Consider the following 288,358-nt stretch of genomic DNA (forward strand, 5'->3'; position numbering starts at 1 on the left):
TGTTTATCAGCACACAAAACACTAAAAACTACTGAAGACGACCTTGACTTTCTGCACCTTTTGTGCATTAAAGCTACTTTGAAAAAGTACCAATAAAAAAAACCACAAGTATGAATTGTTTTTGTTTATTCTTTGGATGTACTTTTAGTTGCTCAAAAAGGTCCATTATGTCTTCTTATTAATTCACTTTTCATATTTTCTTGTCGTCAGACAATATATTAGATAGAAAAATTCCATCTAATATACCAAAAATATTGTGAGGGTTTGCTGGGAACGTCTGGCAGAGTCTCCTGTCAGAGAGAGTTTCAATTCCCACCTCCGCAAGAACTTTGAACATGTCACAAGGGAGGTGCTGGACATTGAGTCCGAGTGGACCATGTTGTTGTCGAGGCGGCTGATTGGAGCTGTGGCCGCAAGGTAGTTGGTGCCTGTCGTGGCGGTAATCCTAGAACCCGTTGGTGGACACCGGCGGTGAGGGATGCCGTCAAGCTGAAGAAGGAGTCCTATCGGGTTCTTTTGGCTCATGGGACTCCTGAGGCAGCGGACAGGTACCGACAAGCCAAGCGGTGTGCGGCTTCAGCGGTCGCGGAGGCAAAAACTCGGACATGGGAGGAGTTCGGGGAAGCCATGGAAAACAACTTCCGGACGGCTTCGAAGCGATTCTGGACCACCATCCGCCGCCTCAGGAAGGGGAAGCAGTGCACTACCAACACCGTGTATGGTGCGGATGGTGTTCTGCTAACCTCGACTGCGGAAGTTGTGGATCGGTGGAGGGAATACTTCGAAGACCTCCTCAATCCCACCAACACGTCTTCCTATGAGGAAGCAGTGCCTGGGGAATCTGTGGTGGGCTCTTCTATTTCTGGGGCTGAGGTTGCTGAGGTAGTTAAAAAGCTCCTCGGTGGCAAGGCCCCGGGGGTGGATGAGATCCGCCCGGAGTTCCTTAAGGCTCTGGATGCTGTGGGGCTGTCTTGGTTGACAAGACTCTGCAACATCGCGTGGACATCGGGGGCAGTACCTTTGGATTGGCAGACCGGGGTGGTGGTTCCTCTCTTTAAAAAGGGGAACCGGAGGGTGTGTTCTAACTATCGTGGGATCACACTCCTCAGCCTTCCCGGTAAGGTCTATTCAGGTGTACTGGAGAGGAGGCTACGCCGGATAGTCGAACCTCGGATTCAGGAGGAACAGTGTGGTTTTCGTCCTGGTCGTGGAACTGTGGACCAGCTCTATACTCTCGGCAGGGTCCTTGAGGGTGCATGGGAGTTTGCCCAACCAGTCATGCTTTGTGGACTTGGAGAAGGCATTCTACCGTGTACCCCGGGAAGTCCTGTGGGGAGTGCTCAGAGAGTATGGGGTATCGGACTGTCTGATTGTGGCGGTCCGCTCCCTGTATGATCAGTGCCAGAGCTTGGTTCGCTTTGCCGGCAGTAAGTCGGACACGTTTCCAGTGAGGGTTGGACTCCGCCAAGGCTGCCCTTTGTCACCGATTCTGTTCATAACTTTTATGGACAGAATTTCTAGGCGCAGTCAAGGCGTTGAGGGGATCCGGTTTGGTGGCTGCAGGATTAGGTCTCTGCTTTTTGCAGATGATTTGGTCCTGATGGCTTCATCTGGCCAAGATCTTCAGCTCTCACTGGATCGGTTCGCAGCCGAGTGTGAAGCGACTGGGATGGGAATCAGCACCTCCAAGTCCGAGTCCATGGTTCTCGCCCGGAAAAGGGTGGAGTGCCATCTCCGGGTTGGGGAGGAGATCTTGCCCCAAGTGGAGGAGTTCAAGTACCTCGGAGTCTTGTTCACGAGTGAAGGAAGAGTGGATGGTGAGATCGACAGGCGGATCGGTGCGGCGTCTTCAGTAATGCGGACGCTGTATCGATCCGTTGTGGTGAAGAAGGAGCTGAGCCGGAAGGCAAAGCTCTCAATTTACCGGTCGATCTACGTTCCCATCCTCACCTATGGTCATGAGCTTTGGGTTATGACCGAAAGGACAAGATCACGGGTACAAGCGGCCAAAATGAGTTTCCTCCGCCGGGTGGCGGGGCTCTCCCTTAGAGATAGGGTGAGAAGCTCTGTCATCCGGGGGGAGCTCAAAGTAAAGCCGCTGCTCCTCCACATGGAGAGCAGCCAGATGAGGTGGTTCGGGCATCTGGTCAGGATGCCACCCGAGCGCCTCCCTAGGGAGGTGTTTAGGGCATGTCCGACCGGTAGGAGGCCACGGGGAAGACCCAGGACACGTTGGGAAATCTATGTCTCCCGGCTGGCCTGGGAACGCCTCGGGGTCCCCCGGGAGGAGCTGGACGAAGTGGCTGGGGAGAGGGAAGTCTGGGCTTCCCTGCTTAGGCTGCTGCCCCCGCGACCCGACCTCGGATAAGCGGAAGAAGATGGATGGATGGATGGATGGACAAGAACATTTGAAAAGTGTATTTTTTAGGTTGTTGGTTTGGTTTTCCACGAAAATGTTGACTAAAAGTCCAAATAGTGACGAGTGACGACATCCACATAACTCACCACGGGGGCCAAAGAAAGTTGCAAGTGCCAGCACTTTAACAAAGAAGGTGAGAAACAGGTAAAAGTGATGTTAAATGTTCATGATCAATTCAATTTGTCATTTTGTATGTATTGTTTTCTGCATGTACAAACTATAATTGTTCGCTATAAAATGTATTTTGTGTACATTTTTCAGGGAGTTTGGAGCAGATTTGGAAAAAAAAAAAAAACACTACCAAAAATCTGTGTAAGTGTTGTAATGGCAGCTGTTTTATTATTAACGCTAAGACACACTAATCAACCCTCTGGGCCTCGTTTTTAGGTCTGAATATAAAATCACAAGGTTAAAAAAGTCAAATGTAACCTTGACTCTTAACGTCAGTCCTATTATTTTATTGCAGTGGTTAACTTACTTTTACACTTCTGTTACTTTAAGCATCGCCAACACAATTAATAAAGTTCATTAAATGCAAAACAAGGTTGTTGACAAACGTTGTGTTTGACCTTGAAAGAACATCCACGACTACTCAGGAAGGAAACATCACAGACTTGGGTCGGCTTCTGACTTTGTGGATTATTTCCAGTCCTGGTGGTCATTTTTTGCGGGAAGATAACGCACACAAACGTAGCTGCAGGTTGGAATTTTAGATGATTTTGAATGTAGCGTTCTTTAAAGTACTACTGTACCGTAAATTACTTTGGTCCTACGCTTTGAACCCCGCAGCTCATAAAAGAGTGGGGCTGATGTATGAATGTCTCCTCGCCAACGGCCAGAATACAGATATTTTCCAGAAAACACAAGCAAACACACTGTCAAGGTGTGTTATTGTTTGTGCTATGGCGCCACCTTTTGGACGAGCTTGCTCACTGAAGGTGCTGCAAGTTGAACATCTATTTCCTTCTGTACAGTGCTTTGAACCGGAAGTAAAAGTGCCGTTCCATCTTCTCGTCGTCCATGGCGTTTCTACTTGCATGGATTCTTCATTCATCACTCCGAGCAACGTTTGTACGTTTTACAATATAACTAAAACAATTCTTACTTACTAAACCGTCCCATGTGTGGTGTCTCTAGGAGTGTTTCTATGCATATTTGTGCGCGCTATCGTGATGTAATGAAGCTAGCGTCGTTAGCATTAGCTAATATGCTACCACTTTTACGATTTTTTTTTTGTAGTGTTTAAGTTTCGTAAATTCACCAAAATGTGACTGTGGAGTCTGTTTAGCCGATTGGAGAGCTAGCTTCCGCAGCTCGCGGGTCCATGACCATGACTTCTGTTTTGTTTGATCAGCCGTTTTACTGCCGTGTTACAGACACTGTTTGGAAACAATTAAGGTATGTAAATAAACATTTACAAAATAACTCATTTCACAACGGATATATCTGCGGATTTTAGTCCGGCGCGGCTAATATTTGGACAATATTTTTTTCCTTCTAAAACCGAGTAGGTGTGGCTTATAAACCGCTGCGCTTCATAGTCTGGAAAATATGGAAGTCCACAATTTAAGTGTCCATTACTTAAAAGGGAACTGCACTTTTTTCACAATTCTTATGAGAAACAAGAACACGTTTTTATTTTTTTGCATTCTAATTTGTAATAATCGGTTTGTTTTAGGTGGCTAGCAATGCTGCTAATGGAAGCCGCCGAAATCACTCTAAAAAAGATAATATAATAAAAAGTGCAGTGCTTCTAACTGCAATTTCTCTAACTTTGTGGATTATTTTCAGTGCTAGGGATTATTCTTTTGTGCAAGATGGTGGCTGTCAAGAACTACTTGCGAGAAGATAATTGGTTGGGGACGGTGCTAAGAGGGGAGGAGTATATTTACAGCTAGAATTCACCAAGTCAAGTATTTCATATATATATATATATATATATATATATATATATATAAGAAATACTTGACTTTCAGTGATTTCTAGTTATATATATATTTATTTTATTATATATATACATATATATATATATATATATTATACATATATATTATATATATATATACATATATATATATATACATATATATATACATATATATATACATATATATATATATATATATATATATATATATATATATATATATATATATATATATATATATATATATATATATATATATATGTATATATATATATATGTATATATATATATAATATATATGTATAATATATATATATATATATATGTATATATATAATAAAATATATGTATGTGTGGGAAAAAAAACTCACAAGACTATTTCATCTCTACAGGCCTGTTTCATGAGGGGGGTTCCCTCAATCATCAGGAGATTTTAATGGGAGCATTCACATACCATGGTTTTCACTTTCAACCTGAGAAATAACAGCTACCAACCATTCACGAAACCCAACACAACACTCCAATACGTGCACCATGACAGCAACCACCCGCCCACCACCACGAAAAGAATACCTACCGGAATTAATAAAAGGCTATCGATGCTGTCATCTAGCAAAGCTGAATTTGACCAAGCAACCCCCCCGTACCAAAAAGCCCTTGATGAAAGCGGATACAATTTCACCCTCACCTATGAACCCACGCCAGGAAACCAACCAAAAAAGAACAGAAAACGAAACAACATCATCTGGTACAACCCCCCATACAGCAAAAACGTCTCAACTAACATTGGACACAAATTCCTCAATCTGATTGACAAACACTTTCCCAAAGACAACACCCTAAGAAAAGTATTCAACAAGAACAACATTAAATTGAGCTACAGCTGTATGAACAATATACGACAAATTATCTCAAACCACAACAAAACAATTGCAAATGAGCCGTCGGCCCCCGGACAGAGCGACTCCAAAACCAACAAAGGCTGCAACTGTCGAAAGAAACCTGATTGCCCTCTCAACGGGGGGTGCTTACAAACATCAGTTGTCTACCAATCTAAGGTAACACGCAAGGACATTAACACATCCGACACATATGTAGGATTAACCGAGGGAGAGTTCAAAACCAGATGGAACAATCACAAGGCTTCTTTCAGGAACCAAAACCTGCGGAATACCACAGAACTCAGCAAACACATTTGGGACCTCAAAGACAATAATGTTGAATATTCAATAACATGGCAAATTCTTGCATCCAGCACACCTTACAATAGTGGTAATAAAAGATGCAACCTATGCTTGAAAGAGAAACTGTTTATTATTTACCGTCCAGACCTGTCATCCCTCAACAAGCGCAGCGAAATTGTAACAGCATGCCGCCACAGACGGAAACACCTCCTAGGTAACACATGAGCCAATCACCACGCCCCTACGCCAGCCTGTACCCACCCACTCTGTGCCCTATATAAACCATGGTATGCGAATGCTCCCATTAAAATCTCCTGATGATTGAGGGAACCCCTCATGAAACAGGCCTGTAGAGATGAAATAGTCTTGTGAGTTTTTTTTCCCACACATACATATATTGCGCTCTACTACGGTATCGAGCACTATTTTTTGGATAACCTTATTAAGACATATATATATATATATATATATATATATATATATAAATAAAAGAAATACTTGAATTTCAGTGTTCATTTATTTACACACATAACACTCATCTACTCATTGTTGAGTTAAGGGTTGAATTGTCCATCCTTGTTCTATTCTCTGTCACTATTTTTCCAACCATGCTGAACACCCTTTCGCAGGTACCCAGAAAGTTTTCGAGTACCACCAAAAAAAACCTGAATCTCTGAAGACAGTATAAAAATCTGTGTTAAAGGTGTACAAATACTGTTTGTATAATAAGCATGTTATTGTTTACAAATGAGGGTTAAGAGTTCAGTACTAAAAAAAAAAAGAAACGAATGTGGCTTAACTACAGTTTTTTAATTGAGCTGCCGCATTTTTTGGTTGGGTTGTTTATTTATTTTGAGTAACTTCTATACATTTCTAAAAGGGGAGGAATGTAATAGAGTGATCTATGTTTGTCTGTTGCCATCTCCTGGTGAATGTTGGCTATAGCGTACTGGGGTTACTTTTTGGTTGGCCAACGATTTACGTGGTGTTGCGCACCTGACGTCACTCAGGTCCGCATGGAGCTGGAGGGGGCGTGGCTTCCAGCTCCGCCTGAATTTTGGGAGATTTTCGGGAGAAAATTTGTCCCGGGAGGTTTTCGGGAGAGGCGCTGAATTTCGGGAGTCTCCCGGAAAATCCGGGAGGGTTGGCAAGTATGTTACAAACCCAATTTTGTGCTAGCTTTTTATGGGCTAATTAAAAAGCAGATAAAGTGCAAATGAAATGAGTTCCAACATACATTGTCTGACATTCTTCTCATTGCCTGCACATAACCTTGGCAACAACATACATCAATAATAATAAATAGAACAAAACGGGGGTGTGGATGATGGTGCTAAGAAACATACCAGGCACTTATAAAGAGTGTACAATTTTTCTTTTGGTGAAGCACGGTGGTTGCAAAAAGCCAATAAAAGAATGTTTGTGTGTCATCAAAATGCTTTTTTAGGTAATTATGGTGTGAGTTAAGAATTTGGAAATGCTAAGTGGCAAATCAGATGCAACCATCCCTTTGCGTGTTACTGTACATCCAAATACCGTATTTTCCGCACTATTAGCCGCACCTAAAAACCACAAATTTTCTCAAAAGCTGACAGTGCGGCTTATAACCCGGTGCGCTTTATATATGGATTAATATTAAGATTCATTTTCATAAAGTTTCGATCTCGCAACTTCGGTAAACAGCCGCCATCTTTTTTCCCGGTAGAACAGGAAGCGCTTCTTCTTCTACGCAAGCAACCGCCAAGGTAAGCACCCGCCCCCATAGAACAGGAAGCGCTTCTTCTTCTACTGTAAGCAACCACCCGCCCGCGTAGAAGAAGAAAAAGGGCGCGGATATCACCGTACGTTTCATTTCCTTTGTGTGTTTACATCTGTAAAGACCACAAAATGGCTCCTACAAAGCGACAGGGATCCGGTTCATGAAAAGACGCAATCTCTCCATCCGCACACGGATTACTACCGTATTTCACAGCAACTGATATTCCTGTGAACCGCACTGTGGATACAACGGGAGCACGTACGGTGAATATTCGCACCACAGGGAATGAGAAGTCATCCTTCACTGTGGTTCTAGCTTGCCATGCTAATGGCCAGAAACTTCCACCCATGGTGATATTCAAAAGGAAGACCTTGCCAAAAGAGACCTTTCCAGCCGGCGTCATCATAAAAGCTAACTCGAAGGGATGGATGAAGAAAAGATGAGCGAGTGGTTAAGGTAAGTTTAAGTTTACGCGAAGAGGCCGGGTGGCTTTTTTCACACAGCTCCGTCCATGTTGATATACGACTCCATGCGCGCCCACATCACGCTGGTTTTTAATATATTATTAAAGTTTGACTGACCTATCTGACTGTTTTTTGACATTCCTTTAGCGCAGTTAGATGCGGCTTACAACACGGGGCGGCTTATAGGTGGACAAAGTTTTGAAATATGCCGTTCATTGAAGGCGCGGCTTTTAACCCAGGGCGCCTTATGGTGCGGAAAATACGGTATTGTTTCTTTTGGCTGTTATCTCCCACGGAGTGGAATTTACCCTTCACTCCAGTCAATAACACACTGAAGAGCACATTTTGTTTTCTATTGTCAACCATTAAATTAGGATACTTTTATACGATGGAAAATCATTAAAAAACCTAAATGTTGACTTACTCAGTTTATTTCGAAATCTTGAGAGTAATTTTTTTACAGCCTAACTGCAAAGAGGCCTTCAAGTTGACTCCCCGGGTGCTTATTTAAGTCTGAACATGTTCACTAAAAAGTGAAATAATCCTTTAAAATGGTACATTCTTCTTGTGTGCTTTTCAAACGGTCCAGTGAATATCCATTTTTTATAAAACTAGCTCTCCTTTCCAACACGACAGCACGAGGTAGGAGGAGGAGTCTTTGGGCCATGCTGACAAAGACAAAACTACAATGCTGTGACAAAGTCATGGAACTAGAAGAATGAAGGATGAAATAAACTACAATTGAAACATTTAAATTGCAATTTCAGGAGAATGTTCTTGTAATATTATACTAGGTACCTGCTAGCTAATTAGCAGACAAAGTAGTACAGTACTCAATTTGAGAAGAAATGAGTCATAATTAGTCAGTCCCACGGCTGCATTAAAGTTAATCATTCCAATATGAGAATAACATCTGCAAAAGAGACAAAAAAGTAATAATTCCATTACATTAGAATGATAATATTGGGAGAAAAAGTCATAATTTGAAGAAAGTTAGGCTGCAATATTACAAGAAAAAGATAACAATATAAAAAAAAATAAAAAAAAGTATTATTGGAAAAAAATTACGAGATAAAAAAAAAATATATATATATTTTGTCACTGCTGCCTTTACAAATTTGGACATTGACTCCAATTCGGGATGATTCCTCTAATAAAAACTCTGTAAACAAACAGAACTATACGACATAATGGTCTGAATAAATAACAATAAATAAATATTTATTTTCACATTTACATTTTTGTAGGAATTCTTTATCAAAATTCAACATTATTGTCACTATATTTTTATTTATATATATATATATATATATATATATATATATATATATATATATATATATATATATATATATATATATATATATATATATATATATACATATATATATATATATATATATATATATATATATATATATATATATATATATATATAACCCTAAGAAAGTCTTCTAGCAAGTGTGTAAGAAATATATATATATATATATATGTGTATATATATATATATATATAAATATATATATATGCATACATATATATAAATATATATATATACATATATATAAATATAAATATACATATATATATAAATATATATATATATATATATATATATATATATATATATATATACATACATACATATAAATATATATATACATATATATAAATATAAATATACATATATAAATATATATATATATATATATATATATATATATATATATATATATATATATATATATATATATATATATATATATATATATGTATGTGTGGGGAAAAAAATCACAAGACTATTTCATCTCTACAGGCCTGTTTCATGAGGGGGGGTACCCTCAATCATCAGGAGATTTTAATGGGAGCATTCACATACCATGGTTTATATAGGGCACAGAGTGGGTGGGTACAGGCTGGCGTAGGGGCGTGGTGATTGGCTCATGTGTTACCTAGGAGGTGTTTCCGTCTATGGCGGCATGCTGTTACAATTTCGCTGCGCTTGTTGAGGGATGACAGGTCTGGACGGTAAATAATAAACAGTTTCTCTTTCAAGCATAGGTTGCATCTTTTATTACCACTATTGTAAGGTGTGCTGGATGCAAGAATTTTCCATGCCAGCCTGTACCCACCCACTCTGTGCCCTATATAAACCATGGTATGCGAATGCTCCCATTAAAATCTCCTGATGATTGAGGGTACCCCCCCTCATGAAACAGGCCTGTAGAGATGAAATAGTCTTGTGATTTTTTTTCCCACACATACATATATTGCGCTCTACTACGGTATCGAGCACTATTTTTTGGATAACCTTATTAAGACATATATAAATATATATATATATATATATATATATATATATATATATATATATGTATATATATACAGTATATATATATATATATATATATATATATATATATACATTTTTTTTCCCTTTGATTTGAACAACAATAACACTTGATTACAATTGATTTTGTTAATTTTCGTGACATTGCTCCTTTTTTAACATAAGGTTTATAATGCGACAAATATTGCTGTTCTCATAACAATATGGCTTTACTGTCATAACGTGATGACATTTGTGGTAATATGTTGTATATGTCAGCGTGGCCCGAGTACTTCTTGTCCACGAGTGTATGAGCAATAAAAATAAATAAATAGCATTTCATCTGCAAGAAGATTATTTGTGTCCCCCACTTGAAACCTTAGCGTACACAAAAGGTTCATACTGTATTTCTTTGAGGCTGTAAATATGACAATAGTTTTTTCTTTTTTTACAGTTGCTGCATTGCAGTATTGCAATATTACTAGACTTTGAATGAAAAAAATGGCAATACGTAAAACATGAACAAACTTTCTCTCTCCAGCTCGCTCTTTCACGAATGTTGCCGTCGGTTACGCATATAATAGAAACGTCTATTCTGAGATGCTTGATCAATAATACCAGAAGACAGAAGAACAATGCTCCCTGCTTGAAATATCTATAATACATTATGTACATGGAGGCGGAGCCTCACAGATAAAACACAAAGCATTTTTTGCATTTTCCTATAAATATTGAGAAATAATAATAATAAATACGTGATTATCGTTTGATTTCATATTGCCTCTGTTTTGTCAGCGGTTCAAATTGTGAACTGAAGAGATTGCTGAGTCTGCGGTACCTGAAGGAGGACGGATGTGAATCCTGGTATGATTTCCAATCCAAGATTAAGGATCCATGAGAGTTCTAATTGTTTCACTCACATTCTTCATCTTTTGAGGACTTTTCCCACTGAGTTCTCCAGGAATCCCCGTGGAGCCGGTAGATGACATTTCAAGCATCCTGAAGGATCCACCAGTTTCCTTCAGATGAGATGGTGTGGCTGATCTGAACCAGCGCTTTCCTTGTGTTCCCCCCCAGAGAGGGACGACGTGAAGCAGGCTGACGTGTTCATGCAATCCGCCAGCAAACTTCAAAAGAACGGTAGATGCTTGAACCTCCGATACATTCATCCAGAACAGAACCAGGTCCGTAGCCTTTGAGCACCGTCGTTCACTTGAAAGTAATGATGGACGTGTGACAGGATGGGACTCCAAGACCACCGACAAGGCAGGTGACCACTTTCAGAGACTCCCAACACCACTGCGCTTCCAGATACCGTGAAGAACCGCTGGACTCAAGAAAACCTGAGACGGGCCTGACATATTTGTGATGTAGCCAAAAAGTGCTGGTTGCTCCCAAAGAGTCCGAATATTCCCTCCAGTCTTGAGTTGAGTAAAACGACTTAGTTCCCTTCAGTCTGGTCTGTGACGCCACAAAGGAAATCCTCTCACAGGTCCGAACAAAACCCCGGTGTTTCCTCGTCATTAGAAAGTGCTGAGCTGCTCCAGGTCCAAATGTTCAGCTGGTACTAGGTCCACAGATGTTGTGTCAGATGTTGACGCTGGTGTTGGAGTTCTTCATATGGACTCTCATCTCCTGAATACTGGTGATGATCTTTTTCTGATGTCCCGCCAGGTTTACCCCAACCCTCCGCAGGTCTCTACAAACGGCACAGAAACATCATCATGGTCAATCAATCAATCAATCAATCAATCAATCAATCAATCAATCAATCGTTCAATGAAATCATTGGAACAACAATTGGATTCAACATAAACTGAAATTACTTTCACACAGACTAAAATGAAGGAATAATGCTCAAATTATAAAGGATGAAATAAACTACAGGAAATGACTTAAATTGCAATTTTATGAGAATATTTGTGTACCATTATACTAACTACCTGTTAGCAGAAATCGTAGTACCAACCTACATTCCAGGACAAATGAGTCGTAATTCCTAAGTATTAACTCGCACAGCTGCGTTAAGATGAAACATTCAAATGTATCCATCCATTTTCTACCACTTGTCCCTCTCGGGGTCGCGGGGGTGCTGGAGCCTATCCCAGCTGCACTCGGGTGGAAGGCGGGGTACACCCTGGACAAGTCACCACCTCATCAACACAGATAGACAACATTCACACACTAGGGACCATTTAGTGTTGCCAATCAACCTATCCCCTGGTGCATGTCTTTGAAGGTGGGAGGAGCCTATCCCCAGGTGCATGTCTTTGAAGGTGGGAGGGGCCTATCCCCAGGTGCATGTCTTTGAAGGTGGGAGGGGCCTATCCCCAGGTGCATGTCTTTGGAGGTGGGAGGAAGCCGGAGTACTCGGAGGGAACCCACGCAGTCACAGGGAGAACATGCAAACTCCACACAGAAAGATCCTGAGCGCAGGATCGAACCCAGGACCTTCGTATTGTGAGGCAGACGCACTAACCCCTCCTTCGCCGTGCTGCCCCATTAAATAAAAATTATAATATTGGAGGAAAAGGTCGTAATTTGACGAGATTTAGCCTGTAATACTACAGGAAAAAGTGGTAACATTAGACAATTAAATGGCAATATTATGAGAAAAGGTCAACATTTTAAGAAACGTAAGTCATAAAAAGAAAAAAACAAAATCAGAATTAAAAAAACATTTTTACAATTTTTCCCCTGTTGCCTTGACATTTTTATATTCACTAAAAGCTAAAAGGAAAATGACTACAAGAGATGTGCGAGTCAAGAACCAATTGTTACTGAATCGGTAGTCACAATATTAACTTGTTCTCTTCATCTGCTGCAGCTTTAGTTATAGTTACGTTGGAAAAAGGAAGCTTGTCTGCATAAGGAGCCAACAAGTAGAGAAAGACTGGATTGATTTGTTCAAAAACACCACGGTAACGCATGGAGGTTCATTTCTGTCTTTAGTACAAAAGCTTTTTGCGTAGCTGAATTTTTTTGCGTAGGAATTTTGTGAACAAAATGTGAGTGTTCAGAAATTGTGAACGATAAGTGAAATGTTATCATCATCTGCTTTCTGCAGATGATGTGGTCCTGATGGCTTCATCTGGCCAGGATCTTCAGCTCTCACTGGATCGGTTCGCAGCCGAGTGTGAAGCTACTGGGATGAGAATCAACACCTCCAAGTCCGAGTCCATGGTTCTCGACCGGAAAAGGGTGGAGTGCCATCTCCGGGTTGGGGAGGAGACCTTGCCCCAAGTGGAGGAGTTCAAGTACCTCGGAGTCTTGTTCACAAGTGGGGGAAGAGTGGATCGTGAGATCGACAGGCGGATCGGTGCGGCGTCTTCAGTTCTGCGGACACTGTATTTTGGTAAAGATGGAGCTGAGCCGGAAGGCAAAGCTCTCAATTTACCGGTCGATCTACGTTCCCATCCTCACCTATGGTCATGAGCTTTGGGTCATGACCGAAAGGACAAGATCATGGGTACAAGCGGCCCAAATGAGTTTCCTCCGCCGGGTGGCGGGTCTCTCCCTTAGAGATAGGGTGAGAAGCTCTGTCATCCGGGAGGAGCTCAAAGTAAAGCCGCTGCTCCTCCACATTGAGAGGAGCCAGATGAGGTGGTTCGGGAATCTGGTCAGGATGCCACCCGAACGCCTCCCTAGGGAGGTGTTTAGGGCACGTCCAACCGGTAGGAGGCCACGGGGAAGACCCAGGACACGTTGGGAAGACCATGTCTCCCGGCTGGTCTGGGAACGCCTCGGGATCCCCCGGGGAAGAGCTGGACGATGTGGCTGGGGAGAGTAGAGTCTGGGCTTCCCTGCTTATCCGACCTCGGATAAGCGGAAGAAGATGGATGGATGGATCGAAGTGAAGTTTTAAAAAATAGCGCAGTTACCCTTTAAAGACATTTACATTTGTGGAAAAATGACGGGGGAATGAATTAAAAAAAAAGAAGGTATAGTCAACCAAAAATGTGACAGTGTCACAAGCTCCCCATTGGAGACCTCTGTGAAAGTGATCCACACAATTGAAGACCTCAATGAAAGAGGTCCACACAATTGAAGACCTCTGTGAAAGGGATCCACACAATTGAAGACCTCTGTGAAAGTGATCCACACAATTGAAGATCTCTGTGAAAGTGATCCACACAATTGAAGACCTCAGTGAAAGTGATCCACACAATTGGAAGACCTCTGTGAAAGGGATCCACACAATTGGAATACCTCTGTGAAAGTGATCCACACAATTGAAGACCTCTGTGAAAGTGATCCACACAATTGAAGACCTCAGTGAAAGTGATCCACACAATTGGAAGACCTCTGTGAAAGGGATCCACACAATTGGAAGACCTCTGTGAAAGTGATCCACACAATTGGAAGACCTCTGTGAAAGGGATCCACACAATTGAAGACCTCAGTGAAAGTGATCCACACAATTGAAGACCTCTGTGAAAGTGATCCACACAATTGAAGACCTCAGTGAAAGTGATCCACACAATTGAAGACCTCTGTGAAAGGGATCCACACAATTGAAGACCTCAGTGAAAGGGATCCACACAATTGGAAGACCTCAGTGAAAGGAGTCCAGACAATTGAAGACCTCTGTGAAAGGAATCACACAATTGAAGACCTCAGTGAAAGTGATCCACACAATTGAAGACCTCAGTGAAAGTGATACACACAATTGAAGACCTCTGTGAAAGTGATACACACAATTGGAAGACCTCAATCAAAGTGATCCACACAATTGAAGACCTCAGTGAAAGTGATCCACACAATTGAAGACCTCAGCGAAAGTGATCCACACAATTAAAGACCTCAGTGAAAGTGATCCACACAATTGAAGACCTCTGTGAAAGGGATCCACACAATTGAAGACCTCAGTGAAAGTGATACACACAATTGAAGACCTCAGTGAAAGTGATCCACACAATTGAAGACCTCTGTGAAAGAGATCCACACAATTGAAGACCTCAGTGAAAGTGATCCACACAAATCAACTTTATCAACTTTATTTATAACACAATTGGAAGACCTCTGTGAAAGGGGTCCACACAATTGAAGACCTCAGTGAAAGTGATACACACAATTGAAGACCTCTGTGAAAGGGATCCACACAATTGAAGACCGCAGCGAAAGTTATCCACACAATTAAAGACCTCAGTGAAAGTGATCCACACAATTGAAGACCTCAGCGAAAGTGATCCACACAATTAAAGACCTCAGTGAAAGTGATCCACACAATCACTCCTTATCGCTGCTGCAGGATAGTTGGAAAGAAATAGGACAGCCATTTTTAGGGCAATCTAGCAGTCGTGTATCACAAATATCTAGATGTAGATCTGTAGAGTGGATTCAGTGTAAAGTCTGTGCTCTACAGAAGAAGTTAAACATAGTAAATATCATTGCTAGCATGAAACATGAAGTCACACTCCTCACTTGTGTTCCTTGACCTTGGCAGAGTTTTGTTTTTGAAGATCTGCCAGCCACTTTTAGCCAAAGCCCCCGGCAGTCATGCATGGAAACATAACCTCAGCGCAAGGGGGATGATAAAACCTTAGAAGTGTTTGCGAGCGACGTCCTTACTCTGAAGTCATCTGAGCCACCGTCTCCAGCGAAGAGTAGCCTCCTTCCATGAAGAGTTCCGTGTAGCGACCCATCTTGATGGAGTCCAGCCACTCTCCCACACTTTTGCACCACAGCTTGCAGTCCTCGTCCATGCTGGCGTGCTCCACCAGCAGGTTGGACACCCTGAGGCCAAGGACCACACGTACAGTTGTGTTCATAGTGAATGCACATTGAAAGGTCTGACACCTTAAATAAAATAAAAGTCACTAGTTTTGACAGTTACTGTATCTACTGACATTTACCATAGATATGAAATACATGAATAAACTTATTGGGATTATATAATTGTGAACAAAACAAAACCTGATCGGATGAAAATGGACAAGTGTACATTTTTGAGGATGTTAAGTTGGATTGATCTTGTTCAACACCCGAGAACAGGATGGAAGTGGATTTAACCCTCTGAGGCATATTTAGTAGCACTAAAGAGACATCATTCCTTATCAGAAGTTAAGAGTGGAGACACCCTTTTTTGGGATTTACATTTTTTTTCTACTTTAAAAAAATATATATATATACATACATACATACATACATACATATATATATATATATATATATATATATATATATATATATATATATATATATATATATACACATATACATATATATATATACATATATATATATATGTATATATATATATATATATATATATATATATATATATATATATATATATATATATATATACATATATATATATATATATATATATATATATATATATATATATATATATATATATATGTATGTGTGGGAAAAAAATCACAAGACTATTTCATCTCTACAGGCCTGTTTCATGAGGGGGGGTACCCTCAATCATCAGGAGATTTTAATGGGAGCATTCGCATACCATGGTTTATATAGGGCACAGAGTGGGTGGGTACAGGCTGGCCTAGGGGCGTGGTGATTGGCTCATGTGTTACCTAGGAGGTGTTTCCGTCTATGGCGGCATGTTGTTACAATTTCGCTGCGCTTGTTGAGGGATGACAGGTCTGGACGGTAAATAATAAACAGTTTCTCTTTCAAGCATAGGTTGCATCTTTTATTACCACTATTGTAAGGTGTGCTGGATGCAAGAATTTGCCATGTTATTGAATATTCAACATTATTGTCTTTGAGGTCCCAAATGTGTTTGCTGAGTTCTGTGGTATTTCGCAGGTTTTGGTTCCTGAAAGAAGCCTTGTGATTGTTCCATCTGGTTTCGAATTCTCCCTCGGTTAATCCTACATATGTGTTGGATGTGTTAATGTCCTTGCGTATTACCTTAGATTGGTAGACAACTGATGTTTGTAAGCACCCCCCGTTGAGAGGGCAATCAGGTTTCTTTCGACAGTTACAGCCTTTGTTGGTTTTGGAGTCGCTCTGTCCGGGGTCCGACGGCTCATTTGCAATTGTTTTGTTGTGGTTTGAGATGATTTGTCGTATATTGTTCATGCAGCTGTAGCTCAATTTAATGTTGTTCTTGTTGAATACTTTTCTTAGGGTGTTGTCTTTGGGAAAGTGTTTGTCAATCAGATTGAGGAATTTGTGTCCAATGTTAGTTGAGGAATTCCTCAATCTGATTGACAAACACTTTCCCAAAGACAACACCCTAAGAAAAGTATTCAACAAGAACAACATTAAATTGAGCTACAGCTGCATGAACAATATACGACAAATCATCTCAAACCACAACAAAACAATTGCAAATGAGCCGTCGGCCCCCGGACAGAGCGACTCCAAAACCAACAAAGGCTGTAACTGTCGAAAGAAACCTGATTGCCCTCTCAACGGGGGGTGCTTACAAACATCAGTTGTCTACCAATCTAAGGTAACACGCAAGGACATTAACACATCCGACACATATGTAGGATTAACCGAGGGAGAATTCAAAACCAGATGGAACAATCACAAGGCTTCTTTCAGGAACAAAAACCTGCGAAATACCACAGAACTCAGCAAACACATTTGGGACCTCAAAGACAATAATGTTGAATATTCAATAACATGGCAAATTCTTGCATCCAGCACACCTTACAATAGTGGTAATAAAAGATGCAACCTATGCTTGAAAGAGAAACTGTTTATTATTTACCGTCCAGACCTGTCATCACTCAACAAGCGCAGCGAAATTGTAACAGCATGCCGCCATAGACGGAAACACCTCCTAGGTAACACATGAGCCAATCACCACGCCCCTACGCCAGCCTGTACCCACCCACTCTGTGCCCTATATAAACCATGGTATGCGAATGCTCCCATTAAAATCTCCTGATGATTGAGGGTACCCCCCCCTCATGAAACAGGCCTGTAGATATGAAATAGTCTTGTGATTTTTTCCCCACACATACATATATATATATATATATATATATATATATATATATATATATATATATATATATATATATATATGTATATATATATATATATATATATATATATATATATATATATATATATATATATATATACATCATGTCATGTCTCACCTGTGTGACGAGTTGACCAGTTTTTTCAGAGAGCAGGGGTTGCGAATGAGCTTGTCCAGTAGACAGACGATCTCATCAAACTTGGGTCGGCTGCTGCGTTCTCGCTGCCAGCAGTCCATCATGAGGTGGTACAAGGCCTCAGGGCAGTCCATGGGTCCTGGCAACCTGTAGCTCTCATCTACCGCCTTTATCACCTGCACACACGCAATACAGGTGTTAGTAGTTATTTATATCCTTATGAAAGTTTGTCTTTCATCTCCTGCCTTTCAACAACACCCAGCGGATTCAAGACCATCACAGCATCAGTGGGTCAGAAGATGACTTTGAGCGTGACCAATCTCCACGATATGGACTATAAACCCAGGATCACATGTCAACCATCTTGATTTCAGGTCCTTCTGCAAGATCCTGATTGCACTGCAGGGAATGTGAACTCAGTCCCATGTGACTGGAACATCCCTCAAGTCCACCTGTCTCCATGAACATTTGATAGTCAATTCTACACAAATATTAGCATCCATGGTCTAGATGAGCTACATTCCCAAGAAGAAGTAGTTTTATTGACTGGATCAGTAATTACATTTTACTACAAGCTAACCTGTGACTGTTTCTAACCTCTAGTCCGGCATCTACAACCAACAAAGACACTGGAGGTCTCAAGACTACTGGTGAAGACACTGGAGGTCTCAAGACTACTTGTGAAGACACTGGAGGTCTCAGACTACTTGTACTGATGAAGACACTGGAGGTTTCAGACTACTTGTGAAGACACTGGAGTTCTCAGACTACTTGTGAAGACACTGGAGGTCTCAGACTACTTGTGAAGGCACTGGAGGTCTCAGACTACTTGTACTGATGAAGACACTGGAGGTCTCAGACTACTTGTGAAGACACTGGAGGTCTCAGACTACTTGTACTGATGAAGACACTGGAGGTCTCAGACTACTTGTGAAGACACTGGAGGTGTCAGACTACTTGTGAAGACACTGGAGGTCTCAGACTACTTGTGAAGACACTGGAGGTGTCAGACTACTTGTGAGGACACTGGAGGTCCCAGACTACTTGTACTGGTGAAGACACTGGAGGTCTCAGACTACTTGTGAAGACACTGGAAGTCTCAGAGTACTTGTGAAGACACTGGAGGTCTCAGACTACTTGTGAAGACACTGGAAGTCTCAGACTACTTGTGAAGACACTGGAGGTCTCAGACTACTTGTACTGATGAAGACACTGGAGGTCTCAGACTACTTGTGAAGGCACTGGAGGTCTCAGACTACTTGCACTGATGAATACACTGGAGGTCTCAGACTACTTGTGAAGACACTGGAGGTCTCAGACTACTTGCACTGATGAATACACTGGAGGTCTCAGACAACTTGTGAGGACACTGGAGGTCTCAGACTACTTGTGAAGACACTGGAGGTCTCAGACTACTTGTGAAGACACTGGAAGTCTCAGACTACTTGTGAAGACACTGGAAGTCTCAGACTACTTGTGAGGACACTGGAGGTCTCAGACTACTTGTGAAGACACTGGAGGTCTCAGACTACTTGTGAAGACACCGGAGGTCTCAGACTATTTGTGAAGACACTGGAGGTCTCAGACTACTTGTGAAGACACTGGAGGTCTCAGACTACTTGTGAAGGCACTGGAGGTCTCAGACTACTTGTGAGGACACTGGAGGTCTCAGACTACTTGTGAAGACACTGGAGGTCTCAGACTACTTGTACTGATGAATACACTGGAGGTCTCAGACTACTTGTGAAGACACTGGAGGTCTCAGACTACTTGTGAAGACACTGGAGGTCTCAGACTACTTGTGAAGGCACTGGAGGTCTCAGACTACTTGTACTGATGAAGACACTGGAGGTCTCAGACTACTTGTGAAGACACTGGAGGTCTCAGACTACTTGTGAGGACACTGGAGGTCTCAGACTACTTGTGAAGTGGGGGGAAGTGGGTTGTTGAGTTCATGACAGCTTCTTCTTGTGTGAGACGTGACTCACATGGAAGAGAGAAAGTCCAGCATGGCAGAAAAACTACACAAAGCTGTCAGAGTGTGAGAGGAAGGAGAGAAAGAAGACAAGAAGTGAGACAGAGACGGTGGTTTGGTGGGACAAAAGAGGGAGAAGAAGCGAGACGAGGAATAGGAAACAGAAGGAGAGAGCTTACAGGAGGAGGCTGCAATTTCTTGTGCGGATCTGAGAAAATCCAGCATAACGCTTTCAATTAAACATCAAAGGTCTTCTCCTCCGCCTCGATCCTCTCATCCTCCCTCGAGCAGACACACTAATAAGCACAAGGAGGTGGGAGGGGCCTGAAGCAGGAGGATGACGAGGTCACTGCAGGGCTGCCTGTGTGTGTGTGTGTGTGTGTGTGTGTGTGTGTGTGTGTGTGCGTGTGTGTGTGTGTGTGTGTGTTCTTGTGTTTCTACCCTTCTTGAGACAGGAAGAAGGAAAAGTATCTTCCATATGAGGAGGTGTGAACAAGTGATGACATAAATCAATAACATTGCATCTAATAGACAATGTCTCATTTGTGGTGATATCCATCAAAATGAGGGTGGTCCCAAAAAGGAGGGATTTTTCACATTGACTGTGTGTCGCTTTTAAAAGTGCTCCCCCTCTGGTCAACATATGAAATAACAAGTGTGTGTAAGAAATTGAAACGTGCCCCCGTTGGCCAAAATGTATTTAAAAAAACGAAATAAATATGTATATAGAGACATACTGTAATAAGTTGAAATAAATAAAAAAATATATAAAAAATTAAAATGAACTGAATGAATGAATGTGATGACTTCTTTCCTATAAAATTGGGAACAATTTCTTCATATTCTTTCTGTTTCTGTCATATTGCAATATTTTCTCGTAAAATTTTAACTTTTTTTAATGTAAAATGATTACTTTTTAATGCAAAATGGTGACGTTTGTCATATAAAATTCGGACTTTTTTTTAACACAATACTGCCAATTGTTTTGTTGTTCTTGTAAAACGGTGACATTTTTTGAGTAAAATGATGACTTTTGTCGTAATTTTGCCAAGTAAAATTCCGATTACTATTATAATGTTGCCAAAATGTTTAAGTTTTCTAATACAATTGTGACTTTTGTCGAGTAAAATTACGACTCTTTTCATAAAATTTCCAACATTTTAAGCTTTTCTCGTAAAATTGCGACTCTTCCAACTTTTATCATAACATTGCACAAATGTTCCGTTTTTCTTGTATAATTTTGACTTGTGTTGAGTAAAATTACGACTTTTATTATAATACCACCCAAATAAATATGTATATAGAGACATACTGTAATAACTTGAAGTATTAATGAAGATTAAAAAAACAATAACAAACAAAAAAATTCCCCCCCATTTAAAAAAACAATTAAAAGCAGTCTTTTTCTCACAATGTGTCGACTTCTTTCTTGTAAAATTGGGAACAATTTCTCATATTCTTTCTGTTTCCGTAATATTGCAACATTTTCTCGTAAAATGATTACTTTTTTATGTAAAACTATTACTTTTTAATGCAAAATGGTGACATTTGTCATATAAAATTCTGACTTTTATCACAATATTGCCAATTGTTTTGTTGTTCTTGTAAAATAGTGACATTTTTTTAGTAAAATTATGACTTTTGTCATCATTTTGCTAGGTAAAATTCCGATTACTATTATAATATTGCCAACATTTTAAAGTTTTCTTATAAAAGTGTGACTTTTGTCGAGTACAATTACGACTCTTTTCATAAAATTGCCAACATTTTAGGCTTTTCTTATAAAATTGCGACTGTTATTGAGTAAAATTTAAACTTTTATCATACTATTGCACAAATGTTCTGTTTTTCTTGTAAAATTTTGACTTGTGTTGAGTAAAATTACGACTTTTATTATAATACCACCCAAATAAATATGTATATAGAGACATACTGTAATAACTTGAAGTATTAATGAAGATTAAATACCAATTACAAACAAAAAAATTCCCCCCCATTTTAAAAAAAAATTAAAAGCAGTCTTTTTCTCACAATGTGTCGACTTCTTTCTTGTAAAATTGGGAACAATTTCTCATATTATTTCTGTTTCTGTCATATTGCAATATTTTCTCGTACAATTGTTACTTTTTTTAAATGTAAAATGACTACTTTTTAATGCAAAATGGTGACATTTGTCATATAAAATTCTGACTTTTATCACAATATTGCCAATTGTTTTGTTGTTCTTGCAAAATAGTGACATTTTTTTAGTAAAATTATGACTTTTGTCATCATTTTGCCAGGTAAAATTCCGATTATTATTATTATAATATTGCCAACATTTTAAAGTTTTCTTATAAAAGTGTGACTTTTGTCGAGTAAAATCACGACTCTTTTCATAAAATTGCCAACATTTTAAGCTTTTCTCGTAAAATTGCGACTCTTCCAACTTTTATCATAACATTGCACAAATGTTCCGTTTTTCTTGTAAAATTTTGACTTGTGTTGAGTAAAATTACGACTTTTATTATAATACCACCCAAATAAATATGTATATAAAGACATACTGTAATAACTTGAAGTAAATAATGAAGATTAAATACCAATTACAAACAAAAAAAATTCCCCCCGATTTAAAAAAAAAATTAAAAGCAGTCTTTTTCTCACAATGTGTCGACTTCTTTCTTATAAAATTGGAAACAATTTCTCTTTTTCTTTCTGTTTCTGTCATATTGCAATATTTTCTCGTAAAATTATTACTTTTTTTAATGTAAAACGATTACTTTTTAATGCAAAATGGTGACATTTGTCATATACAATTCTGACTTTTATCACAATATTGCCAATTTTTTTATTGTTCTTGTAAAACAGTCAAATTTGGTGACATTTTTTGAGTAAAATGATGACTTTTGTCATAATTTTGCCAAGTAAAATTCTGATTACTATTATAATGTTGCCAAAATGTTTAAGTTTTCTTATAAAATTGTGACATTTGTCAAGTAAAATTACGACTCTTTTCATAAAATTGCCAAATGTTCAGTTTTTCTTGTAAAATTTTGACTTGCGTTGAGTAAAATTACAACTTTTATTATAATACCACCAAAATAAATATGTATATAAAGACATACTGTAATAACTTGAAGTAAATAATGAAGATTAAAAAAACAGTTACAAACAAAAAATTCCCCCTAAATTTGTTTTAAAATTAAAAGCAGTCTTTTTCTCACAATGTGTCGACTTCTTTCTTGTAAAATTGGGAACAATTTCTCATATTCTTTCTGTTTCTGTAATATTGCAACATTTTCTCGTAAAATTATTACTTTTTTATGTAAAATTATTACTTTTTTTTAATGTAAAACTATTACTTTTTAATGCAAAATGGTGACATTTGTCATATAAAATTCTGACTTTTATCACAATATTGCCAATTGTTTTGTTGTTCTTGCAAAATAGTGACATTTTTTTAGTAAAATTATGACTTTTGTCATCATTTTGCTAGGTAAAATTCCGATTATTATTATTATAATATTGCCAACATTTTAAAGTTTTCTTATAAAAGTGTGACTTTTGTCGAGTAAAATTACGACTCTTTTCATAAAATTGCCAACATTTTAAGCTTTTCTCGTAAAATTGCGACTCTTCCAACTTTTATCATAATATTGCACAAATGTTCTGTTTTTCTTGTATAATTTTGACTTGTGCTGAGTAAAATGACGACTTTTATTATAATACCACCCAAATAAATATGCTGCAATAACTTGAAGTATTAATGAAGATTAAATACCAATTACAAACAAAAAAATTCCCCCCATTTAAAAAAAAAAATTAAAAGCAGTCTTTTTCTCACAATGTGTTGACTTTTTTCTTGTAAAATTGGGAACAATTTCTCATATTCTTTCTGTTTCTGTAATATTGCAACATTTTCTCGTAAAATTATTACTTTTTTATGTAAAATTATTACTTTTTTTATGTAAAACTATTACTTTTTAATGCAAAATGGTGACATTTGTCATATAAAATTCTGACTTTTGTCACAATATTGCCAATTGTTTTGTTGTTCTTGCAAAATAGTGAAATTTTTTTTAATAAAATTATGACTTTTGTCATCATTTTGCCAGGTAAAATTCCGATTATTATTATAATATTGCCAACATTTTAAAGTTTTCTTATAAAAGTGTGACTTTTGTCGAGTAAAATTACGACTCTTTTCATAAAATTGCCAACATTTTAGGCTTTTCTTATAAAATTGCGACTGTTATTGAGTACAATTTAAACTTTTATCATAATATTGCACAAATGTTCTGTTTTTCTTGTAACATTTTGACTTGCGTTGAGTAAAATTACAACTTTTATTATAATAGCACCAACATTCAAAGTTTTTCTTGTGAAATTGTGACCTGTTTCTTGTGAAATTCCAACTCATTTTTCACAGCTAACTTTTTTATATTTGCATAGTATGTATATATTATTCATGTTGTAAATACACTTCTTTATATATCTAGAAAGGCTGGTCCTAAAGAGGGAGGCATTTTTCGGAGGTCTCAAGAAAGTAAGAAATACAAGTGTGTGTGTGTGTGTGTGTGTGTGTGTGTGTGTGTGTGTGTGTGTGTGTGTGTGTGTGTGTGTGTGTGTGTGATGTCTGCTAACTCATCACCATTGAAGTTCTTCCCATTAGGATGACCTGCAGGTCGTACAAGACTTGAAGATCATGTGACACTTCATCTCCCTCACTTGAGAGCCATTTAGGTCGTCAACACGTCATGTGACTTCCTTCTGACACTAAGTCAGCCACACACGCCTCACAGCTTCTGCTGAGCGCCGCAACTTCATGAGCGTCGACCCGTTTCATTGTCTCCTCCACACCATCGCTAACACTGTTTCTTCTTCAACCTCTTCATTTGTCAACAATGTGCAGGAACAACAACACTGTGCCAGGAACAACAACAGTGTGCACGAACAACAACACCGGTGTGCAGGAACAACAACAGTGTGCAGGAACAACAACAGTGTGCAGGAACAACAACAGTGTGCAGGAACAACAACACTGTGCAGGAACAACAACACTGTGTGCAGGAACAACAACAGTGTGCACGAACAACAACACCAGTGTGCAGGAACAACAACAGTGTGCAGGAACAACAACAGTGTGCAGGAACAACAACAGTGTGCAGGAACAACAACAGTGTGCAGGAACAACAACTGTGTGCAGTAACAACAACACGGTGCAGGAACAACAACAGTGTGCAGGAACAACGACAGTGTTCAGTAACAACAACACGGCGCAGGAACAACAACACTGTGCAGGAATAACAACAGTGTGCAGGAACAACAACAACAACAACAACAGTGTGCAGGAACAACAACAGTGTGCAGGAACAACAACAGTGTGCAGGAACAACAACAGTGTTCAGTAGCAACAACACGGTGCAGGAACAAAAACACTGTGCAGTAACAACAACAGTGTGCAGGAACAACAACATTGTGCAGGAACAACAACAGTGTGCAGGAACAACAACAGTGTGCAGGAACAACAACATTGTGCAGGAACAAAAACACTGTGCAGGAACAACAACAGTGTGCAGGAACAACAACAGTGTGCAGGAACAACAACTGTGTGCAGTAACAACAACACGGTGCAGGAACAACAACAGTGTGCAGGAACAACAACAGTGTTCAGTAACAACAACAGTGTGCACGAACAACAACACCAGTGTGCAGGAACAACAACAGTGTGCAGGAACAACAACAGTGTGCAGGAACAACAACAGTGTGCAGGAATAACAAAAGTGTGCAGGAACAACAACAGTGTGCAGGAACCACAACTGCGTGCAGTAACAACAACAGTGTGCAGGAACAACAACAGTATTCAGTAACAACAACAGTGTGCAGGAACAACAACAACAACAGTGTGCAGGAACAACAACACGGTGCAGGAACAACAACAGTGTGCAGGAACAACAACAGTGTGCAGGAACAACAACAGTGTTCAGTAACAACAACAGTGTGCACGAACAACAACACCAGTGTGCAGGAACAACAACAGTGTTCAGTAACAACAACAGTGTGCACGAACAACAACACCAGTGTGCAGGAACAACAACAGTGTGCAGGAACAACAACAGTATTCAGTAACAACAACAGTGTGCAGGAACAACAACAACAACAGTGTGCAGGAACAACAACAACAACAGTGTGCAGGAACAACAACAGTGTGAATGCTGACACTTTGTCGACTGGACTGGCCAGCAAATATGACTTTTTCATTATTGATGCAATGAGAGACAAACATGCCTGGATAGTAAACTGGAATGCAATTATGGGATGGATGAAGCAAATAACTCACACAAAGCACTAATATGACACATTTTAAGAAACAGTTTAAACAATAAGTGTTTACAATGTACACCAAATAATCTTGAACTTTCAAAATAAATATTCTACTATATACACATTTGTTTATAACTCATTGACGACTTTTTATTCATGTGCCCTGGAATCATTTTTGATGATTTAACCCCCAATTCCAACCCTTGATGCTGAGTGGCAAGCAGGAAGGTAATGGCTGTCAGGAAAATTGTATTGAAATTATCAAAAAACTTTCCGTTCTGAGTTCCCAATGAACAGACAAGAGGCTGGTTTTGTTACACCAAGCAAAGGCTTGGAAAATTCCATTAAGTACGATGGGATGAGACGGGAGGGGTTATCTAATGTCATCCAAGACCAGGACTAGCCCAAGCCCGAGACATCTTTTTCTTTTGTGTTAATGTGACCGAAAACAACGACTGTTTACATTCCTTTGAAGCAGATGTTGTTGTGCAAACAGGGAGTGTCCAAATAAAGGAGGAGACGTAAACCTTTTTCGTTTGTAAGAGGTTACAGGTCGACGGCGTCTCTCCTCAATTGAGTCCAAATTTAATTCTGTCTCTGTTTGATTCTTTGCTTCTTGTCTTGTTTAATAGATGTCATCGATGTTTGAACCTGACAATGGCTCTCATTTTTATAGTCTTTGGTAAGACTCGGCCGGGGTTTGAACTCACGACCTAACCCATCTCAGGGTGTGTATGCTAGTTAATATGTATCATTGTGCTGTTCAATTGATCACACAAAATGCTTGATTATAGAACCGAAATAAACTCATTTCATTTCATTTGAAAACTCCAATGAAGTTGAAGCTGCATGAAGATGAATTTCACAAGAATAAAAAGGTGATGCCACTCACATCCTGGTTGGACATCTCCCAGTAGGGCCTCTCTCCGTACGACATGACCTCCCACATGACGATGCCGTAGCTCCACACGTCGCTGGCTGAGGTGAACTTCCTGTAGGCGATGGCCTCTGGAGCCGTCCAGCGGATGGGAATTTTCCCTCCCTGTAAGCACACAAGTACATCTAAACACACAAGTACATCTAAACACACAAGTACATCTAAACACACAAGTACATGTAAACACACAAGTACATCTAAACACACAAGTACATCTAAACACACAAGTACATCTAAACACACAAGTACATCTAAACACACAAGTACATCGAAGCACACAAGTACATCTAAGCACACAAGTACATCTAAACACACAAGTACATATGTTGACCCTCTGGTCAACATATGAAATAACAAGTGTGTGTAAGAAATTGTAATTGCAAACCCCTTTGGCCAAAATGTATTTAAAAAAATAAAATAAATATGTATATAGAGACATACTATAATAACTTGAAGTAAATAATGAAGATTAAAAAACAATTACAAACAAAAAATTCCCCCTCCATTTTTTTATTTTATTAAAAGCAGTCTTTTTCTCACAATGTGTCGACTTTTTTTTCCCTGTAAAATTGGGAACAATTTCTAATATTGTTTCTGTTTCTGTAATATTTTCTCGTAAAAATTATTACTTTTTTAATGTAAAATGATTAATTTTCAATGCAAAACGGTGACCTTTGTCATATAAAATTCTGACTTTTATCACAATGTTGCCAATTTGTTTGTTGTTCTCGTAAAACAGTCACATTTTTTTGAGTAAAATGATGACTTTTGTCATCATTTTGCCAAGTAAAATTCCGATTATTATTATAATATTGCCAACATTTTAAAGTGTTCTTATAAAAGTGTGACTTTTGTCGAGTAAAATTACGACTTTTTTAATAAAATTGCCAAAATGTTAACCTTTTCTTATAAAATTGCGACTGTTATTGAGTAAAATTTCAACTTTTATCACAACATTGCACAAATGTTCTGTTTTTCTCGTAAAATTTTGACTTGCGTTGAGTAAAATGACAACTTTTATTATAATAGCACCAACATTCTAAGTTTTTCTTGTGAAATTGCGACCTTTTTCTTGTGAAATTCCAACTCATTTTTCACAACAAGCTTTTTTATATTTGCATAGTATGTATATATTATTAATGTTGTAAATACACTTCTTTATATATCTAGAAAGGCTGGTCCTAAAGAGGGAGGCATTTTTCTCAGGTCTCAAGAAGGTAACAAAAACAAGTGTGTGTGTGTGTGTGTGTGTGTGTGTGTGTGTGTGTTCTTGTATTTCTAGCCTTCTTGAGACATGAAGAAGGAAAAGTATCTTCCATATGAGGAGGTGTGAACAAGTGATGACATAAATCAATAACATTGCATCTAATAGACAATGTCTCATGTGCAACCCTGCTGATGACATCTATCAACATGAGGGTGGTCCCAAAAAGGAGGGATTTGTCACATTGACCTCTGGTCAACATATGAAATAACAAGTGTGTGTAAGAAATTGAAATGCGAACCCCTTTGGTCAAAATTAATTTAAAAAAAAATAAAATAAATATGTATATAGAGACATATTGTAATAACTTGAAGTAAATAATGAAGATTAAAAACACATTACAAACAAAAAATTCCCCCTCAATTTTTTTATTTTATTAAAAGAAGTCTTTTTCTCACAATGTGTCGACTTTTTTCCCTGTAAAATTGGGAACAATTTCTCATATTGTTTCTGTTTCTGTAATATTGCAATATTTTCTCGTAGAAATCATTACTTTTTTTATGTAAAATGATTACTTTTTAATGCAAAACGGTGACCTTTGTCATGTAAAATTCTGACTTTTATCACAATGTTGCACATTTTTTTGTTGTTCTTGTAAAACAGTCACATTTTTTTGAGTAAAATGATGACCTTTGTCATCATTTTGCCAAGTAAAATTCCAATTATTATTATAATATTGCCAACATTTTAAAGTGTTCTTATAAAATTGTGACTTTTGTCAAGTACAATTACGACTCTTTTTATAAAATTGCCAAAATGTTAGGCTTTTTCTTGCAAAATTGCGACTGTTATTGAGTAAAATTCCAACTTTTATCATAACATTGCACAAATGTTCAGTTTTTCTCGTAACATTTTGACTTGCGTTGAGTAAAATGACGACTTTTATTATAATACTGACAAAATTCTAAGATTTTCTTGTGAAATTGTGACCTTTTTCTTGTGAAATTCCAACTCATTTTTCACAACAAGCTTTTTTATATTTGCATAGTATGTATATATTATTAATGTTGTCAATACACTTCTTTATATATCTAGAAAGGCTGGTCCTAAAGAGGGAGGCATTTTTCTCAGGTCTCAAGAAGGTAACAAAAACAAGGGTGTATGTGTGTGTGTGTGTGTGTGTGTGTGTGTGTGTGTGTGTGTGTGTGTGTGTGTGTGTGTGTGTGTGTGTGTTCTTGTATTTCTAGCCTTCTTGAGACATGAATAAGGAAAAGTATCTTCCATATGAGGAGGTGTGAACAAGTGATGACATAAATCAATAACATTGCATCTAATAGACAATGTCTCATTTGCACCCCTGCTGGTGACATCTATCAACATGAGGGTGGTCCCAAAAAGGAGGGATTTGTCACATTGACCTCTGGTCAACATATGAAATAACAAGTGTGTGTAAGAAGTTGAAATGCGAACCCCTTTGGCCAAAATTAATTAAAAAAAAATAAAATAAACATGTATATAGAGACATACTGTAATAACTTGAAGTAAATAATGAAGATTAAAAACCAATTAAACAAAAAATTCCCCCCAATTTGTTTCTTTAATTAAAAGCACTTTTTCTCACAATGTGTCGACTTTTTTCCTGTAAAATTAGGAACAATTTCTCATATCGTTTCTCATATTCAATTTCTGCAACATCTTGTCGTAAAAACTACTACTTTTTTATGTAAAATTATTACTTTTTAATGCAAAACGGTGACCTTTGTCATATAAAAGTCTGACTTTTATCACAATATTGCCAATTGTTTTGTTGTTCTTGTACAACAGTCACATTTTCTTAGTAAAATTATGACTTTTGTCATAATTTTGCCAAGAAAAATTCTGATTATTATTATAATATTGCCAACATTTTAAAGTGTTCTTATAAAATTGTGACTTTTGTCAAGTAAAATTACGACTCTTTTCATAAAATTGCCAAAATGTTAGGCTTTTTCTTGTAAAATTGCGACTGTTATTGAGTAAAATTCCAACTTTTATCATAACATTGCACAAACGTTCAGTTTTTCTCGTAACATTTTGACTTGCGTTGAGTAAAATGACGACTTTTATTATAATACTGCCAAAATTCTAAGATTTTCTTGTGAAATTGTGACCTTTTTCTTGTGAAATTCCAACTCATTTTTCACAACAAGCTTTTTTATATTTGCATAGTATGTATATATTATTAATGTTGTCAATACACTTCTTTATATATCTAGAAAGGCTGGTCCTAAAGAGGGAGGCATTTTTCTCAGGTCTCAAGAAGGTAACAAAAACAAGGGTGTATGTGTGTGTGTGTGTGTGTGTGTGTGTGTGTGTGTGTGTGTGTGTGTGTGTGTGTGTGTGTGTGTGTGTGTGTGTTCTTGTATTTCTAGCCTTCTTGAGACATGAAGAAGGAAAAGTATCTTCCATATGAGGAGGTGTGAACAAGTGATGACATAAATCAATAACATTGCATCTAATAGACAATGTCTCATTTGTGGTGACATCTATCAAAATGAGGGTGGTCCCAAAAAGGAGGGATTTTTCACATTGACTGTGTGTCGCTTTTAAAAGTGCTCCCCCTCTGGTCAACATATGAAATAACAAGTGTGTGTAAGAAATTGAAATGCGAACCCCTTTGGCCAAAATTAATTTAAAAAAAATAAAATAAATATGTATATAGAGACATACTGTAATAACTTGAAGTAAATAATGAAGATTAAAAACCAAATAAACAAAAAATTCCCCCCAATTTGTTTCTTTAATTAAAAGCACTTTTTCTCACAATGTGTCGACTTTTTTCCTGTAAAATTAGGAACAATTTCTCATATTGTTTCTCATATTCAATTTCTGCAACATCTTGTCGTAAAAACTACTACTTTTTTATGTAAAATTATTACTTTTTAATGCAAAACGGTGACCTTTGTCATATAAAATTCGGACTTTTATCACAATTTTGCCAATTGTTTTGTTGTTCTTGCAAAATAGTGACATTTTCTTAGTAAAATTATGACTTTTGTCATCATTTTGCCAGGTAAAATTCCGATTATTATTATAATATTGCCAACATTTTAAAGTTTTCTTATAAAAGTGTGACTTTTGTCGAGTAAAATTACGACTTTTTTAATAAAATTGCCAAAATGTTAAGCTTTTTCTTGTAAAATTGCAATTGTTATTGAATACAATTACAACTTTTATCATAATATTGCACAAACGTTCAGTTTTTCTCGTAACATTTTGACTTGTGTTGAGTAAAATGACGACTTTTATTATAATACTGCCAAAATTCTAAGTTTTTCTTGTGAAATTGTGACCTTTTTCTTGTGAAATTCCAACTAATTTTTCACAACAAGCTTTTTTATATTTGCATAGTATGTATATATTATTAATGTTGTCAATACACTTCTTTATATATCTAGAAAGGCTGGTCCTAAAGAGGGAGGCATTTTTCTCAGGTCTCAAGAAGGTAACAAAAACAAGTGTGTGTGTGTGTGTGTGTGTGTGTGTGTGTGTGTGTGTGTGTGTGTGTGTGTGTTCTTGTGTTTCTACCCTTCTTGAGACATGAAGAAGGAAAAGTATCTTCCATATGAGGAGGTGTGAACAAGTGATGACATAAATCAATAACATTGCATCTAACAGACAATGTCTCATTTGTGGTGACATCTATCAACATGAGGGTGGTCCCAAAAAGGAGGGATTTGTCACATTGACCTCTGGTCAACATATGAAATAACAAGTGTGTGTAAGAAACTGAAATGCGAACCCCTTTGGCCAAAATTAATTTTAAAAAAAATAAATAAATATGGTTATAGAGACATACTGTAATAACTTGAAGTAGATAATGAAGATTAAAAACCAATTACAAACAAAAAATTCCCCCTCAATTTTTTTATTTTATTAAAAGCAGTCTTTTTCTCACAATGTGTCGACTTTTTTCCCTGTAAAATTGGGAACAATTTCTCATATTGTTTCTGTTTCTGTAATATTGCAATATTTTCTTGTAAAAATTATTACTTTTTTTTATGTAAAATGATTACTTTTTAATGCAAAACGGTGACCTTTGTCATATAAAAATCGGACTTTTATCACAATGTTGCACATTTTTTTGTTGTTCTTGTAAAATAGTGACATTTTTTTAGTAAAATGATGACTTTTGTCATCATTTTGCCAGGTAAAATTCCGATTATTATTATAATATTGCCAACATTTTAAAGTGTTCTTATAAAATTGTGACTTTTGTCAAGTAAAATTACGACTCTTTTCATAAAATTGCCAAAATGTTAGGCTTTTTCTTGTAAAATTGCGACTGTTATTGAATAAAATTCCAACTTTTATCATAATATTGCACAAACGTTCAGTTTTTTCGTAACATTTTGACTTGTGTTGAGTAAAATGACGACTTTTATTATAATACTGCCAAAATTCTAAGATTTTCTTGTGAAATTGTGACCTTTTTCTTGTGAAATTCCAACTCATTTTTCACAACAAGCTTTTTTATATTTACATAGTATGTATATATTATTAATGTTGTCAATACACTTCTTTATATATCTAGAAAGGCTGGTCCTAAAGAGGGAGGCATTTTTCTCAGGTCTCAAGAAGGTAACAAAAACAAGTGTGTGTGTGTGTGTGTGTGCGTGTGTGTGTGTTTTCTTGTATTTCTCGCCTTCTTGAGACATGAAGAAGGAAAAGTATCTTCCATATGAGGAGGTGTGAACAAGTGATGACATAAATCATGGTCCCAATAACATTGCATCTAATAGACAATGTCTCATTTGCACCCCTGCTGGTCAAAATGAGGGTGGTCCCAAAAAGGAGGGATTTGTCACATTGACCTGTGGTCAACATATGAAATAACAAGTGTGTGTAAGAAATTGAAATGCGAACCCCTTTGGCCAAAATTAATTTAAAAAAACAAAACATATATATGTATATAGAGACATACTGTAATAACTTGAAGTAAATAATGAAGATTAAAAACCAATTACAAACAAAAAATTCCCCCTCAATTTTTTTATTTTATTAAAAGCAGTCTTTTTCTCACAATGTGTCGACTTTTTTTCCCTGTAAAATTGGGAACAATTTCTCATATTGTTTCTGTTTCTGTAATATTGCAATATTTTCTTGTAAAAATTATTACTTTTTTTTATGTAAAATGATTACTTTTTAATGCAAAACGGTGACCTTTGTCATATAAAAGTCTGACTTTTATCACAATGTTGCCAATTTGTTTGTTGTTCTTGTAAAACAGTCAAATTTTTTTGAGTAAAATGATGACTTTTGTCATCATTTTGCCAAGTAAAATTCAGATTATTATTATAATATTGCCAACATTTTAAAGTGTTCTTATAAAATATTGACCTTTGTCAAGTAAAATTACGACTCTTTTCATAAAATTGCCAAAATGTTAAGCTTTTTCTTGTAAAATTGCGACTGTTATTGAATAAAATTCCAACTTTTATCATAACATTGCACAAACGTTCAGTTTTTCCGTAACATTTTGACTTGTGTTGAGTAAAATGACGACTTTTATTATAATACCACCCAAATAAATATGTATATAGAGACATACTGTAATAACTTGAAGTATTAATGAAGATTAAATACCAATTACAAACAAAAAAATTCCCCCCCATTTTTAAAGAAAATTAAAAACAGTCTTTTTCTCACAATGTGTCGACTTCTTGTAAAATTGGGAACAATTTCTCTTATTCTTTCTGTTTCTGTCATATTTCAATATTTTCTCGTAAAATTATTACTTTTTTTAATGTAAAATGATTACTTTTTAATGCAAAATGGTGACATTTGTCATATACAATTCTGACTTTTATCACAATATTGCCAATTTTTTTATTGTTCTTGTAAAATAGTGACATTTTGTGAGTAAAATGATGACTTTTGTGGTAATTTTGCCAAGTAAAATTCCGATTACTATTATAATGTCGCCAAAATGTTTAAGTTTTCTTATAAAATTGTGACATTTGTCAAGTAAAATTACGACTCTTTTCATAAAATTGCCAAAATTTTAAGCTTTTCTTGTAAAATTGCGACTGTTCCAACTTTTATCATAACATTACACAAATGTTCAGTTTTTCTTGTAAAATTTTGACTTGCGTTGAGTAAAATTGCAACTCTTATTATAATACCACCAAAATAAATATGTATACTGTAATAACTTGAAGCAAATAATGAAGATTAAAAAAACAATTACAAACAAAACATTTCCCCCCAATTTTTTTTTAAACTAAAAGCAGTCTTTTTCTCACAATGTGTCGACTTTTTTCTTGTAAAATTAGGAACAATTTCTCATATTCTTTCTGTTTCTGTAATATTGCAATATTTTCTCGTAAAATTATTGCTTTTTTATGTAAAATTATTACTTTTTTTATGTAAAACTATTACTTTTTAATGCAAAATGGTGACATTTGTCATATACAATTCTGACTTTTATCACAATATTGCCAATTGTTTTGTTCTTGCAAAATAGTGACATTTTTTTAGTAAAATTATGACTTTTGTCATCATTTTGCCAGGTAAAATTCCGATTATTATTATAATATTGCCAACATTTTAAAGTTTTCTTATAAAAGTGTGACTTTTGTCGAGTAAAATTACGACTCTTTTCATAAAATTGCCAACATTTTAGGCTTTTCTTGTAAAATTGCGACTGTTATTGAGTAAAATTCCAACTTTTATCATAACATTACACAAATGTTCAGTTTTTCTCGTAACATTTTGACTTGTGTTGAGTAAAATGACGACTTTTATTATAATACCGCCAAAATTCTAAGTTTTTCTTGTGAAATTGTGACCTTTTTCTTGTGAAATTCCAACTCATTTTTCACAACAAGCTTTTTTATATTTGCATAGTATGTATATATTATTAATGTTGTCAATACACTTCTTTATATATCTAGAAAGGCTGGTCCTAAAGAGGGAGGCATTTTTCTCAGGTCTCAAGAAGGTAACAAAAACAAGTGAGTGTGTGTGTGTGTGTGTGTGTGTGTGTGTGTGTGTGTGTGTGTGTGTGTGTGTGTGTTCTTGTAGTATGTCTAGCCTTCTTGAGACATGAAGAAGGAAAAGTATCTTCCATATGAGGAGGTGTGAACAAGTGATGACATAAATCAATAACAGTGCATCTAATAGACAATGTCTCATTTGTGGTGACATCTATCAACATGAGGGTGGTCCCAAAAAGGAGGGATTTGTCACATTGACCTCTGGTCAACATATGAAATAACAAGTGTGTGTAAGAAATTGAAATGCGAACCCCTTTGGCCAAAATTAATTTAAAAAAAATTAAATAAATATGTATATAGAGACATACTGTAATAACTTGAAGTAAATAATGAAGATTAAAAACCAATTAAACAAAAAATTCCCCCCCAATTTGTTTCTTTAATTAAAAGCACTTTTTCTCACAATGTGTCTACTTTTTTCCTGTAAAATTAGGAACAATTTCTCATATCGTTTCTCATATTCAATTTCTGCAACATCTTGTCGTAAAAACTACTACTTTTTAATGTAAAATTATTACTTTTTAATGCAAAACGGTGACCTTTGTCGTATAAAAGTCTGACTTTTATCACAATTTTGCCAATTGTTTTGTTGTTCTTGCAAAATAGTGACATTTTCTTAGTAAAATTATGACTTTTGTCATCATTTTGCTAGGTAAAATTCCGATTATTATTATAATATTGCCAACATTTTAAAGTTTTCTTATAAAAGTGTGACTTTTGTCGAGTAAAATTACGACTTTTTTAATAAAATTGCCAAAATGTTAAGCTTTTCTTATAAAATTGCGACTGTTATTGAGTAAAATTTCAACTTTTATCACAACATTGCACAAATGTTCTGTTTTTCTTGTAAAATTTTGACTTGCGTTGAGTAAAATGACAACTTTTATTATAATAGCACCAACATTCTAAGTTTTTCTTGTGAAATTGCGACCTTTTTCTTGTGAAATTCCAACTCATTTTTTCACAACAAGCTTTTTTATATTTGCATAGTATGTATATATTATTAATGTTGTCAATACACTTCTTGATATATCTAGAAAGGCTGGTCCTAAAGAGGGAGGCATTTTTCTCAGGTCTCAAGAAGGTAACAAAAACAAGTGTGTGTGTGTGTGTGTGTGTGTGTGTGTGTGTTCTTGTGTGAGAGAGAGAAAGACTTCATTATCGAGCTTTCATTGCAAAGACAGAACATTTCCTTGGATGACTGCTGAGTTCCAGAGGAAAATGTGCTTCCAGTCATGGAGATTTGAAATGAGCTTGATGCTGCATCCATGATAGCAGCAGTCTGATACTTTGAAGGGTCGGAGATGATGGAAGCTTTAGTGTGTGTGTGTGTGTGTGTGTGTGTGTGTGTGTGTGTGTGTGTGTGTGTGTGTGTGTGTGTGTGTGTGTGTGTGAGGTGTGGAGCCTGCCAGGGAGAGGTGAGTGACGGGATATTTTCTGCTAATTAAGTGTTGGAGAGGCCGACTTGAGTGTTAATTGGCCCTCCGTCTGCAGGAAGCAGAATGTTCCTATGACAGGAAGTTCCTATGACAGGATGTCCACTCTGTCTGCTGTGAGAGTATCTGACTCTCTGCTAGACATCACAATATAAACAATCACTCAGCAGATGAAACATGAAGAGCAAAGTGGAGTGGAACCTCTAAGATTGAACAAACACTTCAGGTTGAAGCAATTTGACCCATCGGAAATAATCCGGATTAAACTGTTGCAGTCTTGAAACCTTGATCAAGTGTACAAGCATTTTAAAGTATTCTGCCAATAATGATTGTTTGCCAAGACGATGAAACATAAACTGTTTATATCAGGGGTGCTCATTACGTCGATCGCGAGCTACCGGTCGATCTCGGAGGGTGTGTCAGTCGATCACCAGCCAGCCATTAAAAAAATAGTCCTAAAAATGAGCGATCATAAATCTTCACTATGACGTCACTTTCGTCACTTGATTGACATTCACGGCACCCGAGGGTCTTCTGAGATGACTCATTCAAATGACCGACTGGAAGGCGAGAAACACTTTATTTCAACAGACTCTGGCGCCGTACCTGTCGTCAAAACTCCAAAGACCGACTGCACAGTTGCACAATAAAAGCGCTACTTCCTCCTGCCTGCGCTACCAAAATAAGAGTCTCAGAAAGCTGGCGTGCACAAGCTAGCAAGCTACGGAGTTTGCCGACAATGTATTTCTTGTAAAGTGTATACAAAGGAGTACGGAAGCTGGATAAATAAAATGCCAAAAACCAACCACTTTCATGTGGTATTGGACAGAAAGGAGGACTTTTTTTCTCCTCCATTCGAAAATGCGGACGTTATCATCACCACTGTCTGATTCCAATCAATGCAAGTCATCACAATCAGGTAATACACCAACTTATATTCTTGTCTTCATGAAAGAAAGGAATCTATATGTGTTAAACATGCTTGTATTATCTTTAACCACCTTTAACTTGTTAACAATATTAACTATATGTGTTAAACATGCTTGTATTATCTCTAAACACTTTTAACTTATTAACAATATTAACTATATGTGTTAAACATGCTTGTTTTATCTTTAAACACCTTTAACTTATTACCAATATTAACTATAAGTGTTAAACATGCTTGTATTATCTTTAAACACCTTTAACTTGTTAACAATATTAACTATATGTGTTAAACATTCTTGTATTATCATTAAACACCTTTAATTTATTAACAATATTAACTATATGTGTTAAACATGCTTGCATTATCACTAAACATCTTTAACTTGTTAACAATATTAACTATATGTGTTAAACATGTTTGCATTATCTTTAAACACCTTTAACTTAACAATATTAACTATATGTGTTAAACATGCTTGTATTATCATTAATCACCTTTAAGTTGTTAACAATATTAACTATATGTATTAAACAAACTTGTATTTTCATTAAACACCTTTAATTTATTAACAATATTAACTATATGTGTTAAACATGCTTGCATTATCATTAAACACCTTTAACTTGTTAACAAAAACATATATTTCATAAATAAGTAAATATAAATGATATATATGAATGAGGTAGATCCCCACGACTTGATCAATTGAAAAGTAGCTCGCCTGCAGAAAAAGTGTGAGCACCCCTGGTTTATATGATCCTGTACTTGTAACGCACCTTGTTGAGGCTGCATCTTTTTTTTGGCAGAAAGTGTTGCAAAAAAACCCCCAAAAAGCAAGTTAATTTTGCTAAACTGAGGTGTAGTTTGCATGATTGGCCATACCGCATGTCGTTTTTAGACTAAAAGTGAAGGTAAAAATAAATGAGTGCTGTCAAATGATTGTTTTAAAAAAAAATCAGATTGTTCACACTTAAATTTTGATTATTGTGATTAATCGCAGTTAATTACGTGCTTGCATAATTTTTTAATTCACTTTAGAAAAAAAACTATATTTGGAGACAAATTACATTTTTTTAAAAGCAGTCTTTTTCTCACAATGTGTCGACTTTTTTTCCTGTAAAATTGGGAACAATTTCTCATATTGTTTCTGTTTCTGTAATATTGCAATATTTTCTCGTAGAAATTATTACTTTTTAATGTAAAATGATTACTTTTTAATGCAAAACGGTGACCTTTGTCATATAAAATTCTGACTTTTATCACAATGTTGCACATTTTTTTGTTGTTCTTGTAAAACAGTCACATTTTTTTGAGTAAAATGCTGACTTTTGTCATCATTTTGCCAAGTAAAATTCCGATTATTATTATAATATTGCCAACATTTTAAAGTGTTCTTATAAAATTGTGACTTTTGTCAAGTAAAATTACGACTCTTTTCATAAAATTGCCAAAATGTTAAGCTTTTTCTTGTAAAATTGCGACTGTTATTGAGTAAAATTCCAACTTTTATCATAATATTGCACAAATGTTTAGTTTTTCTCGTAACATTTTGACTTGTGTTGAGTAAAATTACGACTTTTATTATAATACTGCCAAAATTCCAAGTTTTTCTTGTGAAATTGTGACCTTTTTCTTGTGAAATTCCAACTCATTTTTCACAACAAGCTTTTTTATATTTGCATAGTATGTATATATTATTAATGTTGTCAATACACTTCTTTATATATCTAGAAAGGCTGGTCCTAAAGAGGGAGGCATTTTTCTCAGGTCTCAAGAAGGTAACAAAAACAAGTGTGTGTGTGTGTGTGTGTGTGTGTGTGTGTGTGTGTGTGTTCTTGTATTTCTAGCCTTCTTGAGACATGAAGAAGGAAAGGTATCTTCCATGTGAGGAGGTGTGAACAAGTGATGACATAAATCAATAACATTGCATCTAATTGTGGTGATATCTATCAAAATGAGGGTGGTCCCAAAAAGAAGGGATTTTTCACATTGACTGTGTGTCGCTTTTAAAAGTGCTCCCCCTCTGGTCAACATATGAAATAACAAGTGTGTGTAAGAAATTGAAATGCGAACCCCTTTGGCCAAAATTAATTTAAAAAAATAAAATAAATATGTATATAGAGACATACTGTAATAACTTGAAGTAAATAATGAAGATTAAAAACCAATTAAACAAAAAATTCCCCCCAATTTGTTTCTTTAATTAAAAGCACTTTTTCTCACAATGTGCCGACTTTTTTCCCTGTAAAATTGGGAACAATTTCTAATATTGTTTCTGTTTCTGTAATATTGCAATATTTTCTCGTAGAAATTATTACTTTTGTATGTAAAATGAAAATCAGATTGTCAAATGATTGTTTTTTTAAAAAATCAGATTGTTCACACTTAAATTTTGATTATTGTGATTAATCGCAGTTAATTACGTGCTTGCATAATTTTAATTCACTTTAGAAAAAAAATAATATTTGGAGACAAATGTCATTTTTTTGTCAGAGTGTCTGTCATACACAAACTTTAAAAAAATGTTTAACTTGAATGTTGGTCGTTTATTTGCTCAAACAGTATTTTTGAAGTATCAATTCCTGCTACCAGTACTCAACAGTACCAGTTTTTGGTATTTTTGTGTGTGTGTGTATTCATATTCATTTTAGGCCGCTATTTTTTTTCCCTACGCTTTGAACCCTGCGGCTTATAAAACGGTGCGGCTAATGTATGGATTTTTCTTCGCTGATAGCCACAATGCAAATAGTTTTCATTAAACACATGCAAACAAACGGAAATGGTGTGTTATTGTTTGTGCTATGGCGCCATCTGTTGGACGAGTTTGCTTACTGCAGGTGCTGCTGGGTGAACGCCTACAGTGTTTCCTGCTGTTCCGCCTTCTCATCATCCACAGTGTTTTACTTGTATGGATTCCTCATTCATACTCCAAGCAATGTATGTAAGTTTTACAATATAACTAAAACAATTCTTACACGTGTGATGTCTGTCGGAGTGTTTTCATGCATATTTGCACGTGCTATCGTAATGTAATGAAACTAGCGTCGTTAGCATTAGTTAATATGCTAACACAGTTACGAGTGTTTTTGTCAATAATATTGACTCACAATAGCATTTTTGGTATTGTTTCAGTTTCACAAATTCCTCAGTAAATTCACTAAGACGTCAGCGTGGAGTTATTGAGTCTGTTTAGCTGATTGGAGAGCTAGCTTCCACAACTAGTGGGTCCATGACCATGACTTCTGTTTTGTTTGATCCGCCGTTTTACTGCCGTGTTCCAGACACCGTTTGGAATCAATTAAGGTATGTCAATAAATATTAACAACATATTTCTGTGTAAATAGCCCATTTCACAACATATACCTGTATATATATATATATATATATATATATATATATATATATATATATATATATATATATATATATATATATATATATGTACAGGTAAAAGCCAGTAAATTAGAATATTTTGAAAAACTTGATTTATTTCAGTAATTGCATTCAAAAGGTGTAACTTGTACATTATATTTATTCATTGCACACAGACTGATGCATTCAAATGTTTATTTCATTTAATTTTGATGATTTGAAGTGGCAACAAATGAAAATCCAAAATTCCGTGTGTCACAAAATTAGAATATTACTTAAGGCTAATACAAAAAAGGGATTTTTAGAAATGTTGGCCAACTGAAAAGTATGAAAATGAAAAATATGAGCATGTACAATACTCAATACTTGGTTGGAGCTCCTTTTGCCTCAATTACTGCATTAATGCGGCGTGGCATGGAGTCCATGAGTTTCTGGCACTGCTCAGGTGTTATGAGAGCCCAGGTTGCTCTGATAGTGGCCTTCAACTCTTCTGCGTTTTTGGGTCTGGCATTCTGCATCTTCCTTTTCACAATACCCCACAGATTTTCTATGGGGCTAAGGTCAGGGGAGTTGGCGGGCCAATTTAGAACAGAAATACCATGGTCCGTAAACCAGGCACGGGTAGATTTTGCGCTGTGTGCAGGCGCCAAGTCCTGTTGGAACTTGAAATCTCCATCTCCATAGAGCAGGTCAGCAGCAAGAAGCATGAAGTGCTCTAAAACTTGCTGGTAGACGGCTGCGTTGACCCTGGATCTCAGGAAACAGAGTGGACCGACACCAGCAGATGACATGGCACCCCAAACCATCACTGATGGTGGAAACTTTACACTAGACTTCAGGCAACGTGGATCCTGTGCCTCTCCTGTCTTCCTCCAGACTCTGGGACCTCGATTTCCAAAGGAAATGCAAAATTTGCATGGTTGGGTGATGGTTTGGGGTGCCATGTCATCTGCTGGTGTCGGTCCACTCTGTTTCCTGAGATCCAGGGTCAACGCAGCCGTCTACCAGCAAGTTTTAGAGCACTTCATGCTTCCTGCTGCTGACCTGCTCTATGGAGATGGAGATTTCAAGTTCCAACAGGACTTGGCGCCTGCACACAGCGCAAAATCTACCCGTGCCTGGTTTACGGACCATGGTATTTCTGTTCTAAATTGGCCCGCCAACTCCCCTGACCTTAGCCCCATAGAAAATCTGTGGGGTATTGTGAAAAGGAAGATGCAGAATGCCAGACCCAAAAACGCAGAAGAGTTGAAGGCCACTATCAGAGCAACCTGGGCTCTCATAACACCTGAGCAGTGCCAGAAACTCATCGACTCCATGCCACGCCGCATTAACGCAGTAATTGAGGCAAAAGGAGCTCCAAGCAAGTATTGAGTATTGTACATGCTCATATTTTTCATTTTCATACTTTTCAGTTGACCAACATTTCTAAAAATCCCTTTTTTGTATTAGCCTTAAGTAATATTCTAATTTTGTGGCACACAGAATTTTGGATTTTCATTTGTTGCCACTTCAAATCATCAAAATTAAATGAAATAAACATTTGAATGCATCAGTCTGTGTGCAATGAATAAATATAATGTACAAGTTACACCTTTTGAATGCAATTACTGAAATAAATCAAATTTTTCAAAATATTCTAATTTACTGGCTTTTACCTGTATACGTATATATATATATATATATATATATATATATATATATATATATATATATATATATATATATATATATATATATATATATATATATATATATATATCTGTGGCTTATAGCAGTGCGGCTAATATAGAAAACAGTTTTTTTCCCCTCAAATTTAGTGGGTGCGGCTTATATACTGGTGCGCTCTAGTCTGGAAAACACTGTAATTGTATGAGTTGTGTTATTAGTTAATTTGTTGAATACCACAATCGAATAGTTGTATTTAACATTTAATAGTGAGCTGATAATGATAAGTGTGCTGTGAACTTCCTTCACTCCTGAGTCTCATTTGCAAGTATTATATAGAAGTATTATATAGAAGACCATGCATACTGTGGCAATTCCAAGACGTTAGTGCACAGGCTGTACTGTGATGCTTAGTCAGAGAGTAGTATTTACCATTTAGCTAAAATTTGTCTTTTGTTGCGCCCTACAAAGTGTTTATACTTTGCATAAAATGCATTTCGGTTACAGTTTTGATTACCAAATCTGGAGATGTTAAAATCACTAATGCTAATTAGTAACACGTCTATGGAAAATCTAATTTAAATTAGCATCAAGCTAGTACATTTTGAAAAATAAAGCCTTACTGCAGTTTCCAGCGTTTTCAACAGATATATTGAAATATAATAATAATAATAATAATAATATATGTTATTTGTAAAAAGCACTTTACATTGAGCAAACAACCTCAAAGTGTTACAGTGTATTAAAAAAATAAAAAAGATAATAAAATAAATAAATTAGAATAAAAACCAAAACAGCCTAATAGCCAGAACTAGCACACATATATCTAAAAAAAAATGGCTTTTAAAAAAAAAAGAAGCGTTTTTAAGCCTTTTTTAAAAGCATCCACAGTCTGTGGTGCCCTCAGGTGGTCAGGGAGAGCGTACCACAGACTGGGAGCGGCGGAGCAGGAAGCCCGGTCCCCCATTGTTTGTAGCTTTGTCCTCTGAGGTTGGAGGAGGTTAGTCTGTCCGGAGCGCAGGTGTGGTGAGGAAGATTTGGGGGTGAGCAGTTCTTTGAGGTAGAGGGGGGGCATTACCATGGAGGCACTGGTGGGTTAGTATTAAATCCTTAGTGGAACAGGAAGCCAGTGAAGGGATTTGAGAAGTGGTGTGATGTGGTCGTATTTCCGTACTCTCATCAGGATCCAAGCAGCACTATATGGCATTATTTTACATGAATCGATACCTAGTAGGACCGATGGAATTTTTGGTTGGCGCCTCTAAAAGTACCAAATTTGGTACACATACCTGAACAGTGTTCTCTAAAGTCTCGTCGGCGTGTTTTATGAAGCAGAATTTGCCACCAATGACACCCGTCGGAGTCTCTTCGCTCATCCTTGCACTGACATCTACCTGATCGCTGACCCAGGTAATCATCTGCAGTAATGGTGCAGTAAAGGAGCATGTGCGGCAACAATAAACTGCTTTATCAATATGGGTTTATACATGATTAATCATTTTAAGATGATTTTTTTTCCGAAAAAAAAAATCCAGAAGAGTGTAAATGCACACAATCATTAGATTGACAATACTAATCACTCCTTATTCTCTGGCAGACCACAAATAAAAGGATGTATGGACAAAAACTGCCTTAGCTTTTCCTTCTGTGGAGGATGCATATGTGTTTAAGAGTTCTTTCTTTTTACATAGCCATTTTTGATCAGCTAGTACTTTACCTTAGTTTATTCTACCAGTCTCTCTTTGTCTTCAGATTATCTGTTTAGTGTCTTACGTTGGAATGTGAAGACAACCCCCACGTCTCTCTCCTTATCAGTGTTGAGAGGGGAGAGATGGGGGCTTTCTTTGTGTGAAAAGAGTGGGCTTTTCCGTTGGCATGCCAGATCAACTAAAGCAGCTGATATAAATGTATCCTGAAATTTCAGTAAAACTTGAAAATATTCCAATTCTGTCTTGATGGTCCTTCTTACTCAGCATATACCGTATTTTCCGCACTATTAGCCGCACCTAAAAACCACAAATTTACTCAAAAGCTGACAGTGCGGCTTATAACCCGGTGCGCTTTATATATGGATTAATATTAAGATTCATTTTCATAAAGTTTAGGTCTCGCAACTACGGTAAACAGCCGCCATCTTTTTTCCCCGTAGAAGAGGAAGTGCTTCTTCTTCTACGCAAGCAACCGCCAAGGTAAGCACCCGCCCCCATAGAAGAGGAAGCGCTTCTTCTTCTACTGTAAGCAACCACCCGCCCCCGTAGAAGAAGAAGAAGCGCGCGGATATTACGTTTCATTTCCTTTGTGTGTTTACATCTGTAAAGACCACAAAATGGCTCCTACTAAGCGACAGGTTTCCGGTTCATGAAAAGACGCAATCTCTCCATCCGCACACGGACTACTATTTCACAGCAACTGCCTAAAGACTTTCAAGAAAAGCTGGCTACTTTCCGTGCATATTGTAAAAACAAGATAGCTGAAAAAAAGATCCGGCCAGAGAACATTATCAACATGGACGAGGTTCCACTGACTTTTGATATTCCTGTGAACCGCACTGTGGATACAACGGGAGCACGTACTGTGAATATTCGCACCACAGGGAATGAGAAGTCGTCCTTCACTGTGGTTCTAGCTTGCCATGCTAATGGCCAGAAACTTCCACCCATGGTGATATTCAAAAGGAAGACCTTGCCAAAAGAGACCTTTCCAGCCGGCGTCATCATAAAAGCTAACTCGAAGGGATGGATGGATGAAGAAAAGATGAGCGAGTGGTTAAGGTAAGTTTACGCGAAGAGGCCAGGTGGCTTTTTTCACGCAGCTCCGTCCATGTTGATATACGACTCCATGCGCGCCCACATCACGCTGGTTTTTAATATATTATTAAAGTTTGACTGACCTATCTGACTGTTTTTTTGACATTCCTTTAGCGCAGTTAGATGCGGCTTACAACACGGGGCGGCTTATAGGTGGACAAAGTTTTGAAATATGCCATTCATTGAAGGTGCGGCTAATAATCCGGTGCGCCTTATAGTGCGGAAAATACGGTATGTCATCGAAATAACTTGGGATTGACCAGTAACTTAGATTCCCTGGGAGGAAGAACTGTTCCGACGCAACACTTCCTCAATCAACTGCTCTTTTTTTTTGCCAGGGTTTCATTGGGTTTTATAGTAAAAGGACTAGTTGGTGAAGTTTTTAAATGTCACCTTGGACAACCTTTAGCTTTGATGTGTGAAAATGAAAACATGGCGCCAGATGCCACCCCCCAAAATAAAAATGCAGAGCTTTACCCGTGTGGTGTACGCGGCCTCAGGGTCGTCCTCCAGGATGCGGGACAGACCGAAGTCAGAGACTTTGCACACCAGGTTACTGTTGACCAGGATGTTGCGAGCTGCCAGGTCGCGGTGCACGTAGCCCATGTCGGACAGGTACCTGCGGCCACGGAGGGCGAGAGGAAGGCATGAGGGTGTGTCGCAGGTGTGCGTCTGCGGGTGTTTGTGGTGGTCGTACCGCATGCCAGAAGCGATGCCACGCAGCATTCCCACCAGCTGGATCACAGTGAACTGGCCGTCGTTTTTCTGCAGACGACACAAGACAAAGACATTTTAATAAGTAAAGGCCTTCAAAGTGCGTTAAAACAAATAATTTGTACCTCACAAGCCAATGAAGACACAATTCCTCCTCACCCCATCATGGTAGTTCAGGACATACACAAATTAATTATACACAAGTTTTAAGTAAACTGTTTTTCTACGGATTCTAGTGAATTAATTATTGCACATAATCCTACCAAATGATCATCAGAACGGGCTCTGAATATATAATATTAATTACTGTATATCATTATAAAGTCTTCTGGGCATTAAATGATAAAAATGCTCTTTAATCTTTCATTCCATCCAATGCATATTTATAGAAAGAGTTGATCTTTCGCCCTTTTGACCGACCTGAGCTGAGATGCTCTCATTGGAGAATCAAATCAACTCTACTTGACTTCTAATCTTGGACTTTGGAGATATAATGTTGAGAACATGTCTCGCTCCAATAGGAAGTCAACTAAATAGCTTGTATCGTATATAGCAGGTTTTACTGGTAGAAAAGCTCAACGTATCATGACAGTACCAAATTAAGAGCACTTCCTACAGGCTGGCAGCTCCCTGCTCCCCTCATTGCAAGTCTCAAGTTGTATGTCGTAATGTCAGAATAATTGTAAGTTATCACAAAACTTTCTGTTTCCATGAGTTCCCGGCGAGAGGAGACAAAACCTGATCTTACCAGGCAAAAGGCTTGTAAAACTCCACTGTATACGATGGGAAGCGACATGAAGGTGTCGGTTTCTTTGATATATTGTGATCCACAGGAAGATCTAGTCTTGACCCGAGATCTACAAAGCGGAGAGGAAGCAGGACCTGACGCAAGCTCCAGGCATCTTTTCTTTGAACTGTTTTGTGACCGAGGGCAACGGCTGTTTACGACCCCCTCTCCCTTTAGAAACACCTGTTCTCATGTAATCAGGGAAAGTCCAAATAAAAGAGGAGGCGTGCAATCCTTTCGTCAGAGCGTGGTGGAAGACTGTTCAAGAGTACAGCCCAGACGTTTCTCCTCATTGAGCTAAATTGAATCCTGTCTCTGTTTAATTCCTTGCTTCTTGTCTGTTTAATAGATGTCATCGGTGTTTGAACCTGACACATAACATCTGCTTTTTTCCTGGCCCCGGACTGAGCCCCTTCCTACACTCCTCAGGAGCATAGTCTGGGATCAACTTTTTTCCTACTCACCCTACTCCCCCCGGGGTCCAAATTTGCACACTTTTACGGGGCGCCGCTCTAGTGGTGACCCAGCAGCATTGCTGTTCTGTCACCCGTACAATGTCTGTCTGCTGTGGAACGGCTGGCAGATCCCTGCTCCCCTCATTGCAAGTCTCAAGTTGTATGTCGTAATGTCAGAATAATTGTAAGTTATCACAAAACTTTCTGTTTCCATGAGTTCCCGGCGAGAGGAGAAAAAAGCTGTCTTTGATCTTACCAAGCAAAAGGCTTGTAAAACTCCACTTTGTAGGATGGGAGCGACATGAAGGTGTCGGTTTCTTTGATCTATTGTGATCCACAGGAAGATCTAGTCTTGACCCGAGATCTACAAAGCGTAGAGGAAGCAGGACCTGACGCAAGCTCCAGGCATCTTTTCTTTGAACTGTTTTGTGACTGTGCTATTTACGACCCCCTCTCCCTTTAGAAACAGCTGTTCCCATGTAATCAGGGAAAGTCCAAATAAAAGAGGAGGCGTGCATCCCTTTCGTCAGAGCGTGGTGGAAGACTGTTCAAGAGTACAGCCCAGACGTTTCTCCTCATTGAGCTAAATTGAATCCTGTCTCTGTTTAATTCCTTGCGTCTTGTCTGTTTAATAGATGTCATCGGTGTTTGAACCTGACACGTAACATCTGCTTTTTTCCTGGCCCCGGACTGAGCCCCTTCCTACACTCCTTAGGAGCCTAGTCTGGGATCAACTTTTTTCCTACTCACCCTACTCCCCCCGGGGTCCAAATTTGCACACTTTTACGGGGCGCCGCCCTACTGGTGACCCAGCAGCATTGCTGTTCTGTCACCCGTACAATGTCTGTCTGCTGTGGAACGGCTGGCAGATCCCTGCTCCCCTCATTGCAAGTCTCAAGTTGTATGTCGTAATGTCAGAATAATTGTAAGTTATCACAAAACTTTCTGTTTCCATGAGTTCCCGGTGAGAGGAGACAAAACCTGATCTTACCAGGCAAAAGGCTTGTAAAACTCCACTGTATACGATGGGAAGGGACATGAAGGTGTTGGTTTCTTTGATCTATTGTGATCCACAGGAAGATCTAGTCTTGACCCGAGATCTACAAAGCGGAGAGGAAGCAGGACCTGACGCAAGCTCCAGGCATCTTTTCTTTGAACTGTTTTGTGACTGTGCTATTTACGACCCCCTCTCCCTTTAGAAACAGCTGTTGCCATTTAATCAGGAAAAGTCCAAATAAAAGAGGAGGCGTGCAATCCTTTATTCAGAGCGTGGTGGAAGACTGTTCAAGAGTACAGCCCAGACGTTTCTCCTCATTGAGCTAAATTGAATCCTGTCTCTGTTTGATTCCTTGCTTCTTGTCTGTTTAATAGATGTCATCGGTGTTTGAACCTGACACGTAACATCTGCTTTTTTCCTGGCCCCGGACTGAGCCCCTTCCTACACTCCTCAAGAGCATAGTCTGGGATCAACTTTTTTCCTACTCACCCTACTCCCCCCGGGGTCCAAATTTGCACACTTTTACCGGGCGCCGCCCTAGTGGTGACCCAGCAGCATTGCTGTTCTGTCACCCGTACAATGTCTGTCTGCTGTGGAACGGCTGGCAGATCCCTGCTCCCCTCATTGCAAGTCTCAAGTTGTATGTCGTAATGTCAGAATAATTGTAAGTTATCACAAAACTTTCTGTTTCCATGAGTTCCCGCCGAGAGGAGACAAAACCTGATCTTACCAGGCAAAAGGCTTGTAAAACTCCACTGTATACGATGGGAAGGGACATGAAGGTGTCAGTTTCTTTGATCTATTGTGATCCACAGGAAGATCTAGTCTTGACCCGAGATCTACAAAGCGGAGAGGAAGCAGGACCTGACGCAAGCTCCGGGCATCTTTTCTTTGAACTGTTTTGTGACTGTGCTATTTACGACCCCCTCTCCCTTTAGAAACAGCTGTTCCCATGTAATCAGGGAAAGTCCAAATAAAAGAGGAGGCGTGCGATCCTTTCGTCAGAGCGTGGTGGAAGACTGTTCAAGAGTACGGCCCAGACGTTTCTCCTCATTGAGCTAAATTGAATCCTGTCTCTGTTTAATTCCTTGCTTCTTGTCTGTTTAATAGATGTCATCGGTGTTTGAACCTGACACGTGACATTTGCTTTTTTCCTGGCCCCGGACTGAGCCCCTTCCTACACTCCTCAGGAGCCTAGTCTGGGATCAACTTTTTTCCTACTCACCCTACTCCCCCCGGGGTCCAAATTTGCACACTTTTACGGGGCGCCGCCTTAGTGGTGACCCAGCAGCATTGCTGTTCTGTCACCCGTACAATGTCTGTCTGCTGTGGAACGGCTGGCAGATCCCTTCTCCCCTCATTGCAAGTCTCAAGTTGTATGTCGTAATGTCAGAATAATTGTAAGTTATCACAAAACTTTCTGTTTCCATGAGTTCCCGGCGAGAGGAGACAAAACCTGATCTTACCAGGCAAAAGGCTTGTAAAACTCCACTGTATACGATGGGAAGGGACATGAAGGTGTCGGTTTCTTTGATCTATTGTGATCCACAGGAAGATCTAGTCTTGACCCGAGATCTACAAAGCGGAGAGGAAGCAGGACCTGACGCAAGCTCCAGGCATCTTTTCTTAGAACTGTTTTGTGACCGAGGGCAATGACTGTTTACGACCCCCTCTCCCTTTAGAAACAGCTGTTGCCATGTAATCAGGGAAATTCCAAATAAAAGAGGAGGCGTGCAATCCTTTCGTCAGAGCGTGGTGGAAGACTGTTCAAGAGTACAGCCCAGACGTTTCTCCTCATTGAGCTAAATTGAATCCTGTCTCTGTTTGATTCCTTGCTTCTTGTCTGTTTAATAGATGTCATCGGTGTTTGAACCTGACACGTAACATCTGCTTTTTTCCTGGCCCCGGTCTGAGCCCCTTCCTACACTCCTCAGGAGCCTAGTCTGGGATCAACTTTTTTCCTACTCACCCTACTCCCCCCGGGGTCCAAATTTGCACACTTTTACGGGGCGCCGCCCTAGTGGTGACCCAGCAGCATTGCTGTTCTGTCACCCGTACAATGTCTGTCTGCTGTGGAACGGCTGGCAGATCCCTGCTCCCCTCATTGCAAGTCTCAAGTTGTATGTCGTAATGTCAGAATAATTGTAAGTTATCACAAAACTTTCTGTTTCCATGAGTTCCCGCCGAGAGGAGACAAAACCTGATCTTACCAGGCAAAAGGCTTGTAAAACTCCACTGTATACGATGGGAAGGGACATGAAGGTGTCGGTTTCTTTGATCTATTGTGATCCACAGGAAGATCTAGTCTTGACCCGAGATCTACAAAGCGGAGAGGAAGCAGGACCTGACGCAAGCTCCAGGCATCTTTTCTTAGAACTGTTTTGTGACCGAGGGCAACGGCTGTTTACGACCCCCTCTCCCTTTAGAAACAGCTGTTGCCATGTAATCAGGGAAATTCCAAATAAAAGAGGAGGCGTGGTGGAAGACTGTTCAAGAGTACAGCCCAGACGTTTCTCCTCATTGAGCTAAATTGAATCCTGTCTCTGTTTAATTCCTTGCTTCTTGTCTGTTTAATAGATGTCATCGGTGTTTGAACCTGACACGTAACATCTGCTTTTTTCCTGGCCCCGGACTGAGCCCCTTCCTACACTCCTCAGGAGCCCACTTTTTTCCTACTCACCCTACTTCCACCGGGGTCCAAATTTGCACAGTTTTACGGGGCGCCGCCCTAGTGGCGACCCAGCAGCATTGCTGTTCTGTCACCCGTACAATGTCTGTCTGCTGTGGAACGGCTGGCAGATCCCTGCTCCCCTCATTGCAAGTCTCAAGTTGTATGTCGTAATGTCAGAATAATTGTAAGTTATCACAAAACTTTCTGTTTCCATGAGTTCCCGCCGAGAGGAGACAAAACCTGATCTTACCAGGCAAAAGGCTTGTAAAACTCCACTGTATATGATGGGAAGCGACATGAAGGTGTCGGTTTCTTTGATATATTGTGATCCACAGGAAGATCTAGTCTTGACCTGAGATCTACAAAGCGTAGAGGAAGCAGGACCTGACGCAAGCTCCAGGCATCTTTTCTTTGAACTGTTTTGTGACTGTGCTATTTACGACCCCCTCTCCCTTTAGAAACAGCTGTTCCCATGTAATCAGGGAAAGTCCAAATAAAAGAGGAGGCGTGCAATCCTTTCGTCAGAGCGTGGTGGAAGACTGTTCAAAAGTACGGCCCAGACGTTTCTCCTCATTGAGCTAAATTGAATCCTGTCTCTGTTTAATTCCTTGCGTCTTGTCTGTTTAATAGATGTCATCGGTGTTTGAACCTGACACGTAACATCTGCTTTTTTCCTGGCCCCGGACTGAGCCCCTTCCTACACTCCTCAAGAGCATAGTCTGGGATCAACTTTTTTCCTACTCACCCTACTCCCCCCGGGGTCCAAATTTGCACACTTTTACGGGGCGCCGCCCTAGTGGTGAGCCAGCAGCATTGCTGTTCTGTCACCCGTACAATGTCTGTCTGCTGTGGAACGGCTGGCAGATCCCTGCTCCCCTCATTGCAAGTCTCAAGTTGTATGTCGTAATGTCAGAATAATTGTAAGTTATCACAAAACTTTCTGTTTCCATGAGTTCCCGGCGAGAGGAGACAAAACCTGATCTTACCAGGCAAAAGGCTTGTAAAACTCCACTGTATACGATGGGAAGGGACATGAAGGTGTCGGTTTCTTTGATCTATTGTGATCCACAGGAAGATCTAGTCTTGACCCGAGATCTACAAAGCGGAGAGGAAGCAGGACCTGACGCAAGCTCCAGGCATCTTTTCTTTGAACTGTTTTGTGACTGTGCTATTTACGACCCCCTCTCCCTTTAGAAACAGCTGTTGCCATGCAATCAGGGAAAGTCCAAATAAAAGAGGAGGCGTGCATTCCTTTCGTCAGAGCGTGGTGGAAGACTGTTCAAGAGTACAGCCCAGATGTTTCTCCTCATTGAGCTAAATTGAATCCTGTCTCTGTTTAATTCCTTGCTTCTTGTCTGTTTAATAGATGTCATCGGTGTTTGAACCTGACACGTAACATCTGCTTTTTTCCTGGCCCCGGTCTGAGCCCCTTCCTACACTCCTCAGGAGCCTAGTCTGGGATCAACTTTTTTCCTACTCACCCTACTCCCCCCGGGGTCCAAATTTGCACACTTTTACGGGGCGCCGCCCTAGTGGTGACCCAGCAGCATTGCTGTTCTGTCACCCGTACAATGTCTGTCTGCTGTGGAACGGCTGGCAGATCCCTGCTCCCCTCATTGCAAGTCTCAAGTTGTATGTCGTAATGTCAGAATAATTGTAAGTTATCACAAAACTTTCTGTTTCCATGAGTTCCCGGCGAGAGGAGACAAAAGCTGTCTTTGATCTTGCCAGGCAAAAGGCTTGTAAAACTCCACTGTATACGATGGGAAGGGACATGAAGGTGTCGGTTTCTTTGATCTATTGTGATCCACAGGAAGATCTAGTCTTGACCCGAGATCTACAAAGCGTAGAGGAAGCAGGACCTGACGCAAGCTCCGGGCATCTTTTCTTTGAACTGTTTTGTGACTGTGCTGTTTACGACCCCCTCTCCCTTTAGAAACAGCTGTTCCCATGTAATCAGGGAAAGTCCAAATAAAAGAGGAGGCGTGCAATCCTTTCGTCAGAGTGTGGTGGAAGACTGTTCAAGAGTACGGCCCAGACGTTTCTCCTCATTGAGCTAAATTGAATCCTGTCTCTGTTTAATTCCTTGCTTCTTGTCTGTTTAATAGATGTCATCGGTGTTTGAACCTGACACGTAACATCTGCTTTTTTCCTGGCCCCGGACTGAGCCCCTTCCTACACTCCTCAGGAGCCCACTTTTTTCCTACTCACCCTACTTCCCCCGGGGTCCAAATTTGCACAGTTTTACGGGGCGCCGCCCTAGTGGCGACCCAGCAGCATTGCTGTTCTGTCACCCGTACAATGTATGTCTGCTGTGGAACGGCTGGCAGATCCCTGCTCCCCTCATTGCAAGTCTCAAGTTGTATGTCGTAATGTCAGAATAATTGTAAGTTATCACAAAACGTTCTGTTTCCATGAGTTCCCGCCGAGAGGAGACAAAACCTGATCTTACCGGGCAAAAGGCTTGTAAAACTCCACTGTATATGATGGGAAGCGACATGAAGGTGTCGGTTTCTTTGATATATTGTGATCCACAGGAAGATCTAGTCTTGACCTGAGATCTACAAAGCGTAGAGGAAGCAGGACCTGACGCAAGCTCCAGGCATCTTTTCTTTGAACTGTTTTGTGACTGTGCTATTTACGACCCCCTCTCCCTTTAGAAACAGCTGTTCCCATGTAATCAGGGAAAGTCCAAATAAAAGAGGAGGCGTGCAATCCTTTCGTCAGAGCGTGGTGGAAGACTGTTCAAAAGTACGGCCCAGACGTTTCTCCTCATTGAGCTAAATTGAATCCTGTCTCTGTTTAATTCCTTGCGTCTTGTCTGTTTAATAGATGTCATCGGTGTTTGAACCTGACACGTAACATCTGCTTTTTTCCTGGCCCCGGACTGAGCCCCTTCCTACACTCCTCAAGAGCATAGTCTGGGATCAACTTTTTTCCTACTCACCCTACTCCCCCCGGGGTCCAAATTTGCACACTTTTACGGGGCGCCGCCCTAGTGGTGAGCCAGCAGCATTGCTGTTCTGTCACCCGTACAATGTCTGTCTGCTGTGGAACGGCTGGCAGATCCCTGCTCCCCTCATTGCAAGTCTCAAGTTGTATGTCGTAATGTCAGAATAATTGTAAGTTATCACAAAACTTTCTGTTTCCATGAGTTCCCGGCGAGAGGAGACAAAACCTGATCTTACCAGGCAAAAGGCTTGTAAAACTCCACTGTATACGATGGGAAGGGACATGAAGGTGTCGGTTTCTTTGATCTATTGTGATCCACAGGAAGATCTAGTCTTGACCCGAGATCTACAAAGCGGAGAGGAAGCAGGACCTGACGCAAGCTCCAGGCATCTTTTCTTTGAACTGTTTTGTGACTGTGCTATTTACGACCCCCTCTCCCTTTAGAAACAGCTGTTGCCATGCAATCAGGGAAAGTCCAAATAAAAGAGGAGGCGTGCATTCCTTTCGTCAGAGCGTGGTGGAAGACTGTTCAAGAGTACAGCCCAGACGTTTCTCCTCATTGAGCTAAATTGAATCCTGTCTCTGTTTAATTCCTTGCTTCTTGTCTGTTTAATAGATGTCATCGGTGTTTGAACCTGACACGTAACATCTGCTTTTTTCCTGGCCCCGGACTGAGCCCCTTCCTACTCTCCTCAGGAGCCCACTTTTTTCCTACTCCCCCTACTCCCCCCGGGGTCCAAATTTGCACACTTTTACGGGGCGCCGCCCTAGTGGTGACCCAGCAGCATTGCTGTTCTGTCACCCGTACAATGTCTGTCTGCTGTGGAACGGCTCTGTGCTGAAAATGTCTTTTTGTTGTACTTTTTAAGTGCAGTTAAAATCAAGTGCTATCTTATCCTATCCTTCCAACTAGGGGCGTCCTGATCCGATATTGATATCCGTCTGATACCAGCAAAAAAAACTAAACATCGGATATGAGAACTTCAATACAAGCGGTCTTTTCTGCTCCTCCAGACGTTTCTTCTTGCTTGCAGATATCAGCTTGTCTCCATTTGAGTCTTGACTTCAAAACAGGCAGTATGGTGGAACAGGGGGTAGTGCTGGTGCCTCCCAATAAGAAGGTCCTGGGTTCGATTCCGGCAGAATCAGAAGAGTTTTTATTGCCATTGTTTGAGAACGGGTTCACAAACTAGGAATTTTACTTGGCCCAATCGTGCAACATAAAAAATGACTTCTCTGTGACATTCCGGGGGAGCTCCACTAACCACGTTAAACCCAGATTCCGATCTAACGAAGGTCTAAACTCATTCTCCTTCTATGCCACATCAATATGGAATGCACTCCCAACAGGTGTAAAAGAAAGTGCATCTCTATCCTCCTTCTAAACCACACTAAAAGATCACCTCCAGGCAACTTCAACCCTTGACTAACACCCTCCCTTCCACATCCCACCTCCCCGGATTGTAAATATCCATCCATCCATCCATCTTCTTCCGCTTATCCGAGGTCGGGTCGCGGGGGCAGCAGCCTAAGCAGGGAAGCCCAGACTTCCCTCTCCCCAGCCACTTCGTCCAGCTCTTCCTGTGGGACCCCGAGGCGTTCCCAGGCCAGCCGGGAGACATAGTCTTCCCAACGTGTCCTGGGTCTTCCCTGCGGCCTCCTACCGGTCGGACGTGCCCTAAACACCTCCCTAGGGAGGCGTTCGGGTGGCATCTTGACCAGATGCCCGAACCACCTCATCTGGCTCCCCTCGATGTGGAGGAGCAGCGGCTTTACTTTGAGCTCCCCGCGGATGACAGAGCTTCTCACCCTATCTCTAAGGGAGAGCCCCGCAACCCGGCGGAGGAAACTCATTTTGGCCGCTTGTAGCCGTGATCTTGTCCTTTCGGTCATAACCCAAAGCTCATGACCATAGGTGAGGATGGGAACGTAGATCGACCGGTAAATTGAGAGCTTTGCCTTCCGGCTCAGCTCCTTCTTCACCACAACGGATCGATACAGCGTCCGCATTACTGAAGACGCCGCACCGATCCGCCTGTCGATCTCACCATCCACTCTTCCCTCACTCGTGAACAAGACTCCGAGGTACTTGAACTCCTCCACTTGGGGCAAGATCTCCTCCCCAACCCGGAGATGGCACTCCACCCTTTTCCGGGCGAGAACCATGAACTCGGACTTGGAGGTGCTGATAGTCATCCCAGTCGCTTCACACTCAGCTGCGAACCGATCCAGTGAGAGCTGAAGATCCTGGCCAGATGAAGCCATCAGGACCACATCATCTGCAAAAAGCAGAGACCTAATCCTGCAGCCACCAAACCAGATCCCCTCAACGCCTTGACTGCGCCTAGAAATTCTGTCCATAAAAGTTATGAACAGAATGGGTGACAAAGGGCAGCCTTGGCGGAGTCCAACCCTCACTGGAAACGTGTCCGACTTACTGCCGGCAATGCGGACCAAGCTCTGACACTGATCATACAGGGAGCGGACCGCCAAAATCAGACAGTCCGATACCCCATACTCTCTGAGCACTCCCCACAGGACTTCCCGAGGGACACGGTCGAATGCCTTCTCCAAGTCCACAAAGCACATGTAGACTGGTTGGGCAAACTCCCATGCACCCTCAAGGACCCTGCCCAGAGTATAGAGCTGGTCCACAGTTCCAAGACAATAATCAAATGTAAATAATCAAATGTATATACTTGTTTTAATTTTCCTGAGGGAACTCTCCTGAAGGAATCAATAAAGTACTATCTATCTATCTATCTTGTTCTTATGCTTTCTGAACTCACTATGTTCTCTACTCTCTGTACATATCCTACCAAGTCAGTCCTACACTGTTTCAATGTCCATTTCTCGGATGATGCAATTGTTGATGACTGAAGTGCTGATATCAACCAAATTTAACCCCCCCAACCCACGGGTTGTAAATAATGTAAATAATTCAATGTATATTAGAGATGCGCGGTTTGCGGGCACAACCGCGGAGTCCGCGGATTATCCGCGGATCGGGCGGATGAAATTAAAAAAAATTAGATTTTATCCGCGGGTCGGGTCGGGCGGTTGAAATAAAAAAAAATTAGATTTTAAATAGATTCAGGCGGGTGGCAGTTAAACCAATTGGGAAATATATATACATAGTTAAATGTTGTTACCCACATACGAAAAACGAGCAGGCACCTGCAGCATATGCCACAACAGAAGAAAAAAAAAGAAAAGAGATGGACACTTTTACGGAGCGGAGAAGGGACGCCTCGCCGGGGTCCGGGACCGAGGCCCCTTCCCCCGAGAGGGCCCCACCGGGAGCCGTAGCTGAGGCGATCCGCGAGAAGGGCCCGACGCACGTCCAGGGTCACCGCCGCGCCCACCGCACCGACACCCCGCCTCGTCCGCCTTCGCCGCGGCCGGCGTCACGCGCAGCAGGTAAGCAGCTTACCTGCCCGCCACCCCCGTGGCCGGGGGCTCGTAACAGGGGTCACTCCGCGCGCACCGCCCGCGCAGCTTACCTGCCCGCCACCCCTGTTGCCGGGGGCGCGTAACAGGGGTCACTCCGCGTGCAGTGCGCTCACGAAAGGGGTGGAGCTCACCCTGGTTGATATAGACAGCAGGACGGTGGCCATGGAAGTCGGAACCCGCTAAGGAGTGTGTAACAACCCACCTGCCGAATCAACTAGCCCTGAAAATGGATGGCGCTGGAGCGTCGGGCCCATACCCGGCCGTCGCCGGCAGCGAGACGCGCTTGGAGGTGCGCTCAGCGCGGCTCCCATATGATTGCGCACTGGTGTGTGTCTGGGTCGTGACAGCGTGGCACGCAAATGTCTGTGCTGCATTGGATCAGTCTCCTTTCTTTAACAGGCAAAAGCTTTATAACCTCACTAATGCCTTGCATCGTCTATATTAGATATATAACAATGGGCGGGTGCGGGCGGATGCGGTTCTGATCAAATGTTATATCGGGTGGATTGCGGATGGTTGACGACTTTCTGATGCGGTTGAGGATTAAATAATTGCCTATCCGCGCATCTCTAATGTATATACTCTGATGATGAACTTGTGTGATGACTGTATTATGATGATAGTATATATTTGGACCATGAATTGATTAACGTGGACCTTGACTTAAACAAGTTGAAACATTTATTGGGGTGTTACCATTTAGTGGTCAATTGTACGGAATATGTACTGTACTGTGCAATCTACTAATAAAAGTCTCAATCAATCAATTCAATCAATCAATCCAACCTAAGACTAACGCGCTAGCTCGATGCTACTTTACATGGATATGTAATGAACGTGCTACTAAAAAAACAGCACCGTTAATTTTCCATGTCTAAAGGAAGTAATCCAAACTAGAACTACGATGCTCACTGCAATCAACAAGCGAGTGTGTAGCAAGAACAAGACTTCCTGACTACGGCAACACGCCTCGGACAAACTGAAATGAATCCGCACTTTGCGAATGAGACTGAGAAGTGTGAGAAAACCAAACAACTAAACAGTCCTTGATTCCTGTTTGAAATGGGTCCCAAGCATTGACCATTAGTCGAGGCTGCAAGATCAGTAACGTAAGGGAAGTGAAGAAGTTGTGTAGGGACATTTTTACTTGTCTCAATCAGCTTTGTGGCGACTTTTCTCCTCAGAACCAGAGCAGAACATCCCATTTAGAAATTAAATTAGATGTTAAGCCCGAGGTGTGAGCTTGCCTTACTGCTTTGTCAAACGCTGCAACAACTGGCCGTGTCATTCCTACCATCCTGACGACAGCAGCCATCCATGTAATGACTTGACAGGCTTTACTGAGCCTCCTCTCGGCCCTCAGGACGGGTCCGTAAGCACTTTCCACTCACCGGGCTTCTTTTTTTTTTTTTTGTCTCAAGTCTCTCGGCATCCTGAGAAATTTACAGTGCCGTCCTGACATTGCTTGTGCTGCATGGCAGGAGCTTATTTCTCTATTTTGAAGGGGGGGGAAAAAATGGATGATGGAGCCTTAACTGCTTCCACGGAGCCATCAGAGCCAATGAAAGGCTTGGAGGACAATGAAAGAGATCATTCACATTTCAGTGTCCAGACAGCGTGAAAATGATTCCCCAATCGTGCCAATTGTGTGAAGTGTGTTTGCGGCATGCAGGTACATTTCTGTCCCAGTGCTTCAACTTAATGATGCCGGAATAATAAAAGCTTATTTGGACGCTCGCTTGGCTTTGCCAACAAGCGTTGAGCAGCTTCCAAACAACTCACACAAATGGAAGCTTTTTAACGAGTGCTGGATGCAACACTTTCACACCAACTGTCCAAGTAGCAGTGCTCCATAAATGATACTTTCACTGACTGCATGCAATGCTACAGTTTATGTTTAACAAGGGCAACTATTATGCTTTTCCTCTTGTTGGATTTATAAATGTTGCTGAATGTCTTGAGTTTGAGTTTCATTTGGAGCTAATCCTCCTTTTTCATTGTCCCATTTAAAGCAGCAGTTCCATTGGCAGCAAAACAGGCCCAGAGCATAATACTACCACCACCGTGCTTGACGGTAGGCATGGTGTTCCTGGGATTAAAGGCCTCACCTTTTCTCCTCCAAACATATTGCTGGGTATTGTGGCCAAACAGCTCCGTTTTTGTTTCATCTGACATCACATGGACAAAGATAAGAACTTCTGGAGGAAAGTTCTGTGGTCAGATGAAACAAAAAGTGAGCTGTTTGGCCACAATCCATCCATCCATCCATCTTCTTCCGCTTATCCAAGGTCGGGTCGCGGGGGCAGCAGCCTAAGCAGGGAAGCCCAGACTTCCCTCTCCCCAGCCACTTCGTCCAGCTCCTCCCGGGGGATCCCGAGGCGTTCCCAGGCCAGCCGGGAGACATAGTCTTCCCAACGTGTCCTGGGTCTTCCTCGTGGCCTCCTACCGGTCGGACGTGCCCTAAACACCTCCTTAGGGAGGCGCTCGGGTGGCATCCTGACCAGATGCCCGAACCACCTCATCTGGCTCCTCTCGATGTGGAGGAGCAGCGGCTTTACTTTGAGCTCCCCCCGGATGGCAGAGCTTCTCACCCTATCTCTAAGGGAGAGCCCGGCCACCCGGCGGAGGAAACTCATTTCGGCCGCTTGTACCCGTGAACTTGTCCTTTCGGTCATAACCCAAAGCTCATGACCATAGGTGAGGATGGGAACGTAGATCGACCGGTAAATTGAGAGCTTTGCCTTCCGGCTCAGCTCCTTCTTCACCACAACAGATCGATACAGCGTCCGCATTACTGAAGACGCCGCACCGATCCGCCTGTCGATCTCACGATCCACTCTTCCCTCACTCGTGAACAAGACTCCGAGGTACTTGAACTCCTCCACTTGGGGCAAGATCTCCTCCCCAACCCGGAGATGGCACTCCACCCTTTTCCGGGCGAGAACCATGGACTCGGACTTGGAGGTGCTGATTCTCATCCCAGTCGCTTCACACTCGGCTGCGAACCGATCCAGTGAGAGCTGAAGATCCTGGCCAGATGAAGCCATCAGGACCAAATCATCTGCAAAAAGCAGAGACCTAATCCTGCAGCCACCAAACCAGATCCCCTCAACGCCTTGACTGCGCCTAGAAATTCTGTCCATAAAAGTTATGAACAGAATGGGTGACAAAGGGCAGCCTTGGCGGAGTCCAACCCTCACCGGAAACGTGTCCGACTTACTGCCGGCAATGCGAACCAAGCTCTGACACTGATCATACAGGGAGCGGACCGCCACAATCAGACAGTCCGAAACCCCATACTCTCTGAGCACTCCCCACAGGACTTCCCGAGGGACACGGTCGAATGCCTTCTCCAAGTCCACAAAGCACATGTAGACTGGTTGGGCAAACTCCCATGCACTCTCAAGGACCCTGCCGAGAGTATAGAGCTGGTCCACAGTTCCACGACCAGGACGAAAACCACACTGTTCCTCCTGAATCCGAGGTTCGACTATCCGACAATACCCAGCAATATGTTTAGACGAGAAAAGGATCCCAGGAACACCATTCCTACCGTTAAGCATGGTGGTGGTAGTATTATGCTCTGGGCCTGTTTTGCTGCCAATGGAACTGCTGCTTTAAATGGGACAATGCAAAAGGAGGATTAGCTCCAAATTGTTCAGGACAAGCTAAAATCATCAGCCCGGAGGTTGGGTCTTGGGCGCAGTTGGGTGTTCCAACAGGACAATGACCCCAAACACACCTCAAAAGTGGTCTATTCCAGCTCACCTTCAGGAAAGTGTCCAGTGATCCGTTCTCCATGTATTCTGTGATGATCATCACTGGCTTGCCTGAAGTGAATGAAGATAAAAGACATCATGAAGACTGGACTCACAATAATATCTTTGTGTATGTTGTTGTGTGAATGTGTGCACTTGCACCGCCTCACACCTGGAAGCACGTTCTAAAATGGTAATTGCTGCATTGTTTTAAGAAGGACAGAAGATTGTCACGCACTCTTGGTGACCACACCCTCCAGGCGGATGATGTTGGGATGGTTGAACTGTCCCATGATGGACGCCTCCCACAGGAAGTCCCGTCTCTGGTGCTCCGTGTAGCCCGCCTTCAGCGTCTTGATGGCCACCTGCATCTCTCTCTTGCCTGGTAGTCTGAGCGGGCCGCTGCACACCTCACCGAACTCCCCTGAGGGCCGACACACACAGCTTGACATTGCAGCCCACCTTCACCTGCAGACATCTTGTCTTCTGCTACAACAATATCAGACCTTTTATCAGCATCTTGCATTTTTACAACTGAAACCAGCAGACTATTTTTGCAGCCGCCTACATGTGCTCTTGGCAATGTTGCTGTGGACTCTTTCATGCCTCCATGCATGACCGCTTCTCTTGTAATAAATATTATAAACTTATCACTTTCCTCTGGCACTGTTCCCCTAGCATTCGAGAAAGCAGTTATTCATCCTCTGCTCAAAAGACCTAACCTTGATCCTGACCTCATGGTAAACTACCGACCGGTGTCCCACCTTCCCTTTATTTCGAAAATCCTCGAAAAAATTGTCGCACAGCAGCTAAATGAACACTTAGTGTCTAACAATCTCTGTGAACCTTTTCAATCCGGTTTCAGGGCAAATCACTCTACGGAGACAGCCCTCGCAAAAATGACTAATGATCTACTGCTAACGATGGATTCTGATGCGTCATCTATGTTGCTGCTTCTTGATCTTAGCGCTGCTTTCGATACCGTCGATCATAATATTTTATTAGAGCGTATCAAAACACGTATTGGTATGTCAGACTTAGCTTTGTCGTGGTTTAACTCTTATCTTACTGACAGGATGCAATGCGTCTCCCATAATAATGTGACCTCGGACTATGTTAAGGTAACGTGCGGAGTTCCTCAGGGTTCGGTTCTTGGCCCTGCACTCTTTAGTATTTACATGCTGCCGCTAGGTGACATCATACGCAAATACGGTGTTAGCTTTCATTGTTATGCTGATGACAGCCAACTCTACATGCCCCTAAAGCTGACCAACACGCCGGATTGTAGTCAGCTGGAGGCGTGTCTTAATGAAATTAAACAATGGATGTCCGCTAACTTCTTGCAACTCAACGCCAAGAAAACGGAAATGCTGATTATCGGTCCTGCTAAACACCGACATTTATTTAATAATACCACCTTAACATTTGACAACCAAACAATTACACAAGGCGAATCAGTAAAGAATCTGGGTATTATCTTCCACCCAACTCTCTCCTTTGAGTCACACATTAAGAGTGTTACTAAAACGGCCTTCTTTCATCTCCGTAATATCGCTAAAATTCGTTCTATTTTATCCACTAGCGACGCTGAGATCATTATTCATGCGTTCGTTACGTCTCGTCTCGACTACTGTAACGTATTATTTTGGGGTCTCCCTATGTCTAGCATTAAAAGACTACAATTGGTACAAAATGCGGCTGCTAGACTTTTGACAAGAACAAGAAAGTTTGATCATATTACGCCTATACTGTATATACCTTTATATACATATATACATATATATATATACCTATACTGGCTCACCTGCACTGGCTTCCTGTGCACTTAAGATGCGACTTTAAGGTTTTACTACTTACGTATAAAATACTACAAGGTCTAGCTCCGTCCTATCTTGTCGATTGTATTGTACCATATGTCCCGGCAAGAAATCTGCGTTCAAAGAACTCCGGCTTATTAGTGATTCCCAGAGCCCAAAAAAAGTCTGCGGGCTATAGAGCGTTTTCTATTGGGGCTCCAGTACTATGGAATGCCCTCCCGGTAACAATTAGAGATGCTACCTCAGTAGAAGCATTTAAGTCCCATCTTAAAACTCATTTGTATACTCTATGGTGTCCTGCTGGCCCCACTATGGACTGGACTCTTACTATTATGTTGGATCCACTATGGACTGGACTCTCACAATATTATGTCAGACCCACTCGACATTCATTGCATTCGGTCTCCCCTAGAGGGGGGGGTTACCCACATATGCGGTCCTCTCCAAGGTTTCTCATACCTCAGTAGAAGCATTTAAGTCCCATCTTAAAACTAATTTGTATACTCTAGCCTTTAAATAGCCCCCCTGTTAGACCAGTTGATCTGCCGTTTCTTTTCTTTTCTCCTCTGCTCCCCTATTCCTTGTGGAGGGGGGGGCACAGGTCCGGTGGCCATGGATGAAGTGCTGGCTGTCCAGAGTCGGGACCCGGGGTGGACCGCTCGCCTGTGCATCGGCTGGGAACATCTCTGCGCTGCTGACCCGTCTCCGCTCGGGATGGTGTCCTGCTGGCCCCACTATGGACTGGACTCTTACTATTATGTTGGATCCACTATGGACTGGACTCTCACACTATTATGTTAGATCCACTATGGACTGGACTCTTACTATTATGTTGGATCCACTATGGACTGGACTCTTACTATTATGTTAGATCCACTATGGACTGGACTCTTACTATTATGTTGGATCCACTATGGACTGGACTCTTACTATTATGTTAGATCCACTATGGACTGGACTCTTACTATTATGTTGGATCCACTATGGACTGGACTCTTACTATTATGTTAGATCCACTATGGACTGGACTCTTACTATTATGTTAGATCCACTATGGACTGGACTCTTACTATTATGTTGGATCCACTATGGACTGGACTCTTACTATTATGTTAGATCCACTATGGACTGGACTCTTACTATTATGTTAGATCCACTATGGACTGGACTCTTACTATTATGTTGGATCCACTATGGACTGGACTCTCACAATATTATGTCAGACCCACTCGACATCCATTGCTTTCGGTCTCCCCTAGAGGGGGGGGGCGTTACCCACATATGCGGTCCTCTCCAAGGTTTCTCATAGTCATTCACATCGACGTCCCACTGGGGTGAGTTTTTCCTTGCCCTTATGTGGGCTTTGTACCGAGGATGTCGTTGTGGCTTGTGCAGCCCTTTGAGACACTTGTGATTTAGGGCTATATAAATAAACATTGATTGATTGATTGTAAGATCACTTTGGAGAACTTCTAAGGTTGCAGATTCCGATGTTTAGCACTTTTGTATTTGCGGAGTTCAGACAGTTGATGTTCCGATTCAATATTGGTATCAGATATTGTTGAGCAAAAACATGATATCGGCTTGCAGAAATAACATTTCCTATGTAAGTTTTCAAACAAGCTGTCTTGAAGCAAAGTTGGCAGCTAAACAACAGCTAAGCATACTAATGCACACAAGCTAGACATATTCAAATAGTGTCCTAAAGTGAACAATATTGTGTGCTTGGTATGTTTATGTATTTTTATCTATGTTTTTATGTGTTCTTATGAATTTGCACTAAATTAGTTTTGTTTACAATTATGGCAATAAAGATATATTCTATTCTAAAAAAGTCGAAAGTCCTACCAGTGGTTAGAGTGTCCCGCCCTGAGATGGGTAGGTCGTGAGTTCAAACCCCGGCCGAGTCATACCAAAGACTATAACAATGGGAGCCATTACCTCCCTGCTTGGCACTCAGCATCAAGGCTTGGAATTGGGGGTTAAATCACCAAAAATGATTCCCGGGTGCAGCCACCGCTGCTGCTCACTGCTCCCCTCACCTCCCAGGGGATGGGTGAAATGCAGAGGACACATTTCACCACACTTAGTGTGTGACAATCATTGGTACTTTAACTTTAACTTAACTTAAAAACTAAACAAAAACATTTATAGCTGTCACGGCCCGGGCGCACACCAGTGCGCTGCCACTCCGGCTGCAGCAAGCGGCTGCATTCAATCATCAGCAATCAACGCACCTGTCGCTGATGAGAAGACCTGCCCTCTTAAGCCAGCGCAACCTGCTATCCTGGGCCAGAACGTAGCTACCTGTTTCTGTGTTGATTGGTCTCCTGTCCCCCTTGTCGTCTTCCAGCAGTTTACCTCCGTTCCCGCCTTACGAGTGGTGTGCCTCGTCTCCCTGTGTTCCCCTCTTGTTCTTTGGCTGCCCCTTTTGGATCTCCACCTCTAGCCTGGACACGGACTTCGACACCTCTCTGTTTCCCCCCAACTTCCTGCCTGTCCACGGACCCCCTCTTGGACTTCCGCCTCTCGCTCAACACTATTGGTAACACTCAACATGTGATTCCTACACATAGTCGCACCTCGTACACATATTTGGATTAGTTCACACACTTCATTTCTGATTTGTGTGTAGAGTTAAATGTGTACACACGGCACAAACCGTAACAATAGCTGCATAACACAAACAGATGCAAAGTCTCCAAGGCGTATTAGAATGTATCCAGTAACAAACGTGTCCGCACTTACTGTGTCATGGGAGTCGTACGCTTTACTTAAATATTGTGTACAAATTACCACTCCATCCATCCATCCATCCATCTTCTTCCGCTTATCCGAGGTCGGGTCGCGGGGGCAGCAGCCTAAGCAGGGAAGCCCAGACTTCCCTCTCCCCAGCCACTTCGTCCAGCTCCTCCCGGGGGATCCCGAGGCGTTCCCAGGCCAGCCGGGAGACATAGTCTTCCCAACGTGTCCTGGGTCTTCCCCGTGGCCTCCTACCAGTCGGACGTGCCCTAAACACCTCCCGAGGGAGGCGATCGGGTGGCATCCTGACCAGATGCCCGAACCACCTCATCTGGCTCCTCTCCATGTGGAGGAGCAGCGGCTTTACTTTGAGCTCCCCCCGGATGACAGAGCTTCTCACCCTATCTCTAAGGGAGAGCCCCGCCACCCGGCGGAGGAAACTCATTTGGGCCGCTTGTACCCGGGATCTTGTCCTTTCGGTCATAACCCAAAGCTCATGACCATAGGTGAGGATGGGAACGTAGATCGACCGGTAAATTGAGAGCTTTGCCTTCCGGCTCAGCTCTTTCTTCACCACAACGGATCGATACAGCGTCCGCATTATTGAAGATGCCGCACCGATCCGCCTGTCGATCTCACGATCCACTCTTCCCACACTCGTGAACAAGACTCCCAGGTACTTGAACTCCTCCACTTGGGGGAGGGTCTCCTCCCCAACCCGGAGATGGCACTCCACCCTTTTCCGGGCGAGAACCATGGACTCGGACTTGGAGGTGCTGATTCTCATCCCAGTCGCTTCACACTCAGCTGCGAACCGATCCAGCGAGAGCTGAAGATCCTGGCCAGATGAAGCCATCAGGACCACATCATCTGCAAAAAGCAGAGACCTAATCCTGCAGCCACCAAACCAGATCCCCTCAACGCCTTGACTGCGCCTAGAAATTCTGTCCATTAAAGTTATGAACAGAATGGGTGACAAAGGGCAGCCTTGGCGGAGTCCAACCCTCACTGGAAACGTGTCCGACTTACTGCCGGCAATGCGGACCAAGCTCTGACACTGATCATACAGGGAGCGGACCGCCAAAATCAGACAGTCCGATACCCCATACTCTCTGAGCACTCCCCACAGGACTTCCCGAGGGACACGGTCGAATGCCTTCTCCAAGTCCACAAAACACATGTAGACTGGTTGGGCAAACTCCAATGCACCCTCAAGGCACCTGCCCAGAGTATAGAGCTGGTCCACAGTTCCACGACCAGGACGAAAACCACACTGTTCCTCCTGAATCCGAGGTTCGACTATCCGGCGTAGCCTCCTCTCCATGGAGTTCATGTAGGCTTAATGATGCACTTACATTATTATATCAACTATCAGAGACAGAAACTCTTCATTTAACATAATGTCCTTTTTTTGCTGCTTCAACACAGCTCAATCAACACAGAAAAAGGTCAAGTGAAATGACAGACAGACAGGGCTTTGCTGTCCGTAACACACACACACACACACACCGCAAAATGAGCTAACGTTACGCTAAAAGCGAATTAGCCTTCACCTCAAGCCAGGACTGCGAGCGAGCTGAGCTGCTTTTTATATTTCTAGAAGGTCAACAGGCTCATAGTGATGTTACTAGTAGTTGACTGGGAGGTGTTTGTTATCATTTGGGGAGAATCCGCTGCCTGATGATTACCTGCTGAACACTAAGCACTGACTACATGCGCTCTGAATACGCACTGCTGATTGGCTGTTGCCGCTCTGTTTGTAACCAATCAGATGGTTGTGTGGGTGTGACAATGCTGGGTGTGTGTAGAGGACTGACAGAAGGCTACTTAATTTGTTCGTGTGGAAAGTCGTTCGGTACACCTCCGCACCGAACCGAAACCACCGTTACAAAACGGTTCAATACAAATACACGTACCGTTACACCCCTATTGGTAACTCAATAAAATGTATTTGACACATAAAAATAATGAATAAATAACATCATTAAAAACATTTTTATACAGCACTTCTCGAAGTCAAAGAAAAGTTGGTAAAATATTTTTCATTGACATTTCCTTGTGAACAAACGGCACAAAAAAAAAAAAAAAGTCATGTGGAAGAAGAAGTCACCTGCACCGATGATCCTCTCAATGGAGATGAAGGACACGTCGATCTCTTGGGTAAACTCATGCACCGCCTGGTTGGGGTCTTCATATGTGAGCGGGTCGATGTAGGTGCGCACTCCTGGGAACTTTACTGCACACACACATCAGAGTACTTACAATATATACATATATATACACAGGTAAAAGCCAGTAAATTAGAATATTTTGAAAAACTTGATTTATTTCAGTAATTGCATTCAAAAGGTGTAACTTGTACATTATATTTATTCATTGCACACAGACTGATGCATTCAAATGTTTATTTCATTTAATTTTGATGATTTGAAGTGGCAACAAATGAAAATCCAAAATTCTGTGTGTCACAAAATTAGAATATTACTTAAGGCTAATACAAAAAAGGGATTTTTAGAAATGTTGGCCAACTGAAAAGTATGAAAATGAAAAATATGAGCATGTACAATACTCAATACTTGGTTGGAGCTCCTTTTGCCTCAATTACTGCGTTAATGCGGCGTGGCATGGAGTCCATGAGTTTCACAGATTTTCTATGGGGCTAAGGTCAGGGGAGTTGGCGGGCCAATTTAGAAGAGAAATACCATGGTCCGTAAACCAGGCACGGGTAGATTTTGCGCTGTGTGCAGGCGCCAAGTCCTGTTGGAACTTGAAATCTCCATCTCCATAGAGCAGGTCAGCAGCAGGAAGCATGAAGTGCTCTAAAACTTGCTGGTAGACGGCTGCGTTGACCCTGGATCTCAGGAAACAGAGTGGACCGACACCAGCAGATGACATGGCACCCCAAACCATCACTGATGGTGGAAACTTTACACTAGACTTCAGGCATTGTGGATCCTGTGCCTCTCCTGTCTTCCTCCAGACTCTGGGACCTCGATTTCCAAAGGAAATGCAAAATTTGCATGGTTGGGTGATGGTTTGGGGTGCCATGTCATCTGCTGGTGTCGGTCCACTCTGTTTCCTGAGATCCAGGGTCAACGCAGCCGTCTACCAGCAAGTTTTAGAGCACTTCATGCTTCCTGCTGCTGACCTGCTCTATGGAGATGGAGATTTCAAGTTCCAACAGGACTTGGCGCCTGCACACAGCGCAAAATCTACCCGTGCCTGGTTTACGGACCATGGTATTTCTGTTCTAAATTGGCCCGCCAACTCCCCTGACCTTAGCCCCATAGAAAATCTGTGGGGTATTGTGAAAAGGAAGATGCAGAATGCCAGACCCAAAAACGCAGAAGAGTTGAAGGCCACTATCAGAGCAACCTGGGCTCTCATAACACCTGAGCAGTGCCAGAAACTCATCGACTCCATGCCACGCCGCATTAACGCAGTAATTGAGGCAAAAGGAGCTCCAACCAAGTATTGAGTATTGTACATGCTCATATTTTTCATTTTCATACTTTTCAGTTGGCCAACATTTCTAAAAATCCCTTTTTTGTATTAGCCTTAAGTAATATTCCAATTTTGTGACACACGGAATTTTGGATTTTCATTTGTTGCCACTTCAAATCATCAAAATTAAATGAAATAAACATTTGAATGCATCAGTCTGTGTGCAATGAATACATATAATGTACAAGTTACACCTTTTGAATGCAATTACTGAAATAAATCAAGTTTTTCAAAATATTCTAATTTACTGGCTTTTACCTGTATATAGAAACTACTACTTTTATGTAGGACTATTTCTTTGTGTCGACCAGAGTGAGAGAGCAAGACACACACACACACACACACACACACACACACACACACACACACACACACACACACACACACACACACCCTGGCATTGCCATCCCAGGCATCCCTAATTGCAACAGATGGGGAGCAGCACCACAATGCCAACATGTCGCCAAATATATGAAGCTGTCAAGATGGATAAATGATCATCGCTCTGTTTGGACTCCACCAACATGCCAACCATGGAACCCCTCAGGATCTTTGACTGTCCAATGTCACACACACACACACACACACACACACACACACACACACACACACACACACACACACACACACACACACACACACACACACACACACACACACACACACACAGACGGCCAGGCCTTCAGGGGTAAATAAGCCATGCAGACATGGCCACTGTTTGAACCTTCTAGTGTAAACTGTGGATGACCCACACCCCCAAAACCTAGACCTAAATTACCACCCACACACAAACAAATCATCGGTCTGAAGAAAACAAAAGTCTTTGTGTTATGGCTAAGCAATCAATACTTCCATTAGGCATGTTGTGGACTTACTGTGGCCATTGTGGAAGTGCATCTTCTCCTCTTCAGGATCCTGCTTAGCTTTACTGTAGCCACAGCGTCTAGGAGGCAAACATACATCATACCACTTTATCTACGGGCACATGACTCAACCTACATGTGGGGTACGTAATAATCCCCTTGTGTGTGTGTGTGTGTGTGTGTGTGTGTGTGTGTGTGTCTCTGTACATCAATATTTACACACTCAGGCCATGAGAGACAACTTTGATAACCCAGATTAAACAGCAATATTGATCCCAGCATGTAGACAGACACACACACACACACACACACACACACACACACACACACACACACACGCACACACACACACGCATTCTTGTATTTGTTACCTTCTTGAGACCTGAGAAAAATGCCTACCTCTTTAGGACCAGCCTTTCTAGATATATAAAGAAGTGTATTTACAACATTAATAATATATATATATATATACTATGTAAATATAAAAAAGCTTGTTGTGAAAAATGAGTTGGAATTTCACGAAAAAAACTAAAAATGTTGGCAATATTATAATAAAAGTCGTAATTTTACTCAACGCAAGTCAACATTTTACAAGAAAAACTGAACATTTGTGCAATATTATGATAAAAGTTGGAATTTTACTCAATAACAGTCGCAATTTTACAAGAACAGCTTACAATTTTGTCAATTTTATAGAGGTCGTAATTTTACTGTACAAAAGTCACAATTTTATAAGAAAACTTAAAAAATGTTGGAAATATTACAATTATAATTGGATTTTTATTTTTTATTATTATTATTTTTTTTAAGGATGTGAACACACTTTAGATGACAAAAAAAAAATAAAAAAAATTGGATTTTTACTTGGCAAAATGATGACAAAAGTCATCATTTTACTCAAAAAATGTCACTGTTTTACAAGAACAACAACAAAATTGGCAACATTGTGATAAAAGTCAGAATTTTAGAAATTCAATGTCACCATTTTGCAGTAAAAAGTATTAATTTTACATAAAAAAGTAATAATTTTACAAGAAAATATTGCAATATTACAGAAACATAAAGAATATGAAAATGTTTTTACAATTGTGTCATGTCTGTGTAATCATGTTTTGTGTTAAGTCATGTTTTTGTTTAGTTATAGGAATCTTTAGTTTCTGGCTTTTCACTCCCTTGTCTTGTTTGCATGATTACCCATTAGTTTCACCTGTTCCACGTTTGGACTCATTGTGCACTCTTGTTTGTCACCATAGCAACCATTAGTTTTCACCTGTCACGTCACGCACCTGTTTCACGTTTTGAGTCACGCACCTGCTTTCACTAATCATGTCCATAGTATTTAAGTTCATTCATTTTCTGTTGTTCGTCCTGACGACCTCACACCACATTTATGCTCTGTCCATTTTTTCATGTCCATGTTCACGCTGCTCCTTTTTTGTCCATGCCAAGTAAGTTTTCTTTATTCAAGCCATAGTTTGCAAGTTCTGTTTAATTGTTCATAGTTTATTCTCCGCAACTGTGCGCGCCTTTTGTTTGATCCTTTTTTTTGGAATTTATAGTTAATAAATAAATCATGTACCTTAATTCCCGTCTCGCCCGTGCCAACTTTCCGTTGCATCCTGGAAAAGCACACACCCCGGACCCAGTCTTGACAAATTGTATAAGGAAAAAAAGACTGCTTTAAGTTAATTTTGTTGTTGTTGAATTTTTAGTTTGTAATTGGTTTTTAATCTTCATTATTTACTTCAAGTTACTACAGTATGTCTCTATATACATCATTATTTATTTTAAAAAAAATAAAAAATTGGCCAAAGGGGGCCCATTTAAATTTCTTACACACTTGTTATTTCATATGTTGACCAGAGGGGGGAGCACTTTTAAAAGCGACACACAGTCAATGTGAAAAATCCCTCCTTTTTGGGACCACCCTCATGTTGATAGATGTCACCACAAATGAGACATTGTCTATTAGATGCAATGTTATTGATTTATGTCATCACTTGTTCACACCTCCTCATATGGAAGATACTTTTCCTTCTTCATGTCTCAAGAAGGGCAGAAATACAAGAACACACACACACACACACACACACACATTCTTGTATTTGTTACCTTCTTGAGACCTGAGAAAAATGCCTACCTCTTTAGGACCACCCTTTCTAGATATATAAAGAAGTGTATTTACAACATTAATAATATATATATATATACTATGTAAATATAAAAAAGCTTGTTGTGAAAAATGAGTTGGAATTTCACAAAAAAAGCTAAAAATGTTGGCAATATTATAATAAAAGTCGTAATTTTACTCAACGCAAGTCAACATTTTACAAGAAAAACTGAACATTTGTGCAATATTATGATAAAAGTTGGAATTTTACTCAACAACAGTCGCAATTTTACAAGAACAGCTTACAATTTTGGCAATTTTATAGAGGTCGTAATTTTACTGTACAAAAGTCACAATTTTATAAGAAAACTTAAAAAATGTTGGAAATATTACAATTATAATTGGATTTTTATTTTTATTTTTATTTTTTATCATTATTATTTTTTTTTTAAGGATGTGAACACACTTTAGATGACAAAAAAAAAATTAAAAAAAATTGGATTTTTACTTGGCAAAATGATGACAAAAGTCATCATTTTACTCAAAAAAATGTCACTGTTTTACAAGAACAACAACAAAATTGGCAACATTGTGATAAAAGTCAGAATTTTAGAATTTCAATGTCACCATTTTGCAGTAAAAAGTATTAATTTTACATAAAAAAGTAATAATTTTACAAGAAAATATTGCAATATTACAGAAACATAAAGAATATGAAAATGTTTTCACAATTGTGTCATGTCTGTGTAATCATGTTTTGTGTTAAGTCATGTTTTTGTTTAGTTATAGGAATCTTTAGTTTCTGGCTTTTCACTCCCTTGTCTTGTTTGCATGATTACCCATTAGTTTCACCTGTTCCACGTTTGGACTCATTGTGCACTCTTGTTTGTCACCATAGCAACCATTATTTTTCACCTGTCACGTCACGCACCTGTTTCACGTTTTGAGTCACGCACCTGCTTTCACTAATCATGTCCATAGTATTTAAGTTCATTCATTTTCTGTTGTTCGTCCTGACGACCTCACACCACATTTATGCTCTGTCCATTTTTTCATGTCCATGTTCACGCTGCTCCTTTTTTGTCCATGCCAAGTAAGTTTTCTTTATTCAAGCCATAGTTTGCAAGTTCTGTTTAATTGTTCATAGTTTATTCTCCGCCACTGTGCGCGCCTTTTGTTTGATCCTTTTTTTTTGTATTTATAGTTAATAAATAAATCATGTACCTTAATTCCCGTCTCGCCCGTGCCAACTTTCCGTTGCATCCTGGAAAAGCACACACGGACCCAGTCTTGACAAATTGTATAAGGAAAAAAAGACTGCTTTAAGTTAATTTTGTTGTTGTTGAATTTTTAGTTTGTAATTGGTTTTTAATCTTCATTATTTACTTCAAGTTACTACAGTATGTCTCTATATACATCATTATTTATTTTAAAAAAAATAAAAAATTGGCCAAAGGGGGCCCATTTAAATTTCTTATACACACTTGTTGTTTCATATGTTGACCAGAGGGGGAGCACCTTTAAAAGCGACACACAGCCAATGTGAAAAATCCCTTTTTGGGACCACCCTCATGTTGACCAGCAGGGGTGCAAATGAGACATTGTCTATTAGATGCAATGTTATTGATTTATGTCATCACTTGTTCACACCTCCTCGTATGGTAGATACTTCTCCTTCTTCATGTCTCAAGAAGGGCAGAAATACAAGAACACACACACACACACACACACACACACACACACACACACACACACACACACACACACACACACATTCTTGTATTTATTACCTTCTTGAGACCTGAGAAAAATGCCTACCTCTTTAGGACCAGCCTTTCTAGATATATAAAGAAGTGTATTGACAACATTAATAATATATACATACTATGCAAATATAAAAAAGCTTGTTGTGAAAAATGAGTTGGAATTTCACAAAAAAAACTAAAAATTTTGGCAATATTATAATAAAAGTCGTAATTTTACTCAACGCGAGTCAACATTTTACAAGAAAAACTGAACATTTGTGCAATATTATGATAAAAGTTGGAATTTTACTCAATAACAGTCGCAATTTTACAAGAACAGCTTATAATTTTGTCAATTTTATAGAGGTCGTAATTTTACTGTACAAAAGTCACAATTTTATAAGAAAACTTAAAAAATTTTGGAAATATTACAATTATAATTGGATTTTTACTTGGCAAAATTATGACAAAAGTCATCATTTTACTCAAAAAATGTCACTGTTTTACAAGAACAACAACAAAATTGGCAACATTGTGATAAAAGTCAGAATTTTAGAATGTCAATGTCACAATTTTGCAGTAAAAAGTATTAATTTTACATAAAAAAAGTAATAATTTTTCAAGAAAATATTGCAATATTACAGAAACATAAAGAATATGAAAATGTTTTCACAATTGTATAAGGAAAAAAAGACTGCTTTAAGTTAATTTTGTTGTTGTTGAATTTTTAGTTTGTAATTGGTTTTTAATCTTCATTATTTACTTCAAGTTACTACAGTATGTCTCTATATACATCATTATTTATTTAAAAAAAAATAAAAAATTGGCCAAAGGGGGCCCATTTAAATTTCTTACACACACTTGTTATTTCATATGTTGACCAGAGGGGGAGCACTTTTAAAAGCGACACACAGTCAATGTGAAAAATCCCTCCTTTTTGGGACCACCCTCATTTTGACCAGCAGGGGTGCAAATGAGACATTGTCTATTAGATGCAATGTTATTGATTTATGCCATCACTTGTTCACACCTCCTCATATGGAAGATACTTTTCCTTCTTCATGTCTCAAGAAGGGCAGAAATACAAGAACACACACACACACACACAAGAACACACACACACACACACACACATTCTTGTATTTATTACCTTCTTGAGACCTGAGAAAAATGCCTACCTCTTTAGGACCAGCCTTTCTAGATATATAAAGAAGTGTATTTACAACATTAATAATATATATATACTATGTAAATATAAAAAAGCTTGTTGTGAAAAATAAGTTGGAATTTCACAAAAAAAACTAAAAATGTTGGCAATATTATAATAAAAGTCGTAATTTTACTCAACGCAAGTCAACATTTTACCAGAAAAACTGAACATTTGTGCAATATTGTAATAAAAGTTGGAATTTTACTCAATAACAGTCGCAATTTTACAAGAACAGCTTACAATTTTGTCAATTTTATAGAGGTCGTAATTTTACTGTACAAAAGTCACAATTTTATAAGAAAACTTAAAAAATGTTGGAAATATTACAATTATAATTGGATTTTTACTTGGCAAAATGATGACTCGTTTTACTCAAAAAATGTGACTGTTTTACAAGAACAACAACAAAATTGGCAACATTGTGATAAAAGTCAGAATTTTAGAATTTCAATGTCACCATTTTGCAGTAAAGAGTATTAATTTTACATAAAAAAGTAATAATTTTACAAGAAAATATTGCAATATTACAGAAACATAAAGAATATGAAAATGTTTTCACAATTGTATAAGGAAAAAAAGACTGCTTTAAGTTAATTTTGTTGTTGTTGAATTTTTAGTTTGTAATTGGTTTTTAATCTTCATTATTTACTTCAAATTACTACAGTATTTATAAAAAAAAAAAAAAAAATTGGCCAAAGGGGGCCTATTGAAATTTCTTACACACACTTGTTATTTCATATGTTGACCAGAGACACACAATCAATGTGAAAAATCCCTTTTTGGGACCACCCTCATTTTGACCAGCAGGGGTGCAAATGAGACATTGTCTATTAGATGCAATGTGATTGATTTATGTCATCACTTGTGCACACCTCCTCGTATGGAAGATACTTTTCCTTCTTCATGTCTCAAGAAGGGCAGAAATACAAGAACACACACACACACACACACACACACACACACACACACACACACACACACACACACACGCACACACACCATGACACGGAACAGACACTTGAAGGCTATTTTTGGTGATCCAAACACATTTATAATTTATGTGATTAACAAAAGATACATTTAGTGCCAACATGAGTCTTAAAGCTCCTTCTTATGTTGCTGTGTGTGTGTGTGTGTGTGTGTGTGTGTGTGTGTGTGTGTGTGTGTGTGTGTGTGTGTGTGTGTGTGTGTGTTTCATATGCATCTGCCTGGGGGTGTCTAGTTTTCCGGATGTGTTGAGTCAAGTGGTCTGAGTGTGTCCAGTGGCCCACTTGGCTTTCCTACTTCCTGTGTGTGTGTGTGTGTGTGTGTGTGTGTGTGTGTGTGTACATGTTAACTTATGCAGACATGCATCACTGCATGTTAGCGTGTCTCACTATGTCAGTGTGTGTGTAGTGTGTGTGTTTCTATGTCAGGGTGTGTGTAGTGTGTGTGTTTCTATGTCAGGGTGTGTGTAGTGTGTGTGTTTCTATGTCAGTGTGTGTGTAGTGTGTGTTTCTATGTCAGTGTGTGTGTAGTGTGTGTGTTTCTATGTCAGTGTGTGTGTGTAGTGTGTGTGTTTCTATGTCAGTATGTGTGTGTGTGTGTGCGTGTGTGTGTACATGTTAACTTATGCAGACATGCATCACTGCATGTTAGTGTGTCTCACCATGTCAGTGTGTGAGTTTCTATGTCAGTGTGTGCGTAGTGTGTGTGTTTCTATCTCAGTGTGTGTGTAGTGTGTGTGTTTCTATGTCAGTGTGTGTGTAGTGTGGACAGTGGAGGGCTGCCTGGGGGACATCAGTGCATGTCGGGGGGGTTGTGTGCCCCAAATTGCATTTTTGGGCCTGGCTCCATTGTCTCCATTTGTTTGAGTCTTTATTACTTTGTTTGTTTCTTTGAGTCTTTATTTCTTTGTTTCTTTGTTTGAGTCTTTATTACTTTGTTTCTTTGTTTGTTTGAGTCTTTATTACTTTGTTTCTTTGCTTGTTTGAGTCTTTATTACTTTGTTTCTTTGTTTGTTTGAGTCTTTATTACTTTGTTTCTTTGTTTGTTTGAGTCTTTATTACTTTGTTTCTTTGCTTGTTTGAGTCTTTATTACTTTGTTTGTTTGTTTGACTCTATTACTTTGTTTGTTTGAGTCTTTATTACTTTGTTTCTTTGTTTGTTTGAGTCTTTATTACTTTGTTTGTTTGAATCTTTATTACTTTGTTTGTTTGTTTGACTCTATTACTTTGTTTGTTTGAGTCTTTATTACTTTGTTTCTTTGTTTGTTTGAGTCTTTATTACTTTGTTTGTTTGTTTGAGTCTTTATTACTTTGTTTGTTTGTTTGTTAACGTCTTTATTACTTTGTTTGTTTGATTGAGTGTATTACTTTGTTTGTTTGAGTCTTTATTACTTTCAAATGTGCATAAACTAGAGTTCATCTCAATTTAAATAACGTATTTTCCACACTGGTGTTCAAGCAGTACCCAGCAGATTTTAGAGGAAATATATGTACATATATTACATATATACATGTATACATACATATATGCAGTACATATATTAGCCACACTGGACTGTAAGCCACAGATGTATACCAGTATGAAATATTTTGTAAATGTTTATTTACATACTTTAATTGTTTCCAAACATCGCCTGTAATAAGGCAGTAAAACAGTGGATTAACAAAAACGTGGACGCTATCATCACTACTGTCTGATTACAATCAATGCAAGTCATCACAATCAGGTAATACACCAACTTATATTCTTGTCTTCATGAAAGAAAGGAATCTATATGTGTTAAACATGCATGTATATTCATTAAAACACCTTTAACATGTAAACAAAAACGGCAAAATAAATAAATATAAATTATATACTGTATATATCAATGTATGTATATATATATATATATATATGTGTATATATATATATATATATATATACATACATTGATATATATGTGTATATATATATATATATACATACATTGATATATACAGTATATAATTTATATTTATTTATTTTGCCGTTTTTGTTTACATGTTAAAGGTGTTTTAATGAATATACATGCATGTTTAACACATATAGATTCCTTTCTTTCATGAAGACAAGAATATAAGTTGGTGTATTACCTGATTCTGATGACTTGCATTGATTGTAATCAGACAGTAGTGATGATAGCGTCCACGTTTTCAAATGGAGGAGAAGAAAAGTTCCTCCTTTCTGTCTAATACCACATGAAAGTGGTTGGTTTTTGGCATCTTATTTGTCCAGCTTCCATATTCGTTTTTATACACTTTACAAGAAATACATTGGCGGCAAACTCCGTAGCTTGCTAGCTTGTTTGCGCTGGCTTTCGGAGACTCTTGTTTTGAAAGCGCAAGCGCGATGGAGCGGCACTTTTATTGTGAAGACAGGAACTGTGCAGTCAGTCTTTAGGCTTTTGACGGAATGTACGGTTGAAATAAAAAAGGGTCTTTATTCCTTCACACTTTTGATTGATTGATTGGAACTTTTATTAGTAGATTGCACAGTACAGTACATATTCCGTACAATTGACCACTAAATGGTAACACCGGAATACGTTTTTCAACTTGTTTAAGTCAGGTCATGTGACCGCCTGGCTCTGTTTGATTGGTCCAACGTCACCAGTGACTGCATCTGATTGGTGGAACGGAGTGAACGTCACCAGTGACTGTATTTGTTGAAACGCAGGCACTATGAAGGTCTGTCTGACAGACCAAAACAAACAAAGCGTGCATTAACAGATCGATAAAAATGAGTAGCGAGTAGCGAGCTGAATGTAGATAAAAGTAGCGGAGTAAAAGTAGCGTTTCTTCTCTATAAATATACTCAAGTAAAAGTAAAAGTATGTTGCATTAAAACTACTCTTAGAAGTACAATTTATCCCAAAAGTTACTCAAGTAGATGTAACGGAGTAAATGTAGCGCGTTACTACCCACCTCTGCTGGCCAGACAGACCAGTTCTAAATAGACTAAGCAGGTTGTAATTACTACCTGGCCAGACAGGTGCGACACGCTGCAGGAGAAAGTGTCAGGCTCAGCATATTGCAGAAGAAGCAGCAATGACATTCATGAAGCTGACCCCGACAGTAAAACACCAGCAGCTGCTGGACGTGACCTCCACAGTGGACGTGACCTCCACAGTGGACGTGTTCCCACCTGCGACGTGATGGATGCGTCGCTCCTCACCGACCTTTTATAGAAACAACATAGGCTCAACGCCCTGACTGAGGACTAATCAGCTGAGTAAAGACTGGCCTCACGTGCAGCCTGCACGATGTCTGCTGTCACAATCATCAAGCAGCAACTTAGCAGGTTAGCATAACAAACTGAAGCAATGACAACTAAGGCAACGATGGCCAAGGTTAGAAACCTTCTTTCCAGGAAACACTAATCCATGCCTGTATCACTAATCCATGCCTGTATCGCATCCGGGCTGGACCACTCTAACTCAGGGGTGGCCACCTGACATCACATGGACAAAGATAAGGCCTTCTGGAGGAAAGTTCTGTGGTCAGATGAAACAAAAATGGAGCTGTTTGGCCACAATAGCCAGCAATATGTTTGTTGTTTATTTCTGGGGCTGAGGTTGCCGAGGTTGTTAAAAAGCTCCTCGGTGGCAAGGCCCCGGGGGTGGATGAGATCCGCCCGGAGTTCCTTAAGGCTCTGGATGTTGTGGGGCTGTCTTGGTTGACAAGACTCTGCAACATCGCGTGGACATCGGGGGCGGTACCTCTGGATTGGCAGACCGGGGTGGTGGTTCCTCTCTTTAAGAAGGGGAACCGGAGGGTGTGTTCCAACTATCGTGGGATCACACTCCTCAGCCTTCCCGGTAAGGTCTATTCAGGTGTACTGGAGAGGAGGCTACGCCGGATAGTCGAACCTCGGATTCAGGAGGAACAGTGTGGTTTTCGTCCTGGTTCGTGGAACTGTGGACCAGCTCTATACTCTTGGCAGAGTCATTGAGGGTGCATGGGAGTTTGCCCAACCAGTCCACATGTGCTTTGTGGACTTGGAGAAGGCATTCGACCGTGTACCCCGGGAAGTCCTGTGGGGAGTGCTCAGAGAGTATGGGGTAACGGGCTGTCTTATTGTGGCAGTTCGCTCCCTGTATGATCAGTGTCAGAGCTTGGTCCGCATTGCCGGCAGTAAGTCGGACACGTTTCCAGTGAGGGTTGGACTCCGCCAAGGCTGCCCTTTGTCACCGATTCTGTTCATAACTTTTATGGACAGAATTTCTAGACGCAGTCAGGGCGTTGAGGGGATCTGGTTTGGTGGCTGCAGGATTAGGTCTCTGCTATTTGCAGATGATGTGGTCCTGATGGCTTCCTCTGGCCAAGATCTTCAGCTCTCGCTGGATCGGTTCGCAGCCGAGTGTGAAGCGACTGGGATGGGAATCAGCACCTCCAAGTCCGAGTCCATGGTTCTCTCCCGGAAAAGGGTGAAGTGCCATCTTTGGGTTGGGGAGGAGATCTTGCCCCAAGTGGAGGAGTTCAAGTACCTCGGAGTCTTGTTCACGAGTGGGGGAAGAGTGGATCGTGAGATCGACAGGCGGATCGGTGCGGCGTCTTCAGTAATGCGGACACTGTATCGATCCGTTGTGGTGAAGAAGGAGCTGAGCCGGAAGGCAAAGCTCTCGATTTACCGGTCGATCTACGTTCCCATCCTCACCTATGGTCATGAGCTTTGGGTCATGACCGAAAGGACAAGATCACGGGTACAAGCGGCCGAAATGAGTTTCCTCCGCCGAGTGGCGGGGCTCTCCCTTAGAGATAGGGTGAGAAGCTCTGTCATCCGGGAGGAGCTCAAAGTAAAGCCGCTGCTCCTCCACATGGAGAGGAGCCAGATGAGGTGGTTCGGGCATCTGGTCAGGATGCCACCCGAACGCCTCCCTAGGGAGGTGTTTAGGGCACGTCCGACCGGTAGGAGGCCACGGGGAAGACCCAGGACACGTTGGGAAGACTATGTCTCCCGGCTGGCCTGGGAACGCCTCGGGATCCCCCGGGAGGAGCTGGACGAAGTGGCTGGGGAGAGGGAAGTCTGGGCTTCCCTGCTTAAGCTGCTGCCCCCGCGACCCGACCTCGGATAAGCGGAAGAAGATGGATGGATGGATGGATGCTTGGAGGAGAAAAGGTCAAGGAACACCATTCATACCATCAAGCATGGTGGTGGTAGTATTATGCTCTGGGCCTGTTTTGCTGCCAATGGAACTGCTGCTTTGAATGGGACAATGAAAAAGGAGGATTAGCTCCAAATTGTTCAGGACAAGCTAAAATCATCAGCTGAAGCAATGACAACTAAGGCAACGATGGCCAAGGTTAGAAACCTTCTTTCCAGGAAACACTAATCCATGCCTGTATCACTGATCCATGCCTGTATCACATCTGGGCTGGACCACTCTAACTCAGAACTAGGATAACTAACTAACTAGTTAGTTGACTAACTAGCTAGTTAACTAAGTTAATTAAGGTACTCATCCATCAGCTGAAGCAATGACAACTAAGGCAACGATGGCCAAGGTTAGAAACCTTCTTTCCAGGAAACACTAATCCATGCCTGTATCACTAATCCATGCCTGTATCGCATCTGGGCTGGACCACTCTAAGGTTGTTTGAGTCTTTATTACTTTGTTTGTTTATTTGTTTGAGTTTTTATTACTTTGTTTGTTTGTTTGTTTGAGTCTTTATTGCTTTGTTTGTTTATTTGTTTGAGTCTTTATTACTTTGTTTCTTTGTTTCTTTGTGTCTTTATTATTTTGTTTGTTTGTTTGAGTCTTTATTACTTTGCTTGTTTGTTTGACTCTATTACTTTGTTTGTTTGAGTCCTTATTAATTTGTTTGTTTGTTTGTTTTAGTCTTTATTACTTTGTTTGTTTGTTTGTTTGAGTCTTTATTGCTTTGTTTGTTTATTTGTTTGAGTCTTTATTACTTTGTTTCTTTGTTTCTTTGTGTCTTTATTATTTTGTTTGTTTGTTTGAGTCTTTATTACTTTGCTTGTTTGTTTGACTCTATTACTTTGTTTGTTTGAGTCCTTATTAATTTGTTTGTTTGTTTGTTTTAGTCTTTATTACTTTGTTTGTTTGTTTGTTTGAGTCCTTATTACTTTGTTTGTTTATTTGTTTGAGTCTTTATTACTTTGTTTCTTTGTTTCTTTGTGTCTTTATTACTTTGTTTGTTTGAGTCTTTATTACTTTGCTTGTTTGTTTGACTCTATTACTTTGTTTGTTTGAGTCTTTATTAATTTGTTTGTTTGTTTGTTTTAGTCTTTATTACTTTGTTTGTTTATTTGTTTGAGTTTTTATTACTTTGTTTGTTTGTTTGTTTGAGTCTTTATTGCTTTGTTTGTTTATTTGTTTGAGTCTTTATTACTTTGTTTCTTTGTGTCTTTATTATTTTGTTTGTTTGTTTGAGTCTTTATTACTTTGCTTGTTTGTTTGACTCTATTACTTTGTTTGTTTGAGTCTTTATTAATTTGTTTGTTTGTTTGTTTTAGTCTTTATTACTTTATTAGTTTGTTTGTTTGAGTCCTTATTACTTTGTTTGTTTGTTTGAGTCTATTACTTTGTTTGTTTGAGTCTTTATTATTTTGTTTGTTTGTTTGAGTCTTTATTACTTTGCTTGTTTGTTTGACTCTATTACTTTGTTTGTTTGAGTCTTTATTAATTTGTTTGTTGGTTTGTTTTAGTCTTTATTACTTTGTTTGTTTGTTTGTTTGAGTCCTTATTACTTTGTTTGTTTGTTTGAGTCTATTACTTTGTTTGTTTGAGTCTTTATTATTTTGTTTGTTTGTTTGAGTCTTTATTACTTTGCTTGTTTGTTTGACTCTATTACTTTGTTTGTTTGAGTCCTTATTAATTTGTTTGTTTGTTTGTTTTAGTCTTTATTACTTTATTAGTTTGTTTGTTTGAGTCCTTATTACTTTGTTTGTTTGTTTGAGTCTATTACTTTGTTTGTTTGAGTCTTTATTAATTTGTTTGTTTGTTTGTTTTAGTCTTTATTACTTTGTTTGTTTGTTTGTTTGTTTGAGTCCTTATTACTTTGTTTGTTTGTTTGAGTCTATTACTTTGTTTGTTTGAGTCTTTATTATTTTGTTTGTTTGTTTGACTCTATTACTTTGTTTGTTTGAGTCTTTATTACTTTGCTTGTTTGTTTGACTCTATTACTTTGTTTGTTTGAGTCTTTATTAATTTGTTTGTTGGTTTGTTTTAGTCTTTATTACTTTGTTTGTTTGTTTGTTTGAGTCCTTATTACTTTGTTTGTTTGTTTGAGTCTATTACTTTGTTTGTTTGAGTCTTTATTATTTTGTTTGTTTGTTTGAGTCTTTATTACTTTGCTTGTTTGTTTGACTCTATTACTTTGTTTGTTTGAGTCCTTATTAATTTGTTTGTTTGTTTGTTTTAGTCTTTATTACTTTATTAGTTTGTTTGTTTGAGTCCTTATTACTTTGTTTGTTTGTTTGAGTCTATTACTTTGTTTGTTTGAGTCTTTATTAATTTGTTTGTTTGTTTGTTTTAGTCTTTATTACTTTGTTTGTTTGTTTGTTTGTTTGAGTCCTTATTACTTTGTTTGTTTGTTTGAGTCTATTACTTTGTTTGTTTGAGTCTTTATTATTTTGTTTGTTTGTTTGACTCTATTACTTTGTTTGTTTGAGTCTTTATTACTTTGCTTGTTTGTTTGACTCTATTACTTTGTTTGTTTGAGTCTTTATTAATTTGTTTGTTTGTTTGTTTTAGTCTTTATTACTTTGTTTGTTTGTTTGTTTGAGTCCTTATTACTTTGTTTGTTTGTTTGAGTCTATTACTTTGTTTGTTTGAGTCTTTATTACTTTCAAATGTGCATAAACTAGAGTTCATCTCAATTTAAATACCGTATTTTCCGTCTTGGGCGCATTTGGGTGTTCCAACAGGACAATGACCCCCAAACACACCTCAAAAGTGGTAAAGGAATGGCTAAATCAGGCTAGAATGAAGGTTTTAGAACGGCCTTCACCAAAGTCCTGACTTAAAGGTGTGGACAATGCTGAAGAAACAAGTCCATGTCAGAAAAGCAACACATTTAGCTGAACTGCAGCAATTTAGTGGTCAAGTGGTCAAGCAGAAGCTTGTGGATGGCTACCAAAAGCGCCTTATTGCAGGTAAACTTGCCAAGGGACATGTAAGCAAATATTAACTGTGGAGGGAGGGTGTGATCAGCGCGCCTGCAGGAGCAAAGGTCACCGCCTCTGTCAATGGTGTTGAGGGCAAGACACAGCTGGCAGGTGATTAGATTTCACAGGTGGTACGTGGTAATCTAACGAGTAGGAAGCGACTTCCACATTAACATTGCTGTATGTATACTTTTGACCCTCACATTTTCAGTAGAGCCATAATAAATTCATAAAAGAAGCAAACTTCATGAATGTTTTTTTGTGAGCAACAAGTATGTGCTCCAATCACTACATCACAAAAAAAGAGAAATGATGTTTCTTCCATGAAGACAAGAATATAAGTTGATGACTTGCATTGATAGGAATCAGACAGTAGTGATGATAACGTCCACATTTTCAAATGGAGGAGACAAAAAGTCATCCTTTCCGTCCAATACCACATGGAAGTGCTTGTTTTTCTTTGTCCAGCTTCCATACTCCTTTTTATACGGAACTGTGCGGTCGGTCTCTAGAGTTTTGACGGCAGGTATGGCGCGAGAGTCTGTTGAAATAAAAAAAAAATTCTGGCCTTCCTGTCGGTCATTTTTTCTTAATAATGTTCTGACAGCAGCCAGCGTCATCTCACAAGACCCTCGGGTGCTGTGGATGTCAATCAAGTGACCAAAGTCTTCGTGAAGATTGATGATCGAAAGGATTCTTCATTCATCACTCCAAGCAACAAGTTTTACAATATAACTAAAACAATTCATACTTACTAAACTGTCCCATGTGTGATGTCTGTAGGAATGTTTTCATGCATATTTGTACGTGTTATCGTAATGTTATCAAGCTAGCATCATTAGCTAATATGCTAACACATTTACGAATTTCTGTGTTAGGGGCTGTCTTGGTTGACAAGACTCTGCAACATCGTGTGGACATCGGGGGCGGTACCTCTGGATTGGCAGACCGGGGTGGTGGTTCCTCTCTTTAAGAAGGGGAACCGGAGGGTGTGTTCTAACTATCGTGGGATCACACTCCTCAGCCTTCCCGGTAAGGTCTATTCAGGTGTACTGGAGAGGAGGCTACGCCGGATAGTCCAACCTCGGATTCAGGAGGAACAGTGTGGTTTTTGTCCTGGTCATGGAACTGTGGACCAGCTCTATACTCTCGGCAGGGTCCTTGAGGGTGCATGGGAGTTTGCCCAACCAGTCTACATGTGCTTTGTGGACTTGGAGAAGGCATTCGACCGTGTACCCCGGGAAGTCCTGTGGGGAGTGCTCAGAGAGTATGGGGTATCGGACTGTCTGATTGTGGCAGTCCGCTCCCTGTATGATCAGTGTCAGAGCTTGGTCCGCATTGCCGGCAGTAAGTCGGACACGTTTCCAGTGAGGGTTGGACTCCGCCAAGGCTGCCCTTTGTCACCCATTCTGTTCACAACCTTTATGGACAGAATTTCTAGGCACAGTCAAGGCGTTGAGGGGATCTGGTTTGGTGGCTGCAGGATTAGGTCTCTGCTTTTTGCAGATGATGTGGTCCTGATGGCTTCCTCCGGCCAAGATCTTCAGCTCTCACTGGACCGGTTCGCAGCCGAGTGTGAAGCGACTGGGATGAGAATCAGCACCTCCAAGTCCGAGTCCATGGTTCTCTCCCGGAAAAGGGTGGAGTGCCATCTCCGGGTTGGGGAGGAGATCTTGCCCCAAGTGGAGGAGTTCAAGTACCTTGGAGTCTTGTTCACGAGTGGGGGAAGAGTGGATCGTGAGATCGACAGGCGGATCGGTGCGGCGTCTTCAGTAATGCGGACGCTGTATCGATCCGTTGTGGTGAAGAAGGAGCTGAGCCGGAAGGCAAAGCTCTCAATTTACCGGTCGATCTACGTTCCCATCCTCACCTATGGTCATGAGCTTTGGGTCATGACCGAAAGGACAAGATCACGGGTACAAGCGGCCAAAATGAGTTTCCTCCGCCGAGTGGCGGGTCTCTCCCTTAGAGATAGGGTGAGAAGCTCTGTCATCCGGGGGGAGCTTAAAGTAAAGCCGCTGCTCCTCCACATGGAGAGGAGCCAGATGAGGTGGTTCGGGCATCTGGTCAGGATGCCACCCGAACGCCTCCCTAGGAAGGTGTTTAGGGCACGTCCGACCGGTAGGAGGCCACGGGGAAGACCCAGGACACGTTGGGAAGACTATCTCTCCCGGCTGGCCTGGGAACGCCTCGGGATCCCCCGGGAGGAGCTGGACGAAGTGGCTGGGGAGAGGGAAGTCTGGGCTTCCCTGCTTAAGCTGCTGCCCCCGCGACCCGACCTCGGATAAGCGGAAGAAGATGGATGGATGGATGGATGTGTTTGTGTTATTAACTTACAATGGCATTCTTTTTGTATTGTTTTAATTTCACAAGTTCCTCAGTAAATTCACCAAAACGTCACCGTGGAGTTATGGAGTCCGTTTAGCTGATTGGAGAGCTAGCTTGCGCAGCTAGTGGGTCCATGACGATGACTTCTGTTTTGTTTGATCAGCCGTTTTACTGCCTTGTTACAGACATTGTTTGGAAAGTGTTTAGTTTGAGTTTGAGTTTGAGTTTGAGTTTATTTTGAACATGCAAGTATACAACATGATACATCACAATCTCCAGTTTCTCTTTTCAACATGTTCGAAAAGGAGTAGGAAGAAGCAGAGCTTATTTAATCCTACCCCTTTTATTTTACATGACAGTTGCTAAAACTTTTGTTCACTTCCTGTTCTCAATTTATTCACAATATACTCCATAAGTAATCACAATAAAATAAGTAAATAAATGATAATTGGTGAAGTAAGTTACATTTCATATGTTGAGATAAGTAAGATTATTTTGTGAGTGAAAGAATGAAAGAATGGATGAGTTAAATACATTCAGAATGTTTATCATGGTTCTTCTTCTTTGTACTTTGTAAACACTTGAAGAGTTTCTTGAAATTTAGGTATGTAAATAAACATTTACCGAATATTTCTGTGTACATAACTAATTTTACAAAGCATTTATCTGCAGCTAATATATGGAAAACGTTTTTTTCTTCTAAAATTTACAGGGTGTGGTTTATATATCGCTGCAGTCAATAGGCCGGATAATAAGGTAAGTTAAATTAGTTTTTTTGCACAAAAATCAAATTTCTCTCCAATAAATTTGTTTTGGTACAAAACATGCATTAAAAATAAATTCAAGCTTAAATATAAAAAAAAAGTATAAAAAATAAATAATTTTACATAAATAAAAAAGTGTGAAAAACCCCCCAAAATGTTTTTTTTGGGGATGGGGGGTGTGTTCTCAGTATTTGGCCATTCAGTATACAAAAATGGGAGCCATTACCTCCCTGCTTGGCACTCAGCATGAAGGGTTGGAATTGGGGGTTAAATCACCAAAAATGATTCCCGGGGCGTGGCCGCTGCTGCTGCTCACTGCTGCCCTCACCTCCCAGGGGGTGAGGACTTATACTCCGGAGCGACGTATACTCCGAAAAATACGGTACATTTCATAAAACACCAACAGAGACACTGAAAAGGTGTGTTGTTGTTTCTGCCGTGGCGCCATCTTTTGGACGAGTTCGCTCACTGCAGGTGCTGCGGCTTCCTGTTTAGTGCCTTGAACCACAAATATCACCGACTATAGTATAGAATCTGCTCAAAAGAATTCTTCATTCATGCCTCCAAGCAACGTTTGTAAGTTTTACAATACAACTAAAACAATTCATACTAAAGTGTCCCATGTGTGATGTCTGTAGGAGTGTTTTCATGCATATTTGTATGTGTTATTGTAATGTAATCAATCTAACGTCGTAAGCATTAGCTAATATGCTAACACATTTACAAAAGTGTTAGTCGTATTAACTTACAACGGCATTCTTTTTGTATTGTTTCACTTTCGTAAATTCACCAAAACGTCACGGTGGAGTTATTGAGTCTGTTTAGCTGATTGGAGAGCTAACTTGCGCAGCTAATGGGTCCATGACCATGACTTATGTTTTGTTTGATCAGCCGTTTTACTGCCTTGTTACAGGCGATGTTTGGAAACAATTAAAGTATGTAAATAAACATTTACAAAATATTTCATACTGGTATACATCTGTGGCTTACAGTCCAGTGTGGCTAATATATGTACTGCATATATGTATATACAGGTAAAAGCCAGTAAATTAGAATATTTGGAAAAACTTGATTTATTTCAGTAATTGCATTCAAAAGGTGTAACTTGTACATTATATGTATTCATTGCACACAGACTGATGCATTCAAATGTTTATTTCATTTAATTTTGATGATTTGAAGTGGCAACAAATGAAAATCCAAAATTCCGTGTGTCACAAAATTAGAATATTACTTAAGGCTAATACAAAAAAGGGATTTTTAGAAATGTTGGCCAAGTGAAAAGTATGAAAATGAAAAATATGAGCATGTACAATACTCAATACTTGGTTGGAGCTCCTTTTGCCTCAATTACTGCGTTAATGCGGCGTGGCATGGAGTCGATGAGTTTCTGGCACTGCTCAGGTGTTATGAGAGCCCAGGTTGCTCTGATAGTGGCCTTCAACTCTTCTGCGTTTTTGGGTCTGGCATTCTGCATCTTCCTTTTCACAATACCCCACAGATTTTCTATGGGGCTAAGGTCAGGGGAGTTGGCGGGCCAATTTAGAACAGAAATACCATGGTCCGTAAACCAGGCACGGGTAGATTTTGTGCTGTGTGAAGGTGCCAAGTCCTGTTGGAACTTGAAATCTCCATCTCCATAGAGCAGGTCAGCAGCAGGAAGCATGAAGTGCTCTAAAACTTGCTGGTAGACGGCTGCGTTGACCCTGGATCTCAGGAAACAGAGTGGACCGACACCAGCAGATGACATGGCACCCCAAACCATCACTGATGGTGGAAACTTTACACTAGACTTCAGGCAACGTGGATCCTGTGCCTCTCCTGTCTTCCTCCAGACTCTGGGACCTCGATTTCCAAAGGAAATGCAACATTTGCATGGTTGGGTGATGGTTTGGGGTGCCATGTCATCTGCTGGTGTCGGTCCACTCTGTTTCCTGAGATCCAGGGTCAACGCAGCCGTCTACCAGCAAGTTTTAGAGCACTTCATGCTTCCTGCTGCTGACCTGCTCTATGGAGATGGAGATTTCAAGTTCCAACAGGACTTGGCGCCTGCACACAGCGCAAAATCTACCCGTGCCTGGTTTACGGACCATGGTATTTCTGTTCTAAATTGGCCCGCCAACTCCCCTGACCTTAGCCCCATAGAAAATCTGTGGGGTATTGTGAAAAGGAAGATGCAGAATGCCAGACCCAAAAACGCAGAAGAGTTGAAGGCCACTATCAGAGCAACCTGGGCTCTCATAACACCTGAGCAGTGCCAGAAACTCATCGACTCCATGCCACGCCGCATTAACGCAGTAATTGAGGCAAAAGGAGCTCCAACCAAGTATTGAGTATTGTACATGCTCATATTTTTCATTTTCATACTTTTCAGTTGGCCAACATTTCTAAAAATCCCTTTTTTGTATTAGCCTTAAGTAATATTCTAATTTTGTGACACCCGGAATTTTGGATTTTCATTTGTTGCCACTTCAAATCATCAAAATTAAATGAAATAAACATTTGAATGCATCAGTCTGTGTGCAATGAATAAATATAATGTACAAGTTACACCTTTTGAATGCAATTACTGAAATAAATCAAGTTTTTCAAAATATTCTAATTTACTGGCTTTTACCTGTAATTTGGGTTATTCATTATTGTGGAAAAATGTGCTAAAACTTTCATTTGACCAATTTATAGCCTTAAAGTCTTCATTTTAACGTAAAATGTTTGCCTTACCGTCCACTGAGTAGGAACCCGGCCACCACGGCCAGCAGGACCAGTGCCAATGTGATCGCCACGGCAACAATGGAGGCTTGGGCACGCTCGCTGGTGGCCGTTACTGCCGGAGGAGAGAGAGAGAAACAACACAGACTTGCAATATGTCGTGTGGTTCCACAGCGGTGTGGAGTCAAGTGCAGGTGTGTGGTTCTGCAGCGGTGTGGAGTCAAGTGCAGGTGTGTGGTTCTACAGCGGTGTGGAGTCAAGTGCAGGTGTGTGGTTCTACAGCGGTGTGGAGTCGAGTGCAGGTGTGTGGTTCTACAGCGGTGTGGAGTCAAGTGCAGGTGTGTGGTTCTACAGCGGTGTGGAGTCAAGTGCAGGTGTGTGGTTCTACAGCGGTGTGGAGTCAAGTGCAGGTGTGTGGTTCTACAGCCTGTGTGGAGTCAAGTGCAGGTGTGTGGTTCCACAGCGGCGTGGAGTCAAGTGCAGGTGTGTGGTTCTACAGCGGTGTGGAGTCAAGTGCAGGTGTGTGGTTCTACAGCTGTGTGGAGTCAAGTGCAGGTGTGTGGTTCTACAGCGGTGTGGAGTCAAGTGCAGGTGTGTGGTTCCACAGCGGTGTGGAGTCAAGTGCAGGTGTGTGGTTCTACAGCGGTGTGGAGTCAAGTGCAGGTGTGTGGTTCCACAACGGTGTGGAGTCAAGTGCAGGTGTGTGGTTCTACAGCGGTGTGGAGTCAAGTGCAGGTGTGTGGTTCTACAGCGGTGTGGAGTCAAGTGCAGGTGTGTGGTTCTACAGCGGTGTGGAGTCAAGTGCAGGTGTGTGGTTCTACAGCGGTGTGGAGTCAAGTGCAGGTGTGTGGTTCTACAGCGGTGTGGAGTCGAGTGCAGGTGTGTGGTTCTACAGCGGTGTGGAGTCAAGTGCAGGTGTGTGGTTCCACAGCGGTGTGGAGTCAAGTGCAGGTGTGTGGTTCTACAGCGGTGTGGAGTCAAGTGCAGGTGTGTGGTTCTACAGCGGTGTGGAGTCGAGTGCAGGTGTGTGGTTCTACAGCGGTGTGGAGTCAAGTGCAGGTGTGTGGTTCCACAGCGGTGTGGAGTCGAGTGCAGGTGTGTGGTTCTACAGCGGTGTGGAGTCGAGTGCAGGTGTGTGGTTCTACAGCGGTGTGGAGTCAAGTGCAGGTGTGTGGTTCCACAGCGGTGTGGAGTCGAGTGCAGGTGTGTGGTTCCACAGCGGTGTGGAGTCAAGTGCAGGTGTGTGGTTCTACAGCGGTGTGGAGTCAAGTGCAGGTGTGTGGTTCTAGAGCGGTGTGGAGTCAAGTGCAGGTGTGTGGTTCTACAGCGGTGTGGAGTCAAGTGCAGGTGTGTGGTTCCACAGCGGTGTGGAGTCAAGTGCAGGTGTGTGGTTCTACAGCGGTGTGGAGTCGAGTGCAGGTGTGTGGTTCCACAGCGGTGTGGAGTCAAGTGCAGGTGTGTGGTGTTTGGACTCACAGTACGGACTGGTCTGGAACTCAAAACGTCTGCTGAACGCACCGTAGCCTGCGGACGTCCTGGCTCGCACCTGCGTCACATCATCAATCAATCAATCAATCAATCAATCAATGTTTACTTATGTAGCCCTAAATCAGGAGTGTCTCAATGGGCTGCACAAGCCACAATGACATCAGATGATGCAGCTTTTAAACACAAACATATTCTTCTTCTGCTTGACATACTGAGATGGACAAGCTGAATCCACTCTTTCATACATTTTGCACATTGAAGATGCTGAAAGGTAGGTGGAATCATGCTAAGCTAACGAGCAAAACATCACAGCTTTGCTGTCTAGCTCAGTGTTTTTCAACCTTTTTTTGAGCCAAGGCACATTTTTTGCGTTGAAAAAATGCGGAGGCACACCACCTGCAGAAATCATTCAAAAACTAAACTCAGTTGACAGTAAAAAGTCGTTGTCGCAATTGTTGGATATGACTTTAAAGCAGTGGTTCTCAAACTTTTTTTGTCATCCCCCACTTTGGACAAGGGGGAGTTTTCAAGCCCCACCTGCCCCCATCGCCCCAACAGAGCGCTAATGCCAAGCTTTAACATTTTCAAATTTATTGAACATCAAGTTGTATACATTCAAACTCAATAACATAAAATAACATCAAGTTCAATAATAAATAAAATAACTGTGCAGTTGTGGTATAACTTGCATCAAGTTCAATAATAAATAAAATAACTTCTATCAAGTTCAATAATAAATAAAACAAAAGTGTTATAACTTGCATCAAGTTCAATAATAAATCAAAACAAGTGTTATAACTTGCATCAAGTTCAATAATAAATCAAAAAAAGTGTTATAACTTGCATCAAGTTCAATAATAAATCAAAAAAAGTGTTATAACTTGCATCACGTTCAATAATAAATAAAAAAAAGTGTTATAACTTGCATCAAGTTCAATAATAAATCAAATAACTTGCATCAAGTTCAATAATAAATCAAAAAAAGTGTTATAACTTGCATCACGTTCAATAATAAATCAAAAAAAGTGTTATAACTTGCATCAAGTTCAATAATAAATCAAATAACTTGCATCAAGTTCAATAATAAATCAAAAACAGTGTTATAACTTGCATCAAGTTCAATAATAAATCAAACAAAAGTGTTATAACTTGCATCAAGTTCAATAATAAATCAAACAAAAGTGTTATAACTTGCATCAAGTTCAATAATAAATAAAAAAAAAGTGTTATAACTTGCATCAAGTTCAATAATAAATCAAAAAAAGTGTTATAACTTGCATCAAGTTCAATAATAAATCAAATAACTTGTATCAAGTTCAATATAAATAAAATAAAAGTGCCACTTTGCAATCTTTGCAAAAAAAAAAAGGAGGAGCTATGCATTTGGCAAGACAGGGCAAGTGACAGCACTTTTCCCTGGGAGAGCCACCTTGCTTCACTGTGAAACAGCACGGCTGTATGATCAGCTCTCATTTCCTCACACAGTGCAGAGAACAGTCGTACTTTCAGTGGTCGTGTTTTGATCAAATTTCCCGCGCTCACAACATCTGTTAAAACCTCATTGAGTTCGGGGCTGAGCTGCCTTGACGCGAGTGCTTCCCGGTGAATGACACAGTGTGTGCCCGTCACATTTTTGTTTCTCTGCAGGCGCTGGCTCTGGCTCGACGACCTTTGAGGTGCGAGTCACAAATGTATATATTTGTGTAATTGTGATCCACACATTAGCCTGCTACCCATCCGCGCGAAAGTTTGTTCCGCTTAGCCCCGCCCCCATTAGTTACTGTTGCTATGTCTGTCAAACTTTCGCTCCTACCGAGAAATTTAAAGCCTACAATAAAAATAAGTACCGGTAATTTCCATTTATTTATATAGCGGATTTCACAGACAGAATCACAAAGTGATTTACAGTGTGTATAGAAAATGAAAGCATAGTAAAAAAAATGTATCTAAGAATATAATAATTAAAAAAAAAATGTTAAGTGAAATTTCCTCCCGTTCCTCGCGCCCCACCTGTCATGTCTCTATTCCCCACCAGTGGGGTGCGCCCCACACTTTGAGAAACGCTGCTTTAAAGCATAACCAAGCATGCATCACTATAGCTCTTGTCTCAAAGTAGGTGTACTGTCACCACCTGTCACATCACACCCTGACTTATTTGGACTTTTTTGCTGTTTTCCTGTGTGTAGTGTTTTACTTCTTGTATTGCGCTCCTATTTTGGTGGCTTTTTCTCTTTTTTTTGGTATTTTCCTGTTGCAGTTTCATGTCTTCCTTTGAGCGATATTTCCCGCATCTACTTTGTTTTAGCAATCAAGAATATTTCACTTGTTTTTATCTTTCTTGTTGATTGTCATGTCATGTTTGGATGTACATTGTCTTTGCTCCACAGTAAGTCTTTGCTGTCGTCCAGCATTCTGTTTTTGTTTACTTTGTAGCCAGTTCAGTTTTAGTTTGGTTCTGCATAGCCTTCACTAAGCTTCAATGCCTTTTCTTAGGGGCACTCATCTTTTGTTTATTTTTGGTTTAAGCATTAGACACCTTTTTACCTGCACACTGCCTCCCGCCGTTTCCCACATCTACAAAGCAATTAGCTACCTGCTGCCACCTACTGATATGGAAGAGTATTACACGGTTACTCTGCTGAGCTCTAGACAGCACAGACACTCAACAGCAACACATAATTTGCAGACTATAATTATACTTGTTGGTCACAAAAAACATTCATGAAGTTTGGTTCTTTTATGAATAGGGTTAGGGTTGAGGTTATATAGGACATACAGGTAAAAGCCAGTAAATTAGAATATTTTGAAAAACTTGATTTATTTCAGTAATTGCATTCAAAAGGTGTAACTTGCACATTATATTTATTCATTGCACACAGACTGATGCATTCAAATGTTTATTTCATTTAATTTTGATGATTTGAAGTGGCAACAAATGAAAATCCAAAATTCCGTGTGTCACAAAATTAGAATATTACTTAAGGCTAATACAAAAAAGGGATTTTTAGAAATGTTGGCCAACTGAAAAGTATGAAAATGAAAAATATGAGCATGTACAATACTCAATACTTGGTTGGAGCTCCTTTTGCCTCAATTACTGTGTTAATGCGGCGTGGCATGGAGTCGATGAGTTTCTGGCACTGCTCAGGTGTTATGAGAGCCCAGGTTGCTCTGATAGTGGCCTTCAACTCTTCTGCGTTTTTGGCTCTGGCATTCTGCATCTTCCTTTTCACAATACCCCACAGATTTTCTATGGGGCTAAGGTCAGGGGAGTTGGCGGGCCAATTTAGAACAGAAATACCATGGTCCGTAAATCAGGCACGGGTAGATTTTGCGCTGTGTGCAGGCGCCAAGTCCTGTTGGAACTTGAAATCTCCATCTCCATAGAGCAGGTCAGCAGCAGGAAGCATGAAGTGCTCTAAAACTTGCTGGTAGACGGCTGCGTTGACCCTGGATCTCAGGAAACAGAGTGGACCGACACCAGCAGATGACATGGCACCCCAAACCATCACCCAACCATGCAAATTTTGCATTTCCTTTGGAAATTGAGGTCCCAGAGTCTGGAGGAAGACAGGAGAGGCACAGGATCCACGTTGCCTGAAGTCTAGTGTAAAGTTTCCACCATCAGTGATGGTTTGGGGTGCCATGTCATCTGCTGGTGTCGGTCCACTCTGTTTCCTGAGATCCGGGGTCAACGCAGCCGTCTACCAGCAAGTTTTAGAGCACTTCATGCTTCCTGCTGCTGACCTGCTCTATGGAGATGGAGATTTCAAGTTCCAACAGGACTTGGCGCCTGCACACAGCGCAAAATCTACCCGTGCCTGGTTTACGGACCATGGTATTTCTGTTCTAAATTGGCCCGCCAACTCCCCTGACCTTAGCCCCATAGAAAATCTGTGGGGTATTGTGAAAAGGAAGATGCAGAATGCCAGACCCAAAAACGCAGAAGAGTTGAAGGCCACTATCAGAGCAACCTGGGCTCTCATAACAACTGAGCAGTGCCAGAAACTCATCGACTCCATGCCACGCCGCATTAACGCAGTAATTGAGGCAAAAGGAGCTCCAACCAAGTATTGAGTATTGTACATGCTCATATTTTTCATTTTCATACTTTTCAGTTGGCCAACATTTCTAAAAATCCCTTTTTTGTATTAGCCTTAAGTAATATTCTAATTTTGTGACACACGGAATTTTGGATTTTCATTTGTTGCCACTTCAAATCATCAAAATTAAATGAAATAAACATTTGAATGCATCAGTCTGTGTGCAATGAATAAATATAATGTACAAGTTACACCTTTTGAATGCAATTACTGAAATAAATCAAGTTTTTCAAAATATTCTAATTTACTGGCTTTTACCTGTATATTGTCTTGTGGATCATGAGCATGAATCAAAGTCTTATTTGAGTCTGAGTTGCACCTGAAAGACGTAGACCGAGGAGGGCTTCAGACCTTCCACCACCATCTCCGTCTCCCTGGACTTGATGACGGTGTAGCTGGAGTCCTGCTCCTGTGCCACACAAAGACAAGACGAGGCGGTGTTGTTATTTCCTGAGCAAGGATTTGAGTGCATCTCTTCTGCGGGTGTGAGGATCACTTTCCCAGATGTAACTTCATCAGCTTTAAACAAGGACTCCATTAGCCAGAAGCCATTAGCTAACCACTGACCACAAACCTCCTTCTCTCCGCTTCTACCTTTTATTGTGTGACCTTCCCAGAAAAGACTGCTTACAAGGAGGAAAGCGGGAGCAATGATGTCAGCCCAAGCATCAAATTGCTCCCTTTAAGGAAAGAGCTTTGTCAAAGTAAATGTTATCTTTTTACACTGCAAAAAGTGAAATGTAAGTAAGATGAAATATGTCAAATAAGGCTGATATTTGCTTATTTTCTGTCTGATAAGATCATTCTTCTCACTAAGCAGATTTGATGTTAGAGTGTTTTACTTGTTTTAAGTGTTCTAAATGATCTCAGTAAGATATTACAGCTTGTTGCTGAGACTTGATGAGCTATATTGAGTAAAACATGCTTGAAACTAGAATATCAAGTGTTGTGTCATCAACACTCACAAGTATAAAACTGCTAATCATTTCTTACTTCAAGCATTACAATAAAAAATCATGACTTTGACACAATTGTGTCTCATAATTAAAACAGATGACAGCCAAATGGACTTTGCTGTTTTATTTTCAATGAAACAATAGAAAATAGGTACTCATATAGTAGTACAGTTGGCACAGTACAGTAAACTGACAGTTCATATTTAAACATTTGACATTTCAAGCAATTTTGAACAGAAATAGTTCATGCACATTCAGATAAATTCTCAGGTTTCTTGCGGCAGTTGCAGCCTTTGTTGGTTTTGGAGTCGCTCTGTCCGGGGGCCGACGGCTCATTTGCAATTGTTTTGTTGTGGTTTGAGATAATTTGTCGTATATTGTTCATACAGCTGTAGCTCAATTTAATGTCATCTAGCAGAGCTGAATTTGACCAAGCAACCCCTCCCCGTACCAAAAAGCACTTGATGAAAGCGGATACAATTTCACCCTCACCTATGAACCCACGCCAGGAAACCAACCAAAAAAGAACAGAAAACGAAACAACATCATCTGGTACAACCCCCCATACAGCAAAAACGTCTCAACTAACATTGGCCACAAATTCCTCACTCTGATTGACAAACACTTCCTCAAAGGCAACACCCTAAGAAAAGTATTCAACAAGAACAACATTAAATTGAGCTACAGCTGTATGAACAATATACGACGAATCATCTCAAACCACAACAAAACAATTGCAAATGAGCCGTCGGCCCCCGGACAGAGCGACTCCAAAACCAACAAAGGTTGCAACTGCCGCAAGAAACCTGATTGCCCTCTCAACGGGGGGTGCTTACAAACATCAGTTGTTTACCAATCTAAGGTAACAGGCAAGGACATTAACACATCCGACACATATGTAGGATTAACCGAGGGAGAGTTTAAAACCAGATGGAACAATCACAAGGCTTCTTTCAGGAACCAAAACCTGCGGAATACCACAGAACTCAGCAAACACATTTGGGACCTCAAAGACAATAATGTTGAATATTCAATAACATGGCAAATTCTTGCATCCAGCACACCTTACAATAGTGGTAATAAAAGATGCAACCTATGCTTGAAAGAGAAACTGTTTATTATTTACCGTCCAGACCTGTCATCCCTCAACAAGCGCAGCGAAATTGTATCAGCATGCCGCCACAGACGGAAACACCTCCTAGGTAACACATGAGCCAATCACCACGCCCCTAGGCCAGCCTGTACCCACCCACTCTGTGCCCTATATAAACCATGGTATGCGAATGCTCCCATTAAAATCTCCTGATGATTGAGGGTACCCCCCCTCATGAAACAGGCCTGGAGAGATGAAATAGTCTTGTGATTTTTTTCCCACACATACATATATATATATATATATATATATATATATATATATAAAATCCTCGCGCACTAATTGACTGAAAGAGCACGCACTTGGCGCGATGATGTCATGTTATCCATGGAAAAATGCATTTTTAGACAATATGATATGCCTGAGTGGCTAGGAGACCCTGAGAGTAACAAGCGGTTGCCTTGTTGCCTTCCATTAAGAACAATAAGCTAGTTTTTACTATAAGTTTGCTGGTTTCCAATCAACCTATCCCCAGGTGCATGTCTTTGGAGGTGGGAGGGGCCTATCCCCAGGAGCATGTCTTTGGAGGTAGGATTATGTTAAATTATTATGATAAATGTTAATTTCTCCATTTTACTTGTCATTGATAAGATGTTTACATTGTTGTTTTGCATTTAAACTATAATGATTCCCTATTAAACATGTGTTGTGTTCATACTATTGGGTGTCTGCAATGGACTAATTGGACTGACTTTATTATTTCTTATGGGAAAACATTTTAGTTTTCTCACAATTTTGTTTTTTGTCGGGATCTTTTGGGAGAAATGATGAACAAAAAAACCCGAGGTTCCACTGCATGATCATGTGATGGCTTTCAAGCCGGATACAAGCCGATAGAAAAGTAGAACAATACAAAATGTGTACTGTACCTTCTCAAAAGACTTAATCTCATATTCCAGGATGATGCCGTTGGGTCGGTCCGGTTCGGCCCAGGAGAGTGTGATGCTGCTCTTCCCCGCATGACCTTTCCTCACCACACTCACTGGGGAAGGTGCTGCACACACACACACACACACACACACACACACACACACACACACACAAACACACACACACACGATTAAAAGGCAGCAACAACAAGAAAATGAAGAGAGTTGTTGAAGGTGACAGTTGGTATAGGAACTAAAACTGTACCAAATGCCAGTGCCTGAGAATCAATATCGGTGACTTGATTGTTTACCAACAACATCTCATTAGCTACGTGCACATGGACATATTTAATCGGGTTAAAAGACTATCCATCCATCCATCCATCTTCTTCCGCTTATCCGAGGTCGGGTCGCGGGGGCAGCAGCCTAAGCAGGGAAGCCCAGACTTCCCTCTCCCCAGCCACTTCGTCCAGCTCTTCCTGTGGGATCCCGAGGCGTTCCCAGGCCAGCCGGGAGACATAGTCTTCCCAACGTGTCCTGGGTCTTCCCCGCGGCCTCCTACCGGTCGGACGTGCCCTAAACACCTCCCTAGGGAGGCGTTCGGGTGGCATCCTGACCAGATGCCCGAACCACCTCATCTGGCTCCTCTCCATGTGGAGGAGCAGCGGCTTTACTTAGAAGCTCCCCCCGGATGGCAGAGCTTCTCACCCTATCTCTAAGGGAGAGCCCCGCCACCCGGCGGAGGAAACTCATTTCGGCCGCTTGTACCCGTGATCTTGTCCTTTCGGTCATAACCCAAAGCTCATGACCATAGGTGAGGATGGGAACGTAGATCGACCGGTAAATTGAGAGCTTTGCCTTCCGGCTCAGCTCCTTCTTCACCACAACGGATCGATACAGCGTCCGCATTACTGAAGACGCCGCACCGATCCGCCTGTCGATCTCACGATCCACTCTTCCCTCACTCGTGAACAAGACTCCAATGTACTTGAACTCCTCCACTTGGGGCAAGATCTCCTCCCCAACCCGGAGATGGCACTCCACCCTTTTCCGGGAGAGAACCATGGACTCAAACTTGGAGGTGCTGATTCTCATCCCAGTCGCTTCACACTCGGCTGCGAACCGATCCAGTGAGAGCTGAAGATCCTGGCCAGATGAAGCCATCAGGACCACATCATCTGCAAAAAGCAGAGACCTAATCCTGCAGCCACCAATCCAGATCCCCTCAACGCCTTGACTGCGCCTAGAAATTCTGTCCATAAAAGTTATGAACAGAATCGGTGACAAAGGGCAGCCTTGGCGGAGTCCAACCCTCACTGGAAACGTGTCCGACTTACTGCCGGCAATGCGGACCAAGCTCTGACACTGATCATACAGGGAGCGGACTGCCACAATCAGACAGTCTGATACCCCATACTCTCTGAGCACTCCCCACAGGACTTCCCGAGGGACACGGTCGAATGCCTTCTCCAAGTCCACAAAACACATGTAGACTGGTTGGGCAAACTCCCATGCACCCTCAAGGACCCTGCCGAGAGTATAGAGCTGGTCCACAGTTCCACGACCAGGACGAAAACCACTCTGTTCCTCCTGAATCCGAGGTTCGACTATCCGGCGTAGCCTCCTCTCCAGTACACCTGAATAGACCTTACCGGGAAGGTAAAAAGACTAACCGGAATAAAAATGCTTCGTGTGAAGACGCCATTGGGAATATTCCGACCCGATTACACACGTTCAGATCAGAATTCCATTCCGATGGAGACGGGCGCTTTATGTCGGTAGTCACTGGGATTGGAGCGCATGAAAACAATTTTTCATCAATTTAGGTTCAAATGTGTCCTTTCCAGAGGTGGGTAGTAACGCGCTACATTTACTCCGTTACATCTACTTGAGTAACTTTTGGGATAAATTGTACTTCTAAGAGTAGTTTTAATGCAACATACTTTTACTTTTACTTGAGTATATTTATAGAGAAGAAACGCTACTTTTACTCCGCTACTTTTATCTACATTCAGTTCGCTACTCGCTACTCATTTTTATCGATCTGTTAATGCACGCTTTGTTTGTTTTGGTCTGTCAGACAGACCTTCATAGTGCCTGCGTTTCAACAAATACAGTCACTGGTGACGTTCACTCCGTTCCACCAATCAGATGCAGTCACTGGTGACGTTGGACCAATCAAACAGAGCCAGGCGGTCACATGACCTGACTTAAACAAGTTGAAAAACTTATTGGGGTGTTACCATTTAGTGGTCAATTGTACGGAATATGTACTGTACTGTGCAATCTACTAATAAAAGTTCCAATCAATCAATCAAAAATGTGAAGGAAAAAAGACCCTTTTTTATTTCAACCGTACTTCCCGTCAAAAGCCTAAAGACTGACTGCCCAGTTCCTGTCTTCATAATAAAAGTGCCGCTCCATCGCGCCTGCGCTTTCAAAATAAGAGTCTCCGAAAGCCAGCGCAAACAAGCTAGCAAGCTACGGAGTTTGCCGCCAAAGTGTATAAAAACGAATATGGAAGCTGGGACAAATAAGATGCCAAAAACCAACCACTTTCAAGTGGTATTGGACAGAAAGGAATACTTTTTTTCTCTTCCATTCGAAAATGTGGACGTTATTGTCTGATTCCAATCAATGCAAGTCATCAGAATCAGGTAATACACCAACTTATATTCTTGTCTTCATGAAAGAAAGGAATCTATATGTGTTAAACATGCATGTATATTCATTAAAACACCTTTAACATGGAAACAAAAACGGCAAAATAAATAAATATAAATTATATACTGTATATATCAATGTATGTATATATATATATATATGATATGTGTGTGTATGTTACTCATGAGTTACTCAGTACTTGAGTAGTTTTTTCACAACATACTTTTTACTTTTACTCAAGTAAATATTTGGGTGACTACTCCTTACTTTTACTTGAGTATTGAGTATATAATTGAGTCTTTATATCAATTTTCCACCATTCTTCCTAAAGCGCATTGGTGAGGTCACACACTGATGTTGGTGGAGAAGGCCTGGCTCTCAGTCTCCGTTCTAATTCATCCCAAATGTGTTCTTTCGGGTTCAGGTCAGGACTCTGCGCAGGCCAGTCAAGTTCATCCACACCAGACTCTGTCTTCCATGTCTTTATGGACCTTGCTTTGTGCAGTGGTGCACAGTCATGTTGGAAGAGGAAGGAGCCCACTCCAAACTGTTCCCACAAGGTTGGGAGCATGGAATTGTCCAAAATGTTTTGGTATCCTGGAGCATTCAAAGTTCCTTTCAATGGAACTAAGGGCTAAGCTAACTCCTGAAAAACAACCCCACACCATAATTCCTCCTCCACCAAATGTCACACTAGGCAGTCATCCCATCCTGCCTGAAGTCATCTACAATAATCCCGGTGCCGAAGAAGTCTCCCATCACCAGCCTGAATGATTACCGACCAGTGGCCCTCACTCCGGTAATCATGAAGTGCTTCGAGCGACTTGTTCTCCAGCACATCAAGGACCATATCCCTCCAGACTTCGACCCCCACCAGTTCGCATACCGGGCGAACAGGTCCACAGAGGACGCCATCGCTGTTGCTCTCCACTCTGCTCTGAACCACCTGGAGCAGCAGCAGAGCTACGTCCGGATGCTCTCTGTGGACTATAGCTCTGCCTTCAATACAATAATCCCGGACAGACTCTGCAATAAACTGGACACTCTTGGCCTCCCCCCTCTCACAAACGCCTGGATAAGGGACTTCCTAACGGACCGACCCCAGAATGTGAGACTTGGCCCGCACCTCTCATCCTCCCGCACGCTGAGCATCGGCTCCCCACAGGGCTGTGTGCTGAGCCCCCTCCTCTACTGCCTTTACACCCATGACTGCAGTCCGGCCCACAGTGACAACCTTACCGTCAAGTTCGCCGACGATACCACAGTGGTCGGGCTCATCTCCAGGGGTGACGAGGCTGCCTACAGAGAGGAGGTCCTGAAGCTGACGGCCTGGTCTTCGGAGAACAACCTCGCTCTCAACACCAGCAAGACCAGAGAGATCATCGTCGACTTCAGGAGGAGCAGCACCGACCCTGCCCCCCTCTACATCAACGGCGAGCGTGTAGAGAGGGTCCACACCTTCAGGTACCTTGGAGTCCACATCTCTAATGACTTCTCCTGGACAGTCAACACCACATCAATCATCAAGAAGGCTCAGCAGCGGCTACACTTCCTTAGAGTCCTCGGGAAGTACAACCTGAAGCCTGACCTGCTGCTGACCTTCTACCGCTCGTCCATCGAGAGCCTGCTGACCTACTGTATTACGGTATGGTACGGCAGCTGCACTGCAGCAGACAGGGAGAGGCTGCAAAGAGTGGTCAAGACGGCTCAGAAGATCATCGGCCGCCCTCTCCCCTCTCTGACGGACATCTACACCTCCCGCTGCCTCAACAGAGCCAGTGCCATCATCAAGGACAGCACCCACCCTGGCTCTGACCTGTTCCACCTGCTGCCCTCTGGGAAGCGCTACAGGTGCATTAAAACCAAAACAAACAGGCTAAAGAACAGCTTCTTCCCCAGGGCCATAACCATCCTGAACGGACTGCCCCATTGTCCCTCATAACTGCCTTCTCTTCGGTGCAATAACCCATTCCACCAACCACCCTGTTTTTGTTTTGTTTTTTCATGTATATATTCATTTCACACCATATTCATTGCACTTCTACATTTTTTATATTTCTATATATTTGCACATTGTTTTTCTAGCATGTACACATCGCACTGTATGGAATGGCCTCAATCTCGTTACCTTGCGTAATGACAATAAAGCTGATTCTGATTCTGAATGCAGTCCTAAATGTAGCGTTCTCCTGGCAACCTCCAAACCCAGACTGGTCCATCAGATTGCCAGATGGATAAGTGTGATTCATCCCTCCAGGTGGCATCCTATGACAGTTCCACGCTGGAAATCACTGAAAGCAGCCCATTATTTCACAAATGTTTGTAGAAACAGTCTCCATGCCTATAGTGCTTGATTTGATACACCTGTGATTAGTGATTAGGACACCTGATTCTTATCATTTGGATGGCTGACCAAATACTTTTGGCAATATAGTCCCTTTTTTGATGTCAGCTACACTTTGGTGGTGGAGGACTACATTGAATCATCTCTGAATGAAGCCAGTGTCTTGTTCATCATGTACACAAGTAGAGTTATGTACTCTTCACTTTGGTGCTTTAAAAGCAAAAACCAAAGTATGGAGTGTCACATGACCATGCAACAATAAAAGAAGGGATCCAGTTGTCGTCTTAACGAGCTGTTGTATTCACGACGTGACAGCTGCTCCGAGTGCTAACTGCTAGCCTCAGACACGTACATAGAATGCCGTAACGTAAAGATCTGCTGCAGCCCGTACATAATCACAACATAAAAAGCACAGAACTGCTCCATTTCAAAAAGAGAGGTAAAACAAAAGTAGTGAACAGGAGGGAAAACAATCATAAATAAATACTGTGACAAGCAGAAATGCACAAAGCCGTGTTTGTTTACAGTGGAAGTAAGCGCTTCAGATTCAGCTTCAGCACCTGCAAACTCGTCCAAAAGATGGCGCCATAGCACAGACAATAACACACCCGTTTATGTTATGTGTTGCGCATGTCAAAGTAAAGTATTCCGATTTAAGTATGAAAATTCATGTCATAATCAGATCATTTTGAAGGTAACATTCTAATCGGAATGATGATCAGTTTAAATACATTTGTGGCGAATGTAGCATTTGAAAATGAGTTGATTATGATAACTGTGATATCCAGTTGAAGGTTTATTTAATTGTTTCATTAACTTTCTGACTCTCATTTACAAGTATTATTTAGTATACTTTGCCTCAAGTTGCAATTACAAAATTTGAGACAACAGTAGTGTATAGGCTACAAATGTGTTGCCTCGCTAGGAAGTTGTCTTTGCCATTACGTCGAAGGTGAAACCTACAGAGTGTTCGTACTGTAAGTATTGCACTTACCGTATTTTCCGCACTATTAGCCGCACCTAAAAACCACAAATTTACTCAAAAGCTGACAGTGCGGCTTATAACCCGGTGCGCTTTATATATGGATTAATATTAAGATTCATTTTCATAAAGTTTAGGTCTCGCAACTACGGTAAACAGCCGCCATCTTTTTTCCCCATAGAAGAGGAAGTGCTTCTTCTTCTACGGTAAGCAACCGCCAAGGTAAGCACCCGCCCCCATAGAAGAAGAAGCGCGCGGGTATTACGTTTCATTTCCTTTGTGTGTTTACATCTGTAAAGACCACAAAATGGCTCCTACTAAGCGACACACTGTGGTTCTAGCTTGCCATGCTAATGGCCAGAAACTTCCACCCATGGTGATATTCAAAAGGAAGACCTTGCCAAAAGAGAACTTTCCAGCCGGCGTCATCATAAAAGCTAACTCGAAGGGATGGATGGATGAAGAAAAGATGAGCGAGTGGTTAAGGGAAGTTTACGCGAAGAGGCCGGGTGGCTTTTTTCACGCAGCTCCGTCCATGTTGATATACGACTCCATGCGCGCCCACATCACAGATGGTGTCAAAAAACAAGTGAAGCACACAAATACAACACTCGCCGTCATTCCGGGTGGATTAACCAAAGAACTCCAACCGCTCGATATTGGTGTCAACAAGGCATTTAAAGCACGACTGCGAACGGCGTGGGAACAATGGATGACCGAAGGCGAACACACCTTCACTAAGACAGGGAGACAGCGCCGGACGACATACGCCAACATCTGCCAGTGGATCGTAAATGCCTGGGCGGATATTTCGGTCTCAACTGTGGTCCGAGCTTTCCGGAAGGCAGGATTCACGGAACTGCTGGAAAAACAACAGCGACACTGACTCTGATGACTTCGACGAGACGGAGCCGGCCATTTTGGATCCCGTATTCGCCCAACTTTTTAATTCGGACACCGTAGGAGAAGAATTCGAGGGATTTATGAATGAAGAATAACTTCAGAAAGTGAGTGTTATGTTTATTTTGTGTGTTGTGACATTAACGTTCGAGCAACATTAAGTTATTGCTATTGCTATTGCACTATTTTGAATTTTACTATGTTTGTGATTGCACATTTGCGTACATTTTGGGAGTGAACAGAGTTGTTAGAACGCTGGTTTTTAATATATTATTAAAGTTTGACTGACCTATCTGACTGTTTTTTTGACATTCCCTTTAGCGCAGTTAGATGCGGCTTATAACACGGGGCGGCTTATAGGTGGACAAAGTTTTGAAATATGCCGTTCATTGAAGGCGCGGCTTATAACCCAGGGCGCCTTATGGTGCGGAAAATACGGTATTACACGGCAGCTGTTTGATTGTAATATGCATCCGACTTGCAGTTTTCATTACCAAATTTGGAGGTGTTGAAATTGCCATGCAAAATCGCTAATGCTAACCAGTTAGCGTGTGTATCTCAAATCAGTGTAAATTACCATCAAGCTAGCACCTTTTGGAAAAGTGGAGCCTTGCTTTGCGTTCGAGCGTTTTCTATCAAGAAGGAGACTCGCTTTGTTGGCATGGGGAATTGCAACATAACCTGGAGGCCGCTTTAGTGCTTGTTTGCCCGCCGAGTGTTTGAGCCGGCTGGTCACGAGGTATCGAAATATAGCACCTTTTGATTTTAGGTGAATAAATTCTGTTAGACTTGCTGTTTACTTAAAACTGCTGACAACGTTGCTTTACCTCAACCACTGAACGCCTTCATCTGAACTACTGAACTATTTCTAAACGTGACAATATTTCATCAATCTTGTGTCCATCGCTTGGTATTTCCAGCTTGATTGTTTTCATCCCGCTGAGCTGCTCCATCCAATGAGATGTTTTCTAGGCCAAAGCAGCTTCAGCTTCATGTTTGGCAGCGCAGCCTAATTACAGCATCTTCAGCTATTCACTCAATGTTGGCAGGAGAGACCGCAAGTTGAGCAGGACTCTGTCAAGCTGCTGGCGCTGCTATTGTTTGGAAGCACCACAGAGAGAAAAAATAGGACTAATCGGCCAAGAAACATCTAAAGAGCTCAACGCAGAAGATAAATATACACAGCACCTGCTTCCTAAAAGTACATCTTTTTGCAACATAACTCAAAAAGTTCTGAGCAAATTTTATAGAAATTTTCAGGAAATATCGGAAATGGACTCTGCGACATCGCGTGGACATCGGGGGGCGGTACCTCTGGATTGGCAGACCGGGGTGGTGGTTCCTCTCTTTAAGAAGGGGAACCGGAGGGTGTGTTCTAACTATCGTGGGATCACACTCCTCAGCCTTCCCGGTAAGGTCTATTCAGGTGTACTGGAGAGGAGGCTACGCCGGATAGTCCAACCTCGGATTCAGGAGGAACAGTGTGGTTTTCGTCCTGGTCGTGGAACTGTGGACCAGCTCTATACTCTCGGCAGGGTCCTTGAGGGTGCATGGGAGTTTGCCCAACCAGTCTACATGTGTTTTGTGGACTTGGAGAAGGCATTCGACCGTGTCCCTCGGGAAGTCCTGTGGGGAGTGCTCAGAGAGTACGGGGTATCGGACTGTCTGATTGTGGCAGTCCGCTCCCTGTATGATCAGTGTCAGAGCTTGGTCCACATTGCCGGCAGTAAGTCGGACACGTTTCCAGTGAGGGTTGGACTCCGCCAAGGCTGCCCTTTGTCACCCATTCTGTTCATAACTTTTATGGACAGAATTTCTAGGCGCAGTCAAGGCGTTGAGGGGATCTGGTTTGGTGGCTGCAGGATTAGGTCTCTGCTTTTTGCAGATGATGTGGTCCTGATGGCTTCATCCGGCCAGGATCTTCAGCTCTCACTGGATCGGTTCGCAGCTGAGTGTGAAGCGACTGGGATGAGAATCAGCACCTCCAAGTCCGAGTCCATGGTTCTCGCCCGGAAAAGGGTGGAGTGCCATCTCCGGGTTGGGGAGGAGATCTTGCCCCAAGTGGAGGAGTTCAAGTACCTCGGAGTCTTGTTCACGAGTGGGGGAAGAGTGGGCCGTGAGATCGACAGGCGGATCGGTGCGGCGTCTTCAGTAATGCGGACGCTGTATCGATCCGTTGTGGTGAAGAAGGAGCTGAGCCGGAAGGCAAAGCTCTCAATTTACCGGTCGATCTACGTTCCCATCCTCACCTATGGTCATGAGCTTTGGGTTATGACCGAAAGGACAAGATCACGGGTACAAGCGGCCGAAATGAGTTTCCTCCGCCAGGTGGCGGGGCTCTCCCTTAGAGATAGGGTGAGAAGCTCTGTCATCCGGGAGGAGCTCAAAGTAAAGCCGCTGCTCCTCCACATGGAGAGGAGCCAGATGAGGTGGTTCGGGCATCTGGTCAGGATGCCACCCGAACGCCTCCCTAGGGAGGTGTTTAGGGCACGTCCCACCAGTAGGAGGCCGCGGGGAAGACCCAGGACACGTTGGGAAGACTATGTCTCCCGGCTGGCCTGGGAACGCCTCGGGGTCCCACAGGAAGAGCTGGACGAAGTGGCTGGGGAGAGGGAAGTCTGGGCTTCCCTGCTTAAGCTGCTGCCCCCGCGACCCGACCTCGGATAAGCGGAAGAAGATGGATGGATGGATGGATGGATCGGAAATGGAATAAAAAAGAGGTGCTTAGATTTTGGGGGTGATCCGGATCACCAGCTGGATTCAGGATCATTTAAATTATTATTCACTATTGGCACTCTCCAAGGGTGGTTCCCGTTTCTCTCTGGGATGGGTGGAATAGTCACAGTCTCCTTCACATGGAAAAAAAAAATGTTTCTGGAACCTCGAGAACACGACTAGATCTTTGGACTCATCCCCCCACAGACTAAGAGGACACTTCATGGTTCATGGAGGACAACGGAGCTACGAATGGGTACCGAATTTGGTACTTTTAGAGGCACTGACCAAACTCCGTCGCTAGTGACGTCATGTCCTGTTGCACACACCGGCTCAAACACTCGGCAAGGAAACAAGCACTCAAAACAGCGGACTTAGCCAAACTGCCTCAAGGTCATGTTGCAATTTTCCATGACAACAAAGTGTCATGACTTGGTCCTGGGTGTTAGCTTTTCCGGGATGCAACGGAAAGTTGGCTCGGGCGAGCACTATAACACTATAACTACAAAAACAAGGAAGTAAACAAGGAAGTAAACAAAAGGCGCGCACAGTGGCGGAGAATAAACTATGAAACCAAAAGACTATAGCAAAAAAGTACAAACGAAAAGCACGCACAATGGCGGAGAACAAACTATGAAACCAAAAAGACTATAAACATGGAACAAAAACTTACTTGGCTTGGACAAAAATAGTTGCATGAAGAATGGACATGGAAGGAATGGACAGAGCATAAATGTGGGGATGTCGTCAGGACGAACAACAGAAAATGAAAAGCTTAAATAACACAGACATGATTAACGAAAACAGGTGCGTGACTCAAAACGTGAAACAGGTGCGTGACGTGACAGGTGAAAAAACTAATGGTTGCTGTGGTGACAAACAAGAGTGCACAATGAGTCCAAACGTGGAACAGGTGAAACTAATGGGGTAATCATGGAAACAAGACAAGGGAGTGAAAAGACAGAAACTAAAGAGTCCTATAACTAAACAAAACATGACTTAAAACAAAACATGATTACACAGACATGACACAAAGCAAGTACGCCTGATAGAAAACACTCCAACATGAATTAAGGCTCCACTTTTCCAACGTATGTTAGCTTGAAACTAATTTACATTGGCTTTCCCATAGACGTGCTAACAATCAGCATTAGCGATTTTACATGGCAACTTCAACATCTCCAAATTTGGTCATGAAAACTACAACTAAGAAGCATGTTGCAATCAAACAGCTGGTGTGTAATAAATACATTACTTACAGTACACACACGTTGCATGGCTCAACATAAAACTAATTCCTACAGTAGCTTGGTAACATGCTGTAGTCAATACACTACTGCCATCTAATGTCTTGGAAGTGCACCTGCATGCAAAGTCTACTATATAATATTTGCTAATCAGACTTAGAAATGCACAAAGAAAACAAGATAAAACAACTAGGCAGTACAGTTATTAAAATCAGCTTTATTTTTATTGTTACACCTAAAAATGTGATTTTATTATTAAACAATAAGCATTTATTAACACATGGAACATTGGTAAAATTGGTACTGTTATCGATTCCCCAGGTATCAGTTGAAATGTGAACAGTACCATCCGGTAATGGGGCATCCCATTGTTTGATTCTGTGATTTAAATGGCAAAAACTGAAACTATTAAAAAATATACATAATAAATAAGAAGTGTAATCATGGATTGGTATTTCTCAAGTTGAAGGTCACAGAAAGGGAATAAAAACACAATAAATCTGTAACTGCTTAGATTTTAGTTCAAACAGCTTACATTTAAAAATAAAACATACCACAACATTATGAATACAAGTATTGCTAAATGTGTAATAATAAATAAGTGGAAGATGACTAACATGGTGCATAAGATCATAGCAGTTTTGAGTTTAGGGTCAACATAAAAACAAAACATTAACTTCTAATTAAATTAATTATTTTAGTAAAACAAAGTATTTGTGTTGCAGTTGGATAGCTACTTTTCGCTTAGTGGGAAACAGCGCAAACAAAGTGTAACGCAAATCCGATAATAAGTATCAATCAGTCAGTCTGCTCACTAAGCCCTAATCACCAAGACAAGGACTCTGGATGTAACAACAACTCATGATAGAGAAAACCTTGCATGCTCACACTGTGGAAATATCTTGAAACGTTCGTTGGAAAGTTTTGATAAGGAATTTTGCAAATATTAAAAGTTAACAGATACTTTGGAGTAACTCAGTAATACATTCATTAATTGTTAATTAACTGAATTTACATAACATTGTTTTACACCATTATTTTGGTAAAGTTTCAGGTTACAGGCTAATCCATACTTGCCAACCTTGAGACCTCCGATTTCAGGAGGTGGGGGTGGGGGGCGTAGTCGGGGTGGGGTGGGGGGCGTGGTTAAGATATATATATATAAGAAATACTTGACTTTCACTGAATTCTAGCTATATATATATATATATATATATATATATATATATATATTTTATTACATATATATATATATATATATATATATATATATATAAATAAATAAAAGAAATACTTGAATATCAGTGTTCATTTATTTACACATATACACACAACACTCCTCTACTCATTGTTGAGTTAAGGGTTGAATTGTCCGTCCTTGTTCTATTCTCTGTCACTATTTCAGAACACACACATTATACAAATATACATTATAAAATCAATAAGAAAACAGGAGCTCTAATTTGGGAGTCTGAATTAGGATCAGAAGTTCCTATATAAACATTGCGCACTCACGTCGCCTTTTTGTATTGATTACTGCAGCTGTGCACTGGATTCATTCACAAATACAAACTACAACTCACAAACACTTTAGAGTTAGGCTCCACCATCAGAAAGTGTACTTAAACTTATAAAGATCACATGGATATTATTCAGTGAGTTGATTCACCAAAACTAACCTGTTATACAGGAGGAAAAAGCACACAGGATGTTTCAATTGTTCACATACTGATCGCGCTCATCAGAATGACAAGACACTTCCGGTCTGCAGGTGATAGCATTCAATTGGGAAGAAACGCCCTACAGCCCCCTACTGACCAATGTGAATACTGATAAATGTGTAATGACAGCTCCAAAAACGAATTCAAACCACAAAATAAAATAAATAAATCAACACAAAAATGTGACACATTATGGGTGGGTCACATATGCATGTACAGTAGATGGCAGTATTGTCCTGTTTAAAAGTGTCACAACATTGCTGTTTACGGCAGACGAACTGCTTTACGTAGACGAAATGCTGTTGTTGTGTGTTGTTACCGCGCTGGGAGGACGTTAATGAAACTGCCTAACAATAAACCCACATAAGAAACCAAGAACTCGCCCTCCATCATTAGTTGTTTATATTGTGGGAAAGCGGACGTGAGAACAGGCTGTCAACACGTCACTCAGGTCCGCATGGAGCTGGAGGGGGCGTGGCCTCCAGCTCTGCCTGAATTTCGGGAGATTTTCGGGAGAAAATTTGTCCCGGGAGGTTTTCGGGAGAGCCGCTGAATTTCGGGAGTCTCCCGGAAAATTCGGGAGGGTTGGCAAGTATGGGCTAATCTGCAAAGGTACTTATTCTCATTTACAGTAGAACTTCATACTTTTGCAACCCTAAGTAACTTTTTAGTCTCAGGTTGTTTGTCTGCAGAATTTTCCATTTCTAACCAAGATTTTAAAGTCATGTATTCCAAAAGCTCTCAAGTCAAGTAAACTAGCTAGCTTGAGTCAGTTGGCGTCCATCACTGCTGTAACACAAACTGTTGGCCCCGCTCTCAGGGGACACTTGGAGACTCTCCCACACATCCAGAAGCTTTTAACCAAGCAAAATGCTCCCTCTGGCAACATCTTTACCGTGTGTGTGTGTGTGTGTGTGTGTGTGTGTGTGTGTGTGTGTGTGTGTGTGTGACACCCAACGACGTGTAGGTTTCAAAGGTCTCAGCAGGGAATAAATCATTGCTACAAACACAGTAACTGTATCCTGAGGAGATGCTTGCACTAAAGTCTTATCTGCCACATCTTAAAAGCCTGAAACCAGAAACCAAACACACACACAGACACACACACACACACACCCACACACACACACACACTCTCACACACACACACACACACACACACAAGGTCTTCTTTAAATACTGTAAAGGCTGCTGGGATGAGAGAGTGGGTTTCTCTTTCCTTAACTGGTAACAATGCATCAAAAGTATGTTCTATAGTGTAAACATCTTTACTGTTTGTTGAAGTTTAACTTTAACTTAACTCATACTGTAAACATGGATGCAGTTGACAGTATAATTTTAATGATGAATAAAAGTCTATTGTGTACTTGCACACTCCAACTGTGGTGCCAACAGAGGCTTTACAACTACACAAATAAGTGTAGATTGATTGTGTAATAACAGAGCAGACTGTCAGGACTTGATCTTGGTTGTTTGCTTTTCCGGGATGCAGCGGAAAGTTGGCACGGGCGAGACGGGAACCAAGGTACATGATTTATTTATTAACTATAAATACAAAAAAAAGGATCAAACAAAAAGCGCGCACAGTGGCGGAGAATAAACTATGAACAATTAAACAAAACTTGCAAACTATGGCTTGAATAAAGAAAACTTACTTGGCATGGACAAAAAAGGAGCAACGTGAACGATGGACATGAAAAGGAGTTAGAGGCATGAACAGAGCATAAATGTGTTGTGATGTCGTCAGGCCGAACAACAGAAAATGAATGAACTTAAATACTATGGACATGATTAGTGAAAGCAGGTGCGTGACTCAAAACGTGAAACAGGTGCGTGACGTGACAGGTGAAAACTAATGGTTGCTATGGTGACCAGACAAGGGAGTGAAAAGACAGAAACTAAACAAAACATGACTTAAAACAAAACATGATAATACAGACATGACACAGACGTCTAAATGTTGAGACATTTGTCATAGGAATTTAGCAGGATTTCATATTTAATATAATGTAACTTGTAAATGGGGATGGGAATAATTAAATCAATTCAATAGATGGGTGAGAATTTGGTCCTGAGAAAGAAACATGGCGAGCACGACAAGGCTGCAACCATCATAACGAGCTTGCTGTCTAAAGAAGGCTTGGTGTTGTGTTTTTGACAATGTTTGCATTTAAAAAAGGGAGCTCAGAACATTCAGTGAGAGGTGCTCACATCCAATTAAAAAGTAAATAAGCAACTGATGAATTAAGGTTTCTAATAACTTTTAGTGATTGCACGTCCCTAATTAAAAGTCAAACAGTCACTTTTAGAGTTGGTCTTTCTTTTTGATTAAATAGTACAATTATTGAAAATAATATGCTAAATATATATATATATATATATATATATATATATATATATATATATATATATATATATATATATATATATATATATATATCGTAAGATCACACTCCTCAGCCTTCCCGGTAAGGTCTATTCAGGTGTACTGGAGAGGAGGCTACGCCGGATAGTCAAACCTTGGATTCAGGAAGAACAGTGTGGTTTTCGTCCTGGTCGTGGAACTGTGGACCAGCTCTATACTCTGGGCAGGGTCCTTGAGGGTGCATGGGAGTTTGCCCAACCAGTCTACATGTGCTTTCTGGACTTGGAGAAGGCATTGGACCGTGTCCCTCGGGAAGTCCTGTGGGGAGTGCTCAGAGAGTATGGGGTATCGGACTGTCTGATTGTGGCGGTCCGCTCTCTGTATGATCAGTGCCAGAGCTTGGTCCGCATTTCCGGTAGTAAGTCGGACACGTTTCCAGTGAGGGTTGGACTCCGCCAAGGCTGCCCTTTGTCACCCATTCTGTTCATAACTTTTATGGACAGAATTTCTAGGCGCTGGGGAAGGATGAGTAAAAAAATACAATCTAGACTGGGCTCCTAAGGGGGCCCAGTCTGGAATGGGAAAAAACCTCCATAGCAAAGCACATATACATATTACAACATACATCTCCAGATATCTAGCAACAGAGGGAAGGGAGTGCGAGGTCATGATGGTTGGCTGCAGCTCTCAGGCGCTGACCATCCATTCATCACCCCTATCGGATTTGCGTCGAGGGCGTTGGGTTGGGGGGGGGTGTATGTGTGGCGTATATTTTTGTGGTTGCAAGTGTGTGTGTAAGCCCGTAGTGTGTCTCTGTTCCGCGGCCTTGATGTTTGTGCAGTCGCTAGTCCAAAGTCAACAACAACAGGTGTGTGTCCATGAGAGACAAGAAGGGAGTTTGTTGTGTCTTCGACACTTAATAAGAGAAATGTCCGCGTGGTGAGGTGTAGCGAGAAGGAAGAGAAGGGTGCAAGAAGAGCGGACAAGTGAGCGCTTTGATGCAAGTGTGGAAGAAGTAAGTGAAAACGTAACACTTTTGTTTTAGCAACACAAGATAAGAAGCATCACACTTTTTTAATTCATGCTGGTAATGAGCTCAGGATCGTTCTAGAAGTTGCAAACATGACAAAGTTTCCGAAGCAACGTTGACAAAACAGACGTGGTGAAGCACCTCGACTCTCACAAAAGAAAATCAATACAGACCTTGAACTATCTAACGGTGTTTTATTACACTTGAACTCGGCAGCGAGAAAGATGAGCAAAAGTGGAATGAGAGCGTGGGAAAAAGAGATCTCATCTCTTCTTCTTGCAATTTCACTTGTCTATCTCTGCTAGTTCATAGTAATGCTCTGATGTACTTAACATATATATAACATACATAGCATGCATGCTGACCTGACTCACACAATAAAAGATAAAACATATACATATAACATATATAGCATGTTGCTACCTGACTCACAACATAAAAACAATCCAAGGATTCATGTTAAGAAAGTGGAGGACAGAATCAAATACAAGGTACAGAACCATCAAATTCCGGAGGGCCCGCCTCAGGAAAAGCCTGATCCCTGCAGCTATAGCCGCCCTTAACAGCAGGCCCGGCCGACCTGTCTGACAAGCCTGTAAATGTCTTGGTCATGTATGATGTCTTTTTGTTATTTTTGTTTTGTGATGTGTAATGTCTATTGTTTAAATGTACGGCAGTGGAAATGAATTTCCCCAACGGGAACCAATAATTCTAAATCTAAATCTAAAATGTGTATGAAAGAAAAAATGAATGAATCATCTCAACTTGCTCCATGGACCATTTTTTTTATTGAGGTGTGTGACTGCTGTTTTTCAACTTGTTTTCTGCTGAAGACGGCGATCTCCACTTTCCCCTTTCACCACGGCCCCTCCTGTCTCTTCATGTACTTATTAACAACAACATATATGTACTGTCGGAGGAAGATATTTACATATATCCGAATTTAAGTTGTACTTCTTTTATTTCATAGTCATATTTGAAAACAGCTCGTGTTTTCCATTTCTTCTCTTGCTGCTTTGTCTGCAAGTAAACTGTGTGTGTTAACCTTGAGTTCTTTGGAATGCATTATGGCTAGGGAGGGGGAAGGAAAGAGGGGTTTTTGGCGGTGGGAAGACAGACCATTTTGGGCGCCGCAATAGAATGTTCTATGGTTAGACTGGTCTCAAAAGGTATATTTGCAAAGCTTTGAAAATATACAACAAAATACCTATTCTGTCTCTGGTGGTTTTTCAACTCAGCTTTAAGTGCCGTAAAGAGCTTGGGAGCGAATTGTGACTTGAATTCCCTGGGAGGAACAACTGGTCCAGAACGCAACAGTACTTATTGATAACAACATATATGACTTAATAACAGGGTATTCCCTATTGAATTTTAATCTTAACCTGCTTTTTTCTAGCTGGGTTACAAATCTCTTTCCTCTTTCGCCTCCATCACCTTTGACTGTTCTACTGTTCTGTATCCTCAGTACTCTTGGTACTTAGTCCCACCTGCCCTTCACTTCCAGCAGCTATATCTCTTAAGAGTAGCGACACATTATTCCACAAGAGTTTCACAAAGACACAGTGAAAGCACCTATTTCACTGACCCCTTATCAAGTCTGACACTTCCCACACTTCACATCTGCTCGGCCTCGGCCTGTCAGACCCCCTGTTGGCCTCATGTTGGCCTCGAGTCTGCCTCCCCCTTGCAGGCTAAAACCCACGTAGGTGCAGCCCAGATGCTGGCAGGGCTGATCACAGTCATCATCATGGCTTAATTACATCTGCCACGAGACGCAGAGGAGACGCGGGAGTCTGGGGATTGTTGAGGAGGACTAAAAAGGCTGCAGCTTGGCTGCCTGAGAAAAGGTTCATCAAAGTGAAGAAAGCTCATGTGGAATGAAGGCAACATCTGGTACAGGTGACAGCAGTGCTGCAGCTTTTCTATACCCGTATTTTCCGCACCATAAGGCGCCCTGGGTTATAAGCCGCGCCTTCAATGAACGGCATATTTCAAAACTTTGTCCACCTATAAGCCGCCCCGTGTTATAAGCCGCATCTAACTGCGCTAAAGGAATGTCAAAAAAACAGTCAGATAGGTCAGTCAAACTTTAATAATATATTAAAAACCAGCGTGATGTGGGCGCGCATGGAGTCGTATATCAACATGGACGGAGCTGCGTGAAAAAAGCCACCCGGCCTCTTCGCGTAAACTTACCTTAACCACTCGCTCATCTTTTCTTCATCCATCCATCCTTTCGAGTTAGCTTTTATGATGACGCCGGCTGGAAAGGTCTCTTTTGGCAAGGTCTTCCTTTTGAATATCACCATGGGTGGAAGTTTCTGGCCATTAGCATGGCAAGCTAGAACCACAGTGAAGGATGACTTCTCATTCCCTGTGGTGCGAATATTCACCGTACGTGCTCCCGTTGTATCCACAGTGCGGTTCACAGGAATATCAAAAGTCAGTGGAACCTCGTCCATGTTGATAATGTTCTCTGGCCGGATCTTTTTTTCAGCTATCTTGTTTTTACAATATGCACGGAAAGTAGCCAGCTTTTCTTGAAAGTCTTTAGGCAGTTGCTGTGAAATAGTAGTCCGTGTGCGGATGGAGAGATTGCGTCTTGGAAACCTGTCGCTTAGTAGGAGCCATTTTGTGGTCTTTACAGATGTAAACACACAAAGGAAATGAAACGTAATATCCGCGCTCTTCTTCTTCTTCTACGCGGGCGGGTGGTTGCTTACAGTAGAAGAAGAAGCGCTTCCTGTTCTATGGGGGCGGGTGCTTACCTTGGCGGTTGCTTGCGTAGAAGAAGAAGCACTTCCTCTTCTACGGGGAAAAAAGATGGCGGCTGTTTACCGTAGTTGCGAGACCGAAACTTTATGAAAATGAATCTTAATATTAATCCATATATAAAGCGCACCGGGTTATAAGCCGCACTGTCAGCTTTTGAGTAAATTTGTGGTTTTTAGGTGCGGCTAATAGTGCGGAAAATACGGTAACCTTGTTAGCCTAAACCACGTTAAACCCAGATTCCCATCTAACAAAGGTCTAAACTCATTCTCCTTCTATGCCACATCAATATGGAATGCACTCCCAACAGGTGTAAAAGAAAGGGCATCTCTATCCTCCTTCAAAACCGCACTAAAAGAACACCTCCAGGCAACTTCAACCCTTGACTAACACCCTCCCCCCACCACATCCCACCTCCCCGGATTGTAAATAACCAAATGACAATAATCAAATGTATATACTTGTTCTTATGCTTTCTGAGCTCACTATGTTCACTACTTGCTGTACATATCCTACCAAGTCAGTCCTACACTGTTTCAATGTCCATTTCTCTGATGATGCAATTGTTGATGACTGAAGTGATGATATCAACCAAACCCTCCTCATCCCACCCCCCGGATTGTAAATAATTCAATGTTTGTACTCTGATGATTAACTTGTGTGATGACAGTCTTATGATATTAGTATATATTTCTACTATGAATTGATTAACGTGGACCCCGACTTAAACAAGTTGAAAAACTTATTGGGGTGTTACCATTTAGTGGTCAATTGTACGGAATATATACTGAACTGTGTAATCTACTAATAAAAGTTTCAATCAATCAATCAAACCATTGAACAGAACTCTGTCAGTAAATTCTAAGAAATAAAGCTTTGATTTTAATCTGCATAAGTCAATAGTTAGACAATTTGTATTATGTTCTTCTGTTATTGTCCACTACCTCCAAGTCTATTGGCTAATTGCAATGACCATTAATCAGTTCATTCTTAAATCCGACACACAATGGCAAAGGGAAGGCTGATTCTATACATGCTCTTGGACACCTGCAATTTCTCCAAACTCTAGGACCATTGAACTACCGTATTTTCCGCACTATTAGCCGCACCTAAAAACCACAAATTTACTCAAAAGCTGACAGTGCGGCTTTTAACCCGGTGCGCTTTATATATGGATAAATATTAAGATTCATTTTCATAAAGTTTCGGTCTCGCAACTTCGGTAAACAGCCGCCATCTTTTTTCCCATTAGAACAGGAAGCGCTTCTTCTTCTACGCAAGCAACCGCCAAGGTAAGCACCCGCCCCCATAGAACAGGAAGCGCTTCTTCTTCTACTGTAAGCAACCACCCGCCCGCGTAGAAGAAGAAAAAGCGTACGTTTCATTTCCTTTGTGTGTTTACATCTGTAAAGACCACAAAATGGCTCCTACTAAACGACAGGGATTCGGTTCATGAAAAGACGCAATCTCTCCATCCGCACACGGATTACTATTTCACAGCAACTGATATTCCTGTGAACCGCACTGTGGATACAACGGGAACACGTACGGTGAATGAGAAGTCATCCTTCACTGTGGTTCTAGCTTGCCATGCTAATGGCCAGAAACTTCCACCCATGGTGATATTCAAAAGGAAGACCTTGCCAAAAGAGACCTTTCCAGCCGGCGTCATCATAAAAGCTAACTCGAAGGGATGGATGAAGAAAAGATGAGCGAGTGGTTAAGGTAAGTTTAAGTTTACGCGAAGAGGCCGGGTGGCTTTTTTCACGCAGCTCTGTCCATGTTGATATACCTATGTTTGTGATTGCACATTTGCGTACATTTTGGGAGTGAACAGAGTTGTTAGAACGCTGGTTTTTAATATATTATTAAAGTTTGACTGACCTATCTGACTGTTTTTTTGACATTCCTTTAGCGCAGTTAGATGCGGCTTACAACACCGGGCGGCTTATAGGTGGACAGAGTTTTGAAATATGCCGTTCATTGAAGGCGCGGCTTTTAACCCAGGGCGCCTTATGGTGCGGAAAATACGGTAAGCCTCCGTTTTGCTTCCTGCCAAGGACCCAAACTGAGGCTGGGTTTACACTTGACCAAACTTAACTACATTAGCAGAACAATCCCACCAGGATTTGACTCAAGCAAACCTTTTAAGTGTGAAGGCAATCATCTGCTGGCAACATTGGTGCACACCAAACAATCCACTTCCAATCACCACTCTGGGATCTGTTTTGGGCTTTATGCCAAACTTGAACGCTACACAGAACAGCATCGGGTTGAGAGCAAAAAAGTATATGGAAAAGATGGATAAAGTTCATAACTGTACAGAGTGGGTCAGAACAGTCTGAACAGTCTCAACAGTTCTTACCCAGAATAATTTGATTGTAGAAATAATTTAACGTTATATATAAGTTGGTCTTTAGATTTGGCGCCATCGCTTACGTTAGCTCACATTACTGTCATTTCCGGTCTACAAGTCGCTTTTTTCCCCTATAATACTAATTTATGGATTCACAAGCTTCACACGCCACGATAAATTTAGCCGCGTCACATCGAGTCACGGTGGGACGATAGAATTGTTCACATTCAATCAAACGCACTCACACAATCATTTATTCAGCCATTTAGCGTGTTGTGGACTGACCCACATCATAGAGAACACACGACCAAATACAAAGCCGAAGATGAACGATCCGGCCATCGAATGAAACGGAAATCCACCACCACTAATGAGCCCTGTAAGGTTGGACTGACGGGCAGCCGAAGAGGACTACAGCGGTTTCAGAGAGGGACGAAGACCGTGCTCAATGACTGCAGAGGCGTATGTAGTTTTACAGACATGCAGTCTGTAAAACTGTCTTTTAATACATTTGTAAATGAAAAGAAGCGCCTGTGTAAATATTTCATGTTTAATGTGCTGTGTAGCTCGACATTTACGGTACAAAAATGTCTGAATGGCCTGTTATTTCAACTCTGATACAACTTTTTCACTTCTGGTACAATATTAGGGTGCAGCCTTGAATATTTGCCAATAACAGGATCAAGCTGATAAGATATCAGCATTGAGCATTCGTACTTTAATTTCCTATTTAGTAATGTGCCATGTTAGAAAAGGCTTGATGAAGAAATATAGTAACTCAAAGACAACAATAGTATGGTGATCATACGGGCTCTGAATGCTGGATCTGAGTCTATGATGGTTTGCTTGCATCGCAGTGCTCGTATCAGAGAATTGAGTTTCAGTATCGGATCGAGACACCCGTGCTTTTCACCGCTGCACAAAATAAAACCTACCCTAAGTCGCTAAATTATGAGAAAATGATGCAGATTTCTTATGAAACCAACCAAAAAGCTTTGTTTTACCAATTCAAACGCAAACACAAGTCTTATTATGCAAATGAGATAAAGAAATGATCTTGGGCCACACCACCACTCATAAACTCCAGATCTGTGGTCAACACTAACACAGCAACAAGCAGTATTGCACTCTGTGCAGTTTTCTACGCACCGACAGTTTGTGTCCGCATGTAACCAGTGTGGTGGCAGCCATTGCCAAGGAGCAGAGACTTTGGCTGTCATGTGTAATCTAACGTAATCCCTAATCGCCAATTGGTCCACTGACTGGGTAACTGTAATCCCGCTACAAGTCCGAGGCGCAGGCGGCTGTAATCCACTCAGTCTGCTGACAGTCACAGTGACAGCAGGACTAAAGGCCCGTCAGACCTCTTCCCCTGTCAGACAACCATCTGTCCGATTGACCATCCACGTATGTCGTCCACACCCATTCCCCACTATTACCACTTCCTCCTGTTCCTCCATGGAATGTCCACCATCTGTCAGGAAACAGGGACTTCATCGAAGCTCCTTCACAACTCTTTCTCAATTCTTGCCCAGAGATGAAGCTTTTATGCTCATTTCTTATGCTCCCATTTCGTTACAAGCAAATAAAAATGAAATATGCAAGCATAAATGGCTTGTTAACACAAAACTGGGCTCCCCCGAGCAATTGCTGTAGGAATTCTAACTTCTTTTTGACATGACGACAACAAAGCTGCTCATATTTTACAACTAGAGGGAGGTTGATTGTCCAATGTTAGTGTCATCGTTTTATTGTTCATTATGACATTGCTGGCTTCGTCAATGCTACTTGCAAACAATAACACTGTCAGTTATAAGTCCTAAATATTACAACGTACAGTGGTGGTCAAAAGTGTACATACTAGAGATGCGCGGATAGGCAATTATTTCATCCGCAACCGCATCAGAAAGTCGTCAACCATCCGCAATCCACCCGATCTAACATTTGATCAGAACTGCATCCGCCCGCCATCCGCCCGCACCCGCCCGTTGTTATATATCTAATATAGACGATGCAAGGCATTAGTGAGGTTATAAAGCTTTTGCCTGTTAAAGAAAGGAGACTGATCCAACGCAGCACAGACATTCGCGTGCCACGCTGTCACGACCCAGACGCACACCAGTGCGCAATCATATGGGAGCCGCGCTGAGCGCACCTCCAAGCGCGTCTCACTGCCGGCGACGGCCGGGTATATGGGCCCGACGCTCCAGCGCCATCCATTTTCAGGGCTAGTTGATTCGGCAGGTGGGTTGTTACACACTCCTTAGCGGGTTCCAACTTCCATGGCCACCGTCCTAGCTGCTGTCTATATCAACCAGGGTGAGACCCACCCCTTTCGTGAGCGCACTGCGCGCGGAGTGACCCCTGTTACGCGCCCCCGGCAACAGGGGTGGCGGGCAGGTAAGCTGCGCGGGCGGAGCGCGCGGAGTGACCCCTGTTATGAGCCCCCGGCCACGGGGGTGGCGGGCAGGTAAGCTGCTTACCGTGATCTTGTCCTTTTGGTCATGACCCAAAGCTCATGACCATAGGTGAGGATGGGAACGTAGATCGACCGGTAAATTGAGAGCTTTGCCTTCTGGCTCAGCTCCTTCTTCACCACAACGGATCGATACAGCGTCCGCATTACTGAAGACGCCGCACCGATCCGCCTGTCGATCTCACGATCCACTCTTCCCCCACTCGTGAACAAGACTCCGAGGTACTTGAACTCCTCCACTTGGGGCAAGATCTCCTCCCCAACCCGGAGATGGCACTCCACCCTTTTCCGGGAGAGAACCATGGACTCGGACTTGGAGGTGCTGATTGGAGGTGCTGATCTCGCTTTTCCGGGCGAGAACCATGGACTCGGACTTGGAGGTGCTGATTCTCATCCCAGTCGCTTCACACTCGGCTGCGAACCGATCCAGTGAGAGCTGAAGATCTTGGCCGGAGGAAGCCATCAGGACCACATCATCTGCAAATAGCAGTGACCTAATCCTGCAGCCACCAAACCAGATCCCCTCAACGCTCTGACTGCGCCTAGAAATTCTGTCCATAAAGGTTATGAACAGAATGGGTGACAAAGGGCAGCCTTGGGGGAGTCCAACCCTCACTGGAAACGTGTCCGACTTACTGCCGGCAATGCGGACCAAGCTCTGACACTGATCATACAGGGAGCGAACTGCCACAATAAGACAGTCCGTTACCCCATACTCTCTGAGCACTCCCCACAGGACTTCCCGGGGTACACGGTCGAATGCCTTCTCCAAGTCCACAAAGCACATGTAGACTGGTTGGGCAAACTCCCATGCACCCTCAAGGACCCTGCCGAGAGTATAGAGCTGGTCCACAGTTCCACGACCAGGACGAAAACCACACTGTTCCTCCTGAATCCGAGGTTCGACTATCCGGCGTAGCCTCCTCTCCAGTACACCTGAATAGACCTTACTGGGAAGGCTGAGTGTTGTTAATATTATGCTCTGGGCCTGTTTTGCTGCCAATAGAACTGGTGCTTTACAGAGAGTAAATGGGACAATGAAAAAGGAGGATTAGCTCCAAATTCTTCAGGACAAGCTAAAATCATCAGCCTGGAGGTTGGGTCTTGGGCGCAGTTGGGTGTTCCAACAGGACAATGACCCCCAAACACACCTCAAAAGTGGTAAAGGAATGGTTAAATCAGGCTAGAATGAAGGTTTTAGAATGGCCTTCCCAAAGTCCTGACTTAAAACGCGTGGACAATGCTGAAGAAACAAGTCCATGTCAGAAAACCAACACATTTAGCTGAACTGCACCAATTTTGTCAAGACCTTCATTCTAGCCTGATTCAGCCATTCCTTTACCACTTTTGAGGTGTGTTTGGGGTCATTGTCCTGTTGGAACACCCAACTGCGCCCAAGACCCAACCTCCGGGCTGATGATTTTAGCTTGTCCTGAACAATTTGGAGCTAATCCTCCTTTTTCATTGTCCCATTTAAAGCAGCAGTTCCATTGGCAGCAAAACAGGCCCAGAGCATAATACTACCACCACCATGCTTGACGGTAGGAATGGTGTTCCTGGGATTAAAGGCCTCACCTTTTCTCCTCCAAACATATGGCTGGGTATTGTGGCCAAACAGCTCCATTTTTTGTTTCATCTGACCACAGAACTTTCCTCCAGAAGGTCGTATCTTTGTCCATGTGATGTCAGATGAAACAAGTCCATGTCAGAAAAGCAACACATTTAGCTGAAGTGCAGCAATTTAGTGGTCAAGTGGTCAAGCAGAAGCTTGTGGATGGCTACCAAAAGCGCCTTATTGCAGGTAAACTTGCCAAGGGACATGTAAGCAAATATTAACATTGCTGTATGTAATGTTTGACCCTCACATTTTCAGTAGAGCCATAATAAATTCATAAAAGAAGCAGAATGTTTTTTGTGAGCAACAAGTATGTGCTCCAATCACTACATCACAAACAAATAGAAATGATTGTAAAGTCAAGACAGCCATGACATGATGTTCTTTACAAGTGTATGTACACTTTTGACAACAACTGTATATTGATTTGTGTTGAGTGTCCTGTAAATACACAACAGTGCTAAAAATATAAAGATGTTATTATTGACAGATGCTACAAAGGCTAATAAAAGACATTTCAGTGATTGTGCCTTCAAAAGTCCTCACAAAGAGTCTGCAACATGATGGAAGGTAAACACAGCAACATATTTCTTTAGTCATCTTGTGATGTTTTCTTACATATTCCTGCCAGGAGTGTGAAAAGCTGCCAAACGTTAAAAGAAGACTCTAAAGAGAACTACTCACCAGCCTGGTTGGTGGTGACGTTGAGTGACACGTACTGCTTGCTGCGGTCCGGGGCCAGCTCCGACACGCCATTGAGGGCCTCCAGCAGGAAGCTGTAGTTGGTGTGTGACTGCAGGTCGCCCACCATCACGGAGGTGTTGGACAGGCCCACGTGGCGCGGGAGGAAGCGGACGTTGGGGCCGCACTCTTCCAGGCCCCTGTCGCCCGGCAAGACTCGTCTGCACAGGACGTTGTAGCGGACGTCCTTCCGACCGCCCGTCTCCGTGGGAACGGACCACTCCAGGAAGACGCTGGTCTCGTTGACGTTGGAGATGGCGTTCCGAGGAGCGGACGGAGGTCCTGAGTGAGTTAATGATAAACAGCATTAATGATGACCATGGTTGGGATTACTGTTTTTATATGCAAATCATCGTTAAACTGTAATGATAACACTTTGATGATAGCGCTCATTTATTAGAGGAGCAAGCAAGCTAATGGCTGGCTAGCTAGCTGAAATACTAACATTAATACAAGAAACAATCACATTGCTAAGATATTCCAAATTTTTTTTTCAAGGTAAAAAATGATTTTCAAGGTAAAAAAAAATGTTCAAGTTAAAAAAATTTTTTCAAGGTTAAAAATGATTTTCAACGTAAAAAATGATTTTCAAATTTTTTTAATTTTTTAAAAATGTTTTTAAATTTTTTTATTTATTTTATTTTATTTTAATTTTTAAAAATTGTTTTTACTTTTTTAAATGTTTTTAAATGTTTTTAAATGTTTTTAAATGTTTTTAAATGTTTTTAAATTGTTTTAAAAAAATTTTTAAATGTTTAATTTTTTTTAAAATTGTTTAAAATTGTTTAAATTTTTTAAATTTTTTTTAAAAAAAATTAAAATTGTTTTAATTTTTTTTAATTTTTTTATTTTTTTTTTTTTAAATTTAAAAAAAATTAAAACATTTTTAATTTTTTTTTATTTTTTTAATTTTTTTTAATTTTTTTTTTATTTTATTTTATTTTATTTTTTTTTATTTTTTTTTTTAAACAATTTAAAACAATTTTAAAATGTTTTTATTGCACTGAAACTACAGCCTGTGCCATTTTAGAACACAGTGATTGTTCCGTAGGTGGGTTTGTCAGGTTCAAACACCCAACTATCTATTAAACAAGTCAAGAAGCAAGGAATCAGGCAGAGACAGAGTTCAGTTTTGCTCATGAGGAGAAACGTTTGGGGCTGCACACTCAGTTACGCTCTGAGGGGCAGTCCCACGCACTGAGGCTGCTTCTAGGGGGAGGGGACACATATTACGCAAGCAGGCCCAGTATCACAATACGTGATTATTCAGAATGCAAATGCGCTTGAGCTCGAGATTTCGCCCTGGCTCTGCTTTGTCTGCGTGTTGTCGTCTTATCTTCGTTGAGGTACTTGAAGTCCGTTTTTGGCTGTTTTAGCGGGCTGGAAGACAGAAACTGCTGCTGCGAGTCAACTTGCAGTGGAAGATAACAAGTTGTGTGCCTTTGCACGGATAGAAAAGTACAACTTGAGCACAATAGATAATAACTGTAGCAATGGCCTTTAAGCATAAGAGTTGTGTGATAACTTATACATAATTATTGTAACAGGTTGCAGTCACGTGACCGAGTGGCACTTCCGGGTTTCAGGCGATGGTCTAAAACTCACCAGGCGACAGTTTGTTCACTTGCATCAGTGCAGATTTGAAAGGTTTAGAGGCAAATATAAAAGCAATCATGAAAAAAATATTGTGAGAGGGAAGTCTGGGCTTCCCTGCTTAGGCTGCTGCCCCCGAGACTCGACCTCGGATAAGCGGAAGAAGATGGATGGTTGGGATGGAGTGAATTTTTATTTGACACTCACAATCTTTAGAGAAGAAAAGACTGGAAACACATCATGTCTTTACATGTGAGAGGTCCACAAATGAAACATTAATCAGTGGAAGACAAAGTTGGACTTATTAGTGCATCGCTAAGTAACATATTTGACTAAGTGCTGTTGTGATTGTTATGCTAGTGAGAAAAAGTAAAGTTTGTTTGCAGTTGATTTCCTGCTACAAATATTAGTCTCATCTACAATTCATGTCTGCACTTGTTTTTATGTGTGAAGTTTATTTTGTGTCATTATTTAGCTGTAGATGTTGTTCAGCATTGTTTGCTAGCGATGTCAACATTCAGTTTTTGCTGTTGAGATTATTCATCTACTTCATTATTACTATTAAGGATATGTTCTTGATTCGAACAAATATCACTAAAGATGCTATAATGTGGTCATCTGTGTTGAATAAAGCACTTGTCTTTCCTGCACAACAACAACTAAGTTTTTAGTTTCTGTCATGAAACAAAAATAGGGTGGATTGCACCAACAATCACAATATTTATTACGAGGACTTAACATGAGTTAGTTTATTTGCACAAGCAGGTCTTCTAGTTCTATTTAGACATAGCAACCACAACATAACACAAACTAATGTGGTCTCTTGTCCTTTCTTTATGTTTAGTTCTGCTCTCAAACACTACTAATGTAGTGGAGAATACACCATATTTTTCGGAGTATAAGTCGCTCCGGAGTATAAGTCGCGTTTTGCTGATAACGGACCAACATTGATATCGCATCAAGACACCCTTAATAGTTAAAAATTAATTATGGTAGTTTCACTCTGGTATTTATAATGTGTATTTCAATTGTTTGCATGTTTAAGAGTCAAACAGCATCCTTGAAATTGTTTGTAATTCAGTTGTTACCAGTAAAGTGAATCAATCCTCTTTACCGTATTTTTCGGAGTATAAGTCGCTCCGGAGTATAAGTCGCACCAGCCGAAAATGCATAATAAAGAAGGAAAAAAAAACATATATAAGTCACACTGGAGTATAAGTCGCATTTTCTGGGGAAATGTATTTGATAAAAGCCAACAGCAACAATAGACATTTGAAAGGCAATTTAAAATAAATGAAGAATAGTGAACAACAGGCTGAATAAGTGTACGTTATATGAGGCATAAATAAACAACTGGTATGTTAACGTAACATATTATGGTAAGAGTCATTCAAATAACTATAACATATAGAACATGCTATACGTTTACCAAAAAATCTGTCACTCCTAATCGCTAAATCCCATGCAATCTTCCTCCTCAGTGTCGCTCCCTTTCTTTCTGCTGCTCGATTGCCGTTTTCTGCTGCATATTTCACTACGTCCAGCTTGTAATCTGCAGTATATGATTTCCTTTTCGCTGCCATCTTAGTTCAGTCCTTCTCAGTTTTTATAAGTTACCGCCAATGTAGATGTGATCCATTTTAATAGCTACGGCAGTAGCATATAGCATATAGCAGTTAGAATCCCATGACCCACAATGCATGATTTTCAAAAAAAAAATTTCAAGGTAAAAATATTGTTTCAAGGTAAAAAATTATTTTCAAGATAAAAAAAAATTTTCAAGGTAAAATTTTTTTTTCAAGGTTAAAAATGATTTTTAAGGTAAAAAATTATTTTCAAATTTTTTTAATTTTTTAAAAATGTTTTATACTTTTTTTTTTACTTTTTTTTTTACTTTTTTTTTAATTTTTTAAAACAATTTAAAACAATTTAAAACAATTTAAAACAATTTAATTTTTTTTTAATTTTTTTAAACGATTTTAACAATTAACATTTTTTTTTAGGTTTAGGGTTAGGGTTAGGGTTAGGGTTAAGTTTAGGGTTAGGGTTAGGGTTAGGGTTAAGATTAGGGTTAGGATTAGGGTTAGGGTTAGGGTTAAGATTAGGGTTAGGATTAGGGTTAGGGTTAGGGTTAAGATTAGGGTTAGGGTTAGGGTTATGGTTAGGGTTAAGATTAGGGTTAGGGTTAGGGTAAAAAAAAATTTTTAAAGTTAAAAAAAAGTTTAAAAAAAAGGTAAAAAAAAAAGGTAAAAAAAAGTTTTAAAAAAAGTTAAAAAAAAAGTTTAAAAAAAGTTTAAAAAAAGGTAAAAAAAAGGTAATTTTTTTTTTAAAAAGTTAAAAAAAAGTTACTTTTTTTTTTTTAAATTAAAAAAATTAAAATTAAAAAAAAAAAAAAAAAAATTAAAATAAATGTAAAAGAAATTTAAATTTTTTTTTTTTTTTTTTTCAAGGTTAAAAATGATTTTTAAGGTAAAAAATGATTTTTAAATTTTTTTAAAATGTTTTTACATTTTTTAATTTTTTTTTTTTTTTTTTTTTTTTTTTTTTAATTTTTAAAAATGTTTTTTTACTTTTTTTTATTTTTTAAAACAATTTAAAACAATTTAAATTTTTTTTTATTTTTTTAAACAATTTTAACAATTACAATTTTTTTTAGGGTTAGGGTTAGGGTTAAGTTTAGGGTTAGGGTTAGGGTTAGGGTTAGGGTTAGGGTTAGGGTTAAGTTTAGGGTTAGGGTTAGGGTTAGGGTTAAGATTAGGGTTAGGATTAGGGTTATGGTTAGGGTTAAGATTAGGTTTAGGGTTAGGGTAAAAAATGTTTTTAAAAAGTTAAAAAAAAGTTTAATAAATTAAATATTTTTTTTTGAAATTAAAAAAAATTTGAATTAAAAAAATAATTAAAAAATTAAAAAAAATGTAAAAGAAATTTTAAAAAATTAAAAAAAAATTAATTTTTTTTTTAAACATTTAAAAAATTTTTTTAAATGTTTACAAAAATATATATATTTTTTTTTAAACTTTAAAACATTTAAAGAAAAGAAAAACATGTTTTAAGTTAAAACATGATTTTCAAGGTAAATGATTTTCAAGGTAAAAAAACATTTTCAAGGTAAAATTTTTTTTTCAAGGTTAAAAATGATTTTCAAGGTAAACAAATGATTTTCAAGGTAAAAAAAAATTTTCAAGGTAAAATTTTTTTTTCAAGGTTACAGTTTTTTTTCAAGGTAAAAAATGATTTTCAAGGGAAAAAAAATGTTTCAAGGTACATTTTTTTTTCAAGGTTAAAAATCACTTTCAAGGTAAACAAATGATTTTTAAGGTAAAAAAAAATTTTCAAGGTAAAATTTTTTTTTCAAGGTTAAAAATGATTTTCAAGGTAAACAAATAATTTTCAAGGGTAAAAAAAAATTTTTAAGGTACATTTTTTTTTTCAAGGTAAATTTTTTTTTTCAAGGTTAAAAATTATTTTCTAATTTTTTAATTTAAAAAAAATGTTTTTAAATTTATTTTTATTTATTTATTTTTTTTTTATTTGTAAAAAAAAAATTATTTGTAAATAGTTTTTATTTTTTTTAGGGTTAGGGTTAGGGTTAGGGTTAGGGTTAAGGTTAGGGTTAGGGTTAGGGTTAGGGTTAAGATTAGGGTTAGGGTTAGGGTTAGGATTAGGGTTAGGGTTAAGATTAGGGTTAGGGTTAGGGTTAAGGTAAATTAAAAAAAAAAAAGTTATACATTTTTTTTTAAAAAGTTAAAAAAAGTTTAAAAAAAAGAAAAATTTTTTTAAAAATATTTAAAAAAAATTAAACAAATTTATTATTATTATTTTTTTTTTCAAATTAAAAAAAATTTTTTTTTTTTTTTTTTTTAAATTTAAAAATAATTTAAAAATAAAAAAAATAAAAAAAATTAAAAAAATAAAAAAAAACTTTAAAAATTTTTTAAAAATTAAAAAAAATATGTTTTAAGTTAAAACATGATTTTCAAGGTAAAAAAAGATTTTCAAGGTAAAAAAAAATTTTCAAGGTAACATTTTTTTTTCAAGGTTAAAAATTATTTTCAAGGTAAACAAATTATTTTCAAGTAAAATGTTTTATTTTTTTAAATGTAAACATTGTAGCGACCTGGCTGTTAAAGTTAAGGAGTTTTGTGATTTCAGACTTTGAGTGCACCACAGGGCTAGTGACAGTGTGTGTGCGTGTCAGCAGGGCGGCTGTAAAGGAGGACAGGTGAGCTTGTAGTTGCTGTTTTCATCTTGTTATTAAATAGTAAGTTTATCCATCGTCTCCTTATGTTTGTTTGATATCCGGTACTGTATAGTGTTTTATATTGTGCACATCTTTATCAAAATATGGACTTTTATCAAGGCTGGAATCCATTATTCATGTTTAGGTTGCTAAGAAGACATTGACTTCAATATACGAACTTTTCCACTCATGAACTCTGTTGAGGAACCAATTATGTTTGTCAATCGAGGTTCCAATATATATAGTAGGAAGGGGATTTATATTTGTTGCAGTTTACCTGCCACGTGAAATGTGACAAATTGGGCGGGTGCATTATCCACTTTAGCCACCAGATGGCAGTAGAATGTTGAATATTTAAAAATGTCTTTTGTGGGATTTTCCAACTTTGACCCCAGCATCAGTTGCTATGTAAAGTGGGACCTTCCATCATTTTTAGTAGACTGTGCAGCAAAATGATTAACAACCCCTCTTCTTCTCACACGAGACCCGCCCAGGACTGGGACCACATGATGCTGTAGACCTGATCGGAAGGGTTCAGCTTTCCTTGAAATGTGCAGTTTTGTCTTACGTGTGCAGGCCATATTGGGAGGATCTGAGTGGATCTTGTAGAATCCGTCCTGGCAGCTGCATGACGTGGCTCCTGAGTGGCGGGCCGCACTGTGGGGGGGGCATTTACTGCAGGCCAAAGACTCCAGCAGCGAGCGGTAAAAGCCCGCCTTGCAAGCTGAAAGACATGAAGAGGGCGGATGAAGTGAGGGGGAGCAGATGTGGGGAGGGTCAATGAAGTGGGAGAAAAGACAAGACAGTTAGTGACTTTGACACAAAAAGCAGGTCACAGTGGGAGCTTTGATGTTATCACAAATACCAACTGCAGCAATAAAAGACAAATAAAACTTATTTTTCTTCTACTTTTATGTCAGGATCCCTGCAGAGATTACTCTCATCTCCTCATACTTCATCTTAAGAACAATTTCCGGGGCTTTCCTTCTGTGTTTCATCACAGGACTCGGCAGGCCTTCAGATGTTGACATTCAAGCACACTTTTTAACATTCAAATCAACGCTCTTCTCTTTTCTTGAACACTTTATTGATCGCACTGCAAACCACTTGTTGTATGCATGACCTATCAATGCTGATGGACGACATCACTTCACTCATCTGCCACACACACACACACACACACACACACACACACACTTGTATGTATTACCTTCTTGAGACCTCCGAAAAATATAAAAAAGCTTGTTGTGGAAAAATGAGTTGGAATTTCACAAGAAAAAGGTCACAATTTCACAAGAAAAACATAAAATTTTGTCAGTATTATAGCAAAAGTTGTAATTTTACTCAACGTAATTTTACTCAACGTAAGTCAAAATTTTACAAGAAAAACTGAACATTTGTGCAATATTATGATAAAAGTTGGAATTTTAATCAATAACAGTCACAATTTCACAAGAAAAGCTTAAAATCGCAATCTTACTCAACAAAATTCACAATTTTATAAGAAAACTTTACAATTTTGGCAATATTATAATATTTGGAATTTTACTTGGCAAAATTGTGACAAAAGTCATCATTTTACTCAAAAAAATGTCACTATTTTACAAGAACATCAAAAACAATTGGCAATATTGTGATAAAAGTCAGAATTTTATATGACAAATGTCACCATTTTGCATTAAAAAGGAATAATTTTACTTAAAAAAATGAACAATTTTGCATAAAAAAAGGAATAATTTTACGAGAAAATATTGCAATATTACAGAAACAAAAATAAAATTGTTCCCAATTTTATAAGAAAAAAGTCTGTGCTGTTCAGTTCTCTTGTTTCCTTACACTTTTATGTGTCAATGAAGTTCTGTACTGTCCTTCATGATGTCGGAGAAGTTAGATGATAGTAGTCTATAAACTACAGTGTTGCCATAGCCAGAAAGTAGTCTTTGCCATTATTACAATGTTACAGCCTTTTCTTTTGAGACCTAAACGTGTTAAAACTGTAAGTATTGTATTTACTACACATCAGCTGTTTGATCCTATTGTTGGAATAATTGTTTGTAAGTTATCACAAAAGAAACGTTGTATTATGAATGCTGTCTTTCGAGGCCTAACAAGAGGAAGAAGGCTCGTGAAACGCCACTGTGATTTCAACACGGACAGATGGCAGGATCTGCTCAACTCCCAGAGGAACTCTCTTTGAAGTGTTAAACGAACTCTCTTTGAAGTATTTCACAAACTCTCTTCCAACTATTTGGTAACTGAAGTCAACGCTATTTACGACCCGCTGCCCTCTTGAAGTCCCTGTGGTCAGGAGACGGGAGGGGTTATCCATTGTCCTCCAACACCTGCCCCAGCTGGATCCAGGAAGAGCCCAAGCCCGAGAAATCCTCTTCTTGGACTTCAAAGCGACCGAAAACAATGACTCTTTTACACACTTACCATTCCTGCTGTGACATGTGTTGGTGCGTGAACATGGAACATCTGAATTAAAAGAGGAGACGAAAACCTTCTTCGTCAGAGCGTGGTGCAGGACTGTACAGAGAGTGCAGCGGCCATGTCTCTCCTCAATATTGAGTCCAAATTGAATTCTGTCTCTGTTTGATTCCTTGCCTTTTGTCTTGTTTAATAGATGTCCTGTGTTTGAACGTGACACCTAACATGCATCTTACTTGTAGTTTTCAGTACCACATTCTGAGAAGTCGCCATGCAAAATGTAAAATAGCTAACGCTAATAGGTAGCATGTCCATAGCAAATGCAATGTAAATGAACATTTTGGAAAAGTGGAGCCTTACTTTGCTTTCTTTGGAATATTGTAACATTACTGGAGGCAGTCCAGCTGAGAACCGCTGGTTGTTTCCCAGCCAAGTGCTTGGCCGGTCGTGTCTGCAGTTGAAATGTGGTAGTCGTAAAAAAGTTTTGAAATATGGCACCCTTTAATTTGACATGAATCAGTATTACGGTAGTACCGACAGTACCTATAGAAGTACCAAAGTGGGTACTATCCTTAGCAGAGGTGGGTAGAAACGCGCTACATTTACTCCGTTACATCTACTTGAGTAACTTTTGGGATAAATTGTACTTCTAAGAGTAGTTTTAATGCAACATACTTTTACTTTTACTTGAGTATATTTATAGAGAAGAAACACTACTTTTACTCCGCTACTTTTATCTACATTCAGCTCGCTACTCGCTACTAATTTTTATCGATCTGTTAATGCACGCTTTGTTTGTTTTGGTCTGTCAGACAGACCTTCATAGTGCCTGCGTTTCAACAAATACAGTCACTGGTGACGTTCACTCCGTTCCACCAATCAGATGCAGTCACTGGTGACGTTGGACCAATCAAACAGAGCCAGGTGGTCACATGACCTGACTTAAACAAGTTGAAAAACTTATTGGGGTGTTACCATTTAGTGGTCAATTGTACGGAATATGTACTGTACTGTGCAATCTACTAATAAAAGTATCAATCAATCAATCAAAAGTGTGAAGGAAAAAAGACCATTTTTTTATTTCAACCGTACATTCCGTCAAAAGCCTCAAGACTGACTGCACAGTTCCTGTCTTCACAATAAAAGTCCCGCTCCATCGCGCCTACGCTTTCTAAATAAGAGTCTCCGAAAGCCTGCGCAAACAAGCTAGCAAGCTACGGAGTTTGCCGCCAATGTATTTCTTGTAAAGTGTATAAAAACGAATATGGAAGCTGGACAAATAAGATGCCAAAAACCAACCACTTTCATGTGGTATTAGACAGAAAGGAGGAACTTTTTTTCTCCTCCATTTGAAAACGTGGACGTTATCATCACTACTGTCTGATTCCAATCAATGCAAGTCATCAGAATCAGGTAATACACCAACTTATATTCTTGTCTTCATGAAAGAAAGGAATCTATATGTGTTAAACATGCATGTATATTCATTAAAACACTATTAACATGTAAACAAAAACGGCAAAAAAATAAATATAAATTATATACTGTATATATCAATGTATGTATATATATATATATATATATATATATATATATATACACACACACACATATATACATATATATATATATATATATATACACACACACATATATATATATATATATATATATATATATATATATATATATATATATATATATATATATATATATATGATATGTGTGTGTATGTTACTCATCAGTTACTCAGTACTTGAGTAGTTTTTTTACAACATACTTTTTACTCAAGTAAATATTTGGGTGACTACTCCTTACTTTTACTTGAGTAATAAATCTCTAAAGTAACAGTACTCTTACTTGAGTACAATTTCTGGCTACTCTACCCACCTCTGATCCTTAGCAGTTATTAACACAACTTCTACTTGGTCACCCTTTGTGAAGCAGGAAGTAGTACACTCACATGTAAACAAACTTTGCCAAGGTCTTATCCTGCACCAACTTTTATCATGTCAACTTTTATTTTGAAGAGTGTCAAACCATTGAGCTGCTAAACTACTTTGTGTTGTTTTCTAGTAACTTGCAGGAGGGCCAATTGGATACCTGATCCTTGCTTTACACACACACACACACACACACACACACACACACACACACACACACACACACACACACACACACACACACACACACACACACACACACACACACAGATTTATTGCTACCACCCTCTCCTTGACTCCCTCCTACAAACAGACCACACCAAATTAAAAAAGGAGTAACAGACAAGCTTTATGGCTGTGGGATGCTGGAGAAAACCATAATAAAGAATGTGTTCACATGTACATGACACTATGTTCTGCCATGACGTATGAGAGTGTGTACAATTACAAAGCAGTTATGTTGACTACAATTCTTCCTTGACTTGCACAAACTGTTTATATGCAAATGTGCTGAGCTGGGCTTTTATTTGGTTTGGTTTGCTGTAATAGTTTTTACATTCTATTTGCACTGCAGCACCACAATGTATTATTTCTATTTATTACTTATAATATATGTTCTTATTGACCTATGCTATTTACTGTTTAACATATTACATTTGAATTATTATGGACATACTATTGTCATGACTTGGACTGTGGCTTGGTTTGTTCTCCCGTGGTGCAAATGAACTGGACTGGTCAAGGCTTGAAGGTGGGTACATGATTTATTTAAACTACCAAAAAAGGAATAAACGAAAAGCGCGCACAGGGGCGGAGGTACAAAACTAGACTATAAACACAAAACTTGCACATTGGCAGAAACTATGAACAATTAAACAAAACACTAACTGTGGCTTAATAAACAAAAACTTACTTGGCATGGAACCGGCATGAAAAAAAAAAGTAGCAAGGGTCATCAGGGTGTGGAGAGTGTGCAGGAGCATAAATGCGGGGGTGTCGTCAGGACGAACAACAGAAAATGAATGAACTTACATACTATGGGCATGATTAGTGAAAGCAGGTGCGTGACTCAAAACGTGAAACAGGTGCGTGACGTGACAGGTGAAAACTAATGGTTGCTATGGTGACAAACAAGAGTGCACAATGAGTCCAAACGTGGAACAGGTGAAACTAATGGGTAATCATGCAAACAAGACAAGGGAGTGAAAAGCCAGAAACTAAACAAAACATGACTTAAAACAAAACATGATTACACAGACATGACAACAATTACTCTCCTGGTACTCATCAGGTTCTATTGGGGACCTCAGATGTTAGATGTTTTGTTCTTTTTGTACAGACTAGGCTTGTACGGGATACCGGTATTGTTATAGTACCGCGATACTAATGACTCATATTCGGTACTAAAACGCCTCTAAAATGTACCCGTCCAAAATCTTTTTTTAAAATTCATATTATGTTTATAAAGTCAGTAAATATGTCCCTGGACACATGAGGACTTTGAATATGACCAATGTATGATCCTTAGGGGTGTAACGGTACACAAAAATGTCGGTTCGGTACGTACCTCGGTTTAGAGGTCACGGCTCGGTTCATTTTCGGTACAGTAAGAAAACAACAAAATATACATTTGTGGGTTATTTATTTACCAAATTTGCAAAATCTTCCACCAAAAATAATTTTCTTAGTGTATTATTTGATGTAAAGTAATGAGAACCTTGGATAGGTCAATAATTCATAATAATATTGATTTTGATTCAATATTATGTTTTGAGCAATGACACTTTGAAAGAAAAAAAAACAGCTTTGTTTTATTAGTCAACATTGCAACTTTTTCTAAATGACATTTAACCTTGAAGCTTTTTCATTTCACTTTTGTTATGTTTTTGTTTATTTGAATAGTATTTTTAGAATGTGCCGTGGGCCTTTAAAACATTAGCTGGGGGCCGCAAATGGCCTCCGGGGCACACTTTTGACACCCCTGCTATAGATAATAAAAAATTAAATCTATGGATAAAAACCAGAGCCTGGCGACGCATGCGCGTTTATCATAACTCTCTCTCTCTCTCTGTCTCTGCCCCTCCCTCACCAATGCTGCTGTTTGTTTTGTTTTTAACCCCTTCTTAACCCTGAACGTACATTGAAAATACACGCAACCCTAACTCAAAATGCCGGACATTTGAGGCATTTAAGAAACAGCTCCGCAAAAGAGGACATGTCCGGTGAAAAGAGGACGTATGGTCAGTCTATCCTAGCCCGTTAGCTGCTAGCATGCCGTGTGTTGTGCCTCGGTGTGCATTGTTTACACAACGTGCGTTACGCTACTTAATATGTCCATGTGGAAACTCGTTCGGTACACCTCTGAACCCGAACCGGAACCCCCGTACCAAAACGATTCAATACAAATACACGTACCGTTACACCCCTAATGATCCTGCAACTACTTAGTATCAAATCAATACCTAAATGTGTGGTATCATCCAAAACTAATGTGAAGTATCAAAGAAGAGAAGAATAAGTGATTATTACATTTTAACAGAAGTGTAGATAGAACACGTTAAAACAGAAAATAAGCAGATATTAACAGTAAATGAACAAGTAGATTAATAATCCATTTTTACAGTTTGTCCCTCATAATGTGTACAAAATAATAGGTGTATAAATGACACAATATGTTACTGCATAGACTAATTAGGAGTCTTTGTTTGTTTACTTACTACTAAAAGGCAAGTTGTCTAGTATGTTCACTATTTTATTTAAGGACTAAATGACAATAATAAACATATGTTTCATGTACCCTAAGATTTTTTTGTTAAAATAAAGACAATGATGCCATTTTTTGTGGTTCCCTTTATTTAAAAAAGTACCGAAAAGTATCAAAATAAATATTTGTACCGGTACCAACATATTGGTATCGGGACAACACTCGTATGGACTATGACTAAATCCTGAGAATATGACTTCCTTTTCATTGAGGGCCACAAGAGGGCAGATAACATATAATAATATATATATATATATATATATATATATATATATATATATATATATATATATATATATATATATATATATATATATTGTCTAATAATATATATTCCCTCGATTTACTAATACACAATTATTTATTAATCATATAATTTGTTGACATACGCTGTAAAAACAAATCTGTAGATTTTACAGTAACAAAATCCTGACAGCTGTCATGACTTGGTCCGGGGTGTGTGCTTTTCCAGGATGCAACGGAAAGTTGGCTCGTGCGAGACGGGAATGAAGGTACATGATTTATTATTATCAAAAAAAAGGAATAAATGAAAGCGCGCACAGTGGCGGAGAATAAACTATAAAACCAAAAGACTATAGCAAAAAAGTACAAACAAAAAACACGCACAATGGCGGAGAACAAACTATGAAACCAAAAAGACTATAAATATGGAACAAAAACTTACTTGGCTTGGACAAAAGTAGTTGCTTGAGGAATTGACATGAAAAGAAGTATCAGGCATGAACAGAGCATAAATGTGTTGTGAGGTCGTCAGGACGAACAACAGAAAATGAATGAACTTAAATACTTATGGACATGATTAACAACAGGTGCGTGACTCGACAGGTGAAACTAATGGGTAACTATGGTGACAAAACAAAACTGCACAAAAAGTCCAAAAATAAAACCTGATCACACAGACATGACAACAGCTCAGTTGCCAAAATCTTATTGTAAAATGTACAACGCTATTTTTACAGCATACAAATAGAAAATGAGTAAACAGTACCACAGTTTTTACTGTAAAATCTTTTTACAGGCTAGTACAGTAAATGGAAAAGCATTACCACAGTTTTGTTTTTATTTATGGTAACATTTTGTCGACTGAGCTACCAGTTTTGTACCCTAAAAATAATTTTTACAGCAAACAATTTGATACATGACTTGCTTTAAAATCATGAGACAAGCCAATATTAATGTACTCATTTTCATTTGAACACAAACAAATGTTTGGAATGTAATATTAGAGTATACAATGAATGACATTGCTTGCAGTACATGTATTTGTATCTGTCCAAATGGAAAGTTGAAAACATTTAGTAAGAAAAGACAAATTAATTCCAGGCTTTTGTGGGCCACATACAAATTATGTGGTGGCCCCTGGCCCCTGGCCCTTGGCCCCTGGCCCCTGGCCGGGCCTTGAGTTGGACACCTGTACTGACCTTTTCACTTGCAGAACCACAATGCTGTTGTAGTTCTTGTAGTCAACATGGTTTTGTGTTTACTAGCAACTGAAAGGACCACACACTGACTCAAGTTTATGATGATGGAAAAATAGCAGATCAATAAGTAGATATTGATTATTCCAAGTGTTGTCAACCAAAGTCAGACATTGAAATGTCTTCCCGGGGAAGTTGCACATGATTGCAGGATAATTGAGGTGTTAAATAAAACTCGTTGCATATTTAATGAACGTCACTTACGGTTGGTAAATAAGAACAAACATTATTGATTCATTCTCATTTCTACGCAGACTGGAAGTAAACACTTGTCATGTATGGAAATAAACGTGGCAGGATGACATCATGCATGCTAACTCTTCCATGGCAAAAGAATTTGGCGTAATTGTTTAACAGCTAACTATTTAGCTCGTGGTAAAAAGTCAGTATTGTACGTATTTATGCCATCATGCTGTATCTTTGCAGCGAATGGTACATTCAAGGACAGTAAGACTTTCCCATACCTGCCAACTTTTGAAATCAGAAAAACCTAGTAGCCAGGGTCCAGGGGCTGCAGGCCCCGGTAGGTCCAGGACAAAGTCCTGGTGGGGGGTTCAGGGCTTCGCCCCCCGACGCAAAATGATTATTAGCATTCAGACAGGTTAAAATGTTGCTAAAACCATCACTTTTCTATCAGTCACAGTGACTTTTCAAAACAAAAATATTACAGCAAAAATCATATGGGTTGATTGACATGTTTATTCTGTAAGCTAACTTCAATAGTTTGAAATGATTTTGACAGTTAATGCCAGTTATCCTGTCAACCTTTCACAAGACTTCAATTTGTTCATTGAAAGTATAAACACTTTTTACAGTAAACAAATGGTAAAACAGTACTAAACAATTCCATTAAAAAAAAAAATTGGTGTCATTATTAACTTTCTGTCCAAGCTTGTATAATCTACTGCCTTGTTCAATTGTAAAAAATATTCTGTGCCTAAAATTCACATTTCTATCACAATTATCATACTGTAAACATGGTAAGCTAACTTCATTAAAATTAATAGTCCTGTCAATAGCATGGAATTACAATTCAAATGTAGTTTTTTTGTAAGCCTTTCAAAAGAATTCAAAATATGAAAAATTCATGAAAATGAATTGAAGCCATCAGACACTTGAAAAGTGGCACATCACATCTCTAATGTAATCATTTGAACTTTTCAACAGAAATAGCACTGCAAAAATATTAAGGACATACTTCTGTATTTTGGTAGTTATGCTGTCAACATTTAACAAGATTTCTTCAACTTGGACTTGAAAGCATAAATAGTATAAACACTTTTAACAGTATAACAGTACTAAACAATTCCAATAGATAACATTGGTGTCATTACCTTTTTGTGGCTAAAATCCAAATTTATTCTAGTCCATGCTCAATTATTGCCTCCGTAAATAAAACTTCGGCATTTATCACATCCAAAGAATCTGTTTGGGCGACGAAAAACGTATCGCTAGCAACGGCATTAGACTTGTGTTTTTTTGTCCCAACGTGGTCTTTTACATCGCTAATTCCTCCGTGTCCGATCGAAAAAATCTTGTCTGCACAAGGTGCAATTGGCGTAGTTTTCACCCTTTTTGGAAGGGATAATTATTCCCGGATAGGCTTTTGAATATTCTTCACGGAATGACTGCGGTTTTCTTTTCGGTTTAAGACTCGTTTGCGATTTTTCTCCGGCTGATTCCATGATCGTTCTGCTCGTTTGGAAACAATGGCAACTGGTGCCTCGTGCTTGGCAGCGGTGCTATAAATAGCCTCGCGCATGGCATTCGGAATGGCTCGATAGGAAGTTACGGGAAGCAGTGTCGATTGTCATTGTTGTTACGCGATTTCGTGAATAAAACTTAAAAAAAAAAAAAAATTTAAATTAATGAGAAACCGTATTTTTTATCACTGCAACCGTAACCCGGAATAGGTTGATGAAAACCGTACTAATTACAGGAAAACCGGAGTAGTTGGCAGGTATGCTTTCCATCATTGGTAACTGATTGCTTATTGTCTTAAAAAGACACACGTGTGTTTTTCTACCCAAACAAACACCCTTTTTGGTGGTAAGATTATTTATGGTCATGGCTCATTCCTCATTGTGAATGCATCCAGTGTGAGTGTGTGTGTGTGTGTGTGTGTGTGTGTGTGTGTGTGTGTGTGTGTGTGTGTGTGTGTGTGTGTGTGTGTGTGTGTGTGTGTGTGTGTGTGTGTGTGTGTGTGTGTGTGTGTGTGTGTGTGTGCTGCCCTTGGCCAAGCTGTCTTTTTGATGGCACGCAGCTCTTAATGCACAGAACAAAGGCTAATAGGTAATTAATATGCAATACACGCTAATGTGCCATTTGTGTGTGTGTGTGTGTGTGTGTGTGTGTGTGTGTGTGTGTGTGTGCGCTTAATACACAATGAATATGCCTCACACACACACACACACACACTGGCATTCCAGGCAATTAAGGAGGTCCTGTGATAGCTCTTAACGAGCATCCTCTTTACTTGAGGTTGTCACTTGAAATATGTTGCTTTAAAGGGAGGTTGTGTGTTGTAGTGATGGATCCGGCAACACCGATGCATCGGCGCATGCGTGGAGCTCATAGAACAAAACCCTGTGTCGGTGCGCGTACCGCTTTTAGAAAGTCACGTGACCGATCATGAGCTGTTTTGGTCACGTGACCGATACGCCAACTGTGTCGCACTGACGCCTCCTCTGTGCCCTGTGAGCGGCTCTTTTCTACAGCCCGAGAAATAACTAAGAGAAATCGTCTAAAATGTAATATGTCGGAAAAACTTTTTATTATTTTTTTTAATAAAAATGTGTAAAAAAATAAAATTAAAAAAATTCCCAGTCCACAATCATCCACAACACGTTCTTTTAGATTTCCATGTTATGATACATGTTCACATTATTTATTGACTGTATCTAAAAAAGATACAAATATATTTTTATTTAAATGAAGATATGAAATAATCCTAAATGAAATATTTATATTATTGTATATACTAGGGCAGGGGTCACCAACGCGGTGCCCGCGGTCACCAGGTAGCCCGTAAGGACCAGATCAGTCGCCCGCTGGCCTGTTCTAAAAATAGCTCAAAGAGCAGCACTTACCAGTGAGCTGCCTCTATTTTTAAGAGACAAAACTCAAATAGAATTTGAAAATCTAAGAAAACATTTGAAAGACTTGGTCTTCACTTGGAATAAGCGGTAGAAAATGGATGGATGGATGGGTCTTCACTTGTTTAAATAAATTCATTTATTTTTTACTTTGCTTCTTATTACTTTTAGAAATACAATTTTAGAGAAAAAAATACAACCTTAAAAATGATTTTAGGATTTTTAAACAAATATACCTTTTTACCTTTTAAATGTCTTCCTCTTCTTTCCTGACAATTTAAATCAATGTTCAAGTAAATTTATTTATTTTTTATTGTAAAGAATAATAAATAATTTAGCTTCTGGTTTTTCGACGAAGAATATTTGTGAAATATTTCTTCAAACTTACAATGATTAAAATTCAAAAAAATTATTCTGGCAAATCTAGAAAATCTGTAGAATCAAATTTAAATCTTATTTCAAAGTATTTTGAATTTATTTTAAAATTTTTGTTCTGGAAAATCTAGAAGAAATACTGATTTGTCTTTGTTAGAAATATAGCTTGGTCCAATTTGTTAAATATTCTAACAAAGTACAGATTGGATTTTAACCAATTTAAAACATGTCATCAAAATTCTAAAATGTATCTTAATCAGGAAAAATTACTAATGATGTTCCATAAATTCTTTTTTTAAATTTTTTCAAAAAGATTCAAATTAGCTAGTTTTTCTCTTCTTTTTGTCAGTTGAATTTTGAATTTTAAAGAGTCGAAATTGAAGATAAACTATGTTTCAAAATTTTATTTTAATTTTTTTCGTGTTTTCTCCTCTTTTAAACCGTTCAATTAAGTGTTTTTTTCATCATTTATTCTCTACAAAAAACCTTCCGTAAAAGGAAAAAAAAAATGTACGACGGAATGACAGACAGAAATACCCATTTTTTTATATATATAAATATATTTATTTAGCTATTCTTGTTTAAATCACACTTACGTGTAACTTACAAATGACAATATATTTATTTATTTAAGTGTGTATCAAACTGGTAGCCCTTCGCATTAATCAGTACCCAAGAAGTAGTTTTTGGTTTCAAAAAGGTTGGTGACCCCTGTACTAGGGCATCAAATCAGTGTCAGTTGAGTCGGTCCATAGGTTGCCTGTAGGGATTTTTAATGTCCAGCAGATGTCAGTATTTAGTGACACAGTATCGACACAGTATCAATACAGTTTTGCAATGTGTCGAAACGCTTCATGACGCCTCATCAACCCATCACTAGTGTGTTGTGTGTTGTGTGTTGTGTAGTGGACGCATGAAGGCCGGTGTTAAACTCATTGGTCACTTCATTAGCGACACAATCTAACACAAGAGTGGTCTTAGAAGTGGAGATAATGCTCGATGTTGGATTAAAAAGCCAAATACTTTTATCAAAATGAAAGTAAACCGTTTTTTAAAAGGAATGTAATATTTTATCTGAGTCTGTAAATGAGTTTGCTTGTTGATGATTTGTGTTTGGTTTTGTATTGTGTAGTTATATTTATATGGTAATTTGTCATGACTTGGTCCGGGGGTGTGTGCTTTTCCAGGATGCAACGGAAAGTTGGCTCGTGCGAGACGGGAATGAAGGTACATGATTTATTATTATCAAAAAAAAGGAATAAATGAAAGCACGCACAGTGGCGGAGAATAAAACTATAAAACCAAAAGACTATAGCAAAAAAGTACAATCAAAAAACACGCACAATGGCGGAGAACAAAGTATGAAACCAAAAAGACTATAAATATGGAACAAAAACTTACTTGGCTTGGACAAAAGTAGTTGCTTGAGGAATTGACATGAAAAGAAGTATCAGGCATGAACAAAGCATAAATGTGTTGTGGTCGTCAGGACGAACAACAGAAAATGAATGAACTTAAATACTATGGACATGATTAGTGAAAGCAGGTGCGTGACTCAAAACGTGAAACAGGTGCGTGACGTGACAGGTGAAAAATAATGGTTGCTATGGTGACCAGACAAGGGAGTGAAAAGACAGAAACTAAACAAAACATGACTTAAAACAAAACATGATAATACAGACATGACAGTAATTCATGTTCTGTGACTGTAAATTGTTTGCTTGTATTAGTTTTTGTATCGTGTAGTTATAATGAGATGCTTTTACTTGTAATTGTATTAAGTTTGTGGACGCCAGGAAGACTAGTGGGTTGTTGTGGGAACCAGCTAATGGGGATCCTTAATAAAAATCCAATCAAATCAGTATTTACCATTCATTAGGTTTTGTTGTCGCGGGCCGCCACACCTTTGGTGCTTCACCTGTGTGCCTTTACGCATGCACACATTATAATGGGACTGTCTGTCCAGTAAGTGGTATGCATCGTAAATCTGCTTCCTAACCCAGCTCGTGCACACCTGCTCTGCCAGAGCATAAGAAGACATCGCAGGAGGGGTCAGAGTTGCCAACTCACTCACAAATAGTCAAACCCCTTTTCCACACTCTTCAAAAGAAAAACAAAACTACTAGCGGAGAATCCTGCGAATACATTTTTGAAGTACGTATTCTCTTCTTAAGGAGCAGCGAGTGGCGCTGTGGGCCCCGCCCTCGTCTAAAAGCACTCGCCAGTGGCTTCGTCTTGTTTGTGACGAGGGATGTGACGATTAGCGCTACCATGATAACACTTTTATTTTTGTAAAACCGTGTTTGATTACCACGTTTTGAAACATTTACTGTGATGCTGCTCATTTACTAGAGAAGCAGCTAATCGCTAGCTAGCCAAAATGCTAACATGAATTCGAGACACATTACAAATAAAACCTGAAGATGTCAGCGTGTGTATAAGCACTTTTTCAGCACATTCAACAATAGACCACCATAATAATGTGAACATTCTGCTCACCTAGTGTGTGTGTGACAATCATGGGTACTTTAACTTTAACTTAACAATAATCATGATACATAACTATTTGTGACATTACAAAAATAAACGACAACAAAAATGCCACGGAAGAAAGTTAATTTGTAGTTATAAACATATTTGTTTTGCTTTTGTTCTGCTCTGCCGCTCCCAGTCTGTGGAACACTCTCCCTGACCACCTGAGGGCACCACAGACTGTGGATGCTTTTAAAAAAGGTTCAAAAACTCTTCTTTTTAAAAAAGCCTTTCTTTTTTTTTTAGATATATGTGTGCTAGTTCTAGCTATTAGGCTGTTCTAGTTTTTTATTTTTTATTTTTTTACTATTTATTTGACTTGTTGAGGGCAGCTATTTGTGGTTCTGGCGTTGTTGTTTTGTTTTTTAAAATGCAATGTAGCACTTTGAGGTTGTTTGCTCAATGTAAAGTGCAAATTAAATCTATTATTATTATTATTATTATTATTTATGTTTTTTCTCATGCCCATGACAATTACATGTAAATGCATCAGGAAAAATAAATGATATTGGGAACTTCCAGAGAGTGTTATTGTGTAGAATAGGGAAGTGATAGAATCTATCAATTAGTTTGTTGGATTAATTGTCATGTCTGTGTAATCATGTTTTGTTTTAAGTCATGTTTTGTTTAGTTATAGGACTCTTTAGTTTCTGTCTTTTCACTCCCTTGTCTTGTTTCCATGATTACCCCATTAGTTTCACCTGTTCCACATTTGGACTCATTGTGCACTCTTGTTTGTCACCATAGCAACCCATTAGTTTTCACCTGTCACGTCACGCACCTGTTTCACGTCTTGAGTCACGCACCTGTTTTCGTTAATCATGTCTGTAGTATTTAAGTTCATTCATTTTCTGTTTGTCTTTCTGACGACCTCACCACATTTATGCTCTGTCCATTCTTTCCATGTCCATTCCTTCAAGCAACTATTTTTGTCCAAGCCAAGTAAGTTTTTGTTCCATGTTTATAGTCTTTTTGGTTTCATAGTTTGTTCTCCGCCATTGTGCGTGTTTTTTCGTTTGTACTTTTTTTTTGATATATTAATAAATTATGTACCTTCATTCCCGTCTCGCCCGAGCCAACTTTCCGTTGCATCCCGGAAAAGCAACCACCCAAGATCAAGTCATGACATTAATGAAGTAATCGGATTAAACACACTTTATAGCCTCAATGCATATTTATGGAAAACAGTTGAAACAAACTACAACATTTTAATATTCAATATTGTTTCTAACAAATGCATGTAATCAACATTGAAATTATACTTTGAACATGTGTGCAATAATAATTATTTAAAAAAAAACCTGTTAAATAAATGATTTAATTTAAATTAAACGATTTAATAGAAATAACCGTTAGTGCCCTAATCTCACGCCTTGATTTTCATTTAATTGGGAAGGTGGAGGTCTTCCATCCTGCGGGGGGAACCACATGTGAACGTTGCAGGAATAAAGTTGCAGGATGGTAAACATGAAGATAATGTTGATTAGGAGGAACATGCCTGGTAGTTGTGTTGTTAAAAGACATGATTGTCAACTAATAAACCAGATGAGGAAACGCAGTAAATATCCTCTTCCTGTATTTGTCCCTCAGCGGGCGACTCCACCACCAAACACAAAAACATGCACATATTTATACGTGTGTGTGTGTGTGTGTGTGTGTGTGTGTGTGTGTGTGTGTGTGTGTGTGTGTGTGTGTGTGTGTGTGTGTGTGTGTGTGTGTGTGTACAATTGTTCAAACATGATTTGTATACATTCCATGTCTATGTTCATATTGGAGTACAAGAGTGCGTGAACACAAACAATGGTGGATGATAATACACAATCGGGGGCTTTCCTGTCAGACTGAACAATGTCGTCGTCGTCCAACAATTAGTCCACCAGCACAAAACTAAAGAAAGGTCAAGCAAAAAGGTCACAATAGCTTTTGAACATAAAGCCAATGTACTGGATTTATTGTAGCTGTGCAGGGAAAGATTGAACCTTGTCAATTTGTACAAAACTTAAATAAGTCAAACTATGCTGACCAACTGAGACTTAGACTTAGACAAACTTTAATGATCCACAAGGGAAATTGTTCCACACAGTAGCTCAGTTACAAAGGTAAGGATGGAATGGATAATGCAGGTATAAAATAGACCAAAATGTAGCGTAGTAGCAATATAAAATATAACATATATGTAATATTTACATAATATATGTTAGGGGTGTAACGTACACAAAAATGTCGGTTTAGAGGTCACGGTTCGGTTCATTTTCATTACAGTAAGAAAACAACAAAATATGACTTTTTGGGTTATTATTTACCAAATTTGCAAAATCGTCCACCAAAAATATTTTTGTAATATTTGATGTGAAGTAATGGGAACCTTGGATAGGTCAATAATTCATAATAACATTGATTTTGATTCAATATTATGTTTCGAGCAATGACAGTTTGAAAGAAAAAAAAAACAGCTTTGTTTTATTAGTCAACATTGCAACTTTTTCTAAATGACATTTAACCTTTAAGCTTTTTTATTTCACTTTTCTTATGTTTTTGTTTATTTGAATAGTATTTTTAGAATGTGCCGTGGGCCTTTAAAACATTAGCTGTGGGCCGCAAATGGCCTCCGGGGCACACTTTTGACACCCCTGCTATAGATAATAAAAAATTAAATGTGATAAATCTATGGATAAAAAGCGTTTATCATAACTCTCTCTCTCTCTCTGTCTCTGCCCCTCCCTCACCAATGCTGCTGTTTGTTTTGTTTTTAACCCCTTCTTAACCCTGAACGTACATTGAAAATACACGCAACCCTAACTCAAAATGCCGGACATTTGAGGCGTTAAAGAAACTCCACCCTGACAGCTCCGCAAAAGAGGACATGTCCGGTGAAAAGAGGACGTATGGTCAGTCTATCCTAGCCCGTTAGCTGCTAGCATGCCGTGTGTTGTGCCTCGGTGTGCATTGTTTACACAACGTGCGTTACGCTACTTAATATGTCCGTGTGGAAACTCGTTCGGTACACCTCCGAACCGAACCGGAACCCCCGTACCGAAATGGTTCAATACAAATACACGTACCGTTACACCCCTAATATATGTACAGTATATCATATATACTGATATATTATATTATATGTGTATATCATATATACAATATGTAACAATTACCATGTATAATATTACAATATATGTAACAGCCGCAGGATAAAATAGAGAGTAGATCCAAGTAAACATTGTGTGATTACTAATGTGTAAAAGTATTATGTATGCTGACAACTCAACAATCACCCGTAAAAAAGGCGAACACGCCGGCACAGAAGCACGGAGGAGACATCAGATCACAGAGAAAAAGGTCACATCAGCACCTGGCAAGTGGATTGTTGACAACACAATGTGTGTGTGTGTGTGTGTGTGTGTGTGTGTGTGTGTGTGTGTGTGTGTGTGTGTGTGTGTGTGTGTGTGTGTGTGTGTGTGTGTGTGTGTGTGCTGGACTCTCACACTATTATGTTAGATCCACTATGGACTGGACTCTCACACTATTATGTTAGATCCACTATGGACTGGACTCTCACTATTATGTTAGATCCACTATGGACTGGACTCTCACTATTATGTTAGATCCACTATGGACTGGACTCTCACTATTATGTTAGATCCACTATGGACTGGACTCTCACTATTATGTTAGATCCACTATGGACTGGACTCTCACACTATTATGTTAGATCCACTATGGACTGGACTCTCATACTATTATATTAGATCCACTATGGACTGGACTCTCACACTATTACGTTAGATCCACTATGGACTGGACTCTTACTATTATGTTAGATCCACTATGGACTGGACTCTCACTATTATGTTAGATCCAGGATGGACTAGACTCTCACAATTGTGTTAGATCCACTATGGACTAGACTCTCACAATTATGTTAGATCCACTATGGACTGGACTCTCACTATTATGTTAGATCCACTATGGACTGGACTCTCACTATTATGTTAGATCCACTATGGACTGGACTCTCACTATTATGTTGGATCCACTATGGACTGGACTCTCACACTATTATGTTAGATCCACTATGGACTGGACTCTCATACTATTATATTAGATCCACTATGGACTGGACTCTCACACTATTACGTTAGATCCACTATGGACTGGACTCTTACTATTATGTTAGATCCACTATGGACTGGACTCTCACTATTATGTTAGATCCAGGATGGACTAGACTCTCACAATTGTGTTAGATCCACTATGGACTAGACTCTCACAATTATGTTAGATCCACTATGGACTGGACTCTCACACTATTATGTTAGATCCACTATGGACTGGACTCACACTATTATGTTAGATCCGCAATGGACTGGACTCACACTATTATGTTAGATCCACTATGGACTGGACTCTCACACTATTATGTTAGATCCACTATGGACTAGACTCTCACTATTATGTTAGATCCACTATGGACTGGACTCTCACACTATTATGTTAGATCCACTATGGACTGGACTCTCACTATTATGTTAGATCCACTATGGACTGGACTCTCACTATTATGTTAGATCCACTATGGACTGGACTCTCACACTATTATGTTAGATCCACTATGGACTGGACTCTCACACTATTATGTTAGATCCACTATGGACTGGACTCTCACACTATTATGTTAGATCCACTATGGACTGGACTCTCACACTATTATGTTAGATCCACTATGGACTGGACTCTCACACTATTATGTTAGATCCACTATGGACTGGACTCTCACACTATTATTTTAGAGCCACTATGGACTGGACTCTCACACTATTATGTTAGATCCACTATGGACTGGACTCTCACACTATTATGTTAGATCCACTATGGACTGGACTCACACTATTATGTTAGATCCACTATGGACTGGACTCTCACACTATTATGTTAGATCCACTATGGACTGGACTCTCACTATTATGTTAGATCCACTATGGACTGGACTCTCACACTATTATGTCAGATCCACTATGGACTGAACTCTCACAATATTATGTTAGATCCACTATGGACTGGACTCTCACTATTATGTTAGATCCACTATGGACTGGACTCTCACTATTATGTTAGATCCACTATGGACTGGACTCTCACACTATTATGTTAGATCCACTATGGACTGGACTCTCACACTATTATGTTAGATGCACTACGGACTGGACTCTCACTATTATGTTAGATCCACTATGGACTGGACTCTCACTATTATGTTAGATCCACTATGGACTGGACTCTCACACTATTATGTTAGATCCACTATGGACTGGACTCTCACTATTATGTTAGATCCACTATGAACTGGACTCTCACACTATTATGTTAGATCCAATATGGACTGGACTCTCACCATTATGTTAGACCCACTATGGACTGGACTCTCACACTATTATGTTAGATCCACTATGGACTGGACTCTCACTATTATGTTAGATCCTCTATGGACTGGACTCTCACTATTATGTTAGATCCACTATGGACTGGACTCTCACACTATTATGTTAGATCCACTATGGACTGGACTCTCACACTATTATGTTAGATCCACTATGGACTGGACTCTCACACTATTATGTTAGATCCACTATGGACTGGACTCTCACTATTATGTTAGACCCACTATGGACTGGACTCTCACTATTATGTTAGATCCACTATGGACTGGACTCTCACACTATTATGTTGGATCCACTATGGACTGGACTCTCGCACTATCATGTTAGATCCACTATGGACTGGACTCTCACACTATTATGTTATAACCACTATGGACTGGACTCTCACTATTATGTTAGATCCACTATGGACTGGACTCTCACTCTTCTTTTCTCTTTTTTCTTCCCTGGGCACCTGACAGTTTTGGCCGTTTTGACATCTTGTGTTGATTTTTTGATGTGGTGACGTCCAAAAAGAGTCATGATACGGGAAGGGAGGGGGCGCACCGTGCGGGGGGAGGAGGGGGGGGCGTAATGTTGTAACAAATAATATTTCTATTAAATAGGCTTTACTTTGCATTTTAATTAACGTGAGATTATTTTTTGTATTTAGAAATAATAGTAACAACTTTTTTTTTTTTATGTTAGATCCACTATGGACTGGACTCTCACACTATTATGTTAGATCCACTATGGACTGGACTCTCACTATTATGTTAGATCCACTATGGACTGGACTCTCACACTATTATGTCAGACCCACTCGACGTCCATTGCATCCGGTCTCACTGGGGTGAGTTTTTCCTTGCCCTTAAGTGGGCTCTGTACCGAGGATGTCGTTGTGGCTTGTGCAGCCCTTTGAGACACTTGTGATTAAGGGCTATATAAATAAACATTGATTGATTGATTGATTGATTCAAAGTCAAGTACACATCCTCTCCAGCAGGGAAACAACATGTTTGTGCTGTAAAATGAGACAAAGTTGTGTAATTAGGGAGTCTGACCTAAATGCACGGGAGAAAAGGACTCAAACAGATCTTACAAGCCCCTGGAGACGTTCATGGAGAGAATGAGGCTTTTTATCAATATTTCACCAACTCAAGGAATGTGTGTGTGCAGGCCCGGCCCTAACCAATCTGGCGCCCTAGGCAAGATTTTAGGTGCCCCCCCCCCCCCCCCCCCCCACATCGGCAGTGAAGTGTATATACTCACAAGAACCCGAATAGCTTTGTCTTTGACCTTTTTTTTTACTTACTTTATATACCTAATATATAAAGGGGTGGAAAAGTGATTATTACCTGCAGGGCAAACATTAGCTAACCAGAAGGCAATAACAATGTAAACAAAAAACACCTGCTTAAAAGATCTAATACAAATGTCCCTGAGGAATGTAAGGTGGGAGTACTGTACTTACCTAACGTTACATTATTATTTTCCATAACAATTTAGCCCCCTCCACAATATTAACCCGACGTTAAAACAGAACTAGCTATTTATTGATTAGCAATTGCCGAATCATGTAACATTAGCTTAATGCTAAAAAGCCAGGTTACTATCACATTCTGTAACAGACAAATAATTTCATGTAGGCTAACGTTACCTACCTGCTACCTCTGTCTTTTCTCGTTTCTACTCCTCTTCTTTTCTCTTTTTTCTTCCCTGGGCACCTGACAGTTTTGGCCGTTTTGACATCTTGTGTTGATTTTTTGATGTGGTGACGTCCAAAAAGAGTCATGATACGGGAAGGGAGGGGGCGCACCGTGCGGGGGGAGGAGTAATGTTGTAACAAATAATATTTCTATTAAATAGGCTTTACTTTGCATTTTAATTAACGTGAGATTATTTTTTGTATTTAGAAATAATAGTAACAACTTTTTTTTTTTTTTTTTCCTCCAACATTTGTGGCACTGGCATGGCGCCCCCTGATGGACGGCACCCTTAGCATTTGCCTATACGGCCTATGCCACGGGCCGGCCCTGTGTGTGTGTATTACTCTCTTTAGATCCGAAATATTTGTCATACTTGAATCAGGATCTGGACAAATTCTGGGTTTTGTGTCCTCGTCTGGGTTTGGACTTGCTTCAAGTGGACCACGTCCCCGCCAGTGTGCTAAAAGGTGTACGAGTGTGAACGCCAGCAGGGAGGAAGCAGGACTGAGTAAGTTGGTTTAGCCAACAAGCACTCAGGAAGCACTTTAGTTGTCATGACAGCGTCACATGTTGAGATGATGGAGCGGGGGAAGGGCGGGAGGAGAAACCACTGAGGGGGTCCACACAAGACGGGAGTGAAAGCAGCCGGTCGCTCTCCAATGGAGAAGATGCAAAAATGAGGAATGGCGGCTCTTTCTGCAGGCAAATTGAGTCAATTCATATTTGAGGAGATGATGGAAAAGGCTTCCTGTCGCCACTTGTGGATTTCTGTGCAATCATTCACTGCGCTGATGTTAGTGCCGCGTGATGTTTTTGTTCACGCTCAGTCTGAGTGCGTGACTCAATGGAGACATTAGGGGAAGGAAGCTGATGCTGCACTGTGGGGATTCAAACACCAAATATTCATCTTGGGGAAAGAAGAAAAATGGAGAAATAAGAATACGAATGGATGGTTTGGGTGTAGAAAACATAAAACCTGATTTACTAAGGGTTTGTGTGTGTAGTAAAACATGAAGACTTGGTAGCACACAGCGCTGTGCTACCAAGTGCAGTGAGGATTGTGTCTCTTAAATGTGTAAAATAAGGCCTGATCTACTAAGGGTGTATAGTGTAACATGTGGTTAAACATGAAAACAACGGCGGTGCACTGAGCATGTGCGGTCAGGATTGTGTCTCTTAAATGTGCAAAATAGGGAGTGCAATCCATTCAGCGGGTCTGTCTCATGTATATGCAGAACATACCTGCCAACTTTTGAAATCAGAAAAACCTAGTAGCCAGGGTCCAGGGGCCGCAGGCCCGGGTAGGTCCAGGACAAAGTCCTGGTGGGGGGTTCCTTCGCCCCCCGACGCAAAATGATTATTAGCATTCAGACAGGTTAAAATGTTGCTAAAACCATCACTTTTCTATCAGTCACAGTGACTTTTCAAAACAAAAATATTACAGCAAAAATCATATGGGTTGATTGACATGTTTATTCTCTAAGCTAACTTCAATAGTTTGAAATTATTTTGACAGTTAATGCCAGTTATCCTGTCAACCTTGTGATCATGCCAGTGCGATTGGAAGTCCATGCTCAATTATTGCCTCCGTAAATAAAACTTCGGCATTTATCACATCCAAAGAATCTGTTTGGGCGACGAAAAACGTTGAAAGTTTTCCACTTGTATTGCTAGCAACGGCATTAGACTTGTGTTTTTTGGTCCCGACGTGGTCTTTTACATCGCTAATTCCTCCGTGTCCGATCGAAAAATCTTGTCTGCACAAGGTGCAATTCGTGTAGTTTTCACCCTTTTTGGAACGGATAATTATTCCCGGATAGGCTTTTGAATATTCTTCACGGAATGACTGCAGTTTTCTTTTCGGTTTAAGACTCGTATGCGATTTTTCTCCGGCTGATTCCGTGATCGTTCGCTCGTTTGGAAACAATGGCAACTGGTGCCTCGTGCTCAGGCCCGGCCCTAACCAATCTGGCGCCCTAGGCAAGATTTTAGGTGGCGCCCCCCCACATCGGCAGTGAAGTGTATATACTCACAAGAAACCGAATAGCTTTGTCTTTGACCTTTTTTTTTTACTTACAACTATACCTAATATATAAAGGGGTGGAAAAGTGACTATTACCTGCAGGGCAAACATTAGCTAACCAGAAGGCAATAACAATGTAAACAAAAAACACCTGCTTAAAATATCTAATACAAATGTCCCTGAGGAATGTAAGGTGGGAGTACTGTAATTACCTAACATTACATTATTATTTTCCATAACAATTTAGCCCCCTCCACAATATTAACCCGACGTTAAAACAGAACTAGCTATGTATTGATTAGCAATTGCCGAATCATGCAACATTAGCTTAATGCTAAAAAGCCAGGTTACTATCACATTCTGTAACAGACAAATAATTTCATGTAGGCTAACGTTACCTACCTGCTACCTCTGTCTTTTCTCGTTTCTCCTCCTCTTCTTTTCTCTTTTTTCTTCCCTGGGCACCTGACAGTTTTGGCCGTTTTGACATCTTGTGTTGATTTTTTGATGTGGTGACGTCCAAAAAGAGTCATGATACGGGAAGGGAGGGGCGCACCGGGGGGGGGGGAGGGGGGCGTAATGTTGTAACAAATAATATTTCTATTAAATAGGCTTTACTTTGCATTTTAATTAACGTGGGATTATTTTTTGTATTTAGAAATAATAGTACCAACTTATTATTATTATTTTTTTTTCTCCAACATTTGTGGCACTGGCGTGGCGCCCCCTGATGGACGGCGCCCTTAGCATTTGCCTATACGGCCTATGCCACGGGCCGGCCCTGCTCGTGCTTGGCAGCGGTGCTATAAATAGCCTCGCGCATGGCATTCGGAATGGCTCGATAGGAAGTTACGGGAAGCAGTGTCGATTGTCATTGTTGTTACGTGATTTCGTGAATAAAACTTAAAAAAATTTTTTTTTTTTAAATTAATGAAAAAACTTATTTTTTATCACTGCGACCGTAACCCGGAATAGGTTGATGAAAACCGTACTAATTACGGGAAAACCGGAGTAGTTGGCAGGTATGGCAGAATATATACTCAGAACCAGAACACTCACAATACTGGGAGGAAGAGATGCAAATATAATCATTCAGCACTGGCAGTGTGATTTATCAAGACTGAAACTGTTGAGCATTTATATTTAGCATTTTTAGCAAAGTATGTGCACAGTTAAGCAGATAGAGAGAGAATCCTCTACGTACATGTCAACACAGCTGTTAGACATACAATTATTGGACATATCGACTATTTGGGATTATAATTTCATAATATTTTAGCTGTTGGAGGATTTAAGGAGCTCATTAAAACTAATTCAGTTTATTTATTTTGGTGTTTTTTTGTTTTATTTAAAGGTACTTGTTTTTTTTCATCTAAAATATAATAATAATTTCCTATGATATATTCCAGTATATATATATATTGCCCAAGGACAAAACGACAGTGACCAGGATGGCGGAAGCGGGAATCGAACCTGCAACCCTCAAGTTGCTGGTACAGCCGCTATACCAACCGAGCTATACCACCCTTGTATACTGTACTGTACTGTACTGAAAATGAACCGAACCGTGATTTCTAAACCGAGGTACGTACTGAACCAACATTTTTGTGTACTGTTACACCCCTAATATATATATATATGTATGTGTGGGAAAAAAATCACAAGACTATTTCATCTCTACAGGCCTGTTTCATGAGGGGGGGTACCCTCAATCATCAGGAGATTTTAATGGGAGCATTCACATACCATGGTTTATATAGGGCACAGAGTGGGTGGGTACAGGCTGGCGTAGGGGCGTGGTGATTGGCTCATGTGTTACCTAGGAGGTGTTTCCGTCTGTGGCGGCATGCTGTTACAATTTCGCTGCGCTTGTTGAGGGATGACAGGTCTGGACGGTAAATAATAAACAGTTTCTCTTTCAAGCATAGGTTGCATCTTTTATTACCACTATTGTAAGGTGTGCTGGATGCAAGAATTTGCCATGTTATTGAATATTCAACATTATTGTCTTTGAGGTCCCAAATGTGTTTGCTGAGTTCTGTGGTATTCCGCAGGTTTTGGTTCCTGAAAGAAGCCTTGTGATTGTTCCATCTGGTTTTGAACTCTCCCTCGGTTAATCCTACATATGTGTCGGATGTGTTGATGTCCTTGCGTGTTACCTTAGATTGGTGGACAACTGATGTTTGTAAGCACCCCCCGTTGAGAGGGCAATCAGGTTTCTTTCGACAGTTACAGCCTTTTTTGGTTTTGGAGTCGCTCTGTCCGGGGGCCGACGGCTCATTTGCAATTGTTTTGTTGTGGTTTGAGATAATTTGTCGTATATTGTTCATACAGCTGTAGCTCAATTTAATGTTGTTCTTGTTGAATACTTTTCTTAGGGTGTTGTCTTTGGGAAAGTGTTTGTCAATCAGATTGAGGAATTTGTGTCCAATGTTAGTTGAGACGTTTTTGCTGTATGGGGGGTTGTACCAGATGATGTCGTTTCGTTTTCTGTTCTTTTTTGGCTGGTTTCCTGGCGTGGGTTCATAGGTGAGGGTGAAATTGTATCCGCTTTCATCAAGGGCTTTTTGGTACGGGGGGGTTGCTTGGTCAAATTCATGATGATTGAGGGTACCCCCCCTCATGAAACAGGCCTGTAGAGATGAAATAGTCTTGTGGTTTTTTTTCCCACACATACATATATTGCGCTCTACTACGGTATCGAGCACTATTTTTTGGATAACCTTATTAAGATATATATATATATATATATATATATATATATATATATATATATATATATATATATATATATATATATATATATATATATATATATATATATATTAGGGGTGTAACAGTACACAACAATTTTGGTTCAGTACGTACCTCGGTTTAGAGGTCACGGTTCAGTTCATTTTCGGTACAGTAAGAAAACAACAAAATATACGTTTGTGGGTTATTTATTTACCAAATTTGCAAAATCTTCCACCAAAAATATTTTTCTTATCGTAATATTTGATGTGAAGTAATGGGAACCTTGGATTAGTCAATAATTCATAATAACATTGATTTTGATTCAATATTATGTTTTGAGCAATGACAGTTTGAAAGAAAAAAAAACAGCTTTGTTTTATTAGTCAACATTGCAACTTTCTAAAAATGACATTTAACCTTTAAGCTTTTTTATTTCACTTTTGTTATGTTTTTGTTTATTTTAATAGTATTTTTAGAATGTGCCGTGGGCCTTTAAAACATTAGCTGTGGGCCGCAAATGGCCTCCGGGGCACACTTTTGACACCCCTGCTATAGATAATAAAAAAATTAAATGTGATAAATCTATGGATAAAAAGCAGAGCCTGGCGACGCATGCGCGTTTATCATAACTCTCTCTCTCTCTCTCTGTCTCTGCCCCTCCCTCACCAATGCTGCTGTTTGTTTTGTTTTTAATCCCTTCTTAACCCTGAATGTACATTGAAAATACACGCAACCCTAACTCAAAATGCCGGACATTTGAGGCATTTAAGAAACTCCGCCCTGACAGCTCCGCAAAAGAGGACATGTCAGGTGAAAAGAGGACGTATGGTCAGTCTATCGTAGCCCGCTAGCTGCTAGCATGCCGTGTGTTGTGCCTCGGTGTGCATTGTTTACACAACGTGCGTTACGCTACTTAATATGTCCGTGTGGAAACTCGTTCGGTACACCTCCGAACTGAACCGGAACCCCCGTACCAAAACGGTTCAATACAAATACACGTACTGTTACACCCCTAGTATATATATATATATTTTTTTTTTTTAAATTTCTGTGCCTTCTAAAATGAGAGAATGTTCAGACAGTCTTGCAGCTCAAAGACGTGTCGTCTATCTACTCCTTCACATCTGTGGCCGACAGACGCGTAGCCATATTGTGTGGATATTATTATTATTATTATTATTGTCTCTCCTCGTTTATTCATCTGCTGCCTAATTCCCTCTCCTTAGCTGTCTGCTGTAACACACTTCCTATTAGCTTTCTGTTGACGTCTACAAAGCATTTATTGTGTTCCTCTTTCATTACTTAACGTTTGAGCAAGCTAAGCAAAAACCCAACCAACACATACTCATGAAATAATGTTAACTAATGGTCCCCGCATGGTTAGTTAGATCCATATAACTAACATTGTGTCATGTCTGTGTAATCATGTTTTGTTTTAAGTCATGTTTTGTTTAGTTATAGGACTCTTTAGTTTCTGTCTTTTCACTCCCTTGTCTTGTTTCCATGATTACCCCATTAGTTTCACCTGTTCCACGTTTGGACTCATTGTGCACTCTTGATTGTCACCATAGCAACCCATTAGTTTTCACCTGTCACGTCACGCACCTGTTTTCGTTAATCATGTCTGTAGTATTTAAGTTCAGTGTTTTTCAGTTTGTCTTTCTGACGACCTCACCACATTTATGCTCAGTCCATGCCTGATACCGTATTTTCCGCACCATAAACCGCCCTGGGTTATAAGCCGCGCCTTCAATGAACGGCATATTTCAAAACTTTGTCCACCTATAAGCCGCCCCGTGTTATAAGCCGCATCTAACTGCGCTAAAGGAATGTCAAAAAAACAGTCAGATAGGTCAGTCAAACTTTAATAATATATTAAAAACCAGCGTGATGTGGGATGGAGAGATTGCGTCTTTTCATGAACCGGAAACCTGTCGCTTAGTAGGAGCCATTTTGTGGTCTTTACAGATGTAAACACACAAAGGAAATGAAACGTAATATCCGCGCGCTTCTTCTTCTTCTACGGGGGCGGGTGGTTGCTTACAGTAGAAGAAGAAGCGCTTCCTCTTCTATGGGGGCGGGTGCTTACCTTGGCGGTTGCTTGCGTAGAAGAAGAAGCGCTTCCGCTTCTACCGGGAAAAAAGATGGCGGCTGTTTACCGTAGTTGCGCGACCGAAACTTTATGAAAATGAATCTTAATATTAATCCATATATAAAGCGCACCGGGTTATAAGCCGCACTGTCAGCTTTTGAGTAAATTTGTGGTTTTTAGGTGCGGCTAATAGTGCGGAAAATACGGTACTTCTTTCCATGTCAATTCCTCAAGCAACTATTTTTGTCCAAGCCAAGTAAGTTTTTGTTCCATGTTTATAGTCTTTTTGGTTTCATAGTTTGTTCTCCGCCATTGTGCGTGTTTTTTGTTTGTACTTTTTTGCTATAGTCTTTTGGTTTCATAGTTTATTCTCCGCCTCTGTGCGCGCTTTTTGTTTGATCCTTTTTTTTTGTATTTATAGTCTTTAAATAAAAAATGTACTTACATTCCCGTCTCGCCCGAGCCAACTTTCCGTTGCATCCCGGAAAAGCAAACACCCAAGATCAAGTCATGACACATTGAAATGCTGCGTCTGCACTACTTCATTTAACATGAGTAAATCATGCATGTTTAGACATTTGCCCATCGATTCATGAATCTCCCACATTCCAATCCAGATGCATCTGACAATCAATCATTTTTTTCAACTTCTAATATATAGCCCAGAAAAGATGGTACACATTGTTGTTGTGCGCTGCATTTTCCACAACATTACAAAACACTACAGTTTGGAGGAGTTGTGTATGGTTTACACAGGACGACATATTTCACATAATTAATGTTATACTGTATGCTGACAAACTGTTAGAATAATTATGTGTAAGTTATCACACAACTCTTATGCCTAAAGGCCGTTGCTACACTCTTAGAAATAAGGGTTCTAAAAGGGTTCTTCTACAAGGGCTGAGGTTTTAACTGGAACCATTTGCTTCTGAAAAACCCTTTCCCGAAGAAAGGGTTTTTCAAGGGTTCTTGGTAACGCTAATGGTTCCAGTAAGAACCATTTTGATCCAGAGAACCCTTTAAAACCCCTTTTCTGAATAATTGGTTTTAAAAGGGTTCTCACTAACACTAAGGGTTCCAGTAAGAACTATTTTGATCCAGAGAACCATTTTTGGAAGAAAGAGTTCTTCAGGGATTGTTGAAAGCATGGGTAAGATCCTGTGTCACCAGGGACATACTTCCTGATAACATTTGTCAATAATGGTGCCTATCTTTAAATAAATGTTTTTCTCATTAAAATGTTTTGAATGTTTGTTCAATGTCAACATGATAAATGACCACAATATAATATGAACTAAACTGATCTGTAGAATACAATATGGTTCTTTATAGAACCCTCAGAAGACAAGACGGTTATCGGTGAAAACCTTTGAAAAGGGATGTTTTTAGAACCCCCTGTGTCAGGTCTAGATGAAACCCTTGAAACATGAAATAGTTCTTTGTGGAACTCCCGTGTGGGTTCTAGATGAAACCCTTGAAACATGAAAGGGTTCTTAGTGGAACTCCCTGCATGGGTTCTAGATGAAACCCTTGACAAACGAAAGGGTTCTTAGTGGAACTCCCTGTGTGGGTTCTAAATTAAACCCTTGAAATACGAAAGGGTTCTTAGTGGAACTCCCTGTGTGGGTTCTAGATGAAACCCTTGAAACATGAAAGGGTTCTTGGTGGAACTCCCTGTGTGGGTTCTTTGTAGAACCTCTCATGGGGGGTTCTGGGTGGAACCTTACACACACAGTTCTAGGTAGAACCCTCCAAAAGGGTTCCAGGTGGAACCTTTATAAAAAGGTTCTACCTGGAGCCAAAAAGGGTTCTCCTATGAGGACGAGCAGAAGAACCTTATATGGTTCTACTTAGCACTTTTATTTCTAAGAGTGTATAGTGATTATCAATTGTGCTGAAGTTGTACTTTTCTATCTGTGCAAAGGGACAACTTGAAATCTAAGATTGCGAGTCGTCTCGTATCAGTGTTTGTGTCCAGAACATCGAGTACCGTGACGCAGACAAAGCAGAGACGGGGCGATATCACGAGTGTCAGCACATTTGCATTTCTGAATAATCATATATTGTGTCCAACTGGGGCTGCTGAAATTACTCTCCTTCCTTCAGAAGCAGCCTCAGTGATGTAACCAGAGACCTCCCAAATAAATAGAGGAGCACGTGGGACTGTGCCTTAGAGCGTGGTGGGAGATTGTAACTGAGTGTGCAGCCCCAAACGTCTCTCCTCATTGAGCCAAACTGCAAATCTGCATGATTCCTTGCTTTGCGTCTGTTTCATAGATGTCATCAGTGTTTGAACCTGACACAAACAAAGCAAAAAAAATAAGAAAACAAAACACAATATCTCTCTCCTTTGCATTGTTGTGCTTGGCAGAGGTACTGAAGGGATAAATGATGCAACCACTCAAGATGATGTAACCAAAAACCATTCCAGCACATATGGCTTATCATATTGCAATATGAGATGCAGTAGCTGTAGTAGCCTTGTCACACCATTCCTCATTGGCCATCCAGACATTCCCCAGAGACAGACGGCAGAAGAGACAAGATGGAGTTTGACATCTGCTGCACTGACATTTGACAAGCCGGCAAACACAGGACAACATCAAGGGCCCCGCCCCCCAAGCAAAGTACCGCCAAGGGACATCCAGTCTTCCCCATGACACACTTTGACGACTCCAACACAAGAAAAATTCTCTGCGGCAGTTTAGCTTTCCAGGAATGGATTTTAATTGATGATACCAAAGTCTTCTTGCTTTCCATTGATATTCTTGATCCACTGTCAGAGCCTTTCATCTTTCCTTTTGCTTACCTTCTCCATCCCCCAACTTATTCTCGCACCTTCAAGCGTTGTATCCTTTGTCAGCTCCACAAAGCTGTCAATCTCAGGAGTCTACCTTTATTCCCAACATGGCATCCAACTCTCATCCCATTATTCCCACATTCAAATCAGTCCTTAAAGTGGCAGTACAAGACTTCCTATTCATTGTGTTTCATTAAACCATATCTAATTGTATTTACAATCTACAAAGTATGTGAAAATATCGTTTAAACATCACAAAATGCTACAAATTCAGACAGCCGTTTTGAATATTCCACTTCGAATGTCTCCGGTAATTTCCGTAGATTGACATCAGTGTAGTAACGCTACTGCACTCTGACCATGTTATTAGATCAGTCACACTGGAAATATGCAAACTGTTAGAATAATTGTTTCTACATTATCACAAAAACTTTGTGTTACATTTGAAGGCCCGGTGAGAAGACAAAAGCTGTCTTTGAAACCTACCAGGAAGAAGGCTCGTAAAACTCCACTGTGTAAGGGGGAAAGCCACATGAAGGGTTTTCTGTTTTCTCTCATGTACGGTAATCAACAGAAAGATATTGTTCTAACCCAAGGACTTCAAAGCGGAGAGAACCAAGGATCTGCCCAATTTCCAGACGACCTCTTTTTGAAGTATTTTACATACTCTTTTTGAACTATTTTATGGAACTCTTCTTGAACTATTTTACGACCTCTTCTTTTGAACTATTCTGTAACCAAAGGCAACGCTGTTTACAACCCACTTCCCTCTGGAAGTGGAAGCGGTGGTCAGGTGGTCGGAGAAAGTCAAATAAAGAAGGAGTGCAATCTTTTGGCAGAGCGTGCTGAGATACTGTACATGGGTACAGTGGTCAGACGACTCTCCTCAATATTGAGTCCAAATTGAATTCTTTGCCTCTTGTCTTGTTTAATAGATGTCATCAGTGTTTGAACCTGACACAACCATGAGAGAGAGATGTGCTGTCAATCATTCACAAACCTTATATGTGTGTTTGGTTTTTTTTTTCATGTATTCTAAATTGTGAATAAATAAATACATAAAAAGACAGCTAACAATGTATTTAATGGGGGCTCTCTATTTTGCCCACAAAACCTTCTACATAAGCATCAAAAACCCGCCAACAATACTCTATATACATTTTGTGACCTGAATATTAACCACATATTAGTAATGTTGTTATTACAAGCGCTAAAACAGATTTAAAAAATTTAGCGGTGGATTGATAGCACACAGCTCAGTAGCCCTCTGTTGCTTTACTATAAGCTATCATCGTGCCCCGGCTCGTCAAAGTTATTCTGGATTATAAATCATGCCTCTCATCTGGATATCAGGAGGATTTAACCTTGAATCTAGAAGCTGTTCATCTGTGACATTCAATTCATACCTGGAGATGGAGACAAACACACAACCAAAGAGGGTGTCTGCAGGGAGACTTTTCCCTGTTAACTATTTGTGTCCATCATGATTAATTCTTCATCTAAACGGGAAGATATAACCATCCTATCAGTCGTCAACACAGTGAGAGCAGACATCGTACAGTAAGTTTTATTATGTTTGTAGTTTGTATTTCTTGTTTCTCACTTAGCAACACCGCTACACGATGCGTAGTGTTTCACTAAAGCTGGATCTGTTTAGCGTAGCTTCTAAAACTTGTAGCTCATCCTCCTTATATTCAGGATCAAAAATATAAAGTTCTGGATCATAAGGTTTTCCTAAATTAATCGTTGTTGGCTCTCACAAAGTCTGCATTATTAGCATTGTTGTTGATGGGGAAGGGATCTGTGGTTCCTCCTCTACATCACAGATTACATGACTGGCTTTCTCATTAGCTCTCAAAATGGCTCAGGAATCTCCGTGAGATTGATACTATGTGATCATATCTATTTACTCACAAACTTTGTCAGTATTTTGGTGTTATAAATACGATGAATATGATAACAGCTTCAATATTGAGGCAACTTGGTTTTCACTCTACTGCTACTTTCAAACATCTTGCATTATTCAAGCCTTACATTTCTTATTCCCATCCTCCGTTTAAGCACGTTTGACTTCAGTCCAATACTTCCTTCAGCTCGTATGCATTTAATGCAAATGTAGCTTTTCCTCCACTAATGAGGAAATGTAACCTTTATCACGTACATAAGATATATTCCTTTAAAAGGAACCTTGTTTTATCTCTAAAGCCCTTAAGCCAAACGGTCTTCCAGACAATTATCAACCATTTCAACATTCTTTTGTGCATGCTATCATTTATTGAACAAGCCGTTCAGCTGCTTTCTACAAGTTGATATGGTAACACTATGTTCATTCACTATGTTCATTCATTCATTCATTCATTCACTATGTTCATTCAGTTTGCTATCATTCAGCTATACAACTAGCAGTAGACCACAGTCGAGTTGCTACAATACCAGAATTCCAGTAGTCAATGAAGATACCGAAGAATTCTTCATACCTTTGACACCACCATGAAAACAACTGAACCCATGTACTTTTCAATTCACTACTTCATTGAAAACTGTTTAAAACTGTCAAGTATTTAAGATCACTGGGCTTCAAAAACAATAATAATAATAATGGATTACATTTATATAGCGCTTTTCTAGACACTCAAAGTGCTTCCCAGAGAACTGAGAACCAATCATTTATTCACTCTACATTCATACGTTGATGGTGGTGAGCTTCATTTGTAGCCACCTGGAATAGACTGATGGAAGCTAGGCTGCTAATTTGCGCCTCAGCCCTACGACCACAACCATCATCTCTACCTCCAAATCACTTTAAAAATGCATTCAACAATACTTCATTTACGTTCTGTAACCTGTATGATAACAAACTGTAGCAACATTGTTATTCTAAGAGTGAACACTGAGGAACTCTTTGTCTAGCGAACCAACACGTCGGCGTGCTACGGCATTAGCAGTGAAAGCTAATTATGGCAGGAGAAAAGCTAGTTTCTACATCAGCACGAAACACGTTTGAGTTTGTAACGCACAACAATGTGATAGAACACTAATCTGTACTGAGTGAAAACATGAACAATCATATTACAGTATCTGTCAAGTATTTGCCCACATTGGACTGGAGGACTCTTACTATTATGTTGGATCCACTATGGACTGGACTCTCACACTATTATGTTAGATCCACTATGGACTGGACTCTCACACTATTATGTTAGATCCACTATGGACTGGACTCTCACACTATTATGTTAGATCCACTATGGACTGGACTCTCACTATTATGTTAGATCCACTACGGACTGGACCCTCACACTATTATGTTAGATCCACTATGGACTGGACCCTCACACTATTATGTTAGATCCACTATGGACTGGACTCTCACTATTATGTTAGATCTACTATGGACTGGACTCTCACTATTATGTTGGATCCACTATGGACTGGACTCTCACTATTATGTTAGATCCACTATGGACTGGACTCTCACTATTATGTTAGCTCCACTATGGACTGGACTCTCACAATATTATGTTAGATCCACTATGGACTGGACTCTCACACTATTATGTTAGATCCACTATGGACTGGACTCTCACTATTATGTTAGATCCACTATGAACTGGACTCTCACACTATTATGTTAGATCCACTATGGACTGGACTCTCACTATTATGTTAGATCCACTATGGACTGGACTCTCACTATTATGTTAGATCCACTATGGACTGGACTCTCACTATTATGTTAGATCCACTATGGACTGGACTCTCACTATTATGTTAGATCCACTATGGACTGGACTCTCACACTATTATGTTAGATCCACTATGGACTGGACTCTCACTATTATGTTAGATCCACTATGGACTGGACTCTCACTATTATGTTAGATCCACTATGGACTGGACTCTCACACTATTATGTTAGATCCACTATGGACTGGACCACTATGGACTGGACTCTCACTATTATGTTAGATCCACTATGGCCTGGACTCTCACTATTATGTTAGATCCACTATGGACTGGACTCTCACAATATTATGTTAGATCCACTATGGACTGGACTCACAATATTATGTTAGATCCACTATGGACTGGACTTTCACAATATTATGTTAGACCCACTCGACATCCATTGCATTCGGTCTCCCCTAGAGGGGGGGGTTACTCACATATGCGGTCCTCTCCAAGGTTTCTCATAGTCATTCACATCGACGTCCCACTGGGGTGAGTTTTTCCTTGCCCTTAGTGGGCTCTGTACCGAGGATGTCGTCGTGGCTTGTGCAGCCCTTTGAGACACTTGTGATTTAGGGCTATATAAATAAACATTGATTGATTGATTGATTGCTGACGTGTTGCATGTATCGTGATCGATATAAAGTGTGACAAACTTGACGGACAGTTGACTGTTTTGTCCAGCTGACTGGGGACGTTTTTTTCCGGTTTATTTGGGTAAGCACTCAATTTATGTCGAAATAGCTTGGCTTCAAGTTCCACATTTTGCATCTTTGAGTCACTTTCACCTCACTCTAGCGGCTTCTGTCTGCTACAACTTCTCACTCTTTTTTCGTGCTTGCTTCTAGAAACAGCAGTTCATCCTCCATAAATTCAGCTTCAAAAAAATAAGGTTGTCTTCGTTGTCTATCACTAAGTCTGCCATGATTAGAACAAAGTGCTGCCAAAGGACAGAAGAGTGTTTTCTTAGCACTTACAGCGACTAAGGATGGGTTGCACCCGTTTTCCCTAACCAGGTTTTCTGCAGGCTATTGTACTGCACACTCCCTGGGCTTGTGGTGGCAGCAGTGGAAAAGGTGCAGATACTAAATCTAAGCTCATGTTAAAGTTTCGTGACAAACACTATAAAAGTCGGCCTTCCATTATCCATTTTTCGCAGCCTACCAAATTCACTTTACTTCTGCTTTGGATTACTTTCACAATTCATTGCCTGAGTTTCAGAAGGGCAAAGTCTATCTTGCAGCTCTACTCTCTACTTCATATCTCTCTTCATGCACTATATTGCCAAAACTATATGGCCAGCCATCCAAATGATGAGAATCAGGTGTCCTAATCACTTGGCCCGGTGTATCAAATCAAGCACTTAGGCATGGAGACTGTTTCTACAAACATTTGTGAAAGAATGGGCCGCTCTCAGTGATTTCCAGCGTGGAACTGTCACAGGATGCCACCTGTGCAACAAATCCAGTCGTGAAATGTCCTCGTTACTAAATATTGCAAAGTCAACTTTATTGTAAGAAAAGTTGGGAACAACAGCAACTCAGCCGCCAAGTGGTAGGCCACGTAAACTGACAGAGAGGTCAGCATAGTACAAAGACTTTCTGCACAGTCACTTGCTACAGAGCTCCAAACCTCATGTCACCTTCCAATTGGCCCATGTACAGTACGCAGAGAGCTTCATGGAATGAGTTTCCATGGCCGAGCAGCTTATCTAAGCCATACATCACCAAGTCCAATGCAAAGCGTGGGATGCAGTGGTGTAAAGGACATCACCACTGGACTCTAGAGCAGTGGAGACACCTTATTTGGACTGATGAATCACACTTTTCCATCTGGCAATCTGATGGACCAGTCTGGGTTTGGAGGTTGCCAGGAGAACGCTACATTTCGGACTACATTGTGCCGGGTGTGACATTTGGTGGAGGAGGAATTATGGTGTGGGGTTGTTTTTCAGGAGTTAGTTCCAGTGAAAGGAACTTTGAATGCTCCAGGATAGCAAAACATTTTGGACAATTTCATGCTCTCAACCTTGTGGGAAAAGTTTGGAGCGGGCCCCTTCCTCTTCCAACATGACTGTGCACCAGTGCACAAAGCAAGGTCCATAAAGACATGGATGACAGAGTCTGGCGTGGATGAACTTGACTGGCCTGCACAGAGTCCTGACCTGAACCCGATAGAACACCTTTGGGATGAATTAGAACGGAGACTGAGAGCCAGGCCTTCTCCACCAACATCAGTGTGTGACCTCACCAATGCGCTTTTGGAAGAATGGTGGAAAATGACTATAAACACACTCGGCAACCTTGTGGACAGCCTTCCCAGAAGAGTTGAAGCTGTAATAGCTGCAAAAGGTCATATTGAACCCTATGGCTTAGGAATGGGATGGCACTTCAAGTTCATATGTGAGTCAAGGCAGGTGGACAAATACTTTTGGCAATATAGTGTATCTCTACTTCATATATCTGCTTTATATCTCTACTTCATATCTCTCTTCATCCATCTGCCCACTTGTGTCCTCACTTCTCCGTCCTCATCGCTCCAGAAACATCCATCTCTTTATCTATTAGACCTCACACCCTGTGGAGAGAAAGCTTCCACTTCTCTCCGCCAGTCCTTCTGTCCACGCATCCATGCATGCATCCATACATCCATCCATCCAACCATCCATCCATCCATCTATCCATCCATGCAACCATCCATGCATCCATCCATCTATCCATCCTCCATTGTGTTGCCACCCCCACCCGTGCTGTGTGTCTGCAGGCTGTCTGAGCTGCAGACTGTGGCCAATTATCCCAGCTGCAGTTGTGCCAACATCCATACGTCTCATGCACACTATATTTAGCTGTCACCTCTCACCACTATGGAGCATCAAAACATGCTTAATATGCAAATATACTGACTTCCTAGTCCTGCCTTTGCTTGCTGAGCTGACACTTAAAAGAAGAAATATAGCTGCCTTCTGACAATGACCCCCCCCCCCAAAGTCCTGTCTTTGGCTTTATCTGGACTTTGGGCCAAAACAAATACACCAAAAGTACTTCCAACATATTTGACATTCCTGCATTCTTTTTGTTTTTCCTCCATTGATTGCAGAGGTGGGTAGTAACGCGCTACATTTACTACGTTACATCTACTTGAGTAACTTTTGGGATAAATTGTACTTCTAAGAGTAGTTTTAATGCAACATACTTTTACTTTTACTTGAGTATATTTATAGAGAAGAAACGCTACTTTTACTCCGCTACTTTTATCTACATTCAGCTCGCTACTCGCTACTCATTTTTATCGATCTGTTAATGCACGCTTTGTTTGTTTTGGTCTGTCAGACAGACCTTCATAGTGCCTGCGTTTCAACAAATACAGTCACTGGTGACGTTCACTCCGTTCCACCAATCAGATGCAGTCACTGGTGACGTTGGACCAATCAAACAGAGCCAGGCGGTCACATGACCTGACTTAAACAAGTTGAAAAACTTATTGGGGTGTTACCATTTAGTGGTCAATTGTACGGAATATGTACTGTACTGTGCAATCTACTAATAAAAGTTCCAATCAATCAATCAAAAGTGTGAAGGAAAAAAAGACCCTTTTTTATTTCAACCGTACACCCCGTCAAAAGCCTAAAGACTGACTGCACAGTTCCTGTCTTAACAATAAAAGTGCCGCTCCATCGCGCCTGCTCTTTCAAAATAAGAGTCTCCGAAAGCCAGCGCAAACAAGCTAGCAAGCTAGCAAGCGACGGAGTTTGCCGCCAATGTATTTCTTGTAAAGTGTATAAAAACGAATATGGAAGCTGGACAAATAAGAAGCCAAAAACCAACCACTTTCATGTGGTATTAGACCAGGGGTCGGCAACCCGCGTCTCTAGAGCCGCATGCGGCTCTTTAGCGCCGCCCTAGTGGCTCTCTGGAGCTTTTTCAAAAATGTATGAAAAATGGAAAAAGTTGAGGGGAAAAAAATATATTTTTTGTTTTAATATGGTTTCTGTAGGAGGACAAACATGACACAAACCTCCCTAATTGTTATAAAGCACACTTTTTATATTAAACATGCTTCACTGATTAGAGTATTTGGCGAGCGCCGTTTTGTCCTACTAATTTTGGCGGTCCTTGAACTCACCTTAGTTTGTTTACATGTATATTTTTCTGCGACTTTCTAGGACGTGTTTTATGCCACATCTTTTTCTGTCTCATGTTGTCCACCAAACTTTTAACGTTGTGCATGAATCCACAAAGGTGAGTTTTGTTGATGTTATTGACTTGTGTGGAGTGCTAATCAGACATATTTGGTCACTGCATGACTGCGAGCTAATCGATGCTAACATGCTATTTAGGCTAGCTATATGTACATATTGCATCATTATGCCTCAATTGTAACTATATTTGAGGTCATTTAGTTTCCTTTAAGTCATATTAATTCAATTTATATCTCATGACACACTATCTGTATGTAATATGGCTTTTAATTTTTTGCGGCTCTAGACAGATTTGTTTTTGTATTTTTGGTCCAATAAGGCTCTTTCAACATTTTGGGTTGCCAACCCCTATTAGACAGAAAGGAGGAACTATTTTTCTCCTCCATTTGAAAACGTGGACGTTATCATCACTACTGTCTGATTACAATCAATGCAAGTCATCAGAATCAGATAATACACCAACTTATATTCTTGTTTTCATGAAAGAAAGACATCTATGTGTTAAACATGCATGTATATTCATAAAAACACCTTTAACATGTAAACAAAAACGGCAAAATAAATAAATATAAATTGTATACTGTATATATCAATGTATGTATATATATATATGTGTATATATATATATATATGTGTATATATATATATGTGTGTGTGTGTGTGTGTGTGTGTGTGTGTGTGTGTGTGTGTGTGTATATATATATATATATATATATATATGTGTGTATATGTTACTCATCAGTTACTCAGTACTTGAGTAGTTTTTTCACAACATACTTTTTACTTTTACTCAAGTAAATATTTGGGTGACTACTCCTTACTTTTACTTGAGTAATAAATCTCTAAAGTAACAGTACTCTTACTTGAGTACAATTTCTGGCTACTCTACCCACCTCTGATTGATTGCAAGTCCATGTCTTTGCTGCATGCAACCTTCACATTTGAAGTGAAGCACAATTACAGGTGAACACAGAACCAGAAGTCTTCTTCAGGGTTCTGATGATGTCATTGACACGTGACCAAACTAACAACACTACATGTCTCACTGCAAAAAGTGAAATGTAAGTAAGATGAAATATGTCAAATAAGGCTGATATTTGCTTATTTTCTGTCTGATAAGATCATTCTTCTCACTAAGCAGATTTTATGTTAGAGTGTTTTACTTGTTTTAAGTGTTTTGGTCCTAAATGATCTCAGTAAGATGTTACAGCTTGTTGCTGTCACACCGCGGTGAGGGAAGTCTTGTCTTGGTTTTTTCTGTCTTGTGATTTACATGTTTTATTTTGAAAAGCAACTCCTCTTGTTTCAGATCACGAGTCCTTCCTCTTGTGTCACCAGTCTGATGTCATTCCTGACCCTTGATTGTTTCCACCTGTTTCCCATTACCCTCAAGTTCTTTATAAGCCCAAGCCTCCCCTTGTTCTGTGCCAGATTGTCTCGAGCTTTCGTGCCTGTCTTGCGTTCCATGTCCCTGTTCATGTCCATGCCTTGCCTTGTCTCACGTCTACGTCCTTGCTCCCAGAATATCCCACGCTGTAATTTTGAATTGACTTTTTTCCTCCCTCAGAGCGACTTTTGTTATCCTACCTTTTTCTACCGCAGTGGTGAGTTATTATTTTTCCTTAAAGATTTTTTCCTCAAAGTTTGTTGAGTGATTTTTTTGTTTACATTGATTAGAGTAGTTAAGTTTTATAGTCTTTATTTTCTCCCTCCTGTTTGGAGCGTTTTTTGTTAAAGTTTTTGATAACAGATACGGTGCTAATTATATCGTCCTTATTTTTGTATTCCTCCTTTTTTGGAGTGATTTTCGGTTTTTCCCTTTTGGAACATTTTGTCGATAGTATTTTTGTATTTCATAGTAATTGAATTTACTCGGCTCTGGAGGCTTAAAGAGTATTTCAAAATAAAAGCTTTATTTGGAATCACCTCTCTGCATCTGAGTCCCTTCCTCCGTCCAAGCCTGACAGTTGCTGAGATGTGATGACCTATATTGAGTAAAACATGCTTGAAACTAGAATAGCAAGTGTTGCAAAGCTGTGTCATCAACACTCACAAGTATAAAACTACTTTTTTAAAGTCATCATTTCTTATTTCAAGCATGAAAAAAAAAATCATGAATTTGACTCAATTGTGTCTCATAATTAAAACAGATGACAGCCAAATGGACTTTGCTGTTTTATTTCCAATGAAACAATAGAAAATAGGTACTCATATAGTAGTACAGTTGGCACAGTACAGTAAACTGACAGTTCATATTTAAGCATTTAACATGTTACATTTCTAACAATTTTGAACAGAAATAGTTCATGCACATTCAGATAAATCCCTCAAAATTACAATAAAATGTTTTTTGGCCGGGGGCCGGGCTGTGTATATATATATATATATATATATATATATATGTCTTAATAAGGTTATCCAAAAAATAGTGCTCGATACCGTAGTAGAGCGCAATATATGTATGTGTGGGAAAAAAATCACAAGACTATTTCATCTCTACAGGCCTGTTTCATGAGGGGGGGTACCCTCAATCATCAGGAGATTTTCATCTCCTGATGATTGAGGGTACCCCCCCTCATGAAACAGGCCTGTAGAGATGAAATAGTCTTGTGATTTTTTTCCCACACATACATATATATATATATATATATATATATATATATATATATATTCCTTGCGCACTAATTGACTGAAAGAGCACGCTCTTGGCGTGATGATGTCATGTTATCCATGGAAAAATGCATTTTTAGACAATATGATTTGCCTGAGCGGCTAGGAGACCCCGAGAGTAACAAGCGCTTGCCTTGTTGCCTTTCTATTAAGAACAATAAACTAGTTTTTACCATAAGTAAATGTAATGCCGAGCTCATATCATTATGTCAAGATAATGGCACTAGCATTTACTTCATTTAAGAATATTTTTCAACATATTGAGCAAAAAGGTATTTTTTTTTCGACCAAGAGACACTATGGACTGGACTCTCACTATTATGTTAGATCCACTATGGACTGGACTCTCACTATTATGTTAGATCCACTATGGACTAGACTCTCACTATTATGTTAGATCCACTATGGACTGGACTCTCACTATTATGTTAGATCCACTATGGACTGGACTCTCACTATTATGTTAGATCCACTATGGACTAGACTCTCACTATTATGTTAGATCCACTATGGACTGGACTCTCACAATATTATGTTAGATCCACTATGGACTGGACTCTCACTATTATGTTAGATCCACTATGGACTAGACTCTCACTATTATGTTAGATCCACTATGGACTGGACTCTCACTATTATGTTAGATCCACTATGGACTGGACTCTCACTATTATGTTAGATCCACTATGGACTGGACTCTCACTATTATGTTAGATCCACTATGGACTGGACTTTCACAATATTATATCAGACCCACTCGACATCCATTGCATTCGGTCTCCCCTAGAGGGGGGGGGGGGGGGGGGGTTACCCACATATGCGGTCCTCTCCAAGGTTTCTCATAGTCATTCACATTGACGTCCCACTGGGGTGAGTTTTTCCTTGCCCTTATGTGGGCTCTGTACCGAGGATGTCGTCGTGGCTTGTGCAGCCCTTTGAGACACTTGTGATTTATGGCTATATAAATAAACATTGATTGATTGATTGATTGATTGATTGCAGACGTGTTGCATGTATCGTGATCAATATAAAGTGTGACAAACTTGACGGACAGTTGACTGTTTTGTCCAGCTGGCCGGGGATGTTTTTTCCGGTTTATTTGGGTAACCACTCAATTTATGTCGAAATAGCTTGGCTTCAAGTTCCACATTTTGCATCTTTGAGTCACTTTCACCTCACTTGCAGTTTTTTTTTTCTGGGGATTTACTCTCCTATTATCAGACACAATATTTGACATCTTTCATTCAATTTAGTGACCAATCTATTATGCAAATGTCCTCCACTAATCTCCTAATAATGGCAGACAACAGCGAAGCAAATGCAAATGTGTGTGTGCTGTGTTGAGGGTCCTTCAAAGCGGGGAGGGACCCTCGCCGAGTGCCAACGCAGAAGGTTTTTGTTCTAGAATAGGCAGCGGGTGGGGGGGAGGGGGGCCGGGACACAATAAATGAGTGACAGCGACATGGAGATAAACTCAGGCAAAGTTGGATGGAAAAGAAAAGAGGAGCAAGCGCGGGGAAGATTGGAGGCCGTCAAGTAAAGATAAAATGGAGACAGAGAAATAACAAAACGAGAGGAAGACAAAGAAGGTGAGAATGAGCTGGCCCACCACCACTTCTGTACCACGTTTAAAAAGACGGCGTTAAATCATGCTCGGCTTCGTTTTCTCACTTTGTGCTGCACTCTCACCTGCAACAATTCACTCTCAGCCAGGTGTGCGTGCTTAAAATGTGTCTGAATAGGCCCAATGGCCATTCATGTTCTTTTGTGTTATTTCCAGCGGCACGAAAGGTTAATGTAAAGTAGAGAATACAGCTAAAAAAACACCCCCAAAAAAAACTAATGTGTGACAGAAATATAAAATGAATACAAATGAACAACACAGAATGCATCTTATTTTTATTGAAATACAATCTAATACTTACAAATGCACCCTCATGTTTCCAATCAAAAGCTGCCATATTTGGATACTTGTGTTGCATGTGACGTCAGATCACTCAAACTGCCTCCAGGTAAAGTTACAATCTTCTGTGCCAAAAGAAGCAAGTATGAAAACTAAGGCTGAAACGACGCGTCGACGTAGTCGACGTCATCGGTTACGTAAATACGTCGACGCCGTTTTTGTGCGTCGGCGCGTCGCATATTTACGTCACTCTACTTTACTGTCATGGCGGAGCGCAAAGCAGACGATGCGAGCGAGGGGAAAAAAGCACGGCAAAAGTCGTCAAAAGTGTGGGAGTATTTCAATAAACGGCCTAATAATGTTGTTGTATGCACACTGTGTCGAGCGGAAATGGCCTATCATAGCAGCACAACGGCTATGAACGAACATTTGAAAAGAAAACCCCCGACAGCGTTCTTGCCATCACCATCAACAAGTCAATCGTCCGCGTGCGTATACGTTGTCATTATTACACAAAAACATGAATGTGTCATTTGTATCTGCGTTGTAAATTCATAAACTAAAGCACCGTTTCGCTCTGAGAGGCGCGTTTGGCGTGCCTGTTCAGTGTTTACAAAGACGCGCTCCTCTTTAACGCTGTGGAGAGGCGGCGGCGGCGAGCGAGCGGCGAGGCGGGGCGCGCCGGGAGCGACGCCGCAATCGTGCCCAGGTGCGCGATCCGCGCAGTTGGAAGAGAAAAGACTTTGTGTAAAATTAAAAGATTGTAAACCTGGCAAAGCCGTCTGGCGTTCAGTCTGTCGGTCCTGAAAGAACCCCACGGCACAAGACGTGTCACAAACGCTAACGTTAATTAGTTGTGCAAATACCTTTTACAACATTAACAGTTACATATACTATGTACAAACCAACAATTAACTTTCACTTTAATCATACTATCATTGTTGTGTTATTAAGCAAAATAAGCAATACTTTTACTTTTGTTGAAATGTTTACACTGTACACTTTTTTGTATTGGATGTTTAGCTTTATTTTTGCACATTTTAGCAAATAAGCAATACTTTTACTTTTGTTGAAATGTTTACACTTGTTACAGAATATTTCCGTTTTGCACTTTTTTGTATTGGATGTTTATCTTTATTTTTGCACATTTTAAAGCAAAATAAGCAATACTTTTACTTTTGAAATGCTTATACTATTCCAGAATATTAAGATTTGCACTGGATGTTTACTTTTATATTTGCACATTAAAAAGCAAATAAGCTACTTTTAATTTTGTTAAATGTTAAAAGTTTTAAATGTTTACATTGTTACAGAATATTTTGTCATGTTGTTGTCAATGTTGACTGAGTGGCCATAATTTTTTTTTTGTAAATAAAAGCCATGCCTTTTGAAAAAACTGGCCTACATTTATTTTTTCCTCTTCATTTTAAATAAAAAAAAAAATCGGTAAAAGGAAAAATAACCGATAGATTAATCGAAAAAATAATCTATAGATTAACCGATTAATCGAAAAAAATAATCTATAGATTAATCGATAGAAAAATAATCGTTAGCTGCAGCCCTAAAAGTAGTGCTCCACTTTCCAAAATGTGCTAGCTCGAAGCTAATCGACATTGGATTTGCCAAAGACATATTACTGATTACAATTTGTCATTTTACATGGCGATTTTAACATCTCCAAATTAAAACTACAACTAACCGTACAATACTTACAGTACTAACACATTTTAGGCCAAAACAAAAGACTAGATTCATCTTAATGGCAAATATTACTACTTGACTAAGCAACACACTCTAGTCCAGGGGTGCTCATTACGTCCATCGCGATCTACCGGTCGATCTCGGAGGGTGTGTCAGTCGATCACTAGCCAGGCATTAAAAAAATAGTCCTAAAAATGAGCGATCATAAATCTTCACTATGACGTCACTTGATTGACATTCACGGCACCCGAGGGTCTTCTGAGATGACGCTGGCTGCTGCCAGCTCATTCAAATTACCGACTGGAAGGCGAGAAACACTTTATTTCAACAGACTCTGGCGCCGTACCTGTCGTCAAAACTCCAAAGACCGACTGCACAGTTGCACAATAAAAGCTCTGCTTCATCCTGCCTGCGCTACCAAAATAAGAGTCTCAGAAAGCTGGCGTGCACAAGCTAGCAAGCTACGGAGTTTGCCGCCAATGTATTTCTTGTAAAGTGTATACAAAGGAGTACGGAAGCTGGACAAATAAGATGCCAAAAACCAACCACTTTCATGTGGTATTGGACAGAAAGGAGGACTTTTTTTCTCCTCCATTCGAAAATGCGGACGTTATCATCACCACTGTCTGATTCCGATCAATGCAAGTCATCACAATCAGGTAATACACCAACTTATATTCTTGTCTTCATGAAAGAAAGGAATCTATATGTGTTAAACATGCTTGTATTATCTTTAACCACCTTTAAATTGTTAACAATATTAACTATTTGTGTTAAACATGCTTGTATTATTTTTAACCACCTTTAACTTGTTAACAATATTAACTATATGTGTTAAACATACTTGCATTATCTTTAAACACCTTTAACTTGTTAACAATATTAACTATATGTATTAAACAGACTTGTATTATCATTAAACACCTTTAATGTATTAACAATATTAACTATATGTGTTAAACATGCTTGCATTATCAATAAACACCTTTAACTTGTTAACAAAAACATATATTTCATAAATAAGTAAATATAAATTATATATATGAATGAGGTAGATCCCCACGACTTGATCAATTGAAAAGTAGCTCGCCTGCAGAAAAAGTGTGAGCACCCCTGCTCTAGTCTATACACTCATGCCATCTGGTGTCTTGGAACTGCAACAGCACGCCAAGTCGCCTATATAATACTTGCAAATGAGACGTAGAAGTGTAAGCAATCAAGATATAACAACTGGACAGCAAAGTCATAATCAGCTCAGTGTTAAATACAAAAAATGAAACGTTAATAATAAACAAATTGTCACAGCCCGGGATGCTTGTTCATCTGTGCGATGCGCTGAGCGCACCTCCAAACACGCCCCTGCCCGCGCCACTCCGGCTGCAACAGGCGGCTGCAATCATTCAGCACTCAACAAACCTGTCGATGATGAGCTCCCTGGGCTGCTTAAGCCAGAGCAAGCCTGCATTCCGGGCCAGAACGTAGCGACCTGTTCCGTACACAACATTCCTCCGTTCCCTGACGACGAGCTGTGTGTCTCGTCTCCCCGTATTCCCTTCTGGTTCCCTCGCTGCCGCCCATTTTCGGATCTCGACCTCCCGCCTGGACGCGGACTTTTGACGCCTCGCTCTTGCCCCTGACCTCCTGCCTGTCTCTGGGCCTTCGAGCCTGCCTTGCCGCCTCTCGCTCAACACTCCTGGTAACACTCAGCTAATCACTACACATAGTCGCACACCACACATGTTTGGATTAGTTACACACTTCATCGTATTGTATATTATAATAAATATAGCTAAAACTAAAATGTCCTCACTTCTGTGCCATCTTCTTCGTAACACAAATTAACATTCATTACGACATGAAGGTACCGTTGACTAGCAGTATCGATGTCCAGGTACCAGGTATTGGTACCCATCCCTACTTATGACTAATGAAGCCCACGTAATATTTAGAACACATCAAGCTGGAAAAAAAGTGATCCTTGAAAAGGCTGGCAGTGTGACACCTCATTTGTATTCTGTGGCGTAAATAAAGGAAATAGTGCAGCTTCATTCATTGCTAGAGGAGTCACGTTTATTTGTTTAGCTTGACTGGCCATGTGAGCCCTGTTTACTGCTGAGCGCCGAGACGCCTTTTATCCAGAAATTAATGTTGAACAACCTTTGATAATTAGCATGTGACACAACTTCGCCTCCTTAGCGGCGAAGGGAGAAGAACGTCGTTGAAATGAAACATTGCTTAATGTTTCGGAACCTTGGCAGAGTCCATGAAAACGGCAGCAGAGCCACAGAAAGAAATGGCCTTTTTAAAGGGAAGCAGGAAGCATTTACTTCATTTACCGCACAATGAGAATTGTTCCTGCAGGCACAGACAAAAGGTGGTGGTAATACACTGATGTTAGGAGAACACCAAGGTGGTGTGAAACTAGTGTACAAATTAAGGCTGCGCCAATTAAAGCATGAGATGTGGGCAGCGAGGAAAGGAGAGATTTACTGCCACTTTCTGGAGGCAGGATGGGAAAGTGGCCATGCTAAATGGTCCTTGATAAAGCCGCCTTGTGCACATAGCTTGGGGACAATGGAACAACAAAGTGGGCCAGCAGGACACAGGGGGTAGATTGGCTGTCTGCTAATCAGAAGGTCACCTGGCCAGCAGAGCTCCACAGCTCATATTGTTTGTCCTTCAGCCACTCAAGTGACAAATTACTGAAGGGAGGCTTGAGAGGAGTCTGAGCATCAGTGGAAATGGAAAATGACTACAAGAAGTACCGGTAGTAAACTTTCTGTTCAGTCACACATCCGTCTGGAAGAGAGCGCTTGCAAAAAGAAAAAAACATCCATGCATCCATCCATTTTCTTTCGCTTGTCCGAGGAGCAACATAAGCAGGGAAGCCCAGACTTTCCTCTCCCCAGCCACGTAGTCCAGCTCTTCCCGGGGCATCCCGAGGTGTTCCCAGACCAGCCGGGAGACATAGTCTTCCCAACGTGTCCTGGGTCTTCCTCGTGGCCTCCTACCGGTCAGACGTGCCCTAAACACCTCCCTAGGGAGGCGTTCGGGTGGCATCCTGACCAGATGCCCGAACCACCTCATCTGGCTCCTCTCCATGTGGAGGAGCAGCTTTACTTTGAGTTCCTCCCGGATGACAGAGCTTCTCACCCTATCTCTAAGGGAGAGACCCGCCACCCGGCGGAGGAAACTCATTCGGGCCGCTTGTACCCGTGATGTTGTCCTTTCGGTCATAACCCAAAGCTCATGACCATAGGTGAGGATGGGAACGTAGATCGACCGGTGAATTGAGAGCTTTGCCTTCTGGCTCAGCTCCTTCTTCACCACAACGGATCAATACAGCGTCCACATTATTGAAGATGCCGCACCGATCCACCTGTCGATCTCACCATCCACTCTTCCCTCACTCGTGAACAAGACTCCGAGGTACTTGAACTCCTCCACATGGGGCAAGATCTCCTCCCCAACTTGGAGATGGCACTCCACCCTTTTCCGGGCGAGAACCAATTTCCCTTGTGGATCAATAAAGCTTGTCTAAGTCTAAGTCTAATATTTCCACTCTCACTGGAATCCCGTCCGACGGTACGCTCACATAATTCCGTTTAGATAAAGATTCAATCGCAATCCTCACAAAGGGTTAAAAAGTTCCTGCAGGAAGCATTTGGTGGGGTCTTTTTCACCATCTCGGGGGACGTGAAAGTGGACCAGCCTGTCAGACCACGGTTACATCTGTCTACTAGCAAGTGAGAGATGCATGCAATATAATCTACAATTGACTTTTAGCAAGTTTGAGACCAAGCAGAAGCAGCCGCCAGCTCAGTGTGTCAACAATAGAGCATTAGCTCACTGCTATCAATGCGCTCGTAAGATAGTCTGTCTGCGTTAGCGCTTATAATAACAATATCACTCATATTTCCTTCATTTTCAGGTCACGCCATGTAAATAGAGTATTGTTGCCACTTTCTGGATGTTTGTACAGAGTATAATGAGCACCTCCATCTGTTGAATCAGTCGTTAGATATTTATTTACGAAGTTGAACGCATGAAAAAAGCCCAATGTGTGTGTTCTTGTCTTGCAAAAGGATTGTGAATGATAAACAGCACATCGAGCGCAATATTCAAAATGGCTCAAGGAATTTGTGGCATTTTGTGAAATTTTAGAGTGTATTTTCCCATACTTTGTGGATTGTAAAAACAATTGGATATGGTTTAATGATACAATGACATAAAGTCAACTTGTTTTTCCACTCTACTGCTACTTGAAGGTGTCCATAAGAACTTGGTAATAAATAGCAAATGTGTTTGTTGAAAGGAGCACTAGAGAGAAGGAGAGACCGAGGTTCAGGTGGGAATTGAGAGGTGGGAATGTTTGGGCTCCAGGCTGAGCAGAAAGGTGGATGCAGGAGAGCAGCAAAGTGCTGCAGGGCTCAGGAGAAAACATCCACTAAGCTCAGTAAAAACACAAGCACTCAGTAAAATAAAAAACATATTGGGATGAATAAAGAAGCAGACAATGCAAGATGAAGTAGGAATACAAGAAAAAAGTGCTTACCTTGACAGGATCCGGCGATTTCTTCAAATCCTTGCTGGCACACACACTTCCCGATGGGCACCAGCCATTCTCCCTCGGTGCTGCAATGCATCCTGGGAGGCTCGTACAGAGGCAGGGAGTTGTTGACACAGCGACCCACGACCTCCACCAGCTGCGAGGCCTCTGATCCTGGGATGGTGTCGGAGAACTCGGCCAGGCTTTTCACCAGAAACGGGCAGCGTTTGTAGAAAACCCGCACGGAGACCAGGGCGATGCAGGCTCCTAAATCCTGGAAGGCCAAGTAGAAGCCCTTCCGAGTCAGAGGGCCTAGATCACGGACTTCAGTGTTGAGCTTCATGACCCGATCCCCCAGGTCCAGCTCTGTGAAGCTCTCGTCTGCTGCGATGGTGTCGATCTTGATGTAGCGGCTCTCCTTCATGGCCCGGTCTTCCTCCACCGTGATCCCCTCGCCGTCTCTCAGCTCCCCGTCTTCCATCTCATCCCCGTCCGTCTCGTAGTAGTACATGTTGAAGGTCTCCTTGCAGGTGCCCACGCCCCCGGGGAGGCTGTTGCAGTCTCTCAGGGTGAACTTCAGCTCGATGTAGACCCGCTGGGCTCCCTCGGTTAGTATCCAGTTGGTGTGAAGCCAGTTGTTCTGGTTCTGCTCCATGACCCGGCACACTTGGTAAGTGTGGATGGGGTTGTAGTCTTCATCCACCTCCCCGATTTCCTCCCACTGGAAAAGCAGATAAAGCAAGATGAGAAAGAAGACTAGAGGCGGGGGAATCATCCAGTTTGAGATGCATGGACATGGACTAGAATAGTTTAGCGAACGGCAATAACCGATTTAGTTATTGTAAATAAAGTCATCCAGCCAGTTCTAAAATGTGTCTGACTGCAGCGAGATCTGACCAGATCCCGAGGCGTTCCCAGGCCAGCCGGGAGACATAGTCTTCCCAACGTGTCCTGGGTCTTCCCCGTGGCCTCCTACCGGTCAGACATGCCCTAAACACCTCCCTAGGGAGGCGATCGGGTGGCATCCTGACCAGATGCCTGAACCACCTCATCTGGCAGATCTTCTCACCCTATCTCTAAGGGAGAGCCCCACCACCCGGGGAGGAAACTTATTCCGTCCGTGATCTTGTCTTTTCGATCATAACCCAAAGTTCATGACCATAGGTGAGGATGGGAACGTAGATCGACCGGTAAATTGAGAGCTTTGCCTTCCGGCTCAGCTCCTTCTTAACCACAACGGATCGATACAGCGTCCGCATTACTGAAGATGCCGCTCCGATGCGCCTGTCCATCTCACGATTCACTCTTCCCTCACTCGTGAACAAGACTCCCAGGTACTTGAACTCCTCCACTTGGGGCAAGATCTCCTCCCCAACTTGGAGATGGCACTCCACCCTTTTCCAGAACCATGGACTCGGACTTGGAGGTGCTGATTGTCATTCCAGTTGCTTCACACCATTTAGTGAAACCAAAAGCATCAATATACGTGAATTAAAGATGCATCAATAATACATTTTTCATCGAATCGTAGCTCCTGAATCGTAATGGAATCATGAGTTGCCCAAAGATTCCCACCTCTATTAGAAACACTTTGTAGATGTAGAAGTTGAAGTAAAATTCAGTTTAGTTTAGAACGCCATACCATCATCTGATCACATGAATTGGTCATCATAGCACATATGTCTTTAATACCGCTCTTTATATGCGTTCATGTTTTCCTATCGTTGAACGGAAGTGAAAAAACACAAGAGTGACGCAGGGTTTGACTTGTTTGCTACCAATCACATAAAGCTGTGTGATATTACACATCGTAATACCACATAAGCATGATAGACATCGGGTATGTATCCTTTTCATGATGAATTCAGGTTTTTGATGGTTGGGAGAGTGGCCGTGCCAGCAACCTGAGGGTTCCTGGTTTGATCCCCAGTTTCTACCAACCTAGTCACGTCTGTTGTGTCCTTGAGCGAGACACTTCACCCTTGCTCCTGATGGGCTGTGGTTAGGGCCTTGCATGGCAGCTGTGTGAATGTGTGTATGTGTGTATGAATGGGTGAATGTGGAAATAGTAGGGGTGTAACGGTACATGTATTTATATTGAACCGTTTCGGTACAGGGGTTTCGGTTCGGTTCGGAGGTGTACCGAACGAGTACAAATGCTCGCAGCGACCAGGCTAGGACAACATGTAAAAGCCAGAGCTGGAAGACCCTCCTGCCTCGTTAAGATCTCCCGTTTGGGAACACTTTGGCTGCGCGATACAACAATGGAGGACGGAGGTTTGCCGACATTGTTCAGCAGCTGCTTCTGACAACACGTCAAACATGTGTTGCACCTTTCCTGCTTCCGGCTCCCAGACCGTAGTCGAGGAGCGCAGGGGAGACACTCCTCCAGAGCCGATGTATGCAACACCCTTCACTCTACCCGGCAGTGGGTCTCCACAGCTCCGGACTCCAGGGTAAATGACGAGTCCGGCGATTAGTTGCAAATTGTGGCTTTACTGAGGTCTTGCACACAGCCAATCCAACAAAACACTAGCCACTCCCCGCACTCCCTCACCTCGCTCGCCCACACACTCACCTCACATGCTGTCACATATTAAAAGGCCACACACACACACATACGCTACTCTCATAACACATGCTAACCCATTTGAAGCGTCACCACCGCATTCAAGCAGCCTCTCCTCGGCGAGTCAGGCAGGGCTAAAGCAATAATAGCAGCAGATTTAAGTCCATATTGCATTAAAAACTAGATTTTGAGCCACTTCTATGGTGGAAGAACAATGAGCCCATATATCCTCTTACTGCAAAGTTAGCCAGGCTGGGGGGGAAAGAAAAGTTAATCTGAGGCTGAGTTGACTTGAAACTGTTCAATGTTGCACTTTTTATATGCAGAAGAAAAGTTTTGTCATTTTATTTAATCTGAGCAATAACTTGAGGCAATTTAATGTTGATTAACGTGGACTTAAACAAGTGTAAAAACTTATTGGGGTGTTACCATTTAGTGGTCAATTGTAGGGAATATGTACTGTACTGTGCAATCTACTAATAAAAGTCTCAATCAATCAATCAAAAAAAGCACTTTATATGTAGAAAGGTTTTGTGAAGAAACCATTCTGAGCCTTATCTTATTGTCATGACTTGGTCCTGGGGTTTAGTTTTTCTCGAAAGCAACGGAAAGTTGGCTCGGGCGAGACGGGAATAAGGATACATTTTTTTATTTAAAGACTATAAATACAAAACAAGGAAGTAAACAAAAGGCGCGCACAATGGCGGAGAACGTGACGTGACAGGTGAAAACTAATGGATTGCTATGGTGACAAACAAGAGTGCACAACGAATCCAAACGTGGAACAGGTGAAACTAATGGGGTAATCATGGAAACAAGACAAGGGAGTGAAAAGCCAGAAACTAAAGAGTCCAATAACTAAACAAAACATGACTAAGACAAAACATGATTACACAGACATGACACTTATTTAGTTTTTGTTTGCTATATGTTGACCACATGAACTCTGGCACTGGACCCTGTGTGTATATGCATGTTATGCCATTGTTTACACATTTGGTAAATAAATAACCAAAAAAATTTATATTTTGTTGTTTTCTTACCGAACCGTGACCTCTAAACCGAGGTACGTACCGAACTGAAATTGTTGTGTACCGTTACATCCCTAGCTAATAGTGTCAAAGTGATTTGAGTACCTTGAAAGTAGAAAAGCGCTATATAAGTATAACCCATTTACCATTTACCAGAGGTAGGACCAAGTCATTGTTTTGCAATTCCCAAGTAAGTCTCAAGTATTTGCCCTCAAGTCCTAGTCAAGTCCCGAGTCAAGACAGGCAAGCCCCGAGTCAAGTCCAAAGTCAAGACTGGAAAGTCTCAAGTCAAGTCCTAAGTCCTGCATTTTGAGTTTCGAGTCCTTTCAAGTCCTTTTAACCACAGACTAATATATTAACACAGATTGTGTATGCTTTTCAAACGCTGTATTTATTTATTAAAACAAGTGCATTTTAAATTGCAGGAAAGAAAATTGTGCTGACATTGCACTTTATAATAGCACTATTAACCAGTCATTTTAAACATTAACTCATTCCTTTACAGAACAAACACATTGAAAAATAAAGTGCAAATGTACTTATTTGTACAAAAGTGTTAACATTGAAAAAACATGACATATACGTGAACATAACAAAAAAGTTGTACTTTTTATATGTCAGGGCCCTATGCTGCATTGCATTTGCAAAAGACCAAATTAGCCAAGAGTCTGTCAGTCATTTGTGCACGATGGGGGCGTAGTATGATGCCACCATGGCTGAAAACTCGCTCCACTGGAGCACTGGAGGCAGGCACTGCCAAGACTCTCATGGCCACTCGGAACAGTGAAGGAAGAGTCTTCATGTTCAATGCCCAGAACAAAAGGGGGGAGAGAGTTGTTTTGGGTTGGTGCACTACTTGTAAGTGTATCTTGTGTTTTTTATGTTGATTTAATTAAAAAAAGAGAAAAAAAATAATTATTTCTTGTGCGGCCCGATACCAATCGATCCACGGACCAGTACCGGGCTGCGGCCCGGTGGTTGGGGACCACTGAGGTAAACAACCAACAGTATGTCAGAAAGCTAGCTAAAACGGTACACATATTCATAATATAGTATACATTTTAACTGACCTTTATTTGACTATTTTTGTCTTTTTTTAGGTGGCTAAAATACGCGGTGCTGCTGACCGCCGTCTAACGTTACGTGTGATATATTGACTAACGTAACCCTGCTTAAAAAAAAATCACTGAACAAAAAGTATGAATAAGGTAGTGAACTGCAACAGATTCCCGTGTTTGCAATAACGTTATAACGTTAGCAGTGAGTTTACAGCCTCACTGATTTAACTACACAGCAAATAAAAGTCACGTTACTTAGCCAATAAACGTTATCTTACATTCAAAACTTACCATTCTTTGTGCAACTTCAAATGCCGGACGAAGTTGGAAGTTGTTGCCTCTCCATCAGTCATTTTGGAACCGCATGTGTTGCATACTGCAAACCGTTTTGTGTTGACCACCTCGTAATTTTTATACCCAAACAAAATTATTTTAGGTATCATTTTTTGTTCACTGGCGTGTGGTTTGGACATGTCTTCTTCGTTGGTTGTCCTGCAATTTGATTGGATGAATGCTGTGTGATGAAAACAAAGTAGATCTAATTTGATTGGCTGTTGTACTGAGAGCACACCAGCTGACACACGCAACGCTGATAGACAAGTACACAATGAAAAATACGGAGCGCTCCCGAATAACTTTTTCATCTTTGGGTTTTGGGGAAAGTAGCAAGTCATGTCAAGTCATGTCAATTCAAAAGGCTCAAGTCCAAGTGAAGTCACAAGTCATTGATGTTAAAGTCTAAGTCGAGTTGCAAGTCTTTTTACATTTTGTCAAGTCCAGTCTAAAGTCATCAAATTCATGACTCGAGTCTGATTCGAGTCCAAGTCATGTGACTCGAGTCCACACCTCTGACATTTACCATTTACCACTCCACACATCTTTCCAATGCATTTTCCTCACCGCTTATTAACTTCTCCAAGACTCCATACCTCAGGATTCATCTTTCATATAACATACAGACGAAGAGTACGAGCCAAGGAGATCTCTTCCAAAACGAGGCATGACGTTTGATGCCAGGCTTAACGAGCTGGAGGAGAGAAAAGTATGGAGAGCAAAATAGTCCCCAAGTCTGAGTATAAATAGTAATAAACTGAATTAGCCTGCACTTGTAGTGGAGCTCATTATATGGAACGGTGCAGCCGATCTCTGAGAAGTTAAAGACGTGTGCCATCCATTCATGAAGTTTGTATGTAAATGATGGCCCAGCCGCATTCATTCCTTCTGCAGGTCTCCTGGGACGTGGCTATTATGTGCATGACTCCTGGGACGTGGCTATTATCTGCATGACTAGCACTCTCCCATGGCTAATACAAGCGTTTCATCATGTCAGCGTAATATGGCCAGAGGGAGCAGACTATGATCTGCTGTTACAGCTTAATAGCTCTTATTAATCATCCTTTCCCTGCCTGCTGTACACAACCTTGTGCCTTTGTCTTTGTCTCATGTCTCCCTCCTTTTACAACAAATCACTTCACACGCCTCCCCGTCATTAGCTCAGGTCACAACACAACTTTTTACAACCATTTACCGTCGTACAAATACTTTGTTGTTTTGTGTAAATGTGAATCATAGCAGTGATAGTGCATTTCACATGTACTATGTTGCTTATTTCAACTGTATTGTGCTCATGAGTACACTCACAATTTACAAACGTGTGTGTGTGTGTGTGTGTGTGTGTGTGTGTGTGTGTGTGTGTGTGTGTGTGTGTGTGTGTGTGTGTGTGTGTGTGTGTGTGGGTTCTTGTATTTCTGATCTTCTTGAGACATCAACAAGGAAAAGTTCAAGTTCAAGTTAAAGTAGCAATGATTGTCACACACACACTAGGTGTGGCGAAATTATTCTCTGCATTTGACCCATTGCCCTTGATCACCCCCTGGGAGGTGAGGGGAGCAGTGAGCAGCAGCGGTGGCCGCACCCGGGAATCATTTTTGGTGATTTAACCCCCAATTCCAACCCTTGATGCTGAGTGCCAAGCAGGGAGTATTGTCCATATGAGGAGGTGTGAACAAGTTAGGACATAAATCCTGGTCCCGATACGGAAAAATCATTGCATCTAATAGAGAGCCAAATACTAGAGTCCGTGAACATTGCTCCAAAGTCAGGATTTTTTGCTGATTTAATGTGCGTAGAAAAGTAAACATTGACAGGTGCAAAGGCAGCAATATATGATAAAACAAGATGGTAGCTAAAGAAGGACTTCCCTATTCATCCCCGGAAAAACCCACCAGGTGAACATCTGATTTTACCACTTCTGGTGCTCACGTAAGACAAGCCATATGTGACCGTAGGATGAACTAATACACTACGTTACTAAGACTATAGTGGTCATTAACAGTTAGCTTCTACAGCTGGGTTGCCCAAAGCGCGGCACAGGGGCCATCTGTGGTCCCTGACTCCTTTGTCATCGGCCTTAAGCACATTACAAAAAACAAAAAAATAGAGATCTCATTTGTTCCCTTTGTGGTGAAATCTATCAACATGAGCGTGGTCCCAAAAAGGAGGGATTTTTCACATTGTGTCAAGACTTGGTCCGGGGTGTGTGCTTTTCCAGGATGCAACGGAAAGTTGGCACGGGCGAGACGGGAATTAAGGTACATGATTTATTTATTAACTATAAATACAAAAAAAAGGATCAAACAAAAGGCGCGCACAGTGGCGGAGAATAAACTATGAACAATTAAACAAAACTTGCAAACTATGGCTTGAATAAAGAAAACTTACTTGGCATGGACAAAAAAGGAGCAGCGTGAACATGGACATGAAAAAATGGACAGAGCATAAATGTGGTGTGAGGTCGTCAGGACGAACAACAGAAAATGAATGAACTTAAATACTATGGACATGATTAACAACAGGTGCGTGACTCAAAACAGGTGCGTGACATGACAGGTGAAACTAATGGGTAACTATGGTGACAAAACAAAACAAAAGTGCACAAAAAGTCCAAAAATAAAACCTGATCACACAGACATGACACATTGACTGTGTGTCGCTTTTAAAAGTGCTCCCCCTCTGGCCAACATATGAAATAACAAGTGTGTGTAAGAAATTGAAATGCGCCCCCTTTGGCCAAAACTAATAAAAAAATAAAAATAAAAATATGTATACAGAGACATACTGTAAAAACTGGAAGTAAATAATGAAGATTAAAAACAAATTACAAACAAAAAAAAAATTACTAAAAGCTTACCTTTTTTATATTTGCATTGTATGTATATATTATTAATGTTGTAAATACACTTCTTTATATATCTAGAAAGGCTGGTCCTAAAGAGGGAGGCATTTTTCTCAGGTCTCAAGAAGGTAATAAATACAAGAATGTGTGTGTGTGTGTGTGTGTGTGTGTGTGTGTGTGTGTGTGTGTGTGTGTGTGTGTGTGTGTGTGTGTGTGTGTGTGTGTGTGTGACACCGCTATCTTCCACAGTGGCTTCCTGTGCAGACATTAAGCCTCTTACTGGTTTGATCACACAGATCCTGCAGTCTTCACAAAAGCTTCCCACAGCTTAACACACACACACACGCACACACACACACACACACACACACACACGCACGCACACGCACACACACACACGTGCTGACACAATTGTGACAACTTTGCAGCACCACAATGTTCTGATGTGAAAGGTCAGTTAAGTTGGTCCAACTCCTAAGTGAGCCATGGAATAACATTAGAAGTTAACAACGCTGAAAAAAAACAAGCTGCGATTAGAACTAGCTGCCATTAAATCTTTAATTAAAGCTTAAATGAGTGAATTAGTGCTGGGCAGTGGAGTGTGGAATAAGGTAAGGAGTGAACATGAACACATAAAGACAATCACTTTAGTCAGCATGAAAAATGTTGATGTAAATGACTTAATATGAAATGTCACTTTACTGCTACCTTAGAGGTGAGCAAGGCAGTACAAGAAGTCTAGGGCATTTGTTTTACATTTAAGGGGCAAGAAACTTGATCTAGTGCAGTAAATGTGTTAAATAATTGTTTGTAAATTATCACAAAAAACATTGTGTTGAAATGAGTTCCAGGCAAAAGGACAGGGGCTGTCTTTGAGGCCTACCAAGAGTAAAGCTCGTAAAACTCCACGGTGTTCCTGTGTTCTTTCATGTATGGTAATCAACAGAAGGATGTTATTCTGGCCCAAGTATTTCAGAGCAGAGAGATGACAGGATCTGCCCAATTTCCAGATGACCTCTTTTTGAAGTATTTTACAAACTCTTTTTGAACTATTTTATAGAACTCTTTTTGAACTATTTTACAAACTCTTTTTGAACTGACTTTTCCTGTGAATTGTTTACGACCTTTTCTGTGAACAAAGGGTACATACAGTGTGTCCAGGCGTGTCTCCTCAATTGAGTCCAAATTGAATTCTGTCTCTGTTTAATTCTTTGCCTCTTGTCTTGTTTAATAGCTGTCATCGGTGTTTGAACCTGACAAAATGGAAATGGATTATTTGACCAAGTGAATTATGAAATACGGAAGTGTATTGTGACTCAAGTGTCGTGGTACGTATCGTATCGTGAAATTGTACCCAGACCTAGTCAAAGGACATGTGAGTTTAGTTTGTTCTTGTCATTTGATCTGCAACACTCAGGGGGCCGTGGATGAAGTGGAAATAAGGTTGACATTCATACACATCATGTACAGCAGGCTAGATGTTTCCTTGCTCATTTATGTGCTCCAATCACTACATCACAAACAAATAAGAGTTGTAGAAATGATTGTAAAGTCAAGACAGCCATGACATGATGTTCCCTAAGATCAGCCGATCAGCTGCTACTGACGGTCCCTGACACAAGGCTGAAGCTTAGAGGTGACAGAGCTTTCGCCGCTGCTGCTCCCAAGCTCTGGAACGACCTACCCCTGAGTGTTAGACAAGCCTCCTCTCTTCCTGTTTTTAAATCTCTCTTAAAAACATACTTTTATTCCATGGCTTTTAACACTGAGTGATATCCATCCTGCAATGGCGCCCCATAATACACCTGCTGTGATCCTGTTTTTATGTTTTTATTTATTCTATTTTATTTATTTATTTTTTATCGTGTTCTGTTTGTGTTGTGTTTGCTCGGTACTCGTATTATCTTTTAACCTGCCCCTTGTACAGCACTTTGGCTACCCCTGTGGTAAATTTTAAATGTGCTTTATAAATAAAGTTGATTTGATTTGATTTGATTCTTTACAAGTGTATGTACACTTTTGACCACCACTGTATATTGAATATTTTTTAAGTGTTTTGCTGATAACGGACCAACATTGATATCGCATCAAGACACCCTTAATAGTTAAAAATTAATTATGGTAGTTTCACTCTGGTATTTATAATGTGTATTTCAATTATTTGCATGTTTAAGAGTCAAACAGCATATTTGAAATTGTTTGTAATTCAGTTGTTACCAGTAAAGTGAATCAATCCTCTTTACCGTATTTTTCGGAGTATAAGTCGCTCCGGAGTATAAGTCGCAGCGGCCGAAAATGCATAATAAAGAAGGGAAAAAAACATATATAAGTCGCACTGGAGTATAAGTCGCATTTTTGGGGGGAAATGTATTTGATAAAAGCCAACAGCAAGAATAGACATTTGAAAGGCAATTTAAAATAAATGAAGAATAGTGAACAACAGGCTGAATAAGTGTACCGTATTTTCCGCACCATAAGGCGCCCTGGGTTATAAGCCGCGCCTTCAATGAACGGCATATTTCAAAACTTTGTCCACCTATAAGCCGCCCCGTGTTGTAAGCCGCATCTAACTGCGCTAAAGGAATGTCAAAAAAAACAGTCAGATAGGTCAGTCAAACTTTAATAATATATTAAAAACCAGCGTTCTAACAACTCTGTTCACTCCCAAAATGTACGCAAATGTGCAATCACAAACATACGTATATCAACATGGACAGAGCTGCGTGAAAAAAGCCACCCGGCCTCTTCGCGTAAACTTAAACTTACCTTAACCACTCGCTCATCTTTTCTTCATCCATCCCTTCGAGTTAGCTTTTATGATGACGCCGGCTGGAAAGGTCTCTTTTGGCAAGGTCTTCCTTTTGAATATCACCATGGGTGGAAGTTTCTGGCCATTAGCATGGCAAGCTAGAACCACAGTGAAGGATGACTTCTCATTCCCTGTGGTGCGAATATTCACCGTACGTGCTCCCGTTGTATCCACAGTGCGGTTCACAGGAATATCAGTTGCTGTGAAATAGTAATCCGTGTGCGGATGGAGAGATTGCGTCTTTTCATGAACCGGATCCCTGTCGTTTAGTAGGAGCCATTTTGTGGTCTTTACAGATGTAAACACACAAAGGAAATGAAACGTACGGTGATATCCGCGCGCTTTTTTCTTCTTCTACGCGGGCGGGTGGTTGCTTACAGTAGAAGAAGAAGCGCTTCCTGTTCTATGGGGGCGGGTGCTTACCTTGGCGGTTGCTTGCGTAGAAGAAGAAGCGCTTCCTGTTCTACCGGGAAAAAAGATGGCGGCTGTTTACCGAAGTTGCGAGACCGAAACTTTATGAAAATGAATCTTAATATTAATCCATATATAAAGCGCACCGGGTTATAAGCCGCACTGTCAGCTTTTGAGAAAATTTGTGGTTTTTAGGTGCGCCTTATAGTGCGGAAAATACGGTACGTTATATGAGGCATAAATAACCAACTGGTATGTTAACGTAACATATTATGGTAAGAGTCATTCAAATAACTATAACATATAGAACATGCTATATGTTTACCAAACAATCTGTCACTAAATCCCATGAAATCTTATACGTCTAGTCTCTTACGTGAATGACATCAATAATATTATTTGATATTTTACGCTAATGTGTTCATCATTTCACACATACGTCGCTCCTGAGTATAAGTCGCACCCCCGGCCAAACTATGAAAAAAACTGCCACTTATAAACCGAAAAATATGGTGATTATAATACGAAAACCAAAGCCAGCATCAACAAAGCAAGAATGAAGTGATTGACACATGTCAACTGAAAATACATTCTACCATTTGTTGTACTTTTGGGAGACTAAAGAGAAAGTTTGATCGTGGGGGTTGGGGGGGGGGCTTCAAACCTCTCGTTCACCTCCACTTCCTGCTCCACTTCCTGTCCTCATCACTTGCAAACGTACACTCAAAGCGTCCCTGTGGGCGTCCCTCCAGTGTCTCATTAGTGCACCTGTTTGTTTTGCTGACTATCATGCACGTGTGTGTGTGTGTGTGTGTGTGTGTGTGTGTGTGTGTGTGTGTGTGTGTGTGTGTGTGTGTGTGTGTGTGTGTGTGTCAGCAGACCCCCCGCGGCGGTGCTGAGTGCCCCCCTGGCACTGGGAAGCTGTCTCCCTGGTATTATTAGCGGCCACGATACGCTGACCGCCATGACACTGTAATAGACGTGTAATAGACGTGTAATAGACCTGTAATAGACGTGTAATAGACGTGTAATAGACGTGTCCTTCCCGCTCCTGAGCCATGAAAGCGACACCACGCCTGCTTTGACTCCACTCCTGCTCCAGCTGACTCGGCTGTGTCCAAGAGTGTCATCATTTCCCACGATGTGTCCTCTATTATGGCTATAATGAGCCACTCTGACACGCACACAGATGCTGCTGGACCAGCGCCTTCTTGCTCATCCTTTGCTGACTTTCACTACGCTGGCAGGGTTTCAGCTCTTTCTGGAAGCTTCGGTATCATCAATTCTTACAGACCGATTGTTTTTTTTATATATAATGCTTAGGGGTGTAACAGTACGTGTATTTGTATCGAACCGTTTCGGTACGGGGGTTCCGCTTCGGTTCGGATCGGAGGTGTACCGAACGAGTTTCCACACGGACATATTAAGTAGCGTAACGCACATTGTGTAAACAATGCACACCGCGGCATGCTAGCAGCTAACGGGCTAGGATAGACTGACCATACATCCTCTTTTCACCGGACATGTCCTCTTTTGCGGAGCTGTCGGGGCGGAGTTTCTTAAATGCCTCAAATGTCCGGCATTTTGAGTTAGGGTTGCGTGTATTTTCAATGTACGTTCAGGGTTAAGAAGGGGTTAAAAACAAAACAAACAGCAGCATTGGTGAGGGAGGGGCAGAGACAGAGAGAGAGAGAGAGTTATGATAAACGCGCATGCGTCGCCAGGCTCTGCTTTTTATCCATTTAATTTTTTATTATCTACAGCAGGGGTGTCAAAAGTGTGCCCCGGAGGCCATTTGCGGCCCACAGCTAATGTTTTAAAGGCCCACGGCACATTCTAAAAATACTATTCAAATAAGCAAAAACATAACAAAAGTGAAATAAAAAAGCTTAAAGGTTAAATGTAATTCAGAAAAAGTTGCAATGTTGACTAATAAAACAAAGCTGTTTTTTTTTTCTTTCAAACTGTCATTGCTCAAAACATAATATTGAATCAAAATCAATGTTATTATGAATTATTGACCTATCCAAGGTTCCCATGAAATATTCCACTAAGAAAACTATTTTTGGTGGAAGATTTTGCAAATTTGGTAAAGAAATAACCAAAAAATGTATATTTTGTTGTTTTCTTACTGTACCGAAAATGAACCGAACCGTGGCCTCTAAACCGAGTTACCTACCGAACCGAAAATGTCGTGTTCCGTTACACCCCTAATAATGCTATATATGCACGTTCTCAATAAATGTTTTTGATCTTGTTTGAAAAAAGTCTTTCAGTTTTGTATCCTAACACACCAAGAAAGCTGTGCAGCTGTCATTTAAGTATATAAATTAAACATTAATAAATGTTAAGATGAAATTATGGCAACAAAAATATTTTTTTTCATTTTGTCCGATCTCAATTAATATATATATATATATTTTTATATAAAAGGTTAATTGTCCAGTGCGTTATTATACCAAGTACTGCCTCCCTACTGTTGACTACTGCAGTATATTGTAACATTTGCACCATGTTTGATTGAGGTAATACATACTAACAGCTGACAACTGTCATTTTGTTTCATTGTCCCATTTACTCTCTGTAAAGCACCAGAAAATCAGGCCCAGAGCATAATACTGCCACCACCATTCTTTACGGTAGGCATGGTGTTCCTGGGATTAAAGGCCTCATTTTTTCTCCTCCAAACATATTGCTGGGTATTGTGGCTACCAAAAGCAGAAGCTTGTGGATGGCTACCAAAATCGCCTTATTGCAGGTAAACTTGCCAAGGGACATGTAAGCAAATATTAACATTGCTGTATGTATACTTTTGACCCTCACATTTTCAGTAGAGCCATAATAAATTCATAAAAGAAGCAAACTTCATGAATGTTTTTTGTGACCAACAAGTATGTGCTCCAATCACTACATCACAAAAAAATAAGAAATGATTGTAAAGTGAAGACAGCCATGACATGATGTTCTTTACAAGTGTACGTACACTTTTGACCACCACTGTATATAAGTGTGCTTATTATAAGTGCAACAGTACAGGTAACCCACGATAGTCCTTACCTCGGTTTTAGTGCCACAGTTTTTCTTTTATTTTGCTTGTCATCACAAACATTCTGCAGTAAACAAAGTATAATTGGTGTAACTGAATACTATAAGACTTTTATTTCAAGTTCACATTTACTCAACAACACTTTCTAATGGTAAATTATATAATTTGTATTCTTTGATTGCTTGTCAGTGCTTCTCACCTGTGCTTTGACAAGCGGTGACCATACAGCCATTCCAAAACAGGTTACAAAGATTCCTACTTTGTCATTTCCAGATGATTTCTTTTGTCAAAATTATTAGCGTATTTTTTGGAGTATAAGTCGCACCGGAGTATAAGTCGCACCGGCCGATAATGCATAATAAAGAAGGGAAAAAACATATATAAGTCGCACTGGAGTATAAGTCGCATTTTTGGGGGAAATGTATTTGATAAAAGTTAACAGCAAGAATAGACATTTGAAAGGCAATTTAAAATAAATGAAGAATAGTGAACAACAGGCTGAATAAGTGTACGTTATATGAGGCATAAATAACCAACTGGTATGTTAACGTAACATATTATGGTAAGAGTCATTCAAATAACTATAACATATAGAACATGCTATACGTTTACCAAACAATCTGTCACTCCTAATCGCTAAATCCCATGAAATCTTCCACCTCAGTGTCGCTCCTGGTATGCGCGCCGATCCCCTTCTTTCTGCTGCTCGATTGCCGTTTTCTGCTGCATATTTCACTACGTCCAGCTTGTAATCTGCAGTATATGATTTCCTTTTCGCTGCCATTTTAGTTCAGTCCTTCTCAGTTTTTATAAGTTACCGCCAATGTAGATGTGATCCATTTTAATAGCTACGGCAGTAGCATATAGCATATAGCAGTTAGCATCCCATGACCCACAATGCATGATTTTCAAGGTAAAAAAACATTTTCAAGGTAACATTTTTTTTTCAAGGTAAAATTTTTGGTCAAGGTAAAAAAAAAAAATTTTCAAGGTACCTTTTTTTTTTCAAAATTAAAAATGATTTTCAAGGTAAAAAATGATTTTCAAATGTTTTTAATTTTTTAAAAACGTTTTTAAATTTATGTATTTATTTATTTATTTTTAATTTTTAAACATTTTTTTTACTTTTTTTTACTTTTTTTTACTTTTTTTTACTTTTTTTTACTTTTTTTTAACTTTTTTTTAATTTTTTTATTTTTTTTTAATTTTTTTTTTTTTTAATTTCTTTTTAATTTTTTTACTTTCTTTTTTTATTTTATTTATTTTTTTTTTTTTTTTTTTTTTTATAACAATTTAAAACAATTTTAGAATGTTTTTATTTTTTTAAACAATTTTAACAATTAACATTTTTTTTTAGGGTTAGGGTTAGGGTTAGGGTTAAGATTAGGGTTAGGGTTAGGGTTACGGTTAAGATTAGGGATAGGGTTAGGGTTAGGGTTAGGGTTCAGATTAAGGTTAGGGTTAGGGTTAGAGTTAGGGTTAAGATTACGGTTAGGGTTAGGGTAAAAATAAAAATAAAAAGTTAAAAAAAGTTAAAAAAAAAAAAGTTAAACAAAGTTAAAAAAAAGTTTAAAAAAAGTTTAAAAATAGTTTAAAAAAAGTTTTAAAAAGTTTTAAAAAGTTTTAAATAATTTAAAATAATTTAAAAAAAATTAAAAAAAATTAGAAAAAAATAAAATAAAAAAATAAAATTAAAATTAAAAAAAAAATTAAAAAAAAAATTAAAAAAATTTAAAAAAATTTAAAAAAATTAAAAAATAAATAAATAAATTAAAAAAAAAAAAAAAATGAAAACAAATTAAAATAAATTTAAAAAAATTTAAATTTTTTTAATTTTTTTTATTTTTTTATTTTAAAAAATTTAAAAAATTTTACAAAAATAAAAAAATGTTTTAAAAAACTTTAAAATATTTTAAAAATTTGAAAAAAATGTTTTAAGTTAAAAGATGATTTTCAAGGTAAAAAATTATTTTCAAGGTAAAAAAAAATTTTCAAGGTAAAATTTTTTTTTCAAGGTTAAAAATGATTTTCAAGGTAAACAAATGATTTTCAAGGTAAAAAAAAATTTTCAAGGTAAATTTTTTTTTTCAAGGTAAAAAATGATTTTCAAGGTAAAAAAAAAATAAGTCGCACCTGCCGAAAATGCATAATAAAGAAGGAAAAAAACATATATAAGTCGCACTGGAGTATAAGTCGCATTTTTGGGGGAAATGTATTTGATAAAAGCCAACAGCAAGAATAGACATTTGAAAGGCAATTTAAAATGAATCAAGAATAGTGAACAACAGGCTGAATAAGTGTACGTTATATGAGGCATAAATAACCAACTGGTATGTTAACGTAACATATTATGGTAAGAGTCATTCAAATAACTATAACATATAGAACATGCTATACAATCTGTCACTCCTAATCGCTAAATCCCATGAAATCTTATACGTCTAGTCTCTTACGTGAATGACATCAATAATATTATTTGATATTTTACGCTAATGTGTTCATCATTTCACACATAAGTCGCTTCCGAGTATAAGTCGCTATGAAAAAAACTGCGACTTATAGTCCGAAAAATACAGTATTAATCTACTTGCTAATTTACTGTTAATAGCGGTTTACTTTCTGTTGTAAGAAGTTTCTATCTACACTTTTGTTCAAATGTACTAATCACTTATTCTTCTGTTGTTTGGACACTTTACGTTAGTTTTGGCCGATACCCAAACTTGTAGTGTCGATCCTTCTAGTACCAAGTAGTTACAGGGACAGCAGTGTTTGTACCAATGATACTTCAGATGTTACACATTATTGAATAATTACATTTTTGATCACAATTACAATCAGGATGGCGGTGTATTAATATCATTTCCATTTTTAAATAATTTCATACTATTTGCTCTGATTTAAATCTTTCAGTTTTGGCCTTTAAAATCTTACTGTTTTCATGGACTTGTTTCCGGAGTTGGTAAAGAATAATTTAGTTAAGTTTAGTTGAGTTTATTTTGAACATACATACAAGGTTATATTGGAATAATCTCCTGTTTACGAATTGACAATCCAACATATCCATAAAGGAGAAGGAAGAAGCAACACAATCTACAAACTATTTTGTGAACATGTTGATCTGTAGAATGGACCTTACACTGATACTAAACTTGGTACAGTTACTGTTTTACACTGATACTAAACTTGGTATAGTTACTGTCTTACACTGATACTAAACTTGGTATAGTTACTGTCTTACACTGATACTAAACTTGGTACAGTTACTGTCTTACACTGATACTAAACTTGGTATAGTTACTGTCTTACACTGATACTAAACTTGGTATAGTTACTGTCTTACACTGATACTAAACTTGGTATAGTTACTGTCTTACACTGATACTAAACTTGGTATAGTTACTGTCTTACACTGATACTAAACTTGGTATAGTTACTGTCTTACACTGATACTAAACTTGGTATAGTTACTGTCTTACACTGATACTAAACTTGGTATAGTTACTGTCTTACACTGATACTAAACTTGGTATAGTTACTGTCTTACACTGATACTAAACTTGGTATAGTTACTGTCTTACACTGATACTAAACTTGGTATAGTTACTGTCTTACACTGATACTAAACTTGGTATAGTTACTGTCTTACACTGATACTAAACTTGGTACAGTTACTGTCTTACACTGATACTAAACTTGGTACAGTTACTGTCTTACACTGATACTAAACTTGGTATAGTTACTGTCTTACACTGATAATAAACTTGGTATAGTTACTGTCTTACACTGATACTAAACTTGGTACAGTTACTGTCTTACACTGATACTAAACTTGGTATAGTTACTGTCTTACACTGATACTAAACTTGGTACAGTTACTGTCTTACACTGATACTAAACTTGGTACAGTTACTGTCTTACACTGATACTAAACTTGGTATAGTTACTGTCTTACACTGATAATAAACTTGGTATAGTTACTGTCTTACACTGATACTAAACTTGGTATAGTTACTGTCTTACACTGATACTAAACTTGGTACAGTTACTGTCTTACACTGATACTAAACTTGGTACAGTTACCGTCTTACACTGATACTAAACTTGGTACAGTTACTGTCTTACACTGATACTAAACTTGGTACAGTTACTGTCTTACACTGATACTAAACTTGGTACAGTTACTGTCTTACACTGATACTAAACTTGGTACAGTTACTGTCTTACACTGATACTAAACTTGGTATAGTTACTGTCTTACACTGATACTAAACTTGGTACAGTTACTGTCTTACACTGATACTAAACTTGGTATAGTTACTGTCGATACTTGTGCAGGACAGATCTAGAATGTTTAATCAATATGAATCACCAGATGTACGTCATTTGTTGCATACATCTTTGTTGTCTCGCAGGTTTTTACAAGCATTTCAACTGGTTTCAACTAAATTGATCCAAGTGAGTATGGAGCAGCAACATTAGGTTTAAGGTGGGACATGTGGTCCTTCAGGGGTCTTTGGACTTGGTCCTACACCCTGCATACGCACAACCCTTCATTATTGTTTGTGAATGTTAACGTTCAACACTTTTGTTATCTCTGGCTGGTCAAGCTGAATCAGCATTAATGTAGAGTCCACGAATGTGTGGACTGCTGTTAAACCATCATGGCGGTTTTCCAGAAGAAGAAAGTTTGAGATGATGGACAGCAGGTGGAGAGACCATGGGAATATTCATGTGACCGTGTCTCTAAAAAGGGTCTGAATGAGGGTAAAGTGAAGTGTTCCTCCAGCTCAGTGTGCCACATGTCGTCTTTGCAAAGCTCCACTTGAACATTTCACAGCAACTAGCGTGAGTGAACAGCAGGTGGTAACACTGTGTCTAAAAACCAAAGTCAAAAACAACCCAGCACTTTCCGCTTTTCCACTGCAAGGAATTGGAACATTTGCACTTACTTCTCCATGTGTGGACTAGGGATGGGGGATTTTGCCTCACATCTATATTGTCATGTATTACGCAGCCTCCTGCGATAACAACACATATCACAATGTCTTATTTGGTATGTACATGATAATAAACAACACACAAAAAACACGATGGTTGTGTAACAATATCAATTCAATATTCAAATGTTTTCATACTCTTGGCTCTGATTTGAGTCCTTAAGTTGTTGTCCTTTAAATCTTCCTGTGATCTATTTGCTGAGTTTGTAAACATAATGATAAAAAAACATTTAGTGATAGAAAAAAATGATGACCTATCACTGCAGTTGCTTTTTAAATATCATTGTTTGTGTGAATGTGGCTTCATACTGGGGCATACAGGTCAATAGTAAGTATAGTCTATCAATCAATCAATCAATCAATGTTTACTTATATAGCCCTAAATCACGAGTGTCTCAAAGGGCTGCACAAGCCACAACCACATTCTGCGCTCAGATCCCACATCAGGGCAAGGAAAAACTCAACCCAATGGGATGACAATGAGAAACCTTGGAGGGGATTGCAGATGTGTAGTATCAGATGTTTGATAACTGTCATGTCTGTATTATCATGTTTTGTTTTAAGTCATGTTTTGTTTAGTTTCTGTCTTTTCACTCCCTTGTCTGGTCACCATAGCAACCATTATTTTTCACCTGTCACGTCACGCACCTGTTTCACGTTTTGAGTCACGCACCTGCTTTCACTAATCATGTCCATAGTATTTAAGTTCATTCATTTTCTGTTGTTCGTCCTGACGACATCCCCGCATTTATGCCCCCTGTCACACTCTGTCCACCTCTGCGCACTTCATGTCCATGCCAAGTAAGTTTGTTTATTATTGCCACAGTTAGTGTTTTTTGTTGTTCATAGATTTTTGCCCCCCCCGTGCAAGTCTTTTGTTTTCATTAGTCAAGTTTTGTACCTCCGCCCCTGTGCGCGCTTTTCGTTTATTCCTTTTTTGATAGTTTAAATAAATCATGTACCCACCTTCAAGCCTTGACCAGTCCAATTCACTTGCACCTCGGGAGAACAAACCAAGCCACAGTCCTAGTCATGACAATAACTATCTTATTTGTACGATAAATTTGCCAAAAATCTCAAAATATATGGCAATTTCAACACATGACTATTAAGAAACACAATCAGGATACACTATTTCTTTTTTCAACAGTGCTGCTCGTTCATTTCAAGGCAACACTTCATTATAAACTAGACTATACAATATCTGTGGTAATCATTCCCTGCAGCAGATGGTCCAGAGCAAGTCTGATATGTTTGATCACTTTCCTCAAATGATGATAACTGGTCCGATTATTTGTCAATTCCCATCTGGCAACAACACTGGAGCCATTGAAAAGTACACTATGTTGCCAAAAGTATTTGTCCACCTGCCTTGACTCACATATGAACTTGAAGTGCCATCCCATTCCTAACCCATAGGGTTCAATAGGACCTTTTGCAGCTATTACAGCTTCAACTCTTCTGGGAAGGCTGTCCACAAGGTTGCGGAGTGTCTTTATAGGAATTGTCCACCATTCTTCCAAAAGTGCATTGGTGAGGTCACACACTGATGTTGGTGGAGAAGGCCTGGCTCTCAGTCTCCATTCTAATTCATCCCAAATGTGTTCTATCGGGTTCAGGTCAGGACTCTGTGCAGGCCAGTCAAGTTCATCCACGCCAGACTCTGTCATCCATGTCTTTATGGACCTTGCTTTGTGCACTGGTGCACAGTCATGTTGGAAGAAGAAGGGGCTCGCTCCAAACTGTTCCCACAAGGTTGGGAGCATGGAATTGTCCAAAATGTTTTGGTATCCTGGAGCATTCAACGTTCCTTTCACTGGAACTAAGGGGCCAAGCCCAACTCCTGAAAAACACCAAATCTTCCACCAAATGTCGCACTCGGCACAATGCAGTCCAAGCTGTAGCGTTCTCCTGGCAACCTCCAAACCCAGACTGGTCCATCAGATTGCCAGATGGAAAAGTGTGATTCATCAGTCCAGAGAAGGCGTCTCCACTGCTCTAGAGTCCAGTGGTGACGTGCTTTACACCACTGCATCCCACGCTTTGCATTGGACTTGGTGATGTATGGCTTAGATGCAGATGCTCGGCCATGGAAACCCATTCCATGAAGCTCTCTGCGTACTGTACGTGGGCTAATTGGAAGGTCACATGAAGTTTGGAGCTCTGTAGCAACTGACTGCGCAGAAAGTCTTTGCACTATGCTGACCTCTCTGTCAGTTTACCTGGCCTACCACTTGGTGGCTGAGTTGCTGTTGTTCCCAAACTCTTCACTTTTCTTATAATAAAGCCGACAGTTGACTTTGGAATATTTAGGAGCGAGGAAATTTCACGACTGGATTTGCGGACGATACCGTGCTCCTAAGCCTTCTACACAAGGATACGGACCCCTCTGTGTACCAAGACGAGGTAGACCTATTTATTAGGTGGTGTGACACTAACCATCTTATTTTAAATGTGACCAAGACACAGGAAATGGTTTTGGATCCGAGGAAAGTGACTGACCATGAGCCAGTGGTCATCAAAAATCAGGAAATCACCCAGGTATCCTCATATAAATATTTAGGGTTCATATTGATAATAGACTGCAACAGAGGCTATATTTTTTGCGAAGATTAAGATTGTACGGCGTAAGCAGCCACATCATGATGATTTTCTACCGTGCCATTGTAGAGAGCATCATTAGATACGGGATCACCTCATGGTTTGGCAACCTAACCGTTAAGCTAAAAAGCAAACTGGCCGGCATGCATAAAACGGCAATGAAAATCGTAGGGAGGAAAGAATATGAGCCTATACAGAGCATCTATGAGCAGGCAGTTAGGAAAAAAGCTAAGAAAATTATTTCCAACTCACAACACCCACTCTTTCCTGAATATGGAACCCTGCCATCAGGGAGAAGACTCCGGGTCCCACTATGCAAATTTAACCGCCTTAAATCATCATTTGTCCCAGCCTCCATTAAGCTGACCAACAATGTGCAATAGAATTGTAATACATAGGTTAGCACTTTTTTAGCACATAGCACTTTAGCACATAGCACTTTAGAACTAAGCACTTTAGCACACAGCACTTTATCCATGAGCTCTAGTGCAATGCACATTGGTACTTTATCTTTATCTCCATACTGTAGATTTTATGCCTACATCAAAGTGCCACCTATGCCTATCAAGCTCCATGTTCTGATGTTTAAATGTTAGTTGTATGGTTGTGGTTGTGTCTGTGCTTGTGTTTTTTGTTCTGTTGTTTTTGGGTATGTTAAGAAAGCAATGATGCACTGTGCCCAAGACAAATTTCCCCGCGGGGACAATAAAGTTGAACCTTGAACCTTGAACCTTGATTTGCTGCACAGGTGGCATCCTGTGACAGTTCTACGCTGGAAATCACTGAGAGCGGCCCACTCTTTCACAAATGTTTGTAGAAACAGTCTCCATGCCTAAGTGCTTGATTTGATACACCGGGCCAAGTGATCAGGACACCTGGTTCTCATCATTTGGATGGGTGGCCAAATACTTTTGGCATCATAGTGTATTTGATGTATAAGCCCCGGTCGGTGGTATGATGGTTATTATGCACCTGCCTATGGTAGGCAGGTGCATAATAACCATCATAAGAACATAAGACAGTGCATAATAGAGATGCGCGGATAGGCAATTATTTCATCCGCAACCGCATGACAAAAGTCGTCAACCATCCGCATCCACCCGAATTAACATTTAATCAACACCGCACCCGCCCGCACCCGCCCGTTGTTATATATCTAATATAGACGATGCAAGGCATTAGTGAGGTTATAAAGCTTTTGCCTGTTAAAGAAAGGAGACTGATCCAATGCAGCAATCATCTGGGAGCCGCGCTGAGCGCACCTCCAAGCGCGTGGAGGTGCGATGTCCCTCGCACCTGCGGCGGCTCCACCCGGGCTCGCGCCCGAGGCTTCAGCGCGCACCGCGAAACCGGCGACGGCCGGGTATGGGCCCGACGTTCCAGCGCCATCCATTTTCAGGGCTAGTTGATTCGGCAGGTGGGTTGTTACACACTCCTTAGCGGGTTCCGACTTCCATGGCCACCGTCCTGCTGTCTATATCAACCAACACCTTTTCTGGGGTCTGATGAGCGTCGGCATCGGGCGCCTTAACCCGGCGTTCGGTTCATCCCGCAGCGCCAGTTCTGCTTGCCCCACCCCTTTCGTGAGCGCACTGCGCGCGGAGTGACCCCTGTTACGCGCCCCCGGCAACGGGGGTGGCGGGCAGGTAAGCTGCGCGGGCGGAGCGCGCGGAGTGACCCCTGTTACGAGCCCCCGGCCATGGGGGGTGGCGGGCAGGTAAGCTGCTTACCTGCTGCGCGTGACGCCGGCCGCGGCGAAGGCGGACGAGGCGGGGTGTCGGTGCGGTGGGCGCGGTGGTGACCCTGGACGTGCGTCGGGCCCTTCTCGCGGATCACCTCAGCTACGGCTCCCGGTGGGGCCCTCTCGGGGGAAGGGGCCTCGGTCCCGGACCCCGGTGAGGCGTCCCTTCTCCGCTCCGTAAAAGTGTCCATCTCTTTTTTTTCTTCTTCTTCTGTTGTGGCATATGCTGCAGGTGCCTGCTCGTTTTTCGTATGTGGGTAACAACATTTAACTATGTATATATATTTCCCAATTGGTTTAACTGCCACCCGCCTGAATCTATTTAAAATCTAATTTTTTTTTATTTCAACCGCCCGACCCGACCCGCGGATAAAATCTAATTTTTTTTTATTTCAACCGCCCGAACCACGGATAATCCGCGGACTCCGCGGTTGTGCCCGCAAACCGCGCATCTCTAGTGCATAAGAACTGTGGACAAACTTTGGGGCGGAATCACCTGCTTATTGGATGGCAATCATAACATCTTTGCAGGGGATTGTTTTGACAATGTTGCATGTTTGAGACAAAATGTCCCAGTTTGGTGTGTTTAGTGTAAAGATGAATAAAGCTGACAAGCGAGTGTTTTTCAACACGACTGCTTTGATGTATTCAGTTATCAATCGTTGAGTTGAAATCCATAAGGGAGAAAACTGAAAATCAATAGGAAAGAGGATTGGATATTCATATCATCCATCCCTGAGGCCAGCACTTCACATTCTCAGCATGCATCAAACCTCATCAGACACCAGAATAAAGTGAGCTGCTTGACTTGTTTGCTTTCCTCCAATCTCACGCCAGCTGTCAGCTGTCATGTGAGCTTCCTCCTTCTCTTGGTGATGTCCAAAAGTCTTCATCAGTCAGCCTTTGTCATCCCTCTTGATGAGTGCAGCAGACGAGGCTCAGATAGCAGATGAAAAGGGGCCTGGAATGTTCAGGAATGGCAGCAGGTGATGGCGAGTGGTGACACGGATATCATCTTTATTGTGACATTCATGCTGCCCTCCTTCCAGATGTTCCTTTATTCTCGTAGATGCAGCAGATAAAAGCCTGGCTCAGATAATCTAGCATCAGGCTCAGACACGATACGGGAGCCATAATGGAGGAAGCCTGCTCCCCACGGGACAAAGAACAAAGTTGAAGTGTTCTTGCCAAGACTTGCTTCCCGTTCTGGCCCAACTTGCAAATATTTTGCGGTTGACTTCCATTCACATGCACTTTGTGTTCACTGAGTTGCTGAGAGGAGGGGAAACACTCCACCAACACAATACTTTTAGCACAATAAAAAGAAACATTTTAAGATGAATAAACTCCAATATTCCTGCAAACAACGTTATTATGATGTCAGTCTGGAGCAGGAAGTGGTCATGTCATGGCAACTGTCTATGCCACGTCAAGGCTTGGTTAGCCCAGAATTTTTTAATAATGAATGAGGGAAAAACGGAAATTTTAGTGTTTGGTCCGGCCCTCACTGACTTGGGACCATTGCAAAATGATGTGCGTCCCAAAGTCACCAGCCTTGGCGTCACTATAGACGGCCATTTTAAACTTGACAAACAAGTCAATGGCGTTTTAAAATCGTGTTTTTATCATCTTCGTCTTTTAGCAAAGGTAAAACCGTTTTTATCTTTTAACCTTTTTGAACAAGTCGTGCATGCTTTTTTTTCAAGTGGCCTGGACTACTGCAATGCACTTTATGCTGGCATTAGCCAAAAAGCTCTCTCCCGGTTGCAGTTAGTCCAGAATGCGGCAGCACGACTTTTAACAGGGGCCAGGAGACGCCAGCATATAACCCCAATCCTTGAGAGTTTGCACTGGCTCCCTCTTCATTTTAAAATTGATTTTAAAACCTTGCTGTTTGTTTTTAAAGCTTTACATGGACTGGCACCTCATTATATCTCGGACCTCATCCAAACTTACAATCCTGCGCGCGCTCTGAGGTCCGAGAGCCAGCTCCAGCTCGTGGTGTCCAAGACGAGACTTAAAACCAGGGGAGACAGGGCCTTCTCTGTGGTCGGCCCTAAGCTCTGGAACACTCTGCCCCTCCATGTTCAAACTGCTCCCACAGTGGAGTGTTTTAAGTCTCGTCTTAAGACCCACTTTTATTCTCTGGCTTTTAACACTACGTGAGTTGTGTGGTCCTCTGTTGTCCTCTGTGTTTTTAAAATGTTGCTTTCTATTTACTGTTTTAATTGGTTTTACTCTTTGAAATTGTTTTTAATCATATTTATTTTATATTGTTTTTAATTGTGTTTAATATTGTTGTGCAGCACTTTGGAAACATTTTGTTGTTTAAATGTGCTATATAAATAAAGTGGATTGGATTAGATGTAGTCTTCAGCATGAACCAATGAAGTCTGCTCGGACGAGAGGTACAGCGTCTCCCAAGAGAAACTGGACAGTCCAGTTGTGAGAATAGAAGGATGACTTTCAAGACGTTCACGAGCGTTATTCAGCTTGCAAAAGCACTGGTACAGAAACAGGAGCTCGGAACATTCCAAATGGGGATTCTCGAATATGGAAACTGAATATGGAATTTCTCAGGGCTTTCATTCGATCGCAACTGGACTGTTCCATTTGTCTGAGGCCTTGTTCACATCGCAGGTCAATTCCGTTTGTTAAAAAGTTAAAGCCTTTCAGTGTTTCCCACAGGACAGGCATCTATTTGTGGTGGTGTGGTCGGCGGGCGGGGGGGGGGGGGCGCGGCGGCAGCGGCGATGACCAAGAAGAACGCAGAGTTGGAATATAATTAGTTATTCACTGAAATATATTTATTAATTGTGGTTCTTACAAAAAATATATCTTATAAAATATAAAAGCTAAAATGTCTCTTAAAGCTCTGCCCCTTTAATTAGTGAATACTAAATAATTTAACTTTAGCCTACTACTACAACCATATTATTTACCAGCAACATGAAGTGAAACAGAGGCAGAGGTGTCCTGCCAGTCAGTCAACCTCCTCCTCCTCCTGCTGCTGCTGAACAGGTCGCACCTGTGGTCCGGACTGTAGGCCTACCTCCTCTCCAAGTCCAGCCCTTTTCGGCCGTTGAAAATATATTTCTATACTCATCTGTGTGAAGGAGTGAACATCCAACATTAGAATTTATTACTAACGAGCAGAAGCGCTCTATGTACAGTGCCGTCTAACCTTAAGCGGCAGCAGCTCAACACATGCAGGGTTCAACGTTAAGGTTTTTTTCTACTTGCCTGACCTCTCAAATCTACTTGCCCCAATATTTTTACTTGTCCTGCCTAGGTTTTTTTCTGGCTGTGTAGTGCTCATGGCTTATATCTTACTAAAATCCTTCCCGTTGACTATTTACAACACTACACAGTATTTATTATTATTATTATTATTATCTATAATTACATTTAAACGGCATTGCATACATGTAAAATTAAATACTATTTCACATTATTTGACCAGTAGCAGTTACACTCATCTGAACAGGTCAGCCACCTGTTTAAAGCCCGATCACAGTTGAAATCTTGAAATGAAGGGCCTTTAATGGCCAAAACATTAACCTGGACAACATTTTAACAGCTGGTTGGCTCAGATTTTATTCTTTTCATTGCATTCACATGCTGCAGTGGACAATTTAGCTTCAGTCCACGTGTGTTTATTGACAACAGGGTTATAACCTGGACACGTTAGCTCGTCGGTATGAAAACAGGTGACCGAGTCAAACAGCGGCGGTGTTAATGAAGCAGCGTCAGGCGAAACCGTCAGTGAAACGCTCGGTGAAATCGCGGATTAACGTTAAATATATGACGAGCCGCGAGCGATGCAGCTATAACCTATCTACCTATAACACCTGTAAAAATGAAGCAATGCTACCACGCTAGCAAGCGTTAGCTAGCCGGCTATGAGCCACCAAACTGCTAACTATCGCCAAAAGACACCATTTAAGTTTTTTTCCCCATGGCATCCTGGATCAAGGCTTTCAGCAGCTTTTGGACGTTTGAGGTAGAAACGTAGGAAGCGCCATCATTATGAAAAGTAGCCGGCGAGTATTTTGATCCCGTCCGTCCGTCCCTCTTCTTCTTCTTCTTCTTCTTCTTCTTCTTCTTCTGGCCCACCAGGTGAATTAAGTGCTATTGGCGGAGTTACAATGCATAGTAGGCTACCGCCACCTACTGCACCGGAGGTGTAACTACAAGCAACATTCACAGACAGTCCCATTGCTTTTATGAGCGGTCGAGCGAGTCAAAAGCTGAAAAATCCATTTGTGGCGGACGTAATTCTTTCGTGGCGGGCCGCCACAAATAAATGAATGTGTGGGAAACACTGCCTTTCCAGCAAAGGATTAATCGCCAGATTGAACGACAAAGGGGAAAGTGGGTCGCCCTGTTTGACACCATTTAGGATTTTGACAGGTCTAGTGTTCCCTTCCAGGGTTTTCACACTTGTCACACAGTTGCGGTACATGTTGGCTAGAGCACCACCGTAGGCAACGGGGCTGGAGGCGGCCGCTCCAGGTTATGCCGCTGCCAATGTAAGTCCGTCATTGCGCACAAATAAAACATTCAATAATAATACAGGACACTAAAGGCATAAGTCCTGTTGGGAATCTCGTTTGCGTACAAACAGGGCCTGATTGCTTATACCTGTCGAACTCGGTTGGTCGATCTTCCGCTGGGCGACGGCTCTTCTCCCTTTGAGAGGTTTAATGAGCTGTGAAGGTCTTCTCCCAAGTCCGTAGAGCTTTCGTTTCAAGGCTTTGACGTTCAGTCTTGTGTGATATGTAGTCTCAGAATGTTGTGTTGGGCTGCCTACCAGTCCGCTTGAGACATGTAGACCTAGTATCAGCGCCGACCTCGGGGGTAGGTCCAGGATTCGTGTTAGGGACGACAGGCCTTAACCGCTTAAGGTACTTCAACTTATTCAGGACTTGGGTTTCACAAAACCTCGGGAGACCTTCCATCGCCATAGCCACTATACCCCAACCCTTTCCCCCTTGATGCAAAGCCCTTCTCCTCCTTGTAATGGGTTGGTTCCTACGTATCTATACGTTTTCCCCAACCCCACTCCTGATAGCGTCCTGAGCCCCCGCCTGCGTACTAGGGGAAGGATATGACTATCCCAGACAGGAGGATTCAGACCCCCACCGCAGGTTCAGAGATCGGGCACAGGTTCAGAGGGGATGAAACTTTTCATCCTTCGTGCGGCTCTTTCGCCCCGGAATTCTGTCTGGGAAGGTAAGAATTCCTTTATAGGTTTATTCCTTGATAAGCCCGGTCCAACACCTTGGTCGGGCTACCCTAGCGTTAGAGAGTAGAGCACCGCCGTAGGCAACGGGGCTGGTTATGCCGCTACCAATGTATGTGCGTCATTGCGCACAAATAATGTCCATGTGCGACTTGCATCACACTCGTTCATGTCCGTGTGAAAAGTGCAATGCACATTTTTTCATATCCGTTCCAGGCCTCTTTTGTATGTGGAAATAAATCGGACATATATGCCATGCGTCCTCAAATGTAAACGCTCATGCGCTAACGTCACATTCATCCGACCAGAACGTCACTAGAAAGCAATAGATGTTATTTTCCGAAAGTTCCGCCACTGCTAGCCATGTACTCCCTGATACCAAAGTACATGTACAATACTGACAGGATGCAATGCGTCTCCCATAATAATGTGACCTCGGACTATGTTAAGGTAACGTGCGGAGTTCCTCAGGGTTCGGTTCTTGGCCCTGCACTCTTTAGAATTTACATGCTGCCGCTAGGTGACATCATACGCAAATACGGTGTTAGCTTTCATTGTTATGCTGATGACAGCCAACTCTACATGCCCCTAAAGCTGACCAACACGCCGGATTGTAGTCAGCTGGAGGCGTGTCTTAATGAAATTAAACAATGGATGTCCGCTAACTTCTAGTCACACATTAAGAGTGTTACTAAAACGGCCTTCTTTTATCTCCGTAATATCGCTAAAATTCGTTCTATTTTATCCACTAGCGACGCTGAGATCATTATTCATGCGTTCGTTACGTCTCGTCTCGACTACTGTAACCTATTATTTTGGGGTCTCCCTATGTCTAGCATTAAAAGATTACAATTGGTACAAAATGCGGCTGCTAGACTTTTGACAAGAACAAGAAAGTTTGATCATATTACGCCTATACTGTATATACCTTTATATACATATATACATATATATATACGTATACTGGCTCACCTGCACTGGCTTCCTGTGCACTTAAGATGTGACTTTAAGGTTTTACTACTTACGTATAAAATACTACACGGTCTAGCTCCGTCCTATCTTGCTGATTGTATTGTACCATATGTCCCGGCAAGAAATCTGCGTTCAAAGAACTCCGGCTTATTAGTGATTCCCAGAGCCCAAAAAAAGTCTGCGGGCTATAGAGCGTTTTCTATTGGGGCTCCAGTACTATGGAATGCCCTCCCGGTAACAATTAGAGATGCTACCTCAGTAGAAGCATTTAAGTCCCATCTTAAAACTCATTTGTATACTCTAGCCTTTAAATAGACCCCCCTTTTAGACCAGTTGATCTGCCGTTTCTTTTCTTTTCTCCTCTGCTCCCCTTTTCCTTGTGGAGGGGGGGGGGGGGGGGGGGGGGGGGGGGGCACAGGTCCGGTGGCCATGGATGAAGTGCTGGCTGTCCAGAGTCGGGACCCGGGGTGGACCGCTCGCCTGTGCATCGGCTGGGAACATCTCTGCGCTGCTGACCCGTCTCCGCTCGGGATGGTGTCCTGCTGGCCCCACTATGGACTGGACTCTTACTATTATGTTAGATCCACTATGGACTGGACTCTCACAATATTATGTCAGACCCACTCGACATCCATTGTTTTCGGTCTCCCCTAGAGGGGGGGGTTACCCACATATGCGGTCCTCTCCAAGGTTTCTCATAGTCATTCACATCGACGTCCCACTAGGGTGAGTTTTTCCTTGCCCTTATGTGGGCTTTGTACCGAGGATGACGTTGTGGCTTGTGCAGCCCTTTGAGACACTTGTGATTTAGGGCTATATAAATAAACATTGATTGATTGATTGACATTGACTGGAGTTGAAGCCATTTGTACTTCCGTAAACAATGCAGTGTGTGTGACGTCACGTCCACATGCGGGTCAGATTGCATTCACATTAGAACGTTATTTTATGTTTTTTTAATGAGAACGTTATTTAAAGAGATTGGATTTGACAAAAAAAAAAAATCTGAATCAGACATGAAAGGTGGGGAACACGGAAAGAGGAAGAGGAGGGATGGAGAGATGAAGAAGATACGCAGATGGCAAACAGCACATGAGGGCAACAATGAGGCAAACCATCGATGTAAAAGATATCAAGGAGGATAAAGGAGAAGGAAAATGAAACAAACCATCTGGAATATGAGACAAAAAAAGCCTCCTTAGCGTCTTCTTTATCCTTAGACTATTGCTGCTGCCAATTGTGTGTGTGTGTGTGTGTGTGTGTGTGTGTGTGTGTGTGTGTGTGTGTGTGTGTGTGTGTGTGTGTGTGTGTGTGTGTGTGTGTGTGTGTGTGTGTGTGTGTGTGTGTGCAAGATAATAGAGGATGCTGCAAATTAGACTCCATTGTATAAACAGCTTCCACAATAAGAATTCTAATAGCTAACCACAATAATTCCTGTAATTTATTTCTCACGCGAACGTCATTTTTCCACGAGACAATATGTTAAACAAAAAAGAAAAACAGCTTGTAGTGATGGGAACAAAAAAAACAAGTTAATCTGTGAGTAAATTATTCTCGGGTCCTTTATTCAGCGCCGTCTACCCTGGATACGGTTATTTCTCACACAATTGCATAAAACCATGCAAAATAATGACAGTCAATGAATCTGACTGCAGTCTTAGCAGCGTCTGCACACAAAGCAGCCTCAGACCAGCACTGAATAGAATACAAGAAGCTGAGGAATTGCAATGGTCAGTGCTACTGGTCTGTAAAGCTGAAGTCAGAGTCTTAAATGGATCTTGAAGATATCGATTCTTCCTAGGAAGGGGAGCACAATTGACACTGTAAAAGTTATATAAATGTGCCAAAATATGACGGTTACTGTTTTGTGTTTTATGGTCACTCCGTCAGAGCTACAGCATTCCTCTTTGCAGAGAGGAGAACCTTCCAGAAGGACAACCATCTCTGCAGCAATCCACCAATCAAGCCTGTGTGGTAGAGTGGCCAGACAGAAACCCATCCATCCATCCATTTTCTACCGCTTATTTCCTTTGGGGTCGCGGGGGGCGCTGGAGCCTATCTCAGCTACAATCGGGCGGAAGGCGGGGTACACCCTGGACAAGTCGCCACCTCATTGCAGGGCCAACACAGATAGACAGACAACATTCACACTCACATTCACACACTAGGGCCAATTTGGTGTTGCCAATCAACCTATCCCCAGGTGCATGTTTTTGGAGGTGGGAGGAAGCCGGGGTACCCGGAGGGAACCCACGCAGTCACGGGGAGAACATGCAAACTCCACACAGAAAGATCCCGAGCCTGGGATTGAACCCCAGACTACTCAGCACCTTCGTATTGTGAGGCAGACGCACTAACCCCTCTTCCACCGTGCTGCCCCAGACAGAAACCATTTCTTAGTAAAAAAAAGTTTGCCAAGAAGCACCTGAAAGACTCTCAGACCATGAGAAACTAAATTCTCTGGTCTGGTGAGACAAAGATTGAAGTCTTTGGTGTGAATGTCAGACGTCATGCTTGGAAGAAACCAGACACCGCTCATCACCAGGACAATACCATCCCTACATGGTGGTGGCAGCATCATGGTGTGGGGATGGTTTTCAGCGGCAGGAACTGGGAGACTAGTCAGGATGGAGGGAAAGATGAATGCAGCAATGTAGAGACATTCTGGATGAAAACCTGCTCCAGAGCACTCTTGAACTCAGACTGGGGCAGTGCTGCTTAAATACTTTCTGGTACGCCCCCCACTCTCCAGTATGATTTGTCTATAAAATTGTTATAATTATACCTATATTTGTTATTGTTATAACAACACTGTCAGTTTCAAACACTGATGACATCTATTAAACAAGACAAGAAGCAAAGAATCAAGCAGAGGCTGAATTCAATTTTGCTCAATTGAGGAGAAACGTGTCAACCTGTAACCTCTTACAGTGTCACCCACGCTCTGGCGAAGGATTGTACGCCACCTCTTTTTATTTGGACTTTCCCTGTTTACATAACAACATCTGTTTCCTAAGGAATGGGGAGTATGTAAACAGTCATTGCTTTCGGTCACATTAACACAAAAGAAAAAGATGCCTCGGGCTTGGGCTGGTCCTGGCTTCAGCCCGGGCAGGTCTTCGATGACAATAGATAACCCCCTCCCGTCTCCTTCTATCATCCATCCATCCATCCATCCATCCATCCGTCCATCTTCTTCCGCTAATCCGAGGTCGGGTCGCGGGGGCAGCAGCGAAGCCCAGACTTCCCTCTCCCCAGCCACTTCGTCCAGCTCCTCCCGGGGGATCCCGAGGCGTTCCCAGGCCAGCCGGGAGACATAGTCTTCCCAACGTGTCCTGGGTCTTCCCCGTGGCCTCCTACCGGTCGGACGTGCCCGAAACACCTCCCGAGGGAGGCGTTCGGGTGGCATCCTGACCAGATGCCCGAACCACCTCATCTGGCTCCTCTCGATGTGGAGGAGCAGCGGTTTTACTTTGAGCTCCCCCCGGATGACAGAGCTTCTCACCCTATCTCTAAGGGAGAGCCCCGCCACCCGGCGGAGGAAACTCATTTTGGCCGCTTGTACCCTTGATCTTGTCCTTTCGGTCATGACCCAAAGCTCATGACCATAGATGAGGATGGGAACGTAGATCGACCGGTAAATCGAGAGCTTTGCCTTCTGGCTCAGCTCCTTCTTCACCGCAACGGATCGATACAGCGTACGCATTACTGAAGACGCCGCACCGATCCGCCTGTCGATCTCACGATCCACTCTTCCCTCACTCGTGAACAAGACTCCGAGGTACTTGAACTCCTCCACTTGGGGCAAGATCTCCTCCCCAACCCGGAGATGGCACTCCACCCTTTTCTGGGCGAGAACCATGGACTCGGATTTGGAGGTGCTGATTCTCATCCCAGTCGCTTCACACTCGGCTGCGAACCAATCCAGTGAGAGCTGAAGATCTTGGCCAGATGAAGCCATCAGGACCACATTATCTGCAAAAAGCAGAGACCTAATCCTGCAGCCACCAAACCAGATCCCCTCATCGCCCTGACTGCGCCTAGAAATTCTGTCCATAAAGGTTATGAACAGAATCGGTGACAAAGGGCAGCCCTGGTGGAGTCCAACCCTCACTGGAAACGTGTCCGACTTACTACCGGCAATGCGGACCAAGCTCTGGCACTGATCATACAGGGAGCGAACCGCCACAATAAGACAGTCCGTTACCCCATACTCTCTGAGCACTCCCCACAGGACTTCCCGGGATACACGGTCGAATGCCTTCCCCAAGTCCACAAAGCACATGTAGACTGGTTGAGCAAACTCCCATGCACCCTCAAGGACCCTGCCGAGAGTATAGAGCTGGTCCACAGTTCCACGACCAGGACGAAAACCACACTGTTCCTCCTGAATCCGAGGTTCGACTATCCGGCGTAGCCTCCTCTCCAGTACACCTGAATAGACCTTACCGAGAAGGCTGAGGAGTGTGATCCCACGATAGTTGGAACACACCCTCCGGTTCCCCTTCTTAAAGAGAGGAACCACCAACCCGGTCTGCCAATCCAGAGGTACCGCCCCCGATGTCCACGCGATGTTGCAGAGTCTTGTCAACCAAGACAGCCCCACAACATCCTTCTATCATACACAATGGAATTTTCCAAGCCTTTGCTTGGTGCAACAAAGACAGCCTCTTGTCTGTTCATTGGGAACTCAGAGAACAGAAAGTTTTTTGATAATTTACATACAATTTTTCTGACAAACACACCTACCTTTCTTGGTCTCCCATGCTGGTTACAGTAAAGCCAAGTGCTATACACCCTGTCTTTCTAAGCTTCAGATCTGCATCCGCTCCAAGACAGTCTTAGTAGTCGTGTCATGTTCGTAGCGCAATCTAAGATAAAGTCTTGATGATTTAACATCAGCATAGCGATAATATTTCCAATGTGTGTCAATATTACAGCGGGCATCACAACAGAGCGAGGCTGTTAACTTGTTAGGCGCCGCAGAGACCGAGTGTGACGTCATAGGTCGACTGGAAATAAATAGGCACTAAAAAGGAAATAAGCCCCGCCCACCAGTGATTTGAGAAATCAGACTAATTTAGTGCATAGAAACCTAGTGACTGATCACTCTGAGACTGAGAAGTGTCGGCTTCTTTGTCCTGTTGTGTTCCACATGAAAGGAAAAGTGGTGCAGTGTTACTAATCTAATTGCTAACAAAGTGTTCCCACTTGCAGCCGTTTAAAAGAAACTGTTGGAAATAATTGACACGTTATATGAGCTTCCCAGTCACAACTATTATAATTGACACAATGTGAAAGTGTTTAGCTGCGAGGGCAATAAGATCATCATGAAGGTTGGCTCACATCTTTGTGTGTGTGTCCTATAATAATGTTTTACCATTGTTAAAGAGGAATTGCACTTTTTTTTAATGTTGCCCATCGTTCACAATCATTATGAAAGGCATGACTACTGATGATTTTTTTTAAATATTAATAAACGTAAATAAAAGTCTGCTTGTGCCAGCTTTGTTGAAACATGTTGCAGGCATCAAATTCCAAATGAGCTAATATTTGCAAAATATAACAAAGTTTTCCAGTTCTAATGTTAAATAACTTGTCTTTGCAGTCTAGTCAACTGAATATAAGTTGAAAAGGATTTGCAAAACATTGTATTCTCTTTTATTTACCATATATTAGGGGTGTAATGGTACGTGTATTTGTATTGAACCATTTCGGTACGGGGGTTCCGTTTCGGTTCGGAGGTGTACCGAACGAGGTTCCACACGGACATATTAAGTAGCGTAACGCACGTTGTGTAAACAATGCACACCGAGGCACAACACACGGCATGCTAGCAGCTAACGGGCTAGGATAGACTGACCATACGTCCTCTTTTCACCGGACATGTCCTCTTTTGCGGAGCTGTCAGGGCGCAGTTTCTTAAATGCCTCAAATGTCCGGCATTTTGAGTTAGGGTTGCGTGTATTTTCAATGTACGTTCAGGGTTAAGAAGGGGTTAAAAACAAAACAAACAGCAGCATTGGTGAGGGAGGGGCAGAGGCAGAGAGAGAGAGAGAGTTATGATAAACGCGCATGCGTCACCAGGCTCTGCTTTTTATCCATAGATTTATCACATTTAATTTGTTATTATCTATAGCAGGGGTGTCAAAAGTGTGCCCCGGAGGCCATTTGCGGCCCACAGCTAATGTTTTAAAGCAGTGTTTTTCAACCACTGTGCCGCGGCACACTAGTGTGCCGTGAGATAAAGTCTGGTGTGCCGTGGGAGATTATCTCATTTCACCTATTTGGGTTAAAAATATTTTTAGCAAAGCAGTAATTATAGTCTGCAAATGATGTGTTGTTGTTGAGTGTCTGTGCTGTCTAGAGCTCGGCAGAGTAACCGTGTAATACTCTTTCAAATCAGTAGGTGGCAGCCGGTAGCTAATTGCTTTTAGATGTCAGAAACAGCGGGAGGCAGGGTGCAGGTATAAAGGTGTCTAATGCTTAAACCAAAAATAAACAAAAGGTGAGTGCCCCTAAGAAAAGGCATTGAAGCTTAGGGAGGGCTATGCAGAATGAAACTAAAACTGAACTGGCTACAAAGTAAACAAAAACCGAATGTTGGACGACAGCAAAGACTTACTGTGGAGCAAAGACAGCTTCCACAATGTACGTCCGAACATGACATGACAATCAACAATGTCCCCACAAAGAAGGATAAAAACAACTGAAATATTCTTGATTGCTAAAACAAAGTAGATGCAGGAAATATCGCTCAAAGGAAGACATGAAACTGCTACAGGAAAATACCAAAAAAAGAGAAAAAGTCACCAAAATAGGAGTGCAAGACAAGAACTAAAACACTACACACAGGAAAACAGCAAAAAACTCCAAATAAGTCACGGCGTGATGTGACAGGTGGTGACAGTACACCTACTTTGAGACAAGAGCTATAGTGATGCATGCTTGGTTATGCTTTAAAGTCATATCCAACAATTGCAATAACGACGTTTTATTGTCTACTGAGTTTAATTTTTTAATGATTTCTGCGGGGGGTGTGCCTCCGGATTTTTCAAACGCAAAAAATATGCCTTGGCCAAGAAAAGGTTGAAAAACACTGTTTTAAAGGCCCATGGCACATTCTAATAATACTATTCAAATGAACAAAAACATAACAAAAGTGAAAAAAAAAAGCTTAAAGATTAAATGTAATTTAGAAAAAGTTGAAATGTTGACTAATAAAACAAAGCTGTTTTTTTTTTTCTTTCAAACTGTCATTGCTCAAAACATAATATTGAATCAAAATCAATGTTATTATGAATTATTGACCTATCCAAGGTTCCCATTACTTCACATCAAATATTACACTAAGAAAAATATTTTTGGTGGAAGATTTTGCAAATTTGGTAAATAAATAACCCAACAATTTATATTTTGTTGTTTTCTTACTGTACCGAAAATGAACCGAATTGTGACCTCTAAACCGAGGTACGTACCGAACTGAAATTGTGGTGTACCGTTACACCCCTAACATTTACACAACGTGACAACTCCACGGCATAACAAACGCATACTTTTTGGAAGTGGGACTGTGACCTGGTTAACATGGAATACATTTTAATCACCATTTGTTGTTCAATTACCTTTTCACAACTCTAACAAGTCATTCTTTAATTAGCACAACTCTTGGGAATACTTTGGAAATGGAAATCCAATTCCTGGCCCAAACGTCTAATTTCCAGGGTGACTTTCAATGGTTTATTCATGAATTCAATCACGCCTTAGGAGTTCTTGGAAGTATAAAAGACCTTGAACATGCCTTAAACAAAATGTGCCTGTAAGGTACTGCTGCCAGTCAATGTCTTTTTATGTCAAAGCTTTGAATTCCCATTTCAAATTGAATGAAAACTCACCCCATTTTTCGGGTATGCCACCCATCCAGGGTCTCCCATCACAGAGCGGGAATCCAGCAAGTTGACTGAAAGATGAAAGAATTAGTTGGTCAGTAAAAATGAACAAACCAAAACAAGTAAGAAACATTAGCGGTTAAATGAACTCTAATCCATGCCTCGTAGAGTTGTGGGATATCGACAATATCAATTAAACACATTTGGCTATGATAGAGATTTGAACCCTGTCCTCATGTCATGATAATGCATGTTGATCACATATTCAACTTAATGTTTCTGCAAAGTGCAAAGCCACTTGTAAGTCAGTCATCCTCGCCTCCAATGCGGACAATAAACTGTTTCTTAAAAGTACCATTATCACTGGAGGAGAAGGAATACCTAAACAAGCTACATTACGCACCGTATGTTCATTCATTTATTTATTTATTTCAGGCATCCATCCATCCATCCATCTTCTTCCGCTTATCCGAGGTCGGGTCACGGGGGCAGCAGCTTAAGCAGGGAAGCCCAGACTTCCCTCTCCCCAGCCACTTCGTCCAGCTCCTCCCGGGGGATCCTGAAGCGTTCCCAGGCCAGCCAGGAGAGATAGTCTTCCCAGCGTGTCCTGGGTCTTCCCCGTGGCCTCCTACCGGTCGGACGTGCCCTAAACACCTCCGGGTGGCATCCTGACCAGATGCCCGAACCACCTCATCTGGCTCCTCTCGATGTGGAGGAGCAGCGGCTTTACTTTGAGCTCCCCCCGGATGACAGAGCTTCTCACCCTATCTCTAAGGGAGAGCCCCGCCACTCGGCGGAGGAAACTCATTTCGCCCGCTTGTACCCGTGATCTTGTCCTTTCGGTCATGACCCAAAGCTCATGACCATAGGTGAGGATGGGAACGTAGATCGACCGGTAAATCGAGAGCTTTGCCTTCCGGCTCAGCTCCTTCTTCACCACAACGGATCGATACAGCGTCCGCATTACTGAAGACGCCGCACCGATCCGCCTGTCGATCTCACGATCCACTCTTCCCCCACTCGTGAACAAGACTCCGAGGTACTTGAACTCCTCCACTTGGGGCAAGATCTCCTCCCCAACCCGGAGATGGCACTCCACCCTTTTCCGGGAGAGAACCATGGACTCGGACTTGGAGGTGCTGATTCCCATCCCAGTCGCTTCACACTCGGCTGCGAACCGATCCAGTGAGAGCTGAAGATCTTGGCCGGAGGAAGCCATCAGGACCACATCATCTGCAAATAGCAGTGACCTAATCCTGCAGCCACCAAACCAGATCCCCTCAACGCCCTGACTGCGCCTAGAAATTCTGTCCATAAAGGTTATGAACAGAATCGGTGACAAAGGGCAGCCTTGGCGGAGTCCAACCCTCACTGGAAACGTGTCCGACTTACTGCCGGCAATGCGGACCAAGCTCTGACACTGATTATACAGGGAGCGAACTGCCACAATAAGACAGTCCGTTACCCCATACTCTCTGAGCACTCCCCACAGGACTTCCCGGGGTACACGGTCGAATGCCTTCTCCAAGTCCACAAAGCACATGTAGACTGGTTGAGCAAACTCCCATGCACCCTCAAGGACCCTGCCCAGAGTATAGAGCTGGTCCACAGTTCCACGACCAGGACGAAAACCACACTGTTCCTCCTGAATCCGAGGTTCAACTATCCGGCGTAGCCTCCTCTCCAGTACACCTGAATAGACCTTACCGGGAAGGCTGAGGAGTGTGATCCCACGATAGTTGAAACACACCCTCCGGTTCCCCTTCTTAAAGAGAGGAACCACCACCCCGGTCTGCCAATCCAGAGGTACCGCCCCCGATGTCCACGCGATGTTGCAGAGTCTTGTCAACCAAGACAGCTCCACAACATCCAGAGCCTTAAGGAACTCCGGGCGGATCTCATCCACCCCCGGGGCCTTGCCACCGAGGAGCTTTTTAACTACCTCGGCAACCTCAGCCCCAGAAATAGGAGAGCCCACCACAGATTCCCCAGGCCCTGCTTCCTTATAGGAAGACGTGCTGGTAGGATTGAGGAGGTCTTCGAAGTATTCCCTTCACCGATCCACAACATCCGCAGTCGAGGTCAGCAGAACACCATCCTCACCATACACGGTGTTGACAGTGCACTGCTTCCCCTTCCTGAGGCGGCGGATGGTGGTCCAGAATTGCTTCGAAGCCATCCGGAAGTCTTGACGCAATGACATAAAAAAGTACAAAGTTGACAACACATAATAATATAAATGAATATAGGGCAAAAGGTAATGTATAGTATGTAATGCATGATTGTCCAGTTTTGCCTGAAAGGGAGTGGGAAGAAGATAACTTATTTAATCCCACCCCCAGTTCTCCATTCAGTGATTATTCACATGAGTTTCACTCTTACTTTGTTCAAGGATTATAATACACATGTTGTATCACTAAGCAAGAGCTCTTGATTGTAAACAGAGATGGGCGGATCGCTACAAATATCGACAGTAATGAAAGTATGAAACCAATTTATTGTCAATTCTCCAGTGGTTAGATCAATGTTTTTTCATTATAAAAACACAGTGTTATTTTGTCATGTTTTTAGTGTTTACAAACTCAGGAACTAAGTCCCTAAAACAGGAGGATTTTAGGGGCCACATTTATTTATTTTTCTAAAAAAATGAAATGTTTCCAATTCCATTGGTTAAACGAGGAATAGAAGCAACAGAATATAATTGAAAGCTGTTTTCTAATCAAAGTATTCAATTAATTGTTGCAGCCCTAAGTATAATAAAAGTCAATAAGGACATCATTTTAACATGTCATTGATTTTGTTTTTATTTGATTGGCGTATTTTCCGGACCATATGACACACCGGATTATAAGGCGCACTGCCGATGAGCGGGTCTAGTCAGGTCTATTTTCATAGAAAAGGCGTACTGGATTATAAAGCGCATTAAAGGGGTCATATTTATTTTTATTTATTTTTATGAATGTAAAAGACTTCCTTGTGGTCTACATAACATGTAATGGTGGTTCTTTGCTCAAAATGTTGCATTGATCACTGGTCCCCAACCAACGGGCCGCGGCCCGATACCGGTCCGTGGATCGATTGGTACCAGGCCTCACAAGAAATAAAAATAATAAAATAAAATTAAAAAAAAAATAAAATATATATATATATATACATTTTTTTTTTTTTTTAAATGTTTATTAAATCAACATAAAAAACACAAGATACACTTACAATTAAAGTTGCAAGCAGCGATGGACGGGACCGACTTTGACGGCACATAAAATCCAAACCGGAGCAGTAATTAAAACTCTTTCGTCAACTTTTAATCAGAAGGGTACAATCTCTCTCCTGTGCTAGTTTGAAGCCGACATGACAAACGAGGAGATAATGTTTAAAAAAAAGGTGACTGTTTTTAACCCAACTTTTATTTTGAAGGGGGAATTGCAAACTTCCTGTTGATTTTTGCTGGGGGTTCTCAATGAATGAAATGTAGGTCTAAGGGAGACCTACGTAGAGGTTTTTGTTTCATGTCTCTACGACATTCCTACTGGAAGTTACAGGCGGTTTTGTCTGTTTTCTTCCAAGAGCAGCTTTGTCTGTTTTATTCCTAGGGGACGCTAGAGCGCAATTTTGAGTTTTGGGGTTTGCTTTTTTTTTTATTAGATCGCAATTATCGCCAGTCCTGATGTGTGTGTCCAGTTTGGTGAGTTTTGAAGCATGTTAAGGGGGTCAAATTACAGCTCAAAAAGGCAAAAGTGACTGTTTTTAGGAACTTTTAGTTTTGAAAGGGGAATTGCCAACTTCCTGTTGATGTTTGCTGAAAGATGTCAGTGTATGAAATCTAGGTCTAAGTGAGACCTACATAGATGTTTTTGTTTCATGTCTGTACAACATTCCTACTGGATGTTACAGGCAGTTGTGTCTGTGTTTTTTCCAAGGGAGCGCGAGAGCGCAATTTTGAGTTTTGGGGTTTGGTTTTTTGATTAGATTGCAATTTTCGCCCGTCCTGATGTGTGTGTCAAATTTGGTGAGTTTTGAAGCATGTTAAGAGGGTCAAATTACAGCTCAAAGAGGCGGCCGGTATAATAATAATAATAAAACCTTACAATTACAATAGGGTCCTCTGTCCCAAAGGGACATTGCGGTCCCTAATTAGTGCACCAACCCAAAAAACCTTCCTCCCCCATTCACACTCATTCACACAAAAGGGTTGTTTCTTTCTGTTATTAATATTCTGCTTCCTACATTATATATCAATATATATCAATACAGTTTGCAGGGATACAGTTCGTAAGCACACATCATTGTGACGAAAATAAATAAATAAATAAGTAACATACAGTACATAATAATACCTGGGATTTATATAGCGCTTTTCTAAGTACCAAAGTCGCTTTACATGTAGAACCCCTCATTCATTCACACCTGGTGGTGGTAAGCTACTTTCATAGCCACAGCTGCCCTGGGGTAGACTGACGGAAGCGTGGCTGCAATTTGCGCCAACGGCCCCTCCGACCACCACCTATCATTCATCATTCAATTCACCGGTGTGAGTGGCACATGTCTGCATACTGTACATGTCTACATACAGTACATGTCTACATACTGTACATGTCTACATACTGTACATGTCTACCTACAGTACATGTTCACATACTGTACATGTCTACATACAGTACATGTCTACATACTGTACATGTCTACATACAGTACATGTCTACATACAGTACTAAGGCTGAAACGACGCGTCGACGTAGTCGACGTCATCGGTTACGTAAATACGTCGACGCCGTTTTTGTGCGTCGGCGCGTCGCATATTTACGTCACACTACTGTCATGGCGGAGCGCAAAGCAGACGATGCGAGCGAGGGGAAAAAAGCACGCCAAAAGTCGTCAAAAGTGTCTGAGTATTTCAATAAACGGCCTAATAATGTTGTTGTATGCACACTGTGTCGAGCGGAAATGGCCTATCATAGCAGCACAACGGCTATGAACGAACATTTGAAAAGAAAACCCCCGACAGCGTTCTTGCCATCACCATCAACAAGTCATTCGTCCGCGTGCGTATACGTTGTCATTATTACACAAAAACATGAATGTGTCATTTGTATCTGCGTTGTAAATTCATAAACTAAAGCACCTTTTGCTCTGAGAGGCGAGTTTGGCGTGCCTGTTCAGTGTTTACAAAGACGCGCTCCTCTTTAACGCTGTGGAGAGGCGGCGGCGGCGAGCGAGCGGCGAGGCGGGGCGCGCCGGGAGCGACGCCGCAAGAGACAGGGGACGACGAGCGAGCGAGGAAGAGGAGCTGAAAAGCGAGGAAAGAAAGAGAAAAGAGTTGGAAGAGAAAAGACTTTGTGTAAAATTAAAAGATTGTAAACCTGGCAAAGCCGTCTGGCGTTCAGTCTGTCGGTCCTGAAAGAACCCCACGGCACAAGACGTGTCACAAACGCTAACGTTAATTAGTTGTGCAAATACCTTTTACAACATTAACAGTTACATATACTATGTACAAACCAACAATTAACTTTCACTTTAATCATACTATCATTGTTGTGTTATTAAGCAAAATAAGCAATACTTTTACTTTTGTTGAAATGTTTACACTGTACACTTTTTTGTATTGGATGTTTAGCTTTATTTTTGCACATTTTAGCAAATAAGCAATACTTTTACTTTTGTTGAAATGTTTACACTTGTTACAGAATATTTCCGTTTTGCACTTTTTTGTATTGGATGTTTATCTTTATTTTTGCACATTTTAAAGCAAAATAAGCAATACTTTTACTTTTTAAATGCTTATACTATTCCAGAATATTAAGATTTGCACTGGATGTTTACTTTTATATTTGCACATTAAAAAGCAAATAAGCTACTTTTAATTTTGTTAAATGTTAAAAGTTTTAAATGTTTACATTGTTACAGAATATTTTGTCATGTTGTTGTCAATGTTGACTGAGTGGCCATACTTTTTTTTTTGTAAATAAAAGCCATGCCTTTTGAAAAAACTGGCCTATATTTATTTTTTCCTCTTCATTTTAAATAAAAAAAATAATCGGTAAAAGGAAAAATAATCTATAGATTAATCGAAAAAAATAATCTATAGATTAACCGATTAATCGAAAAAATAATCTATAGATTAATCGATAGAAAAATAATCGTTAGCTGCAGCTAACAGTACATGTGTACAGGTGTCTCTCCCTCACTGGCTGTCAGAAAGCATGACATCACTGCATGTATTCCCATCAAGCATCAAAGTGTATAAGAAATGCCAAAGTGATTATGGTTGACATGACCTTCAGTTGACATAAGTGAAGGCGTAAAGAGAAGACTCAGCTCAAACATAACTATTGAGATCTTCCTCCATCATGGTCTTCATTGAAAGCTGTCAGGACCAAGGAGCTGACTGCAGCACTTTACCAAACATGTCTCCTATTGGAAGTTCTGTCTCAGAGACCCCTTCCATTTGTTGCCTATAAATAAACGCACTCAGGAAAATGCTTTTGTCTAAAGAGAATAACAAAGGATCAACACAAGGAAGTGCTGACCAGTCCTGACTTATTGAAGGAGTATGTCAAAGTAGGACTATAGAAGACTCTGCATCTGCCTCACGTGGCTTGCTTTCACGAGGTTCTAGAAGGATTTTCTGCAAAAATGATACACTGAAGATATTACGCAGGTCACATTTAAGAACAAATTATAAACTTTTCTATTAACACTTGTTACATTTTAGTAAATCACCCTGACCTTTAATTTTGGTCTACAGTTTTACATTTATATCTATATATTTATTTTATATTTACTTAAATCAACAACAGAGCAGCATCGTCTCATCTGTGGCTCACTAGTGCAACAACAACGCCAAATCCCGTGAAAAACCGTCCGACCGGAACTCTCTAATAACTAAAGTTCCTTGGGTGAATAATGTAAACTCACTACACCGCTAGTTTTTAGCGCTTCCATAGCGAGTCTATTGACAGATTAAAGTTACAAAGGTTATATTAGAAATGGCAACAGCAAAAGATGAATGCATGACAAAAAGATAGAGAAAAATAAGAAGCTTATCGACTGCGGCTTCGACAGGGACTACAGTGGCGGACGCGCGTGCATTTTCAGGACTTATGCAGATCCCAAATACACATCAGCAGGTACCAGAAGGTAAGAAAAGTTGGTTTTGAATGATATTGCAAAACAAAACACCAGATAATACGTATATCTGCTAATAGCTGCCATTCTGCAGTCCTTCTACACACACTATAGTAATACTTGTATGTTGAAGCACAGTACGTCTGACTATGGTAGCTGTAATGCTCCGACAATCCATGAAGCGATGACGTCACACTTATTTCGCTCTGCTCCAGTTGAACTTTCTCTTCTTAAAAGCTGCCACTGTCCTCTTAATATTTGTACATTTCGTAGATGGCTGTCCACGGGTATATCTGGTTGCATCCACATCACAGACATGCTGACAACACTCCAGACAATAGCGTGCGTCTTGTTTTCATCCGTGTTCAGCAGCACTGTTTTCAGTGATAAATGTCTTTTTTTGGTGGTCGAGTTTTCGGCACGTCAATAGTGGGCAAATAATAGGCTATATATATCCAGTCAAACTGTAAGGACCTGCTCGTGTTCATGTTTAATGTTTTTGTGGTTTGGATTTAATGTCAGTTTTTCCCATGTTTGCAAACTACCGTCTCTACTTGAAAGTTGATTGGCGGAGAATGAGGAAGTGTTTTTGTGTGTCCGGGGGGGCAGCACGGACTCACGGAGACAAAGGTGTAACTTGTTGGAATTGGGCCATTTGTAATCTGAAGATTGGTAATAAAAGTTAAAAATAGCGTCGGACATTGTGTATTTTCTTCTGGGGGCTACAATATATTATATTACAATTATTATTATTATTATAAAAATTTTTGTTTCAAGTAAAAAAAAAACATATTTTCAAGGTGTGGCACACACACACACACACACACACACACACACACACACACACACACACACACACACACACACACACACACACACAGACAGGCATCAATACGGAGGAAACATAAAATGAAACATACAATCTATTAAATGGGCAACATTTGAAGAAATAATCAAAGATGTAATTCTACACATTGTGATGGGAGTTAATTTAACGGTTTCTTATTACAAATGCAGTGTTTTTAAAAGTTGCAAGTGATAAACGATTATTTAGTGAAACCAAAAGAGATGTAAAACTGCATAAATTAGAGATGCATCAATAATGGATTTTGAATTGAAACGTAGCTCCTGAATCGTAATCGTAATCGTGAGGTGACCAAAGATTCCCTCCTCTAAGAGTTACAGTACAAATCAATATTTATGAATTAATTAATCATCTTTGTTGCTAGTAAGCACGTGCCTACAATAGCGTAAGCTGCATTTAAAAGGTGATGGAAATATGAGAGCCATTAAATATGTACGCTTTATTATTCCACCAGTCGACTAATCCATAAGATAGTCGATGACTATGAAAATAATGGTTAGTTGCAGCCCAGGTAGATAATAGTTGTTGTTATTATATACTACTGACTTTGTCTTGCTCAAACAATTGTATGTCATTACCGAGAATAAGGAACTTGTTTAAATATCGTTAGTGTTAATATCGTTATTTATGTCAGCTGATCTCACTCATGGCTGATTGGTGGTGACAGCATAAGAAATAACTACCGTATTTTCCGCACTATTAGCCGCACCTAAAAACCACAAATTTACTCAAAAGCTGACAGTGCAGCTTATAACCCGGTGCGCTTTATATATGGATTAATATTAAGATTCATTTTCATAAAGTTTCGGTCTCGCAACTACGGTAAACAGCCGCCATCTTTTTTCCCCGTAGAAGAGGAAGTGCTTCTTCTTCTACGCAAGCAACCGCCAAGGTAAGCACCCGCCCCCATAGAACAGGAAGCGCTTCTTCTTCTACTGTAAGCAACCACCCGCCCGCGTAGAAGAAGAAGAAGCGCGCGGATATTACGTTTCATTTCCTTTGTGTGTTTACATCTGTAAAGACCACAAAATGGCTCCTACTAAGCGACAGGTTTCCGGTTCATGAAAAGACGCAATCTCTCCATCCGCACACGGACTACTATTTCACAGCAACTGCCTAAAGACTTTCAAGAAAAGCTGTCTACTTTCTGTGCATATTGTAAAAACAAGATAGCTGAAAAAAAGATCCGGCCAGAGAACATTATCAACATGGACGAGGTTCCACTGACTTTTGATATTCCTGTGAACCGCACTGTGGATGCAACGGGAGCACGTACGGTGAATATTCGCACCACAGGGAATGAGAAGTCGTCCTTCACTGTGGTTCTAGCTTGCCATGCTAATGGCCAGAAACTTCCACCCATGGTGATATTCAAAAGGAAGACCTTGCCAAAAGAGACCTTTCCAGCCAGCGTCATCATAAAATCTAACTCGAAGGGATGGATGGATGAAGAAAAGATGAGCGAGTGGTTAAGGGAAGTTTACGCGAAGATGCCGGGTGGCTTTTTTCACGCAGCTCCGTCCATGTTGATATACGACTCCATGCGCGCCCACATCACGCTGGTTTTTAATATATTATTAAAGTTTGACTGACCTATCTGACTGTTTTTTTGACATTCCTTTAGCGCAGTTAGATGCGGCTTATAACACGGGGCGGCTTATAGGTGGACAAAGTTTTGAAATATGCCGTTCATTGAAGGCGCGGCTTATAACCCAGGGCGCCTTATGGTGCGGAAAATACGGTAAGTCATTAGTGTAATCAATCTCCTGTTTGACTTCATGCATGTTGAGACTGAATCTTTCATTAAATGCTCCTTGGTCAGACAACACATCAATTAAAAGTTCAATTGTAGCAGACTTTGAAAGAAATGATGCTTCCTTTTTCCAGCTTTGAGTCTTTATGCTCATATTTGGAACCTTGTTTTGTTAACAATGTACATCAACCTGAGACATGTTTTGTTAACAATGTACATCAACCTGAGACATGTTTTGTTAACAATGTACATCAACCTGAGACATGTTTTGTTAACAATGTACATCAACCTGAGACGTGTTTTGTTAACAATGTACATCAACCTGAGACATGTTTTGTTAACAATGCACATCAACCTGAGACGTGTTTTGTTAACAATGTACATCAACCTGAGACATGTTTTGTTAACAATGTACATCAACCTGAGACATGTTTTGTTAACAATGTACATCAACCTGAGACGTGTTTTGTTAACAATGTACATCAACCTGAGACATGTTTTGTTAACAATGTACATCAACCTGAGACGTGTTTTGTTACTAATGTACATCAACCTGAGACGTGTTTTGTTAACAATGTACATCAACCTGAGATGTGTTTTGTTAACAATGTACATCAACCTGAGACATGTTTTGTTAACAATGTACATCAACCTGAGACGTGTTTTGTTAACAATGTACATCAACCGGAGACGTGTTTTGTTAACAATGTACATCAACCTGAGACGTGTTTTGTTAACAATGTACATCAACCGGAGACGTGTTTTGTTAACAATGTACATCAACCTGAGACGTGTTTTGTTAACAATGTACATCAATCAATCAATCAATGTTTATTTATATAGCCCTAAATCACAAGTGTCTCAAAGGGCTGCACAAGCCACAACGACATCCTCGGTACAAAGCCCACATTTTTTGTTAACAATGTACATCAACCTGAGACGTGTTTTGTTAACAATGTACATCAACCTGAGACATGTTTTGTTACCCAATCCAAGATTGCGAGTTGTCTCGTATCAGTGTTTGTGTCCTGCTGACTGCCAAGGGCGAACATCGAGTACCGTGACGCAGACAAAGCAGAGACAGGGCGATATCACGAGTGTCAGCACATTTGCATTTCTGAATAATCATATATTGTGTCTAACTGAGATTCCTTCAGCAGCAGCCTCAGTGATGTAACCAGGGACCTCTTGAATAAATAGAGGAGCACATGGGACTGTACCTTAGAGCGTACGTGGGAACTGAAACTAAGTGTACAGCCCAATACGTCTCTCCTCATTGAGCCAAATTGAACTCTGTCTCTGCACGATTCCTTGCTTCTTGTCTTTTTAATAGACGTCATCAGTGTTTGAACCTGACACAGTGGTAAAGTTTAGATCCAAGAAGGAAAGAAAAAAATGACATATGCATATAAATGTGTTTTCTTTTGTATTATTTTTGTAATGAATGAAGTAACGTTTATGACTGTCATGACTTGGTCTTGGGTGTTTGCTTTTCCGGGATACAATGGAAAGTTGGCTCGGGCGAGACGGGAATGAAGGTACATGATTTATTAATACATCAAAAAAAGTACAAACGAAAAGCGCGCACAGTGGCGGAGAATAAACTATGAAACCAAAAAGACTATAAACATGGAACAAAAACTTACTTGGCTTGGACAAAAATAGATGCATGAAGAATGGACATGGAAAGAATGGACACAGCATAAATGTGGTGATGTCGTCAGGACGAACAACAGAAAATGAAAAACTTAAATACTACAGACATGATTAACGAAAACAGGTGCGTGACTCAAAACGTGAAACAGGTGCGTGACGTGACAGGTGAAAACTAATGGTTGCTATGGTGACAAACAAGAGTGCACATTGAGTCCAAACGTGGAACAGGTGAAACTAATGGGGTAATCATGGAAACAAGACAAGGGAGTGAAAAGACAGAAACTAAAGAGTCCTATAACTAAACAAAACATGATTACACAGACATGACAATGACAACCTTTTTCCTACACACAATATAGACTGTGAGATATAACAAGATAATGCATTTGTTTTCATAACTGCTACGAAAAAGTGGGACCCCAAAAATGTACCGTGGGACCCCGTTTTTATGACTGGATGGGGTCCCTGGGACCCCATTTTGACGATTCCTAGCGCCAACACTGAATGCGCATCAACCTGAGGCATGTTTTGTTAACAATGGACATCAACCTGAGACATGAAATATACAGGTAAAAGCCAGTAAATTAGAATATTTTGAAAAACTTGATTTATTTCAGTAATTGCATTCAAAAGGTGTAACTTGTACATTATATTTATTCATTGTACACAGACTGATGCATTCGAATGTTTATTTCATTTAATTTTGATGATTTGAAGTGGCAACAAATGAAAATCCAAAATTCCGTGTGTCACAAAATTAGAATATTACTTAAGGCTAATACAAAAAAGGGATTTTTAGAAATGTTGGCCAACTGAAAAGTATGAAAATGAAAAATATGAGCATGTACAATACTCAATACTTGGTTGGAGCTCCTTTTGCCTCAATTACTGCGTTAATGCGGCGTGGCATGGAGTCGATGAGTTTCTGGCACTGCTCAGGTGTTATGAGAGCCCAGGTTGCTCTGATAGTGGCCTTCAACTCTTCTGCGTTTTTGGGTCTGGCATTCTGCATCTTCCTTTTCACAATACCCCACAGATTTTCTATGGGGCTAAGGTCAGGGGAGTTGGCGGGCCAATTTAGAACAGAAATACCATGGTCCGTAAACCAGGCACGGGTAGATTTTGCGCTGTGTGCAGGCGCCAAGTCCTGTTGGAACTTGAAATCTCCATCTCCATAGAGCAGGTCAGCAGCAGGAAGCATGAAGTGCTCTAAAACTTGCTGGTAGACGGCTGCGTTGACCCTGGATCTCAGGAAACAGAGTGGACCGACACCAGCAGATGACATGGCACCCCAAACCCTCACTGATGGTGGAAACTTTACACTAGACTTCAGGCAACGTGGATCCTGTGCCTCTCCTGTCTTCCTCCAGACTCTGGGACCTCGATTTCCAAAGGAAATGCAAAATTTGCATGGTTGGGTGATGGTTTGGGGTGCCATGTCATCTGCTGGTGTCGGTCCACTCTGTTTCCTGAGATCCAGGGTCAACGCAGCCGTCTACCAGCAAGTTTTAGAGCACTTCATGCTTCCTGCTGCTGACCTGCTCTATGGAGATGGAGATTTCAAGTTCCAACAGGACTTGGCGCCTGCACACAGCGCAAAATCTACCCGTGCCTGGTTTACGGACCATGGTATTTCTGTTCTAAATTGGCCCGCCAACTCCCCTGACCTTAGCCCCATAGAAAATCTGTGGGGTATTGTGAAAAGGAAGATGCAGAATGCCAGACCCAAAAACGCAGAAGAGTTGAAGGCCACTATCAGAGCAACCTGGGCTCTCATAACACCTGAGCAGTGCCAGAAACTCATGGACTCCATGCCACGCCGCATTAACGCAGTAATTGAGGCAAAAGGAGCTCCAACCAAGTATTGAGTATTGTACATGCTCATATTTTTCATTTTCATACTTTTCAGTTGGCCAACATTTCTAAAAATCCCTTTTTTGTATTAGCCTTAAGTAATATTCTAATTTTGTGACACACGGAATTTTGGATTTTCATTTGTTGCCACTTCAAATCATCAAAATTAAATGAAATAAACATTTGAATGCATCAGTCTGTGTGCAATGAATAAATATAATGTACAAGTTACACCTTTTGAATGCAATTACTGAAATAAATCAAGTTTTTCAAAATATTCTAATTTACTGGCTTTTACCTGTAATCAATTCCCAACTTCCCAAAATAAAAGAATGTCCTTCAACATGGGAAAGAAAATGACCGCATGCACAATGGCCAAACTTTGTCCAAATAAATGCATCATGTGAAGACTAGCAGGCTACTTGCTAATAACAACAACAACAATGGCCCTCATCACCTGCCATCAACATGCACACAGCAGCGTGGGAACACAGGTGAGCTCCTGCTGCAGGTGCATCTTCCCTCCTGGAGATCTTCCACGTGATAATAGACTGTTGGGTCAACTCAGGTGACATGTCATCTAGTTTGCATCATCTGCTGATAAGTCACCTTTATTATCTTGCATTATCTTGACAGTGCAAGATAAGAACAGCTGGCCAATGACTTTGTGACATGTTTGAAGAACTAGAATGTAGTCAACATGTTTGCACAATGTCACTCCACCAAAGTCCTGACATGCCCAGCAGGAGTGTGTGAGAAGAATTAGTGTCTTACCTTCATGAGCAGAGTGTGAGAAGAAGAAGAAGAATGAGTGTCTTACCTTCATTAGCAGGGATGCAGCACACCGCAGCACAGACTAAGGTGCCCACCAGCAGCCTCACGCCACAACTCCTCCAGCGGTCCTCCGTCATGGCGCATCCAAATAAGCCGACAAAGACGGCGGACGGGCGGGCAGTGCGGTGCCTAAAAGGCGTGCGGAGAAGGCATGGTGGAGGTTGGTGCTCGCCGGGAGCTGGTGGACGTGTGCGGAGGAGAGGCGGGAGAGCAAGTGTGCGCGCACAGGCTGGAGGGGGCGGATGGAGGGGGGCGGGGCTAAGAGGAAGCGCTGTCCAATCACAGAGCAGCCACAGGTAGACCACACACTCCTTGTGAATATGATGTCAAAGTCCTTTTTTTTTTTAAATGTCAAACTCAAAAAGACATCCCTTGCAGGAGGGGGCGATAAAAATGAAAAATGATAAATATGATTCACTCGAGTTATACTTTTGAAGAAATTACTTTTAGTTTTCACTTTTGCATATTTTAGTATTTTAAGTTCAGTTTTTTTTCCAGATTCAAAACGTTTTTACAGTTGTTTTTTTTATAGTAATTTATTTATTTCTCTTGGTCCACATTTAGTGTGGCGTCAACTGAGAGGGGCGTGGCCTCCTGACAGACAGCTGAGCAAAAATATCACCATGCCTTCAGGGAATGTCACGTGACTATTAACGAGGGCCTATCAGCGGAGCAAGGGCCCTTTTGAAAGTGCTGTTCTTTGTATATATATATATATATATATACAGGCCCGGCCCTAACCAATCTGGCGCCCTATGCAAGATTTTAGGTGGCGCCCCCCCACATCGGCAGTGAAGTGTATATACTCACAAGAACCCGAATAGCTTTGTCTTTGACCTTTTTTTTTACTTACAACTATACCTAATATATAAAGGGGTGGAAAAGTGACTATTACCTGCAGGGCAAACATTAGCTAACCAGAAGGCAATAATGTAAACAAAAAACACCTGCTTAAGAGATCTAATACAAATGTCCCTGAGGAATGTAAGGTGGGAGTACTGTAATTACCTAACGTTACATTATTATTTTCCATAACAATTTAGCCCCCTCCACAATATTAACCCGACTTTAAAACAGAACTAGCTATTTATTGATTAGCAATTGCCGAATCATGTAACATTAGCTTAATGCTAAAAAGCCAGGTTACTATCACATTCTGTAACAGACCAATAATTTCATGTAGGCTAACGTTACCTACCTGCTACCTCTGTCTTTTCTCGTTTCTCCTCCTCTTCTTTTCTCTTTTCTCTTCCCTGGGCACCTGACAGTTTTGGCCGTTTTGACATCTTGTGTTGATTTTTTGATGTGGTGACATCCAAAAAGAGTCATGATACGGGAAGGGAGGGGGCGCACCGTGCGGGGGGAGGAGGGGGGGGGGGGGGGGCGTAATGTTGTAACAAATAATATTTCTATTAAATAGGCTTTACTTTGCATTTTAATTAACGTGAGATTATTTTTTGTATTTAGAAATAATAGTAACAACTTTTTTTTTTCTTTTTTTTTTCTCCAACATTTGTGGCACTGGCGTGGCGCCCCCTGATGGACGGCGCCCTTAGCATTTGCCTATACGGCCTATGCCACGGGCCGGCCCTGTATATATATATATATATATATATATACAAACCCCGTTTCCATATGAGTTGGGAAATTGTGTTAGATGTAAATATAAACGGAAGACAATGATTTGCAAATACTTTTCAAGCCATATTCAGTTGAATATGCTACAAAGACAACATATTTGATGTTCAAACTCATAAACTTTTTTTTTTTTTTTGCAAATAATAATTAACTTAGAATTTCATGGGTGCAACACGTGCCAAAGTAGTTGGGAAAGGGCATGTTCACCACTGTGTTACATGGCCTTTCCTTTTAACAACACTCAATAAACAATTGGGAACTGAGGAAACTAATTGTTGAAGCTTTGAAAGTGGAATTCTTTCCCATTCTTGTTTTATGTAGAGCTTCAGTGGTTCAACAGTCCGGGGTCTCCGCTGTCGTATTTTACGCTTCATAATGTGCAAAACATTTTCGATGGGAGACAGGTCTGGACTGCAGGCGGGCCAGGAAAGTACCTGCACTCTTTTTTTTACGAAGCCACGCTGTTGTAACACGTGCTGAATGTGGCTTGGCATTGTCTTGCTGAAATAAGCAGGGGCGTCCATGAAAAAGATGGCACTTAGATGGCAGCATATGTTGTTCCAAAACCTGTATGTACCTTTCAACATTAATGGTGCCTTCACAGATGTGTAAGTTACCCATGCCTTGGGCACTAATGCACCCCCATACCATCACAGATACTGGCTTTTGAACTTTGCGTCGATAACAGTCTGGATGGTTCGCTTCTCCTTTGGTCCGGAGGACAAGATGTCGAATATTTCCAAAAACAATTTGAAATGTGGACTCGTCAGACCACAGAACATTTTCCCACTTTGCATGAGTCCATCTTAGATGATCTCGAGCCCAGAGAAGCCGGCTGCATTTGTGGGTGTTGTTGATAAATGGCTTTCGCTTTACATAGTAGAGCTTTAACTTGCACTTACAGATGTAGCGACCAACTGTATTTAGTGACAGTGGTTTTCTGAAGTGTTCCTGAGCCCATGTGGTGATATCCTTTAGAGATTGATGTCGGTTTTTGATACAGTACCGTCTGAGGGATTGAAGGTCACGGTCATTCAATGTTGGTTTCCGGCCATGCCGCTTACGTGGAGTGATTTCTCCACATTCTCCGAACCATTTGATGATATTATGGAGCGTAGATGTTGAAATCCCTACATTTCTTGCAATTGCACTTTGAGAAACGTTGTTCTTAAACTGTTTGACTATTTGCTCACGCAGTTGTGGACAAAGGGGTGTACCTCGCCCCATCCTTTCTTGTAAAAGACTGAGCATTTTTTGGGAAGCTGTTTTTATACCCAATCATGGCACCCACCTGTTCCCAATTAGCCTGCACACCTGTGGGATGTTCCAAATAAGTGTTTGATGAGCATTCCTCAACTTTATCAGTATTTATTGCCACCTTTCCCAACTTCTTTGTCACGTGTTGCTGCCATCAAATTCTAAAGTTAATGATTATTTACACAAAAAAAAAAATGTTTATCAGTTTGAACATCAAATATGTTGTCTTTGTAGCATATTCAACTGAATATGGCTTGAAAATGATTTGCAAATCATTGTATTCCGTTTATATTTACATCTAACACAATTTCACAACTCATATGGAAACAGGGTTTGTATATATATATATGTATATATATATATATATATATATATATATATATATATATATATATATGTATATATATATATATATACATACATATGTAAATATATATGTATATATATGTGTATATATATATATATATATATATATATATATATATATACATATATGTATGTATGTATGTATGTACATATACACATATACACATATGTGTATATATATGTGTGTATATATATATATATATATATATTTATATATATATTTATATATATATATATATATATATATATATATATATATATATATATATGTATGTATGTATGTATGTATGTACATATACACATATACACATATGTGTATATATATATATATATATATATATATATATATATATATATATATATATATATATATATATATATATATATATATATATATATATATATATAGACAGTACAGGCCAAAAGTTTGGACACACCTTCTCATACAATGAGTTTTCATTATTTCCAAGTCTATTTACATTGTAGATTGTCACATTAAAACTATGAATGAACACATGTGGAGTTATGTACCTCTTGAAGCTCATGGAGAGAATGCCAAGAGTGTGCAAAGCAGTAATCAGAGCAAAGGGTGGCTATTTTGAAGAAATTAGAATACAAAACATGTTTTCAGTTATTTCACCTTTTTTTGTTAAGTACATAACTCCACATGTGTTCATTCATAGTTTTGATGTGACAATCTACAATGTAAATAGTCATGAAAATAAAAAACACACATTGTATGAGAAGTGTGTGTATATATATATATATATATATATATATATATATATATATATATATATATATATATATATATATATACATATATATATATATATATATATATGTCCCCCTTTCGTGATCGATCTTGGATGTAGGCGTATTATTTAGCTTACAGCGCCAAAGCCTCAAAGTAACAACATTTTGTGTGCAAGTGAGAAGAAGAAAGTGTCACAAACAACACAACACTTTCATCTTTTTTTCTTCGTCTTCATTCTGGCACTTTTGCTGCACTTGGTTGCTGTTTTGGTTGTGTTATTGTGGGTTTTGCCAGACACCGTCAGGCGTCGGCTCATCAAGGTGTGACTCATTGGTGTTAACTTGAATGTCTTGTAACTCACTGAGAAGTCTTACTGTGCTCTTATTTAATGTGTGTGTGTGCTTACAGTGACAGAGATATTGAATGATGAAGAATGACAATCTCCAAGCAAACCAGATATATTACAGGAATAATGCACATGGGGCCTCATTTTGTGTCTACTAAAACATGTGCAAACTTAATAGCACACGCAAAGCCGATGGACTAGGTTTGGTTGTTATCATCAGTCATCAACAATTGAGAACAGAGAAATGGATATTGGAACAGTGTAGGTCTGACTTGGTAGGATATGGACAGCAAGTAGTGGGCAGAGAGAGAGAGAGAGAGAGAGATCAGAAGGCATAAGAAAAAGTATCTGCATTTGATTGTTTACATTTGATTATTAACAATCCTGGCAGGGTGTTAGTTTAGGGTTGTAGTTGCCTGGAGGTGAACTTTTATTGCGGTTTTGAAGGAGGATAGAGATGCACTTTCTTTTATACCTGTTGGGAGTGCATTCCACATTAATGTGGCATAGAAAGAGGTACATAAAGAAGTCCACATGAACTAGAACCTTCATAGGTATATAAAGAAGTCCACATGAAGGAGAACTTTCATAGGTATATAAAGAAGTCCACATGAAGGAGAACCTTCATAGGTATATAAAGAAGTCCACATGAAGGAGAACCTTCATAGGTATATAAAGAAGTCCACATGAAGGAGAACCTTCATAGGTATATAAAGAAGTCCACATGAAGGAGAACCTTCATAGGTATATAAAGAAGTCCACATAAAGGAGAACCTTCATAGGTATATAAAGAAGTCCACATGAAGGAGAACCTTCATAGGTATATAAAGAAGTCCACATCAGTGATGTTTACATGATCATTTAGTCATCATGGGCTTTATGTTTGATTCCTTTTGGCTCTTTAAGGACTTGTCTTTTTTTTAGGATGACTGATAAGACAACATAGAACTTCAATTTTTGTTTTCTATTTCCATTTTCCAACAGACACGCTTGTCAATGTGCGACATTTCTATTCAAGGTCTTGCTATTTTTCTTCAATCATTGATGGTTTCTTGGTAAAATGCCAAAGATTTACCCTGCTGACACCTCCTACACACTCAGTACCAAAATAACACGTTCTTCACTTGTATGAAGATGCTTTAGCCCCAAGACCTCATGACCTCCTGACAACCTTCCTTCTGCAATCTATACTTGATCTGCTTATTTGAAAACAAATACAATCTTAAACTTTCTTCTATTTCACAGTCAAAAATGAGCATCGTAGGTGGAATTCCAGGGTGTTGATTGTGTGTGCCTGTGTGTATGTGTGTGTGTGTGTGTGTGTGTGTGTAACAGCGGGTGTGGAGGTGGTTGTGGGATGGCAGAAAGTGTTTGTCTTCTGGAGGTGTCGCCACGTAACTCTTTGCAATGTTTGTGAAAATGAAAGCCTTGTCTGAAAAACTAATTGATCTAATACAGGGGTGCCCATTACACCGATCTCAAGCTACCAGAGGTGGGTAGACTAGACAGAAATTGTACTCAAGTAAGAGTACTGTTACTTTAGAGATTTATTACTCAAGTAAAAGTAAGGAGTAGTCACCCAAATATTTACTTGAGTAAAAGTAAAAAGTATGTTGTGAAAAAACTCCTCAAGTACTGAGTAACTGATGAGTAAACTGCTCGTTTAATGATGACGGCAACAAATAATGCACAAAAACATAAAAATAGCAACTTAAACAATAATATATTAAATAATAATACATTAAAATAAAATAAAATGAGGCAAATTGAGCCACAATAACTTAACAGCACCATAGGCTCAGTAGGCAGAGATTACAAAGGAAAATAACAAGTTAGCCTTTACGCAAACCATAAACTGATAGGTGTGGGCTGCACCTGAGAACACACTGTGCACTTCTGATTGGTGTTTCTATGCATGTGTGAGTGTGTGTGCGACTGTGCATGTGTGTGTGTGTGTGTGTGTGTGTGTGTGTGTGTGTGTGTGTGTGGACTGGACTCTCACACTATTATGTTAGATCCACTATGGACTGGACTCTCTCACTATTTTGTTAGACCCACTATGGACTGGACTCTCACTATTATGTTAGATCCACTATGGACTGGACTCTCACACTATTATGTTAGATCCACTATGGACTGGACTCTCACACTATTATGTTAGATCCACTATGGACTGGACTCTCACTATTATGTTAGATTCACTATGGACTGGACTCTCACTATTATGTTAGACCCACTATGGACTGGACTCTCTCACTATTATGTTAGCTCCACTATGGACTGGACTCTCACACTATTATGCTAGATCCACTATGGACTGGACTCTCACACTGTTAACTAGATCTACTATGGACTGGACTCTCACACTATCATGTTAGATCCACTATGGACTGGACTCTCACTATTATGTTAGATCCACTATGGACTGGACTCTCACTATTATGTTAGATCCACTATGGACTGGACTCTCACACTATTATGTTAGATCCACTATGGACTGGACCCTCACACTATTATGTTAGATCCACTATGGACTGGACTCTCACACTATTATGTTAGATCCACTATGGACTGGACTCTCACACTATTATGTTAGATCCACTATGGACTGGACTCTCACACTATTATGTTAGATCCACTATGGACTGGACCCTCACACTATTATGTTAGATCCACTATGGACTGGACTCTCACACTATTATGTTAGATCCACTATGGACTGGACTCTCACATTATTATGTTAGATCCACTATGGACTGGACTCTCACACTCTTTTGCTAGATTCACTGGACATCCATTGCACCGGTCGCCCAGCGGGGGGTCCCCACATCTGCAATCCCCTCCAAGGTTTCTCATTGTCATCCCATTGGGTTTAGTTTTTCCTTGCCCTGATGTAGGATCTGAGCCGAGGATGTCGTTGTGGCTTTTGCAGCCCTTTGAGACACTCGTGATTTCGGGCTATATTAGTAAACATTGATTGATTGATTGATTGATTGATTGATATACAGGTTACAGAACATAAATGAAGTATTGGTAACGGTTTTTGAATGCATTTTTAAAGTGATTTAGAGGTAGAACTGATTGCCCCCATTAGCTGCATTGCTAGCCACCTAGAATGAGACGGATTTTTCATGTTAGAATGTGAAAAAAAACCAAAAAACTTTTGTCTTCTTGTCTCTCGTAATGATTGTGAATGAGAGGCACAATTCCCCAAAAAGTGCAGTTCCCCTTTAAGACATGGTGATATGTAAGTAAAGTAGCATAGGATTGAATACTTGATGATGTCATTACTATGAAAATCAATAATGCTTATAATTACTAACATTAGTGTGCCTTCTGCTCAACTTCTCATAACAGGTGACTTCAAGTGTTGCTAAGACCACTCTTTGTTTGGAGGGCTGTACACCCCCTGACACTTAGACCTTTCCTTAGCCTTACAAAAGAATTCAGACACTACCTGCTCAATGTGAACATACAAAACCGAGGGTGAAGGGCTTAGACAAGGGTAAGGGATAGAACTGGGATTCAGTCCTAGTCCACCAGACGACTACACACCCTAAACAAGTACCGTATTTTCCGCACCATAAGCCGCCCTGGGTTATAAGCCGCGCCTTCAATGAACGGCATATTTCAAAACTTTGTCCACCTATAAGCCGCCCCGTGTTATAAGCCGCATCTAACTGCGCTAAAGGGAATGTCAAAAAAACAGTCAGATAGGTCAGTCAAACTTTAATAATATATTAAAAACCAGCGTGATGTGGGCGCGCATGGAGTCGTATATCAACATGGACGGAGCTGCGTGAAAAAAGCCACCCGGCCTCTTCGCGTAAACTTCCCTTAACCACTCGCTCATCTTTTCTTCATCCATCCATCCCTTCGAGTTAGCTTTTATGATGACGCCGGCTGGAAAGGTCTCTTTTGGCAAGGTCTTCCTTTTGAATATCACCATGGGTGGAAGTTTCTGGCCATTAGCATGGCAAGCTAGAACCACAGTGAAGGATAACTTCTCATTCCCTGTGGTGCGAATATTCACCGTACGTGCTCCCGTTGTATCCACAGTGCGGTTCACAGGAATATCAAAAGTCAGTGGAACCTCGTCCATGTTGATAATGTTCTCTGGCCGGATCTTTTTTTCAGCTATCTTGTTTTTACAATATGCACGGAAAGTAGCCAGCTTTTCTTGAAAGTCTTTAGGCAGTTGCTGTGAAATAGTAGTCCGTGTGCGGATGGAGAGATTGCGTCTTTTCATGAACCGGATCCCTGTCGCTTAGTAGGAGCCATTTTGTGGTCTTTACAGATGTAAACACACAAAGGAAATGAAACGTAATATCCGCGCGCTTCTTCTTCTTCTACGGGGGCGGGTGGTTGCTTACAGTAGAAGAAGAAGCGCTTCCTGTTCTATGGGGGCGGGTGCTTACCTTGGCGGTTGCTTGCGTAGAAGAAGAAGCACTTCCTCTTCTACGGGGAAAAAAGATGGCGGCTGTTTACCGTAGTTGCGAGACCTAAACTTTATGAAAATGAATCTTAATATGAATCCATATATAAAGCGCACCGGGTTATAAGCCGCACTGTCAGCTTTTGAGTACATTTGTGGTTTTTAGGTGCGGCTAATACGGTAGTTCTCAACTGGTGGTCCATGGACATGTTTTCAGTGGCTCACGGCCTTTGGCTGGTAGATGCGTGGTTTGTGAATGAGTCAACTTTGGAACGTCTCTTTGAAGTGAAGAATGTGAAACTTATTCTCAATGACGAGTCGTGAGTTTGTTCTCAGCCAGACCAATTAGAGGCTCATTTGTTCGCAGTTCATTTTTGATTAGAGCGTGACCCAATAGTTTACATTAGTGAACTTTCCATCCATCCATCCATCCATCTTCTTCCGCTTATCCGAGGTCGGGTCGCGGGGGCAGCAGCTTAAGCAGGGAAGCCCAGACTTCCCTCTCCCCAGCCACTTCGTCCAGCTCCTCCCGGGGGATCCCGAGGCGTTCCCAGGCCAGCCGGGAGAGATAGTCTTCCCAGCGTGTCCTGGGTCTTCCCCGTGGCCTCCTACCGGTCGGACGTGCCCGAAACACCTTCCTAGGGAGGCGCTCGGGTGGCATCCTGACCAGATGCCCGAACCACCTCATCTGGCTCCTCTCGATGTGGAGGAGCAGCGGCTTTACTTTGAGCTCCCCCCGAATGACAGAGCTTCTCACCCTATCTCTAAGGGAGAGCCCCGCCACTCGGCGGAGGAAACTCATTTCGGCCGCTTGTACCCGTGATCTTGTCCTTTCGGTCATGACCCAAAGCTCATGACCATAGGTGAGGATGGGAACGTAGATCGACCGGTAAATCGAGAGTTTTGCCTTCCGGCTCAGCTCCTTCTTCACCACAACGGATCGATACAGCGTCCGCATTACTGAAGACGCCGCACCGATCCGCCTGTCGATCTCACGATCCACTCTTCCCCCACTCGTGAACAAGACTCCGAGGTACTTGAACTCCTCCACTTGGGGCAAGATCTCCTCCCCAACCCGGAGATGGCACTCCACCCTTTTCCGGGAGAGAACCATGGACTCGGACTTGGAGGTGCTGATTCTCATCCCAGTCGCTTCACACTCGGCTGCGAACCGATCCAGCGAGAGCTGAAGATCTTGGCCAGAGGAAGCCATTAGGACCACATCATCTGCAAATAGCAGAGACCTAATCCTGCAGCCACCAAACCAGATCCCCTCAACGCCCTGACTGCGCCTAGAAATTCTGTCCATAAAGGTTATGAACAGAATGGGTGACAAAGGGCAGCCTTGGCGGAGTCCAACCCTCACTGGAAACGTGTCCAACTTTTTGACTTTGTTTAAAACTTGATTGAACACCGAATTTTTTTTTTTAATTAGCTGTAAACTATAGTTAACAAAATGATAAATTCCTCAATAATGAGTTGTCCATTAAGGGCTGATGGTGGGCACCACAACCAGATCTGTTGTAAGCCACTGCCCTGAACCGTCGTGTGTTCAGTACACTTGTGTGCAACAAGAGCATAAAAGTACACACCAACACGTGTAATAATCAGCTTTGGGGCTTGACCAGCTGGTCTGGACCTCAGTGAAGTGCTGATTACACTACAATAGGCTACTTTAGGAACTTTAGGACAACTTTGACTTAATCACATGATGTTCTTTCCCATGGGAACTAACTACATATCACATTCATTGCAGTACAAAATAGATTGAATTAACTATAGTTTTGGAGTAAATTATGTTTCTCCCCTTTAAGTTGAAAGTAACTTCTTGATCTTGATGTATTCTTTTACTGGATGTTAGATAAGAGCCAATAGAAACTGTTTATAAAAAAGCTTCAAGTTAATAGCAGCTTACTTTCTGCTGTAATGCGTTTCCATCTACACTTTTTAAACTTGATCAAGCACTTATTTCTTGTGTTGTTTTGCAGCTAGCTTAGCGATTAGCTTGCCTGCGCCCGCTTGCATTTTCTCTGTATGTAACATGCCTTGTTCTACAGTCCTCCAGTGACATTACCAATTTAAAAAACGTAGTTTATTTGCCGCAATGGAGATTATTGATCTTGAAGAATGGCTATGACCAAAATGATTCCAGAGCGCAGTCACCGCTGCTGCTGCTCACTGATCCCCTCACCTCCCAGGGGGTGGAACAAGGGGATGGGTCAAATGCAGAGAGTCATTTCACCACACCTAGTGTGTGTGTGTGACTATCAGTGGTACTTTAACTTTACCTTAACTTTATATGGAGATAAAGTTAGCTGCTATGTGGCAGCTATTCATTCCGGTCAGTGGAGCATTGGAAAAAGGAATAGATGTTTACAAATATGGACAGTCCTGGGAGAATCAGAATGTAGGATGTCACGTTCAAACACTGAGGACATCTATTAAACAAGACAAAAGGCAAGGAATCAAACAGAGACAGAATTCAATTTGGACTCAATATTGAGGAGAGACATGGCCACTGCACTCTCTGTACAGTCCTGCACCACGCTCTTACGAAGAAGGTTTTCGTCTCCTCATTTATTCAGATGTTCAATGTTCACGCACCAACACATGTCACAGCAGGAATGGGAAGTTTGTAAAACAGTCATTGTTTTCGGTCGCTTTGAAGTCCAAGAAGAGGATTTCTCGGGCTTGGGCTCTTCCTGGATCCAGCTGGGGCAGGTGTTGGAGGACAATGGATAACCCCTCCCGTCTCCTGACCACAGGGACTTCAAGAGGGCAGCGGGTCGTAAATAGCATTGACCTCGGTTACCAAATAGTTGGAAGAGAGTTTGTGAAATATTTCAAAGAGAGTTTGTTTAACACTTCAAAGAGAGTTCCTCTGGAAGTTGAGCAGATCCTGCCATCTGTCCGTGTTGAAATCACAGTGGCGTTTCATGAGCCTTCTTCCTCTTGTTAGGCCTCGGAAGACAGCATTCATAATACAACGTTTCTTTTGTGATAACTTACAAACAATTATTCCAACAAGGACCTGGTTCCTATCGATGCCTGATGCTCAATGACCAACCCTACTTAGAACACACATCTCCATCAAAGAACTGCATAGCCGAAAACTGCATTAAGGTGTAAGAGTTTGGTCCTAAACTGTAACAGTCAAATGTCTAGACAACTTTAAGAAGGCGTTTGAATCTTAAATTATGAGCCTAGAAATAACATGTAAAGTGACGCTCTGAAAGTGGAAATATTTAGCGATCTTACAACTCGGAATATGCCCTATGGTTTTATTTCTATTTTGTAAATGTCAAAAACTCAAATGATATCCTGGAACAAAAACCGAGTAACTCTGGACAAGATTAGAGAAAGAGTTTGTAGACTGCAACTTGTATGCCCCTTGCCAAGATGATCTATTTTATTTCTAGAAATGTCCCTCGTTTTAAGAGCTATTTACTTATTTTTAGTCATTGACAAATCGTATTTTTAGCATGAATAGTTATATGTTTTTCTATTCTAGTTTAAGGTAAGATAGTTTTTAAACTGTCTTATTTTTTTAATTTTCCTGAGGGAACTCTTCTGAAGGAGTTAATAAAGTATTATCTATCTATCTATTTAGATTTTCCCCATATAGAACATCTTGTTTAAAGATTCTGCAACATCTTGAGGATGCTTAATTTAAGAATAGCAAGTTGAATTAAAGCTGCAAGCAGCGATGGACGGGACCGACTTTGACGGCACATAAAATCCAAACCCCCATCCATCCATTTTCTACCGCTTATTCCCTTTTGGGGTCGCGGGGGGCGCTGGAGCCTATCTCAAACCTGAGCAGTAATTAAAACTCTTTGGTCAACTTTTAATTAGAAGGGTTCAATCTCTCTCCTGTGGTAGTTTGAAGCCGACACGACAAACGCGCTCAGAGGAGATAATGTTTGAAAATAGGTCACCGGTTTTTACAAAACTTTTGTTTTGAAGGGGGAATTGCAAACTTCCTCTTGATTTTTGCTGGGGGTTGTCAATATATGAAATGTAGGTCTAAGTGAGACCTACATGGAGGTTTTTGTTTCACGTCTCTACGACATTCCTACCGGAAGTTACATGCAGTTTTGTCTGTGTTTTCTTCCTAGGAGCAGTTGTGTCTGTGTTTTCTTCCTAGGGGGTGCTAAAGCGCAAATTTTGAGTTTTGGGGTTGGGTTTTTTATTAGATCGCAATTTTTGCCAGTCCTGATGTGTGTGTCCAGTTTGGTGAGTTTTGAAGCATGTTAAGGGGGTCAAACTACATCTCAAAGAGGCAAAAGTGACTGTTTTTACTAAACTTGTGTTTAGAAGGGGGAATTGCCAACTTCCTGTTGATTTTTGCTGAAGGATGTCAAAGTATGAAACCTAGGTCTAAGTTAGACCTACTTAGAGGTTTTGTTTCATGTCTCTACGACATTTCTACCGGAAGTTACAAGCAGTTTTGTCTGTGTTTTTTCCTAAGGGGCGCTGGAGCGCAATTTTGAGTTTTGGGGTTTGGTTTTTTGATTAGATCGCAATTTTTGCCAGTCCTGATATATGTGTCAAATATGGTGAGTTTTGAAGCATGTTAAGAGGGTCAAATTACAGCTCAAAGAGGCGGTGGAATAATAATAAAAATAAAACCTTACAAATACAATAGGGTCCTCTGTCCCAAAGGGACATTGCGGTCCCTAATAATGCTTGTTTTCAGAATAAAATTCTTATTTCTATCCTGCTAATTTCTAGATATACGAATCTTAATTTAAAATGTCTTTTCAAGTAAAATGATCGTTTCACGCAGCTCGCTAATTTAACTGGTTTTTAGTATTTTCTCCTATAATCAAGTGTTTTTATCTTGTATTTTGACAGCTCTTTATTTTTAATGTATTTTACTCTCTCTAACTATCCTCTGTGCTTTGACTCTATCTTGTTATCTCAGCCATAGTCGTCAAGGCAATCATTATGTTCCAGGTTTTGTTCCTCAGAAGGTGCTGGGTTTTCTTTTTATGCAATTCTAGTACAATTCTAGACCTGCCTCATGTTGTTCTCTTGTGCTCAGAGGTGGGTAGTAACGCGCTACATTTACTCCGTTACATCTACTTGAGTAACTTTTGTGATAAATTGTACTTCTAAGAGTAGTTTTAATGCAACATACTTTTACTTTTACTTGAGTATATTTATAGAGAAGGAACGCTACTTTTACTCCGCTACTTTTATCTACATTCAGCTCGCTACTCGCTACTAATTTTTATCGATCTGTTAATGCAAGCGTTGTTTGTTTTGGTTTGTCAGACAGACCTTCAAAGTAGGATCTAGCGCATGCCTGCGTTTCATCCTATCACATGCAGTCACTGGTGACGCTGGACTCCGTTTCACCAATCAAACAGAGCCAAGCGGTCACATGACCGTCACACGTGGACCCCGACAAGTTGAAAAACTTATTGGGGTTTCACCATTTAGTGGTCAATTGTACGGAATATGTACTGTACTGTGCAATCTACTAATAAAAGTTTCGATCAATCAATCAATCAAAAGTGTGAAGGAAAAAAGACACTTTTTTTTATTTCAACCGTACCTCTGTCAAAAGCCTAAAGACTGACCGCCAGTTCCTGTCTTCACAATAAAACTTCACAATAAAACTACCGCTCATTGCGCCTGCGCCAAAAAATAAGAGTCTCCGAAAGCCAGCGCAAACAAGCTGGCAAGCTACGGAGTTTGCCGCCAATGTATTTCTTGTAAAGTGTATAACAACGAATATGGAAGCTGGACAAATAAGATGCCAAAAACCAACCACTTTCATGTGGTATTAGACAGAAAGGAGGAACTTTTTTTCTCCTCCATTTGAAAACGTGGACGATATCAGCACTACTGTCTGATTACAATCAATGCAAGTCATCAGAATCAGGTAATACACCAACTTATATTCTTGTCTTCATGAAAGAAAGGAATCTATATGTGTTAAACATGCGTGTATATTCATTAAAACACCTTTAACATGTGAACAAAAACGGCAGAATAAATAAACATAAATTATATACTGTATATATATATATATATATATATATATATATATATATATATATATATATATATATATATATATATATATATATATATATATATGTCTTAATAAGGTTATCCAAAAAATAGTGCTCGATACCGTAGTAGAGCGCAATATATGTATGTGTGGGAAAAAAAAAAATCACAAGACTACTTCATCTCTACAGGCCTGTTTCATGAGGGGGTTCCCTCAATCATCAGGATATTATATATATATATATATATATATATATATATATGTGTGTGTGTATGTATATGTATATATGAGGTAGATCACCTCGACTTGGTCATTTATTAAGTAATTGATTAACGTTGAAAAACTTATTGGGGTGTTACCATTTAGTGGTCAATTGTAGGGAATATGTACTGTACTGTGCAATCTACTAATAAAAGTTTCAATCAATCAATCAATCAATCAATGCCTACTGAGCCTATGATGATCTTAAGTTATTGTGGCTCAATTTGCCTTAATTTTTTACGTTAATGTATTATTATTTAATATATATTATTGTTTTAGTTGCTTAAGAGATATTCCTGGCTCTGAATTTGCTCATTGCTATGTTTATGTTTTTGTGCATTATTTGTTGCCGTCATCATTAAACGAACAGGTTACTCATCAGTTACTCAGTACTTGAGTAGTTTTTGCACAACATGCTTTTTACTTTTACTCAAGTAAATATTTGGGTGACTACTCCTTACTTTTACTTGAGTAATAAATCTCTAAAGTAACAGTACTCTTACTTGAGTACAATTTCTGGCTACTCTACCCACCTCTGCTTGTGCTACATCAAAACATCCACTTAACCTACAGTACCGAGTCCAGTGAGATTTGTAAGAACTAAGGTTCCTTTTGGGCTTTCTAAGACGAAACTTTTGTTTTACAAGAGTTTATTTTCTGGACTGTGCTTTGGGTGTAGTTTGCAGAGTAGGGAGGTGAAAGAGAACGTGATCACCTGGCGAGTACACGGTTGACTTGGCTGTGGTGGACCTTGACCGAGCTCCTCCCCGGCAGGTCAACACTGAGGTGAATTAGCAGCTGTCTTTCAAGCATGCAATGAGAGGAACATCTCGTCATGCTAACTTCTTGACCCTCAAACTAAGTTCTGCTAAACAGACTATCTGGCCTCTATTTGAACCCCAAACATGTAACTCATGTTTTGGGCTTATAAAGACTGAAAGCTCACAAAAAAGCTGTACAGACACACACACACACACGCACACACACACACACACACACACACACCCTTGGGCATGGTTAAGCCCTGCTTAGCAGCTCAGTCTAGCAGGCAGCACTGCTGATATTCTTGCTCTATTTTGGCTGCTCCCCTTAGCATGCTGCTCCAAATCCTGCTGCTCCCCTTTCACTAATTTTATCTCCCGACTCAGGACTTACAGAATGTATACTTCATGTGAGAAGTGGGGTGTGTGTGTGTGTGTGTGTGTGTGTGTGAGGCCACAGGGATGACTTATTCTCAGTGCAATCCTCATAGAGAAAGAGCAGAAAAAGAATGCCTGGGAATGCAAGACAAGCCTGTGAATAAACCCTCAAAGACCGAGAGTTGTCATTTAGGACACAAGTGCAGCTCTTACAATGATTTTATGACACTAAGTGAAATATTGCTTTGATTTGAAAAGTGCTTGAACACATTTTGATGGCATACAATTAGTCAGGTAGATGCTTATTCTGTCGTTTGCACTTAGGTGTTTTTCGATGCATTCAAAGTTACGCACCTATTCCTTTTTTTCCCGCCGCAGACTACGGACACGCTCAACACGCCGAAAAGAGACACACGTTGTGACTGAAGGCAGGCTCAGGTCAGTTCTTTTACACAAGACACAGGCTGAGTGACAAACTATGGAGTTTTACTAACACTTGAGAATGTCATTGAAATCCATTAAAAATGTATTTTGAAAAGGCATGATCCACCCAGGTCTGCTTGTCATCGGCATGTGTTGTCATGGTGATGTAGTGTGTGTATGCACCAGTGACGTGCGGTGAGGTTGATGGCTGGTGAGGCACTGACTTCATCACAGTCAGATTTACAAACATATGAACCCTAAAGAGTATCTTATTCACCATTTGATTGGCAGCAGTTAACGGGTTATGTTTAAAAGCTCATACCAGCATTCTTCCCTGCTTGGCACTCAGCATCAAGGCTTGGAATTGGGGGTTAAATCACCAAAAATGATTACCGGGCGCGGCACTGCTGCCCACTGCTCCCCTCACCCCCCAGGGGGTGATCAAGGGGATGGGTCAAATGCAGAGGACAACTTTCATTACACCTAGTGTGTGTGTGACAATCATTGCTACTTTAACTTAACTTTAACTTTACACATACAAACTGTAGCACACAAAAAAGCACATTTAATTAAAAAAACGTTATTATGGTCTTACCTTTACTTATAAAATAAGTCCATGAGCCGCTGTTGTGCTGGATTAATGCACCCTGACGGGAGTGTTGTATCAACTAAAGCCCTCACTTAAACTTTCCACGTGCAAGATTGAATCTATTTAAAAAAGTGTAACCGAGGGTTTATAAATGTGGCCTATACTGTATGAAACTACAAAATAACAAACACGGAGGCTCCAGTTTACACGAGGACCACTTTATTTAACTTCTTTCAAAAACCTCCGCAACGTGACATCACTTCCGCTCTTAGCGCCTTCAAAATAAGAGCTCAAGGCATATACTGTATAACAGCGCATAACAGGAACTTAACATCACAAAGAGAAAAGCCCATGAAAATAGGTTACAAAAGTTATTTAATAAGAAGCCAAAAAGTACAAAAACAATAATGTTCGTGTTGGAGGAGTTGTGAATTAGGTACACCTGCAGTCTGCAGGTGAACCTAATGTTGTGGCCCTGCAGTCATTCACAACTCCTCCAACACCAACATTATTATTTTTGCACTTTTTGGCTTCTTATGAAATAACTTTTTTAAATAGATTCAATCTTGCACGTGGAAAGTTTAAGTGTAGGCTTTAGTTGATATAACAATTCTACGGCGGGGGTGCAGGAGGCGGGGGTGCAGGAGGCGGGGCTACTGGAGCCTCAGCCAGTGCGTCTTTTGCAGCCGTTTTATGATCGCTCAGCACAAGAAATACGTTACACACATACAGTTGTTGACAAAATACACTGTACATTATATACCTCAGCTAACTAAACTATGGAAATGTATAATATAATTCATATAGCAATACGGTCTCACTGCACAGCAGGCCAGCAGTTAGCCTAGTCCGGAATCCATGTTGAGGCACTGAGTGACGTGCCTCAACTGGCTGCTGATCACTGCACCGCCTCTTCTCAGTATTTGAACGGCAAATGTGAAAATTCAGCGATTTTGAATAAAAATAATCTAAAACTGGTGAAGTTAAATGGAAAATAACTTTATTGTATAATCACTGGATACATATAACAATTTAATTATTATTTTTTTCTTTTTACATTGTTTTTCTTTCCAGGATGCCTCTAGTGACTGCACGTCACTGGTATGCACCCTACAACAGCATCTTCTTCCTGGCTGGATTAAACTTGGTTTCAATTATTATTACAGCATATACACCCTGATTATTGTTTTTTGTGATGGTATTGGGCCTTAAACAGCTGTTTGTGTATGTTGTGTGTGTGTGTGTGTGTGTGTGTGTGTGTGTGTGTGTGTGTGTGTGTGTGTGTGTGTGTGTGTGTGTGTGTGTGTGTGTGTGTGTGTGTCAGGTGACAGTTTGACAATAATGTCAGGACCTGTTACTGCAGGCCTGACCCTATTTTATTATGTTGTATTGTTGTCACGTGTGGGGGATCGCAGCTTTCAGCGGGGTTTGTTCTCCCGGGATGCAGACGGACTACTCCGGACAAGGCGTGCAGGTAGGAACATGATTTATTCCTGATAAATCATAACGCGTACCAAAAACAGAAAAGAAGCAAAAGGAAAAGGTGCCGATCGCACGGGAAGCTAGGGTAAACAACTAGCACAGGAGTCAGTAGTTCAGGAAACAAGAAATACCAACGTACGTGACTGTTGCATACAGCAAACCATGAAGCCAGATTGATCGTGGCGAGAAAGGTGATTAGTGATTAGTGCTCGACAGCAGGTGAGCGTTCCGACCACTAACCAGAGGCAGGTGAACCCAATTAATCCCCATGGAAACCAAAAACAAACCCAGAGGTGCACAAAACAGTAACTAAAGGAGTCTAAAACTAACAGAACACAACAAAACATAATCCGGGCCACGGATCATGACAATCGTTTTCCGGAGTTTACTGTTATTTCCTATTTTGCGCTCTTATTTTCATCCCACTTCCTGTTCTGGTTCCACTACTCTGTTTCTAAATGTGTCCTCCCTTGCCTGTCTCTGATTGGCAATCTGGGAAAACCCGTTCCGGGTCTTTACATGATTATTGCTTTGTCAGCAATTCATGGTTTTGTAATTGCGTCGCTAATCTTGCAGTTGTCCCTGTGCTTCCTGTGCACTTCTCTGCTACACAATTCCTTTGTGTTTTTGAAAATGAAAAACATTTTGACCTGCACGCGTCTCCTGTCTCCTGTCTCCTGTCTCCTGTCTCCTGTCTCCTGTCTCCTGTCTCCTGTCTCCTGTCTCCTGTCTCCTGTCTCGGGGTCACAACTACAGCAATAATGTGCACTTGTGACAATTGACTGTCCAAAAATCTTATCAAATCAACTGATCAAAATCAATACAAATGTTCTGTTATGGTGCTTGCTAAAGTGGTTGTTTCCCACGTTCTTGTCTTTTTTATAGCGTCTGATACATTATGTTTGTATTTTCTAGTGATGGGTCCGGCAACACCGATGCATCGGCGCATGCGTCGAGCTCATAGAGCAAAACCCTGTGTCGGTGCGCGTACCGCTTTTAGAAAGTCACGTGACCGATCATGAGCTGTTTTGGTCACGTGACCGATACGCCAACTGTGTCGCACTGACGCCTCCTCTGTGCCCTGTGAGCGGCTCTTTTCTACAGCCCGAGAAATAATAACTAAGAAGAGAAATCGTCTAAAATGTAATACTTCGGAAAAACTTTTTTTAATTTTTTTTAATAAAAATTTTAAAAAATTAAATAAAAAAAATTCCCAGTCCACAATCATCCACAACACGTTCTCTTAGATTTCCATGTTATGATACATGTTCACATTATTTATTGACTGTATCTAAAAAAGATAAAAGTATATTTTTATTTAAATGAAGATATGAAATACAATGACTTGGTTTATATTATTGTATATACTAGGGCAGGGGTCACCAACGCGGTGCCCGCGGTCACCAGGTAGCCCGTAAGGACCAGATCAGTCGCCCGCTGGCCTGTTCTAAAAATAGCTCAAAGAGCAGCACTTACCAGTGAGCTGCCTCTATTTTTTAAATTGTATTTATTTACTAGCAAGCTGGTCTCGCTTTGCTCCACATTTTTAATTCTAAAAGAGACAAAACTCAAATAGAATTTGAAAATCCAAGAAAATATTTGAAAGACTTGGTCTTCACTTGGAATAAGCGGTAGAAAATGGATGGATGGATGGGTCTTCACTTGTTTAAATAAATTCATTTATTTTTTTACTTTGCTTCTTATTACTTTTAGAAATACAATTTTAGAGAAAAAATACAACCTTAAAAATGATTTTAGGATTTTTAAACAAATATACCTTTTTACCTTTTAAATGTCTTCCTCTTCTTTCCTGACAATTTAAATCAATGTTCAAGTAAATTTATTTATTTTTTATTGTAAAGAATAATAAATATTTTAGCTTCTGGTTTTTCGAACAAGAATATTTGCGAAATATTTCTTCGAACTTACTATGATTAAAATTCAAAAAAAGAAAATCTGTAGAATCAAAGTATTTTGAATTTCTTTTAAAATTTTTGTTCTGGAAAATCTAGAAGAAATACTGATTCGTCTTTGTTAGAAATATAGCTTGGTCAAATTTGTTAAATATTCTAACAAAGTGCAGATTGGATTTTAACCAATTTAAAACATGTCATCAAAATTCTAAAATGTATCTTAATCAGGAAAAATTACTAATGATGTTCCATAAATTCTTTTTTAAATTTTTTCAAAAAGATTCAAATTAGCTAGTTTTTCTCTTCTTTTTGTCGGTTGAATTTTGAATTTTAAAGAGTCGAAATTGAAAATTTTATTTTAATTTTTTTCGTTTTTTCTCCTCTTTTAAACCGTTCAATTAAGTGTTTTTTTCATCATTTATTCTCTACAAAAAAACCTTCCGTAAAAGGAAAAAAAAATGTACGACGGAATGACAGACAGAAATACCCATTTTTTTATATATATAAATTTATTTATTTAGCTATTCTTGTTTAAATCACACTTATGTGTAACTTACAAATGACAATATATTTATTTATTTAAGTGTGTATCAAACTGGTAGCCCTTCGCATTAATCAGTACCCAAGAAGTAGTTTTTGGTTTCAAAAAGGTTGGTGACCCCTGTACTAGGGCATCAAATCAGTGTCAGTTGAGTCGGTCCATAGGTTGCCTGTAGGGATTTTTAATGTCCAGCAGATGTCAGTATTTAGTGACACAGTATCGACACAGTATCAATACAGTTTTGCAATGTGTCGAAACGCTTCATGACGCCTCATCAACCCATCACTAGTATTTTCTATTAAATAGTCACATAGTTGAATGATGGCCTCACTGTCCAGCCCCAATCATTGAACTTCCGACAATGTGCAAATGCGGCTGATATGTGTGTTCACCTTCTGTCCTTTTATCCTCAGCTCAATGGATGCTTCCGGGTGTCTCAATTGAAGTGAAAAAAAAAAAAATCAGTCTAAGCCTGGGCCCCTAGAGAGGGGGTCCATACTGAGGCCAAGGAGAGAGAAAAACCCTCATAGCCATAGCACACATAAATATGTGTGTAAGAGGGAAACATCAAAGGACATTACATACATTAAAAGAACAGAGCTGACACAACCAGCTACCACTACAGCAGTGCCACTTCTACACACAGTCACAAAAGTACAATAAAAACAATACAATAAAATAATAAACCAATAATATACATTGCACACACACGATTGCATCATGCATAGACAAGCAACCAAACAAAAACATCATTTCAACACCCACACACGCTGTGGTGGTGTTCCACGCCATTGTCTGCTGGGGTGGGGGGATCATGGCCAGAGACAGGAGCAGACTCAACAAAGCAACTGAGCTGCCCACCAACTCTCAGCCAGTGTCCAGTCTGCATGGATGAGCTAGGGTAAGTCCAAGGAAACCGAGGCGTCCGATACACGCTCATACAGCCAAGACACCGTGAAGCCCGTCCACAGCCCTGTCTCTTCATCGGCATCTCCTCTCCTCCAGTCTCTCCAAACGGACTCCGGTGTGGCAGAGACCCAGCAGCTGGTCCCCTCGGCCAAAAGGCTCCTGGGAGGCGGATCCAGAAGCCCACGAAAAAGCACCGCTGAAGTCACGAGGGTGCCACCCCTAGTGGCACAGGAGACGGTGTAGAAATGTCCAGATTTAGAAGTAGCTCTCCTGTGTTGTAATAATGAATTGAATAATCAAACAAGAGTCAGTCTTTCGTATCCTTTTGATATATTTGGTATGCTGGTGTGTTTAAATGTAAAAGATTGCAAACCCAAATATTACATACTTTTCACATGAAACTCTAATCTGGCTGTGAGCAGCCTTCTGAATGACACATGTTGTAAATTCAACAAATTATATTTATGTTTGGGGCAATCAGGGTCACCAACCTCTTCTAAAGTTTGACGTATCATTGCAGCGACCATCTTTTTAAACAGGGCGCAGCACTACTTTATCTCCGATAACCTCACCACATCCATCGTCTTCTTCACCTTCTTCCTGATGTAGTACCAGCCATCCATCCATTTCCTACTGCTTGTCTCTCTGCCATGTGCCTGAGATCTGCACGCTCTGCACAACCACGATCCAATCGGAGGTGTTTCTTTCTCATGTTTCCAGCAAACGACAGAGAGATTGTTAGCCTAGCTGTCATTGCTCAGAGAACTGAACACAGGCTGGGAAAAAAAAGGTCAGGTCAAGAAGAAGGTGAAGAGGAAGATGATGTGCACGGCCAATACAGACGAGCAGACCAGCCATGACGTATTGATCACCCAGTTTGAAGAGATAGTCACTGCATTTATATGTACAACTTAACAAGAAGTGGGTGCCTCTGATAACCCCAATATGAATATAATTGGAGTTACTAACAACATCATGTGTTTATACAGTAGCCTGCTCACAGCCAGATTAGAGGTTCATGTGAAAATTGTGTAATATTTGGTTTGCTAATTTTTTAAAGGGGAACATTATCACAAATTCAGAATGGTTAAAACCATTAAAAATCAGTTCCCAGTGGCTTATTATATTTTTCGAAGTTTTTTTCAAAATTTTACCCATCACGCAATATCCCTAAAGAAAGCTTCAAAGTGCCTGATTTTAACCATCGTTATATACACCCGTCCATTTTCCTGTGACGTCACATAGTGATGCCAACACAAACAAACATGGCGGAAAGAACAGCAAGCTATAGCGACATTAGCTCGGATTCAGACTCGGATTTCAGCGGTTTAAGCGATTCAACAGATTACGCATGTATTGAAACGGATGATTGTAGTGTGGAGGCAGGTAGCGAAAACCAAATTGAAGAAGAAACTGAAGCTATTGAGCCATATCGGTTTGAACCGTATGCAAGTGAAACCGACGAAAACGACACGACAGCCAGCGACACGGGAGAAAGCGAGGACGAATTTGGCGATCGCCTTCTAACCAACGATTGGTATGTGTTTGTTTGGCATTAAAGGAAACTATGAACTAGGTTTACAGCATATGAAATACATTTGGCAACAACATGCACTTTGAGAGTGCAGACAGCACAATTTTCATCAATTAATATATTCTGTAGACATACCCTCACCCGCGCTCTTTTCCTGAAAGCTGATCTGTCCAGTTTTGGAGTTGATGTCAGCAGGCCAGGGAAGCTAGGGTCGATAGGGGGTTTAACTCGCTCGTCTGCGGGAACAAACTGCCGCCATTGCTTGCCGTGCTAGCGAGGTCCTTTGTCCCTGAATTGCTCACACACTCCGGCAGATTCAATGGGGGTCTGGCGGCAGATTTCTTTGACTTTATGGTTGGAAATGCATCTGCTTTGAGTGTCGCAGGATATCCACACATTCTTGCCATCTCTGTCGTAGCATAGCTTTCGTCGGTAAAGTGTGCGGAACAAACGTCCAATTTCTTGCCACTTTGGCATCTTTGGGCCACTGGTGCAACTTGAATCCGTCCCTGTTCGTGTTGTTACACCCTCCGACAACACACCGACGAGGCATGATGTCTCCAAGGTACGGAAAACAGTCGAAAAAACGGAAAATAACAGAGCTGATTTGACTCGGTGTTTGAGAAAATGGCGGATTGCTTCCCGATGATGACGTCACGTTGTGACGTCATCGCTCCGAGAGCGAATAATAGAAAGGCGTTTAATTCGCCAAAATTCACCCATTTAGAGTTCGGAAATCGGTTAAAAAAATATATGGTCTTTTTCCTGCAACATCAAGGTATATATTGACGCTTACATAGGTCTGGTGATAATGTTCCCCTTTAATGTAAACATGCCAGCGCTATTAAATAAACAAAAACTTTGACTCTTGTGTGATTTGAATAGCTTAATAAGTGGCAAAATGATCGCCGACACAAATTAATAGATGTCCTCACAAATATCAATATGAATATGGAGCATTTGATACATTGGCAAATAAGTGATTTTTGTGTTCTTTTCTTGATCATTTCAATATTACTGAAATCATCCATCCATCCATCCATCTTCTTCCGCTTATCAGAGGTCGGGTCGCGGGGGCAGCAGCCTAAGCAGGGAAGCCCAGACTTCCCTCTCCCCAGCCACTTCGTCCAGCTCTTCCTGTGGGACCCCGAGGCGTTCCCAGGCCAGCCGGGAGACATAGTCTTCCCAACGTGTCCTGGGTCTTCCCCGCGGCCTCCTACCGGTCGGACGTGCCCTAAACACCTCCCTAGGGAGGCGTTCGGCTGGCATCCTGACCAGATGCCCGAACCACCTCATCTGGCTCCTCTCGATGTGGAGGAGCAGCGGCTTTACTTTGAGCTCCTTCCGAATGACAGAGCTTCTCACCCTATCTCTAAGGGAGAGCCCCGCCACCCGGCGGAGGAAACTCATTTCGGCCGCTTGTACCCGTGATCTTGTCCTTTCGGTCATAACCCAAAGCTCATGACCATAGGTGAGGATGGGAACGTAGATCGACCGGTAAATTGAGAGCTTTGCCTTCCGGCTCAGCTCCTTCTTCACCACAACGGATCGATACAGCGTCCGCATTACTGAAGACGCCGCACCGATCCGCCTGTCGATCTCACGATCCACTCTTACTGAAATCAAATGTTGGCAAATCCCGAACGACCACCTCTGTGTGTCACCAAAGTATCTGTATCCTGTAGAAATGTGCGTATGTGAAGCATGAAGTTGGCGTGAGGCAACGTACATTTCCACGTCAAGTTCACTCTTGATACATCTCTTTCTCACCCGAGGAGGTGTACACAAAAATGTGTTTCTTCAGTGATAAATAACATCAACAGATGAGGTTTCTTACAGATTAGTAAACGTGAATATAAATAACTAATCATTTAAGCATCCACAGTGTCGATTTTGTCAAATAATCTTTGTTCCTAATTCAAGTAAAAACAACAACAATTACAAAGCAAAACAAGGTTTTAGTGTGCATTTGCATTAAAAGAAAGAGAAAATCAAGTAAAACTCAACCCTGCCAAATAGCTGATGGGGAGGTGGACTCAAGCTAATCCCATTAGCGCTGCCTTTGACCTTCTCGCCGTTATATTTACAATGCAGTCTAAATGTTGACTTATGCTCAGCTAATCATTAGGAGATGCTAAAACCGTCTGGTCTACTCGTGTTTGTGACAGTCACCTTCATGTATGATGATGTTACTACCCACAATACCGTCTGACTCAATTGCATCAATTTCCTGTAGGCTCCCAATCTCTTTGATCTAGTTTTCCTTTTTTGTCTTTGCCAATAGACATCCCTCTCTCCCCAGCTTTACCCTTTTTCGTTCACTTCTTTTTATCACTCTTTTATGTCCTTGTCGCCTCTGTTTTGCTCAACAATTTTGCTCTAATTAGACAACTGAATGCACCTGGACAGACAAACACAAGCCAGCAAGCAAAGAACTAAAAACACTGACTAATTAGACAACTGAATACACCTGGACTAAGCACAAGAGGAAGCAGAGAGTGGATTGGAGGAAAGCGGGGCCAGGGCAAGACAAAGGTGCAACCAATAATGCTAACAAGCACATGGGGAACCAGAGGTGTGGACTCGAGTCACATGACTTGGACTCGAGTCATGAATTTGATGACTTTAGACTCGACTTGACAAAATGTAAAAAGACTTGCAACTCGACTTAGACTTTAACATCAATGACTTGTGACTTCACTTGGACTTGAGCCTTTTGAATTGACATGACTTGACATGACTTGCTACTTTCCCCAAAACCCAAAGATGAAAAAGTTATTCGGGAGCGCTCCGTATTTTTCATTGTGTACTTGTCTATCAGCGTTGCGTGTGTCAGCTGGTGTGCTCTCAGTACAACAGCCAATCAAATTAGATCTACTTTGTTCTCATCACACAGCATTCATCCAATCAAATTGCAGGACAACCAACGAGGAAAGACATGTCCAAACCACACGCCAGTGAACAAAAAATGATGCCTAAAATAATTTCGTTTGGGTATAAAAATTACGAGGTGGTCAACACAAAACAGTTTGCAGTATGCAACACATGCGGTTCGGAAATTACTGATGGAGAGGCAACAACTTCCAACTTCGTCCGGCATTTGAAGTTGCACAAAGAACGGTAAGTTTTGAATGTAAGATAACGTTTATTGGCTAAGTAACGTGACTTTTATTTGCTGTGTAGTTAAATCAGTGAGGCTGTAAACTCACTGCTAACGTTATAACATTATTGCAAACACGGGAATCTGTTGCAGTTCACTACCTTATTCATACTTTTTGTTCAGTGATTTTTTCAAGCAGGGTTACGTTAGTCAATATATCACACGTAACGTTAGACGGCGGTCAGCAGCACCGCGTATTTTAGCCACCTAAAAAAAAGACTAAAATAGTAAAATAAAGGTCAGTTAAAATGTATACTATATTATGAATATGTGTACCGTTTTAGCTAGCTTTCTGACATACTGTTGGTTGTTTACCTCAGTGGTCCCCAACCACCGGGCCGCGGCCCGGTACTGGTCCGTGGATCGATTGGTATCGGGCCGCACAAGAAATATATATATATATATATTTTTTTTAAATTAAATCAACATAAAAAACACAAGATACACTTACAAGTAGTGCACCAACCCAAAAAAACTCTCCCCCCCTTTTGTTCTGGGCATTGAACATGAAGACTCTTCCTTCACTGTTCCGAGTGGCCATGAGAGTCTTGGCAGTGCCTGCCTCCAGTGCTCCAGTGGAGCGAGTTTTCAGCCATGGTGGCATCATACTACGCCCCCATCGTGCACAAATGACTGACAGACTCTTGGCTAATTTGGTCTTTTGCAAATGCAATGCAGCATAGGGCCCTGACATATAAAAAGTACAACTTTTTTGTTATGTTCACGTATATGTCATGTTTTTTCAATGTTAACACTTTTGTACAAATAAGTACATTTGCACTTTATTTTTCAATGTGTTTGTTCTGTAAAGGAATGAGTTAATGTTTAAAATGACTGGTTAATAGTGCTATTATAAAGTGCAATGTCAGCACAATTTTCTTTCCTGCAATTTAAAATGCACTTGTTTTAATAAATAAATACAGCGTTTGAAAAGCATACACAATCTGTGTTAATATATTAGTCTGTGGTTAAAAGGACTTGAAAGGACTCGAAACTCAAAATGCAGGACTTAGGACTTGACTTGAGACTTTCCAGTCTTGACTTTGGACTTGACTCGGGACTTGCCTGTCTTGACTTGGGACTTGAGGGCAAAGACTTGAGACTTACTTGTGACTTGCAAAACAATGACTTGGTCCCACCTCTGTGGGGAACACAAATAGGAAGAATAACACGAAACAAACCAAGACATGATCTGTTGATCAGGTCATGACAGTACCCCCCCTATACTTAAAGGACGGATTCCAGACATCCCCAAAACAAAAATTAAGCAAGTCCACAGTCCCAGGTGGGTGGAGGGAGGAGTTAGTGGCGGGTCGCCAGCTCAAGTGTCCCCAAAGCCAGCGAGGACGAGTCAGCTGGCGAGGCGGGCAACCACGAACCTGGTTGAGAAGGGCGGACCTGAGTGGGACCAAATCCTCTGGCTTTGCTGCTGATGTCACGGGGGCGTCTATAGACTGGTCACGTTAGTGGCCGACGAGGAGGCAGGCCGCGAGGGCTCGACGGACACCTCCAAGCCAGGCAAGCAGGTGGCTGGGTCCGAGGTCGTGCTGGAGCAGGAACTGGATGTGGTGTTGTTGAAAAACCACTGGAAGAGCAGGCTGTGGCGTCGTCAGAAGACCCACTGGAAGAGCTGGCCATGGCATCGTCGGGAGACCCACTAGAAAAGCTGAATGTGGACGGGGGGGGTTTGGGGGTCATGGTTTCAATCCCAATCTAAAGTGAACGCCACATAAAGTGTTTGCGGGCATAAATTGTTAATTTACATCAAAGCATATCCAATTCACATTATCTGGACCACAAGGAAGTGTGTTGAATGTAGATTACAACCATCATAGGTCTACTTTACAATGGCATTTACCAGCACATTCTGCATGTAACAATATTTATTTTTGTTTACTCACAAATAAATGTAATAAGTCACTTTCTCACCCTTCCATCACTAAAACCAGAGATTTCCTTTGTCCATGAACCTAGAATTCTGACACTCACTCACACACACACACACACACACATGCAAATATTGGCAGTCCAAGGCAAACCAATCAATTGTTTGTCCGGCTCAGAGGTATTACCAGAAATCTGGGATTCCTCCACCATATCCATAAATCTATCCTACTTGTATTTCCTGGGTAAAAAGCAGCACATCAATACACAGTACATACATTGTAGGAATAGTTTAGTTTAGTTCATTAAGGCATACTTGCCAACCTTGAGACCTCCGATTTCGGGAGGTGGGGGTGGGGGGCGTGGTCGGGGGTGTGGTTAAGATCTATATGTATAAGAAATACTTGACTTTCAGTGAATTCTAGCTATATATATATATATATATATATATATATATATATATATATATAAATATATAAAATAAATACTTGAATTTCAGTGTTCATTTATTTACACATATACACACACATAACACTCATCTACTCATTGTTGAGTTAAAGGTTGAATTGTCCATCCTTGTTCTATTCTCTGTCACTATTTCAGAACACACACATTATACAAATATACATTATAAAATCAATAAGAAAACGGGAGCTCTAATTTGGGAGTCTGAATTAGGATCAGAAGTTCCTATATAAACATTGCGCACTCACGTCGCCTTTTTGTTTCGATTACTGCAGCTGTGCACTGGATTCATTCACAAATACAAACTACAACTCACAAACACTTTAGAGTTCGGCTCCACCATCAGAATGTGTACTTAAACTTATAAAGATCACATGGATATTATTCAGTGAGTTGATTCACCAAAACTAACCTGTTATACAGGAGGAAAAAGCACACGGGACGTTTCAATTGTTCACAGACTGGTCGCGCTCATCAGAATGACAAGATACTTCCGGTCTGCAGGCGATAGCATTCAATTGGGAAGAAACGCCCTACTGCCCCCTACTGACCAATGTGAATACTGATAAATGTGGAATGACAGCTCCAAAAACGAATTCAAACCACAAAATAAAATAAATAAATCAACACAAAAATGTGACACATTATGGGTGGGTCACATATGCATGTACAGTAGATGGCAGTATTGTCCTGTTTAAAAGTGTCACAACATTGCTGTTTACGGCAGACGAACTGCTTTACGGTAGATGAAAACTTGACTGCTGTTGTTGTGTGTTGTTACCGCGCTGGGAGGACGTTAATGAAACTGCCTAACAATAAACCCACATAAGAAACCAAGAACTCACCATCGATCATTAGCTGTTTATATTGTGAGAAAGCGGACGTGTGAACAGGCTGTCAACACGTCACTCAGGTCCGCATGGAGCTGGAGGGGGCGTGGCCTCCAGCTCCGCCTGAATTTCGGGAGATTTTCGGGAGAAAATTTGTCCCGGGAGGTTTTCGGGAGAGGCGCTGAATTTCGGGAGTCTCCCGGAAAATCCGGGAGGGTTGGCAAGTATGCATTAAGGATCCCCATTAGTCTACACCGCAGTGGAGACTAATCTTCCTGGGGTCCAGGCAAAAAACACCACACAATCACAAAACAAAAGATTACAATGCAGTACAACATGATCAAATAATAAAATGTTGTTATACAAAAATAGCAACAACAAAGGACCAAAAAAACAAACAAACATTTAGGTTATGTTCACACTGCAGGGTATGATGCACCAATTAACATGTTTAGGTAGTCGTTCACAATACCGAAACTATGAAATGATGTTGTGCAACTGGCGTCAACATTTTCCTAACCAAATTGTTTTTGCTAAGGAAATCAAGAAGGAAGATGGCAATCATTTTGTCTCTCGTTATTTCGAAAGACGTATATGTTGAGGTAAGAAGGACCACCAAGACAGAATAGCAATATTATCAAGTTTTACTAAAGCTTTAGGAGACCAGCCCTCACAATGCGATAATAGCAGCATCAAGACGCGGTCTAAAAATCAAACGGAAAGAGTCAGCTTATTTAGTAGGAAAAACAATCCCCTCTCACCCATAAGGAAATACAGCCTTTTTGTTCTAAAGTGATAAGGCCTCCTCCACAAAAAGGGAGTACATTATACTCCCAATAGACAGTTCAAGAGCCTTCAAGGTGAAACAGAGAGTTTACTAACGAACATAAGGAAAAAGCACAAAGTGTACAGGCTCAGACACACACACACACACATTCAAGCTGTGAAAATGTGCTGTACAGTATGTGTGTTTGGGTCCTAACACTAATACAAAACCTCACAATAATGTCTAATTGAATGCTAAAACCTTTATGACAGACCACCTAAAAAAACGGGATGGAATTTAACATTTTCTGCTGAATGAGACACCCAGAAAGTACATGACTATAATGTGGGATTGACAATATTACCTACAAACGATAAAACACTGAATATTGACAACACATGAACGTCGATCCTCTTTTACTCCTCACACCCCTTCTCCATCTACAGTATTTACAATCAAGCGAAACACAACAAAAATGCAACAAACACGGCGAAATATGAACGTGAAGAGTAAAAACAAACACCTACAATTTGATATAATATCACTTTTATCGCAGAACTTTGTTGTAAAAATCTCCTTCCGCGTCTGTCCCTGACACCCACATTTCAGGCTCTGGAAACACTCTGTGGAAACACTCCCCACCCACACTGCTTGGTACCTCGTCTGAGCTGCTGTGACTTACATTACCATAGTAACTAATTAGATGACCATAGTAACTAATTAGATGACCATAGTAACTAATTAAATGATCATAGTAACTAGTATATCATGCAAAAGCACAGATTCCAAGCATGTAAAGACTTAGTATAGTTGAAGACTTACGGTCATTAGAAAAGATGAGTGCACATCATAATGGCAGCTACACTTTACATCTTAAACATCTAAAAAAAAGTATTTGGGAATGTCTGGCGGGCCAGATTGAAAAGCTTAACGGGCCGCATGTGGCCCCCGGGCCTTAGTTTGCTGGGATCTGCACTAAACCAGTGACGTGCGGTGAGGTTGATGGCTGGTGAGGCACTGACTTCATCACAGTCAGATTTACAAACATATGAACCCTAAAGAGTATCTTATTCACCATTTGATTGGCAGCAGTTAACGGGTTATGTTTAAAAGCTCATACCAGCATTCTTCCCTGCTTGGCACTCAGCATCAAGGCTTGGAATTGGGGGTTAAATCACCAAAAATGATTCCCGGGCGCGGCGCCGCTGCTGCCCACTGCTCCCCTCACCTCCCAGGGGGTGATCAAGGGGATGGGTCAAATGCAGAGGACACATTTCATTACACCTAGTGTGTGTGTGACAATCATTGCTACTTTAACTTAACTTTAACTTTACACATACAAACTGTAGCACACAAAAAAGCACATTTAATTAAAAAAAACGTTATTATGGTCTTACCTTTACTTATAAATGAAGTCCATTCGCCGCTGTTGTGCTGGATTAATGAACCCCCTGACGGGTGTGTTATATCAACTAAAGCCCTCACTTCAACTTTCCACGTGCAAGATTGAATCTACTTAAAAAAGTGTAACCGAGGGTTTATAAATGTGGCCTATACTGTATGAAACTACAAAATAACAAACACGGAGGCTCCAGTTTACACGAGGACCACTTTATTTACCTTCTTTCAAAAACCTCCGCTCCACTACAACATGTCATCACTTCCGCTCTTGGCGCCTTCAAAATAAGAGCTCAAGGCATATACTGTATAACAGCGCATAACAGGAACTTAACATCACAAAGAGGAAAGCCCATAAAAATAGGTTACAAAAGTTATTTAATAAGAAGCCAAAAAGTACAAAAACAATAATGTTCGTGTTGGAGGAGTTGTGAATTAGATACACCTGCAGTCTGCAGGTGTATCTAATGTTGTGGCCCTGCAGTCATTCACAACTCCTCCAACACCAACATTATTGTTTTTGCACTTTTTGGCTTCTTATGAAATAACTTGTTTTAAATAGATTCAATCTTGCACGTGGAAAGTTTAAGTGTGGGCTTTAGTTGATATAACAATTCTACGGCGGGGGTGCAGGAGGCGGGATTACTGGAGCCTCAGCCAGTGCGTCTTTTGCAGCCGTTTTATGATCGCTCAGCACAAGAAATACGTCACACACATACAGTTGTTGACAAAATACACTGTACATTATATACCTCAGCTAACTAAACTATGGAAATGTATAATATAGTTCATATAGCAATACGGTCTCACTGCACAGCAGGCCAGCAGTTAGTCGAGTCCGGAATCCATGTTGAGGCACTGAGTGACGTGCCTCAACTGGCTGCTGATCACCGCACCGTCTCTTCTCAGTATTTGAACGGCAAATGTGAAAATTCAGCGATTTTGAATAAAAATAATCTAAAACTGGTGAAATTAAATGGAAAATAACTTTATAGTATAATCACTGGATACTAGAGATGCGCGGTTTGCGGGCACAACGGCGGATCGGGCGGATGAAATTTTAAAAAATTAGATTTTATCCGCGGGTCGGGTCGGGTCGGGCGGTTGAAATAAAAAAAAATTAGATTTTAAATAGATTCAGGCGGGTGGCAGTTAAACCAATTGGGAAATATATATACATAGTTAAATGTTGATACCCACATACGAAAAACGAGCAGGCACCTGCAGCATATGCCACAACAGAAGAAAAAAAAATAAAGAGATGGACACTTCTACGGAGCGGAGAAGGGACGCCTCGCCGGGGTCCGGGACCGAGACCCCTTCCCCCGAGAGGGCCCCACCGGGAGCCGTAGCTGAGGCGATCCGCGAGAAGGGCCCGACGCACGTCCAGGGTCACCACTGCGCCCACCGCACCGACACCCCGCCTCGTCCGCCTTCGCCGCGGCCGGCGTCACGCGCAGCAGGTAAGCAGCTTACCCGCCCGCCACCCCCGTGGCCGGGGGCTCGTAACAGGGGTCACTCCGCGCGCTCCGCCCGCGCAGCTTACCTGCCCGCCACCCCTGTTGCCGGGGGCGCGTAACAGGGGTCACTCCGCGCGCAGTGCGCTCACGAAAGGGGTGGGGCTCACCCTGGTTGATATAGACAGCAGCTAGGACGGTGGCCATGGAAGTTGGAACCCGCTAAGGAGTGTGTAACAACCCACCTGCCGAATCAACTAGCCCTGAAAATGGATGGCGCTGGAGCGTCGGGCCCATACCCGGCCGTCGCCGGCAGCGAGACGCGCTTGGAGGTGCGCTCAGCGCGGCTCCCATATGATTGCGCACTGGTGTGCGTCTGGGTCGTGACAGCGTGGCACGCGAATGTCTGTGCTGCATTGGATCAGTCTCCTTTCTTTAACAGGCAAAAGCTGTATAACCTCACTAATGCCTTGCATCGTCTATATTAGATATATAACAACGGGCGGGTGCGGGCGGGTGCGGTTCTGATCAAATGTTAGAACGGGTGGATGGCGGATGGTTGACGACTTTCTGATGCGGTTGCGGATGAAATAATTGCCTATCCGCGCATCTCTACTGGATACATATAACAATTTAATATATGTCTCACCTGCGTCTAATGACTGCACGTCACTGCACTAAACACTACATGGCCATGGTGACACTTTCATCACATACATTTTGTGTCGGTTGCAGAATTACACAAAACTACGTTTCATGAAATGTTGTGGAGGAATTACTCTTTATGTTTTGGTGCCTAATAGAATAAAAACATCCATTTCCTACCGCTTGTCCCTCTCGGGGAATATGCGTGGAAGTAGTGTGCCTAATGCTATGGCCAGTTATCGTATTAAGAATCATTCCTGTTTCAATGCCTCCTTATTTAATGATATGGAAGCTCCTTCCCCTGCAGGTTTATAGGATGCTGAGGATGAGGAGAGCCCATAAAGAAGTGGATGGTGCGAGGGAAAGGACCATTCCAAGTTCCCTAGGGAGTCAGCACATACACATACATATATATATATATATATACTCACCATATTTGCCTTTGAATGCCACCCAAGAGAGGCAATCATGCACAAATGTACACACAAGCTTTTATCTTTTTGCAAATGCATGGAGGAAGAACATCTGCGACACACCAGTTCACATTAACCTCCAAAGTTAGCTCCATTTTTACCTGCTTCTGTTTATGTGACAAGTGTGTACATTTATGCTAATTAGCATTCTAATTAGCATGCATTCCAAACAGGAGGAACATGTCATGATATACAGCGGGACATAATCCTTTTTTTTTTTTTTTTTTTTTTTGCATAACAATAGGATGCAAATTAGATTAATCTGTTCCAAGGTCAAACTTTCACCGCCATAAAAACCTTAGGTGTGTAATATAGAAAGACTTTATTGTTGCTATGATGCCAGAATGGAGAGACGCTCACCATTGTGTGATTCCACTAAATAAAACCCAAATCAAGTAAAAATGCTCATTTATTAATGATGTCTGCACAAAAAAAGTATCATCAAAATAAATAGTTTGTCAGCATCGGGCGTGAGAAGTTCAATGTCCAACATGGTTGATTGTGAAATGCAAAATGAAGGTAAAGAACATTTTTTCTATGCATTAAAATAACATTTACTGGCACACTTCTCTTAATTTGTGGATAGAAAAGAAATACTTCAGTAATTGTATGATTGATATTGTGTTGTGCATCCAGACAGCAGACACTTACGTCCTCTGCAGTCAACATTTTTATTTTGCATATGGGGATCTTTTTTCAAATGTGTAACTAAAAAGACCAAAAACAAATGTCCACTGCAGAGGACGCTGGTTTTCTGGAGGATACAGTATGTCACAGGAAGTTGCAGGTTCAGGTCCTGAGGTTATGATCACACTTTTACAGTTTGAGAAAGACTAAGACTATTCTTTGGTGAGAAGAAGACAAGGAAAAACATGCTCTCAGAGGCAATCCTTTAGATCAGGGATTCTCAAACACAGTGTTACTCTTCAAACTCTGTCTATATTGTTACACTGGCCAATACTATTTAATATACTTGTTAAAGACAACATGTCCCTTATTGTTAATGAATACTTAGGCCTACTAAGCTACTGTATTTTAATGTTGTCATTAAGGTGGTACTTAATGAATACTTAGGTCTACTACACGACTGTATTTTGTCATGTCTGTGTGATCATGTTTTGTTTTAGTAATGTTCGGTTTAAATTTTGGACTTTTTGTGCACTTTTGTTTTGTTTTGTCACCATAGCAACCATTAGTTTCACCTGTCACGTCACGCACCTGTTCCACGTTTGGACTCATTGTGCACTCTTGTCACCATAGCAACCATTAGTTTTCACCTGTCACGTCACGCACCTGTTTCACGTTTTGAGTCACGCACCAGCTTTCACTAATCATGTCCATAGTATTTAAGTTCATTCATTTTCTGTTGTTCGTGCTGACGACATCACCACATTTATGCTCCTGCACACTCTCCACACCCTGATGACCCTTGCTACTCTTTTTTCATGCCGGTTCCATGCCAAGTAAGTTTTTGTTTGTTAAGCCACAGTTAGTGTTTTGTTTAATTGTTCATAGTTTCTGCCAATGTGCAAGTTTTGTGTTTAAAGTCTAGTTTTATTCTCCGCCACTGTGCGCGCTTTTTGTTTATTCCTTTTTTGATAGTTTAAAATAAATAATGTCTTCACCTTCACGCCATGACCAGTCCAGTTCATTTGCACCACGGGAGAACAAACCACGCCAAAGTCCAAGTCCTGACATATTTAATGTTGTCATTATGGTGGTACTTAATGAATACTTAGGTCTACTACACTACTGTATTTAATGTTGTCATTATGGTGGTACTTAATGAATACTTAGGTCTACTCCACTACTGTATTTAACGTTGTCATTATGGTGGTACTTAATGAATACTTAGGTCTACTACACTACTGTATTTAATGTTGTCATTATGGTGGTACTTAATGAATACTTAGGTCTACTACACTACTGTATTTAATGTTGTCATTATGGTGGTACTTAATGAATACTTAGAGCTACTACACTACAGTATTTAATGTTGTCATCATGGTGGCACTTAATGAATACTTAGGTCTACTACACTACTGTATTTAATGTTGTCATTATGGTGGTACTTAATGAATACTTAGGTCTACTACACTACTGTATTTAATGTTGTCATTATGGTGGTACTTAATGAATGCTTAGGTCTACTACACTACTGTATTTAATGTTGTCATTATGGTGGTACTTAATGAATACTTAGGTCTACTACACTACTGTATTTAATGTTGTCATTATGGTGGTACTTAATGAATACTTAGGCCTACTAAGCTACTGTATTTTAATGTTGTCATTATGGTGGTACTTAATGAATACTTAGGTCTACTACACTACTGTATTTAATGTTGTCATTATGGTGGTACTTAATGAATACTTAAGTCTACTACACTACTGTATTTAATGTTGTCATTATGGTGGGACTTAATGAATACTTAGGTCTACTACACTACTGTATTTAATGTTGTCATTATGGTGGTACTTAATGAATACTTAGGTCTACTACACTACTGTATTTAATGTTGTCATTATGGTGGTACTTAATGAATGCTTAGGTCTACTACACTACTGTATTTAATGTTGTCATTATGGTGGTACTTAATGAATACTTAGGTCTACTACACTACTGTATTTAATGTTGTCATTATGGTGGTACTTAATGAATACTTAGGTCTACTACACTACTGTATTTAATGTTGTCATTATGGTGGTACTTAATGAATACTTAGGTCTACTACACTACTGTATTTAATGTTGTCATTATGGTGGTACTTAATGAATACTTAGGTCTACTACACTATTGTATTTAATGTTGTCATTATGGTGGTACTTAATGAATACATAGGTCTACTACACTACTGTATTTAATGTCATTATGGTGGTACTTAATGAATACTTAGGGCTATTACACTACTGTATTTAATGTTGTCATTATGGTGGAACTTGGAGAGCCAAGTGTTTTCTGAGGTGGTAGTTTGTGAAAAAAGGGTTGTAAGCCCTGGTTTAAATGCTTTTAAAATATATGTTTTCACCCTATATTTACCCTCACTGATCGGCAGCTAGAAATGTAACAATATGAACATTTTCATATCACAGTTCTTAGGACCAAAATTATTAGTTGTAATTCATATCACTGTATTGTTCAGTGGGCTCTGAAAGTACTTTTATACACACACTGAAATATTTTTTTTCAAGCTTATTGTCATAATCTGTGGTCTGGATTATGTTTTTGTTGTTTTTTTGTTAGTTTTTGGACTCTTTTGGTTCCTGTTTGCGCTCCCTTGTTTGTTTTAGTTTCCATGACGACTTATGATTTTCACCTGTCTCTTGCGTTCAGGTCACACCTGTCTCTAATCAAGAGAGACTATTATTTAAGCCTGTCGTTGCCAGTTAGTCGGTCTGGCGACATTGTTCTTTTCATGCCATAGTTCATGCTTGTATTCATGCGATTGTTTCATGTTCTTTTCATGCCATAGTTCATGCTTGTATTCATGCGATTGCTTCATGCTCTTTTCATGCCATAGTGCATGCTTGTATTCATGCGCTTTTCATGCCATAATTCATGCTTGTATTCATGCGATTGTTTCATGCTCTTTTCATGCCATAGTTCATGCTTGTATTCATGCGATTGCTTCATGCTCTTTTCATGCCATAGTGCATGCTTGTATTCATGCGATTGTTTCATGCTCTTTTCATGCCATAGTTCATGCTTGTATTCATGCGATTGTTTCATGCTCTTTTCATGCCATAGTGCATGCTTGTATTCATGCGATTGTTTCATGCGCTTTTCATGCCATAATTCATGCTTGTATTCATGCGATTGTTTCATGCTCTTTTCATGCCATAGTTCATGCTTGTATTCATGCGATTGTTTCATGCTCTTTTCATGCCATAGTTCATGCTTGTATTCATGCGATTGTTTCATGCTCTTTTCATGCCATAGTTTATGCTTGTATTCATGCGATTGTTTCATGCTCTTTTCATGCCATAGTTCATGCTTGTATTCATGCGATTGTTTCATGCTCTTTTCATGCCATAGTTCATGCTTGTATTCATGTGATTGTTTCATGCTCTTTTCATGCCATAGTTCATGCTTGTATTCATGCGATTGTTTCATGTTCTTTTCATGCCATAGTTCATGCTTGTATTCATGCGATTGTTTAATGTTCTTTTCATGCCATAGTTCATGCTTGTATTCATGCGATTGTTTCATGCTCTTTTCATGCCATAGTTTATGCTTGTATTCATGCGATTGTTTCATGTTCTTTTCATGCCATAGTTCATGCTTGTATTCATGCGATTGTTTCATGCTCTTTTCATGCCATAGTTCATGCTTGTATTCATGCGATTGTTTCATGCTCTTTTCATGCCATAGTTCATGCTTGTATTCATGCTCTTTTCATGCTATAGTTCATGCTTGTATTCATGCGATTGTTTCGTGCTCTTTTCATGCCATAGTTCATGCTTATATTCATGCGATTGTTTCATGCTCTTTTCATGCTTGTGTCATGCGATTACTTTGTTCATGCTGCTCGTTCCATGTCTTTTTCCATAGTTCATGCTATTTGTTTCATGCCACAGTTTAGTGAGTTTTTCATGTCTTTAGTTTCATGTTTCATGTCCTAAGTTGTTTGCCTCAGCTTTGGCGTGCGTTAGGCACGCTCACCTTTGGGTTGTTTTCTGTTTTTTTTGTACCCTTATGAGTTTTAGTAATTAAATATGTTCCTACCTGCTATCCTGGCCCGGAAAAGTCCGTTTGCATCCCGGGAGAACAATCCTCGCAGTAAGTTGCGAAAACCCCCACGTTATGACACTTATTTAGAAAAAAAAAAAGATACATAATGCGACCCCGAAGGGACAAGCGGTAGATAATGGATGGATATAAATATATTTGCATGTCATAATAATATAGTGGATACTGTCGGAGGCAGATATTTACATATATCCGAATTTAAGTTGTACTTCTTTCATTTATTAGTCATATTTGAAAACAGCTCGTCTTTTTCCATTTATTCTCTTGATGCTCTGTCAGCAAGCATACTATGTGTGATAACCTTGAGTTCTTTGGAATGTATTATGGCTAGGGAGACGTTGTGCCTTTGTTATGGCTAGTGAGGGGGAAGGAAAGAGAGGTTTTTGGCGTTGGGAAGACAGACCATTTGGGGTGTGCGCGATAGAAGGTTCTAGGGTTAGACTGGTCTCAATCAAAATGTATATTGGCAAAGCTTTGAGAATATACAAGAAAATACCTATTCTGTCTCTGGTGGTTTTTCAACTCAGCTTTAAGTGTCGGAAAGAACTTGGGAGCGAAATGTGACTTGAATTCCCTGGGAGGAACAACAGGTCATCAAACGCAACAATACATAATTAATGAATATTTTAATTTAATATTAAGAGTATGTCAACTCCTACCTTGTTTACTTCCGTGACAAACTTTTTAAAGCTTTGTAATCAATCAGAAATATCAAGCAACCAAATTGGGTGTATTTCGACTTTTTTATGGTCACAGGATTTTATTTTTTTATAATATCCACAAAGTTCAGTGAGCAGGTTGTTACGTGCGTTGACTTTTTTGCTGGTAAAATTGTTTTTTCTACACCACGACTAAGAAAAGTTGTGAAAATGCTGAGCTCGTTACATCAAGACAGCACACATCTTGTCCCTGACCAGACTTTCTCACGTTGACCACAAGATGGCGACAACTTGCCACCTGTTAGACCCCTGGGTATTTAAATTGAATTTGAATACACCCCCGCATGGCCCGCTTGCTTATTGAAAATGAAACCGTACCGTCGTCTGGCGTGCCAAATTGAAAATTTGGCCCTCAGGCCTCGGTTTGGACACACCTGCTATATAGTCGGAATTGTTACAAAACACATTTTAAGATATTTAACACTCTACTGCCATCTGGCGGCTAAAGTGCACCGTGCATCCCCCTAATTCGTCACGTTTCATGTGTCAGGCAAACCACGACGAATTAATCCCTTTCATACTGTATTTCGCAGACAAGGAGGAAAACATTTGAACAAAATACACATTTTTGCGTATGGGTTATATTTATTTTTCCAAACAATGTGGTTCACTGCAAAAAGTCAGTGTTCAAAAACAAGAAAAAAAATACAAAAATGAGGGGTATTTTATTTGAACTAAGCAAAATTATCTGCCAATAGAACAAGAAAATTCGGCATGTCAAGACTTTCCAAAACAAGTCAAATTAAAACTCTTTCATCAACTTTTAATCAGAAAGGTTCAATCTCTCTCCTGTGCTAATTTGAAGCCGACACGACAAACGCGCTCAGAGGAGATAATGTTTGAAAAAAGGTGACTGTTTTTACACAACTTTTGTTTTGAAGGGGGAATTGCAAACTTCCTGTTGATTTTTGCTGGGGGTTGTCAGTGTATGAAATATAGGTCTAAGAGACATACATAGAGGTTTTTGTTTCATGTCTCTACGACATTCCTACTGGGAGTTACAGGCAGTTTTGTCTGTGTTTTCTTCCTAGGGAGCGCTAGAGCGCAATTTTGAGTTTTGGGGTTTGGTTTTTTGATTAGATCGCAATTTTCGCCGGTCCTGATGTGTGTGTCCAATTTGGTGAGTTTTGAAGCATGTTAAGGGGGTCAAATTACAGCTCAAAGAGGTGGTCCCTAATCCGCTAACCTCAATGAACCCAAAAATAGCTTAAAATAAGTATATTCTCACTAATAACAAGTGCACTTTTCTTGGTAGAAAAAAAAGACCTTTTTGCTCAATATGTTGAAACATATTCTTAAATTAATAAATGCCTTATCTTGACATAATGATATGTCAGGATTTTTTTCTTTCATGCTTGAAATAAGAAATGCTGACTTTAAAAAAAGTAGTTTTATACTTGTGAGTGTTGATGACACAACACTTGATATTCTAGTTTCAAGCATGTTTTACTCAATATAGGTCATCAAATCTCAGCAACAAGCTGTAATATCTTACTGAGACTCGCAAAAATGACTAATGATCTACTGCTAACGATAGATTCCGATGCGTCATCTATGTTGCTGCTTCTTGATCTTAGCGCTGCTTTCGATACCGTCGATCATAATATTTTATTAGAGCGTATCAAAACACGTAGTGGTATGTCAGACTTAGCTTTGTCGTGGTTTAACTCTTATCTTACTGACAGGATGCAGTGCGTCTCCCATAATAATGTGACCTCGGACTATGTTAAGGTAACGTGCGGAGTTCCTCAGGGTTCGGTTCTTGGCCCTGCACTCTTTAGTATTTACATGCTGCCGCTAGGCGACATCATACGCAAATACGGTGTTAGCTTTCATTGTTATGCTGATGACAGCCAACTCTACATGCCCCTAAAGCTGACCAACACGCCGGATTGTAGTCAGCTGGAGGCGTGTCTTAATGAAATTAAACAATGGATGTCCGCTAACTTCTTGCAACCCAACGCCAAGAAAACGGAAATGCTGATTATCGGTCCTGCTAAACACCGACATTTATTTAATAATACCACCTTAACATTTGACAACCAAACAATTACACAAGGCGAATCAGTAAAGAATCTGGGTATTATCTTCCACCCAACTCTCTCCTTTGAGTCACACATTAAGAGTGTTACTAAAACGGCCTTCTTTCATCTCCGTAATATCGCTAAAATTCGTTCTATTTTATCCACTAGCGACGCTGAGATCATTATTCATGCGTTCGTTACGTCTCGTCTCGACTACTGTAACGTATTATTTTCGGGTCTCCCTATGTCTAGCATTAAAAGACTACAATTGGTACAAAATGCGGCTGCTAGACTTTTGACAAGAACAAGAAAGTTTGATCATATTACGCCTATACTGTATATACCTTTATATACATATATACATATATATATACCTATACTGGCTCACCTGCACTGGCTTCCTGTGCACTTAAGATGTGACTTTAAGGTTTTACTACTTACGTATAAAATACTACACGGTCTAGGTCCGTCCTATCTTGTCGATTGCATTGTACCATATGTCCCGGCAAGAAATCTGCGTTCAAAGAACTCCGGCTTATTAGTGATTCCCAGAGCCCAAAAAAAGTCTGCGGGCTATAGAGCGTTTTCTATTGGGGCTCCAGTACTATGGAATGCCCTCCCGGTAACAATTAGAGATGCTACCTCAGTAGAAGCATTTAAGTCCCATCTTAAAACTCATTTGTATACTCTAGCCTTTAAATAGACCCCCCTGTTAGACCAGTTGATCTGCCGTTTCTTTTCTTTTCTCCTCTCTGCTCCCCTTTTCCTTGTGGAGGGGGGTGGGGTGGGGGCACAGGTCCGGTGGCCATGGATGAAGTGCTGGCTGTCCAGAGTCGGGACCCGGGGTGGACCGCTCGCCTGTGCATCGGCTGGGAACATCTCTGCGCTGCTGACCCGTCTCCGCTCGGGATGGTGTCCTGCTGGCCCCACTATGGACTGGACTCTTACTATTATGTTGGATCCACTATGGACTGGACTCTTACTATTATGTTGGATCCACTATGGACTGGACTCTCACAATATTATGTCAGACCCACTCGACATCCATTGCATTCGGTCTCCCCTAGAGGGGGGGGGTTACCCACATATGCGGTCCTCTCCAAGGTTTCTCATAGTCATTCACATCGACGCCCCACTGGGGTGAGTTTTTCCTTGCCCTTATGTGGGCTCTGTACCGAGGATGTCGTTGTGGCTTGTGCAGCCCTTTGAGACACTTGTGATTTAGGGCTATTTAAATAAACATTGATTGATTGATTGATACTGAGATCATTTAGAACACTTAAAACAAGTAAAACACTCTAACATCAAATCTGCTTAGTGAGAAGAATGATCTTATCAGACAGAAAATAAGCAAATATCAGCCTTATTTGACATATTTCATCTTACTTACATTTCAGTTTTTGCAGCGTTGGTTTTCTAAACAATGTTTTAAGATGGAGAAATGAATTGAAAAGTGTGAGAATAATGTTTGCTTAGCATGAACTGCCTGCATTGACTTCTATTTCTGCCTCCCCGTCATACTTTAAGTCCACCGCACACGCCAGCCAATTTTCATAATGATTCAAGTCCGACTGCAACTAGCGGGAGAAAGCGAGAGCTGCTGGAACATTCTCAGGCTGTGCAGGCATGGAAGGTGTGATAATGGCTGGGATAAATTGGGCTTGTTTGGCAGCGAGAAATGTCTCAACTAGGGTGACCATTTCCATGACACCAAAAAGGAGGACATTATGCGGCATATCAATAAATTACTATGGTGTACATAGGACTCTGGTGTACTCTTATTTATAGTACAATTTTGAGTGGTTTAAAGATGTTTGTGTGGCTGAATAGGAAAAAATATTAAAGTCAAGTGTTTGTTAACAGTATTTGTATTTATTCAATACATTGTGGTGTTCAAAAAGTGACCACTGAGATGAATCTTTTCAAGTGCAGAGTGCCACAAAGCATAACATGTGTGGACTTAAATGTAGTTAACATATATAATTAAAAAAAATGCCACAAAAAATGTTCCACATCAACATCAAGGCTGCTTGCTGCATATCTGGTTGCGTTATGCAGAATATGGGCCAAACATTTTGCAGGGAGCACATCTTTTTGGCTCAGTTTCAGCTTCTGATACACACTGTTGTGTTTGCCACAATTGACACTGGCATTGTCTGCTGCATATGCAGACATGTTTTTCACCTCTAAGCCAGACATCTCAAGTTTTGCCAGCAGCTGGTTTGTTATGGCTTCTGACGTTTCGTTGCTGTCACTATAAAAATCCAACAGGACATGTTGGATGCCTTCATCAAAGTGAAAATACCTTACCACAATGGGAAAACACTTGTTTGTTGCTTTATTTGAGGCGTCGGTTGCCACGGAAAAGGGTAGGTTGTTTTCTTTTATGTAGTCGGTATGTTCCTGTACCGAATAGTGAGCGATGACGTTCTCGCACAATGCCTTGGCTTTTGTTCGGCCACAGGCCATCCCTTTAGCTGTGGGCTAGTCACTGAAAATCTCCCGGTCCACTTTCATGCCGCAGTCTAAACTTCTGTAGGGCTGGTGATGCTTTACAGCAGTGGTTCTCAACCCTTTTTTCAGTGATGTACCCCCTGTGAACATTTTTTTAATTCAAGTGCCCCCTAATCAGAGCAAAGCATTTTTGGTTGAAAAAAAGAGATAAAGAAGTAAAATACAGCACTATGTCATCAGTTTCTGATTTATTAAATTGTATAACAGTGCAAAATATTGCTCATTTTTAGTGGTCTTTCTTGAACTATTTGGAAAAAAAGATATAAAATAACTAAAAACTTGTTGAAAAATAAACAAGTGATTCAATTATAAATAAAGATGTCTACTTAACTTAAAGTGCCCTCTTTGGGGATTGTAATAGAGATCCACCTGGATTCAGGAACTTAATTCTAAACATTTCTTCACAAAAAAAGAAATCTTTAACATCAATATTTATGGAACATGTCCACAAAAAATCTAGCTGTCAACACTGAATATTGCATTGTTGCATTTCTTTTCACACTTCTTTTTGACAGACATTTTAGTGAGGGTCAAACCATCATGGCATGGGGGAAACTCTGGCTTTATGGTAATGAATGGAATAGCCTACTTGATTTGATGTTCAGTTTATGAACTTACATTACATGACATACCCTCAGGGGTACGCGTACCCCCATTTGAGAACCACTGCTTTACAGCATGGTACACCTTGCACAGCTCGCAGCAGTTATCTTGTCATCCAGGGGCGACGAAACTTCACGAAAAAATGTCCTCATTGAAGAGGTACCTGCCGCACGTTTATTACTTTTATGTTTATCCGTACCCGCATGCCGTTCAATTGCAGCTTTCCCCTGACTACTTACGTCGACATCACATCGACAAAGTGTGCAGAAGCCATGGAATGAGTCTCGACTGCTTTTCGTTATAAATTCGTGCTCTTTTATCCATTCAGAATCAAACGAGGTCTTGCGTTTTGGCATGATGCTAACTTTCTGTCAATGTTATGCCTCAGCACATGGACCCTTGTTTACTTTTTTAACCAATGATAAGCAGATTTGTATCCGACACAGCTCTTAGCCAATCATTTGATATGTTACTGCGTTGGGGCATTTTTTACGGTCTTTGATTGGCTATTGTGCTGCAGCCCAGCAAAGATGAAAAAACTCCGCTCTTCAAGCCTAGTGCCTCAAAAAGGAGGACAAATACGTGTCCGGCTTGATGCTGCGCCGGACGCCGGACAGGGCATTAAAAATCCGGACTGTCCGGCCTAAATCCGGACACCTGGTCACCCTAGTCTCAACAGGAAAGCGAGCAATAGGAACTATTACAGCCCGTCATAATATCAACTCTTTAAAGGCAAGAACATGTTGGCTGAGGTCACGTCCGAGTCCCAAACACTCCAATTTGCTGCAGTCAGGGATTTACCTTGGTCTTGTATTCATGTCTTTTCCACCTGGGACTGGAAAGATTCCATAGCTGCACAAATGGATTCACCGTGCTGTTGAATAAACACTACAGACAGCTGAATAATACGCACTAATTGGCCTTAATGTGCTTTTAAACACACTCACACCTTCTTCATTTGCATTTGAAATGCTGTCTTTTATACGTGACATCAAGTCCACCTTGCAATTTGGACTATTCTAATAGCCAGAGTGAAGAAGATCTGCTGCTGAAGTCACATTTGAAGGCGTTTAATCTCTCCTTGGGCAAAAATAGCGAAAAGGTAAACAGAGCCAAGGCAGAATTGTGCATTTACTCACAAGCAATGGAGGTGGTTGTGGTGCGCTGCCAGTTCTAAGGAGGACATTTAAATACTTGCCTGCACACACAGATGGTTTCGTGACTGCGGCGAGCCTGCCAGGAAAGAGTTGGCACAGCTGGCGGACACTGCAGAGGCGTACTAACAACACCTTCAATATCAAAGTACCGGATACTCACGCTTGAAATGCAAGAAATGTCAACTGGTCGTGCTCAGTGGTCGTTAACGCTGCTAATATGTTAGTAGAAAAAGAATATTATTGTTGTTGCCCATGAAAATAAATCCAATGTTGTTTGCAAACAAACGTGAAGTGCTAACTAACAGCATTATTCACCAAAGGTTTGCGTGTAATTAAACGTGTGCTATCAACACAAACTTGGTAGCACGTGCAAAGCCGGTTTAGAAAACGAGTGCAAAGTCTGTTAAGTGAGCAGAATACAGTCTATTTTGCGTGTAATATGTAGAATATATGCCGTTCATCCAAACACCCACGATACACGCAACGTGATTTATTAACACCGTTTTGGGAGTTTTATTTAGCTTTTTTTTTAGCAGGTTTAAAAAGGATGTGCAAAACTGACTCAGTTCCAAGGTTGCAAGGACACCTGGTGGACAGACCAGAGTACTACGTGTGCGTTTCAACATATTTGGACAGTCAGAAATTAGTCTATTCAGCAACATCCTTTTATCATTTCTGATTCAAACAAATTCAATTGATGCGTTTTGGTGTCATTTGATGTTTTTTTTAATACGTTTTTTTTACATATATATATATATATATATATATATATATATATATATATATATATGTCTTAATAAGGTTATCCAAAAAATAGTGCTCGATACCGTAGTAGAGCGCAATATATGTATGTGTGGGAAAAAAAATCACAAGACTATTTCATCTCTACAGGCCTGTTTCATGAGGGGGTTTCCCTCAATCATCAGGAGATTTTAATGGGAGCATTCACATACCATGGTTTATATAGGGCACAGAGTGGGTGGGTACAGGCTGGCCTAGGGGCGTGGTGATTGGCTCATGTGTTACCTAGGAGGTGTTTCCGTCTGTGGCGGCATGCTGTTACAATTTCGCTGCGCTTGTTGAGGGATGACAGGTCTGGACGGTAAATAATAAACAGTTTCTCTTTCAAGCATAGGTTGCATCTTTTATTACCACTATTGTAAGGTGTGCTGGATGCAAGAATTTGCCATGTTATTGAATATTCAACATTATTTTCTTTGAGGTCCCAAATGTGTTTGCTGAGTTCTGTGGTATTCCGCAGGTTTTGGTTCCTGAAAGAAGCCTTGTGATTGTTCCATCTGGTTTTGAACTCTCCCTCGGTTAATCCTACATATGTGTCGGATGTGTTAATGTCCTTGCGTGTTACCTTAGATTGGTAGACAACTGATGTTTGTAAGCACCCCCCGTTGAGAGGGCAATCAGGTTTCTTTCGACAGTTGCAGCCTTTGTTGGTTTTGGAGTCGCTCTGTCCGGGGGCCGACGGCTCATTTGCAATTGTTTTGTTGTGGTTTGAGATAATTTGTCGTATATTGTTCATACAGCTGTAGCTCAATTTAATGTTGTTCTTGTTGAATACTTTTCTTAGGGTGTTGTCTTTGGGAAAGTGTTTGTCAATCAGATTGAGGAATTTGTGTCCAATGTTAGTTGAGACGTTTTTGCTGTATGGGGGGTTGTACCAGATGAACAATCACAAGGCTTCTTTCAGGAACCAAAACCTGCGGAATACCACAGAACTCAGCAAACACATTTGGGACCTCAAAGACAATAATGTTGAGTATTCAATAACATGGCAAATTCTTGCATCCAGCACACCTTACAATAGTGGTAATAAAAGATGCAACCTATGCTTGAAAGAGAAACTGTTTATTATTTACCGTCCAGACCTGTCATCCCTCAACAAGCGCAGCGAAATTGTAACAGCATGCCGCCACAGACGGAAACACCTCCTAGGTAACACATGAGCCAATCACCACGCCCCTACGCCAGCCTGTACCCACCCACTCAGTGCCCTATATAAACCATGGTATGTGAATGCTCCCATTAAAATCTCCTGATGATTGAGGGAACCCCCCTCATGAAACAGGCCTGTAGAGATGAAATAGTCTTGTGATTTTTTTCCCCACACATACATATATATATATATATATATATATATATATATATATATATATATATATATATATATATATATATATATATATCATTAACATATATCCTATATGACCGAAAATTCAAAATTTGTTTTGATATCTTGAGCACTTAAGTGCAGTCTCTCTCCCATGCACCTTTAGGGGTGAATTACTGCCAGCAATGCTCTTTTTTTTATTTTAATAAATGAGCTCTGTCAGTTATTAAAAAAGGTAACTCGTAAGCCGAGTTACCACAATATCTTTGTGTTAGAAGGCTTTGTTTTTGTATGGTGAACCATGCAAATATGTCACTTTTTCAAGGGATTGGGTTTATGGCTTTATGGTAATAAGTCAGCCTTGGTGGAGGTATGTGCGCTATTGCTAGATTTCTATAGAAACATCAATGTTTATTTGGTTTTTTTTAACTATTCTGCACACAAACAACAAACCAGATTACTTTTATGTAGTTTTGGATTATTTTTGTTACACCTTGGTCTTCACTACCTTGAACCAACTTTGAAGAGGTGTGAAACATATTCCGTAGAAAAATATTTTCATACAAATATTGTCCCATTCAGGCACCGTCGCCTGCAACGTGACCCCAAGATGCAGAGACAACAGGCGACGTGCAAGTACAATGGTGGAGGTGCAGGCGAGGCAGGCGAGGCTCAGGCAAAGTGGCAGGAAGTGAAAGCACACAGGAAGTGGAAGCAAAGAAAGAAGTTTGCTGAAAAGGAATCAAGCACAGAAAAATAAAGGTAAGTCCAAACTGTCATGAGTTCAGAATGGTACAGAGTCCCTACCGTCAAATCCTTATGTCCAACCTATGGACAAACTAATCATATTATTAGGTTAATATTATTTTTACTGCCCTTTTGTTGCAAATTATTTTATTTTGTTGTTGTTTGACTCACAATAGAAGCACCCTCCTTGTGTTGCGTCGTACCTACGTGGCGGGGGGTGACCCGATGCAGGCATGGGATGTGGGGGTTGAGCACGTGTGTATGGCCTTTTTTTCGGTGGACGTATTTTGCGTGTGTAAGCCTGCAGAGTGGCTTTGTTTTGTGACCTTGGTGCTCTCGCAGGGTCAGCCAGTCAGTCCAAGAAAAGTCCACAAGAGACCTGGAAGGGGTTTCTAGTGTCTTCACCCTACTGTCCTTTTGGGAGAATCTCAAAGTAACTTCCTTGCCAGGTCGCACCAGCCAGGGAAAACAATCCAGATTAGAATGTATTTCAACTTTTCACTCTAATGATCAATTACTGGTTCTTAAATTCATCATACTTCACCATGCGGAGCAGACGGCCTCTCCAAGATGTTGTCCAGTTCGCGATTTTGTTCAAATCCACAAAGGTCTGAGTGCCCACAGCTCTTCTCATTCCTCACTCATTTGTGGCAGCTTTGGGTGCCTTCAACGGCTGCCACCACCTTCCACGTTGTCAATACACCCGGGCCACGCTGACTCCAATCAGCAGATGTTCTGTTTTTATGATTCCGTGAGGCAAGATATCTTCAACGTCCTTGACTGAAAGGGTCGTCAGACACGCAGCACATTGCTTCTCCCAGGAGGACATCTTGTGTCGAGCAACAACCGTTCTGTCAGGACAGCTTTCTGTTGAGAGGTCAGTTCATCAATCAATCAATCAATGTTTACTTATATATAGCCCTAAACCACATCAGGGCAAGAAAAAACTCAACCCAATGACAATGAGAATCGAGTGGACGTCGAGTGGATCTAGCATAATAATGTGAGAGTCCAGTCCATAGTGGATCTAACATAATAGTGAGAGTTCAGTCCATAGTGGATCTAACATAATAGTGAGAGTCCAGTCCATAGTGGATCTAACATAATAGTGAGAGTCCAGTCCATAGTGGATCTAACATAATAGTGTGAGAGTCCAGTCCATAGTGGATCTAACATAATAGTGAGAGTCCAGTCCATAGTGGATCTAACATAATAGTCTGAGAGTCTAGTCCATAGTGGATCTAACATAATAGTGAGAGTCCAGTCCATTGTGGATCAAACATAATAGTGTGAGAGTCCAGTCCATAGTGGATCTAACATAATAGTGTGAGAGTCCAGTCCATAGTGGATCTAACATATTAGTGTGAGAGTCCAGTCCATAATGGATCTAACATAATAGTGAGAGTCCAGTCCATAGTGGATCTAACATAATAGTGTGAGAGTCCAGCCCCTAGTGCATCGGACATAATAGTGAGAGTCCAGTCCATAGTGGATCTAACATAATAGTGAAAGTCCAGTCCATAGTGGATCTAACATAATAGTGAAAGTCCAGTCCATAGTGGATCTAACATAATAGTGAAAGTCCAGTCCATAGTGGATCTAACATAATAGTGTGAGAGTCCAGTCCATAGTGGATCTAACATAAAAGTGAGAGTCCAGTCCATAGTGGATCTAACATAATAGTGTGAGAGTCCAGTCCATAGTGGATCTAACATAATAGTGTGAGAGTCCAGTCCATAGTGGATCTAACATAATAGTGAGAGTCAAGTCCATAGTGGATCTAACATAACAGTTTGAGTCCAGTCCATAGTGGATCTAACATAATAGTTTGAGTCCAGTCCATAGTGGATCTAACATAATAGTGTGAGAGTCCAGTCCATAGTGGATCCAACATAATAGTGAGAGTCAAGTCAATAGCGGATCTAACATAATAGTGAGAGTCCAATCCATAGTGGATCTAACATAATAGTGTGAGAGTCCAGTACATAGTGGATCTAACATAATAGTGAGAGTCCAGTCCATAGTGGATCTAACATAATAGTGAGAGTCCAGTCCATAGTGGATCTTACATAATAGTGTGAGAGTCCAGTTCATAGTGGATCTAACATAATAGTGTGAGAGTCCAGTCCATAGTGGATCTAACATAATAGTGTGAGAGTCCAGTCCATAGTGGATCTAACATAATAGTGTGAGAGTCCAGTCCATAGTGGATCTAACATAATAGTTTTAGTCCAGTCCATAGTGGATCTAACATAATAGTGAGAGAGTCCAGTCCATAGTGGATCGAACATAATAGTGAGAGAGTCCAGTCCATAGTGGATCTAACATAATAGTGTGAGAGTCCAGTCCATAGTAGATCTAACATAATAGTGAGAGTCCAGTCCATAGTAGATCTAACATAATAGTGAGAGTCCAGTCCATAGTGCATCTAACATAATAGTGAGAGAGTCCAGTCCATAGTGGATCTAACATAATAGTAAGAGAGTCCAGTCCATAGTGGATCTAACATAATAGTGAAAGTCCAGTCCATAGTGGATCTAACATAATAGTAAGAGAGTCCAGTCCATAGTGGATCTAACATAATAGTGAAAGTCCAGTCCATAGTGGGGCCAGCAGGAGATCATTTTGAATGGAGACAGGTCAGCAGCACAGAGACGTCATCAACTGATGCACAGATGAGTGGTCCACCCTGGGTTCTGACTTTGGACAGCTAGCGCAACATCTGTGGTCACCGAATCTGAAGAGACGGCAGATCAACTGGTCTAAAAGGGGGGTCTATTTAAAGGCTAGAGTATACAAATGAGTTTTAAGATGGGACATAAATGCTTCTACTGAGGTAGCATCTCTAACTGTTACTGCTAGAAAATTCCATAGTACTGGAGCCCCAATAGAAAACGCTCTATAGCCCGCAGACTTTTTTTGGGCTCTGGGAATCACTAATAAGCCGGAGTTCTTTGAAGGCAGATTTCTTGCCGGGACATATGGTACAATACAATCAGTAAGATAGGACGGAGCTAGACCGTGTAGTATTTTATACGTAAGTAGTAAAACCTTAAAGTCACATCTTAAGTGCACAGGAAGCCAGTGCAGGTGAGCCAGTATAGGTATATATATATATATATGTATATATAGGTATATACAGTAATATGATCAAGTCTATTGTTTAGATTCTGGAGAGCCTTGCAAAAAGAGACTCCAAGAGAGTTTAACAAGACAAAAGAAAGAAACAAGCATGAGAGGGAAGGCAAAGCGTCCGCCCTCGATGAGAGCCACGGAGGTCTGCTCTTCCCGTTGTTCACTTTAAGGTCGCACGAAGTTCAATATGGCCATTATTTCCCTGCATTCCATATGTCAACACACATTATCCTCCCAATGCCACGTTAAATGCAGCCACTTGAGATGCACAGCAAGTTTTCCTCAAAGCGCTGATGTTACAACACTGGCTCGCCTCATCAGGTCTCATCATTTAGCTGCCAGGGAGCGGCGGCACAGCCGGCGACACCACAACAGCTTGCAGTCGGACACGTAGGACGGCAATGAAAAGAGACATAAAAGACCGTATGGCTTGATGTTTCTCTCGTCTGCTGGGAGACAATGTGGCCAAACATGCTCCAGCAACTGACTCACATCCTGACATCTTTATCTAACCCTCACACATGACCATATGGCCTTCATTGGCAGGGCGCACAGAGGATCACAATCCTTGTTGGCTTTCATATAAATGTTGTAACGTGAGAACGACACTTTGAGGAAAGTCAAATGTTTCCAAAAACTTGCATACTGCAATACAAAATAGTCTCTCTCTTTTTGATGAAATAACATTAGAGGAACTATTACGGCGTGTAAGTGGGATAAAACAAACAACATGTTTACTTGACCCACTTCCTGGGAAACTTATCAAGGAGCTTTTTGTATTATTAGGTCCATCAGTGCTAAATATTATAAACGTATCACTTTCCTCTGGCACTGTTCCCCTAGCATTCAAGAAAGTGGTTATTCATCCTCTGCTCAAAAGACCTAACCTTGATCCTGACCTCATGGTAAACTACCGACCGGTGTCCCACCTTCCCTTTATTTCGAAAATCCTCGAAAAAATTGTCGCACAGCAGCTAAATGAACACTTAGTATCTAACAATCTCTGTGAACCTTTTCAATCCGGTTTCAAGGCAAATCACTCTACGGAGACAGCCCTCGCAAAAATAACTAATGATCTACTGCTAACGATGGATTCTGATGCGTCATCTATGTTGCTGCTTCTTGATCTTAGCGCTGCTTTCGATACCGTCCATCAAAATATTTTATTAGAGCGTATCAAAACACGTATTGGTATGTCAGACTTAGCTTTGTCGTGGTTTAACTCTTATCTTACTGACAGGATGCAATGCGTCTCCCATAATAATGTGACCTCGGACTATGTTAAGGTAACGTGCGGAGTTCCTCAGGGTTCGGTTCTTGGCCCTGCACTCTTTAGTATTTACATGCTGCCGCTAGGCGACATCATACGCAAATACGGTGTTAGCTTTCATTGTTATGCTGATGACAGCCAACTCTACATGCCCCTAAAGCTGACCAACACGCCGGATTGTAGTCAGCTGGAGGCGTGTCTTAATGAAATTAAACAATGGATGTCCGCTAACTTCTTGCAACTCAACGCCACGAAAACGGAAATGCTGATTATCGGTCCTGCTAAACACCGACATTTATTTAAAAATACCACCTTAACATTTGACAACCAAACAATTACACAAGGCGAATCAGTAAAGAATCTGGGTATTATCTTCCACCCAACTCTCTCCTTTGAGTCACACATTAAGAGTGTTACTAAAACGGCCTTCTTTCATCTCCGTAATATCGCTAAAATTCGTTCTATTTTATCCACTAGCGACGCTGAGATCATTATTCATGCGTTCGTTACGTCTCGTCTCGACTACTGTAACGTATTATTTTCGGGTCTCCCTATGTCTAGCATTAAAAGACTACAATTGGTACAAAATGCGGCTGCTAGACTTTTGACAAGAACAAGAAAGTTTGATCATATTACGCCTATACTGGCTCACCTGCACTGGCTTCCTGTGCACTTAAGATGTGACTTTAAGGTTTTACTACTTACGTATAAAATACTACACGGTCTAGCTCCGTCCTATCTTGTCGATTGCATTGTACCATATGTCCCGGCAAGAAATCTGCGTTCAAAGAACTCCGGCTTATTAGTGATTCCCAGAGCCCAAAAAAAGTCTGCGGGCTATAGAGCGTTTTCTATTGGGGCTCCAGTACTATGGAATGCCCTCCCGGTAACAATTAGAGATGCTACCTCAGTAGAAGCATTTAAGTCCCATCTTAAAACTCATTTGTATACTCTAGCCTTTAAATAGCCCCCCTTTTAGACCAGTTGATCTGCCGTTTCTTTTCTTCTCTCCTCTGCTCCCCTCTATCCCTTGTGGAGGGGGGGGCACAGGTCCGGTGGCCATGGATGAAGTGCTGGCTGTCCAGAGTCGGGACCCGGGGTGGACCGCTCGCCTGTGCATCGGCTGGGAACATCTCTGCGCTGCTGACCCGTCTCCGCTCGGGATGGTGTCCTGCTGGCCCCACTATGGACTGGACTCTTACTATTATGTTGGATCCACTATGGACTGGACAGTCACAATATTATGTCAGACCCACTCGACATCCATTGCTTTAGGTCTCCCCTAGAGGGGGGGGGTTACCCACATATGCGGTCCTCTCCAAGGTTTCTCATAGTCATTCACATCGACGTCCCACTGGGGTGAGTTTTTCCTTTGCCCTTATGTGGGCTTTGTACCGAGGATGTCGTTGTGGCTTGTGCAGCCCTTTGAGACACTTGTGATTTAGGGCTATATAAATAAACATTGATTGATTGATTGATTGATAAATCTCTTCAAAGATCTCATTAGTCCAGCAATTCTTGTGTAAAAACATGTTGCATTGCAATTTACATGCAGCGTCCCCTTTATGAATACATTTGAAAAAAACGAACACGCGGATTTAACAAGGTGATTCATGTTTACATATTTGCTGCTGTGTGTGTGTGTGTGTGTGTGTGTGTGTGTGTGTGTGTGTGTGTGTGTGTGTGTGTGTGTGTGTGTGTGTGTGTGTGTGTGAGTAGAAAATGCAGCAGCTTATTTTAATCTGGCTTCGTGGTGGTTAGTGTATTTGTGCATACATTGTGCAGATGACAAAGATGCTGCATTCCATTATAAAGCCTTATTTGTGAAACAATGTGAACAATCATTTGCTATTAACTTGTCACATTGTCAGAGGATTAGATAACTCATTGACCATTCACACGCAGCACCTTC

At 40.6% G+C, this 288,358-nt stretch overlaps 1 protein-coding gene across 1 annotated transcript; it reads right to left on the reverse strand.

The window, feature by feature from the left end:
* Nucleotides 1-10,195: 10,195 nt before the first annotated feature.
* Nucleotides 10,196-232,871, reverse strand: LOC133619703 (ephrin type-A receptor 5). The gene is made up of 19 exons (XM_061980927.2): nucleotides 232,696-232,871; nucleotides 218,629-218,693; nucleotides 181,085-181,799; nucleotides 131,482-131,637; nucleotides 125,024-125,362; nucleotides 99,153-99,277; nucleotides 96,494-96,583; nucleotides 92,060-92,129; nucleotides 90,596-90,698; nucleotides 70,592-70,659; nucleotides 68,323-68,448; nucleotides 61,892-62,077; nucleotides 61,664-61,725; nucleotides 46,564-46,631; nucleotides 46,344-46,485; nucleotides 27,367-27,516; nucleotides 18,176-18,369; nucleotides 15,654-15,818; nucleotides 10,196-11,781 (listed from the first exon to the last, which is right to left on the reverse strand). Exons 1-19 carry the CDS (start codon nucleotides 232,784-232,786, stop codon nucleotides 11,670-11,672), a joined length of 3,027 nt encoding a protein of 1,008 aa, XP_061836911.1. The 5' UTR covers nucleotides 232,787-232,871; the 3' UTR covers nucleotides 10,196-11,669.
* Nucleotides 232,872-288,358: the final 55,487 nt, after the last annotated feature.

The sequence above is a fragment of the Nerophis lumbriciformis genome, linkage group LG20, assembly GCF_033978685.3.
Source record: "Nerophis lumbriciformis linkage group LG20, RoL_Nlum_v2.1, whole genome shotgun sequence".
NCBI lineage: Eukaryota > Metazoa > Chordata > Actinopteri > Syngnathiformes > Syngnathidae > Nerophis > Nerophis lumbriciformis.

What these genes read in the sequence shown, in the direction of transcription:
- LOC133619703 (XM_061980927.2), bottom strand. Translation starts at nt 232,786, where the DNA reads ATGACGGAGGACCGCTGGAGGAGTTGTGGCGTGAGGCTGCTGGTGGGC. An exon ending in AGATTAAGTCTTTTGAGAAG is followed by an intron (nt 96,584 to 99,152) that starts GTACAGTACACA and finishes TGTGTGGCACAG; the next exon opens with GAGCAGGACTCCAGCTACAC. An exon ending in GCACTTCCACAATGGCCACA is followed by an intron (nt 68,449 to 70,591) that starts GTAAGTCCACAA and finishes GTGTGTGTGCAG; the next exon opens with TAAAGTTCCCAGGAGTGCGC.